Source organism: Peromyscus maniculatus, chromosome 5 (genome assembly GCF_049852395.1).
Source record: "Peromyscus maniculatus bairdii isolate BWxNUB_F1_BW_parent chromosome 5, HU_Pman_BW_mat_3.1, whole genome shotgun sequence".
Lineage (NCBI taxonomy): Eukaryota > Metazoa > Chordata > Mammalia > Rodentia > Cricetidae > Peromyscus > Peromyscus maniculatus.
This window is the reverse complement of record NC_134856.1, coordinates 112,167,190-112,455,547: the sequence shown is the minus strand read 5'-3', so window position 1 is coordinate 112,455,547 and position 288,358 is coordinate 112,167,190. Positions and strand designations below refer to the sequence as shown.

At 42.9% G+C, this 288,358-nt stretch overlaps 3 protein-coding genes and 1 long non-coding RNA gene across 10 annotated transcripts; 3 read left to right on the top strand and 1 right to left on the bottom strand.

Moving 5' to 3' along the window:
• Positions 1–30,348: 30,348 nt before the first annotated feature.
• On the top strand, positions 30,349–55,886 carry Hus1b (HUS1 checkpoint clamp component B). Its single transcript, XM_076573123.1, has 2 exons — positions 30,349–30,385; positions 54,889–55,886. Exon 2 carries the CDS (start codon positions 54,927–54,929, stop codon positions 55,755–55,757), a length of 831 nt encoding a protein of 276 aa, XP_076429238.1. The 5' UTR covers positions 30,349–30,385; positions 54,889–54,926; the 3' UTR covers positions 55,758–55,886.
• A 9,853-nt stretch (positions 55,887–65,739) lies between these two features.
• On the top strand, positions 65,740–208,740 carry Exoc2 (exocyst complex component 2). Of its 2 annotated transcripts, XM_042278314.2 has the most exons (27): positions 65,740–65,879; positions 69,253–69,429; positions 72,555–72,681; positions 82,524–82,637; positions 83,455–83,579; positions 99,148–99,228; positions 105,831–105,976; positions 106,104–106,185; positions 106,912–107,014; positions 111,515–111,633; positions 125,478–125,603; positions 128,984–129,108; positions 140,020–140,085; positions 140,233–140,390; positions 140,820–140,941; positions 142,208–142,269; positions 149,350–149,430; positions 149,986–150,045; positions 150,781–150,842; positions 153,065–153,131; positions 156,195–156,311; positions 168,779–168,920; positions 196,213–196,268; positions 198,560–198,682; positions 201,007–201,068; positions 204,144–204,203; positions 207,205–208,740. In XM_042278314.2, exons 1-27 carry the CDS (start codon positions 65,762–65,764, stop codon positions 207,296–207,298), a joined length of 2,775 nt encoding a protein of 924 aa, XP_042134248.1. In that variant the 5' UTR covers positions 65,740–65,761; the 3' UTR covers positions 207,299–208,740. The 2 variants fall into 2 exon arrangements, with proteins under 2 accessions (XP_042134248.1, XP_042134250.1); XM_042278316.2 differs by lacking the exons at positions 69,253–69,429; positions 72,555–72,681 and having other exon boundaries at positions 65,742–65,879.
• A 53,314-nt stretch (positions 208,741–262,054) lies between these two features.
• On the bottom strand, positions 262,055–279,167 carry Irf4 (interferon regulatory factor 4). 4 transcript variants are annotated; one of them, XR_013051546.1, is made up of 10 exons: positions 279,065–279,167; positions 277,644–277,891; positions 276,498–276,684; positions 275,542–275,630; positions 274,741–274,885; positions 273,180–273,287; positions 270,663–271,016; positions 267,050–267,162; positions 262,958–265,242; positions 262,055–262,924 (listed from the first exon to the last, which is right to left on the bottom strand). XR_013051546.1 is itself a non-coding variant. In XM_076573120.1 (9 exons), the coding sequence occupies exons 2-9, from the start codon at positions 277,857–277,859 to the stop codon at positions 265,102–265,104; spliced, it is 1,353 nt and encodes a 450-aa protein (XP_076429235.1). In that variant the 5' UTR covers positions 277,860–277,891; positions 279,065–279,167; the 3' UTR covers positions 262,056–265,101. The 4 variants fall into 4 exon arrangements, 3 of the variants coding, with proteins under 3 accessions (XP_076429236.1, XP_076429235.1, XP_006972352.1); XM_076573120.1 differs by having other exon boundaries at positions 262,056–265,242; XM_006972290.4 differs by having other exon boundaries at positions 262,057–265,242; positions 274,741–274,882.
• Positions 279,168–279,600: 433 nt separating this feature from the next.
• LOC143273450 (uncharacterized) lies at positions 279,601–283,354 on the top strand. 3 transcript variants are annotated; one of them, XR_013051543.1, is made up of 6 exons: positions 279,601–279,707; positions 280,180–280,230; positions 280,399–280,822; positions 281,175–281,298; positions 281,994–282,094; positions 282,717–283,354. It is a non-coding gene; the product is annotated as an uncharacterized LOC143273450 (long non-coding RNA). The 3 variants fall into 3 exon arrangements; XR_013051544.1 differs by lacking the exons at positions 279,601–279,707; positions 280,180–280,230 and having other exon boundaries at positions 280,687–280,822; positions 281,994–282,073; positions 282,717–282,854; XR_013051545.1 differs by lacking the exons at positions 279,601–279,707; positions 280,180–280,230; positions 281,175–281,298 and having other exon boundaries at positions 280,686–280,822; positions 281,994–282,073; positions 282,717–282,854.
• Positions 283,355–288,358: the final 5,004 nt, after the last annotated feature.

Sequence of the window (288,358 nt, the reverse complement as noted above, 5' to 3'; positions counted from 1 at the left end):
TGGCTAGGAGGAACAGTTCCGGAAAGCAGCTGGGAGGCTCCTGGGGTCCAAGGGAGGCAGGTGGTAGCAAAACCAAATTAGAGAAAGTAGACAATTGGCTAAGTTTTTTCAAAATCAAAATAGATGCCTAACAGTTAGGAAAGATTCCTCAACAGTTAAGAATGAGCACTGCTCTCCAGAGGACCCAGGTATAGTTCCAAGCACCCACTTCACATGGCTCACAACTGCCTGTAACTCGAGCTCCAGGGGACTCCTAAGCCTCTGGTGTCCTGAGACACCTGCCCAGATATGCATAAACACACACACACACACACACACACACACACACACACACACACACACACACTTTTTAAATATGTATCTTGATTATTTAAGTAAAGGTAAATATTTAAAAATTGTGAAGTTCCTTCATGATCGATCTGAAAGCTAAAGGAATGTGCATGTATATGATGGGATACTATTTAGCCATGGAAAGGATAAAACCCCATCATTTGTGACAAGTTGGGTGGACGTGAAGGTATTGTGCTCACTGAATTAAGCCAGTCAGAGAAAGGTAGACACTGCCGGCCATTGCTCAGATGCGGAACAAATCTGGCTTCACAGAAGTTCAGAGTTGAGCAGAGGCTGTGTGGCAGGAGGAGGCAGACAGGCTCTTCATCAAACAAGACACTGTAATTAGATAAAAGTAATAAATTCTGGTGTTCTGCTGCACACAAGGTAATATAGTTAACAATAATAGGCCATGAATTTTGAGATAGAAGAGAAATGCTGGAATAGTCTCATCAATAAATGACAAATGCATGAGATGATAAATGTACTAAGTACTCTCATTTGATCACTACACAATGTATATCGAGATATAACCAATATGAAAAATTATTACATTTTAATTAAATTGTCAATGAAAAGAAAGCATGGCATACATGGGTCTGTCCTTATCCAGACACTAGTTCAGTGGGTCACACTTGGACTTTGGCACCAGATGCTCAGGGTTTAGTCCAGGCTGCTTAATTCATTACCTGGACAACCTTCACAAGTTACCCCATCTTCCAAAGTTTCTGATTCTTTTTCCAGATAATGAGGATACTGTCTGATTGTCCTTTCACAGAATGATAGAGGTACATGACCCAGATAAGGGGGTCACGACCATCCTAGTTAGCTTTAATTGCCAACTTGACCCTGCCTAGGGTCTTCTGAGAGGAAAGCCTCAATTGAGGAATTGCCTAGATCAGATTGGCCCATGGGCATATGTAGGGGGGATTGTCTTGATTGTTAATTGATGCCAGAGGGCAGTACCATCCCTAGGAGTTGGCCCTGGGTTGTGTAAGAAGGCCAGCTAAGCAAGAGCAGGTGAGCAAGCCAGAGACGGAGGCAGCAAGCATAGTGCCTCCATGGTTTCTGTTTCAGGTTCCTGCCTTGAGTACCTGCCTGACTTCTCTCAGTGACGGACCTGTGATCTGGAAGTGTAAGCCAAATGAACCCCTTCCTTCCCAAGTTGCTTTTGGTCAAAGAGTGTTTTATTCAGTACAACAGGGATCAAACTAAGACACACAGTATATCTGTCACAATAAAATTAACTGGGCATAACAGCTCTCGTCCCAGCTTTTCACAGTAGCCACAATCAGCACTGTGTTTACCCCATAAGCATTTGCGTATTTATTGAATTTCATTTCCTTGATTTTACGCTGGGGATGGAGACCATGGTGGACTCCTGCAAGCTGGTTCAGTGCTATAGTGCTGAGCTGCACTCCTAGCTCCGTTTCCTTCTTTTCAGTGACCACTACTATTCTCCCTTTGGATACCCAAAGATCAGCGTTAACATAGTGCTAGGTTTCAGATGCAGGTTCCAGGAGCCCCATTTTTCCAGGTGCCTCTACAGGTGAAACAACATCGGGAACTCCCAGAGTTGGTGCGTGAAGGCTGTGTGTGAAATGTGGTGAGGCTAGCCCAGGTGTCTGAACATGCTGACAGAAGATAAACAGAAGCACATGGGGAGCTAGGTGCACAAGGCTCGGCTTCTAGGGCCGTGACCTGTGAAACCTGCCCAGCTTTGTTCTGCCATTGCCTCACACCTAACGAGGACAAGAGGCTGGTAGAGCCCAAGACCCTGTGTGTGCACCTGGATTCCCTTATCTCGTTTATTATTATTAGCTGCTTCAAAAACACCTCGTGGATTTTAAAGAAAGGGGCAGATTGTGATCTCTACGCAGAGTGTGGTCCCACCAGGAGGCCAAATGATTTTTAAAAGTTCCTCTAGTGGCAAAGTCTGTCTTAACTGATACTTTCCTTTTAAAAACAGCTTTCCTCGGGAGGGACGCCCAGAAAGGATATTAGGGATTATGTTGGAATAAAAACAGGAACTTGTTTTCCTATTCCTCTTTGGTCTCCCCTTTCCCCAGCTAAGGAAGAAATCTTCTTGGAATGTGGAAAAGAAATATGTTTGAGGATACTAATTCCAAATATCACATTGCTGCTCTTCCTCAGCCACAAACCAGCCCAATAACAAAAGCCCAAACATTCTTAAACTTATGTTAAGAGACAGAGGAGTCACCTGGATGATGTGACTGTCCTGAAAAGGGAGAGCATATGAGCATATACATACACTCTTAGACAAACTTGTCAGAGGAGGCCTGTGTAACCCCAACCCCCAATAGTTCCAATCCTAATAGAAAATTCTGCTTCCCCAGGGTTTCACTCAGTTATAACAAATATGGAGTTTCTCTGAGCTCTCCTGTCTGAAAACAATCTCCCATGATTCCTATTCCACTGTATTCCAGCCTCTGAAAGAAGCATGCCACCTACCAATCCTCTATGCCACAGTGACATGAGAGAGCCAGGAACATGGGACTGCTTTGGGGACTGGTATAAGCTAGGTTCCTCTGCCTGCAGCATTTCTTCATACAAACTCCTACTAAGCGAATCATTCTACATATTAAAAAATGTAATATGGCCCAATTTATGAAGAATTTTATAGCCAGAATGTAGAAATAGCATATCCAGACTATTTTATGAAAGCGCCAAAAGACATAGTAAATTAAGATTGATTTGCATGAAACTTTGCAGACACCAACATAATATACTTTTTATAAAAAAGGAAACACACTTTGTTTGAACTCTGTAGTGTTGCATTAGATCTCTCCCCTGTCTGTAGTCTATTCCTGTTCCCAATTTAACACCTGTAAACTGCTATGGAAATTGTACATAAAACATATGTTTCATATGGAAAAGGTAGGAAGCTTGCTCTAAGTGAGAGTCAGTGTTTTATTATAAGTTATTCAGCTCATGCCTTGCAATCCTTTTGGGGTCTTTTTGTTTCTTGCTTTCAATATTTGTAGTTGCCAACCAAGTCAGTAAGGAGAGCCCAGAGGCATCACCAGGACCAGGAAGTGTGGCAATGAGATGCGTAGAATGAGTCTGGAAGTTCTTTAACTTCTCCCACTCAAGATTTCCCCAAAGTTTCTGTTAGACAAATGGGAAAAGCAGAACAGACCACAGTGGTGGCAGTGCCTCTCAGCCCCGGGGCAGTGACTGACAGGGCCTCTGTGCAGAAGAGCTGGGCTCATGAGTATGGAAGGATGTGCTCTGAGGCTTTACTCCTGTGACTCTCCATATTAGCTCTCTTCTTTCCACCAATGGGGCTTGATGATTCACTGCCAAAAGATCTGAAAGCTAAGGAGCCACTCTGAAAAATCACACACACATACACATACACATGCATGCACACACAAATGCCCACACACACTTCACGTTCTTATGTGCAAGTCCTGAAATGTTTCAGAAACTGGTTTTTCAACAGGAGTAAGCTTGCACTGTGAAATCGCACCCCCAGTGGACTCTGACGTTGCAGAAATATTTGCATATTGAAGTTTATTACAGCACCAATCATGTTAGCTAAATTATGGATCCACCTAAATGTCCACTGACAGAAGAATAGATAAAGAAAATGTGATGCATATGCACAGTGGAATTTTTCAGCCATAAAGAATGAACTTGTGTCGTTTTCAGGAAAACAGATGCAACCAAAGATACTAAGTGAATTAAGCCAGTCTTCAAAAGACAAACACCATGTGTTATCTCTCATATATGCTTCCTAGGTTTTATATGGATCCATAAAAATACGGCTGTACGTGACAGGAGAGCGGAAAGAAAACTCTCTAAGGGAACAACTGGGGACCAAAGGGAGGAGAAACGGTGAGAAAATGGAGTAGGAGAGAGCAGAGAAGATGTATTCACTGTAGACATACCCTTATATGAAACACTCTTCCATGGTGAACATATACAGTGAAAACACTTTTAAAGGGAAAGCAAACCATGCTTGCCAAGTGCCAACTCTTCCAGCCCATATGCCTTTGGTCTTTTCTACTTTCGTGCACTTCTACATTCTCTGCATTTGCATCTCTGTGTCTGTCTCTCTCCCTGTATCTGCTGCTCTCCCTCAGTTTGGTTGACATGTCAGCAGGTGGAGGGTCCTTCCAAGCAGAGAAACTGTCAGAGGTTTGCTGTCCTGGGGCTACAAGGCAGAGCAGCAGAGCTCATGGTGGCTGCCCCGAGCTTTTGGTACTAGAGCAAAACACTTTAAATTGCTTTTTATATTTATTTATTTATTTATTTATTTATTTATTTATTTATTTATTTATTTATTTATTTATTTATTGTGTATGTGTTTGTGTGTATATGCACACTGGATATAGAACTTCAGTGTACATGTGGAGGCCAGAAGACAGAGTGTGGGAGTTGGTTCTCCCTTTCTACTATGTGGTTTGGGGGATCACACATCTCTAGGCTTGGCAGCAAGTGCCTTGACTTGTTGAGTTGTCTCAGGGGTCCAGGAGCCCACATTTTAGCCAAGCAATGTCTGTCTACCTGCTCTTGAGTCCTGTCTCAGGCTCTGTGGCACAGAGAGCAAAACCTGAGCAAACTGTCACTGCCACACTCCAGGGTACACTGCTTTCACTTAATAAACATACCCAGTTACCCAGGATTTCTATCTTGGTGCCACAGTGAGAGGCTGCCTCCTAAGCATGCATGCCAGGCTAGATGGGCCCTTCCCAACAGGACTCAAATTCATCTTTTACTCTGGTGCTCCGGGTCTCTCTACCTGTGTCTAGGTTAGTGAGACGTGTAGCATGTGATTCATATGAGTGAGTTTTAAAGGCTCTAAAGTGCCACAAAAATGCTATCATCATTATGACAAATTCTGGAAACAAAAGTTACAGTCCCCCTTCCCTTCATGTATATTGCAAATGTGTTGCTCAATTAATCTGATGCTTGCCTGTGCTTCGTGAGCTTCCCGTATGTGAAAACACTTGAGTTTCCATCCTCCAGCACCCTGGAGATCCACAGGTGTGTCGTGACATCACTAGGCAGTTGGCCAACAAAGAGTCAGATAGCTACGTTTTTCACGAGACTCCAGATGGCTGCCTTCCAGATGAAATCCTTCCCCTCAAATATGAATTTCTCATTCTTTATTTCCCAGTTTAAAAAATTACTAGTCAAAGAGAAAACTAACCATTCAGGTGACTTATGAAAAGCAGTTAAAGAAATGAAAGTGGAAAACGGAGCTTGCTTTTATCTTTTCCCGTTTTCCATCACCGGAGCCTGCCTTTCAAAGCTCCCTTTTCCCCCTGGCACTCGTTTGCATCTGTTTGAGCTCCCTAGAACCAGCTTTCTCATGAATCAAGCCTCTGTGTCTTAGCAGCTGCGGACTGGTCAAAGCCTTTTCCTGGCTCGTACTTCCCAGCTGGGAGATCCTAGATGACTGAGCACCTGTGGACTAGAACTTGGTGAAGTCACGCTCCTTTCTGAAGTTCAAAAAGAACTCACTTCTTGGCTGGGGAGATGACTCGTGGATAAAAAGCTCTTGCTGCACGATATGGAGACCAGAGTTTAACCCCCAGAATCCTTGAACAGCTGGCAGTAGGGAGCATCTGAAATCCCTCTGACATGCCCCTGCCTCAGACACAAAAGGCAATGACTGACACCTGAGGTTTTCCTCTGACTTCCAAATAAATATGGGCCATTGCTGCACACACACACACACACACACACACACACACACACACACACACACACAGCTCACTTTCATGCTATTCTCAGTTATCAGGGCCATAACTGTGAACAACAACTCGAATTCATGAATTACTTACCAAAGAAAAGTCCACAAGCTAGAATGTATCTCAGTGGCAGAATGCTTACCCAATGGCTGGAGGCCCCTGAACCCACTGCCAGCACTGGAAAAAAAAAAAAAAGCCTGAAAACAATGTAGACAACTAGATAAGTCCTTAGAACAAATCTTCCCATTTATTTCCTTACACTGTTCATTAGTAGGTGATCATTTCCAAATGTTAGTCTTTCCACATGCTCCCTACATACAGTACAGTATGGCACAGCAACTCCAGGACACGAAATCCAAGTGGGCCATAAATATCTACTTATAAATTATAATTTCTCCCTATGTGTGTGCAAGAAAAAAACCCAAGACGTATGTAATTCACATCCTTAGAAATGAAAACAACTTATTTTTTACTCTACTTTCTCAAATTGCTTGGACGTTAAAAAAAAAAATGTTAAACGGATAATATCCTTCAACACTGCATTGATTTCTCAGCTTAATTTAAGCATAGAAATGATGTGCCAGATGGCATGATCAACATGTTCTGTTGAAAGATTGCAATTTTATTCTTGTAAGAAAAAACAAAATAGGCATTTTCCCACGTGGTCTGCTCAGCAGGAAAGAGTTTATATAGGCTTGCTCCCACAATGCCATCTTTGACAAGGAGAATGACAATAGCTTTGAATGTATTAACTGAACTATTTTGAAAGCCCAAATGTACTTGGTTTCATTCCACCACGTGTATCACACAGGCTCTGTGGTTAATAACTAGAAACGGTCCTATGAATGATCATGAATACAGTAACATTTATCTTTGCACAGTTGGACAATTAAATATGTTCTGCAATGCATTTCATTTTCAAACATGAAATAACTGTATTTCATTCAACATCCTGAGCCACAGTGCTGTAAAATCTGAATGTGCCTTCTGCTCCCTGCTCCCAGGGAGGTCATTAAATGATTTGTCTGTCTTGAGGGAGGTGAGAACGGCCGGCTTTTGCAACTCATTCCTTTTTTATGTGACATTTGTATTCCCTGCACTTCCATAACACATTTTGACAAGGAACTTCATCAGGAGCAAAAGAGAAAAGCATGATGTTTATAAGATGGACGAGTCCAAACAGTTAACCGATGCAAGCATTTGAACACTTGGGCTATCATGGAAAGAAGAGGAGGGGAGAGGGTAAATGAGAGGAGAGAAAGAAAGAGGTAGGGAGGGAAAGACTCAGGAGAAGAGAAAGGTAGATAAAGCAGAGAACCAACAGAACAAATGGGAAGACATTCTTTCCTAAAACTATTCATTATGACCTGAAAAAAACAAAGGCTGCCTTGACTATAACAGGTGAATCTCAGACTTAGAAACTGAGAGGTTTATGATTACTATAAATGCCTCAAAAGAGTATTAAGACAGATACTTCCAATGAAATGTTGTAGTCTAAAAGCTTAAAACCACTCAGTCTAATAAATTTAAAAACAAAAGCGAGAGCAATGTTCTTTCTTTGGCTTTAGGTTGAAGTTTATTTCCTCCTAGCTTTAAAAACATCTGTATTTTGATCCTTAGGTATTTCTGGCATAAAAATGTAGCCCACTTGGCAGTATATATGTTAAAATAGATTTTTAAATATCCTTATATAGAAGTAACATCATTAAAGATGTGTCTATATTATCAAATAAATTGCAGAACAATATTGCTTATGATTGTATTAATACTCTAAAACTTACGTCTGGATTGTTGAATGTTCTCTCTGCCATGCTTCTCTTGACTAAATGTACTTTGTTATAATTTCCTATCCAGGATTATACTGTGTGATCTTCTTCCTAACAATTTACTAAAGGTCAAATGGATCAGTCTGTATGTGGTCCAAAATGACAAATGATGCTCACTGACACTCTGACCACATATTCTGCATTTTGGGAGTTGCAAAGAGCTATGACGCATGTGTAGAGTTAGGGGTGAGTGTCCTAGGCATTATGGTTTAAGTCCAAAATATCCTCAGTAAAAGCTCATGTATTTGAACATTTGGTCCCCATCTGGTGGCACTTGTTGGGAACCTTTAGAAGATGTGCCTAGTTAGCAGAAGTGAGTCACTGAGGTGGGTTTCAAAGGTCATAAACATTTCTGGTTTAGCCCAAGCCCTATGCTTGCTGACCCATCCAGATGTGACATGCTGTTATCTTGCATTGTACTCCCACCACTATGGCCAAAGCCTCAGCCAGTTCTTTCCCACCACAACGGACTGAACCCTCTCGATTTATAAACAAAAGTAATCTTTCCTCCTTTAAGTTGCATCCAGCAGGTATTTTTGTCATGGGAAGGAGCACACTTGATACCAGGTGTCCCAGATCCTGCCTCTACCCTGAAACAAATGGAAACAGCATGGGTTAAGGAATTTCATTTTTAAATGGGTTGTCTCCTAATGTTTATTTTAAAGTAAGGCAACTTCAGATAAATAGCCCAGATTAGTGGAACATGGAAAAAAATAGTATTTATAGACAAAACGAACAGCCAAACCTCAGTGGTCTTTGGCAAAAAGTTGAAGGATGGAAAAGAATGAAGATAGGAGTGTGTTCCCTAGGGACCAAGAGCTTTTCTGTCACCTGGTATGTGTGACTAGTTGTCATTTGGCCTGTGGTATTGCAATGCTCGTGTTCAAATAACTCTCTTTTTCAGATTTGTTTGTTTGTTTATTGTGTGTACATCCACAGGTGCCACTGCTTATATGTGTTCTTTCCTTCTACCATCTGGGTTCCAGGATGGAACTCAGGTTGTCAGACCTGTAGCAAGTGCCACCTGCTGAGCCTTCCCACTGGTCCTCAAGCGACTCCTATTTTACATAGTATGGCCTCCAAGGTATAGAAATGGTGTGCATGCTCATTAGTACAGCACTCAGGAGCCAACACAGAAGGGCCACACGCTCTCAAGGATAGCCTGGGCTGAACTGTGGGTTCCAGGCCTGTCTAGATATGCTGAAGAGAAACTAGGAAGTACTTTATTGAAAAGTTCTTTATCAATGAAAAGTTCTTGATTTAGTGAGGAGAGGAAAAAAAATAGGTTGCTAAACCTTACCACAAGCCATTGATGACCTCTTACCAGACCTAACTTATACACTGAATTTTATGATAGGTCTATGTATATGAAAATCAAGTATCTCTAGAGTCAATACTACTCATGGTCTAAGTCATCCATTGGATGTCTTGGGATGTATCCTTATAGGCAGGGGGGAATCACTCTAGGTAACAGTAGGAGACCTAAAAGTTCAAAGGAGGCCAAATCCTCATTTTCACAATCTTCCTTTCCAGTGGGTATATGTGTAAAGAATATTTATGAGCTGAGCAGATACCAACATTCTATGGCATTGATAAAGACTGACCTAGGATACTTCAAGGAAACCAAGACTATGTAAGGCATCAGATGGTAGTGATTTAAGGATCTAGACTTAAAGTATGGTAGCCCAGTGTGGCTCAGAATATCCCAGAGGACCCTGGCTAAAATTCTAATTGTCAGGATCAGTTTTGCGGTTCTGAAGTGACCTGTGGTTTCACATGAGAAATACCCACAGCTGCAGAGGAAACCACAGAGGTCTGGAAGCTGCAGGCAGAGGCCAACAGAACCACAGTGTACTCTCCAATGATCATGAAGGACCACAGAGAGCCACTGGAGGGAAGGAAGACATACTTCCATGTCCGGGAGCTTACAGGGTTTAAAAGCCGGGAACAGACTGGGAAGAGGGAGAAGGCAGCCTCTTTGGATTTATTTCATAGAAACAGAAGGGACTATGGAGTAACTTCCCACTATGGCTGGTTAATTACGGAATTCAGCAGAGGGGTTGATTTTGTAATATTTCATTTCATTTGAAAACAATTTTAATTTAACATATTTATTGATTCTTTGGGAGTTTCACACCATGCACCTCAGTTCCACTCACCTCCCAGTCCCCCCATGTCCTTGCCTCACCCCTACAGTGCCCCTCAACAAAAGAAAAAAATTTAAAAAGTATCAAAACAAAACAAAGCAAAGCAAACACAAAAACAAGAACAAAACTTTTTATTTCATTTTTTAACCTCTACAGATTTCATAAACTTGTGTCTTTGCAAAAGTTTAAAATACCAAGTATTTTTAACCCACATGCTTTTTACAAGAGACATGTTCAAATAAAGAGGAAATGTTAACTTTAGGTGTTTCTATATTTTTTGTTTTTGTTTTTTACTAGAAAATTTCTCCTCTGGAGAAAGGTAGCTACAAGGAACAATAATTGTTATGAAACAAAGTTTGTTTCTTTCTGTTTAGGTTTTTTTTTTTTTTTTTTTTTTTTATGTTTTTAACAAGTCTCTTCTAAGGGAAGTTGGAAAGTGTCTTTTCCATTTACATGAGGGCCTTTTCCAGCTCCCTCTACTGGCGAAAGCTTGCCGCTCAGGAGAAATAGGGCGTCCCCAAACCTCCCTAACAGCTGGAGAGGAGCTGATTGGTAGAGCTGTTGGCCTAGCAGGGCCGCAGCCGCTGCCTTGCTCCCCAGAGCTGAGCAAGGTGAAAAGTGACAGCTTAAGTGGGGGGGGGGGGGGGGTGCACCTGGAATCCCAGCCCGGGGCGACTGTGGCCAGAGAATCCTGTGTTCAAGGCTAGCCTGGCACACACATCTATCTGTGCGACAGAATTTAGTGCTAGATTTAAAGCATTGAAACTGGTCTATTGCTGTTGCCTCCAAAAAGACGTATCTTCCCCTTTTCTCTCTATTTCTTTGTGTTTTCCCCCTTTCTTTCTTTACTGTCGTTTCCCTTAATTTTTGACATAGGGTCTGACCTCAGTTTGAAGTCCAAACTGGCTTCAAACTCCTAAGCTCAAACAGTTCTTCTGCCTCAGCTTTCAAAGTAGCTGAGCTACAAATGTGTGCCAGGACCTATTTATTCAGTCTGCCAGTAACAGACCAAATGGCTTGTCACTTTGTGGCAAGTTTCTAGTATAATATTTATAGCCGTTAAATTATTCTTTAAAATAATAATTAGGATGACAATGCTTACAATCTAAGTCATTTATATGCTATCACTTGGCATACGTTTAATCTCTTACATGTATAGACAAAATCTTTTTGTTTATTTGAAGTAAGGTCTCATGTAGCCCAGGCTGTCTCAATTTACTTATTGTATTAAGTGCATTTTGACCATTTTGGAAGACAGGAAAGCCTTCTGTCACTCAAAGACCATCATCTTTTTTCAGTTATAAGCACAGAATCCCTTAACTTTCAAGCTACGCTCACAAATGCTTTGTGCCAACGTGTGCACATACAAGAGTGAGTCAGTCGGTGTTGTCAGATTCCCACTCTTCTCTGGAAGGCCTGGCAGGGTTGAGAACCCTGTGAGACTTACTACAGCAGTGAGTGTGTGTACAGCCCGAGCTTGCCATACTGGGCAGGTGGCAAGAAACCGGAGCCCAGGCTGGTGGTCGCCCCTCCAGGGTCCTCTCCACACTCTGGATGCTCATGTTCATCATGACTCACCCTGCAGGCGTTTGGTCTCACACAGTACTGAAGCGCTCCCTTCCCTGTCCCAAGGCTGATCTTCCCTTATCATCCTCCACTGTCCAACATCCAAACCCACTGGTGACTTCTCAGAAGGATGGAGCAGAGAAAGATCACACCTCCTTCTCAAAGCATCGTGTCTCTTGCCCTTTCATCTCCCTTCTCCAGTTCCTCGGTATTCCTCATTTTTTTGTGACTCCAGCTTGGAAGATCAAATTTCTATCCTAGATTTGACTTCTCCCAGGACCTCCAGATTGCTAGGCCCAGTTCAGCACTTCAGTTCAGAAGTCTAAAAAGTCTCCAAAGTAATTTCCTGATATTTTGCTTAAAATTACTCCTTCTTTAATTGTTCTCATCTCAAACAAGTAACACCACATTTACAGTCACTTTTTTAGTGATAATTACTAATATGCATATGTTTAATGGAGGTCAGATTCTGTTCTAAGTACATTATATGTGTGTTATTTATTATACATCTAATATATAAATGTTAGTAGAATAAAGTACCTGAAGCTGGGTATTTTATAAAGAGAAGAGGTTTATGTATCTCACAGGTTTGGAGATTCAAATTCATAATGTTAGTATCAGCTCCACTCAGTGAAGGCCTTAGTGGAGATCTGTCCTGGTGGAAAGAACATAAGGAGCTGGGAGACCAGACAGAGACACAGGGCTCAGGCTCAACTCTTTGTAACTAATTCTCATTCCAAGTAACTCACGGTCCCACCAGAACTCAGAGCACATCATAGGAACACACATATCTAATTCATACAATATCCAGTTGACCCTGTTGCCAACTTCATTTTCCAAACAAGTACAGACAAGTTAAATAGCAGACCCAGATTTATACACCAAGTAAGGAGCAGAGGCAGGATTGGAGTGAATGGGCACTGGTCCCAAGTCTGCTGCAGAACACCATACTGTAGCATCTCATCTTTTGTCCTCCATCCCCACACGTCCTCCCCCAGCAAGTCCCCAGGTCTCCCTGAAATAAAGTCACTTCTCCACACTCCTCCCGCCCTGCATTCACTCTCCCAAACAGGGCCCAGTGCCTGCTCAGGCTGTCATGAAGCCTTCAAATCATCATCCCTGGTGATCCTTGGACCCTGTGACACAATAATTAGTATTTTATAAACATGATTCGTGATACCTTTCTCCTTCCCTACCATCTTCAGGTTTCCAGAATTCCTTCCTCAGTCCCCTCAGCACAGCTCAGCCTGGCCTTCCAAGTATGTCTCCCTGAGCTCAGCACACATCCTGACAATTCTCCTGTGGTGATTGTCATGTGGGTTGTAATGCTCCTCTTCGGCCAAGGATGGCTGTGTCGCGGGGCCTTTGTACTTCCTGCTCCATTCTGCTTAGACTCTTCCCTTGAAAGCCTCACGGCTCACTCCCTCCATTCAGGTCTCCTCCAGAGTATAAGTTCTTAAGAGGTCTCCCCAGTCCCTCTGTGTGAAAAAGGCTCCTGTTTCCCTTCCATTTTTCATCTTCTTGTCTTGTTCCCAGTTATGTAAGTCAAAAGGATCAAACTTGGATATTATGTTAAATATGTGCTTGTTGGTTGTGGCTACATCTCTCAAATGCTTGTACCACATGGGGAGGAAAGAGTTTTGCTTTGTTTGTGGGTTTATCAATGGTCTAGAATGGAGTCAAGTACATAGCGAGAAATCAAATGTTTATTACATGAATGAATGAGTATTTGTACTCAGATAAATGGCTTACTCCTGGAGGTTTCATGACTTTTATGTGAGCTTCCTTTTTGTCCTTTTTCTTAGGAAGATTCCCTATGAGCAGTGAAGGAGCATGTTCAAGTTACCATGCCCATGAGCCCCCTGCTCCCAACTCCCACACCTCTGGGCTAAACTGTGCAAGCTGGAGTGCCATCTCCGGGCCTTGCTGGCATCTTAATTACCCTCCCCTTCCTGGGCAGATGCACACTCTGCTTTGTGTAGTGAGAATTGGCTGATGATAACACCCATGGAGATTTTACAACTAGGCCAACAAGAAGCCATGCCAAAGACATTGTCTTTCCAAAATTGTAACAAGATAAATGAGTAAGAAGTACAGCCACAAGGAAGTGTGTGCACCAAAACCAGAGCTAAAACTCTAAGGTAGCAATGGTCCAAGCAGGCTCTAAGGTGCTCCCTGCTAGGTCTTATGTCCCTGCTTCTCAGCCACAGAAAGCGCATTCTGAAAGAAGGCCACATGTCTGAGCACTGCGATTGCTGCGAACATGCTCTTTTGCCTCGGATGCTGGTGGCCATCGCTCGCTGAAGGGCTGGGGCCTGCGGTTCCATTGCATAAGCAATCCTGGGGCTGGGTAAACATGCCTGACTGATTAATGATAACAGCTCTTAAAACACCGCAGACGTTTCCAGCGCCCAGAAATGTTTATTTTTTATACTAAATTAAATTCATTTTCCCTCTCATTCCCTCTAAGGAGAATGGTGACAAATTTAAATTCAGAGTGGACGGCTATATTGAAGATGGCCATGTGCCACAACCTCTAAATAGGTTATGGTTTGGTGTGTATTTCATCAGGAGGGTGGTAGGTGGGAGGATATCCAGAAGGGGAAGGAAAAAAGAAAGTGCTGGATGGGCCCCCGAGCCTCTGGACAATTAGCGCTGAGCCCTCTCTCCCTCTGCCTCGTGCACAGAAGGGGCAGCAGATACCCTCGTTTGCCAAATACAGCAATAATCCAAAGCAGCAGTGATTACCACACTGGAGAGCGCGGCAGATGCTCATTTACCATGGGAAAAGAGCAGGAAACAAATGCTTCAAGAGCCTGTGCTGAGTCAAGCCCCACAGTGCCAGCAAGCAGAACTCGTTCCGAAGTATGATGGTTCAGCGCAGCGGACGACAAGCTGGTGCTGTTCCTTTGCCCAGAGCAGCACTGGCAGAGCAGAATAAACCAATATAGCATCAGGGGGGTTCCCCAACCTGTTTGCTGCAGGTATCAGCACTGCCTCCAGTGAGGAGGGCAAGAGATACCTGCTATACACAATGTCTATTGTTTTGTTGTTGTTGCTATTCCTGTTCACCTGCCGTTTTGGCTACATTTAAGCTGGTAAACCAGCTATCTCCTGCCATAATTATATTGAGCTAGGCAGACCACATCATCCAGTGGTGTGTTTCCCATGTTTCCATGATGCTGGCCATTCTCTTGTACAGAGAACTGGTCAGAGGAGCAGGCTCCTCCAGTAGACAGTTGTCCCCAGCGTCCCCGGGGCATAGTCTGTGACTGTTGAACTTCCAAAGACCCTCACAGGGAAGGAAGATAAAATGCAGATTGTTATAAATACCATGGTAGAGCATGGAGCTGAAATAAGCAAGCAGTTTATAAAAACAACTTCATGATGTCCACTGTTTTTTATCCAATTTCTAAAATAATTAGCCGTCAATGGTTTCTGAATGGTACATATGGTTACATGTACAAGTGGAAGACACATAGTCCAGCTGAGAACTATGACTTAAAAGAAGGCATTTGACTTGCTCCTCAGGAAAGGCCCTCAATACTGTTGGGCAAACTTTTACAAGAATTCTAGCTTTTTCTTGCCTGTTAAAAACAAGAACATAATCCCTTCACTATGTAAAACAGTCATATCTTCTAAATATGAAAAAATAGGGAAAGCTAGTGGTATTATTAATTTATTCTTCAATAGGTATTTGCTACATGCTTGTTTATGTTAGGAACTTGCTAGGATGAGTTAAGTGCTCAGCAAAGCTCTCTCCATGCCCTTGACTGTCTCCATGCTCAGGGTGGAGAACACACGTAGAAGCTGAGAAACCATCCTAAGTGGGTGACCAGTTCTAACATACCAGCAACTCTCTGTAAGGAATCTAGCAGGAGCCACTTGCAGGAAATTCAGAGCTGCTTCCTCCTGCTTGGAAAACACAAAATGACACTGGACCTAATCTAATAAGTGTGTTTGCATGCTTAATGACAATTCTTTCAGTTAAGGTTTTGTTCTTTTAATATTAAAGGGCACATGCTCCTGGAAGGAGCAATAAGAATTAGATGAACTGCAAGCCATTCTGAACGCCTTTTTAAAAATAGTACTGGGGACTGAACCCAGGGCCTTGCACATGCCAAATAACACGTCTAGTGTTGAGTTACTTCGTTGGCTCTCATCAGAGTCTTTCCAGACAATGCCTCTGATCTCCAGGCATTTACTGCAAAGGGCCATTTCCTAAGATCCAAGAATGTTCCAAGAGAGAAAGAACATCTTTCCATCCTTTCTGGAGAATCTTTCCCTCTTAGGCAGCTAAATGCTACTAAAAGTCTGTCAAATAAAAGCACTTCAAGGCGTGTTCACTGGGCAATGGAATCTACAGCCTTCCAGCTAGGCTTCTGTCCACCTGAGCCCATCCTTTAGAAATCAGACCAGCCTATGACAGGAGAACAGAGCAGTGGAAACCTCTGCTCCACAAATTCCTCTGCAGAGCATGGTATAAAAATCTAGACTCACTAAAGCTCAGTAGCAGAGTGCTTGCTTAACATATGCAAGGTCTTGAGTTTATCCTCAGTACTGCACAAATAAGAAATAATAATAAAGGGTCATTTTATCCATAATGACTTCTCCCCAGTTAAAATTTACAGAAGAGAATTAGTAACCACTCCCTTTCAGCAACACAGTGACAGACCCATCTGCTGATGTCCCATGAGCTGTGTCCTGTTGCAATAACCACCATCACAGGGTGATTATACTAGTCACTTCTCTCTTATTCTAACTATATCCATCATATGACTTCATCTCATGTGTTTTTTGTTTGTTTGTTTGGTTTGGCTTTTTTTGAGACAGGGTTTCTCTGAGTAATAGCCCTGGCTGTCCTGAACCTTGTTCTGAACCAGGCTGACCTCAAACTCACAGAGATCTGCCTGCCTCTGCCTCAAAAAGTGCTAGGATTAAAGGCCTGTGCCACCACTGCCTGGCATCTCTTTATCACAGAATCTGGGCAGGAAAAGTGACCTTTATCTGGGACATTGGGATGTCCTGAAGGAGGGGAAATGATTGCGATAGCACAAACCCTATCTGTTTCCCATTCTGTTGTTGAAACAAGCCACAGAGAAGCTGTCTTGAGTAGAATGAAGGTGTAATTCTCTCAGAGAGAGGCCTCTTGGAGAGGCCGTATTTGGACAATTTTACCCACTGTGGTATAGAAGGATGATTTGGATAGTGACATAATCCAGAAAGGACACTTAGGTGAACCAGCAGGTCATGTCAACTGGCTTACTCTAAGCCTTAACTTTCTCATCTATAATCAGAGGTTTGGTTTACAGGGAGTCAAAATCTCTTCCAGTTCTGACGTGGAGACAAAACCTTTGTATTATGGTTACTTTTAGGGGCAATTTTATCCAAGTGAAACGCGCCAGTATGTTGTCTATTGTTTCTGAGACCTCACCAAGCAAGGCTCTTTGACACATTTGCTGGATAACTAAGTTAAATCCTACCAATAAAACTTACACTTATTGCTTATCTGTTAGATGACTTCCTGGAAATAGGTTTGATGATGTAAGGTGGAAGTGAAGGAGAAGAAGACAACAGGCACATGAAGAGAGTCTTCGGGGAAGATCAGAAAGCCAAAGCCAGGAAGGCTGTCAGGCTGTCTCAGACATTAGCTTTGTGCTGAGCTCCTGGCTTATGGCAGGATACTAATCTTGATCTGCCTGTAACTCCAGACTCCACAACCTGCTATATCTAAAAGGCATGCATGTTTTGAAACTATGTAAATGGGGAAGGCTTCCCCTCTTCCTTATTTTGTAAAGTAAAAAAACACACTTAAAAACCGCTAGAATTCAATTAGAGGAAGTGCTACCACATTGTACCAAAATGAAATTCTGGATTTTACTGTGAAAAGGAAATGATAGCCCTTCTGACCTAACAAAATAATTGATTTGCCAAGAAAATGCTATGAACTATAAGAAACCAGCTAAGAAGAAATGCACAGTGGGTGCTTTTGTTTCCACGGTCTTTGTGAGGGGACACGTATCTTTTCAAAGGCTCTCCTGCGTTACCACAAACTCACAGCATTGAGAGTCACATAATTACAAAGCACAATGTGAATTTTGTACTTGACATTCAGCTGAAGTGGGGCTCACTTGTCTCCCGTGGGCTTCTTTTCTGCCCCACACAATAACCGTAGGAGATTGCTAGCAGATTTCCTTAACCACACGCAGGAGGGGTTCAATTAGTTCTTTTCTTGATTTTTTTTTTTAAAGCAGCCTGTGTCAATTTGCTTTTTGTTTATCAGTTCACTGTGAATGGGGATCAAAAAACGTTAGTCTAGTTCTAGGTTTAAAAATAATTAGCCCCACATCACTGGAAGGATTCATCCAGAATAATAACTGCCTTGTGGAGGAAGCAGCAGCATTCCACTGAAAAGCCACCCGTGTCCCTCCTCTCCTGACCAACTCCAACATGACGAGTTGGAAAATTCCAAACTGTGGTGAAGAGCTGAAAAGTGAAACAGAAAGCAGGTCCCAGATAGAGAAGCAGACCCCCGCAGGGCCTGGGAAGAATCCATGCCTTCAAACTACGGATTTGAGCATTTCAGACAAACTCCCCTCCAAGGATGGGAGCTGCCAACCTGACTTCTCTCTTTCGCAGGGATGTCAGAGACGCTTCCATCCCTTGCTCATAGCAGAGGTCTGACAGACTCTGAGCGCAAGACCACTCCTGCACCCCGCAGCCTACAGACAGTGGCCTCCCGGGCTGCCCGTGGCATTAGGCAAGCAGTAGCCAAGCCATTGGTAACAGATTTCAAAGTCCGACTCCTGGAATCAAAAGCCCTTTTACGATTTTTTGTCAACCGACCGGAGGAGCGTTGCTGTTCCAGGCGGCTAACATGCCACGCTGGTACCGAGCTAGGAAATAGGAAGTTCAGGTGCCGCTTCCCTGAAGCCTGGCAGTGCGGGCCAGGGTGAAAGGCGCTGTCACAGCCTCCGGGGGCCCCTCCTGTCCCCACTGCCTCTCCACGGCCCAGGGCGCCGTGGACGGATCGCATGCCATTTCCTGCATGAGGCTGCGGCACTAATTGAAAATTTGGGTGGCCTTGCTTATTTATTTTCCTGGAATGCGGCGGGTTATATTTTCACGGCATTTTCTCAGCAGTGCGGCGATTCAATTTCAAACTGCAGTAACAAGAAAAGCCAGTCCCCCAGTCAGCAGCAGGCGCAGGAGACCGGCTCTGACTGCGTTAGTCCTGCTTCTTCTGCTGTCTGTCGGTCGGGACGCCTGCTGTTCCAGGAGACTGCGGGACCCTCGCTCCGCTGGGTACAGACACCTTCGGCCGGCCGGGGGACAGGGCGACAGGCTTATCGCCCTGACAAACGCCAGTCAAGAAGGACCTGCCACCACGTAACAGTTCTTCATAAAACGTGCTGGCTCTGATTTCTGTTCTTTTAATGTTGAAGAGAGCAGGGCTTATTTCAGCATCCTGTCGCGCTGAGGTTGGAACAGGTCATGTTGTACAAGCATTTTTACTTAAGAATACAAAAGCTAACAGTGAAATTTTAATTTTCTCGAGCCTGCCAAGCCACGTTGTTCTAATAATCTACCATTTTGTGGATCTTGCATTGCCTGACAGACAAAAAGTCTCAGTAGAATTGTATAAAAACACAATTTGGGCAAAATTACATTTACACACATAGCTTAGAGAATTTACACTTCATAGTTGACTTTCGATTTCATCCTGTGTACGTGCATCCTTGATTTATAAACTAAAACTGAAGAGAGAGTAAACTAAACATTTTGCATATATCTATTAAGAGAGAATTTTAGAGTGGTGGAACGATCTATAAATGTTTAATAGGTTTGGCTACTGGAGATGATTGCTTTAATAGTCGAATTAAAAGACTCCAAAAGAGTGGCAATTGAAGGGGCAGTTAATTTCCACTATTTTTGTCTTCAAAGGGAACTGGATGTAGCTCCCTTTCTTAATCTTGGGCCGTTCCTTCCCTTGATTCAGACCAGTTTCTGCTAGCAGGTAACTGACCTGTTTACAGCGCACATGGATTCACCTCAAAGATGAAAATATCTTTCTGTTGAGCAAAGGTCTACTTGGGAGCTAAAAGGAAAGTCTTAAAAAATATCAACTCTTAAAATTTTGGGCTGATTCTGAGAGGTTAAAAAAAACTTTGTGCATTTTAATAAAAAATAGTGGTATGAAATGAGTTAATTTTTTATAGAAATAGCTCTAAACTGTCAAAAATCATACCTTTAGATAAAAATAAATGAAGATATAAAGATATCTGACTTCTTGAGTAAAAAAGCTTACTAATGCCTCACTATGATCCTCAAATAGGATTTGTTTTCAATATAAACTTTATTCTTTCTTTTTCTTTTCCCTTCTTTTGTGCTGGGTTTGAACCCTGGTCCCCTTACCTCCTGCATCTTATCTCATAGTTAAAGGAGTTCATGAGGGGGGAGATCTTTGGTTATGCAAATATTGCCTAGCAAAAAAGCTCTTACCTTGTATATACATATGCAGGCTGACTAACAATCAGTTTGCACACAGTATTGGTTATACATTTGAAACTCAATACCTAAGACATGCCCTACATATAATAATGGCAATACTTTTTGTTTATATGGCTTTTCATAAACTATAAAAAGCATTTTCCAATATATCTCAGTGAGATTCATAATTCTCTGAGGCTAACCTGTTTGAAAAATGTGTTAAATGCAATAAGAAAAAAATATAAAGGAAAACGAGTCTATATTTCTTTACGGTAAACACTTTCAGAGTAGAATCAGCATGAAGCACAGGGAATGTGTATATTTAACCTTGGATGGCTATGCAGAATAGTTAATCTAGTGAAGAATAAAATTATTGAATTCTTCTACTTTTTGCAAATAGTTAGGAAAAACCCATTAACTGAGTAAACATAAACATGATCAACTTATCAGACTTCCCATGTGATCTTTTAAAACAGAAAATGTTAAAAAAAAAAAAAGTAAGTCACACTGTTGCAACTACAGTTTTTTTTTAAATTTTCTTCTCTTTCTTTCTTTTGTTCCTTCTTTCTTTTATTCTCTTTTCTTTCTTTCTTTTGTTTTTTGTTTTTTGTGTGGTCCTCCCCCCCCCCCCGCCCCTTTGCAGTAGCATGCTAAGGTCTGGCCCATCTGTACATGTCATATTGTATTTTAGAAAAATAAATAGCACCTAAGTTATAGTCTATTTAGAAGCCTGGGCTCTTGTAGATAAGTCTGAGCAGAAAGAAGAAAGTCATGTTCATTATTTTTACAAAATGCCACAAAATAAAACTAGCTTCTTTTTAATATTTTATTATCATATTCACTTTCCTGTGATTAACAATAAAATTTAGAATGTCTGAGATAGTTCTCTTGGTGTCAAATAACAAATCTAAAATGTTTTTCAAAAACATGTATTTCATTAGCATGGATAAAAACAGAATCATCTTTCCTGACTTACCCTCTCCAGGGTGGGGTTCAGAGCCACCATTTCATTTTAACAGAGATATGTCACTTCACAGAGTGTTTTATAATTTGCAGACTCAACTCACAGCTCGATTTAGGCATTGTACAAAAGAAATTAATTTGTAGAATTTCAAAACTGTGCCTCCTACAAATGCAAAAAGGACTTACAGGACAGAGGACAGGCCATCATCTGCAGTGTGCCTGGGATGGGAGAGGCTCCTAAATGGTGCCATGAAACAAAACAACAGAACAGCCCAAGTGTGAACCACCTTCTCCTCTTTGCTCTCTCTTAAACCTCAGTGACTCAGACAGAAAACTGGAGCATTCGTGCCGTGTTGGATTATACAATTATTGGCTCTTTGAGTCAGCTTTCTACATCTGACATCCAACTGTAAACGACTTATAACTCACCTGATTCAGATTAGTTTATCCAAAGCACCAGGCAAAATAAACCAGGGTTCCTTCAGAACCCTTTCTCATAATAGAGGAGGCAAGAGGCAATGTAGTTAAGAGAGCAACAGACCTGTTGGCCTACAGACTGGCCAATGCGAGCTGTCAACTCACTTTCGGATTGAAGATGCCTGTGGCCAGGAAGCCCAAACCTTCCCAAACACAATACTCTGGTGACATATCCATCAAGTGATCTGCAGAGCTGGTGAAAGCAAAGAACCTTTGAACAATCTTCTTATGATGAACCACAAAAAGAAATATGTTAATTGGAGAATTAAAATAAAAAGTTGGAGCCCTGCTGTCAGTGATTGAGCTGAGGACCAACGTCATGTAGGAAATAAATATTGAAATTATGATAGATGAGAAAGGAAGATGAAAGGCAGGCTAAAACATGGCTAAATAAAATAGAATCTAAACACCCTAAAGGCGGTGAGATCCCACAGTTCCTGACACCCACCACTTGAACTCATTTCCAGTGAGATGTACCTCCATTTATCCATTGAGCTTTTTGTAGGAGCTTCTACTTCCAAATTCTGTTTAAGTTTTCATCTTTCATACGTGTATGTGTGTGTGCCTGTGTATATGCATTGTGTATGTGCATTGTTTATATGCATTGTGAATGTGCATTGTATATATGCATTGTGTATGTATGTGGGTATGCAGAACATTATGTACATTTGGGTCAATAACAAGTGCATATATGAAGGTACACATGTGCACATGGACATGCACATATGTCCTTAACACATATGCATGTGGGGGTGTGCACAGTGTGCATGGGTGTGTGTGTGCTGTGAGCAGTCACAGATACCTATTACTATTTAAAAACGAAATGATTCTGGACTCAGGAAAATTGGTTCTGCTTAAAATAAAAGGAAGGAAGGAGGGCTGGAAAGAGGAAGAAAGGAGAGGAGGGGAGGAGAGAAGAGAGGAAAGGAGAGAGGAGAACAGAGTATGGGAGGGGAGGCAAGGGAAGGGAATAGAAGGGGAGAGGAGAGGGAAGAACTTGAAACTTTTTTTTGTCTTCACTTTCCTTCCCTCCTCTATCCCCCTCTCTCATTCTCTTGTTAACCAATCATTCAAACTTGCATAGTACCAGCCAGTTGGGAGTCTGTAATAGCCTTTCTCTCCTTAATATAGAAATTATAACTTTTGGAGATAATTCTAAGTCTTTATGAACTGGAGATGAATTCTTTATGCAGAAAAAATGGGAAGTTGGGAAACCACCTTCACAAAGGTTGAAACGTTTGCTTTGGTTTTGTAGATTATTCTGGTGGCCAAGGTTACCCCTAGAGCATGGGCACTCCTGGACTGGCCACTAGGGTGTGCAGTGTGTTTACCATGGTCTGAAACAAACAGAAAGGTGTCCTAAACTAGGTGGAGATTTGAACACTTGCGACTCCACACTCTGGTGTACATTAAGCAGGTGTCTAGCTCTGTTTCTTGGGAATGGAAGGCCTTTATCAGTCACAGCTATCAGAAGCAACACTATCAATAGCAGCAACATTAAAGATATTAAAGAGACAATGCAACAGCGTAAGTTCATTGATCAGAGTTACTCGGTGACTTTATATTTCGTTACTTCATATCTAAGTAAGCAAATTGTGAAGATTTTGTTGAAGAATAGTTCATTAAATGATGTGCTTTTACTTCCTAAAATGCTTCTACATTTAGAAACATTTTGATTTCTATTTAAGAAATGTTAAGGGCTCTTGGGCTTATAAAAATTAATTTAATTATAAAAATTAATTAATTTATATGCCAAGAAAATACTGGATAAAAGTAGAAGGCCTTGATTCTGTGAAAGAACTTGAATTCTATAAAGAAACACAGAGTATCCTAAATTATTTAGGTTCTTTAAATGTCATGAAATACATAACATTTCTGATAAATTTAAGCCAGTTAATATGCAATTATTAGTCTTTTTTGTTTTATTTTTTTGACACAGAGTCTCATTCTGCAGCTCGAACTGGAACTCTTATCCCAAGCTGGTCTTGAATTTATGGTAATTCTCCTGCCTCAGTACCTTCGTATCTCAAGTGCTGGTATGGCAAGTATGAGCCAACATACAGTTATTAGAGTCCCAGCATCTACATGCAGTTTTAAAATATATTTGAATAACTTGTTGCCACTTTACAAAAATAGTCATTAAGTGTATATGTAACAGTATAGCAATTTTCATGTGATGTTATATATGCCTATTTCACTTTCATTTTTAAAAAAGGAACCTACTTGTATTTTTTTGTAGTATTGTGAATGGAATCACAGGCATAGGCTATGCTAAGGCAATTCTTCTAATACTGAGCAACATCTATATCTACCCCTCGAATGCCTATCATTCTGTATTTCAACTAGCCTCAAAATTGAATATGCAAATCATGTGAGTTATTATATTTTCCAATGTGAATAAATCCACCTTAAAAATCCTGAAGACTCATGGCTATGGGGCAGTCAACATTTTAAAGTGGTAAGATATCCATTGTAGAGATTAACTCTGACAGTAGCCTTGTGCATAGAATAGTTTTCACTCTCAAATTTTTACATAATCAAGTTTCCATGTGAACTTAGTCAACAGTATGATCCTTTATTTGGTCCCACACAGAATTTGTTGATTTTAACACATCTGAAAAGCAAGCAGAATTTTGAGTGTTTCAATGGCTGTTACCTTAGTTGTTAAATATATCCCTGTAATTTTTTTCATAAGGCAAACTTATTTTTATCAGCCAGCCTCAGTTGTAACCACTGACGAAACAACAAAATCTGATCATAAATAAATTAATAGACCAAACAAGATTTTTCATTTATTTTCTCCACCTCCTGATATCCAGGATTGTGTTCTGGGAAACTATTACAGTTGTTATTTGTATTTCCCTGTTTTGATGGCAGATTGGCTTAATGTATAGAGAATAAGAGCTAATATACAGAATATGAACAATGTCATGCATATAAGAGGTCTCAATCAATATTCTCAGAACTGAAAAGAGTTTGATTTGAATTGCTGCAATATGCACATACTGAAGACCTCTCTGTATTAGTACCTGGAAAGTTTACATTTTGTGCAGGAAAAAAAAACAAAAACAAAAAACAAAAAAACCTTTTTTGAGAGGAGGCGGGTAAAGTGCTTCCTGGAATTGCCTCTAGAATCAGCAGAAGCAGATTTCTTAGACACCTTTACAGGAAAAGATTATTGTGTCTTAAATCATTGAGGAAAACAATGTGGAAATTCTGAAAATATAGACCATCAGCTAAATATGTTAAAGGTCCCCTGTCTCTGTGATGTGGGATGCTGACTCATCTCAGGCTGAGAAAGCAACCCAAATACTTTGAGAAATACTTGGTATTTTATTTCTCTTCAAACATGCCCAGACCCATTTGGAGGAAGGGCAGAAAGAGCACCACACTTAGTGCCTTTTTTTGCCTTTGACTCATATTCTACTTGACTTACAGAGTTTCTGGCTTGAGATGTTATTTACTGGAAAAATCTCTGCCAAATGTAGAGTCAGTAGTTATCAACCTATTTCTGTAAAGCAAGTGCCTAAGAAGCTGCATGGTGTTTAATATTTTTTTCCTGGATATTGATCAACATGGTGACTTGTCACACCATGGCTAGTCACTTTTCCATTAGGCAGTTGAAGAGGATTGGCACTTTACAGCAAGCCAGAACTGTTACCAAGGTCTAGAAATTTCCGTTCAAAACTGATTTTCCTAAAGAAATGAAAACTTCCTTCTGAATGTGTTTTTAACAAATGCATGCTTTCAAATAGGAGTCACTTAGGAGCAGTAACAATTATATTTAAACAGTTCTAAAACAAAATGACATGACGGAGCAAATAGCAATCAATGACATTTTTTTTTCCTAAATGAAGTTTCCAAAGGCTTATCAGCTATCAAGGGTATATCATTTGCAGATGTATACTTTTAATTATCTTTGTTCTTAAATGAAACTTTATAAGAATCCTCACATGTCCATAAGGTCAGGAAAGCTAGTGTTTATCTGAAAGAAGCATACCATTCATGTCCATGCATTCATCTAAATTTCTAATCTGTTAGTAGGATGGGTATGCATAACATTAAATAGAAAGAAAATATAAAAACAGAACCTAGACATCTAGGGTTTGAAGAATGTGGTCAAGCATAGGAAGAATTACTTAATGGAAAAAGCAGAAGTTCAATAAAAATGAAAAATTGAAAACACAGCTCAAATATTTATCGTTATATTGTTTTTTTTTATTACTTTACTTCACAGTTAGCCCTGTAAAATACCTTTAGAAGATTGTACCTTAGCACAGTAATTATTTACAGGGTGGGAAGCTAACAGGGAGGTGTGGATGTGCCTGAGGACGAGGGAGCAAAAGAGTGTAGAAACAGAGAGATGGAGAGCGCAATCTCGAAGTTCTGCTTAAAATGGATTGTATTATAGGTAACCGAGTCACAGAAAAAAGCCTCTGGGGGACCCCACCTTTCAACTGAGCAGCAGAGTAATTAGTGCAAGCCACTCTCATGGCATACAGAGTTATTTGGAAAAACTGCACTAACACCACCCATATGCCCCATTCCACCCAGATGGCCAGACAGAGGTGCCAGATGAGAGGGTCTTGAAGCTCTGCCAAAGCTCCTTTAGAAGGTTGTTGCTGAAACCTACTTGTGAGATTTCAGGGCCTAAAGCACTCCAGGCTCTCCTATCCAACCACCTCATTTTAAAAATGAGATAACTGGAACTTTCCATAGGTCAAAGACTCAGAGGTCACATCCTGTAGGAAGCAGAAAGTGGGTTTTGGATTTTCAAAGTAATTTTCTTTTAATCAACAGTGTTATTGTCAGTTCTAGATTTTTTTCAGGGCTAAAGATATTTTTGTTTCCTGTGGTGATTTGCTGTTGAACATTTTGAGTATTTTTCACTAGGAGTGAAAAATGAAGCACTTCTCAACTCCACAGTCTAAGTGTCTTTGTTACAAGGGTGCAGTCAGGAAGAACAAAGGTCTCACTTGGCAAAAGTGGAAAGCATATGTGGGGTGGAAACATTCCCCAGCATTTATTTGTGCATGTGCTCCTCGTGTCTTAGGACCCCAGAAATAAAAACAAAACATTCGGACAATGGACTGCTTCCTGATCTACAGGATAGACACTTGAGGAAGAAGACATCTCGAGTGCCCAAGACACAGCTACCTTTTCACATAGTTTCTCATGTGCTCAGTAACAATGCTGGTGTCCTGTCATTGCCTTGAGAACCCCAGGTCAGTCCCTGTGAGAGACATGTGTCTGAGCCTTCTGATTCAGGAGAGTCCTGCTGAATGTAGGGAAACCTGTCATCATGGACTGAAAGGGTGGGGATAATACTTTTATCATTTTGGAATTTAAAAAAAATGAGATCTGAAGACAAACTGGCAAACTGTATGCAAGCTGACACACCCTGACCAGCAGGGAGCCTTCCTAAAGGAGGGTAGCAAGAGTTAAGTCTTTACACAGCATGATACCATAGCTGATCCTTCTGGTCCCAGTGGGAGAAGACCTTGGCAGCAAGCCTGTATCTCTGCCCAGAACCTTCATCCTCACAGGATGCTACTATATCCATGGGTAAACTGGTAATATGTTGCTATTTTCTATGTCAGTCCTGTGGCCACTGACATTGCTGACAAAGTGCAAATTTATTTTGTTCAAACTGAACCAGGTATGCCTGTCTCCAAGTAGAAAAAAAAAAAAAACCAAAATACCTAATGTCATACAGACACACACACACACACACACACACACACACACACACACACACACACACACAGAGACACCTACTCCTAGCTAGCAAACTAAACTAAATTAAAAGTGGCTGTGACAGGGCATCCCTATAATCCCAGCACTTGGGAGGCTAAGGCAGGTTAGTTTCAAAGCCAGTCTGGGCCACACAGTGAGACTCTTTCAAAACAATGATAGCAAAAACAACAAAATAAGAAAAACTAAAAGTAATCAAAATGGGATCATACATTTAGTTAGACCTCCCCTATTTAGGACATACATCTTAATTCCTGTTCACATATAATCACAGAATTGGGTTATTTCTGCCCTCTGGGAACTGAGCAGGGATTGGAGAGCACCCTCCTGGGATGCTAACTGAGCTCTTTCCACATTCTGACCGAGTTCTTTTTTCCCCAGGTTATATGGCTCTAATATATCTCTGGCAGAAAGAGCTTTTCCTCAATTTCTTCATTCCCTCATGGACCACCTACAGACATAACCTACCGCCAGAGACACCCAGATATAAACACAGGTGTTCAGCACATCTGCACTATCGCACTCTATGGCAGTAATAGCCATATGGTTGAGGTAACAGTAACACCATGCCTCTTCTTTAGAGACAAGTTTATTTACAATTTTCAAATAGAAATATGCAAATTTCAAGTAAATAAAAAGCCCACAGGGCTCCATTTCCCTGTAAAATTGATCAGAGACATATGACTATGTTGAGGACTTTTCACACAGAGATCTAAAGCCAATGAGAAATGAAGATGGCTACTTACTAAGGCATTTGCTAAGAGCACACAATAGTTAAAAAGAAGGTAAAAAGAATATGTGTCAAAGGGTTTCCTAAACCAAGAACCGTGGCTAAGGAATTGCTATAAGAGCTTGGTATTGTGACAACCTTGAAGGATTTCAAATCCTCTCTGTAGTTTTAAACATGAAGAATGTCAAAGTGGTGGTATTTGCTAAAGCATGTCAGCCATCACTATACTGTCAGGATTTATTTATCAAATATTGCCCCCCCCCCTTGCATGGCCATTTAGTATATTTTGAAGCAGACCACTGGAAACAGGTCTCTCCCCCACAGCTCTGATGTTACCATAACAAACACTTGAACTTCAGCTTTTCATCCAACAGGTATTTATCTAGGGTGAAAGCACACAAAATCCTTTCCCTCAAGATGTTCAGGAGTAGGACAAAAAAGTAAACAAAGAGACAGGACTCTGTTGACAGGCTATGGCTACTGGTCTTTGGATTGCTAGCTTGATGGACTGAATAACTGTCATAGAGGGTCTCTGTGGTATATACTATGACAATAAATAAGGCAGGAATGCGTAAGGACCTTGGAGTCCATGAGTTAAATGACTAATCATTAGCTTCTGCTAAAAGGGAGCATTAAGAGATGGCACATTAATAGTTGTGTTGAGGGCTAGGTTGCATGCTAACTGTGGCCCCTTTCAAACTGACGTGCCTCACAGTACTGAGTACTTAAGGGGTTGATGTAAGGCAAAACAGATACATAAATTCTCCAAGGAGCAGAGCAGAGTCCCCCAGTGTGTCCAAAGATTGTTTTGAAGAGAATGAGAAGAACTGCGTCAAAGTCCTTCTTTTTAGTTCTAATGAAATCTGAAACAGTGCTGAAAACATAAACCTATACAATGGTTTGTAATTGCCCCAGCAGCTACTATTGCAATTTTAGGTTTAATGATTTTATTTTCTGGCAACCTCTGCACCACTGTTTGTTAGTTGGCTTAGAGTTAGGACCAGAAACTTGAGGGTGGAGGTGGGGGGGGGGCGTGGAATTGTACCAGTGTTCTTTATAATAACAAAAGAGTTCCTTTCCTCTTCCGAGTGTTTCTGTTTCAGTAGTATGGCATATTTATTATTAGTTTTTGATCCAGGAAAAATCTGTGAGTTCTCAAGACTCAACATTCTGGCTTTGATGGCAGGACAGCCTAACCTGAGAAATGGCGTGTCACTGAGACCCAAAGGGTTTGGTTTCACTGTGAAAGGATGCATGACTGCCAGACATTTCTTACAGTATTTCCTTAGGACCTCTGCTGCCAGGCCTCTCGTTCACATTTAAAGAGTGTCCCCCTGCTCCTTAAGATGGATGGTTCTGGAAACACTTTGATATATCTTCTCACAAAAAGGAGAGAAAAATGAAAACATGCTATACCTGTTATCTGTACATACACCCCCCCCTCCATGTATGTACTGAGTGCATAATTCAGCACAGAAAGGTATTTGAAAAGCAATAGCTTAGGCTGTTGTTGGTCTTCAATAATGACACTCTTGACCAGCACCCTGCAGCTATTTCCCTCCACAGCCACAGCAACACAACGGGAATCACTGTTCTCTGCCTCCCCCATTGTCTTCTGGTGCAGACCACTGTCCTTTGTTGCCTGGACTGCTATGGAGGAAGCCACAAGGGAATGCTTGCTTCTATTCAGCTGGCCATCTCCAGAGCTACAGAGCCCAGCCCACAGGAGGGCACATTCAAAGTTTCGGACTTCTGGGCTGTAGATGGGAGTCATTTCTATAATTCTGGAGTCTTGGAAGTTTGCAAGTCAATTTACCTCTCAAGCCTTTGGAACGCCAGAGCTCTGACCCTTGGGTCCCTTAATATGGCAGGCACTCCAAGCTGGATGCAGTCCTTGGACTGAGGTCTGCCTCCTGACCTGGTGCTGACCTCTGATTCATTGAGGACCCTTCCACCAACGTCTACAGTGACCCTAACCCACTGTACCCTCTTCCACTCCCCACCCCCCCTTTCCTCTCCTAACCGCAGGCTTCCACTTTCTCTCTCCTCCTTCCTGTTTCCCTCCTCCCTTTTCTCCTTTCCCCACCAACTCCTCTTCTTCTTTCCATCTCTTCACCCTCCTCTCCTTCTCCCTTCTTTTCCTTCTAGCCCTTTCCTCTCGACTTCCATTCTGTCTGTCACCTCCCTCCCACTTCCCTTCTCCTCCCTCCGGGTTGGAAGAGGCAGTCCATCCAGGGCTCGGCGCTCGGCTAGGCGGAGGATCGACGCGCTCGGCGCTCGCGGCGTGCGGAAGTGCGGCCCTACGGCTGGCTGCGGCGGCCCGGAGCTGGGGCGGGTCGGCGGGGACCTGATGCTGGCTGCAGACAGTGGACGCTGGAGGTGAGTGGATGCCCTGGGTCCGGCGGGGAGCCGCGCGGTGTGGGACCGTTGGGTCTGGGCGACCTGGGAAGGTGCGGTGAGGAGCTCGGGGCGCGGTGCTGCGTGTGGGAGCCGCCGACCAAGCCTTCGGCCCGCCGCGCGTCCGCCTCCGCGCAGACCGCCGGGCTGGATCCCTGGGGTGTGGACGGGCAGGCTTTTAATCTGCTGAAGACCTCCGCACTGCAGCGGATGGGAAGCCTGAGTGGTATCTTCACGACTCTCTGAACCGGACTTGGCGAAAAGCAGCAAGTGCGTGTTTCTAAGCCAGCCACACCTCCATTAGGCCATTTGGTGCTCTGTACTGAAAAGCTAATGTCAACTGGGATCACTCTACTAATGCATAGTAAGACTTTGTTTATAAAGCTTAGCATGCGATGGCCCATGCTTGGTATCAGATTCAGTCAGTGGCGAGGAACTGAAAGTGAAAACAAGGATGACCTAAGTGTGAATGAATTAGAGATTAGCAAGGTAAAGACGCTGATGCGTACTCGCTGCCTACATGTTCTCTTTTGTTTGACTCAGTGGACAGTATTTTTAAGTGGGGAAACGAATGTTCCCTCATCTGTTGGGAACAACCCTTGGAGTCGTTAGAAAGTGACGTTTTTTTTCTTGCCAATTATTTAATTTCCTGTTCTAGACATTTTGAACTATTACCTTTCAAAAGGTGGTAAATAACCGCGTAGATTAAGTTCAAAACATTTTGTAAATGTAGTATTCTAATTCGGGGCTTTGTCAACTTTTTCCACTTAAAAATTTTCAAAGAATTTCCATGACCTTGTAAGTATCTATGTAAGTATATAAAATAAGTAGACAGTGTAAGCATTCATTAACTATAAAAAACAAATTTTTATTTTAAAACAATTTTTGAATACATGTAATTTTACCATTTATTAAAGATGAAAGTATAGAACTGGATGTACTCATTTCTTTTTACATAAAGAATTGTAGTAGCCGTACATGGTAGTGCATGCCTTTAATCCCAGCACTCGGGAGGCAGAGGCAGGTGGATCTATAAAGAGAGATCCAGGACAGCCTCGGCTGTTACACAGAGAAACCCTCTCTTGAAAAACGAAAACCAAACAAAAAAGAATTAAGTCTTGGTTAATATTTGATACTACAGGACATGGAGCATCTTCAGTGTTTTTCAGAGTTGATTGAGATTTTAATTTTATAATCATCAATACTAAGAACATTGCTCTGTATAAATGTGTAGTACAGAATTGTGGAAGTACAGTTAGGAACATTTTGGAAACTGTTCAAGATATGCCCTTACTGCCACGCATAAACCATTGGAACTTCATATTAGCAGTTCAAACAGCAGTTCTTCAGATCAAAATTCTGACACAAGTGAGTCAAAGACCCAGTCTTTTGATGATTGCATGCTGAGGAATAGATAGGGAAATGTATCTAGTTTTTGCTTTCAGTATTCAAAGCGTTTTCTTTCTTTAGGAGCAGAACCCTTGGTATACATGTGTGTTAGTGTTTTCGTTGTTGTAACCAAGTACCTGCCAGAAGCAACTTCAAGGAGGAAGGGCTTCCTCGGGCTTCCAGAGGGGAAAGCATGGCAGCAGGCAGCTCCATGGTGGCAGGACTGTGTCCTGGACTCCTCACCTCTTGGTGGAACAGGAAGCAGACAGAAGTCAGGCTGTGGGGCTGGGCTTTAAAATCTCAAGTCCCTGCCCCTAGTGACTTCCTTTCCCAACAGGGCTCTTCATCCTATAAGTGTTCAGAACTACCTGGAACAGTGTTAGGAGGTGGGGATGAAGTGTTCAAACATTTGAACCTACAGGGGGTGCTTTATATTCAAATAGTAACAAACAGTGAAAACACTACAATTCATCACATACAGTAAATTGACTCTGAATTGAAGTGCTTCAGTTTAATACTCTTGGGTATTAGGTGCATGTACAGAGAGACGTTCAGAACAAAGGCTGATGAAGTTGGATTGGGGGGTACTGCTGGCTAGCAACACCTTGGATTCACTATGGGTTTGATTTTTGAATTTGTTTTTGATCCTGTGTGTTCAGAAGACTTTCATTTTGCCTTTTTTCTTTTCTTTTCTTTTCTTTTCTTTTCTTTTCTTTTTCTTTTTCTTTTTTTCTTTTTTTTTGCTACCTCCACATTCGGTTACATGGCCCTGTGTAACTTACAGGATTACTACCCACAGTTTAAGAATCTGCATTCTGGTAGAAGACTTTGTGTTGACTACACAATCTCTAAGTGTGTAGCCACAGCAGGATCTGACCACACAGGAAACGCTCGCGATAAACTTGTCCCTCAGTTACTTTTGCACATATTTTCTGGTTTACTTTATTATTTCTTTTGAGATGGTCCCACTGCTCAGGCTGGTCTTGAACTTGCTGGCTCAGCTCATCCTTAGAGCAGAGTTTCCTCAGTGCTGGGACACACACCACCATGCCTGGCTTTTCTTTGCTCACCTTTCTTGGGCCCAGGTTCCTGGTGGTGCCTACTGCGTAGTATGCACGGTATGTTTTTTAAATGTTTACCCAGTGGATGAGTTTGAGGCTTAATCGGATAGTAGGTGATTTTGAGATTGATTGGAGTGGGAAATAACATTGATTACTGAGCCGTATATGGAAGTGTTGAATGATCTTAAACCCTGGGAAGTATATGTGTGGACCCCCTGGACTGTCTGCAGAGCTGGAATGGTAGAGGCTGTCCACTATAATCAAGCACTTTACAGTATACAGTATATTTGTGTTGATTAGAGGAGTGATTGCTAGTGATACAGACACACAAATTTGAAATAATTGTAGTGACACTGTGAGTTTTGAAGTTGTGAATACACATGTAGGCCCTTTTGGTCTCGGTTTGGAAATTGGAGTCAAAGTTCTTTTGGTATAGGAGTGAAAGTGACCATTCAGTGTCCCACGCACTACCACCAGCCAGCTGCATAACAATAGCTGTGGTACTCAGCATCTTTGGGCCTCAGTTTCCCTTATTTGTGTATTCAGACACTATATAAAACTTGATTATCTCAGCCATGTGTAATGGTGTATTCCTGTATTGTCAGTACTGGGGAGGCTGATGCAGGAGGATGCTGTGTAAGATCAGCCTGGGCTACAAATGTTACCCTGTCTCAAAGCAAAAATAAACAAAATGGACAAACAAGAACAGCAAGAAACACCACCAACTAGATTATCTCAATCTTTGAACATTGGAAATTCCCACTCCTGTGAATCACGTTATCACATTCTCACTTAGCACTTGTCTTATTCCTAGTATGAGTGCTGTGATTATCAAGAAAACTCAACTGATACAGGAAGTAGTTGTAGTCATCCCTACATCTCCCAATTCTAGCATATGATAGAGGCATTCAAAATGACATCAGCCTGGATTCAGAAGGGCCATTTTTGTCCTCTCAAAACACGGCTCGAACCAGGCTGTTGTCATGGTTCAGAGAAGAAAGGGTCTGGTGGGATAGAGTGAGAGGGGAAGCTCCGAGGAGTACAAAAAGCCAAGGAGGCCTGTGAGTGTGGGTGTAACTTGGACTGCCTCTGAGTGGCCAGTGAGCAGGCATGGGCAGATGCTCTTTGGGTTACTGAGTGCCTTTGGTCAGGCATGGAGTTTGGAACTGACTTGCTAGACAGCTTCCCTGCCCCCCAAATGCATTTGGTCATTGAAAAAAGCTTCCTGAACTTTTTTAAACTCAGTACTGTTGGTGGCAATTACCACTGAAGTGCAGTATTCGTTTTGTTTTTATTTTTAGAGTACAACTTGTTCTCCTGGACCCAAGGAAGGTCTAGATTTTAGTTAATGAGAAAATTGGCTACTCAGGGTGGATCCAAGTACCCAGAATTGTATACAGTGTTGAAGATGCTACCTTGCTCTGCTAGGAGGCTCCTCTGGAAGCTTTAATGATTTGTTCACCCTCCCTTCCCTTTCTCCCTCCCTCCTTCCTTCTTCCCTTCCTTCATTTTTCTTTTGAGGTCTTACTGTGTAGCCCTGTAGCCCTGGCTGGCCTGGACTGACCAGGCTGGCCTCAAACTCAGAGACCCACCTGCCTCTGTCTCCCAAGTGTTAGGATTCAATATGTTTATAAAGGTCATTTTCAGTTTTAATGTGACTTTGGAAGTTACATGGTTACATTCATTATATTATAATTTTACTGAGCGAGAAAGCAAGACAAATAGCCTGAGTCATTTGCTGTGGTTTCATAATGGGAGCCCCATGTGAGTGACATGATGTATGTGTATATAAGTCAGGGACTCTGCAGGAATCAGAATTCATGCCAGATGGTTCAAATGAGACTTTAATGAGGGGACTATTTGGAGAGGTGTGGCTATTTAAAAGATGGAGAGTCTCAAAGAGAACAAATAGCTGGAAGGTACAGAGGGAGGAAGTAGAGGCTGTTCAGGGCTGGGGGCAGGGAGGAGTACCATTTAAAGGGGCTATGAAGGAATCTTCTAGATTATCACCCACTTTCTGATCTATGCAAAATCCAGTTGAGCATTTTTCCTGCTCTTCAAACTGCTCGTCCATTCATTTCTACTCTTAGTAGGTGATCTTGCCACCTGCTCCAGAAAAATAGAACTGTCTGGGTAGAATCCCATGGTCCTTGTGCTAAGACAGTTTCTTCTCCAGTTGTGGACAGAGACACATCTCTGTACCTGGCTGGGCAGCTCATCTGCTTCTGCCTGACTGTCATTCTGGTCTTGCTAACATAACAGCCTTTGGCTTTGGCCTTTGTGTGTGCTTAGAGGCTGCACCAAGAAGGGCACCTGCAGGAAGAAATCAGTCCTCCCTTGATCTCAGACTCTTGTTACTCATTTGCTTCTGTAATTCTTCCCTTCCAAGCCATATTTTAAAAAACAATTGCTGATATCCTTTTTATGTTCTGCGACCCTTCTGAAGGCCGTTCTTGGCCTCCCGGTTTCCTAATGTTACTTCTTCTGTCTACTGTAGTGCCTGGGCACACAGCAAGCCGTTGGTGAGTGTTTTTATTGAATAAAGCTTTTCACAGTCCTAGTTTATCCTTAGCTCTCTCTCTGTCCCTGGGATTTGGGGATCCAACCTGTTGAGGTTCCACATGATCTTTTTCTTTAGAACCCAAATTGTCTCAGTGGCATAATAAGTGATTTTATTTGCTAATGTCTTCTTCAATCTTTGTGGATGATTTGTCTTTTAGGGGTGACACCTGAACTTTTTTTTTTTTCTGAGAAATACAATTTCTGACATCCCAGGAATTAATTTTTGTTGTTCCACGTGGACCTAAGAAGAAGAGATTGTTGCGTACATAAGATACCATCTGCAACCCCTCTCAGTGAATAGGGTTGTTTTTATGTGAAGTCGCCCCTCCTTTTCCTTTCCTTAAGCAATGTGACTTCATTGCTGACAGTTGGTCAGTGTCCAGTGGGTTGAGGAGCAGCCAGACAGCTGTAGACCTCGGGCTTTGACTGCAGTGTGGGACGATGCTTAGCTGCCGTGCCAGCTCTGGGGAACGAGGTGGATTCTGAGTGGCTCTTCCCGGCGAGTCCATGCTATTCTGTGAGAAAAGTTGGATAATCCAGGTTCATGCAAAAGATGAATTGCATAGGAACATTGAAGGCCTTGTCAGATTTTGCCTGTGCTCTCTTGTTCTGGTCATTCTTGCTTCCTGGCCACCCAGGTGCATTCTTTTCCCCAGTTCCATATGTCCAAATGGAGTAGGAGGTAATAGTTTTTCTTCATCTATAAACAGACATGAGATAAAATTAAAAATAATTACGTGCCATTCATTTATTGTTATTTTAATTACTGTATTTCCCCCATAACAGTCTAAGATATAAACTAAAATGTAATATTTTTCATTAAAAACCATAGATAACATATTTTAATTCTTTCTCGTTTGTGGAGGTAAAGAAAGAAAGATGTTCTAAAGAGAGAGCGGGGAAGGCCAGGCAGGAAGCTTGTGGCACTCACCTGCCTCTCTGCAGACCATTTGAGACCCAGAGTCTGACCAGCCCCGCTGCAGTCCACTTGGGACTCTGTGGCCTCTTTGAGGTTTGAGTTGGTTTTGTTTCTGTTAGCTATGGTTTTACATTGAGGCCTGAGGAAAAAGATTAGTCACTGATTATTGTACAATTTCTGACATCCTAGGAATTAATTTTTTGTTTTTGTTAACTATAGTTTTGCATTGATGCCTGAGGAAAAAGGTTATTTTTATTTATTTATTTTTTTGATCCTAGAACTCCTTCTTGGTTATAATTTAATTTCCTGACTTTTTCCTAATATTATTTCTGCCAGTTAATTTTAAAATGTACTTTTAACCTGAAATTCTATAATAGGCAATAGCAATTTACTTTCTTTTATTCTTCTAATAAGTATTTTGGAAAATTAAGTTTATGCCTCAGTGCAATAAAGGCAAGTTATAAAATTAAGAGTTTCTGATTTAAGCTGGGGAGCTGTGTAGCTTGATTTTTTCGCCTTGCCCACAGTCAGGACAAATCTCTGTCACCCGCCAGTCCCACAGCCGCTCAGACCCAACCAAGTAAACACAGACACTTATGTTGCTTTCAAACCGTATGGCCGTGGCAGGCTTCCTGCTAACTGTCCTTATCTTGCTAACTGTGCTTTTATCTTAAATTAGTCCATTTCCATACATCTATACCTTGCCATGTGGCTGGTGGCTTACTAGCGTCTTCACATGCTGCTGGTCGTGGCGGCGGCTGCAGTGTCTCTGGTCATGGCGGCGGCTGTAGCGTCTCTGGTCATGGCGGCGGCTGCAGCCTCTCTGGTCATGGCGGCGGCTGCAGCGTCTCCTTCTGCCTTTCTGTCCTTTTATCCTGCCTAGCCACGGCCGATCAGGTTTTATTTATTAACCAATCAGAGCAACTTGACATACAGACCATCCCCCAGCACAGCCAAGTGCAGACCATCTCAAACACCTGCACTCAGGCCCATGGTCCTAATCATCCTCTATACGGACCTGCTGGGTAACGCCACAAGGAACCTGAGAATGGGCTCCCACAGGACATACAGAACATCCCACAGCAGAGCTGGCTTAGCAGGTCAGGTGCTTGCTGTGTTAATGTGAGGACCTGGGTTTGGATCTCCATCACCCGTGGAAGAGCCTGGCATCTGTTAGTCCAAGACTGAGGGTTGGAGACAGGCAGATCCCTGGAGCCAGCAGGCAGCCTAGCAGAGTGGTGAGCTCCACCTTGAGTCGGAGAGACTGTAAACCAGGAAGGTGGAGAGCAACAGGAGAAGATATCTCACTGACCTCCGGCCTCCACACTTGCATGCATGGACGAGCACACCTGCACTCACCTGCACACATATCACACACATACATACATGCAGGCACACGTGCGCACACCTTTTTTTTCCCTCCTGATCTCTGTTGCAAAAACCCTTTAATGTATGTCATTAATGGTGAAGAGATAGACTGTATAACCCGTCCCATATAAATCTATAAAGAACATGCAATTATACATTATAAATTACAAGGAAAGATGGCCTTTTGACTTTATTTTAATGAAATGCTTTTATAGTAGTGATTTTCTCTTTTGACCTGTGATGGATAGGAGGTTAATTGATGTTAAATGGATGCTTTGTTAATCCTTCATCAGCTACTAAATTGGTATGGGGGAGTCCAGGTCAGGACTGCACAGGGCCACGACCAGATTGTTTTCTCAAGGAGGGTTATGGATTCCACCCTCCCCATCTCCCCCAAAGCCCACACTGCTCTCCAGCTGTCTGTGCAGGGGCCTCTTCCATCTCCTTTCCTGTTCTCTGTTCTCTCCCCTCCCTTCATCCCTCTAGCTCTCCCCACCCCCTCCCTCTGCTCCCCCCATCTGCAGAGTGACAGCTTGTAGATGTTGCGTGCGAGTGAGCTGGACTGGCGCTGTGTGGTCCGAGTGTGTGGTCTCCGGCTCCGCAGAGAGGCTGCTAACAGGGTGGATGAGAGCGAGCAATACTGTTTACTTTAATTTATTTCGGATGCTGGAATTGTGCTCAGCGTTTCTCCTAGGCTTGCCCTGCACTGCCAGCAGCTTCCATCCCTCACAGCTGCAGTGCAGGCTGACCGGCCCTGGCCCCTCAGACAGGCACTTTCCTCAGCATCTGCCTGTTTAATCCCCTGGGGCTCAGAAATGTTAATGGCACTGCTGAGTGCTGATTATTTCCTTTCACTATGTCAAGATATATGGCCTCGAAGAAATTTCTTTTGAGCTGGAGCTAGACAAATAAAGCAGAAATTGTAAGATAGCAACAACGTTGATGTATTTTTAGAAATTGGGAAAGCTATTATTCAAAATTTGGATCGAATTAATCCAACTGTGGTCATGTAAAAGAATCTGGGAGTTAGGTGACATCTGCCATGTTTAACCATTTTAATAATATAAACCAATTTAAGCTGATGGTTGATTTCTTGACCTTCTGTGGAAACGCCCATTGATTTTGGCATGCCTGTTTACCGCGGTTTTGTCAGGGAATATTGCCTTATTTCGTCTTAAATGTCTGACAAGTTGAGACAAACGAAACTTTGTCTTATATTGTAGTATACACTAGGGCAGTATCTCTTTTCCTAGTGCTAGGGTTCTGAATATCTCAATAATATTTCTTTGGTGTTATTTCTGAACATTTTTGTTGAGGTGCTCAAGTGCATTGTTATTTGAATAAATAGCTATAGACTTTTGAACATTCCATGGGATTTGTGTGTTGTTTAGCTTTTCTTTTCTGTCCTCCTGGAAGTCTTGTCGGAGTGAGATTCCTTTGTTGGTGAGTTGTCCAGTGAGGACAGGAAGTCTAGGCCAAGGGCATCTTTTCAGAGAGGCCCCTCTATTCTGCACCCCATTGCACCCCCACCTATCTTGGGCCCCGAGTTGTAGTATATGAACTCATTTGGCATCCATGAGAGGGGGAACCTCCCCGTCCTCCTCCCATGTCTCTTCAGTGAGGACATGTTTCTCCTTAGCTTCTGTGTCTAAAATCAGAAGACTTCAAGTATGTAGTAGTGTTGGATACTTTTTAAAACTTTTTCTTTTTAAATACAGCCATCTTGATATTTCTTCTAGTGTTCAACTTTCTTGGGATTGTGTATTTGTGGTGTTAATGATGTTTGTTACTGTAATATAAAAATCACAAAGCACAGTTAGTATGTTCTCAAAGTTGGGTGGCTGTCATTGATTCTAGAATATTTTCTTTAGTCCAGAAGAAAGACCTGAATTTATCATCAGTCCTTTAACATCCTTTGTTCCTATAACTACAACTGATTAACTTGCTTTTCAAAATGTGGTTTTTACATTTATTTATTTATGTGGGGAGGCTCATGTGCCATGGTCCATGGGTAGGGATCAGAGGACAATCCTACTCTATGAAGTCCCTGCTGCTGTGACTGAGGAGCCTATAAAAGAGCCAATTGGCAAGAGCAGTGCAGTCCAAGCACTCTTCCGGGGGGTCCGGCTTCATGGAGGACTAGCAATTCTCCTAACCTTCGTGGTCATGCTGCTGAGATGACTCCAGAGGTGCACCTCACAGGAGAAATGAACAATTGTAGGGCAGAGTGATCACAGGGATGACCTCACGTAGTCCCCTCCTTCCACTGCATGAGGTCCAGGAATCAAACTCTAGTAGTCAGACTTGGCAGCAAGCCCCACCATTCTATTTTCTGGTAATTTGGCTGTTTGTGTTAATTATGATAAAGTAAATGAATAGTACTAGTCATGACCTGAGACATTTATTTAAGAAGTAAAAATTTTCTTTAGGTAGAAAGAAAAAACCACCACAAATGGTGGCTAAGTCACATAATGCTAACTGAAAGTGAACTTGTCTTTTGGGAAACTTTAGGTTTATATGACAGAAATGCCATGGGAGTGCACTGTCTCTTCATGGCCTACCACCCACAGAACAGCTAGCTGTACAGGCGCCTTTTAAAACCTTCCTTGGGCTTTGCACTTCAAGTGCTTGTTGGTTACAGATAAATTGTCAGTACTGTCCCTTCCTCTTACATAAATGGCTGCTTGAAACTGAAAAAACAAACCATTTTTTTTTTGTGTGTGTGTGATACTAGTGACACAAGGTCTCATTTGTGCTAAGCAAGTGGACTCCCACTGAGCGGTGTCCTCAGCCCTCTTTGCTTTTTGTTTTGAGATAAGATGTAGTAAGTTGCTCAGGGCAGCCTGGAACTCACTCTAACCAGGTAGGCCTTGAGTGATCCTGCTTCAGCCTCCTGAGTGGCTGGGTTTATAGGCTTCGGTCACCAGGTTGGAGAACAACAGATTTTCTGATATCAAGATTGGTAGAGGGGTAGGATTCGTTTCAGTGAAATAATTAAGAAAAAGTTTTAGACCTACAGATTTGAATTTTTGGTTCTTCAGGGGATCAGAGAACAATAGAATATTGATCTTTGTACCTCTTATGCCCTAGGAAAGGAACTGTTCATCTGTTCATCTCAGATCGTGGTGCTTAAGTGGAATCCATCTCATTCGCCCCCCCCCCTCCCGTGGCATGTTTCTGTATTGGTGATCAAGAGTAGCTGTCATGATTGATTGCCAGTGTAAGATATGATTAGCAAACTCAGCTTCTATGGTAGCTTCTGGTGATTGTTATTATGAAGACTTAATGATTTAGCATTGGCAAGATGGCTCAGTGGAAAAAGGCACTTCCCATGCAGGCCTGACAGTCAGAGAGTTCAGTCCCCAGAACCTAACCTACATAAAAGTAGAAGGGAGAACTGACTCCACAGAGATATCCTCTGACCTACATACACACACAGACACACACACACAGACACACAGACACAGACACACACACACAGACACACACACACACAGACACACACACACAGACACACACACAGACACACACACACACAGACACACACAGACACACAGACACACACACACACACACACACACACACACACACACACACACACGGTGGTGGGAGAGTGGGAGGGAGATGAAGAGGGAGGAAGATGTTGGCAGGGCAGTGGCAAGGTGACTCAGTCAGGGAGGGAGCTTCCTGTGCAAACCTCATGACTTGGGTTTGATCTCCAGGATCCACATCAAAGCTGAAAGAGAGAACTGATGCCACAGAATTGACCTCTGACCTCCACATGCATGTCTACATACTGATCATGTGTCCCTACACACACCCCCCCCCCCCAAAAAAAATACCCAAAATAAAAACCTACAGTGCGTGTGGCACACAATCCAGAGGCAAAGAATGGCATCTCTTCTGCACTAGAACATCTAGCTGGTGTTTCCCTCAAAGAATGGCATCTCTTCTGCACTAGAACATCTAGCTGGTGTTTCCCTCAAAAGCCTCATTTCATGATTTTGCATAGCTGAAATTTCACATGATCTTTGAGGTCCCTGCTGCTCTGGTTGAAAAACTTGTAAGAGAGCCAAAGCGGTGAGTCTTGTGTCCTAGGAGCTGCCCAGCCCGGCACTCTTCTCTGGGGGTCTGGCACTGTGCTGGATGTAGGAGTTCATATGACAGTCCTAGCCATGCTGCTGAGATAATGTCATAGTCATACCTCACAGGAGAAATGAGTAAGTGTGGGGCAGAATGACAAAGGGGACAACCTCACATGGTCACTGGTCCTCTACTCTCTGCCTTAGGTCTGCTTCCAGAGTGCTGCCTCAGGGTGTGCTCTACTTGGCATGTTTGCCCACCTGAACTTCTAAAATTGTATGTTCATACTCACAGTCGCAGGCAAAGTTATAGAACTCTATTTAAAGCATCTTTTTTTTTTTTTTCTGACCCCTCCATCCCTCTCTCGTGTTAACCTGTGGTGTGGCTCTTTCTCATCCTTTCTCTGTGTTGATTCAGCATACATACATATTTGTAGTAAGGTAGCTTTTGTTTTGTTTTCTAAAAAGTTAGATAGTATTAATTTGATCCTGACTCTGACACATGAACTGTGATAGTTATGGGGATAATATGTAAAACATTTATATTTGAGCTGTGCATATAGTCCTTTGTAAGGATACAAACTGAGATGTGCGGATATGGCAACATGTGTTGAAGTACTCATTCAGAAAACAACATGAAAGTTTGTCAAAGTGGAGGGACTGGCTCAAAGGGGAGAGAAGACGCTGGATGATGGGGTGTAGAGTTCTTATGTATATTGAAGATTTTCATAGTAGAACATAAACCAGTTAGAGGAGAATCAGAATAGTGTGGGCCTAATTTTAAATCCCAGTTCTGCTACTCTCTTAGTCAGTGTTCTGTTGCTGTGAAGAAACACCATGATCATGGCAATTCTTTGTTGTTTTTTTCTTGTTTAAATGTTTTTAAGCTTGATTTATTCTTTGTGTTTTTCACATCATACCTCCTGATCCCATGAATAGCCCTCCCTCCCAGAATAAAACAAAATAAAATTTAAGAGAAAAAAGGAAAAAGAAAAGGGGGGAAAGGGAAAATTTTGTCATGGAAGCTGCAGTGTGACACAGTGAGTCACCCAGTAAACCCCTTTATTCATATATCTTTACAGACAGGTGTTTATTGAAAAGTATCATTGGTCTGGTTCAGGCTCCACTACACTGTTGGCCCTGGGCCCTCACTGGGACTCTTCCTGGACATCCTGTTGCTGCTCTGTGTCGTGGAGATCCTGCAGCCTTGGGTCCACAGGACCAACCTCATCCACACTCCCCACCTCCACACTTCAGCAGATCACAGATGGGGTGGTGTTAGGGTGTCCCAACATATAACCCTGGTTCTGGGCATGGGTAGTTGCAGGGTTGTTCAGCCTGCCAGCTCTCCCCTGTCTTCACCACCAGGGGGAGCTCTCCAGCACTGCCCTGGTTAGTTTGCCCCTTGCATCAATGAGCATGGGGTGGGGCCAGTTCTCCCACCTTCACATCCTCAGGGTTGGCTCTCCCACACCTGTACCTTCAGGGCCAGCTCTACTGTGTTGTTCAGGGGAGGTGTAGGGGCCACTCCTGAGTGCTGCAGTTGATGAGGGGCAGGGACAGCTCTCCTGTTATTATGATCTCAGGGCCAGCTCTTCCTGCCTCAGGCATTGGTGGGAGAGGGCGGAGGTATCTGTCCCCTGCCTGTGCCAACACATGAAAGATGAGTAATGGGGACAGCTCTCTAATACAACTTTGGGGCTGGCTCAACCACAACTCTGCCAACAGGGTCAGCTCTATTGTGCTGCCCAGGTGAGGTGCAGGATCCATTTCCCGAGTGCTACAGCTGGTAAGGGGGAGGATCAGCTTGCTCATGTGTTGCAGGTAGTCAGGGGTGAGGGGTCCTAAGAAGGTGCATCTCTCCTCCACCCACACTGCCTCATGACAGACTAGTTGTGGGGAGAGCTCTCCCATGCTCACAACTCCTCCGCCAACAGGTTTGGCTCTGTTGTGCTGCCCAGGCGAGGTGCAGGGCCTGCTCTCCCAAGTGTTGCCGCTGGTGAGGGGCAGGGACAGCTCTCCCATTCTTATGATCTCAGGGTCAGCTCTCCCACCTGATGGGAGGGATGGAGGGTCTCTTTCCCCTGCCGCCATGGCAACTCTTATAAAGAATAACATTTAATTATGGCTGGCTTACACTTTCAGAGCTTTAGTCCATTATCATCATGATGGGAAGCATGGCAGCATGCAGGTAAGGTGCTGGAGTGGTAGCTGAGAGTTTTACATCTGGATTGGTGCTGAGAGTTCTACATCTGGGCTGGCAGACAGCAGGAAGAGAGGGAGAGACACAGGGCCTGGCTTGAGCATTTGAAACCTCAAAGCCTACCCCCAGTGACATGCTTCATTCAGTAAGACCACACCTTTTAATGCCTGTCAAGGAGCACCACTCCCTAATGACCAAACATTCAAATCTGTGAGCCTGTGTGGGGCCCCTTTACCCAAACCATCATAGCTACTTTACAGTGATGTGCTTGAGACAAGTTTTACTTTTTTCTCCTGGCTGGCCCGAACTCCTAGGCTAGAGCCATCCTCCTGCCTTTGGCTTCTGAGGCATGAGGACTCAGTGTATGTATGTATGCATGCATGCATATTTCCAACTGTAACTATGAACAGTTTTTTAGTTTCTGCTAGTGAGACAATTAAGCATTTGAGGATCAACCTGCCATCTAGCTAATCCTGCCTATCACAATCTAAATTTATATCTTTATTTACTAATTTGATTTAAGTCCTCTCTACTCTTCCATAGTTTTCATGTTTTATTTACTGTGAAGCATTTCCCTGGCTGGACTTTCCTGGTGCTTTAAAGACTTTCCTACTTGTTGAGGATGTTCCCCAGCCCCTGGCTCTAATAGATGAATGTGATTGTAGGAATCTTTGTGCCTAGTGATCCTCTTAGTGTAGATTATTTTCATCATTGTTCACTTCTCAAGAATGTTTGAAGTCAGTATAGAAGTATGGCACATTTTGGCTGAATTGTAATTCTCCGCAGTAGTGAAAGGGCTTGTATTGCTGCCAGCAGTAATAGAGGTTCTCCCCAGAGTCAGTGGGCAGCCGTGAGCCTTCAGACCTCAGGTAAGAGCCAACAGTGCCACTCTGGTTCTAGTGCCTCTGAGGTTGAGTTTGTTTTTCACATACATTTGTTTCAACTTCTCTTTTGTGAATTACCTGTGTAGCTAGAGTTTTCCTGCCTGGCCCATGGTCAGGACAAATCTCTCTCACCTGCCAATCCTGCAGCTGCTCAGACCCAAACAAGTAAACAGAGACTTATATTGCTTACAAACTGTATGGCCATGGCGGCTTCTTGCTATCTAGTTCTTCTACCTTAAATTCCCCATTTCTATTAATCTATACCTTGCCACGTGGCTCGTGGCTTACTGGTATCTTATATCTTGCTTTTCATGGCGTCGGCGGCTGGTAGTGTCTCGCTGACTCAGCCTTCCACTTCCCAGAATTCTCCTCTCTCCTTGTCCCACCTATACTTTCTGTCTGGCTACTGGCCAATCAGTGTTTTATTTATTAATCAATCATCCGCAGCAGGACTGTTTTCAAGGGGGACAGCTGTGGGGTAGGTCTCAGGTGCTGCCTGATTTATGCCTCAGGAGGAGTTGTGCAGACTCATGAATAGTTACCGGAAGGAGATAGTTTAGTGGAGAGACAGGTGAGTTTGGCATTGCATGCCAGACCTGCACCTGGGTGGTCTCTCTCCAAGAGAGGAAGAGGCAGGGCCATATGATGTTTTATGATTTATTTATATACTGTGCACATTTTCTGCTGTTTCCTAAGGGGAGCTAGCAGCCCAGGTTTCCAGTGGCCCCTGCTGAGCCTTCTTTCATTTGGTAATCTCTGCCTCCACCCTTCCTGAGCTTTTTCTTGCCTAAAGTTAGTGGTTTACTAAGTTACTGCATTCCAAACGTTTTAAACCTCCCCCTCACCTCCCCATGACCAAGGTGTTAGGTCAGATCTAGAAGGAAGGCAATGGATGGACATTAAGTGGACTAAGGGGTAGTCAGTATAATTTTGCCTCTGGATCTGTAACATTCCAACTCACCACAATCAGGAGGTTCTTATCAGTGAGCCTTGTAAGATATTCAGAATAAAGTGCCACTCTTTCCTGGGAATTTTAAGTTCATAATAGCTTGCTTTTTGTCCCCTTCCCAGTCTCCTCTGACTTGAGATCTTCCTTCTTTGGAGAAAAGGAAGAGAGGGTTGACGTTGACCTAGTGGTCCAGGGAAAAATTAGACAGGGAAAATTTTTTGTTTTCATTTATTAAATGAAATACATTTATTCTAAAATTAAATGGAAATCCATTTTATAAATGTAAGTTCAGTTATTATTTGATCCTATCTGATCCTAGACAGATCTTTATTTCTTTTTAAATTTTTTATTGATGCCTTTATATGGAATAAAGTGCTTCATTTTGGCACATTCATAGATGCAAATAACATACTTTCACCATTTCTGCCTCTTTCTGTAGGCCCAGCTGGCTTCTAGTATGCTGGATCACAGGCTGGAGTCTCTGAGTCAGTCACTCACTACAGTCTGCTCTAAGAGACTTTTAATGGAGGTGTGGTGAGTCCAGTGGAATAGGAGAGGGCTGCTATTGCAAAGGTAGTTGACTGCTAGTAATTCCTAAGAGACAGGGCTGTGCTAGTCTTCCCAGGAAGCACCCAGATAAGTCAGGAGGCAGAAGGAACGGGGTGGGGGGGACCTAGGCCAGTGCTCTTATTATAGAGAGAACAGGCAAGCAAGGATAGGCCATACCATATAAGCAAGTTTAGGAATGTACATTTTAATTATTATTCTTATGTGCTCCTGCCTTGTGCTGCTCTTGTTGGTTGGTACCCAGGATGTTTAAGGGAGGTTATAAGTGTCTGGACTACGGGCTCCTGATTTAAAGGGAGCTTGGACTCCTGATTATTTGGTTTGCATATCAAAGGTGTGTAACATCTCACTCCTGATGTTTTCTGTTCCTAGGAACTAACCAGCTTTCTGTTTAACTGTCATGAATCACTGAAAAGAAAACATGATTCTCATACCTAGAGGACTTTAAAAAAAAAAAAAAGATTTATGTGTGTTTTGCTTGCATGTGTGTCTGACCACATGTGTGCCTGGTGTATGGGGAGGTCAGAAGAAGGCATCAAATCCCCTGGAACTGGAGTTATAAATGGTTGTGAGCTGCCATGTGGGTGTTGGGAACTGAACCTGGCTCCTCTGGGAGCCACCATGTAGGTGCTGGGGACTGGTGCTGGAGAGATGGCTCAGGTGATCCATCTCAACAGTCTCCATCCTACTGGAAAGACGTTGAACTGCAGCTTCAGGATCTAGAAGCAGTGTAGAGAGAAAGGAGGTTATGGCCCTAGGAGGCATGCCTTAGCCTAGGGAGAGGGAGCCCAGGGAGCCCAACAGCCACCTGCTGCTCCTAGACACTTGGGGAGTCTTTATTTTGCAGATTTTCCTTTCATTTTGGGCTAGACTCTTTAAAAAATGTTCACAGTTTATGCAAGGGGATTTCTTAAAATTTTTTTTACAGAGTATTTTGTGAACTCTTCCAAGGAAGCATGACCTAAATTCTAATTATCAAAGCAAAACACAACTCTCTCCTCAAAGAGTGTAAGAGTGATTATTCTGGATCCAAATGTGAGTGACCATGGCCTGGGAACATAGATTGTCTGCTCCAGTGTGGTAATGGTTTCATGAAGTTTTATAGTGAAAGAACAAAGTCATAAATCAAGGCACCTTTTAAATACATTGGTGGAAACATTAGGTATGAGGGTTAAATCAAAGCAAGGAAATCTGTTTCAGGTCTCAGACTGTATTTGAAGACATTTGCCTTTTGGTTGGTAGAGTTAGTGGTCTGTTGTGAATATATTCATAAAAGTTTTGTCTCGTAGTTATAAGGATGTGTAGTCAGCAAGGATGGCTACTGAGGAGGCCGGAGGTAAACTGTGATAACTTGTGGTTAGGCTCTGGGCCTGCAGCATTCCAGCCTAGCTTGACCTTGCAGTCACTAGACCTTGCAGGAGGTTCCATGGCAGCTACGCTTCCTTCCAGGAACTCTTGCTCATGGCCATCACCTAAGAGTATGTAACAGGCTACTTCCACCGCTAAGCAAGTGCTGTAAGTTGTTTTTACTGAATTATGAAGGGCAGTAGAGTGACCACGAAGAAATCTTGATCACTTATTTTGAACTGCTGTCCTGTTAGGGCACAGTGTCGAGAGCACTGTGCAGTCTGCACTGTAAGGCATTTGCCTCCATTTTAGGAAGGAGCACACACTGCTAAAGGTTTGCTTGCTCTGAGCTGCTCATCAATTGAGATGTTGTTCAGAGGATTGGTTTGGAAGGAATCACTGGCCTTGGCATTGGGAACTCCTTCCTGCTACAGAGAGGAGGAGAAACGTCCCGATAGCACAGATCTTGGGGTTGAGTTGGACCATCTGACCAGAGGGACAAAACTAAGTTGGAAATGACTGACTGCCTTTGTTTCCCCTTTCTGTTTAAACTACTGGCTAAAGATGAGGTGGAAGAGCTTTAGGGTGATGATACACTGTCTTTTCAGGTTTCTGACTGCTCCCTCCAGAAATCACCCCTTAAAGATTCAATTCTTGGTTTTTGCTTGTAGGTCAGGGAGCAGGGTCACTCAAAAGTTTGATGTTTGGATCCATTTAGTTAGTTTTAACGATTCAAATTTGGCTAGTTGTGTTACTTACCCTAGCGTTGGAGGCCATTGAAGATGTAAGGGCTCTGTTGAGGCCCATTAACGCAAGCTGTTGCCTCCTGGTCAAAGAATGCTATCCACCTCTGACCCTGGATGGAGATATGACATTCTGATCTGCTCCAGAGATTAGCATATTGCACACTATTGTCTCCTCCCTTGAGAGCTGGCCTTGTCAATCACCTGGTCAAGTGACTACCCTCCAGGAAGCCTGGTTCACCTAAACCAAGCCAAGGAGGCAGTAACAATTACCCCTTCAACTGGATAATTTATTTACCCTTCCAAGAGACTTGTCCTTTGTGCAGTCATTTGCATAGCTTCCATCATCTAGCATGGATACCTGTTGGCGTTTTTTTGGTTGCTCAGAAAAGTGATACTTTTAACCTTTTCTTCTTTGGGATTGTTTTTCCTTTGGGGTATTTGCTAAAGCTTGGGCATGCTTCCTGCACACTCTGCTTTCTCACCCCTTTTCTCAGAAGCCCCACTCCCCTCTGTCATAACTGCTTGCTGTTCTTCATTACCTAAGCTGCCTGCTTGCTTGCTTTTGTCTTTTTTTTTTCAAGACTGGGTTTCTCTGTGTAGCTTTTGGAGCCTGTCCTGGAACTCGCTGTGTAGACCAGGCTGGCACCAAACTCAGAGAGATTTGCCTGCCTCTGCCTCCTGAGTGCTGGGACTAAAGGTGTGTGCTACCACTGCCTGGCTGCTTTCTTAAAGGCATGTCTTTCTTCCTCTTCTCCATCCTCCTCCTACTGGTGACTTGTGAAGTTTTCAGCTTGCTAGACATGTTATTTTTATCTCTCAGACTCTTAATAAAATTGGCCTTGGGCTTTCTTCCAAGTCTTTCTAAATTCTCCCATTAATGGGACTAAGAATTTAAAGTGTAAGCTTTGATTTCCCTGTAACAATTATATGTGAATTATGACTAATTTAACCGTTTTTTCTTAATTTCTTGTTTAGAATTTATTAGTTCTCTTAGGCTCTGGAATAGCAATAGAAAGCTTAATTAGGAATAGATTCCACAAGTTCTTAGTTTGTCCTTTTTGAATTATGGGACATATTCAGCTTCCTGTTTAATTATATAAGTCACAAGCAATGCCTTTTGGTCATTGTTTGACATCACATCTACCTCTCTGAAGCCTAATGGCTAAAATTGATACAGAGTAGATGCTACCACAGCCATAGCATTGTCCTATTCTCTGCTTGTTCCTTTTTAGAAAGGGATCTGAAGGTATTATAGATGGAGCTTAGAGTCTGGACATATAGGATTTGAGGAGTTAGGTTCCTTCTGTGACCAAAGGAAACATAAGACATAATTTCAGAAAGGTCATGATGTTACCATAAGGTTGTGAATTTGAGGGGCAGTGCTGTGTTGTGAACCTCAAGTTTTACCTACTGCTTTGTGTCTGAGTGCTTGGTCTTCAACTGTGTCTTAGTGTCACTTCTGTTGCTGTGATAAAATACCCTCATAGAAAGCATCTTAGAGGAGAAAGACTTCTTTTATTTCACCATTTCTTTTAAGTCCATTGTTGTGGAGATGTCAAGGCAGCAGGGACTGAAACATTTAGTCAAATTACACTGATAGCCAAAATCAGAGAGAAATGGATGTGAGCATGCTGCTTTGCTTTTGTGTTCAGCTTAATTTCTCCACTCTTACACAGCTCCTGAGCTGAGCTACTGGCATAGTGCATAGAGACGAACTATTTGTTCAATGTCTTGCCATACACAGAGTAGCCTTTACCACAAAGATTGGTCCTGTCCAAACTTGGATTATTGCTGCAGTGGAGAACTCCAGTGTGGAATGAGTGGAGAACTCCAGTGTGGGATGAGAAGCATGAGATGCTCTGGTTCTTCCTGACTTAAGACAGGCCTGAGTGGCATTTGAACATCATGAACATCATCAGAGCTCCCATCCTGGAGAAGGCTTCCAGAACGGAGTTAACAGAAGGTTTAGACAGCAGGAAAGCCAGGGAGAGTGGCCATCAGGCAAGAACAGTGCAGAAGTTGAGAGATTTGGAGGAGGCTGGCCGGCACCCTGGTTTTAATAATCAGTAAGAGTCTAACATCAAGTAAGACTATTAAAAAAAAAACAAGCTTATTAAACACTGCAGTCTGAAGCAGTAATCTAGGAACATGCCCAGAACAGTTATTAATGTTCATGGTAACTGAAAAAAAATTTATGGTAACTTCTGTGATGATTTTTCATTTCTTGCTGTGCTGGGGATTAAAACCAGAGCTTTGCCTATGGTAGGCAAATGCTTTACCACTGAGCCACAATTCTAGCCCAGATTTATTAAAGGTGAATTTTGTCCCATGTAGTACTAGAAAGGCAAATGCAGAGTGGAAACATCTTGGCCAAAATCCTTGAAAATTACAGATATATTTTTAAACTACAAAGCCTCTTATTTAGAAATTTCCTTTATAGAGAGTATCTCATTATTTGTGACCTCTAGTAAGTGAAACCTTGCTTTATTATGCTATATTTTACAAACACATTTTCAAAAACCCTCATTATTATTGACCTCTAGTAAGTAAAGCCTTGCTATATAATGCTTTATGTCTGCAAACAGTTTCAAAAACTATTAGAAAGTTTCTGTCCCTCCTCATCCTAAGTGTTTTGTGGGTCTAAGAAATCTTTTCTACTTCTAGGTAGTAAAAAAATTTTGTTTTGTATTTTTATCTCATGTGTGTGTACGTGCATGCATGTGTGTGTGTAGATGCCTAGGACTGACATCACACATCTTTCTTTGGTCTCTACTTTTACTTTTTGAGACAGCTTCCACGTTAAGGCTGGCATTACAAGTACACACTGCTATGCCCTGCTTTTTACAAGGGTTCTGGGGATCTGGACTCAAAGGGTCCTTATGCTCAGCTGAGCCATCTTCCAGCCCTCATGTCTTATTTGCTTTTCAGTTGATAAGAGACACCATTACCAAGGCAACTTACAGAAGAAAGAGTTTATTGGTGTTTACAATTTAGAGGATGAGTCATGGTATCATGGCAGAGAGCATGTACACAAGCAGGCTGGCATGGTGCTGGGGCAGTAATTGAGAGCTTACATCCTGAGACACAGCAATGAAGCAGAAAGAAAGAGAGAGAGAGAGAGAGAGACAGAGAGACAGAGAGAAAGAGACAAAGACAGAGACAGAGAGGTGGGGAAGGGAGGGAGAGAGAAGAAGGGAGAGAGGGAAGTGGGAAACTGGGAATGGTTGTGGGCTTTTGAAACATCAGGCCTGTCCCCCAGTGACACAGCAAGGCCACACCTTCCAATCCTTTCCAAACAGTTCCACCAACTGGGGACCAAGCATTCAAATATGAGCCTAATAGAGGCCATTCTCCTTCAAACCACCACATTTTATCTTTAATTTTTGAATAGCTGAAAATACTACAATATACTGATGCTGTTTGTAACTCATTTGCTACATTGGTCAAAGCCTTATTTGATGGTACTGCTTTAATTTTACCAATAAAAATACATACAGTTCACAAAATACATACGGAATATGATATTTCTTTCTGCTAATCTTTCTTTGGTAAATATGAATTTTAAAACAATACACACACTTCTGGTTTTCAACTTTAATTCAATTCATATTCTGTTAAAATACCTTTAATTTTTACGTTGCCCTTATATACTAAAGTTTGGGTATAGTATAAAGACTATTCTTGAAGTTATATAAATATAAAAAATACTTTGCAGTTTCTTGTCTGGGATGTGAGAAACTTGGAGATCACCCCCTTGTGTTCTTCTAGTAAGAAAAAACTCAGTTTTTAAAATTTTTTAGTATGAAAGTCCCTAACTTATCTCCTTCTTATATCCATCACAAGGCAGACTGCTGCCCTAAACATACAGAGACAAACAGGTAGATACAGAGGTTTGCCACTGCCAGCATAGTAGCCCCCTCTCCATGGTTGCTTAGCACTGGGTTAGCCAGCATACCATGGGCAACAATTTGGAGAAAAAGCAAACATTACAACCATGCTAAGGTGCGACATGGATGTGAGAATTAATAGCTTACAACTACAATTATATGTCTAAGGCTCTAGTGAAAGTAGTACTTGATATAATAGCAGATAAGTAATGTAAGTAGACATTACATCCTACCCCATCCTGTTCCATTCCATCTCATCCTCTCACCCCTTTTTATACCAGTGTTGCAGTTCATCCCTTCTCTTTCTGTCCCTTTCTATCCTATTGTATCCTGTCCTATCCAACATTTCATCCCATCTCTACATCCCATTCTCTCCCAACATTCTGTCGTTTTGTTCCATCCCGTCCTAAAATTCCATCCCATTCCAAAATTCCTTTCCATACCAACAGCTGCCCTTTCACCTGTGTTGGTCAGCTTTCTGTCACTGTGATGATACACCTGAGACAATTACAAAGAGAAAAGGTTTATTTTGGTTCATATTCTTGAAGGTTTGAGGGCAGGCAGCACATTATGGCAGGCATGCATGGAGGAGCAACACCAGTTCTCTCATATTCCAGGGAGCAGAAAGAAATAGAACAAAGATGAGAATCCCACAGTCTCTTTGAATGCGTGCCCCAGTGGCCTGAGTGCTAGGCCCCACCTTCTAAAGGTTCACTGCACCTCCCAGTAGCACCACCCTGGACATCAAGAGTTTAACATATCGACTTTTGTGGGACACTTTATGTCCAAGCTATAGTAGATGCTGACCTGAACATCCATCTCACGGACTTTGATATCTGCAGTGTGTTCAGTTCTAGAAGCAGGCTGGGTACCATATACTATGCTCCCCTTCTTCTGGGACTGAAAATACAAGGGCCCTGTGGTAGACTCATTTTGGGCCAGAAGTAAGATGGAGAAGTAGCCAGTTGTCAGATTGTGGGCTCTAAGAGACCTTCGTGAGAGGCTGCGCCGTCGCTGTGGAATCCCTGTCTAGGGAGCAGTGGGGCTGAACAAACGCTCTGCTGTGATAGAGTGAATACAGACGTTTGAGCTGCACGCTCAGTGTGTCACATGACTCAGGACTCTAGGAGCAAGAGAAAAGACAAATACACTTAACGTATACATATCTAATATTGTTTAAGTACAAAGAGCACCATAAATAATATGAAAGCCAAGGACTAATCTGGGAAGTGTTTATAGGGACTGAGGGTTAATGTTCTTGCCAGAGATTTTATTCTTTTGTTATTCATCTGCTTATTCGAGATAAAATCTCACTATATAGCTTAGACTTGCCTTGGAATGTAAGGCAAGCTTTCCTTAAACCTGTGATCCTCTCTGCCTCTAGCTCCCAGTGTTAGAATTACTGGCATGTGTCATCAGCCGGACCTTACCAGAGACCTTAAAAATCAAGCAACAAACTCCATAAAAAGTCATGAAAGCAAAATTGACATACATATCTTGCAAGTTGAAGCTATGTTATTCTACCCATCACATTGCTACATACAAAATAGATTGTTACACAATGGTGCTGTTGGGAAGGTATGTTGATAGAATTTCCTCTGCGGTGGTTTGGTAACATAGAAGAATTTTATGTGTACCTGCTGTGACCAGGAGTTTCCCTTTAAATTTAATGCAAGTAAATATTGACAAAAGTAAAAGTATTTTGTATAACATTCATTATTATCCTACTAATAGGTCAGAATTGGACCATGTGAGTACCTCTTGTGAAATAATTACTTTATCAATATAATGGACCACCAAGCAGCCAGTTACTGTTTATTGGTATGGAATGATGCCCATTATATATATGTATTTTAGGTGCAAATATCAGGTTGTAAAGTGCATGTCTAATTTACCACATTGTATGACACATGTAGTGACATTTGCAAGTGATGTCTGGATTGAACAAGGCTGTATATATTTGGTGTATGTATGTACCAAAATGTTTTAAAAGGGCTCATTATCTCAATGTGGTCACACTGTGAAGAGTGTCCTTTTTTTTCTTTCTTTCTTTCTTTCTTTTTTTTTTTTTTTGGTTTTTCAAGACAGGGTTTGTCTGTGTAGCTTTGTGCCTTTCCTGGAACTCACTTGGTAGCCCAGGCTAGCCTCGAACTCACAGAGATCCACCTGGCTCTGCCTCCCGAGTGCTGGGATTAAAGGCGTGGGCCACCACCGCCCGGCCTGAGTGTCCTCCTTATGAGCAGACCAGAAGCAGTGAAGCATTCACATAGGGCAGGCAGGTGGGAAGGTGAGGATAGGTCCAGAGGCCATCCTTCCATAGCGATTGCCCTAAGTGGCCTCAGGTGGAAGTGGGCCTGCATGCAGGTGGAACCCAAGTGTAGGCAGTGCTGGGGCTGGAGGGAGGGGCGGCAGGGCGCACCCCAGGCTGGGTAGGTGAGCCAGCTGCGCCCCAGACCGGAAGGGTAAGGGTAAGCGGGCGCACTCCAGGCCGGAAGCGTGAACCAGCTGCCGTGTCTGTCAGCTTTCTCCTCACAGCACTCGGTCTACCAGCTAGGCGCCATGAAGTTTCGGGCCAGAATCACCAGCAAGAGTTTTCTAGAGCTCTTCATCCAGGTCAGCGGCACCGTAGCGAGGCTGACGAAGGTCTGTGTGCTCCGAATGTGTCCTGACAGTCTGTGCTTCTGCCCCACAGGGATGCTGGGTGAGGGCCAGCTGTGGGGTGAGGTGAGGCGGGGAGTCTTCCGCCACTTCTGCATGGAGGGTGTTTCGGAGGAATTCAATGAAATCTATCTAGAGCTGAAGTCTGAGCATCTGGCCAGAGCCGTGAGGAATGCGGGCAGCGCTTCTTCCCTGAAGCTCCAGCTCACCAACAAGCGTCGTCCCTGCCTCACTGTGGTGGTGGAGCTGGCGTCGTGCCCCGGCCACACCCGTGCCATGGTCCACGATTTGCCTGTGAAGGTGCTTCCCAGAAGGTGGTGGAAAGAGTACACAGAGCCCCGGGTTCGGGCCTCGGATGTGAGTGTTTATCTGCCAGCTTTGAAGACCCTGAAGAACATGGTGGAGAGGATGGCAAACATGGGCGATCGGGTGCTGGTGGAAGCAAATCTAAACGGCAAAATGAACTTGAGTGTAGAAACTGATGCTGTGACTATTAAAAGCTATTTTAAAAATCTTGGAAATCCTCCAAAGGCCGTTCTGGGTGTGACTCAAGGTAAAGACCCAGAGAACATGGTGCAAGTGAGGGTGGACAATAGGAAGCTTCTTCTGTTTTTCGAAGGACAGCAGATAAACCCCACAATGGCCTTATGTAATATTGTGAGCAATACTCTGCTTCATCTTGTTTTGGTTCATGATGATATCTCTCTTCAGTATTTTATTCCTGCTTCATAAATATTCAAGCAGCCCAAATTTTCTTATTCAAAGAGATCTTAATTTAAGATCTTTCCAGAACTGAAACGCTGAGTTATTTGAATTAAGAGGCTTCACCCCCGTGGATTATGTATTTATTTTGTTGAGTGCTACCTTTGTAAAATGTTAAGAAACAAATGGAGAAATAATTGGATAGTTCGTGTGCTTGTTTTTTTGGCTTTGACAGTTAAAGTTATATTCAACTTAGTTGTTTTGGAAAAAAGGATTATAATAAAATAAAATAACTGAATCCTGAAACAATTGTCTTATTATGAAATACTATTGTGAAAAATGAGAAATTTCTCCTTTTAAAATAAACATACATTATTTTGAGAGACTTTTAATTTAATGAACTTAGTCTCTCTGAAAGGTATAAGATGGGTTTTTGTGCTTTTGCTTATATCACATATTTGTTAAAATATGTTTTGTCTGGTTTCAGTTTGGGGGGGCCATTTTGAGACAATTCCAAGATCTTCAGGTTTTGTGCCTATGCTGGAACAGTATATATTTGACTATTGAACAATATAGATTTGAATTGCTTTGGCCCACTGATAGATTGTTTTTTGTGAGTGGATATTTGTAACGATTTTTTTTTTAATTCAGAGGAGCCCTGCAGCATAAAATACTTTAACAAAAATACATAAATATATGTAGATTATAGTCTTGACATTCAGTACTATTAAGTATATATATACATCTGCTAAGTTAACATTTATCAATGCTTAAGTATACAGACTAAACATGGTGCCATTCACAATGGAGACAAATGTAGATATGCAATATGGCCACATAATATTAGCTGTGGTACATACTACAGTACTGTAAATTAGTAGCCACCTTCTCTTATGTTGTGGGAAGTCTGAGGTTATTTACAAATTTTCTGTTGCATAGAGTTGGCACCTATAACCTCTAGCTGTTCAAGGTAAAACAGTGTATGGTTTTGGATTTATCATATACAAAGTTTGAGTTGGCTATTTATTTCTCATATTGTATTTACTTAGGAGAATATTGTGTGACTTTTCTTGGGGAGACATGAATAGTATATGTTTACTGCAGGTAGGGAAGACATCTAAAAGCCTAAGGAGATTCAGTCCAAGTATAGCTTAGAGAATCTGGGAGTGTATTTGGGGTTATAGGAGCATGGATGACTGAAAGGCAGCTGTGTCACTGAAAAGTCCACCCAGGAAAGCCGAATCCCTGGAACTTCCTGCTCATCTTGAATCAAGATGTTGCTTATGGGTAATTTTTGAGTAGACCAAGTTTCCTGTTTTTATTTTTCCTTTTGTCCATGGTGTTCCATTATTTCCACTTAGAGAATAATTATTTATTTATTTTTATGTATATGAGTGCTTTTCCTTTTCCTGCATGCATGTAAGTGCATTGTGTGTATGTGCCTCATGCCTGTGGAGGCCAGAAAAGAGAATTGAATCCCGGAATTGGAGTTACAGACCACTGTAAGCTGATGTAGGTGGTGGAACTGAACCTGAGTCCTCTTGAAGAGCAAGTTCTCTTAAAATTGCCCCTGAAAATAAATCTTGGTATTTCATTACTTGAGGAATAGAAGATATTATAAAGTGTTAGTGCAGTGATGAACAGTCTCATTGAGATTAGGTTCGTTATTTCATATTAAATTTTAGTTTTACAAATAATAGTTAAATTAAGACTGTGGTCTTGGTAGCTTTTATTTTTGTGTATTTAGCAAATTCTCATGACTATATTTTGATCAGTAATGAATAATTTCATATTGGTTTTGATGATGGAATATTTAGAGTTATTTCTAGTTGTTTTGCTTATTTCTAAATTCCACCTGTGTTATGGAAAGGACACAAACATTGAACCTAGACAAATAAGTTGAAATTGTCTCATTAAAGTCTCTTGATTCAGGGAGATAAACAGTTGTTTTCTAAAGGTCTTAATAGTAGTCTTTATATTATTGGTGAATAGCCATTTCAGAGACTTTAAACTCTGAAACAGTTTACTTTCTCACTTCTGAGTTAGATGGGTGCATTTATTTTGGTGAATATTTTAAAAAATATGAGGATTATGTGTAAAAGCCATTTTGGAAAGCTTCGGTATCTCCAGGTTTTGTGTGTGTGTGTGTGTGTGTGTGTGTGTGTGTGTGTGTGTGTATGTGTGTGTGTGTTCTATAACACAGACATGGTGATTTCTTTTGGTAAGGTCCAACACCATGGCCAAGGCAACTTATAGAAAGGAGGATATTTTGGCTTGTGGCTTTTAGAGTGATAAGAGTCCATCATGGTAGGGAATGTTGGCAGAAGGTGACAGTTGAGGTGCAGATAGCTAAAATTTATTGCATATCACTGGGGCACAGTTTGTTCAGAAGGACCTGGCATTCATTGGATTGATGCAATGAATATCTTCTTTCTTCGTGAATACCCATACATCCTTTCTGCTAATCAAAGTCACCATTCTAAAGGATTACCGATGGTGTAACATTTCTGTTAGTCATCTTTCTCCTCTAATGTCAATGGTAATTACATACTTTCATTAAGTTGTCATGCTACTGTTTTTCTGGCAACATAGGAAGCAGAGCATTGGTACTTAGAAATTTGGTTCTTCACGTGAACTAGACTAGATTCTGAAAGTAGTCCAAAAAAAGTCACATGCTTATCCAATTTGGGCTGTAACTTCAAGTGTGTCAGTGAACTAATTAAATCACTCAAGTTTTCCATGCCTGTGGGAGCCCATTTTCAGGTTCCCTAGTGGCTTTACTCAGTAGGTCTGCATAGAGAGGATGATTGGACCACAGGCCTGAGTGCAGGTGTCCGAGATGGTTTGCACTTGGCTGTCCTGGGGAAAGGTCTTGTGCTCTACCTCTTGGTATCTCTATAAATACCCTAGTTCAGAGACAGTCACAGCCCGATGGAATAAGTTCCAGGCTATCCTGTATTTTCTCTTGGTTTATTTCCACACTCTAAATCCTTCTGTCTAATATTTCCTGCTGCTCCCACTCAAGAGCACTCTGGGAAATGTGGGGGTGGTGGGTATCCCCTATGCCAATTAAAGGAGGGGTTTCTTTTGTCAAGAATTGGTCTGTGGATGGTAATCCATGATACAAATTAATTATTCAGCCTTTCTTAGTCTATTTTCCATGCATTAAGTGTTATAGTTCTTTGGGACAGTATGGTTATTTGTTAAAACAGTTAGAACGCCCACCCCCCAAATATATGTCTTTGTGTGTCCTTAAATTTTTATTAATACATTACCAGGCTAAATTCCTCATTGTAGTTTCCAAGCATATACTTAAATATTTGAAAAACTCATGTCTGCTTTTAGAGGACTAGTCAGCACTACTTATCCCTTTAAAAGAATAATTATTTGTAAAATGCTATTTTATATAAATTAACTATTTACTTTTAGGCTACTGATTATCTCTTTTATAAGTTTGAGATAACTTCAAAATTAAAAAAAAAACAAAACTCAAGAATATTCAAAGTAATAGTCCTTGCCAAGCCCTTAACCAGATTATCACATACTTCCTTTTGGGCCCATTTTCTTTATCTTTTCCATTTACCTGTTTATTTTGTCTGATGCCATTTGAAAATAAAGAAAACACTTCCTAAATACTTTAGTATGTAGTCACTAAGCACAGGGTTCATATTGTCACAGTACAGTTGTATCAAGTACATCACCTCCTAAAAGCTTTAGTATGCACTTACTAAGCTTAGGGTTCTTATTGCATAGTGCAGTTATATCAAATACACCACTTCCTAAATACTTCAGTATAGAATCACTAAGCACATGGGTTCATATTGTCACAGTACCATTTATCCGCTTTAGAAAGTTTAGCACTGATACTATACTGCCTAATCCCAAGTTCAAATACAGTAGGTGACAATCCTTTCAGTTATGTAGTTGATAGAAAATGTCCTGATCTGGGATCCCATCCAGTAATCATTACTAGATGTAATGAATATTTAACTCTAATGTTCTGTAAGTGGATCCACCAACAGAGGATAGATACTCAGTCTTTTAAAAATTTTTCCTTGACCCTGGCACTTTCTGAGTGTACCTTGCAATTCTTTTATAAAATTGCTTTTCATTATAGGTTTATCTAATATTCTTGCTAATTTGGTTTGGGCGATATACCAGTTTCCCTTAGAAGTTCATTTATAAGGAGATGTTTAAATGCTATGTAACTATCCATTTTTTTAAACCATGTACTTGTTAATGTTAGTGTTCCCTGAGTGATTTTTTTTTATAATTATGTATTAATGGTTATAGGATAGTAAAAGACTTTCCACAGTAATCATTCTGTGAATCTGTTCACTGATTATATTACTAGGATAGAGTTGTATGTTTTAAAAACATAGAGAACCTATTGCAACTAGTTTTGTTTTGTTTTTTCTTCAGTGTGTGCTTTTAAAAGCAGGCAAGGGGTGCAGGGACACCCAAGAGAGACTTTTCTTGTATTGGGCCTAATATTGTAACACTGAGGGACAGAACAGGAGAGCCACCTGGACAATTTCCTTTGGATGCTAAATTTTCCCAGGTTTGGACACCAGTTGTCTTCTAATGAGGACCCTACACCCTTGACATGTCTCCATTTTTTCTTGACCACTTCTTTACTGGAGCATGTCAGTGTGTCAGAGCTTTTCTTATATATATCCTCTTTATACATAAAGGCCATTTTTCTGGAAAGAATTTTAACAGTTTGTTGTATACAAAGTGATTCAGAGCACAAGGCCTTTCTGAAGATATCATTCCTTAGGTGATTTCAGCTTGAAATACTCACTATGGCAAGTGCCTAAGTACTTCTACCAATTGTATGCATTATATACATGTTTAGTTATATAACTTATGCATTATAGATAAGTTTATATTATTCATATAAAACTTACTTAGAAACAAGTTCTCACTGTATAGCCCATACTACTTCAAGCTTCCTGAGTACTGGGATTACAGATGTGTGCCATCATATCCCCAAACTGGGTTTATTTATCTTTTGTGAAGTGTCTTCAAATCTTCTGCTTATTAAAAAAATATTTTGCTATTAAGTTGCACCAATTCTTTGTATAAGTTACTTAGTTATATATATATATATATATATATATATATACATATATATATATGTGTGTGTGTGTGTGTGTGTGTGTGTGTGTGTGTGTGTATACATATATATTTATTATGAATTTTTTTTCTCCCCAGGAAACTTAGTAAAGAAAAAAAAAATCAGTTTTAAAAAAACTTCTGGTCCAGGAATTGTGATGTAGATCTTCATCTATCCTTGTTTGTAGCTTTTTTTTTTTGTATAAGTTCTTGTATGTTTCATTGCTTATAATTATATTTCTAATTAAAAAATTTTTTTTGACACAAAGGCATATTCGTATCAGGCAAAGTCACTATGTAGCCAAGGATGACCTTGAACTTCTGATCATCTTGCCTGTACCTCTCAAGTTCTGAACTTACAAGCAAAGGCTACCACTCTCAGTTTATGCAGTGTTGGGGATCCAACTCAGGTCTATATGCATACTAGACAAGCATTATCAGGTGAACTACATCTGTAGCTTGTAAATATAATTTGAAAAATTTCTATTTTCTAATAGTTTCCTCCTAGAATATTTTAAATAGCTGAATTTTAAAGGTTCATTTGTATTATTTTTAATTATGTATATGTATGTGCATGTGAGTACATGTGCCCACACAGGCTAGAGGCATCAAATCGTCCTGGAACTGGAGTTAAAGGTGGTTGTGAACTGTTCAACATGGTACTTGGAACCAAACTTGGGTCCTGTGCAAGAGCAGTGTGTGCTCTTAACTGCTGAACCATTTCTCCAGCCCTATACAACTGATTTTTATATATAGATCCTAATTCTAATACAATTAACCTCAGTTATTAATGCTGAATTGATTTAGTATAGTTGATTATGCACTTTTTTCTGCTTGTGACCTCTATTTACTGAGATGTTTGTAGGCACATAAAGTTGATATATAAACATTTTCTGATAACAAAGCATAAAGAAGTTTCTTTTGAGCCAGGCGGTGATGTACGCCTTTAATCCCAGCACTCTGGATGCAGAGCCAGGTGGATCTCTGTGAGTTTGAGGCCAGCCTGGTCTACAGAGTGAGATCCAGGACAGACACCAAAACTACACAGAGAAACCCTGTCTCGAAAAGAAAAAAACAGAAATTTTTTTTTGAACCAGTCTTTTGATACAGAATTTTGCCAGTTATTAAGGATGAATATCGACTTGCATATTAATGAAATGGATGTGTTTGTTAATGTTTACATAAGGAATTAAGAATTGGCTAACCATTTGCTGCTGTAGGATGTAGAGCATCTTCAGCATTTTTAGAATTAACTAACAATTAGATTGTTATTCTGGTTTTGAGTATGAATGAAGTGGCTGAAGATGGATGAGGAGAGGTAGAAGAGTCTAGTTCTGACAAGTTTTAAATACAACACAAAGTATTTTGTGAACTGTGGGTATCTTACAAAGGTTTTTAAAAGCAAGGATTGCTGTGGGATGTTGTTCTGTATGCTGTGAATCTGTGTTGCTCTGATTGGTTGATAAATAAAATGCTGATTGGCCAGTAGCCAGGCAGGAAGTATAGGCAGGCAAACAGATGAGGAGAATTCTGGGAAGAGGAAGGAGTTGCCAGCCAGTCACAGAGGAAGCAAGATGACAAGGCAGAACTGAGAAAAGGTACCAAGTCATGTGGCTCAACATAGATAAGAATTATGGGTTAATTTAAGTGTAAGAGCTAGTCAGTAATAAGCCTGAGCTAATGGCTGAGCAGTTATAATTAATATAAGCTTCTGAGTGATTATTCTATAAGCAGGCCACAGGACTATTGGTTGTAGTATTAAGGTAACTCCATGTAGTTAAATGGGAGGTTTATTTTGTGGAGTAACTTACAAGTAAAGGGGTAGGATACAGGGTCTGGGAAAGGTGTAGTGCAGTCCAGTGGTGTTCTCTGGAGAACTCTGCTTGATCTGCCTCTAGCATCTGGGATCCAGGAACCAAGAGAGCTAGCACATCCAGATCTGGGGTCTTAAGGGCTCCTGTCTTGGCCCTGCCTTGTAGGTGTGACAGTTACAGAAGCCTCAATTGGGGTAGTACTTCCAGGTCAAAGCTGGAACAACTACCCACTACACGGGACTGTGGGGGCTTGGTGAGACCTGAGAAATATCCAACTACAAAAGATGAAATTGATTAGGTGCTTAATTGGAGAACTAACTGATCATTTCTGAGAGTGGAGGGTACTACTGGGCAGAGCAACCAGAAAAGAACAAAAGCCTAATAAACTATGTAAGAGATATTGACATTTAGATTCTGACAGAAAGGTTTTGACTGTTTATTTGATCAGGGCATGGGGAAGGTGCCACATGAAAGGAGAGGATTCAAGATAGCCTTAAATCATCCTAGTTGAATGAGTGGTAATCGCATTTGGCTTAAAAAAAAAAAGCGGTGTTAGGCTATTTTTGTATGTAAAAGGATTTACATAGGTGTCATTAAGTCATGAACTTAGTTCCGTGGCCTTCTCTATAGGTAGATGTATGGCTTTCGCTTTGCCCAAAACTTCAGTCCTGGAATCATGGTCACCTGGCAGGACACAGTCATTTTGTTGGACTCAGCTCAAGTATGGTTTGAGGGGCTCAATAATGCCAAAGACACCCTCATCCATTGCTTGGGAAGTCCTAAAAATTAAATTTTCCCTTCCAGAAACCAAGGGGGAAGGCTTGATCAGACAACCCAGCCAGACTCCGGAGCCCTGTCTCCTGGCACTCAACTCTGCGTGCCTCTTCCTCTCACCTCCCATTTCTCGACAGTTAATTTTAGACATTATCTGTCAGCCTCCTGTTGCAGAAGTTTGGGCAATAGTCTCCCCTTCTTTCCTTTTCTCCTAAACACATGGCTGCCTCTTAGAGACTTCCGGTGTACAAAGTAGTGAGCTTTTCCTATATTATTAGGACTGTGTAAATCTTGCTGCTTTTGGATTTTTTAAGAGCTCTTATTTTTTTGTGTTGATTTTTTTTTTCATGGCATGCTTTTCCTTCAGGGTTAAAAAGTTTTCTTAGCAGATGATCATTTGTCTTTAAATTTTCTAATCCTTTTGTTACCTTCTTTTGCTATGGCTGCCATAACAAATTCCTATAGACAGATGTCTTAGCCAAAGGAATTCATTTGTTCACTGTTGTGCAGGCTGGAAGTTCCAGGACAAGATGTGGTCAGGCTGTGTTTCCCTGGAGGCTCTTCCTTCCTTGCCTGGCAGGTGATGTTTTCCTGGATCCTCACATGGTCTTCTCTCAGCGTGTTTCCTGAGTGCTTCTTTAAGGACACTGGTCATATTGGATTACAGAACCCCAGTGACCTCATTTTATCTTTCTTACCCCTTTAAAGTCTCTTGTTTTCCAAGGTTGCAATGTGAGGTATCTGGGTTTAGACTTCAGTGTCTTAAGTTTGGATGAAGGACATGGGAAGGTCACAGTTCAACACATGTGACCTTGCAATGTGTTTGTCTTCCATCCCTCTTTCTCCCATATTTTTTTTTTTTTGATTTGTTGGTTGTCCTATATTTTAGAGTGAGACTGTTGACAACTGATTGAATTTAGTTTGTGTGTGCATAGTTTACCTATATGTTACTTGTGATAGCTGGGGACATGTTCATGCAGGATCTTTGGGTTTTTTTCTCCTATACAAGAGTGGAATGGGTTCTTACACCAGGAACAGTGCTATAAGAACAGGAGGTAGAGATGTTTAAGGATTCCACTTTACTACCCAGGTTCCCTCTGATCCCTGTTTTCAACTTGCCCTGACCCTCCCACACCCATCCTATGACTTAAGAAACCAAACTTCTGATCTCCTGACTATGGAGAAGGAAAGAGGGAACCAGAGTCCAGCTTCCTGGTCTATAATCATGCATACAACCAGCAAGTTTTTGCTTTTGCCTGTGAGTCTGGTCCCCACCTTCTGAAGCATCTAAATCTCCGAATCTTTGGGGAAGGCAGGGTTTATTAGTTACCTCCCATATGCCATGTTCTGTTTCCAAGGATTATCTATGTAATCTGTATGATAACCTTATGGAATGGGTTCTACCATTAGCTTCATTTTGCATACAAAAAAAGTACCACTCAATTAGAACAGAATTAGTAAATCTGAGTATAGGATTTGAGCATGCCTCCATTTGACTTCCCAATGTGCATTTTTATTCATGCTGCTTGTTCTTTTTTTTTTTTTTTTTTTTTTTTTTTTTTTTTTTTTTTTGAGACAGGGTTTCTCTGTGTAGCTTTGCGCCTTTCCTGGAACTCACTTGGTAGACCAGGCTGGCCTCGAACTCACAGAGATCCGCCTGCCTCTGCCTCCTGAGTGCTGGGATTAAAGGCGTGCGCCACCACCGCCCAGCAATGCTGCTTGTTCTAAGCAGTAAGGAAATATGTGCTTCTGCCCATAAATCTATGCCATAAGTTTTCAGAAAGCATTGGTAGTTCATATGAGGACATTTGTATTTTGAGTTGTATATATATGTATCTAGTGTGTGATAGAAAATATAAACTGTACAATAATTCAAAATGAAGTGAATTCCTTCACTTATTAGAATATAAATGTATTTTAATTACAACTAGAGTATGTTTCTGAGAAAACTTGGAGAGTAGAACAATAGGATGATTTTATGTGTGTATTTGAGATTCAGTTCTGTAGGCCTAGAGCTACACAGTGACACTATGTTGAAAACGTTTGGAATGTAGGGCTTAGTCCTTTGTTTCTTTGGAATATTTTTCACAGTGCTAACAAGTGTCCATCGTAAACTTCATCCTTAGTAAATGTTGATAGATACACTGAATGTCCAAACCAATGAAAACTCTACAACTGTAGTGAATGAATACTTTTTCTGTGTTGATACCAACTGTCAAACATCTGTATGCTTGTAGTCAGTGTTATGTCAATTGGCACTAACCTTTCTTCCTTTCTTTTAACAGGTTGTTTCTATAACCTGATCACGTGTTTGCTGCATAAAGCACAATGTCTCGATCTCGACAGCCCCCACTTGTGACAGGCATCTCTCCGAATGAAGGGATACCTTGGACCAAGGTCACAATTAGAGGGGAGAACCTGGGTACTGGTCCCACTGACCTTATAGGTAAGGGCATGGCCTCTGATGCATTGTGGCATGCTGGCTTTCATTTTGAGTTGTTAAGGTAGGATACATAGTTTTGAAGTAGTGATTGATTGTTGGTTAAATGGCGTGCTGCTCCTGCGACCATACCGATGGAGGAGAGTGCTGGACGAGGAATCACAGGCCATGGTTACATTTTTTAGAGCTTTATTGGGAAAGAGGGGAGGGAGAGAGGGAGAGGGAGGGAGGGAGGGAGAGAGAGAGAGAGAGAGAGAGAGAGAGAGAGAGAGAGAGAGAGAGAGAGAGAGAGAGAGAGAAGGAAGAAGCAGAAAGGAAAGAGAGGGACACACAGAGGGCCCACCCGCTTTTTAGGCTGGGATGCCATTGAAGGCTGATGATGTAATTAAGGACAGAATCCTTACAGTGATCTCTATAAAATGACCTGAATAAAAATGAATTCTTTTTTTTTGTTGTTGTTGTTGCACAAATCCTAAATGGTCTTATAATAAAAACCTGGAGCTAGATAGCAGGGTGAAAGCTGAACGATCAGAGAAGCAGAGCAAGCTACAGCCACCACCCCTTCTTACCAACTCCTTCTTCATCCTGATAGAGCCCAGCTTCCTTCCTCCTCTCACCTTATATTCCTTTCTCTGCCCAGCCATAGCACTTTCTGTTTCAATCTTTCTAGTGCTGGGATTAAAGGTGTGTGATCCCAAGTGCTAGAATTAAAGGTATGTGCTACCACTATCTGGCTCTGTTTCTCTTTTAGACTGGATTAATCTCATGTAGCCCAGTGTGGCCTTGAACTCACAGAAATTCAGACAGATCTCTGCTTCTGCCTCTTAAGTGCTAGGATTAAAGGTGTTTGACACCACTGCCTGACCTCTATGCCTAACTCTGTGGCTAGCCTACCTCTGTCCTCTGCTCTTCAGGCAAGCTTTAATAGAGTACAACAAAATACCACCGTGTGTGTGTGTGTGTGTGTGTGTGTGTGTGTGTGTGTGTGTTGTGTGTGTAAGTCATTATTTATCAAATGATCTTTATGCCATCTTTCTCCAAATCCTTCAGAAATTTGTCATGGCTGAGATTTGTTTCTGAGCCTTCAATTTGGGAGTGTCCTGCTTATTTTGCTAATGATAAAAGCTAAATACAGCTTTAAAAATAGATTTGAACGTTGGATAGTTGGGCTAGAGGGCGAATTTAATGTATAATCTTATGATCGATATGTGAACTGCAAAGGAGGGTGTAGAGGTACATTCTCAGTCCATACTGTTGGATACAGTTCTAATCTTTCACATGAGTTCATTCTAGACTTGACCTTCTTTTGACTGTTTTCATAACTAGAGTCTGAGCTGGAACTGCCTTCCCATGTTAACTGCTGGTGACTAGTTTTTGACTATCCAGAAAAAATTTTTCTTTTTAGAGAAAACAAATTGAAGTTTAGCATTGTAGCTAATAATTGAGGGTTGTGCTTCTCAGATAATCATCTTTGCTAGTGTTATTTAACTATATTATGTATTATTTTCTTTTGTCCCCCGCCCCCATAGTTTTTGATAGTTAGGAAACATCTTTTAAATTTATTCTTACAAAGATAAGTGAGTGAAGAGGATGACCCTGATCTTTTTGCCTCTTCCTACCAATTGCTGGGATTGTACGCTGTTTGAGGGATCAGACCCAGGGCTTTGTATGTGTGAGGCAAGTATTCTACTGAAGGAGCTTTTGACATAGTTAAGTCCAGTTGTTTCTTTATCTGTGTTGGGGGGGAACCTTGGAATGCATGGAAACATACCATATAGATGGAATTCATTATTAAAATTGTAACCTATAGTGTCAAAATATGAGTTAGCAGTCTCTGTACATTTAATCTTGCTTCATTTTTGGACGGTGCTATTTTTATGTGACCAAATGGATATTACTTTCATTACCTTGCTGATTTAGTTTTTGCTCTGTCTCATCTGTTGCCAGGAAACCATTTTTATAAAAGAGCAAACTCAACTTGTTAAATAATTTCCATGTTTTTAACTGAGATGACACCTATATTAGTCAAGTTACTTTTTAAAACCTGAGGCTAAACCAGGAATGGTGGTGTGCTCATTTGAGTCCGGCACTTGGGAGTCAGAGGAGGCAGCTCTCCATGATGGTGAGCCCAGCCTGTCAGCATGGAGTTCCAGGCCAGGCAGCACAACATAGTGAGACCCTATCTCACTGAACAGTGTCAACAAAAAACTCCAGTGCTCTCCTAACAATAAAAAATGATGCTATTATATTTCGTGAGATAGATTCATTAGTTTTTTGTAAGTAAGCAAAAAGTGGGCTTAAGAAATAAAGAAAGATCACATGATCTATTTTCATCTGTGATATTGAGGATAATTGTTAGAATCTGTATCTAAATTATGTGCTGATTATTAATCTTTGGAGTAAAATGCAGATTAGATACTAAATCAAAGGAACCTTGAAAGCAGGTATGAGCAGATGCATAACCTTGTTCTTGAGTAGTTGACACCCCCTGTGTCTTCCTCGATATCTTTCATAGTTACTCATACCAAGTGCATCTGAACTCTGCCCATTCCTCAGTTTGAATTACAAAGTTGTTACCTGGCAGGATAGTTATCTTATGAATGTGCTTTACAACGCTGTGTTTCTACACCATGCTCTGGCATTTAGAGTTGAGTCATTCTCTCCCAGACAGCCTGGCTGGGCATTGCTTTCAGTTGCTTCTTGTCAGGGCATGGAAATGGGCCTGAGTTGGGGTGCTGGTTTACTAGGAAGCTGAAGAATGAAAGGCTAGGATAGTGACAGTTTTGTTAGAAAAACACTAAAGCAGATAAACTACCACTGAGCAGCTGTTGTGGAGGTGTAAGAACTGAGTAATCTAGTGGTGACCTAGAGTGCATCTGAGTCACTGTGTTCTAGTCTAGTCTGTGCATGAAATACATTCAATACTCAGTTCAGTCCACTCAATAAGACCGTGTGTAACTGAACACTGGAAGAAGCACATACAGATTCTTTTTAGAACATGGCTAAGTTTAGAATCCTTTAGGAAATGGTTGCTAAATGTCTCTGTGTATTTTATCACCCTGTGTCAGTAACTTCAACTTGTAATGGTAGCAGTGCTTTCTGGAAACCATTTAAGTCTTAGAGTCGAAGTAATGTGAGTGCCTGCACTTAGCTGGAATCCTTGCTTGTTCTAATTCTGCTGACAGTGTAATACAGTCTAGCAGAAGTCTTAGATGTCAGAAAGAAAACCAGGGAGATAAAGTGGAGTAGTGGTGAGTCAACAAACCGCTGTGTCTGTCAGGTATGACTGTCGCCCACTGCCTGTGTCTCTTGGAACAGGAAATGTGGGCTTTTTTGTTTGTTTGTTTTTAATTGTTCGTATACATGCTTTTACTTTCAGGCTTGACAATTTGTGGACATAATTGCCTCCTCACGGCAGAATGGATGTCTGCAAGTAAAATTGTGTGTCGAGTGGGGCAAGCCAAAAATGACAAAGGAGACATTATTGTCACGACCAAGTCAGGGGGCAAAGGAACCTCAACAGTATCTTTTAAGCTACTCAAACCTGAAAAAATAGGTAAGACTCATAGTGACTTTATCCTAAAGAAAGAATATTGGCTGTCAGGTGTTAAAACTGGTAGAATTTGTAAAACACACAACTGTCTTGTCTCATTAGATGTAGTCTGTTCATTTTGATGATGCCAGGATGCGTCTCAGAGTTTGCATTACCTTTTTGGTTCATGACTTTTTTTTCTTTCTCATGATAGAGCCTTGTGGACTGGCTCTGAACTCACTGTGCACCATTCTTTGAAAGGCAGTTTACTAAGTTGCCTGTCAGTATAAAGATGACAGTTGTAAAGAAATGTCTTACAACTGATAAAATCTGTCCCCTTGGCAGTTTGGAATACTAGTTTTGGCTTCTTAATCTTGAGCATATGACATTGTTTTAACACCGTTATACGGTTAAGATTCAGAGTGCTATAGCTTCTACTCTGGCCAAATCGGTGGCAGTCTTATCTATAACATATTCCCCCTTTCTTTATGTTTTGTGTCCTTCCAAGGCCAGATGAAATGTAGCCTTCTAGCTTTCCGTGCTCTTCTTTGTCCCCTTGAAGTTATGTATGCTTCCTCTTTTCTTGTGTACTTACCTCCTGCTACCTTGCAGGGCTTAAGATTTGGGTTTGATTGACCTTGATGTCCTCCCTATGCTAATTCCCTGCTGGGTTTCCACCCTCCTGAATGCTTAAGGGAAGTTCCTTGTCTGTGTATCCTGCATATTGGACATTAACAGCTTAGATGCAAGATTGTAAAACATTGGTAGCAAACTTCTGCCCTCCGGGGTTCTCCCATTGTGCTGTAAGCCTGTATTTAAGACCTCCTCCCTCCTTCAATAAACGACATTCAGCATTTAAAAAAAAAAAAAAAAAAAAAGACCTGAGAGGTGGGATGGAGAGATGGCTCAGAGGTTAAGAACACTGGCTGTTCTTCCAGAGGTCCTGAGTTCAAATCCCAGCATCCACATGGTGGCTCACAACCATCTGTAATGAGATCTGTCTCCCTTTTCTGGCCTGCAGGGATACATGGAAACAGAACACTGTATACATAATAAGTAAATAAATCTTTAAAAAAAAAAAAACACCCCAAGAGAGAGCCACATAGGCCAAGCTCTTCTCTCCCCTTTTGGGCTTGGATGGTGCAAACTGGCTCACGTGGCAAGAACCGGACCTCAGCCTTCCAGAACCCTGTGGTGATTCACCTATTCTGTTTAGTGAATTATCTTTTCTGATTTATATCCTAATAAATTCCTTATAACTCTTAAAAAAAATTGGCACAAAGAGAGTGTCATTAACAAAAAAAAAGATTTGGGTTTGAGGAACCAAACTTCAGATTCTAAACCTAGGCTCTTACCACCAATGGCTGTTTAGCGCCAGTGTCTGTTTTCTGTGAATAAATGCAGAATGGTAACATCTACCTCATGGGATTAGATAAGTTAGAGCATAAATGTAAAGTGTGTAGCACTTTAAAGAACAAATTAGTAATTTTAAAATTATTCCCATGGATACGTTATCTCAATAAAATATTGTTAGATTCCTCCTTGTGATCCTGTAAGGTCTTGCATAAATAAATAGAAAATTTTGTGTACTATAAGAACAGCAGTCCTAATTAAATTCAGGCAGTGATCTCAGTATAGTGAAAAATAAGGTTTTCTTATCTATCTCAGCTCATAGAGCTTTCCTACAGTGCTGTCCTCCACAAATCCTTATATAGACCTTTGAAGTAAAAATGTAAGGAATAGAGGAAAGCTAAAATTTGAATTAGTATATGATTTATATATGTATATATAGAAATATAACACCATTTAAATATATATTTTTCACATCTTCAGAAAGTGAACTCTGAAATCAAAGCATGGACCTGTTTTATAGCTTTCTGGAGGAAGTGTATACCTTTTTATAAAAGTCATATTTTATAATATTTGTTTATATAGCACATGAAGAAATTTTGGTGAAAGTACAATTGTCTTCTGAACACTCAGCCCAGGGTATTTAGAATGGCTCACAGAAGATGCAATGCAGATTGAATGACAGAGCCCCAGTGTGTTGGACTTCTGTACAGAGCCCTTGTTAATGTCTACTATGGCTGCCGGAGTGCTCTGTTTGTACAGTCCTGTTGCCTGGTGTTCAGACACCCTTCTTCTGGGAAGCCTCAGCCTCTGCTACTCCTGGTGCGGCCACAGGGCATACTTGCTCCTGCTCTGTTGCAGCCCAGAGTCCCTAGAGTGGTAATGGGCATGTGCTGTACTGGCTAAGGCAGTACAGAGCTTGGTCCTTAGAGTTTGTGTCTTGTTTGCAGGTCTGTACCCAGTCAGCTTGTCCTGAATAATCTAGCTATTTCCATTATGGAAGCCATGCATTCTTTAACCATTTTAATTGTTCATTTGATATTTTGTTGAACTTATCAAATCAGCCTAAACCATGGAAAAATGCTTTTTTTTTTTTTTTTTTTTTTTTTTTTTAAGTATCATGTAGGACTTTTCTAGCCTTCTGAATAATGAAGAGAATGAGAAATCACAAAGACTTTTTTTGGCATAATTATTCATGTAAATGATGTTAAAAACATGTGCATTTCACCTGTAGTAAAATGACTTTAGATTGTGGAAGTCAGGAAAAGAACCTCAGTATTAAATACAAGTCATACATGTGACTGCTTCTCCTTAGTCATGTTCAAGAAGCTTTCTATGGAGTTAATGCTTAGCTTGAATGTTTGAGTCTTGAGATTTCTCAGCCATTTTTTCCCCAAAAGTTGACAGAGTTCGGAGTATTTTCTTGAATAAAGTGTTATAAATCATATCATTGTATCTTATGTTTTACTTTTCAAATGTTATTATCAACTTAATCATGAATACTTAACAGTGTACAAATAATTTTATGTGTTATTGGGAAAACATCTTTTTTTTTTTTCCAGAATGCTTTGTGAGTGGCTTAAAATCATCTTTATTGAATAATGTATAGTGACAACCAAGAGATGTTACTTTTGCCATTCTGTAGCTTCTCAGTATTTTTTACAAAGCCGCTGAGCATGAAAAGAATTTGAGCTATAGTGCCCTTGAATCTCTTAAAAAAATAATAAAGCAGTGTGGTAAGATGTAAAGGTGCCTGGATGGTCCTTATCTTATTGAGTGCATATTCCTAACTTTCACAGGCATTTTAGATCAGTCTGCAGTGTGGGTGGATGAAATGAATTATTATGATATGAGGACTGACAGGAATAAAGGGATTCCTCCCTTGTCTCTCCGTCCTGCGAATCCACTTGGCATTGAAATTGAAAAGTGAGTACCGTCTGGCTCTTTAATTTCCAGCTTCTAAGTGTTTTATGTTCTTGCAGTGGAGGGAGTCACATTCAGGGATGTCCTGGAGAGCACAGGTGAAGGCAACTCAGCCAAATGATTGTCTGCTGTTAGTATTTATTTTGATTATTAACTATTATTTTTGTGGTAATATTTTTTAAGCTTGATGAGTTTTGCCTCAATGTTTTCACTAGATGAAATTTTTGACAAAATTACTTTGGTTTTTTGCAGGGAGTTTACATTTTGTGATTAAAAAATGTTTTGAAATTTTAATAGCTACTAGCTTTTGGTTTGGAGTTTTGGTTGTAGGGCCCTTACATGCTAGGCAACTGTTGTACTATGGAGCTTCCTTGGTTTGTAACACACTCTTTTTTTTTTTTTTTTTTTTTTTTTTGGTTTTTCGAGACAGGGTTTCTCTGTATAGCTTTGCGCCTTTCCTGGAACTCACTTGGTAGCCCAGGCTGGCCTCGAACTCACAGAGATCCGCCTGCCTCTGCCTCCCGAGTGCTGGGATTAAAGGCGTGCGCCACCACCGCCTGGCTGTAACACACTCTTAATTAATGATATGAGCATTAGTACATTTTAATATGTTTAGATGATATTTAAAATCAATAGCATTATAATCTATTCATTTGCTTTACTTTCTTAGAAATATTTTAAAATAATTTGGTCCAAAGTGATCTTTTGTGTTTAATGAGTCCTGCCTAAATTCTTATATAACCCAGATTATTTAATTTTATTTGTCAGAATTGTGCCAGTTGAGTGATACCTTGTTTTACAAGTGAATTTAAAGTTTGGTTTTCATGATCCCAAGTATGGCCACTGCCTTAGTTAATGTTTCTATAGCTGTGAAGAGATGCCATGGCCACAGCAACTCTTATAAAGGAAAACATTTAATTGGGGTGGCTTGTTTACAGTTTCAGAGGTTCAGTCCATTATCATTATGGTGGGGAACATGGCAGCATGCAGGCAGATGTGGTGCTGGAGGAGTAGCTAAAAGTCCTACATCTTGCGGGCAATAGGAAATCTACTGACAGTCACACTGAGCAAAACTTAAGCAAAAGAGACCTCAAAGCCTACCCCCACAGTGACACACTTCCTCCAACAAGGCCTATCTATCCCAACAAGGCCACTCTTCCTAATAGTGCCACTCCCTATGAACTTATGAGATCAACCACATTCAGAGTACCACAGCTACCTTTATCCATATATCTTAAGCAAGTCATCTAACATATTAATTTTATCTCATCTATTTTCTGGCCTTAGTGATTCTTTTTACAGAATTCCATGATGAGTGTTACCTTATGAATAGTTATGGAAGGTAGCAAGTTCTGTTAGTCCCTTAACCATATCTGTGTTTTTGGTTTTCTAAGAATGAGGAACATTTTTACTAATCTTTAAATACTGAACCTTCATGCCTACACTTGAAGATCATTAATGCTTTTGAGGGAAAAGTGCATTTTCACTGCTGTAGTATGCTCAAGGGGATGCGGGGGTGGGGTGTGGGGTGTGGGGTATGTTTTGGGCCAGAATTGTTTATTGAAAAGCCCTGATATTTAGCAGCTTTTAGTGAGCTTGGGATGTCTAGGTAGCATATTTAAACCATGGGACATTCTAGAACTATTTCAAGGGTTTCAGTATCCTGTAAATTAAGATTGAGACAGTTTCAACTAGCAGGGTAAGGGGCTGCCAAGCATGGATAAATAAGCTTGCCATTGACAGAAAACCCATGAGTACTGTGGGATGTGTTTCTCTATACTGTGAATATGTGTTGCTATGACTGGTTAATAAAGAAGCTGCTCTGGCCTATGGTGAGTCATGTTATAGCCAGGCAGGAAATTCAGGAGAGAGACAGGAAGAGGAAGGGCAGAGTCAGGAGTCACCAGCCAGACACAGAGGAAGCAAGATATCAAGGCAGAACTGAGAAAAGGCACCAAGCCACATGGCTCAACATAGATAAGAATTATGGGTTAATTTAAGTGTAAGAGCTAGTCAGTAATAAGCCTGAGCTAATGGCTGAGCAGTTATAATTAATATAAGCTTCTGAGTGATTATTTTATTAGCGGGCCATGGGATTGTGGGAGCCTGGTGGGACTGGAGAAAACTTCCAGCTACACATGAGGGGCTGGGAGAAAGTTAGCCCTTCATGAGCCTGCTGTGAGGGAGGAATCATTCTGACTGATCGTCCTTTGCCCAGAGGACTGCTCACGGATGAAGGAGATTGAGGGGATGCATGTGCTGTGTAGGAGTCAGACAGACCAGCTGTATTAGTAAGAGCTTCTGTTGCTGTGATTAATACCATGACCAAAAGCAACTAAAGAGGGAAGGGTTTATTTCATCTTATAACTCTCAGGTCACAGTCCATCACTGGCAGAAGTCGGGACAGGAACCTCGAAGCAGGAACTGATGTAAAGGCCATAGAGGAACGCTGCATACTGGCCTGCTCCGTAGTTTGCTCAGCCTATTTTCTTACAGCACCCAGGACCTCCAGCTGTTGTGTGACAGAATTTTTCCTGGGAAGATACAACACCCATGTCTACTCACCCCAGATAGGAATTTCATGACAGACCAAAGTATGGATACCACCAAAGTCCACTTGGTGAACTAATGAGTTTTATTGGGGTTACTTACAGGAGCAGAAATGACTCAAAGACAGATGTATTACTAAAGCCCACTTCAGTCTGGGTGACAGCTCACACAACTGGGAACCTGGAGCACACTGCACAGCCTGCAGCTAGCTCAATAGGTTGGAGAGTGTCCTTTCTAGGTGCCTCAGTTGGTCTAAACCTCTTGCAGGATGGTTTCTGCTCCTTCCAGGCAGCTGCTCTGGTCTCAGAGTCTCCTTTGCAGCTTTTCTCCTCTGAGAGTCTTTGCAGCTCAGCATCTCTTTGTCTGAGAGGGACTCTCAGCTTTTACTGCTTACTCTGGCTCATAGGTGCCTAGTGAATCTGGTCAGTTTCAGGGATTTCCTGAAGCTATTTTTCATTGTTTACTTTCCTGCTTAAGGAGTTTTCCTGAGGGTAGAATGTTTTAATATTGGAGGAAACTGTTATACAACGCTAGCCCAGGGTGGTACCACCCACAACAGGCTGGGCCCTCCCACATCAGTCACTAAGTAAGAAAATGCACTCTAAGCGTGCCTACAGGCCCGTCGTCTGGAGAATTCTCTCATTTGAGAGCCCCTCTGTTCTCTAGCTCGTCGTGTCAAGTTGACATAAAATCGACCAACACAACAGCCATGCTAGGGTTTGGCTGATGCTCGTTGTCCTAGTTGCTGCCCTGGTTTTCATTTTGGCGGGTGTCTTTTCTCTAGTTGTGCTTGCTGTCTCGTCCTCCTCTTACCTTTTGACATTGCTGCTGCCAGCCGCAGAGCCGCTGGGTGTGAACCATGTCTAGTGGCATTTGTAAAGTCATGAAGGCAGGCAAAAAAACGGCATGAGGAACGGCTCAGCTCGCTCCAGCATTTCTTTACCTTTCTCTAAAGAGGTCGTGTTGGGCGACTTGGAACCAAACCTCCTGGCTTTTAATTGGGCATCCAGGGCTTACTACTGATCGCTTAAGCCCAGGCCTTCCCTCAGGCCGGTGTGAGGGCTGTGCATGAGGACAGGTAGGCACTGCAGCCGTAGTGGGTTGTGTGCTTATTATTGCCATGATACTTCGCTTCTCCCTGACTCAGGACAAACATCTTTTAAATAAATATTGTAGTTTTGTTCTATTGCTATGATAAAATACCCTGACTAAAAGCAGCTTAGGGGAGAAAGAGTTTATTTATTTGACTTAAAATTCCAGGTTATAATGTATTATTGTGGGGAAGTCAAGGCAGGAACTGAAAACATCATGAAGGGTTTTAGTAGGCTCAAGCGTGGCAAACATGGCTCTGGCAGTCCTTTCCCCACCCCCCATTCCCTCTTCCTTATTAAACTGTTAGATTACATTCCTAAAGCTAGCCACCAAGGTCTGTTCCCTTATTTGGACACTTTCTTATTCCAGACTCATTCCTGACGCTGACCACCAAGGTCCAGGTTTCAAAGTCTTGACTCCAGCAATCAAGAGCCCCCTTTGGCTACCCTAATTAACATGCCCAATCAAAACAATTCAACCCATCCTAACATGGGAACCCCTTTTTCTCTTTATAAACTGCCATTTGCCTATAGGACGTGCCTGCTCTACTTTATCCAGAGGCCGTCTTTTTTCCCTCCAGGGCAGATATCCCTTTACCCTGCTTTCCCTTGACCCTTTTCTTCTTTCCTTTGTCTCCCATCCCCTGTCTTTGCCCCTGCAGGGCAAATAAATCTCTTTTGTGCTGAGAACTTGGTTTTGGTGTATCCTGCGCCAACTCTGGTCCTTTTGCATTATATCCACAGTCATGTACAAAGTAAGAGTGCTTGTTGCTCTGTACTCAGCTAGTTCACTCTTAAGCAGTCCAGGGCCCAGCTCATGACATGGCACTGCCCACATTCAAGGTAGTTCTTCCCACCTCCATTAACAATCAAGACAATCCCCCATAGACATGCCTTCCAAGGTGATTCTAGGATGTGGCAAGTTGACATTTAAAACTATCACAATTAAGTTTATACAGTAATAAATTGTTAAAATTAAAAATAGATACTATTTATTCAAATAGGTTTCCTCCCCTTCCCCTCCTTCCCTATTGCTCCCTCCTTCCCACCTAAGAAAACTCCATGGATTTTACTGAATTCTGTTCCTTGAGGATTTGTTTCTCCTTTTGGTGTGCTGGAGGTAGAAATAGGCATGAGCTCTATACTGAGTCCTACCCTGGCCCAGGTAGAAAAAGAGTGAGGGGAAGGAGAGGCAGAATGTCAAACACTAGTCTGAGGCTGTTTTCCTAGCCCACTTAATAGTGTTTAGTAAAACCCTTTGTCCCTGTAGAGAGTGATGTGGCATTCGGGTTAGAATCCTTACTGCCTTTGCTTTTACTATGTTGTGTATGTTTCTTAAGTCATTTAAGAATTTTAAACCATTAAGTGAGGAACATGGGGATTGTACTGTTATTTGCTAGTGGAAAAGTAGTAATTAACACAGTCTGAAGAAGTATAAATGCACAGTATAAAATAATCAGCTGTGGTCGTAGTGACTCCTCGGACTAGTGGGAGGCGGCCTTTGGAAGATGAGTCAGTGCCTGGTAATGGCCTCCGAATGTTAGAGGTTCACTGTAGCCACGTAGGTGTGTACAGTGGAAGGGTGAGGAGCCCTGTGGTGCTGTGCCTGCTTTCTTTAACTATGAAAAAGCAAGTGAGAATAACATAATATAGGCTCCTTGTTGCTCTTGGTATGAGTCAGGTTTTAATATATTTTATTGGTGGACCCAGCATGCATGCCGTCATCTTTCAGCCCACAAGTTTTTAACAACTGGCATTTATTGGTGTCTTTGACTGTTAAAGTCCTTCATGTTCCTAAATTTTTAACTAATGTTTTTGCACACATGGTGCCATGGTACTTATAAAAATGTTACTAATTGCTCTGAAAAGGTAACTTCACTTTGACCGAGACTAGGCTTTGCTTGTAAAAGGTCTGTATTTCTGATTTACTGTGCTGGTTGTCACAAATATATATGTTCTTGCCTGGTTCCAGTTATAATGGATACAAACTATTCAAGCTGTAAAATAAGATAAAAATAGGCTCCTAGTAAGTGAAAGTCTTCACTAGATTTTGTTTCTTGAAAGTCCTGTTCACCCAAGGAGAATGTTTATCAAGAAAGTCTTGGCAGTGGTGCTTGTATGAAGTGAAGGCAGAGAAATGGAGTGTGGCTCCTGTTTTCAATCACCTCCCATTTTTTGAGTGAGCCATTACTGGGGAATGGTGTCTAGAGCATTCAGTTGATGCATACGTACTATCTGTTTTATTTCTACATGGCTTTGGGCAGTGTACATCTGGCTCTGTTCTTATTGGGTCAGATTTCCAACAGAAAGAAACAGTGACCAGTTTCCCCAGGTCATTTAGAAAACTGCCTTTACAAAAAAGACAGGGTGACAGCAGAGTCACTCCTAGGAAGATCATAGAAGTGTCTCAAATTTACTTTTTAGAATTTTGTAGAAGTAGATTTGTGGGCTATAGTATAGAGCCTAAGTACAGAAACTATACCAGATAAAATAAAACTTTTCCTATAATATTTAATGTAACATTGTAAATTATGTTGTTGAAACTTAACGCCGAGAGAAATGAGTGTAGCACATACCTTCAAAGAGCAGCATCAGGCCATTAGCTGTCAGCAGCCCTCCTGCCCTCCATTGCCACATCAAGGAAAGAGTGCAAGCCCACAGCGTGTTCTGTAGTATGTGTTTTATGAACATTCCTGTTATGTATCTGTCTACTTGGTCAGATGTCTGGGGCTGACCCTTTTTAAGATGAATTCTGAGTTTACACTGCCATCTAATGGAAACAGTTTTAGGGGCAGCAAGAGTCGCTAGTGACTAAACTGCTTTGATTCCTTCATGAAAATACCTTGCGAGTTTTCATGGTGCCTCCCAGTCTCTCCTTCCCAGCTAGTGGGGGAAAGTGCAGATGGAGTCCGAATACTCATCTTGCTCTCTCTCTCACAGGCTTCTTGAGCTGTCCCTTAACTTGGAAGGCTCACCTCCTAACATCCTGTTACTCTGGACAAACGTGTAACTGTGTGCCCCATTGGCTAGCCTAACATAGTGTTCCTTCCTTCCTTTTGCTGTGAGGAGCATCAGGGGCATTTTAAGTCTTCATAGGTCTTTAGCAGAGCTTTTATATAAGCTCTAAGACTGGCTCTTTATTCAGCAGGTACCAGGCGAAACCATGACTAACGACATGTAACCTCTAAGTGTGCTTATTCCTCTGCCAAAATGAGAATCTCTAATTTACTTGCTACACTGGGGGTAAAGCACAATGGTACTTAAGAAAATAATCTTGAAAATATAAAAAACTAGATAGAAAGAAGAAAATTTAACAGCTACAAACATTTTTGAGCAGCTTTCCAGAATTACCATCCACTTTACTCCTCAAAATATTGCCAAGAGTAAGCTGTTGTGATCCTCAGGAGCAAATGGAATCTGGAGAGGTTTGCTGCTTTCCCAAGCTGTGCACACATGTTGAGGGATCTTGGGGCTTTCTGTGCTCTTCTGGGTACCTGATCCCTGCCTGTCCACTGTGAGTTCTGGTGTAAGTCAGCTGCATTTTCACATTTTCTAGATATACATGTAAAAGATCAGTGTATTTTAGCTTATTTTTTTAGAATATTAAATCAAAATGCTTTCAGCTGTATATAACAGAAAATGTCACCACCTCATTTGTTTTAAACAAAAAGGACATTTCTGTCCTCGTAATCTATAAAATTCAAAGGTGACACTCTTAGTCACATCACTAAGGTTTGCAGAACTCAAGTTTGCTCTTCTGATAAACCAGTTTCCTTCATAATTATAAAATGTTTTTTTACAATTCTTGGTTTTGAAACTTGGCGTAATGATGTTCAGGGGCAGAAAAATGGCTTGGTGGCTATTTCTTCTGAGTTCTCTTTAAAATTAAAGACCTTTTCCAGAAAGACTCCCATCAGTCTTTCTCAGACGTCACTGATCTGAGCAGGGCCATAGAATAAAGGCTAAGAGGAGAGCGACACATGCTTGGCTTGCAGAAGTCATTGTTTCCAGTGCAGATGCTAGTGCTTACATTCATGGTGTCTCCTAGGAGTGGCACCCCTGTGTACGTGAATGTAAGAAGGAAGGGAATGAATCTAAAGGCCATGGGTGTGGGTCCCGAAAGCCACCTTCAGGGAACATGTGAAATTGTACACATGGCTCAAATAGGGTTCAGTACCCAGTGGGCAGAGTACAGGCCTCCTATGGCAGTAACTAAGGAGGCCTCAAGATATCACATATTCCTCTCCTTCCATCCTGCCTTAGCCCAGAACCTGGCTTTTTAGAGCAAAATTATTGGGTCCTGTACCCAGCAGGTAGCCTTGGCTACCAACCCTTGTAGTTAACCCTTTGAAAATAATAGCATCAGAAGCCCCAAGAATGGCACATATGGCTGTTGTAAAGAAAGTGGAGTGCCACTCTCCCTTAGAAAAGCCCACATCACACTCTGTCGGATGCATTATACTCTTCTTGGTCCCTTCTCCTCTCTCAACCATGTGTCAGTCTGTGTTGAAGATGTCTTTTAAGAAACCCATCTCTGCTTCATAGTAGCTCATCCTGAAATTCTTTCCTGTGTTGAAGGCCAGGATCCAGTTTACCCGAGTTAAGGTCTTTAAAAATGTAAGGGACCTTCTCAGGCTGCTGCAGGTGGCTGTGTCTCAGTTCCTGTTGCCTCTGACATGACTGCATTAGGAGGGACAGATAAAGGGTTCCAATGACCTCAAATCCATTTTCAGGTTACTGGCATGAGTTCGAGGTTTCAAAAGAGGCAGGATTGGGGTAAGGGACAATAGATGTACTGATTAGCCCTGGCCAAGGTGTGCTCTGAATGGTTACTGTTTCAGTTTAGATTATGCAAGGTTGTTGGAAGAAGTTCTTGTCTGGTGAGTGGGTCAATCTGCTTCCTAGAAGGTGATTGCTTTTGCTCCAGGATGCAGCTTAGCTGTCATGGACAATAGTACTTGTCTGGGGGTGATTTCCTAGGTAACCCCAGATTTAGGGTAAGGATTTCTCTGTCTTCAGTTACCTTGTTGGCCTAAGTAACAAGTCAGTTCTTTTTCTCTGTGTGTCTGTTTTTTGTTTGTTTGTTTGTTTTGTTTTGTTTTTTTGAGATGAGGATTTCTCTGTGTGTCCTGGAACTTGCTCTGTAGACCTGGCTCAGAGATCCGCCTGCCTCTGCCTTCTGATTGCTGGGATTAAAGGCATGTGCCACGATGTCTGGCCTGCAAAACCAGTTTCTAAATGCCCGTTAAAGCCTACAATGTGATACAGTAGCTAACAGGAAAGGTAGTCTGTCACCATCTACCCACCCTATAACAGTGAGCCTATCAAGTGTTGATCATGGCTGGGAGAAGGAGGCAAAAGATGAAGCATTGGTCACGGTGAGGCTCCTTAGTGTGTGTGTGTGTGTGTGTGTGTGTGTGTGTGTGTGTGTGCGCGCGCGCGGTATATGTAATACTCAGATACTAAGACTCGGGACTTAAATGTAGAAACGCTGGAACTGTCTGTGTTTTCTTTTAGCATAGGAGTAGTTCTCATTGAATAAAATGTAAATATCTATAAAGTGATGTCCTGTTTATACCTTATAATTTGGCTTGGGCAGTTTATCAGACTGGGGAAGCATTTTTGATAAAGGGTTCTGCAAATAAGAAAAAAAATACACACAAGCGTGATGTGTACCAGAGAATATAATCTATTTGAGGCTCTGACACTTCTAGTGTGAGAACTAGAGTTGCAGAAATGAATCTTAAGAGATAAGCAGATTCAGTACAGGGAAACCCTTGAGTGCAGAGCTGAGAACTTGACTTCATCAGGAGAACAGGGAGGTGAGTCAGTAGCAAAGCTTGCCAATTTGCATGACTAGGGACAGGGTCCTGTCACAGTAGATACAGTGTGGACTTTTCCTGGGGAGCAACAAACGTCTCTTCTCCTTCGATAGGAAAATGACAGGGCAGTGTTCCCCTCAGATAGGACAATGACAGGTTAAAGAAATGATTCCATCTGCACTGGTTAATTTTAAATGTCAGCTTGCCACAACAATGTTTACACGGTAGGAAATCAGCTGTAATATAGAAAGTATATTCCATACTGTGTTCAAATATGTTCTTGATAGCTTATTGTATATAAACATTTTAGTTTATTGTGTAGTACTTGGTGATGCTAGTATCAGTATCAGTTGTAATGAATTTTAACTCTTTTTTTCTCTAGAAGTAAACTTCCTCAGAAGGAATTAGAAATGTTGTTCCATGGCATGAGTGCTGATTTTACAAGTGAGAATTTTTCAGCCGCCTGGTATCTCATAGAGAATCACTCCACCACCAGGTTAGTGGACTTCAGACCCTGAACTCTGAGGGGCTCCAGACAGTGGGCTTGTGCAATAACTGTCTTAAGTCTGGCTTTGTAGATGGTAACATAGCTGTAGGTTTGTGAGTTCTTTGGCTTTGATGAGTTCCTGACAGTTTCAGTTTATCTGTTTCCTTGTTTGTAAAATGTCATTCTTAGATTTTTATTCCTCACCCCACAGTTTGATGTTTCAATAAAATGGTATGGTCTTATTTGTTGCTTTATTACAAATGTTAAGCTAGTATACACGATAGCAGGTTTCATCATGCTGTTTCACACATGTATCTCATGTGCTTTGTCTCTTGATTCTTGTTTAAATTGTGAGTTGCCCACAGGCTTAAGGTAATTTGGTCATTAAGGACAGAGGACTGTGTATTGAGGGTGAGATGAGCATTGTGCTCAGTGTTCCAGGATACTTGCTTGAGTGAGTGGAGAAATCTACCTTTGAACAACTGCCCCTTTGAACTGCTAAGTGGGCCAGCTGAGTCTCCTGTCAGTGATAGATACTCAGAACCTCTATCGGTCCAAATCATATATATTATATCTACATTTGTACTTACTTCTTAGGGGCCTGACATACTTGGAATTATCATCTGAAGCTATAAGACTTGTTTTATATCTGTCAGGCATCACAATAAATAAAAGGTTTAAATCTAGATAAGAATTTGTAAGATTTTTGTTTTTATGTGGTTATTAATGTATGTGCTTCACAGAACCTTTAGCATTCCTGTTGCTTTACATTTAATGGAATCTTGTCAGGAATCTCAGACAGTTGATTTCTTTTAATTGATTTCAGTTTTGAACAGCTCAAGATGGCAGTCACCAACCTCAAAAGGCAGGCCAATAAGAAGAGTGAGGGCAGTCTGGCCTATGTGAAGGGTGGCCTCAGTACCTTCTTTGAAGCTCAAGATGCTCTCTCAGGTAAGGCAACCCTGAGAACCATCTGCTGGGACTTCCACTGTGGAAACCCGACACTGTGCTCCCTCATGTTTATGGGGTGTGACATTCAGTCTGTATTTATAAAAGTAGAGGTTTAAAACGTTCCATAAATATTTGTTGCAGACTAAGCTGGAATCTCTTTGAAGGCAAATACTGTAAATATTTGTCTCAAAGGGTCTGTTCACCCATCTTACATGTGAAACAGGAGACTCCTATACTTCTCCATGATGCTCAGTCTTTGGGGCTGATAAGAAATTGAATCCCAATGGGCAAAATTCTAGAATTCTTAAAATCCTCTTACAGACATCACATCTTATTCATGTGCCTAATTCTAAAAATGTTCCCCATTATGTGTTTCATTTGTGAAGGACTGATGATAATGTGGCATTGTTTTTAGCCATTACCCCAGAGGCCCCCAACATACACAATCAACTGCCTGCTCTCTGACATCATTATTACAAGAAAGGAAAATTATACTATCAAGAGCTTTAGATATTGCACTGAAAGACACTGAGTAGGATTCTAAAAACTGCCGTTAGTTTTTTTGTATATAATGAGTTCATTTGTATATAGTGAGAATACAATATGTATTTTTATATATTATTAGTATATGTAAATAAACATGAATAAAATTTACCGTAATTGCTCTTGAAAATGAAGGTCCCTATAACTAATTACTTATATGCTATTAATAATTTATCTGTTCATTTATTTAGTTGTGTGTGTGTGTGTGTGTGTACACCATATCACTTGTCCAGAGATCAGAGAACAACTTGTGGAAGTCAATTCTTCTTCCATCATATTGTGCCTAGGGACGAAACCCAGGTTGTGAAGTTTGGTGGCAAGCACTTGTGCCCACTGAGCCATTTTACCCATCTTTCTTTACTGTATATTAAAAGCCTGCACCTTCTTCAGAAAGACAGATTTCTAATACTTAACATGTATTAAGAACTCATTGTTTTTTTTTTTTTTTTTTTTTTTTGTGGTTTTTCGAGACAGGGTTTCTCTTGTGTAGCTTTGTGCCTTTCCTGGAACTCACTTGGTAGCCCAGGCTGGCCTCGAACTCACAGAGATCCACCTGGCTCTGCCTCCCGAGTGCTGGGATTAAAGGCGTGCGCCACCACCGCCCGGCCTAACTCATTGTTTTTTAACAATCAAATAATTCTGTCCCTCTCTTGACTAAGTGTGTATCTCGTATCGCCCCTTCCTTGTAGGGGGAGGTAGGACTTTGTTTGGGTGACATGTGCATGCTGGGAGGGAGTAGAACAGGAGAGTCTCTTGGATGACCCATGGTGCCCTGTGATTACTGGTGTGCCATTGCTGTCTCTCTGCATTACCAGTAGTAGTTCTTATGGCAACAAGAGAGACCTGAGCTTGTGTGAATAGTTTTGTGTTGTAAGGTACATACAGTATTTATCAGATGTTTACTCTAGAAGAATGTTGGGAGCTTCAGATTTAGCAAAGATCATACTGACTGTTAGTAATTTAATGACTTATCATGGTCAATTTAAAAAAATTAGCAACATGCCATAAATTTGGCTTCTCTGTTTTTTATAGAAAGAGAAAGCATATTGTTGAAAAACAGAAATAACTTACAAGAGTTACTTATTAGTGGAGGTAATCATACTAACATTGTGATGTATTTTCTTTTGGTCTATTTTTCTTTGCTAATGTTAAGCATATGTTAAAATGAGATCATACCATATATAGAGTTGTATGTACTAGAAAACTTTTATTTTTCATTAAGTTATTTTACCTGTTTATATTCATTGTGCAAAGTTTTGTGTGTGTGTGTGTGTGTGTGTGTGTGTGTGTGAGAGAGAGAGAGAGAGAGAGAGAGAGAGGATCTGCTTATTTCACTTAATAAGATCTTCAATATGTCTATTTTCCTGTAAAGACACAATTTTGTTCTTAACTGTAGCTGAAGAAAATTCTGTTGTTTATCTGTGTCTCTCTCTCTACGTATCTTATCATCTATCTAATCTATCACATTTTCTTATCTTTGCATCTGTTGGTGGACACCTATGCCAATTTGATAACTTGGCTATTGTGAGTTACACTGCAGTAAACACGAATTTGCAGGTCATCTCTCTGGTATGCTGACTTAGATTCCTTTGGATATATTCCCAGAAGTGGTATATCTGGATTGTATGATAGCTCTATTTTTAATCTTTTGAGGAATCTTCACGACTGCACTGGTTTACATTCCCAGCAGTGTATGAGGGTTCTTTCTCCTGCCAAACCCTTGCCTCCTTGCCAGTACTGTTTGTTGTTTGTCTTTCTTAATGGCCACATTCTGATGAGTGAGGTGGAATCTCAGTGTAGTTTCCATTTGACTTTCTCTAAGGACTGAAGATGGTAGTCGTTTTCTCCTGTGTCTGTTGGGCCTTGACACTTCATCTTTTGAGAAATACCCTCTCGCCGGGCGGTGGTGGCGCACGCCTTTAATCCCAGCACTTGGGAGGCAGAGGCAGGCGGATCTTTGTGAGTTTAAGGCCAGCCTGGGCTACCAAGTGAGTTCCAGGAAAGGCGCAAAGCTACACAGAGAAACCCTGTCTCGAAAAACCAAAAAAAAAAAAAAAAAAAAAAAAAAAAAAAAAAAAAAAAAAAAGAGAAATACCCTCTCCTTTCTTTTTCCATTTATCAGAATTATATGGGGTTTGATACTTTTTTTTTAGTTCTTTATATATTCTACATATCAATACCCTGTAAGATGAATAGTCAGCAAAGATTTTCTACATTCTATAGATTATTTTCTTTACTGTGCCAACGTTTGTAATTTCATGCAATCCCATTTGTCAAATCCTGGTTTTATTTTCCAAACAGTTTTAGTCATTTTCAGAAACTCCTTGCCAATTCTGTATTTTGAAGGGTTTTTCTCTTTCTCTTTGATCAATTTCACAACTTCAGGGCTTACAGTAAGGTCTTGATCCTTTTTGTGCAGGGTGTTTTTTTTTTTTTTTTTTTTTTTAAGCAGGTGAGAGATAGGGATGTAGTTTCATTCTGTATATATCCAACATGTGGACATCATTTTCCCAGCACCATTTGTTGAAGAAGCTGTCTTTTCTCCAGTATATGTCTTTTACACATTAGTCAAAAATTAGGTAGCTGTAGCTGTGTGGATTTATTTTGGGGTCCATTAGTTTGTCTGTTTTTGTGCTAGCTACATGCTGTCTTTCTTATCATGGCTTTACAACTTCAGCAATATGATACCTCCATTTCCTTTTTTGCTCAGGATTGCTTTGGCTACTCAAGAGTGTTTTGTGCTGCCCTATGAAACCTAGAATTATTTATTTGTGTAGAGAATGATAATCGAATTTTGATAGAGATTCCATTGACTGTGTAAATAACTTTCATTAACATAGCCTTTTTCACAGTACTGATCCTGCCACTGTGTGAGCATGGGAGAGTCTTCCATTTTATAATAATCTCTTCATTTTTTTTTTCTCCTAGTGTTTTGAAGTTTTCACTGAAGAGCCCTTCTAGTTTTTTGGGATTATTCCTAGATTAGTTTCATTTTGTTCAGTTATGGGGCCATTGTGATTGGAATTCTCTTTTTCTGATTTCTATTTTGTTCAGTTCATTATTGGTGTATGTATACTAAAGTGACTGACTTTTGATATTGATTTTTATATCTTGCCACTTTGCTGAAAGGGTTTCTAGATCTGAGAGTTTTCTGGTAGAGTCACATCTTTTAAATATAGGATCTTACAACACACACATGCATGTCTGTTCATCCCAGAGAGAGAACCAATGACAGACCAAAGTAATGATTGCAACAAGTCAAACTTGGTGAACCATGAGTTATTAATGAGTTTACTAACAGAAGTATGGATGAGGATTGCCTAAAGGAGCAGGGGTGACTCAAAAATCCAACTGCATCACCAAAAAGCCAATCCCAACATGGGTGACAACTCCCAAAAGTGCCTCCTTAGTGCTCTCTGCTCAGCTTGCAGTTAGCTGTACAGGTTGAAGAAACCCTCTCGCAGGAGTTTAGCTGACCAATCTCTCCCAGCACTTATTAACTCTGTCCCTAAAGCCAAGCAGAGTTTTTTGAGAGTCTTTTTCACATGTCCAATTTTCCAGCTGTGACATTTTTTTGTTTGTTTTGCTTTTTGTCTTCTGAGTTTCATGAGCCTCCCTTTCTGTTCTGGAGAAAGCATTCCTACAACAATTGCACACAGGGGTAATTTAACTCCTTCCATTCCTATTTCTTTCCCCTTGATTTCTCTTGCTCCCCCGCCCCCAGCTAAGACTTCAAGCACTGTACTGAATAACAGTGGAGTGAATCAAACAGCCTACCCCAGCCCTGACTTTAGAGGAAATGCTTTCCACCTTTTCTTGTTTACCATAATGTTAGCACAGCTTTGTTGGATATAATCTTTATTCTAGGGAATGTTTCTTCTATTTCTTTTTCTCTCCCCACCCCCTTATTGTAAAGTGACATTGAACTTTGTCAGAAGCCATTCTATGTTTATTTAGATGAACTTGTGATTTTTCTCCTTGAGTCTATTCATGTGCTGTACTACTTTTGTTTGAGAATTTCATAAGTGCATATAATATGTTTTGATTTAATCCACCTTCATTCTGTCCCTTCCAATTTCTCCCCTATTCCCTTTATCACTTTTCTTTCTCCAAACTCCGTGTGCTCTTTTTTAACTCCTTTAAATCAGTTAGTCTATTTGGTTCTACCTGTATGTTCACGGGTGGGTGAGGGGCATCTAGTGGAGAATGAGCACCCAGGGCCTGCATCTCTGATCAGCACTACCTGCTGTAGTGGTTTGAATGAAAAGTCTCCCACCATCTCAGGCATTTGACCTAATTGGTGGTGCTGTTTGGGGATGCTCAGAATGTGTGGCCTTGTTGGAGAAAGTGTGTCACTGGAGACAGGCTTTGAGGTTTCAGAGCTTTACACTATTCCCAGTGTGCTTTTTTGTTTTATACTTTTAGTTCAAGATGTGAGCGCTCAGCTTCCTTCTCTTGCAAACATGCCTTCACTCTGTCCTCATGGACTCCTAACCCTGTAGAACCATAAGCCCAAGTAAACCCTTTCTTTTATAACTTGCCTTTGTCATGGTGTTTTATTATAGCAGTAGAAAAGTCACTGATACACCCTCTCTTCCACAATATCTTATCAATTACCAATAGCTCCTCAGATAGGGGTGGAGCTTCATGACCACTTGCTCATGCAGTCCCAGCCCCTGTGAATTCATGTGTGCAACAGAGTTGCCATATCTGACAAATACTGGTTCACTGCAGATGTCTATTCCCTCTGGCTCTTAAAATCTTTTTGTGCCTTCTTTGCAAAGATTCTTTAGCCTTGGGGGAGGAGCTCTGATGCAGATGTCTAATTTAGAATTGAGCAGTCCAGTCCCCTTGCTCATCGACCAGTTGTAGGTCTCTGTATTGAGAAGTGCACTAATCTATGCATATATAGATAAGAACTTAGGGGCAGGTTATTATAATGGCCATTTTGCAGAATACTAGTACTTGGTTCTCCTCCACGGCCTGTGACATTGCCAGCCGTGGTGTTTTGCCCCACTTAACAATCAGATAAAAGTTCTGGTGGAAAGTGGGTTGGTTACTCCCATGACATTCATGCCACTGTTGCACCAGTGGGCATATTTTGCCAGTTATTATGGCTCACAGAATTCACATCCAGGTAAGAATGTTGATGCGGTTTCTTCAACAAGCATGTATAGCACCTTCCAGCACTATGAAAGAAAGCTAGATAGTAGAGACGATATTTCTAGGTTAGTACCAGCATGATTTTTCCATGTCTTTCCATCAGGTTCAGGAGGGAACCAAGAACAATGACAGTAGGAATGGTAATGAGAAAAAATATTTTGGAGGGGTTCTGTGGGACCCCATTGACCAACAACTTACAGAAGTGGACCAGACCCTGCACTCGGGTTTTTATTTGATAGTCTATGGCTTCTGACATTGGGCCCTCCCCCAACTATAGAGCAACACTTCACTGTGTTACCTGTACATGTGTGCATGCATGCATGTGTGTGGATACACACATATATATGTATAGATGTATATGTTTTATGAAGGTTCTACAAGAATTAAGTTTCCATATTGCATTTTCAAAGGTCCTATGTTAGTTATCTCTTCCCATGTCTTATGATGAAATCTTTGATCATTGAAATTGAGTTTTATTCAGAGGAAAGATAAGGATTTATTTACATTTTTCTACACATAGCTATCCATTTTAACCAGCACTATTTATTGAAGATGCTGTATTTTCTCCAGTGTGTATTTTTTGGCTTCTTTGTAAAAAATCAAGTATAGATACATAAACATATCTAGGTCCTCAGCTCAGTTCCATTGATCGGTGTTTCTATTTTCGGTCAGTACTATGCAATTTTTAATACTCCAGCTCCACAGTAGAGCTTAAAATGAAAGATGCTGATACCTCTTACAGTTCTTTTTATTGTTCAGGATTGTTTTGACTATTCTGAATTTGTGTTTGTTTCCATATAAAACTTAAGATCTTTTTCAATTTCTGTGAAGAATTGTGTTAGAGGATTGATAGGAATTTCATTGACTCTGTGGGTTCCTTTTGATAGGATGACCATTTTCATAGGTCTTTCCATCTTTTGCTATCTTCTTCAGTTTCTTTCTTCAGTGTCTTAAAGGGTTTATTATATGTCTTTCAATTTCATTGGATTTATACCAAGATTCTGTTTGTTTTTTTGTTGTTATTTTTATTTTTTGTAGCTATTATGAATGAGATTGTTTCTCTGATTTTTCATTGTGTTTGTTGTTAGTGTAACCAACCCCAATATACCAGAATTTCACAGTTACAAGTATTTTTCTATACTTGATTCATCAGTGTTTTTGAGGTTGGTTAGTTTATATTTTATGATATATTTTAAAACCAATTTCAAGTAGCATGTTTTTTTTTCCTTTATGCCTTTGTGTAAGTCCCTTTCTTAAGACCATTTACATTTGTAACTATAATACTTCTATAACTACTAATAAAATTAGTGAGAATTCTTCTTCATTTTCAGCTCATCTCTTGAACTGGAATAGTTCCTCTTATTCCCTCTCCTTTTAATTTTCGTGTCATTGAAGAAGCAAGGCCATTTACCTTGTATGGTGCTCCACTGGGAACTCCACTGACTTCCGCCCCATTCTGTCGTTTACTGTCACGGCATATCTGGTCTCAATTTTAGTACCTTGGTCTGAGATCATGTTGTGCTTGTTACACCAGAGGGCTTAGTGTGTGGTGGGGCTGGTGATGGTGATGGTTAGGCTTCATCAGTCTCTCTCTCTCTCTCTCTCTCTCTCTCTCTCTCTCTCTCTCTCTCTCTCCCCCCCTCTCTCTTTCTCTCTCTCTCCCTCTCTCTCTGTGTCTCTCTGTCTCTCCCTCTCTCCCTCTCTCTCTCTGTCTCTCTCTGACTCTGTCTCTCTGTCTCTCTCTCTCTCTCTCTCTCTCTCTCACACACACACACACACACAGTTTCTGTTGTCTATATTTTATTTTATTTTTTAGTTTGACAAATACAGAATTTCCTAGAAAAAAAAAGATTTTTTTTCAGTATTGCATTATAATTTTCAAATTGCTTAAAATCTGGGTTTTAGGCCTCGTCATGGTCTGTTTAGTTTATCTGTATATATTATTTTACTTTTTTCCTTTTATTAAAAATAGTTTGTTTTTCTCATAAATATATCCTGATTACAGTTTTCCCTTCCTCTACTCCTTCCCACCCCCCTCCTATCTGGACCCACTTTCCTCCTTTCTCTCCTTAGAAAATTACAGGCTTCAAAGAGATAACAACTAAGTATGACAAAATAAAGTATAATGAGATAAAACAAAAACCACCACATTGAGGCTGGACAAGGCAACCCAACAGAATCAAATGAGCCCCGAGAGCAGACAGAAGAATCAGAGACCCACTCGTTCACACACTCAGGAGTCCCACAAAAACACTAAGCTGAAAGCTATAATATATACATAGTGGACCTAATGCAGGCATGTTTCAGCCCTGTGCATGCTGCCTCAGTCTCTGTGAGTTCATAGGAGCTTTGCTCAGCTGATTCAGAGGGCCTTGTTCTCCTGGTGTCCTCCATCCCCTCTGGCTCTTATACTCTTTCTACTTCCTCTTGCGGTTGTCTGAGCTTGGAGGTAGAGGGTAAGGGGGCATTTGATGTAGACATCCTATTTAGAGCTATGCATTCCAAGGATTCTCTCTGCATAATGTCTGGCTGCAGGTCTCTGCATCTGTTCCCATCTGTTGCAGGAAGAAGCATTTCTGATGATGACTGAATAAGGCACTGATCTATGAGTATAGCAAAATATCATTCAGAGTCATTTTATTGCTACATTCTTTTAGTAGAATAGTAGTATTTGGTTTTACTATAGTTCCCTGGGCTATCTAATTTCAGATTCTCTATCACCCAACCAGTGTCTGATGTGTCCATCTCCTGGAGTGGGCCTTAAGTCAAATTAGATAGTTATTCTCACAAGCTTTGTGCCACCTTTGTACTAGCATATCTTGTAGGCAGAACACAATTGTAAATCAGTCGGTTTGTAGCAGTATTGGTATTCACTTTTCTCCTTTGGTAGTATGCAGAGTATATAGGCAGATTTTTTCTGTCCCTCCTGCTGGCTCCCAAGTCACTCACTACACAGAGACTTTTTACTAATTATGAAAACTTGGCCGATAGCTTTGGCTTGTTTCTAACTCTTGTAACTTACCCATTTCTATTAATTTACTTTCTGCCTTGTGGCTTTATTACCTTTACTTTGTACTGCCCATGATGTTTTCCTGCTCCTTCCATCTCTGGCTGGTGACTCTCTGTGTCTCTGCCCTTCTTCTCAGCATCCTCTCTGCTCCCAAAATCCTGCCTAGCTATTGGCATACAGCTTTATATCAAACCAACCCGAGTGACAAATCTTCACAGTATACAAAAAAACCTTGTAGCAAAGATATTAGCATGTAGGGATGAAGGCTCTTTGTAGATGCCAGCTTGACTTCTCTTTGTTCAGTGAGTTGTGTAGTTGTTGGCCTCAGCAATTGGGTCCACTTTTCAATTTATGGAGAGCAACCCATTGTCTTGGCAGCAGCCTGTGTTGTTTGGAGATTTCCACGGGATCCCTTTGGTCAGCAACTCAACTGAATGCAACCCAGTCTTGGTACTGGAAGCCTTGTTTTGTAACAAGAGATGGCCAGTTGGGACTCCATCTCTCTCATTATTAGGAGACCTCATTAGGATTGCCTTCATACATTTTGGGATTTTTCCACTGCACTAGGTTTCCATACTGTCCCTCAAATGTCCCTTAATTCCAGCTGTCTTTTCCCACATTCCCTCCCTCAACCCTATCTCTCCTCCCTATCCGATCCTCTCATACCTGTCCCCCCTAGTCCATCTATAAAATCTATACTATGCTTCCTCCCAAGGAGATCCATGTGTCCTCCCAAGTCCCTTCCTCTGTACCTAACATCTCTGGGTCTATGGTGCTGTGGATATTGCTCTGTATAAATAAAATTCTGATTGGCCAGTGGCCAGGCAGGAAGTAAAAGCGGGACAAACAGAGAAGAGAATTCTGGGAACAGGAAGGCTGAGTCAGGAGATGCTGCCAGCCGCTGCCATGAGTACCAACATGTAAGCCATGAGTCATGTGGAAAGGTATAGATTTATAGAAGTGGGTTAATTTAAGATAGAAGAACTAGATAACAAGAAGCCTGCCACGGCCATACAGTTTGTAAGCAATATAAGTCTCTGTGTGTTTACTTGGTTGGGTCTGAATGGCTGCGGGACTGGCTGGTGAGAGAGATTTGTCCTGACTGTGGGCCAGGCAGGACTGGAGAAAACTTCAGCTACATTATGGATTATAGGTTGCTTATCATTTATTTAATGGCTAATATCCACATATAAGTGAATACATACCACATTTTATATTTTTACATTAGTTCTCGTATTGGTACCCCTTTTTTGGCCTCCTTTTAAAATATGTAATATTTGCTCTTAGACTAGTAGTTTGCATCAGTTTTGTCTTTAAAGTGTGTTTCTGACTAACTTTACTGTCAACAGAGTGTGATTTTTTTTTTTTAGTATATGCCAATTTTACATAACTGTATAAAAATAAGAGCAAGGAAAGGCCTGGGAATATATCACCTATTAGATAATTTCCCTAAACCCCTAGGTTCTGGGTTTTATGCTCACTATTACCCCACCCTACCCCCCATGAAAAGGAAGGAAGAAAGAGAGGAGGTGGGGGAAGAAGTCAGTCTCTTTAGTATGACTGATTTGTTACCAATGCCCAGATTAATGACATCACTTAAATCCACATTATTTGTAATAAAACTGGCACATAAATCTCTCTCTTCAACTTAGTCACTTTTCTTTGTGCATAGAATTTAGGTAAATTTTTTTTTGAAAATTTGATGTCTGTTTTCTTGATGCTAATATTATGATTATAGCAATTGCAAAGGTAAGGATAGTCTCTGGGTGACCTTCTGGCTTGGCCACTTGCAAGAGTATCTCACAGAGTTCATTTAGAGCTCTTATAGTCCTGCTAATCACTGGAGAAAGTGCAGTCTGGTTAGCTATGGGAGAGATTATGTGTTGAATGGAGTTTGGGGAACTTCTGTGGGTGGAGCTTTCTGTTCTACCTCCAGAGCATTCAGGGTTAGCCCTGGCTTCTGGTAACAGCCAATGATATCAGCAGAGGACTGCCAGCTGAGGAATCTACCTGAGCCACTGCACTGCAAGATAACTATCCCAGGAGACATTGGTTCCAGTGATGGTGTTATTGAGAAGAAATCCTGAGCCAACATGGTTCTTTTATCTGTATATAAATTAGTTGTTCACCTCCACCAAAATGATTAAAAGATATTTGTATAGCCTTGAATTAAAAAAGAGGAAGGCAGAAGGGAGACAAGATGGCACGTGCTTTCCAGGACATACTCAAGTGTTTTGTTCCCGTTTGTTTATTCCAGTGCTTGCTAAACTTTGGAGGCTGCCAAGCAGTGTCTTCAGTTCTCAAAAACAGTATTTTAGATGTCATAAATCATAGCTTTCAAATCTCAAAATAGCCGTAAACAAAGATGTAGTCTTGTCCTTCTACACCTGGTAGGAGGTGCCCAGCCTGCTCAGCCCTTGTTCTTCTTTTTCTTACCGTGCTGTGTGTGGAGTTGGTCTTGAACTGGCTGTAAAAGGCAAGGCTTGCTGGAGGCGAGAGAGTGGGGAGCAAGACTGAAGACAGCTCTGCAGATTTTCTGCCGCTGCTCCGTGATGTCCTGAAACTGTAGGACTAGATAATGGGGCAGCGTGATAAACCAAAGCCCACTCCTCTTCAAGATGTCCTCGGCGGGTGGTTGTCATTGTCTTCCTTTCACTGTGTGGACTGTTTGAGAGCCAGCCCAAGTCTGCTTTCTCAGTCGATTCAACCAGCTATGCAGTCTGAAGTCTTTATTCCCTTTGCCTGATTTTTTCTCATTTATTAGTGTTATTGCCCGTGTATACCCACCACTGATTTAGTCAGAACTTAACAAGTATTGTGTCTGACACCACCTTTCTTTACCATAGACTACAAAAAGCATTTCCAGTACCAGGCAACTCTTTTCCTGGTTTCCACTTTGCTGTTTCCTCCTACTCTGGAAGTCTTGATGCACCTGAGGGTCTCAGGCTGCCGTTCAGGCCAGCCCCTAGCGAGCCTCTAGCTTGAGAGATGTTTCTGCTGCATACATTGATCTGGGAGGCTCTTCTGAGGTCCTTGGCACCTTTGGCTCGACTCCTTCGTTCCATCACCATTTCCCTGAATGCCCTTAGAGCTCATGCATTTAGATCTGTGGAGTCACTTGTTACAGTGGCAAACCAAAACTGTGAGTGTTTTGCTTCTTTTGAGAACTATGGCCAAATTGAATGAATACTCTTAGCAGTACAGAAAAAGACCAAAGCAGGAGCCATACACAAGCAGCTCAGTGCATTGCTTGCATGTTGTAGCAACTCCAGGAAGCCTGAAGCAGAACCAGGATTTTGGCATTAACTTCGGTTGGTGTGTGTTGATGTAGAAAGGTGGGCAGCATGCTGTCCTAGGATTCAGTTATCCAAGTGAGTCATTCTTACCTGTTGTCTTTATGTGGCAGCTGAGATTGTTTTATTATTTTTTATTTGCAATATAATTAGTGAGGAGAAAGAATCAGGTTGCTTAGTCAATTTAAATGTAGCATATATGGTTTAACCACTGTGTGTGTTAGGTTTCTGTTACTGTAATGAAATATTTGTGATAATTGACTTATAAGAAAAAGGTTCATTTTGGCTCTTAGTTTCAGGGGTGTTGTTCTGAGTTGCCTAGGTTTGGGGGTAGGTGTGGCTTTGGTCCTCTAATGAGGCATCACATCATGGTGGGAGTGTATGACAGAACACACTGAACAGAAAGCTAAAAGGAGCCAGAGGCAGGGACCCAAAGCAACAGTATTCCCTTTAAGGGCATGCCCAAATGACCTGTAGCACCTCCTAGTACCACCATGTGCAGTCAAACCTTTCACATTCAACACCTAAACTATAGCATTGACAGAAGTTTTCTGTGATAGTTAATAGAAACTATATGTATAAAAGGCTTTTTAATGAATTTGAATTAACAATATAGTTAATTGTTCACCCCTTCCTTTTTTTTTTTTTTTTTGTTAAGTATAACTTTCAGAGTCTGGGACATTAACATGATGAGGCTACAGCCTAGCTATATAGACCTGGAACTAACCATAGCTATCCTTTTAAGGTGGCTGTAAGGGAAAAAAAGTGATGATGATGATAATGACTACAGGATAGAGGCTGTAACATCTTTACTCTGTGGTTGCTTATGGAAATAGTTTGATTGTTTCTGGTCTGGCTTTAATGCTCTTTCTCAAAGAAGGCTAGCAGCAAGCATGGTATCTAGAGCAGATATATATATAAAATCTCCTTACCTAGCAGTGCATTCTTATCAGTCCTGACATCCTGACACAGACACACACATACTCCATTCTTGCTGACTCATTTAACAATGACATCTATGTAAGTGCATGTTCAGACACTGAGGCATTTTGAATTTTTTGATTGAAATGCAGTTTCATATTTTACTTAGCATGTTTTACTCAAGTTAAATGAAACGATGATACAGTTCCAGTGAAATAATAGACACTTTCCTAGAACCTCAATTTTTCTTTGGTGCTTTTATAATACCTTTTTGTTTCCTAAATTTAAACTTATGATGTTCAACTGCTGCACATATTTAAGTTTTTAATAGATTAGAAACAATAACAAACCTGTGATCATGTACCCAGTTGCTTATTGAGTTATTCTATTTAAAAATGTTTTCAGAGAAAATAAAAGGTCAAATGAACCAGACACTGGGTTATTTGGTTTAATTTTCTGGAAAATAGGATTGCCTTTATCAGATCCCAGTGTCTCTTAGTCCTCATGCTTGGCTGACAGCATGACAGTGGTTCTGCTGTGGTAGAGATAGGCTGGAGGAAGTTGCTTTGTCAGCAGAAAGGGCTGTAAACTGAGCTCAGGGAACCAGGTCACCTCATCTTGACCTGCTGATTGCTGATGGCTTATGTCAGCATCAGAAAATGTGGCTGCACAGTTTCCTTTAATGTTAATTTTGACTTAAGAGAATAACAATCGTTTGTAAAATGTGCTACCTTCCTGCTCAGGACAGGCCACGCATGGCCCTGCACAGTGAGCCACACACGTGTCGGTTCTGCTTTTGCATCCAACCTTGTCAGAGCATTGCAGCAGCCTGGAATGTGGTGTGGGCAGCTCTCCTCCCCTGGAGCAGCCTTTCCGTTCACCTTTGAATGCTTAGATGTAGGAACATTCTCTTCCATTTAACTTTACAAGTTGAATGTAAGTTTAAGCTTTGATCTGCAGGAGTATTCTGGGTCACTTCTACCATATAATTTAAGTTTGAGACAGTAAAGAAATCACTTTTTCTTTATTTCAAATCAGTGAAGACAATTAAAAATATGTAGTGATTATTCCTCTTCCATGTATTTGTTTTTCTTTTTATGAATGTGTTTGTTCAATTCAATACAGGAGCAGTCTGTCTGTTTTAGAATTTAAAACAAAACTGAGGTAGCATTACAGGAAAATGTAGTATTAAGGACAAAATTAGGATTAAAAACTAATTATAAGGAGCAGAAAAATAAATGTTCTCTGGAGTTGAGAACATATTTTTAAGTATTTGAACACTGGATTTAACTTTTGAGTTCTTTAAAAGACCAGTAGGTCAAAATGAGTTATATAGATCTCATAAAAGAAATAAACACATCCACATTTGCATGAAGCAGGCTTGTTTGATTGTTTGTGTAGTATAAATCTGGCACCTGTGCCTAGGTAATCAAGCAGAATCTGTAACAGACTCACCATTGGAATGTTAGTGAGTGCCTAATATTTAAGAGTGATGTTTATTTCACTATATTAGTTCTGAAAGACCACAGAGTGAAACATCTTGGATTTGGGTTTTCACTTGAGCAAATTGTGTGGAAAAGTAGAAATCTAGGCTGCTTCTGTCACTGTTTTGAGGAGAAACTTCTTTATTACAAGTGAATACAGTTCCCTAAGGCACAGTAAGTTTACTGGTGTCATTTTACAGACATGAAAACAGAAGCCTAGGTAGCAGGAGTTACTGATCAGACTGTGGGCAGCATGGGATGAGGTCTTAAGGCCTGGTACCAGCTGCCTGAGTTCATATCCCAAGTTTGCTCTGTGACCTTTCCAAACACGTTAATTGTGAGGAGCCACAGTTTTTCCTCCTTTCAAGAGAAATACTAGGATGTCATCACTGTCAGTGGGTGTTCCGTGCGCCTCAGAATGCAGTGTTAGTGCCCAGTCACAGGTTATCTAACGTGTGCTGTGCTGACTTCAGAGGTCACAGTTTTAAAATCTGAAATCATAGTCGTAGTCCCTTACCCAAAGAAGCCTGAGAACTGTTTTAAACCTTCCCTTTTCACTAGGTAGTAGCTTTAAACCTATATGACTAAGCGATTCATTCCCCAGTATTCTTTATCAGAGTCAAGGAATGTAAACAACACCCTGTTATCTGTCCAGAGTTGGTGCATTGATATGTGTTGTGAAATGTTCCCTTGGAACTTGCAGGAATTACTGTGAATATAAGAGGAGTACTATATATTCCCCATGTTATAGTCTGGAAATTAAATTTTTTGAGGTTGGTAGAATCCAAATGGTAGTCCTTCTATTTTACAAAGTAAAGCTGAGAAATAAGACTGTTTTCCTGTGACCACATTTGAAGATTGAGCTAAAGGCCTGAAATCCCACTTTTCCTTTTCCTCTTCTCTTTCACTGTGTCTTGAAGACCAGATGAGTGTGTGTTATGTACTGCTTGAATAATGTTAAGCTGTGAACCATGTAAATGGTGTCATCTGTGTTTGTTTGTCCATTCTAGAATATTGCATAGATATGTTCCTCTTGAGTGGTGAAAATAATAGAATAATTTGTAAAAATGGCTTTAAAATCTTATTTTGATGAAATATCTTTGTGTCCATTAAAGTAGCCCACATTTTAACTAGATTTGTTTGTTTCTTCCTAGCTATCCATCAAAAGCTAGAAGCAGATGGAACAGAAAAAGTGGAAGGATCCATGACACAGAAGTTGGAGAATGTCCTCAACAGTAAGTTTGCTCTGTTACCCGGGACTATGAATGGCCTTCATAGCAAACTGTAGAGCCGTTCTGAGGGATTTCCCAGGGCAGCGTCGGGAGTTGTGTTTCAGCATTCACTTCTCAATAAGGACTTAAGGAACCTGAAGGGCAGTGGAAAGAGGGAAATGAATCTGTTTATGTTTTACTGTAATGTGGTTATATTTCTCAAGAACTGTCATTTGCTCCCCTGAGACAGGGGCACTGAGACAGCAGCCAGGGTGAGCACTGAGCAGACACTGAGTCTTCATGGTGGGACGTGCCAGTGCGCAGTGCAGAGCCTCGGTTTCTGTACCAGGTTCCTGTGCCACAGCTGCCCATCTCCTTACACTTCGTGTTTCCCCACAAGGTTATACTCTGGAACATGTTGTAGAGGTTGTAGAACCCCACATTTGCTGTTCCCTCCATTTTCCCTTTTGTTCCTTTTCTGAAATTCCAAGCTGCTAGCCCTAATAACTTAGAAGGAACTCATCAGGTGGATTAATTCTTGTTGTAATAGAAGTGTTTTAAATGTATATCACACATGTAGTCCATGTGTAATCTGAAGCAATGATGTCCATAAAAATCTCCTTGAATATATGATTTTTATAAAGAAGGGACAAGAAAACCCAGGTAACCTCACATAGATGTTTAGAGATTTTTAAATGCAGGATTATGATACAAAGTTAATTTTGTATTTATAGTTGGTTTAGTACTTTGAGTAGAACATTCTGGGCCCTTATGTAATCATCTCTTCATAGACCTGTGATGTCAGTAAGAAAGTATTTTGTAGTAAGAATGCTAGCTCTGGTGTAGGCTTTCCTTGGTGTTGGAATTGGAATACTTGGACATTTCATTCTAGGCTTGTGGATTAAACAGGACTTCAAACCTTTCCCTTTGTTTATTACTCCTGTGCTTATTGTTTGCCTTGGGGTTTACTGTGCTTTTGCTTCTGAGACCAAGTCACAGACTTTGTTAAAATGAATATGTTCTGAATTTTACCCAAACAGATATTTACCAAAGCCCTTTCTGTGTCAGGGCTGCTAGATCCGTTCGAGCTTTGGAAGGGTATTTCCTCTCAAAGGGTGTTCTTTGCATCATTGGAGTTGTCATCATGCTACAGCGTTTGTACAAAAGAATGAGATGCCTTGAGTAACTTTAAAAGGTGATATAGCACAGTCACTGACATAGTTACTCCTACTGATTCCTAAAAATCACCTTGCTGTGTTTCATCTTGTGTATCTGTTGCCATGGTGCCTCAGAAGGCCTTCCTATACTGTGCTGTGCTTCTTTGGGTAGAAAGAATACTTGTCATTGGCTCAAATCCTGAGCTTTAGTCCTTGGCTCTATGAGCATTTAATGAGCACTCATTAGTATATATCACAGGAATATAAAGATAGAGCCTGTGCCTTGTGTCTAAGTATGTGTAAGTGCTTGGAAACCATAGGCATGTAAGCAGGTTATTGAATCATGCTGTGTTAGTATCAGCATCAATACATGTTTTACTGGTGATAATCTGGGAGTATATCTGGAACTCACACAAAGAGCACCTAACTGAAATGTAAGATATCTGGGTTGGAGTGTCTCAGTAGTATAACACTTGCCTCTCACAAGTCAGGCTCTGGGTTCCATCCCCAGCATAGTGCCTGTTTTCCCCTAGCCTCAACGTGGAGAATATGAAAATCATCACATGTACCCTGAAAGAGAAGTAGGATACAGCCAGATAGTTAAGCAGAGATGAACAGGTCCGCAGTGAAATAAGTAAGTACAGGTGTGTGTCCTGATTGGTCACCAGCGTAAAAGGGCAGTGGTTCTAGAAAGGGGATAGGCTGAGTCAGGAGTGATAAAGATGCCTGCTGTGCCCACCAAAGTTCTCCTTAGTGTAGAGTTAGTCTTGAAGATGGTGAGCCCCTAAAGGAGTGCAGTGAGGAAGCTATGTGATGGAGTGTTGAGGAGAGTAGCCTAGATGGTACCACTGTACATTCAAAAGGAGACCAGATCAAGGGCAGCAGTCATAGTGAGCTCAACAGATGAAATAGACTAGGAGCCCATGGCAGGGCAGAAATAAAGATGGCAGTATTGGATCATTGCTTGTATATGTGCAATAAAAAAGGGGAAATGGTTTGTGAGACATTTACATTTCTATCCTCAAATCAAGGAAAGGGGAGCTGGTTTAGGACACAAGGAGAGAGGAGAGGAAACAACTCTTTTCAGTTTATGTGTAACCTGAGACTGGGATTCCTGAGAGTTGATCACTGAATATCTTCCTGACTTTCACTACTTCCTTGTATTAAATAGGGCAAATGAGTTTTGAATGCTTTTGGAGTAGGAAATATATCAATACAGTCTTACCTAGAACTGGACCCAGCATGCAATCAAACTGATCCACCAGGCAGGATCTATACACTAGTGCAGCAGTGCAATGACTGCTATAGGGTAACCAGCCTCTCTGTGATCTTCAGACTCATGCCTGAAACTGCAAACTTGGTCTGAAGCCCATGGCTGGAAAGGCCTTAAAGCCTGCTGGGAAACTTATTTTCTTGTTTTGTTAAATGGTTTTGTTGTCAAAGTGCCTTCTAAATAAAGGTATGGAATGTTATCATGAACTCATAGTAGCTGTGGTTATCTGCACAGGACTTGCACAAGATGAAGCCAGTCAGAATTCCAGCATGGACTTGGGAGGGCTCATGAGGTTCCACCCTTAGCTGAGGTGATATCCCATTGACGCAGTTGATGGCTGCCGTAGGAGAGAGTCATTTTCTGCGAAGGTGTGGCCATTGGTAGGATTTTCATGCTTCAGTGGATGACCCCACACTTGTGTATATGGGCAGCACTAATTATACTCAGGGAGTTTAATAAAAAATGTACGAAGTTGATAGGTTAAAAATATTTGAAGTTGGGGGGAACATGTGTTAGAAGGATCTGGGTGGGCTAAAGGGGTGTAATGGTGGGTGTATATGACCACATTGTATACAAATATGAAATTCTCAAAAAAATAATTTAAAATATTTTAAAAAGTTTTGGGCAGATGAGGTGACTTGTAGGTCAGTTGCTTTTCCTGTGAAGTGAGGAGAAGCATTGTCTATCTTGGTGGTGTGAGCATGTGCCCAGTGGTGTGTGTGCTGCCTTTATAGTAGCATGCCCTGTGAAGCAAGCCTGTGAGCTGTCATTGTATGTCTAGTAAAGGTAGTCTAAAGATTTACTCTTAAGTTCATAGACACATCCCGAGATACAGAGTTGGGGCGATGAGACTGAGTGATGTAATCTAAGTAGTATGTATAAAAAGAAAATGACCAAACTGGAGACTTAGAACTCTAAATAGGTGTTCTAAGTAAGAATCAGTAATTCTCTGTTAAGAATCAAGTCTATGAGAAACTCAGGTCTACTAATTGATTGGCTCTTAAATATTTAGGAAGTTTCATTCAAAAAAGAAAAAGATGAACCAGCCCTAATTTTAGCCTTTCTCAAACTTGTATTGAAACAAATTGGTTCATGAGAGCTACCAGCTTCAGCTCTCTCATTCGTGGTGAGACCTGTGTGTGTGCACATGATGTGGGTCTGTAAGGCCCCAGGGTGTGGCATGGCTGTGAGTAAGCAGTGCACACGTCTCAGGCATTCTCTTCTAGCACTCAGGTACAGAGAGCAGCTAGCTAGGCATCCTGGTGCCTGTTGAAACAGAGGCATTCAAAATAGGTTTGGTCTTTGGGGGGCCCTGCCTTTGCCAAATGTCATTGTGCATTTTTGAGGGCCTTTAAAGTCCAGCTGCTTTTACATTTGCTTTTCTACTCTCAAACAGCTTGTCTTTCCCTGGGAACAAACTGTGTGATGGTTGGGAACTCCTGTGTTGATCCAGCCCCTGTATTCCCATGAGTCACAACACAGCGAGAGAGAGCATGCACGCGCGCGCGCGCACACACACACACACACACACACACACACACACACACACCACTTGTGATCTCACATCTCAAGTTGTCAGTACAAAGAAAGGGACCAGTGTGGTCACTTTGAAATAGGAGACAGCATAATGTCTACTTTAAATAAACATGCCTGAAATTATAAGACACCGTTTGAATGACAAAACTAGATTTTCTAGGTGGCTGTAAGAGGTATGAGTGTAATGGACCATTGTGTAGTATAGCAACTTCTTCTCTTGATACACTGGCGTATGTTTTACTGCTCTGTGAGCCCAGCCACTGTAGTGGCCGCTGTGGTTGGGGGCATAGTGGGTTGCCATTAGTTAGTTCCTGGGACCCATGTGTAACTGTGACACAGTGGTACTCATTGTCCAGATCAACTGCGGGGAGGCCATTCTCTGATAAGGAGGAAGGATGTTTGAGACCCAGCACCAGGGTCTGTTTGCACCTGAGAGCAAAGGCATGGCCGTCCAACCCAGATACATTTGTTCTGCGCTCACTTGCTGGACATCCAAACTCCTATCAGTTGCCTTAGACTTGAGGGTTGTTGGTGTGAAGGTGGAGCAAGGTGTGTGTGGATTAGCATATGTGGAGGATTTCTGTCAGATGAGTGTTTGGACACCCAGCTGATGTCTTTGTCTGCATCGTTAGTCCACATGTGACAAGGAGTCCCACTCTCCTGCACAGGGCTTTTGTCTCCTGACAGTCCTGGGAAGGAAAGATACTTAGAGAGAGCATTTTGTGACTGCTGGTGATTGTATCTGCTGTGTAGATCTTGGTTTCATTACTCTCATATATTTTATCATTTACTGTCTCTCCCAGTTGTCAGAATTATGAACTATATTTTTATTGTGAATGTAGTAAAAATCACAACAGTACCATAATTTTTTGACAGAAGTTGTCTATATAATTTTCAACCTTGTATAAGTTCAAATTCTCAGTTCACAAATTTTGGCATAAATTGTTTTCATAGTTTATAATTTCTTCCTACAAAGTTATCACTAGAAAATGTATATATTTTAATAGTATGTTTTCCTCCAGTTCTTGTTTTCATATTTTTGGAGTTAAAATTATTAGCTGGAAATTTCTTGTTACTTTAAAATGTTGAGAATAATTCAATTTTGAACTTAGGCTGTTTGCTCTGAATTCTTTCATTGCATAGAAAAAGGAATTTGCTGGTGTAAGACCCAAACTTCATATATAAATAAGTAGCCTTTTAAAAAGATTCTGTTCCATGTGCTTATCCAGTTACAAAGCTTAAACTCATGAAGTTTGTATTTTTAGAATGATAAGCAAATGTTTTAAGATAGTTTTTCTTGAAGAACGTTTTTAAATTCTAATCCGATTTCAAATACTCACTCAAGCCTTCATTCCGTGGCTTGGTGGCAAGAAGCAAATGTATTTCTCATCCCACAATAGCGGTTTAGTATCCACATTAAATAGCATGTGGGAAAAACAGCTCTCTTGACCAAACCAAGTTTTTATATCAGACCTTTAAAATTTCAACAGAATTTAAACATTATTTAGATAAAACAATCATGTTACAAAGACGACTTTTAACAGGATCAGGCCACCCACAATGTGGCTATGGTGTGCAAGCCACCCAGTGAGACGAGGTGAGTTTTTCATCTTTGCTTAAAGTATAGTCACTAGACCAGATAATGTAGAGACTTTTTACAAGCAGGTCAGACAGCTGAAAGTAGTTTGTCCTCTCTCTCTCTCTCTCTCTCTCTCTCTCTCTCTCTCTCTCTCTCTCTCTCTCTCCCTCTTCCCCCTCCTCTTCATCGTAGCTAATTAAAAATAATTCACATGTTGCAAAATTTAAACTATTTTTGTTTATAGCATATTTTGCCCTAGAAAAACAGCATTCATTAAAGTGATACATATAATTTGTACTTTTTAAAAGAAAGAATCCTATGAAATGTCCTGTTTGTACCCAATTTTATAAGATTCAGCTGATTTACGAAACAGTAATGATGCTGTGTTAAGGTTTTGTCATTTAGGTTTATGTAAGTCTCTGTGCCTGCAACATAGAGGGATAATTCTGTCAAGAAGCAAGGTTAGCTGTAATGACTTTTTTGAAAATTTTTTCTGAACACTGTTTCCTGTATCTGATTTATTACCTGATAGTTTGATACATAATTAATAGAACTTAACTGTGTGTGTGTGTGTGTTCCTCATTGTTCAAAATAGTGAAATAACCCAAGCCCCCACAATTGTTTCAAAATTTAGAAGAGTAAAATAAATATAGATTCACATTGGAGAAAATTACTTGGGCTTAGTAAATGTTGTTGCTTTTAATTAGATAGCATTCTTTTTTTTTTTTTTTTTTTGGTTTTTCGAGACAGGGTTTCTCTGCGTAGCTTTGCGCCTTTCCTGGAGCTCACTTGGTAGCCCAGGCTGGCCTCGAACTCACAGAGATCCGCCTGGCTCTGCCTCCCGAGTGCTGGGATTAAAGGCGTGCGCCACCACCGCCCGGCTTAGATAGCATTCTTAACATATGAAAGGACTTAAAAAACAAACTTTATTTTAGCCAACTATGAACAATCTCTATATAGGTAGTTTTTTAAAAAGTCTACTGAATTCCAGTGTAAAGATACAGTAGCAATTGAACATTTGTATTTAGTGTTCAAATTCCGGTCACTGTCACTTGTATGCCTTTTTCTCTTTTGAAAACAGGAGCAAGTAATACTGCTGACACATTATTTCAAGAAGTGTTAGGTCGAAAAGACAAGGCCGATTCCACTAGGAATGCACTCAATGTGCTTCAGCGGTTTAAATTTCTCTTCAACCTTCCTCTCAATATTAAACGGAATATTCAAAAGGTAGAGTCCATGTGTATGTACAGTTATAGATGCTGCTAATGTTAAGGATGCATTAAGATGTTTTATATTAACCAGTGTGCTTACTGTTCTTTTCTGATGATCTCATGGTGTGTTTCTTCTTTTCAAGGGCGATTATGATGTGGTTATTAATGATTATGAAAAAGCCAAGTCACTCTTTGGGAAAACAGAGGTGCAAGTTTTCAAGAAATGTAAGATTTATTTGCTACTTCTATGTGGAGTGTATATTCTACAAAGAGTGCTACTTGCATCTTAGACCTTGTTTATGTGGTGCTTTCTTTAAAATGTAAAACAGCTAGTTCAAAATTACCTCTCACGTTTTCTTCCTGCCGTGTAGTGGGAATGAGCATTTACGGTGGGTGGGGGTTAGTCTCAGATACTCTGCTGTTTATTAACCACAGTGCTATTGAAAGCTTTCATACTAGAAAGAAGCAGCGACAAGCCTTTTACAGATGTGGAAACATGCATTTCAGTCTTCCCTCTTCAAGCTAAAACAGTGCGTTTGTGAGTTCTAATCTTACTCTAAAGCAAACTCAATACTTTAAAAAATTACTCTGAATACCAGGTTTACAGGAAAAAAAAAGCTTAAATATCTTATGGTTAAAAACTTACTAACTAGGAGAAATACTATAGGTCTTATTAAATTTAAAAAAATGAAACCCAGAAGGTCTCAAAAAGCAGAATTTATTTCTTTACTGTGGTGAAATTTACTTGCAGTGAAATGCACAGACCTTACATGTTACAGGTCACTGAATTCTGATGGATGCTTATGCCCTCCCATACACTTGGGATGGTATGTTATGACCCCTCCACAAAGGTCCCTTGTGTCTCTTTCTCAGTCAAAAAGCAACCAGTATTCTGCTTTCTAAATTTGATTTTAAGTTCAGTTCTGTAAATCTTGCATCTTTTAAAAATAGATTATGCTGAAGTAGAAGCAGGAATTGAAGATCTAAGAGAATTACTTCTAAAGAAACTGCTTGAGACTCCATCAACTTTACATGACCAAAAGCGTTACATAAGGTAAAACTTTTGTAAGAATTGTGACATATTGAGTATATTGATGGGATATATTGTGAAGCCTGAAAAGCTTATCTGGGGCAGTCAGGAGACTGATGAAATGGTGAGAGGGAAGACAATAGAAATGTGGAGGTATCTGGTGTAGAACATGAATATCCCTTCAATATGAATAAATTGGGAGCAGTTATGGGGAGCTCCCTCTCTGAAGGAAAGATGACCTGCCAGCTATGTCAGTGGAAAAGCAGTCTCATTGCTCATTCACCTGTTCCTCCTGCTGAGTAATGGTGACCATCTGACTCCCAGGTGGACTGGGTGCTGTACCCTGCAAATGCCATGCTCCATAAGGTGGGTGCTCCACTGTGGTTTAGTGCACAGTACTGCTAGGTGAGAAATTATAGATCAGGAATGTGCCATGCTTGACGGTAGCAAAGGATATGGAAGGTTTTCCTTTGAATGTATGTCAGTTTTTAAGCCTGTAGTGATCATTGAGAAAAGTAGTTGTGGGAATATTCAGTTGGGAATACTGTAAAAATAACGAGCACAATTAGAAGAGATGGACCTCCCAGGGTGATAGAGCAGCTGAGGAGTCAGCTTGTTTGTAGGAGTGAGCCTTTCATTCTGGGCAGCTCACAGGAGTCCTGCACTTGAGTTTATTCATCTGCAAAGCGAACACCACAGGCAGCAGAGCTGAGTCTCAGGATTGGTGAGAAGTTGATTTATTTAAGGAGTTATCTCAAACTTGGCACGTTAGGAGCAGGCAGTAAGTTTTATCTGTACATAGCTTATACCTGCACTTGGAGATGAAACATAAACCATAAGATTTTTGTATCTGAGATTTAAAAATGCTGACCTATTTTCTGCAGGCTATCTTAAGTGTGGTGTGTTTTCAGAATAAGCCATTATTTTCCGAGTTCAATGATTTCTTTAATTAATAGAATTTATTAAAAATTCAGTAGCTTGAAAATGAAATATAATACATACATATATGTGTGTGTTTGCCTGTGGTCATCGAAAATACTGTCTGTAGGCCTGGGAAGATGGCCTGGCCTGAACACTGTTGGGAGGGACTAAGGACTTGCATTTAAGATGGGAATGGTGAGAGCAGATGTAGGACAGAGGATTTAGCAGTGGAGCCAGAGAGCACTGAAATTGATTGCTGCTGCTGGGAAATGCAGTCCCTGTGCCTACACTGGGCTGGGTACTAACTGTGTTTCCTTTCTGGCCAAAGGGCCCAAGTAGGCTGAGGAACCCGAGCTTGTCCAGCAGACACACCAGGACACCTGCTTTTCTGGTGCCAGATCCTCCCTTGCCTTTCTTCGGCTGCCTTTCTGAGGAAATGTATACACGAGGAACTTTCCTGACTTGCAGAATTGCAGATTTAAAATGGGAATAAACCTGGAGTGAGTTAGCCAAGTGTCTGAGGGAAGCTTCGTCGTGCCTTGGAAGGTCAGCTCCCTTGTCACATGTGAGCAAGCTAAATTTGCTTACAGCAGTACGCTAAACTCCAGGGTACAACATTGAGAAGGCACTGAGAAACCTGATGATTAATTTTAAAATTTACATTTCTAGCCATTAATGAACAGGAAAATAAGATCAGAGCCAGGTCAAGTCTGATTGACTTTTATGTCTATGGTGATAGGTCCTGTGAGCACCAAGTAAAGCCAGACAGGCTGGGCACAGCTGGGCGTGCCAGAGGGTCTCTGCCAGCACACTGCTGTGCTGCCTGGCTCTCCCCAGGCATAACTGAAGGCACCCTCTTCTCTGTCGCTTAGTAAGAAGCAGAGCTCACCTCTCTTCTCTCTGTGGCAGTGTGGCCCTACTCCCTCAGCAGAGAGGGTGGCTGGAAATGCTTTTGGGTCTCCTTTGTTTTGTTTTCCTGAGGATTTAGCCCATTCTCATTGAAAATATTCCCCCTTAAATTGTAAAACTATTAATCTGTGCTCATCAGAATTAAGATTCTTTCCCTCCCTATCCTTCTAGAAAGCCTTTTCCAAAAATGTTCTCTTATATGTCATTTAAAAAGAAAAAGCAATAGCCTGCACCATCTAAACAAAGATCTTTGTAATGAAACTGCCAGTTTTAAGCTTGGTGTTAAAAAGAAATTTACTGACGTCTAGAACAAAACATCACACTTTCTAACTGAAACATTCTCTAGAATTTTTGAGACAATAACTTCATTTTTCTTCATAAAATGTTTTTTCATGTAAGATTAGAGGATTATTAAGAATTTCAGGGCCGTCGTGTCTATGTTAAAGAGATGTACAGTTTTTGAAGTTACAAAGCCAGTTTGCTGGGCTGCTGCTAGAGGGCCGAGTGCTGCCCTCCTCAGTCTTAGCCAGTAACTTGACAGCGAAGGAAGCAGCTCTGTCAGAGAACATTGCTGTACTTCGTAGTGGACAGCCAACTGGAGGGTGAGTGACAGTCCAGGTGCTGCTCTGCAGTGCCCAGATGCAAAGCAGCCATGGAGGGAGATTGGTGCAGCTCTCCGCAGCAAAGGACAGAACGTGTTTCATAGGGAAGGGAAGACACAGGCTACTGTTTGCTGCATTTATATCCCAGACAATAAAAGAGAAAGCTCTGTGGGAGAGGAAAAGTCAGCTTGGATTTGGGGAGCTTGTTTGGATTGAATTCCTCATACTAAGTAAGGTAAATGTAATTTGCTGGAATGTGGTTTCCTTCTGAGGAGTGTGTTCTCACAAATGAAGAAGGCTCCTAGGTGCCTTCTTTATATGAGTAGATTCTTCCTTTAAGTTGGCGTCCTCCTTCTCAGCATTAGACATAGCTGTTCGCAGCCCCTGGACAGCTGCAGGGAGAGCAGGCAGCCATTGCAGTGCTTTGCAGGCAGAGTTGCTGCTCTTGGGGAGTCAGGCCTCTGAGCCATTAGCTCCTGAGGGTCAGGGTTGGGGTGGGGCATTTCTAAATGCATGCCAGGTTTCTGCTCAACATCTTGTTTGTTGTGAACTTATTACAAAATGGATATGTTTCTCCTCTAATTAGCTGCTAATTGCATCATGTCTGAGTAATGAGTGCCCACTACTAAAGAAATGTGGGTATGCCCCCAGTGATTAGGACTCAGCTAAGGTCACAGCTTGTAACCATCAATGAACGTTTATCATGGACCACAAATTTTTAACCTCAAGACAAAAGAAGCTAAGGGTTAAAAATTATTTTAGGGTAGTAAGTTCATTTGAACATGCTTCTGGAGTTGGTACATGTGTGTATTATGTAAAGGCTAGGGCCAAACAAATCATGTTTGAAAGGAAAATTTCAGTTGAAGTATATTTAAATTTTCTACATGGATGTGGGTATTTCTTGCACAAAGAAAACTTTAAATATTTTAAGAACCTTTGAAAGTTAAGAAAGTGTCCATCTGCACTACATTTTATAGAGAAATAGTTTTTCAGTTGTGAATTAGTTTACACCCTGGAGGTAAGTGCATGTTGTCAAAGAGAGCTCAAATTTCAGTGACCTCTAACGTAAGTCATTGAAGAACAGTGTCACATTGCCATCCAGTGGCCATATTTCATACCAGAGAGGGGGAAATTTTTTCACTCAGTGCCCTCTGCTGGCTCCCAGCTAGGTTAAATGAAATGACTCTCCAGTGATAGAAACACTTGAGAGAAGTAATTCAAATATAAAGTTAGTTTTTCCATCTTCCTCAAACAGAAAACAAAAACAAAAAACTCACCCCACCCCAGGTTTAGATTGAACCGCTTTGGATTGCGGGGTCATGGTTAATGGTCACTATGATGTGGTGTTTACCACTTCTGCGTTTGCAGGCGTGGAGGAGAGTGGAAGGGATGTCCAGTGGATCTGGTATGACTGATAAATGGAAGTGTAATTGCTTCTGACCACTAGTGGTCAGCTGGTTTCTTCCTCCCCCACTCTCTCCATCTGTCTCTCCCTCCTCCCTTCTTCGCCCTCTACCTACACCTTTTGTTTTTCTTTAAATAAGAAAGCGAAAGTAAGTTTAAATATAAAGAAGTGTTCTCACCAAATTCTTACAAGTTTTGGCCTTTGTCAAGTTGTTTTTGTCTTTCTTGTTGACTCCCAGGCAAAGAGATCATTTAAAAACCTACAGCTGGGTCTGCTGAGATGGCTCAGTTATTGAGAGCACTGGCTGGTCTTCTAGAGGACCTGGGTTTAATTTCCAGTAACCTCATAGAAGTTCACAACTGCCTATAACTGCAGTTCCAGGGAACCCAGGGCCATCTTCGGATCTTCATAGGCACCAGTAACTCACATGGTATACATACATAATGTAGGCAAAACATAATACACATGAAATTAAAAAAAGGAAAACCCTACAACTTTATCATTTTCTATCGAATGAAAACAGTTTAATATATTTCATTATGAACAAAGTATTGAAGACAAATATTGGCAAGTGTTTTAATAGTTTGTTAGGTTTTAGCTTTTCTTTCAAAAATGGTAGTGATGTTACAACACCAACCTTTGCTTTTGCTGTCATAACAGGAGGGACCTTGCGCTTTGCTTTTTCAGGTATCTCTCTGACCTCCATGCCCCTGGGGACCCTGCTTGGCAGTGTATCGGAGCGCAGCACAAATGGACCCTCAAACTCATGCAAGACTGCAAAGAGGGCCACATGAAGAGCCTAAAAGGCAAGGGATTCTCTTCTCACGTACTTGCTTGTTAATGCTTAGTAGTTAATGGAATGGTGACCAGCTTTTCTGGAGATTGGTAGCTGTCTTTGTTGTGTTTGTTGTTGTTGGCCCACTGCCCCACGTTCAGTACTACACCAAAAAGTGGATGCCAAAAGTAGGGGAGAGCACTCTTAATAAGTCTGTATTTTTGGTTGTCTAGCAATATTGACAAAACTTTATTTTATCTTATGGGAGAGTTAAATTTTACAAGGGGTGGGCATGATGCTGTAGAAACTGTATTAGTCCTTGATAAGTTCCCCTCTTCATCAGACATATCTGGAGTCACTTGTGGATCAGGTGGATACCGAGTGCTAGGTAGATAGTGGTGAATGAAAGAGAATCAGGCCTTGCCTCCTGGAGTCACCGCAGAGGAAGGGTAAAGTACTAAACATGCAGCTAGGCATTAAAATGCTGAGACAAGTGGTAACAAAAAAAACAACAAAGATTTTGAAGGAAGGTAACTGAGAAGATTATTTCAGGAAGTTCGTTTGTGAAGATAGCTTACAGAGAGAGGCTCTATATTAGCTAAGAATTGGAAGTAGCTGCCCAGAAACCTCTAGCTTGATAAAGGAACCACTGCCCAGGACTCTGAGGTAAGTTTAAAGAAAGAAATTAAAGCTGTGTTTGTGTGCAGGCTTGTTGATGTTTCTTTGTTTAATTCTGTCATTCAGCAAATACATGTTGCTGGCTGTGCTTCAGATACTGTTAGTATAGCCACAAGGATCTGCTGAAGGAGACAGAGGTAACTGGCTAGGTGGAATGCTGTAGAATCTGTCATTTCCTAAGACAAGAGAAATTCTGAGTGGCATGGCAGCTTACAAGAGCAAGGCTTTGAGGGTCAGTGAAGGAAGGAAGACAAAGTTCTGAGTTGGATGAAAAACTATTCTAGGAAGAACATAAGGGAGCAGAGACAGCCTTGCATTCTCTGTGGCTGGAACTGAGCCCTGCTAAAAGCTACAAGAGTTCAGGCTACAGTTAAGAAGATCAAGTAATACATTTTATTAGCTGCCTGGAGGAGTGTGGAGATTGTCCAGAGAGCAGCGAGGGGGGCATGGAATGACCACAAGCAGGGAAACACCCGATCTTTGGCTTCCAAGTGAAGAATGGACAAGAAGGAGTAATTCTATAACAAGGTTGAGGAGATTGGCAGACAGGTGCCAGCAACTGACCTAGCATAGGGTGAGAAATGTGAACTATGAGGCTGGAGTCAGGGCTCTTGGGAAACTAGAATGGATATGACTAGGGCTGGAAGTAGGAACAGGAGGAAGAGATGGAGGAATGGTGCCTCCTAGAAGTCTCCATCTGCATGAAATAGTTATTAGCATGGTGGTGCTGTTGAGAACTAGGGAACTTAGTGCTTCCCCCAGCTTGAATTTGACAGGTGAGTTTGGATAGTCTGTCATGAAGAAGATAGATCTATCCAAGAGGTAGTTGGGATGAAAGATTCAGAGGCTTGGAGATAGTTTGTACCCAGAGGTTCCCTTGAAATTCATGCATTTATTCATGATGATGGAAAAAGAAAGAAAACCAAGGACAAAATCCTCAGTAAATGGCTGGGAGAAGAAGAGAAGCCTGGAACGGCCACAGTGAAGAGGTAGCCATGGGGACAGCATGACAGCAGAGTTTGAAAAAACAAGGATACGGAGGAACAAAGAACTTCATGGCTTGGACACTGAGTCGCTTGCTGCTGGTGTCCTTGGGAAGTGTAGCTTCTGTGCCTTAGATACCTGGAAAGGGAATAGTAATGGCAACCAGGTCCCAGGAATGTGAGGGAACAAACAACACGAGGCCAGCATTGTGACATCATGGAGAGGTGGCCTTCATTTCTAATATATTTGCCATTAATGTGCTGTCATGGGTTTATGTAACTTTCAGTTCCAATTCTGTTTCTGTGTTTGATACTTTGGAAACCCCATGTATTTTGAACTGATATCACAACTTCCGTTGTCATTACTTGTTTTTTATTTGTTGCAAGGGAAGATGAAAGCATATGATATGGACAGTTTTTGGACATCTTAACAGTGCAGTCAGCCAGTCATCTTTTAGTTTACTGTATTCCATTGACTGACCATCAGAATCCCAGAGTGGTTTTAACATTTGTTATTTACTAGTACTCATGGGCATGTCCAGCCTTTTGGCATTCTGACAGAAAATTGTGGTCTACAAAGTTCAAGTTCTCAACTTTGAGAGTTAAAAAAGCAAAACAAACAAATCCATCCAACAGGCAGGTGAACAAAACAACCAAAAAATCCAGTCTTATGTAAATGTATGGTTATGTGATAGCTACATTTATGGCTATCATGTGGCTCAGGCAACCCACACGTTAGAGATTGGATGTGCCTGCTAATTTTCTGACTGCAAAGCACAGTGTACAGGTTACATGCAGCCAGGCTGCATCATCAGTAATTTTGAAAAGATTGGTAAGTGCAGAGAGCCTTTTATGAAATCCTGTTGCAGGAGTACCTAGCCTGGAGGCAGGAGGACAAGAAAGGGTTCTGGAGCCATGATCATGGTGTTCAACACTGTCACTGTGTGCTGGCTGCACAGAGTGTGTTCTGACAGTGGATTTTCTTACCTAGCCTTCTTAGAAACAGTCTGAAGAGAGAATTTAGTGGGAATGTATATGAATCTCTGGGGTATTTCTGTAGACTTGTTTGAAAACAACATCTCTGAAAGTCTCATGCCACCTCTGCCTGAGAGAGCTGATCACCAATATTCTGTCATTGAAAGATCTGAATCTTGTTTTTCCTCCATGCTAGGTGTGAAAGCGCTCTGTCTCCTAACTGCATGCCTAGCCCCTTTCCTATTGTCTTAATGTTATGTATTGCTATATACATTTGAATTTATGTACTGAAAACCAGCATTTCAGAGAAAAAGTGAAAAAGCTTGCGTGTAATCAGATCCCTCTAACTTTTTTCCTGAAAATGTGTGTAGAACTTCCTCATTAATTGAGAGAATGTTAGTTACAAGCTTTACCTAGTTCCTTTCATAATTGTTTTTCTTAATTGAAAGTAAAAGATGGTACCTTACAGCTCTTTGAACCTACTCTGCAGACTTCATGCATTACCATATAATTTCCTAAACTCAGTAGGCAAATTTAAGTGAAAACTATTGTTGAAATTAATTTTTCCTTTAGCGTTTTGAATATGCTTAAATATACCTTTGTTGCCAGTAAATACTAACGTGAATTATTTAAATAGTTTTTAAGCAAGTTTTTATTCTCTGAAAGTTCCTAACATTTATATAATGTATATTGACCATATCCATCCAACGTTATCTTCCTCCAATTTCCCCTAGTTCCCCAACCCATATCCCTCTCAACTTCATGACTTCTTTTTATTGTTTTTTGTTATTGATAACCCAAGTCCAAATAGTGCTGACTGTAAATAATTTTAACATACAACATTTAATTAAAAGATTGATGTGATCTTTTGAAGAAGCAGTTTTTATTCATTTTAGAAAAATCACATGCATGCGCTTATACACACACAGTGCTGGGAACTAAATTCAGGACCTTACATATACTCCTAGCCACCAAGCATATTTGAAAACAAGATACACACACATACACTGACCCCCCATATGTGTATATGTGCATGAATATATATATTCACATACATACACAGACACACACATACACATGCACTGACCCCCCATATGTATATGTGTATACACACACATACACACACACACACAAAATTTCTCATATACCTACCTTAGTTTAATTAGTTGTTAACATATAGGTGATCCTTCACCTGCTACTTCCCTCTTCCTCATTCTGTATTAGTTGAAGTAGGTCACATAATTATCTATAAATTTTTCAGAGGTAAGAGATATTTAAAATTTTTAAATTAAAATACCAATATCAATGTTTGAAATATCAGTAATTTATTTCTATTTGGGGGTTCCTTGTTTGTCTATTTGTTTTCTTTTGAGACAGGATCTTTTTATGTAGCCCAGACTGGCCTAGAACTTGCAGTGATCCTCTGGTCTTAGCCTTCTGAGTCTTGGGATTGCAGTTGTGTGCCACCATTCCTGATCCTTATGACTTATTAATGACAAATTTCTGTTAATTTTCAAGTCGTTTCATTTTCTCCAGTATCCTTTCTACATTTTTATGCCTTCCCTTTTTACACTTGATCTTGGCTAAAAGCCAAGAAGCAAGGGTACCATCCCCTGTACACAGTGTATTTTGTTTCCTGGCATAGAAGAACCGTCACTGGGAGAATACATTGGCTTTGATCCTTTGCACATGGATGTTTTCATGTTAGCATTTTATGTGTATGTGCCATTGAATATGTTACCCCTTTAGCACACTTACAGTTTGACAGGCAGTATAACGATGGTGGATGTCTTAAGTTTAGAGGGAATAAACAGTTGTTTTTTCATGTAATCCATATTTGTTGATGAACTCCTTTAACAGATACTTAGACTTTTCTTAAGTAATGTGCTGTAATGTAAGGCAAAGTGGAAGAAGGTCCACTAAGTATGTGGGTCCTCCATCAGTCATACTTTCCTAATGGTGATGTGGTGGATTTGGAGGAAACTGTAGCAGTGGCTGACAGCAGATCCATTTCCTTTGTGAGGAGGTGTCACAGGAGCCCATGACAGACATACCTTCTCTGTACACTGAAGATGGGAAGAAGGAGAGCATGTCCAAATAATGTCTTTGTTGCATGCCCTTGCCAGGCCTGTGAATCACAACACATCACTCCTCATCTCCCGGGTCTGCACTGTTGCAGCAAGTATTTCAACACACTGGATTTCTCTGGTGGGAAGGCAAGCTGGCCATGGGCCATGTAGGAAGACCTGTGCTGAAACTTCCCAAGCTAGATGAGCCGCTTCGACTTGCTGTGGGTTTTGGTGCTCATTTTCTGTCCTAGGTGGATTGGATTAAGGAAAGGTTGTACAGTACTATTTAGTAATCTCGGAAGTGGTTTTCTTCGTATAAGTAATTGCTCTGAGTTGACACTCTGGAGAAGATGAAGGTGATGCTAGACCGGGCCCGGAAGTAGTAGTTGGATCTGAGCAGGTTGCCTCTTCCTTTCCCTCTTGCGCTGTAGGAGTCAGGGGTGGCAGGGGTGGAAATAGGCAGTGCCATCAGCTTACCTGATGGCACTTGTGGCTTGATTGATGTGTCAGAGACAGAGTACCTGATTGCCTGGCAGATGTGAGCTTGGTGGTATTGATTGTTAGCTCTCTGTTGAAGGCTCCTGCATGTGGGAAGGTGATTAGTATTCCAGCTGTCAGATACTGTCAGATACTGGAATACAATGCCTGTATTTCATCTAGAACTCTGTTGTCAGAGTGCCATGGTTTTCAAAGGTATCTTCAGCAACCTCGTTTCAGAATGAAAGGGCGTCTTTTCAATCTAAAAACAAGGGTCTTCGGCTTCCTGTTATTGTCACTGCACTTATACTCTAACTCTGGAGAAGAGAAATGGACCCAGTTGTTTAAACCCAGACAAAACAGTGGCTAAGAACTGAGACATTTTGTGAAATAAAACCCAGTTTTAGTGGATAGACTGAATATTAAAAGCAGGGAAAGAATTCTTGGTGTCTCTTTGACAGTGACCTGTATTGAGGACTGGGGTAGGCCCTCCTGAGGACTTCAGTTGTTACTGTATTAGTAACAACATGAGTGTTACAGTTGCCCTGGCAGATGTTGCTTATCAAAGGAAGACAAGAACACAGAGTCAGTGGGAGGGCTTAAGGACTTCCTCACCTAGCTGGCACCCCAGATCCCCTCCCCCCCTCTACCCTTCTCATTCCCCTCACCCACCCTGGTCCTGGCCCTGAAGCCCAAGTGCGATCTTTGGACTTTTCTCTATTGAGGAAAAGTGTCAGGGGATAAACCAATGTTTTATGTTGGAGAAACTTCAGTATTTTTACTTTTCTCAAAATTTAGTGATTTGTTTACATTATAAAACCCTATTTTGAAAGTTTAAATGCAGATGGGGGTTTGAGTACTGTGTTTTTCCAGCCTGAACTGAGTGACCATCCTGCTTCCGGTGCCCTGAGCGTCAAGTACCCAGTGCTCTGAACCATTGCACATGTTAAACTTTTTGCACTGCATAAGGATTGGTCTCTAGGAATTCCTATGAAATAGGTCCAAAATTAGAGTATGTCTTAAGGTTTCCTGGCAGGAAAAGCCTTTGGTTAACCCCCTGCTGGAATTCTCAAACGGACTTTGAAAGGTGGTCTTCAAAGGTGTCTTTTTCTTTGTTCCTAAAATGACTGATTTTAACTCTTCAGAGCAGCTGGCTGTCTGGTAAACTGGGGGAAAGGCCATCAGCTTGCTCTGGCATCTTGGAATCTGTGCTCTGATTAGGACTTCCAGAAGGACTTCCTAGAATTAGGGCTCAGTGAGGGACATTTAGAAGAGGAGCCAGAGCTTATGTAAGCAACGAGTTCTTAAAAATAGACACACAACAGAAGGAAGGAACATTCAGACAGGGCTAAGGTTCTTTGAAGACTTGGAGGCGCATGTCACACCTGAGGAGCCTTTTCTTAGTATTCACAGTGGTGTGTGGGCTGTAGGCAGTGTGCTCCGAAGTGCCTAAGACTCAAGTGCAGTCTCAAGACTTGAGGCCCAGGGGTTGATGCCCAGCACTGTAAACCAAACAGCCAATAAAATAAGATTTTTAATTATTTCAAACACGTAGCAGATTGTTAAATACTCGCTGAAAAACTAAAAATACTTGTTTCTCCAAGGACCTTAAGATATAAAAGGTTCCATTTTCAGTTGAAGCTGATTGTATTTATACAGTATAACTTAACTATGTTTTTATTGATATTTATTTATCTAAAATATAACCTTATATATACATTTTATATATAAATCTTTTAAATCGTGGGGCTAGTAATACAATTCTGATATTGTCCTAATGGAAGAATAGGTTGGTTTCCTTGTATTAGATTAAATTGCAGTAGTCCCCATTAGGAAATTGTTAGCTTCATTGAATTTTCTTTAGAATTATAAAAAAAATATTTCCTTACTTAAGGCAGTAGATATATGTTGTACACATATTAAATATTTTAATAAAAATACTTTTTATCTGAAAGTTGTAATGTGGTTACGCATAGGAGGGTTCATTATGGAGTTCATTTCCTGGAGACTGAAGGAAAGTGGTTTTTCTCCTCAGTGGTTGCTGTAGCATCCCCTGAGTGATGACAGTGTGCTTAATTTGGCTTCAGAAGAGGGGATGTTTAGCAGGATTTGGTACCTGCTTTCAATCTGGCAGCTCTACAGGGACACGCAGGATAAAGTGGATGCAGGAGAGGGAAGCATGGGAGGTGCTGAGCCCAAAGCGGTCTTCTCCCCAGCCAGGAGAGGGCAAGTGTTTCCATTCTCCTGTCCTCTTGTCAGGAGGAAGAGCATCATGAATTGGATTCAGAATACCCACATTAGAAATTGCCACTTTTGTCTGAAAGTGACATAGGCATTTTTTAACACGAATATATATATAAATTTGATGACTATCTTAGTTTACTTTTCTGTTGCTATAAAAAACACTGACCAAAAGCAGCTTGTAGTAGAGGGAAGGGTTTATTTCAGCTTACAAACTATAGTCCATCATTGAGAAATCAGGCAGGAACTCAGCAGGGCAGAGGCAGGAACCATGGAGGCAAGAGCTAAAGCAGAAGCCATGGAGGATTGTTGTTTTCCTGCCTTACTCTGCTTGCTTTCCTATCCCACCTAAGACCACTGCCCCGAGATGGCATTCCCCACAGTAGCCTGGGTCCTCCCACAGCAATCATTAATCAGAGAATTCTGCACAGACTTGCCTACAGACCAATGTGATGGAGGTATTTTCTCAATTAAGGTTTCCTCTTCCCAGATAACTCTAGCTTGTGTTAAGTTGACAAAAAAAACTAATGAGCTTACTGACAATTTTACCTTTCAAATAAAAATTGAGACCAATAATTAGTGCCAGTAATTTTGACACTTTTTAAAAAGTGGTAAAGACTAAGAACGTGGTTTGCCTTTGGTATTCTGGGTCTGCACAGAGAGGTGAGAAGTGCCGCATGCCGTAGGGAACAGCTGGAGCATGTTCTTTGGTTGTAAGAGCACCTTTCCATGGGGTGCCCCAGCAGCTGGTTCTTTGTGGTTTACTATATAGCTGGAAGACTTTTTGCAGTGAGAGCCGCTTTATGCCTAACTAATCCCATCCTTTCTAATAGTAATAAAGTTTAACTCTAAACACCAAGTACACATCAGTTCAAAATGTGTACATATTACTTGGTAATTTTAAAATGGTGACTTCTGCAAGTGCTTTTATTCTGTATTCTGTCATTTTTATAATTCTTTGGCTTGCATAATATAAGCATATTTTCTCTATATAATCTACTTATGACTGCTGTAAAGTATAAGATCTTAATAAAAGCACAAATAATCCTTGTGGGTTATTCCTATACCCACTTATTACAAACTGTGTAACTGGCCAGTTAGCTGTACTAGTGTGTTGAGTGTTCACATCTTTAATTTTGTTTTCAAAATGCATTTCCTTTTCTAAACGATTGTTTTGGATGATGGTGAAACACATACCAGAAACAGGGCCTAGAACCAGCCTGGGAAGCCCCACTGTGAGTGAGGTAAATGTGTGGTGACCGTGGCTCCCTTGGGTTAATTTGGATTAAATTATTCCCTTTAAATTGAGGAAATCTCTCTGTTGGAGCTTCAAATATATAGAGTCAGAAGATCAAAGAGCATTTTTATCTGTTGACACAGGTCTAATTCGTGAGGAATTTGTAATTTCGCCTTGATACACCCACCCCCACCCAGCCTTGGCATTGAAATTCCTCTGTGTGATGCTTGAAAGGAATCCTATCCTGCCTCTGCCTGGAGGCTCCTGGCCCTACATGTTTGGTCAACAAGCAACAGTGGGTGGTCGGGCCACAGCACAGGACAAGGGCCCGCTGTGCACAGGAAAATGTGTTCAAAGGTGTTTAAGGGTGGTGAGGAAGTAGGCTGCCCTCCTGAGTCTGGGGCCGTGGATCCCTGTTCCCCCACTATTGTAGACTGTGAGAAACTTGCCACAGGAGGCAGGAGGCATGAAAATACAGTGAAAGTATTCACCTGACTCCACATCTGCATGCTTGCATTAAGTACTCTCTTGCCCTTTACGCTCTTTATGTATAGAGCCTGTAAAACAATTTTAACCAATATTTGCATTTAAAATAGAAAAATCCTTGCTTTTTAAAATTTGATACATGATAATCAGGATATATGACGCATGTTAAGGTTTCCCGGAAGCCTTTGGAGGCTTTCTTTTTTATAGTCTTCTGAAAGTCCTCATCACTGTTTTGAAACTGATTGCTAGAAGTTCACACATTACATTTGTGAGCTTCACATGAGCTCTTTTTAAAACAATTAAAAGCTGAAGAGCTTTTATCTAGTAGAAATTCCAGTTTGCAAAAATAAAATCAGAAATGTTTCAAATATATAGCAAATTGTGCAAAATTGTGATGTGACTGGGATTGACTGCTTTTAGTGTTCCTGGGAAAGTAATTTGTGCTGCCACTCCCCACCCCACCCCCCACCCCCACCAAGACAGGGTTTCTCTGTGTAACAGCTCTGGCTGTCCTGGAACTCACTCTGTAGACCAGGCTGGCCTCAAACTCACAGAGATCTGCCTGCCTTTGCCTCCCGAGTGCTGGGATTAAAGGCATGAGCCATCATGCCCAGCTGCTACTTCTAAATACAAATTTCCAACTGGTTTTCTCTTAGTAAAACAAGAGTTCTGTTCTGTGTTTATATTATTTCAAAAATAATTTCCAGATTTAATGTTTGTTTCAAATTGTTTATATCTGCATGCTTCAAATTAGAAGAAAGAAACATATAAAGAAAAGCATTCTTTTTTAAGAATGTTGCTTCCACAAATTGATTGTCAGCAATGAAGAAATGTCATCGTGTATGTGTTTATGTAAAGCGTCTTTAAAGGTCTTTTTCTTTCAGACATTTGGTAAAACTGTAAATTAGACACTGATTTGTGGAAGCTGGGGATGCAGCTAGATGCTGAGGTTTCCATCTAGAATTGTGTCAGTATTGTTGCATGTACCACACAAGCTGTTAGAAGGAAACACTGTGTTCAGGACTTGTGCTGCAGGGCTGTGTTATCTCCAGAGTCATCTCTACATGGTAGTTCTTCAGTGGATAGATTCCACAGATCTCAGGGCAGGGAGGTGACCTCATTCATTCATTCATTCACTCATTCATTTATTCATGGCATAGTTTGCATCTGTGCTCAATGTGAAGTGTAAACTTTATAATCATATAACACTGCTGATCAAGCCCCAAATTGTAGAGCTGGGGAGCAAAAAAAATATATTTACCATTTTGTTCATACAAATGATGCAGTTGAAACTCTGGGTCATAAAATCGTATTTTAGAGGTAGAATAGTTTCATGGTTGCATTTTTTTGTTTGTTTGTTTTTGTTTTTGTTTTTCGAGACAGGGTTTTTCTGTGTAGCTTTGTGCCTTTCCTGGAACTCACTTGGTAGCCCAGGCTGGCCTCGAACTCACAGAGATCCGCCTGGCTCTGCCTCCGGAGTGCTGGGATTAAAGGCGTGCGCAGCAGCAGCAGCCGCCGCCGCCGCCGCCACCACCACCACCACCCCGCCATGGTTGCATTGTTAAAGCATTAATCTTTGTAGCTCCATTTTTCAGCATACTGATCTGCTACTAATGTCCTTATAACTTCTTCTTCACATGAATTCCTGCCCCTGTTCCTAATGTGGGGGGACAGTTATTAAATAAATGTAATAGCCTCATATTTGATGATGAGGCTTTTAAAGTTTCCTGTGTGCTGGAGATGTAGCTCAGAGGTTAAGTGGAGACAATCCTGATCCCCAGTACTGCCAGTAACCCCCCCACCCAATTCTATTCAGCATAAATCATAAGAGTTTGTTTTCTAAGAAAATCTATGTCCAAGAAAACAATTGGTCAAAATTCATGTTAATTTAATATTATTTTGAAAAGAACAGGGCCAAGCATGGCATTACAAAACCTTGTTCCCTCTCATCTACAGACGGGCCCAGTGCAATTACTCTAATGAAAGCCTAAGCTTGAGTGGCACTGGAGACCATTCTCCTCGGCTGATTCCCAGTGGCCAGGTCCGTAAAGTATCATAGAAAATAGACAAAGTGACATCGTCTTCAGTTGTATGTGCTTTAAAAAATTACTTCATTTTCAATTATGATTATGTATGTGGGTCTGTGTGTGGGTCTGTGCACATACATGCCAGTGTCTAGGAGGCCAAAAGACTCGCCTGGAGCTGGTCCCATGTGGATGCTGGGAGCTGAGCGTAGGTAGTCTGCAAGAGCGGCAAGTGCACTTAACCACTGAGTCCTCTCTCCAGTTCCAGTTGTGTAGACTTTGTATAATGAAGTTATTTCAAACCCATCATTAGGTACTTGTAATTTAAGGTAAAAACAATCAAGGGGGAAAAGGCTAACTTTTTCTGAATTATTTTAAAGTCTTTTGCTGATTTTATAGTTAAAACAAATGTGTTTCTTTTGTTCTTCATTGTCTTATAGGAATACTCACTGTCAAACTAGCTTCACATTTGTAATCATTGAGAAATAAAAGTGTTGAATCCTGTAACTGAAGCTTCAAAAGAATCGTCAGAATCTACGAGGCTTTTTGATTTTTAACATGATATAGTTTGTGATAAATGGTTTGTTTTAAATAAATCTTTGAATAAATTTCCTCCCCAAAGCATAACCTTTCTAGTTTCCTGTAGCACACTGTGAGATCTTTCTTTTGTCAGAGGAAAGAAACTAAACCTTGGGGAAAGAAACTCATTCCTTGGTTAGTGCCCACCTCTTAGTTGGAGGGTTTCAAGTTTGTGTGCAGCCCTGCAGCGCCACCTTCTGGTCATTCAACTCACACAGCGCTTACAAAGATGTTCCAGGTGCCAGTTGGACCTGCTGGGCACATGTTGTTTCATCTAACTTCTCTGAGTTATCCTTACTGGTAATGCTAATGACCAGTTAAGAAAGTCTTTCCTGTGTATCCAACAGAGCACTGATGAAGTGCTTTCTGATGCAACAGAATATCCCAAATACAGATTCTGTTATTAAAGAAATGATAAACCAATCTTTAAGTTTCAAAAGTCAAGCCTTGCTTAAACTCCAAATAATAGAAAACCATTTAAGTTAAAATAACAGTTACAGAGAAAAACATTTTCTGAGAATCCACTTAAGCAATGGTAATTGTAATATTTGTAGGAGTGTAGATAGTTTATTTTCATGAGACCTGGAAATGTTTCCTTCTTAATCATAAATATATAGCCTCAGATCCTATAAAAGTAATGTGCAACATATATTTATAAAATAAATGCATTTTGTGAAGATTTTAATACCCGTGTTTATAAACATTAGGAATTTTCAGGTATTTTTAATATGTTACTAAGTTTAAGCCCCTTTATATTTTTCTGATACATCAGAAAATTTGTGTTTTGACGTTTCTTGAATTCCATAATTAGTAACAGTGAAGACTGTGTAAACTACAATGCAAAATGTCATAAATCATGAAAAGTTCCACATAGATTTTTCTATTTAATGTGGAAAGGAATCAAGTATAAGTTGTTCCATCCTACCTGACTTAACTCCTTTTGCTGTTACCATTCCAAAACTCTGTGCATAGGCAGCTGTCAGGGACAAAGGTTTACTCCTGATCAGTCCATGATGGTGAGATGCAGGCAGCAGATTCTGTCCACAGTCAGGAAGCAGAGAGCAGGGAGTGCTTGTGCTCAGTCAGCATCCCGTACAATCTAGGACCCAACTTAGAGAATGGTGCTGCCTACTTTAGCATGGGTCCTCCCATCTCTGTTAACCCAGTCAACATGATCCCTCGTGGCTATGGAGGAGACTCACCTACAAGGCCATTCCAGATCCTGACAGTTATAGCAACCGTCTGATAGCAACCGTCACACAGTTGTGGCATTTATGTTGTAAATATGTATTTGTGCAGCGGTATGAGAAGCAGGGGCCAGAAGCTGGTAGTTTCCTTTCTAAGCCTGGATCTTATTTTGTAGACGTTGACTTCTTAATGTCTACATTTGTAGTATAGCCACATCTAATTTTACTGTAGTCATTCTTTTTTAAAAATTAATTAATTAGCCGGGCGGTGGTGGCGCATGCCTTTAATCCCAGCACTCGGGAGGCAGAGGCAGGCGGATCTCTGTGAGTTCGAGGCCAGCCTGGTCTCCAAAGCGAGTTCCAGAAAAGGCGCAAAGCTACACACAGAAACCCTGTCTCGAAAAATCCAAAAAAATAAATAAATAATAATTAATTAATTAATTAATTTTACATCCTGGCTGCAGTTTCCCCTCCCTCCTCTACTCCCAATCTCTCCCCCCACCCTTCTTCTGTTCCTATCTTCCCCAATCCACTCCTCCATTTCTGTTTAGTAATGGACAGGTCTCCATGAGTATCACCAAAACGTGGCATATCATGTTGCTGCATTCATCATTAAATTATTCATTAACTGCACCAAGATGTCTCTTAGAACTTTGTTTTAAGCTAGAATGGTGGATCGCATTTTCCCCATGTGTCATAATGGAATGACTCTGTAGATCTGTTGAGGGCTATACATAGCTCGGTGGCAGAACACTTAATGAGGCTCTGAACTCAGTCCTCAGCACCATAAGAAATTTAAAAAAGCAAAAACTATTTGGAGAAAATTTTATTTAAATTCTGTATTTAAAAGAGTGCAATGATTGAGCAAGAAATAGCCTTGAAGAAGCTCTACATTAGCTCAGACCACACAGTAATAGGTAATACCATTTTCTCTTCTAGGTAACCCAGGCCCACACAGCCCCATGCTGGACCTGGATAATGATGTTCGCCCCTCGGTGTTGGGTCATCTCAGCCAGACTGCATCACTGAAGAGAGGTAGCAGCTTTCAGTCCGGTCGGGATGACAGTGAGTTATCACCCCTACCTCTACGTGATCATTCATGTTTGTACACCTCTGAGGGGATGTGGTAAAGAAGACTCCATCTCATACTTAAGAAAATTGTCAGGTGGTAAAAAGATGAAGGAGAATATGGTACTCTTGAGTCCCCCCTGCTGCACGGGGTGGGCCCTGGAACCACACTACTTGGGTACAGGCCTGGGTGACTGAGCATCAGAATGCTAAGTACTTGCAGCCCTTCTAGCACTCCAGAGTGTCTGACAGCATGTCCAGACGCTGTGTCAGCCTCTGCCACTGCTGTGAACTGGGACAGTATCATTTACCCACTAATCTGCTGTGAAAGATCCGGTGAATTAAGCTTTTGGAATCCATTTGCTGTTTTTACATACTAACTGTTAAGTCATTTTCCCATCATAAAATGGTTTCAGTTACAGTACTTACTACTGGATTTAAGAAAGGAGCTGAGTTTACGCTCTCTTTTTTTTCTCTTGTGTTTTTTGTTTGTTTGTTTTATCCCCGCCCCTATTTTGTTTGTTTTTAAGTCAGTGAGAAATCAGGATTCCCTCTTCTTTGGTGCTACGGAATGCTTTTTACGATCAGCTGCTTTGAGACTTGTGTGTGGAGTGTGTGTGAGTATGGGTGATTAGATGTCTGCACTGTCCACTGTATACATGCATGCGTAGAGTGCACAGGGACATGTTGGACCATTCAGAACTCTGCCAGCTCCAGTGAGCACAGGGACTTGGGTTCTGCTCAGGTTGCTTTCATTTATTTCCCAGCAAAGAATACATGAGATGAGGAGACAGGTTAGTGTTGCACAGTCGGAATGCAGAGCAGAGGTCAGAGAGCTCATGGTAGAGCCACAGTGCTTTGAATACTGTTCTTGGAGAAAATACCATGTAACTGCTATGGTCAGGCAAATCTTTAATGCTTCAGCTTAAAGAGTTTAATTTGGGAGCTGGGGTGATCGCTCAGCAGTTAAGAGCTCTTGCTGTTCTTGCAGATGGCTCAGGTGTGGTTCCCAGAACCCACATGGTGGCTCACACCCATCTGTAACTCCAGTTCCAGGGGATCCAATGCCCTCGTCTCATACCTATGGGCAGCAGGCACCATGATGCACATACATACATGCAGTCAAAACACACACTCACACAAAGTCATTTAAAAACGGATTTAAATTAATTTCTTTCAAAGATTTTTCTTGTTTTGGACCCCTGACACTCCTGGCCATGGCCTGTGCATTCCAGGCAACATGCTGTCTGCCGTTTGTAAAATAGTTTGGCGTTATCATTTACTTTTAGGGAAAATAGCCATGTTGTCAGATGAAATCTGTTTCTTGGTAGACTTGCCTGCTCTAGAAACTTTGAAGGCAGAGTTTGCTCAGTTATTCAGCAGTCCACATAGATCAGGGCAGCTGTCTGATAAGTTCACAGATAGTCTTGAGGTTTCCACTAGAGAACAAATCAAAGTTTACAGTACCGTTAGACATAAAGAACTGTACCTTTTACTCGTGAAAATGAGTTTATTCCCCCACAATATAGAAATGCTGTCTAGCATGCAGGGGCCCTAAGCTGGCAGAAGGAAGCCTCAGTGGTTCTTAAGCATATGCAGGTCCGTGCTCTCATTCACGGCAATAACAGTTTTAAAGACAGTTAATATTTCAGCCCCACAAAGCCCCTGGGGATCTTGTTATGTTTTGTCTTGGGTTTGGGGGCTTGTTGGTGAGAGTATCACAAAGCTGCTGCTTTCCTGTTTCTTCTGCAAGTGGGCAGACACCCTTCACAGGCAATGCAATCCCTTCTCAACGTTCCCTGTAGCTGTACTTTTTGAACCAGCGGTTCTTGGGGGATTTATTCTTTTTGCACATGTGCTAAGTGAAGAGGATTTCTTTTAGTGAAAGCATCAGTTTAAACTAAATCATGAAAGATAGTCTTATCTGTTAGAAGGAAGCTTATTAATTTGAATAATTTCAAATGAAATAGTCTATATCTCAGAGAAAGGAAGTGCTCTCTGTATGAATATGGAACTACAGGAACCAGTAATGAGAAGTAGAGAGAGCAAACTTCGTTTCAAAAGTAATTATAGGACATTTGAGAGTGATGAACATATTTATATTTGCTTGTATATATAAAAAGCATTTAGCAAAGAGTTACATGAAACCAGTAACAAGGGTTCTTTATCACCAGCATGTAGGGGAGGGGCAAGAGTTAGCCTTCCACGTCTGTCATTGAAAGCTTATTTTCTGGAGGTTTATTATCAAGTCAGGATGGTAATAAACATTTAAAACTAAACCAGCCTCACCCTCCCTCACTGGAATACAAATGTCAGCACTTTCTGTCTGGTGTTTCTTTATCTCTGTCTGTCTTCACTCTTTCTGCCTATTATGGAAGGACCTGTGGTAATGATGCAGGCCAGACAAATTTCTGACACTGAGCCACAGGGCAGCCCTGCCTAGGTTTTCTTGTAAAGAAGCCTGGGTTTGGCAATAGAGTGAATGGACACCCTACCCAGAGGCTGAGTAAGGGTTAGGACTGGACCCCACAGTGCTCCTGGTGGCTGCTGTGTACTGGCCTGCCTGTGGCTGGGTAGGAAGCAGCCAGCAGGCAGCAGGGAGGTAGACAGGAACCCATAGGCAGAGGGCACAATGATCTCATAGCTAAAGGTAGGAGAACCGGGAAATGGCCTGTATTCTTGAATTTCTCCATTTGTTTTCTACTGTTAACTGAGGTTTTAGTACACTTTTCATCTTATACTTCTGTGTCACGGGATGCTATTCTTTATGGGATTGCACTTGAATGTGTTCCTGATTCTTGACTGAATTTTTACCACCTAGGGTGTTTACTGATAACTTCCAGCAGATTTAGATTTGTCTCTAATCATTGTCAGCAGGCCTTAACTTGGCCTTTTCTTTGCTGACTGAAGGTTTGACTTTTATTTATTTACTTTTAAGTGTTTTATTTTTAGAGGTTTTTTTCACTTTTATGTGTTTTGCACCACATGCATGCCCAGTGCCCCTGTAGATCAGAATAGGGTGTCAGATCCCCAGGAACTGGAGTTACAGATAGCTGTGAACCACCATGGGAGTGTTGGGAATTGGACCCCAGTTCTCTGCAAGAACAAATGCTCTCAACCTCTGCGCCATCCATCCAGCCCCCATGTTTGGCTTTTTAAAGAGGAACTAACAACTCTGAGGAACAAGGGTGAAGCATTGTCCTCCCAGGCGTTGGCAGCTGTACCCTCCCTGTGCCTGCCATTGCCAGTATGATGCTGAGGGAAATGCCTCCTCGTCAGAAAGAAGGGAAGGGGTGGGGTAGGGGGTCACTGTGCCCCAGTAGGTTTTTCTTCCTGATTCAAACATGTATTCATAGTGTTATTCTTTTATCCTTTAGCATGGAGGTACAAAACTCCCCACAGAGTGGCATTTGTTGAAAAATTAACCAAGCTTGTGTTAAGTCAGCTGCCTAACTTCTGGAAACTCTGGATTTCGTATGTTAATGGAAGTCTTTTCAGTGAGGTAGGTATACACTTCTGACTGCAGGTGGAACTGCTCTTAAAACTTAAGATTTTGTGGTTCTCTTTTCAAGACTCAGAAGTCTAACACTTTTATCCATTTTCTCATATTTTTTAAAATTTATAAACTTTATTATAAAAGAAACTTTCAAATAAATAAAAACATAACCTACAAAAATTAGCCATTTTCACATTTTTAAGATTAATCAAATGAATTATAAATCCCTGTGACCTTGAACTTGTTATGTGATTGTCTGGAATGTAGTTTTCTTATTGTAAACGGGGACTAGCAAGCTTCTTTGGCTCAGCAAGTGGTTCTGAAGGGTAAGTGAGGTACACATCTAAAGAAAGAAGACTAGAAGTTGTTTTAGAGATTCAAAATCGAGTGGAGTGCCAGTCAGACCAAACTGTGTGGATGTTGTTATGTATGACCATAGACAAGGAGGAACCCTGGAGCTGGGCCAAAGATCTGAGTTCCCAGTGGAAAGAACTTAGTAATCACAAATCATCCCTTACTTTGTACGTTTTATAAACCTGTACACTTTCAGGGTCAACATTTAGTGAGCATCTTTTTAACGTAATGTTTTCAATTTATTCCTTGAGAATCTCACATATGTATATAATGTATTTTGACCATATCTATACCCTTTCTCCCTCTAACTCACCCTGGTTGCCCACAACAGTCCCCCTCCCAGCTTCATCAAGTAGCCCTGATCGCCTGTCTCCCACTACCACCCACAGAGCCCAGTGTGTGATGTCTATGCACATGGGAGTTGGACATCCACTAGGGTCAGGTGTAACCTTCCGGGACACATATCTCAAAAAAAAAAAAATGTTTTTTCTCCCTCAGCAACCAATGTCTGTCAGTAGCTCTTAGGGTAGGGTTGGGGCCTCGAGAACTGTACCCTGTCCTGCTTGAATTTCATGGGCTTGACTTTGTGTAGGTCATGGTTGAGTAACCACAGCCGCTGTGAGTTCATGAGTGCAGCAGACATGGCGTGCCCAGAAGGCAGCACTTCTCACATCACATCACAGCACTTCTCCCTGGCCTCTGGCTCTTCAGTCATCCTGCAGCTTCTTATGTAGGTGGCCCACTTAGGGCTGAGCCTTCAGTCACTTATTCTTGGCACTTTGACCAATTATGAGTCTCTGCCTACTACAGAGAGAAGCTTTTCTCCTCAAGGTTGATAGCAGCACAATTACTAGCCTATTTCCTGAGCAATTGAATTCACATTCAGAAAGACTTTATCTCTATCTATTTTGAAGTGTGCTCCCTCTTTTTCCTCTGGCAGTTTCAGAGTGTCGGGTTTCATGTTGAGGTCCTTGAGCCATTTGGAGTTGAGTTTTGTACAGATGAGATTTAAGGATCTAGTTTCATCTGCTTGTAGGTGTTGGATTTTCTTAGTGCAATTTGTGGAGATGCTGTGCTTTGTCCAATGTATGTTTGTTATCTTTGTCAAAAATCAAGTGACTATAGGTATGTAGGCTTATATCTGGGTCTTCTGTTATTTTCCATTGACCTCCATGTCTGTTTTTGTACCGGTGTTGTACTGTTTTTATGACTGTGGCTCTACAGTATAGTTTGAAATCAGGGATGATTATACTTCCAGCAGTATTATCTTCACTCAGGATTGCTTTGGCTCTCTGGGGTCTTTTTTATTGCCATATGAATTTTAAGATTTTGTTTTTCTATTGAAGAGTATCTCTGGAATTTTCAAGACTTTTAACAGGAAAGGATGCTGGATTTTGTCAAAACTTTTCTGTGTCTATCAAGATGGCCTTGTGATTTCTGTCCTTGAGACCATTATGTAAATTATAACATTAGTTGATTATGTGTATTTAATGATCTCCAGACCTCTGGAGTAAAGCCCACTTGTTTGTGATAAATAAATGTGTTCTTGAATTGGTTGGGAAGTATTTTTTTAACATAATTTCCTTACTGACTCTTTGGGAATTTCACATCATGTACCCTAATTCAGCTTACCTCTTCGTCCCCCCGCCCCCATATCTTCCTCTTACTCCTGCAGTGCTCCCTGAAAAGAAAATTAAAAAAAAAAAAAAAAACTCAAAACAAAGCAGGCAGGCAAACAAACAAAAACAAGAACAAAGTCTTTGCTTCTCCTTCTTTCCTGTTTCTCCAGCACCTCATCATCCGTCCTGGTGGCATTTGGGCCTCAGTGTGTCACATAGTCTACCCTTTTGTCCATTCAGCTTACTAGCAAATGTTCATTGCAATGAGTCACTAGTCTGTTCAAGGCTTCTGGTTTCTGGTACACCATCTCACTGAGTTATCAATGGAACTCTTTTGGGATATTCCATGGCCTGAGTCATGGTGATCCTGTGGGTATTGTTTCATAGGACTGGTCCCTTCATGAGCTCCAGCAGGTCCTAGATGGAGTAGATGTTAGGGTGGGCCAACCCAGGCTTGACTATGGGCCTGGGTGGTAGCTGAGCTGGTCAGTCTAGGCCACTGGGGCCACCTGCCTCAGGTGAGAGGGTGGAGGCTGCTCCCCTACACCCATGCTATCAGGAGTGGTTCTCCCTCAGCTGTGGTGAAGGGTGGGGCCATCTCTCCTAAGAGCAAGGGTCAGCTCTCTCATGAGAGAGAGGGCTAGCTGTCTTGCTGCAGTGTCCAGTGAGAGGCAGGGCCAGCTTTCCCTGGGCCAGCAAAGGGCAGGGCCAACTCATGATGGACCTCTGATTTTATCACTCATGGTTCCTATGGCCCCCTGACATGACACGGGCCACAGATATCAGCACAAACCCCAGCTGCAGCTGGACCATGGGCCCAGATGTGGCCCTAGGCAGTAGCTCTGCCTAATTCAACACTGGTTCCAGGTGGAAGTGGCAGCCACTCCAGATCAGGATGACTCGGGCAGTAGCATGGCCCCCTGACAACAACAAGGCCACAGGCCCAGGCTTCCATGTGGCCTTTGGTGGCAACATAGACCTCAGACTTCAACACAGACTGTGGCTGTGGTAGGATCAACCATGGATCCAGACATGGTCCTTGGCAGCAGCTCGGGTCTAGATGTCATCATGGCCCCAGGTGGTGGCAAAGGCCACCCAAATTGGCATGGCCCCAGTGGCAGTGTGGTCCCTGGACACTAACAGCCCCATTTGGAAGCCCAGACCCCTGGAATCAGCATGGCCCTTGATGGCAGCAGGAGCCGGGGACATCAGCTGAGACCTGAGCTGCAAAAGAGCCATGGACTCAGACATGGCCTCTAGCTGCAGCCCTGGCCTGGACGCCACAATGGCATTAGGTAGTAGCATGTGCCACTCATATCTGTATGGCCCCCTGATGCAGCATGACCTTTGGGCACCAACATAGTCCCTGGTGGCTGATCAAAACCCCAGGCAACCACACAGCCTTTGGTTGCACCAGGAACCACAGACGTCGACTCAGACTCTGGCTGCTGTAGGACCATGGGCCCAGACATGGCCCTCAGCATCAGCCCAGACGTGGACAACACGAGGGCCCCTGGTGGCAGCACAGGTCACCCAGACCAGTGTGGCTCCAACAGTGGCATGGCTCTCAGACCCCAACAAGGCCACTGGTTGCAGCCCAGGCCCCTGGCTTCCATGTGACTTTTGGTGGCAACATGGGCCACAGACGTTAGCACAGACCCTGGCTGTGGTAGGACCAAGGACCCATCCATGGCCCTTGGCTATAGCCTGGCCTGGACATTACCATAGCCCTGGGTGGCAAGCAGATCTCCCATATCACCCTACTTCTCGTCACTTTCATTTCTTCCTTTCTGCCTCTTTCCACAGCATGTGAACCATTCCGCTTCTCTTCCTCTTCCATTTCTTCACCACATATTTGCTCATTATGATGGGGCCTACCTGACCAGCGCCTGAAGGCACTGAGTGGGACCATGGATGTCTTCATGCCAGCCAGGTCCTTGAGGGCCCCACTCCCCCACCCCACCCCACCCCCAGCTGCCTATGCCCTTGAGGGATCAGGGTGGGGGTGAGTTTCTTCCCACCAGGTTGGAAAGTATTTTGATAATTTTTAGGTTGTTGTTCATCAGGGAGATGGATCTGTAATTTTTGTTTTTCTTTAATCTTTGTTTGGTTTGCATATCAGGGTAATACTAGCTTGGTTAGAAGAGTTTGGTAATGTCCTTTCTGTTATGGGATAGCTTGAGAAGTGTTGGTGCTAGACTCAGCATGGTGTAGATCTTTTTAAAATGATTTCATCTTGGTTTAATTTTGATAAGTCACATGCCTGTAGGACTCCATACATTTCTTATAGATGTTCCAGTCTAGTAGAGTATTTTTTGTTTCTTTGTTTTTGAGACAGGTTTTCTCTGTGTAGCCCTGGCTGTCCTGGAACTTGATCTGTAGACCAGGCTGGCCTCAAATTCACAGAGATCCACTTGCCTCTACCTCCCAGGACCTGGAATTAAAGGCACAGGCCACCACCACCTGGCTAAGTTGGTTTTGTTGTTGTTGTTTGTTTGTTTGGTAATACAACAGATAGCTCTGAAATTCAGAAAACCATTATGTATTACCTAAAAACAATACTAAATTGGAGCATCAGCTAAATGATACCTGCTTGTTTCCTAGGTTCGTTTGCTTGGAGTATGAGACTCCATCCTTTTATCTGAAGGTACTGTCTATCTTTTAGGGGAGGTACATTCCTTGGAGACAACAGATAGATAATCCTTGTTTTTTGATTCAGTGTACTAGCTTGTGCTTTTTGAATGGGGAATTGAGACCATCAGTATTCTGAATTTTGTTTGAAAGCTGTCCTGAGTTCCTACCATCTTGTTGATCTTGTAGTGTTTTGTTTCTTCCCTTTTTCTCTTGCTTAACTATAGTTCTAGTATGGCTCATTCTTTATTGTGGCCTTGTCAATGGACTTGTTTTTCTCTTTGGTCTGAAGTATCCCTCCAAGTGTCTTCTGTAGAACATAGTGTCATAAATTCCTTTATTTTGTTTTTGTCATGAAAAGTTTATTGTTCCTCTAGTTATGATAGGTCACTTTATTGGATATATATTGTAGTCTGTGTAGACAGTTGTGGAAGCCATCTTGGCTTTTAAGGTTTCAGATTAATAGTCTACTCATGTGACCTGATGTTCTCTCTTGTTGCTCTCAATATCCCCCCCTTTTTTTTTTGTCTGTATGTTTAATGTTTTTATTATGATCTGACATGAGGAGGTTCTTTCCTGGTCTTGTCTGTCTGGTACCCTAAATGCCTCCTTTGTCCGGAGTGGCATTGATTTTCCTAACTCTGGGTGTTTTCTATTATGATTCTTTTGAAAATGCTTCCTGTGCCTTTAGGACAAGATTTTTCTCCTTCTATGCCAAGTATTTTTGGTTTGGGGCTTTTCAGAGTGTCAGGTGTATCTTCAGATGCTCATTAGTACCTTCCTATTTGTCATCTTTGTCCTTGTTGGATTGTTTAGGCTCTTCTACTTTGCCTTAACCTCAGATACTGTCCTCTCCTTCCCTGATTCATTCTATCACTGAGACTCCATAGAATTTTTTTTTTAACTTGATGGTTTTGTTTCAACATTTTAGCTTTTCTCTTAGTTGAATTCCTCCTTCATGTCATCTATCACCCTCCTTATTTTTTTCAGCTGTTTGCTTGTGCCTTTGAACATACCTGAAATCATTATTTTGAGTTCTGTGCCTGGGATTTCATTTAACTTACTCTCACTAGATGGCATTGCTGTAGGGTTAATAATTTTTGGAGAAGCTATGTTGTCTTATTCAATTTCTTTTGTTACTGCATTATAATTTATACATCTGGTGTTATTTTGTCTTGTATATTATATTATCAGCTACTGAAGTGTTTGCCTTGAGTAAATTGTTAGTAGGGAGAGCAGCCACATCTGCATGTGATTACCACTGTGCAAAAGTCATATTAGCCGATGAATAACAGTGGCCCCTTTGACTTCAGTGGCTCCTGGAGGATAAACAAGCGAGAATGGTATGGAGTGAACTTGGATTTTAGTTAATACGATTAGGAGTGGGAGAGAAGTAGGATTGATAAAGAGAAGAGTTGAGGATTAGATCGACTTAAAAGAATTGAAGTGGGTAAAGTAGCTGGGAGGGGAAAGTTGGGATACTGTTGGGTCCACATATCATAGGAAGTATTAAATATGTGGAAGGTTGCAATCAAGAAGGAAAAAGATGAGGAGGTAAGTATGAGAGAAAGAAGAAAAGGTGTGGGAATGAGTGAATATTTGAGATGTGGCTGAAGAGTATACTGAATGCCATAGTAAACTGGATGGAAAAAATACACATCAGCCCTAAGGCCTTACTGAACAATAGACAAAAGCAAAACCATCCTAAGTTATACAGTCAAGAGTGTAATAGAAAGTAAGCAGTAAAAACAGCACTTATGGACTGGTTTGCTGGTACAGCTGCTCTGAGTTCAAAGGTGAAGTTCTCAGATCTCGAGCTCTAGCAGGTTCCTTAGGGTGCTGTGTAGAGGAGAGAATGGGAGTCTGTGGTCTCTGCAGACTCAGCAGTCTTAGGATTCTGGTATGTCATGGAGGGGAGGTTGTAAGTCCTTTTCTGTAGTTCCCTTTGGACCTCTGCACTCCACCTTGGCCTCTTCTGGCCTTGCAGGTCTTCTGTATGTGAGGAGCAGCACTTCCCTTGCCATTTCTCACGTTTATTGAGTGTCTTCATCACACTGTACATCTGTCCCCACTTAGGAGGGTGAGAAAACTATGTGCATCGTGCATCCAGGGGAAATGCACTTTGAATTGTAATCACTTTATGGGCTGGTGAGAAGTGCCATTGTTATCTCTTCAAGTATAGATATTGAGGAGAAACAACTAGTACTCCATGGAAAGCTGTGTGCTAAGTTATTCAGAATGCAACCCAATGGTAGAGTCTTGTCTAAAAAGCAGTAAGCCCAGAGTTTGATCCTGGGGTCATGTCCTCATCAGAATTATCCCAGTATTTGAAACGACATTGACCTGGCACATACAGGTATAAACAAGATCTAGTAGCATCGGAAGGTAGTGGACTGATGAACTTCTACAGTAGCACAAAAGAATGTCAAGGTAGCACAAAAGAATGTCAAGAAGCACAAAAGAATGTCAAAGAATGCATATGAACAAGTCCAGTAGACAATGAATTTGAAGCCATGTTACTTATTTCCAGCCAAGTGTTTAATTCCAGTAATTTGGGTTATTTCTCTTTTTGTTTTGTTTTTATTTTTGATCAAGATAGAGTTACTCTGAGTAGTCTTGGGTATCCTGGAACTCACTCTGTAGACCAGGCTGGCCTTGAATACAGATATCTGCCTGCCTTTGTTTACTGAGTGCTGGGATTAAAGACATGTGCCACCACCACCCAGCTGGATTTCTTGTAGATGGCACATCTCACATGAAGAGTAGTTGCTTTGTGTCTTTCAAGAGTCATAAAGTTGACAAATGGTTTTGATCTTTTGCTAACTCAGTTAAAAGAGAACATACTTCCTTATCCTACCTAGTTAGAGTAAATATATAAATCTTTTGTTGTAGATGAAAACTGTGACCTACTTTAGATTTCATGACGGCATACTGTTGAAATGAAAATAAATGTATTTTAATTAATCTACTGAATTGGCTATGCCTGTGATGTTTCTTTCTCTTTATGTTCATAACTTTATCTTAAAGTTTATTGGAACAAGTATGAATCTCTTCAGAAACTCAGCATGTTTTTAGAGCATTTATTCTCTATGGAGAAGCCTGGAAGCCACCACAGGAAAGTAGCAAGAAGTAGAAGAGTTGGAAAGTGTGCCTGTGCAGTCAGTCTATGAATGAAAGCAGAAACTTGATTAAGTGGACATTGGGAGAAGGCTGGCACTTAGATAGTTGATAATAGAGGAGCTTTAAACACACTTCACTTAAATGTCCTGTTTTTCTTATTGTAGAACTATGGTGGTTTATTAAGAGTTCATTCGTGAAAAGTTTCTAGCAGTTTAAACAATAGTCACTTTTTAAAACGATTTGGGCCCATGTGAATCAGAACAGTGAAGTCTGCCGTTGGGCTTACCACAAACTGGTTTTGGTCTGTGTGTGCAGGAAAGAGCTGAGGCTTTAGTTAACGAAATGGGTGATAATACTGTCTTTCTGTGGGGTTGCTTCAAATGTAGTGTATTTTAAAGCATCAAATAATTGGTAATCATTAGGAATCAACACTTTAAAAGTCCTAGAACTTTAAGCAAATTGAAATGTTATTAAAAGCTAAAAAATTAGATTTGCTTTTAAATAGGGCAGACCTTATGAACCTACATTCTATATCAGGATTGCTCAGTTCTGTAATATCAAAACATTCATAAACTGTTCCCATCACTCAAAACTCTCAGCCCCTCTGCTCTCCATTTTGTTGACAGTTAGGTCTCTAGGAAAGAACTGAGTTCATCAGGCTTTTCAGGAGCCAAAGTGTAGCATAGTGTAGTGTAGTATATAATATAGTACATTATGTATAGTACAGTAAGTATAGTATGCTGTATCCTGGTGTCTGGCTAGTCTGTTACAATAAGACTTGATACCTAGGTGATTTGGGAAAGCATTTAGATCAGTGCAGATTGAAGATAGGAATGCTTCTGAAAGCATGTTCAGAACAGGATCTTAACCACAGTATACCAGGTACTGATGCACACACTTTTATTTACATGCTATGCATCTGCACACACATAGCATACATTCTCAGTTACCATGTAAATAAAACAGTGACTGAGATAAACTTTACTCTCTTCCTCTATTGAAGAAGCCAATTAAAAGTTCATTTTTAAGAACTCATCCTAATGCTGTGAATGTCTATGAAAAGAACAAAGCCAAGCTTCTAATGACGATGATCAATGGGATGCAGAGGAAAGTGGACTCAGAAGACATCATTTCTCAGCTTTAGCATACAAGAAGTAGACAAAGGAGCTCACACAGCACATGTATCACCAGGGGAAGGCTCCGAGCGAGCCCTGGAATTCACAGTCCTAGCAGGCTTAGGTATCAGTGGGTTGGGGTCAGCCTGGAAGCACAGTGGGCCAGCTGCCTTTTGGAGAGAATCATGGGAAGAATCCATAGGGCTGTGTTTCAGGAGGAGTAGGGATGGGAGAGTTGTTGTCAGTGGAGGAGGTGGTGTGCAGGCCTTGCTGGTGGATCGTGGGGAGAGATGAAGGCAAGCATTCAGATACAGCAATGAAACAGGTTTCTGGCTAAGAAGGTGCCATTCACAAAGTCTTTCTTGGAGGAGACTTGCCAGGTTTCTGTTTCTTACTGTGCTACATGTGAGGTTTCTGTGAATTATTCAAGAGATAGTAGGTAATTGAGAACTTGGAGTCTCAGAGGTTTTGGGCTACAGATACCTATATGGGAGATAATATCTAAAACTATAGGCAAAATTAGTGAGAGAAGATAGAAGAGAAAAATGTGTCCCAGCTAAGATCTGACAAATGATAGCATTCAGAGGGCTGCCGTGTATCACTTAGAGAGCTGGACAAAGCAGAAATGAGGTTGGTAGAGCCCTGTGGTTTGGCGGGGGAAGAGAGGAGCATTCTTGGTGTGATCCCTTTCTTGCTGCAGCGGCAGCTCACCTGTGCACATGGCTGCCCCCTTGCAGCATTCAGGCTGACCCAGAGCTTGCTTATCATTACTGAACACCTAATCTTAGCACTTCCCTGCTTACTACACTTTGGGTATTTCTCATTTGTATTGAAAATAAACATGTAAACCATCTTGTTTTGCAAAGAATTTGAAATGGCAGAAGGCAGTGACCCCAGGAGTTAGCTTTTTCAGTGATTATGAGGTAAATTTGTGATTTACATTTTTAAGTTTCAAAGCAAAGGTATATTTTTACAAATTAAAAATGATAAAAGCTGCACAGCTTAATGTGAAATTTTAAGACACGTAAGTTAAAGGGTATGTGCTGTATATATGTTGAATACTTGTTCTTAAAACAGTCTAACCCTCTTTTTACTCATTCATGTCAATAATGTTCATGTATAAGCCAGCTCCACATGCTGTGTCTCTAGCGTGTGTAATATATATGCATATATAAAACATTACTTATATTCTCACATTAACTTCAAGGTAATATTGTAATGATTTATGATGTGCCTATTCTTAACTTGAAAGGTCTTTTGACATGTCTTTGACCTTAACCAATAATACCTGAAATTTTAAACTTAACAGTTACGTTTTGTATTGTGTAAATGAAGTATCAGAGTTTATTTTTGCAGTGTTTAATTTTGTTATTGCTTCTTTATCTAAAAAGGTCATAAGCTTGTCCTTTGGGGGGTATTTTATGTAGTAATATTTGGTTGTCAGAACATTATTAATACGAAACTAGAAGAATTTCTGTTGAACAGATTTCTCTTAACTATAAAAACTATCCACACATTAAGTAAAGAAAAGCATAGGCTTTATGAGTAAACAGAAATAAATAATTCTAGAATAGTAGAGTGTATTCTGTAAGGTACACTGTAAAGAAGACAGTGATTTATAAATAAAAATAAAGTGACAGGTGCAGTGCTTGTGTTTATAATAAATATTTACAGAAGAAATGGAGCAGATGTCCTGGGGAGCGTTCCATTAATTCAGAGTTTACTCTTCCATTGTTCCTGTGCCAGACAGTGAGGCATGATGGGAAGAACACCATCATGAACACCATACACTGTGGTTTAATTGTATAGATTGTTGATGAAAAATGGCACACCCAATTCACCTACAAAATTTGTAGTTTCAAGTTGATTATTGGTTTCGTACATAGATTTAGACTAGAACTTAGAAAGAGGCAAGCTAACTTCTTTTAGAATAAGAAAGGTTTTTCTGGTTATGTCTTAGCATTTCATTTAATCAGGTTAAGTTTCATGTCTTCATGTATAGATGTTAAAGCATTTCTTAACTTTCCTAAGTTATTTCTAAAAGAGAGCTAATATTTGTTTGTTTTTCAATTTCTAAGACTGCTGAGAAGTCAGGCCAGATCGAAAGATCAAAGAATGTAAGGCAGAGACAAAATGATTTCAAGGTAAGTGAGAGATGCGAATGTCAACTTTTCAGAGCACTGAGTTTTCTCTCCCAGCATTACTGAAGACTTTATAGGCAAGATACATTTTATCATTCAGCACAATCTTTACCAGATTATCATAATGTAGTTTTGCCTTTTATTTTCTAGAAAATGATTCAGGAAGTAATGCACTCCCTGGTGAAGCTGATCCGGGGAGCCCTGCTCCCACTCAGCCTCAGAGAGGGTGATGGAAGGCAATACGGAGGCTGGGAGGTGCAGGCAGAGCTCTCGGGGCAGTGGCTTGCACATGTTATCCAGACCATAAGGTAAGTATGGACCCGTGGGAGTCATGCTCAGTGAACGGGCTTGGTGGGTTTACATATATCTGTTTGCATTGGTGCTTTTTGAAGGTGGTCAGTACCCCAGGGTAGGATGTGTTGCTTTACCTGTCAATGAAGAATTAACTTTCTGTCTCTCTGTCCTGCTGCTTCTCCTATTTCTCACTTATAATCTAACCAAGCTGCTATTAAACATTCCTGGTGTCCGTGCTGGATGAGAGTGTCATACTGTATGTGTGTGCGCCCATCTTTGCTGGGACCCTGTACAGACCCCGCTGTGCTCTCCACTTTCAACCTTCAACCTAATGCTGTTGCTCATAAACTCTGTAAGGTGTAATTACAGGATCGTCCAAGCAGTGGCAGGGGTTGCTTGGGGCCCCATTTACTCACTTGTGTTGTGTTCTATTTGTTTGCCAGGCTGACTTATGAATCACTGACTGCCCTGGAAATTCCCAATGACATGTTACAGATTATCCAGGACCTAATTTTGGACCTCCGTATACGTTGTATAATGGTGACATTACAACATACAGCAGAAGGTATGTTAGGAAAATTAATAACTACTACTCAACAAAGTTACCTGAGTTGGCTTCCTTCTAGCTTCCAAAGCCTTGAAAAATAAGAGAAAACTAGTGTTAGGGAAATTTCCATGTATTTATTCATTTCTAACTGTAGAATAGAACTTTTTCTTTTCTTTTTTAAAGTGTGTTTTAAAAATAATTTAGTTGAGATTTAAGACACTGCAGAAGTTAAGGTGAATGTGCTTGAAGCTAAGAATTTAAGAACATCTTTATAGCAAATTTTAAATAGAAACTGCTGGATAGAAAAGTTTATGTGACCCTGTTTAAAAACATGCGGGTATTTTCTAAGTAAATTTTAAAATTCACATGAAATCAGAACACCATTGGCAGTGTTTCTATGGATACTAGAAATTATACATGCTTTTCTTTATACTTTAAAACTTTTCCAGAATTTTCTATATAGAGCCACCAAAAGGCCACCAAGTTATTTTTATAAAGTGACCATTGAAATATTAAATGTGTTAAAAAAAATAGAAAAACAAGAACATTGTTATAAACAGCATAGGCCATTATCGTCTGCAGCCAGGATTTTAGTTGTGGAGGGCCCTGCACTGTAGAATTGGTAGTTAATACATTGTATCAAAGGAAAGATAATGGAATCCAGTTGAAACATTCCCTCCGCCTTCACCTAAGCAAGCCTCCCTGCTGGAAGTTTGGGCAAGTGTCATTCCTCAAGTGAGAGTCAGCCACCATTCAGGAATGGAAAAGAGACTCACACTGAAGCTAAGTCACAGAGTCCAGAGCAGAAGTACTGCAGGGCCTAGTTTTCACTTGTGAAGAATACTGAGTAATCACTGTTGTGCGGTATCTATGCTCCTAGTCTAGAAGGCTCTAAATTAGGCTGTGCTGTTAAAAAGAAACTAACAAAAAAAACCCAAAAGTATGTGCATGAGCATGGTAGTGACCCATGCCTTTAATCCCAGTGCTGGGGAGGCAGAGGCAGGTGGATGTGAGTTCAAGGCCAGTCTGATCTACAGGGCAAGTTCCACGATAGACGGGGCTAAACAGAGAAACTATCTCAAAAAACAAACAAAAAACCATTTTGTTAGAAAATGTAAACAATACATAACTAAGTCTTCAAATCTATCAATACTACATTGTATATCTTTTTTCACAAACTTACATAAAGTAATTAAAAGCCACAACCCATGGATGTTTTTGTCTCTGTTGAAGTTCAGTAGATAATTATAATAGAAAGTATTTGTGTCCTTGTTTTCCATGTAGAAATAAAGAGATTGGCTGAAAAAGAAGATTGGATTGTTGATAATGAAGGACTGACTTCCCTAGTAAGTTTACATTATTTTTTTATTGTTAGTCATTAGTGTTTGTTATATACAAAATAAATGCTTTTATATTAATAAGGATCATACTCATTTTACATTATAACTCTAACTAGCTTCTAGAAATCGTAACATAATCTTAAAATCTTATTTCCCAAAGTCGATTTTGCTTACTGCTGATCACAGACGTTTAAAATGAATGAAAACAGTAAGTCATGTAGGCCTGTATCGCTACTTGTCTGCATTACATTTTAAAACTAGAGTATCTTAATTCTGCAATACTTAACGACTTGAAGTTTTCAGAAAAGCAAGATAGAAGAGTGATGGTTCGGCCCCCCAAACTAAAACAATAAGCATAAGCCTCTGCAGACAGCTACACACAGGTCAGGTAGCAAACAGACTCACTATGCTTTTCCCGGGTGGGTTTAGCATTTCAAGTACCTTTGAAAATGCGTTTCATAATTTTGCATGCCTGTCCAAGGAGTGCCCTAACAGTCTGACAAGGACTGTATCACTGCCGAGACAGAGACTTACCTAGGATGACAGTGATTGCCTTTGTTCCTTACGCTGGCTGGACAGCTTGGCATGCTGCCAGGGCCCAGGGTCACTGTTTGTCTTTGTGACCCTCTGCACTGGTTTCTGGATGGCTGTCTTTGGAGTTCCTTTAGGCCTTACTCCTGTTGGAAAGAAAGTAGCGCAGTCTCCCAGCAGCCGCAGCCACTGTCTTTAGAGCCTATTGGCCAGAAAGCGTCCCTATGCCCCAGGAAATAGCTGTTTAACAATGTAGCCACTGCTGGTTTCTTCCATGTCCTCCTTTGCAAGGGAGAGAAAATAAATTCTGAGGCTGGAACTTAAAGTTTCTGCCAAGAATAAAGTGGATTTGGTCCCACAAATTATAAACCACTGGTAAGTCAGGAACAGAGGTCCACACACACAGCATTTTTCCTTTTCCTGGAGTCTTCATGGGCTCTGAGCAGCCTTACTTTAGATGTTGGGGCTGGTTGTCTCCTAACGTTCAAGGCTCTGCTCCAGGTCAGTATAAATGGATGTTAGTGTTCCCTGAGTTTAGAAGAGACACGTCCACCTCCAGTGTTTTCTAAGTTAAATCATGCGAGAGATGAGTTGGGAAAGTTCATTATTTTTAATAAATCACTTATGATTCTATTACAGAGGATCTCTAATTGGTTGGATTTGTTCTGTTGATTGCATTATTTACATTTAAATAAAAAGTATTCTTTGATTGGTTTTCTCACTATATCTGTAGAGAAAGAATATATATAGTACTTAGCTCATCACTTTCTGAGATACATAAAAGACTATAAAATAGTTTTAATTGTTGATTATATGTTGAAGTCATTTGAATATTCTGTTTTATTTCTGTGGCTGTGTTAAAATACTCATACCAAAAGCAGCTTAGGGGAAGAAAGGAATTCTTTTTTTTGGGGGGGGGGGTTTGAGACAGGGTTTCTCTGTGTAGCTTTGCGCCTTTCCTGGAACTCACTCTGTAGCCCAGGCTGGCCTAGAACTCATAGAGATCCGCCTGGCTCTGCTTCCAGAGTGCTGGGATTAAAGGTGTGCACCACCACTGCCCTGCTGGAATTCTTTATTTTACAAGTCCAGGTCACAGTTCATCATTGAGGGGAGTCAGGGCAGGAACTCAAGGCTGTTCCACACAGCATTGTTTTCAGTCAAAGGACTCACTTCACAGCCAGTGAAGTCAAGCAAGAACCATGGGAGAGAATGTTTGATTGTAGCCAGAATTTTTCCTATGTCCCACCCAGTCCCACAGCTGCTCGGTCCCAAGTAAACACAAGGAAGGCTTAAATTAATTACAAACTGTATGGCCTATGGCTCAAGCTCCTTGCTAGCTAGCTCTTACATTAACCTTTTTCTGTTCATCTACGTTTTGTCATGTGGCTTCATGGTATTACCTGTTCTTTCACATCTCGCTTCTCCTGGTGGTGGCTCTCAGCTTCTGCCTGATTCCACCCTTCTTCATCTCTCTCTTCAATTTGAATGTACCACCTAACCTTATTCTGCCTTGCCATTGGCCAAACAGCTTTATCAACCAATGAAAACAAAACATATTCACAGCATACAGAAAGATATTCCACAGCACTTCCCCTTTTCTGTCTAATCAAAAAGGAAGGTTTTAACTTTAACATAGTAAAATTACATATAACAAAAGTTATCAAGCAAGAATTACAGTTACAATATCTACTTTATTTGTATTTGATATAATTAAAGAAAATATTCTATCTATCCTATATTTGTGAGTGTAAAGTTTTATATCTAATTTACCTTTTATCATAACTAAGGAAAACAAAAAAGGGGAAATGTGGTGATATATTGTGTATCAAATAAAACTTGACTGAAGATCAGAGGACAGAGCCAGGCACAGAGTTAAAAATAGAGGTTCAGGCAGTGGTGGCATCACATTTAATCCTAGCACTTGGGAGGCAGAGATCCATCTGGATTTCTGTGAGTTCACAGCCACCCTGGACTACATGAGATTGATTCAGTCTAGGAGAGAAATAGAGCCAGGCAGTGGTGGCACACACCTATAATCCCAGTACTTGGGAGTCACGTGCCTTTAATCCCAACACTTGAGATCTCGTGCCTTTGCTACAGTATTTGGGAAGCACACACACCATTAATCCCAGCACTAGGAAGGAACTGAAATGGTTGGGTGGAGAAAGGCATATAAGGTGTGAGGAGACAGAAACTAGGTCCTTTTTGGCTGAGGACTCAGGGGAATTCAGTCAGAGAATTTGTGGAGTTGGCGAAGTGAGATATTGCTGTGGCTTGTTCCTCTGATCTTTAAGCATTTACCCCAATATTTGGCTCCAGGTTTTTATTATAAGACGATTTAGGATTCAAGCAACATTTGATGTCTGGCAGCAGGCTTATATTCCCATTAGCATTTGTACAGCTTGTTTAGGGTGGTGTTGCCCACGGTGGGCTGGGCCCTACTTTATCAATTAACAAGACAACCCTCCACAGATATCAGTGGGATATCAGCCATTGATGAAATAGGTGTAGGAAGTTAGACATAAAGTCATCATCCCTAATCATCAGGGATATGCAAATCAAAACGACTCTGAGATACCACCTTACACCCATCAGAATGGCTAAGATCAAAAACACTGAAGACAGCTTATGCTAGAGAGGATGTGGAGCAAGGGGAATACTCCTAAACTGTTGGTGGGAATGCAAACTTATACAGCCACTTTGGAAATCAATATGGCGCTTTCTTAGAAAATTGGGAATCAATTTCCCCCAAGACCCAACTATACCACTCTTGGGCATATACCCAAGGAACGCTCAATCATATCACATGGGCACATGCTCAACTATGTTCATAGCAGCATTGTTTGTAATAGCCAGAACCTGGAAACAACCTAGATGGATCTAGAAAAAAATCATCCTGAGTGAGGTAACCCAGACGTAGAAAGACAAACATGGTATGTACTCACTCATAGGTGGATACTAGATGTAAAACAAAGATGACTAGACTGCTACTCACAACTCCAGGGAGGCTACAGGGATCGCCCAACGACAGAGAAATGGATGAGATCTACATGAGCAAACTGGACGTGAGGGAGGGTAATGAAGGGCGAGGGTCAGGGGCAAAAGAACTTAGGGGAGCAGGAGATCCCAGCTGGATCAAGAACAGAGAGGGAGAACAAGGAAGGGGATACCATGATAAATGAAGACCACATGAGAATAGGAAGAAGCAAAGTGCTAGAGAGGCCCACAGAAATCCACAAAGATACCTCCACAATAGACTGCTGGCAATGGTCGAGAGAAAGCCTGAACTGATCAACTCTGGTGATCGGATGGCCGAATACCCTAACTGTCGTGATAGAACCGTCATTCAGTGACTGATGGAAGCAGATGCAGAGATCCATGTCCAAGCCCCAGGTGGAGCTCCAGGAGTCCAATCGGTGAGAGAGAGGAGGGATTATATGAGCAAGAGATATTGAGACCATGATTGGAAAAATCACAGGGACAAATAGCCAAACTAGTGGAAACACATGAACTATGAACCAATAGCCCAGGAGCCCCTATGGAACTGGATCAGCCCCTCTGGAAAAGTGAGACAGTTGATTAGTTTGAACTATTTAGGAGGCCCCCAGGCAGTGGGACCGGGACCTGTCCTTGGTGCATGAGCTGGCTTTTTGGAACCTAGGACCTATGCTGGGACACTTTGCTCAGCCTAGGTGAAGGGAGGAGGGGACTGGACCTGCCTGGACTGAATCTACCAGGCTCTGCTGACTCCCCAGGGGAGTCCTTGCCTTGAAGGAGGTAGGAATGGGAGGTGGATTGGGGGGAGGGCAGGGGTGGGGGTAAGAGGAGGGAGGACAGGAGAATCCGTGGTTGATATGTAAAATTAAATTAATTATAAAATTAAAAAATATATAAAAAGGCAAAAAAAAAGAGAGAGAGAAAAAAAGAAATAGGTGTAGGAAGTTAGACATAAAGTCACCTTAATGCCCGTGCTTGATCTCTGTCTGAAATTAGTTTTGTACAAAGGAAAAAGAAAGCTGTATGTTCAGTTTGAGAAGGTTAAAATCCTTGTTTCATTAAAAAAAGAACAAAAACTGCCCAATACTCAGTCTTCCAGCACAAAACAGGTGCTGGCTTTAGAGCCTTCCTGGCCAGTAAGTCAGCATGCGCAGCCTCCTATGGCCTGCCCCATAGAGTAGAGCTGTGCTGGGTAGCCTGGCCATTGTAAAGGGACCCTGGAAAAATGACTAGACTGATTATTAGGGGAACACGGCTATAGTCTGTTTTTAAAACTGGATTTCTGTAGTGCAGTAATAATCATAAGATAATTAATTTTGTGTTTGACCCCACAGCACACACACACACATACACACAAAAAAGCCACATGAGTACACACAGGGTTAAAAAGAATAAACTCTGGGTCACATGAACAGACAACTGAAGTGGTGCATCTGAAGTCATTCTGCCTGCCTGCCTGCCTGCCTGCCTGCCTGCCTGCCTGCCTGCCTGCCTGCCTGCCTGCCTGCCTGCCTGCCTGCCTTCCTTCCTTCCTTCCTTCCTTCCTTCCTTCCTTCCTTCCTTCCTTCCTTCCTTCCTTCCTCCCTCCCTCCCTCCCTCCCTCCCTCCCTTCCCTCCCTTCCCTCCCTTCCCTCCCTTCCCTCCCTTCCCTCTCTTCCCTCCCTTCCCTCCGTCCCTCCTTCCCTTCCTTTCTTTCTAACTTGGAGAATTATTTTAGAACTAGAGCGGTTTTGATGACTTCTTATAGGTGGGTGACTCACTGACAACAAAGAGAGAGGAGTTTCTAGACTAGGAAGAGCAGTTATTTAGACTACTGTTTACTTCTGCCTTGACTGAAGCTGCTCTCTAAACTGTCTAGTATTTCCTGCCCATTCATGGTATTAATATGGGTGTAAAGATTTAGAAAAGCTAGTTCAAATCCTAATACAGGATGTCTAAGTGAGCACGGATAAGCACCAGCATCTCACTGCCCACAGGTGACATTCAGTTTTTTTCTCAGTATTGTGCTTGCTATTTTTGTTTTAATATCATAGATTGCTGTGCCTACTGTGGAATGTAGGTTAACTAAGCAGGTCTTCATCTGACTGTTCTTTCTTTGTTTTATAATCTTTGGGATCAAACCCCAGGCTTCCCACATGCTGGGCAGTAATGAACAATGTGACGCCTGATGCTTTTTGTGCATCTGTGGTTCAGCCTAGTCTCCCTTTCCCACTTCGACTTTAACTCACTCTTCATGGTGCCCCCAGAGGTTTCAAAGTGCATCAATATGTAGTGACACTAATACCAAGGCCCTATTTTAGTAAAGTAAACTGTTTTTGTTTGGGTTTTGATATATATGGATTTTTCTTCTGCTTTTTCCCAAACTTCTTCTAAAACCTGGTGGCTCTGATTCTTACTGCAGATGTCCTGTCCAGAGTGGGTCATTCAATGTTAGTCTATCTTGGCCTTGCTCAGAGCCTGTGCAAATCTTAGGTCCTAAGCCCACCTCTGCACTGGTGTTCAGTGCTGGCAATCCACTGTCCTTCCTGTGGCCCTCAGTCCTTGTGGTTTGCTGTCCCCTTCTGTGCCGTGATGTTTTCATACCTCTCTTTCCCTGTTCTCAGGACTTTGGCCACCATGTCTAGAGAGAAGCCCCTCCGGCATCATTCTTCTGTGAGCACTAGTGTTTTCTCCATGATGCTTCTTATTGTTTAACTTGCAGTCTATCAAAACAAACCCTGTGACTGTCATGTTGGTGTCTCTCAACTTGGAAAATCATGTAATGGGAATTCTGTCTATCAGATCCACTCATGTGAACTTCAAGTGAACACAGAACACAGGCACTAGGATATTGAGATCTGTTCCCACTTTTCTTAGAGTCCCTTTGCTTAAACATATGTGCAAGTTTTTTGTCTTTTCTTTTTTCTCTGTTTTTTTTGGTTGGTTGGTTGGTTGGTTTGTTTTGTTTTGTGTTTTTTTGTTTTTTTGAGACAGGGTTTCTCTGTGTTGCCCTGGCTGTCTTAGAACTTACTTTGTAGACCAGTCTGGCCTTGAACTCAGAGACCTGCCTGCCTCTGCCTCCTTAGTGCTGGGATGAAAGGTGGGCTCCAAGTTTCAGTTTTTGACCTAATCTATGTAGAAAATGAGTGCAATGACATATTTGACTTCAAGGATCTAGTACCCCTCCAGATAGTTGTTATCTGGTTTAATAACACTAGGTTTGATTGAACAATATAAGAGATGGCCCACCTAGAAAATTGAGCTCATACATAATATCCATGCAATATAGTCCTCAAATATGAATGCCTTGCATTTGCTCCTTGTCAGTTTCCCATGAAAAGAGAATTTTGATGAAAATATTTACTCAGTTCTAGATGAATTAGAAAAGCCTTAGTCTGAATATGTATCCCTTTTAAAACATGCCAATCTCAGCCTCAGTGAGTGGAGACTCTGGTCAAATCGCGTCTTTGTTCTTTTCTGTAACTCTGGGGACTTGAGCTTTCAGCTGTATTCAGCTCCATAAATACATCTTCATAGCTGGTGCAGCATCTGTTTTTAAGGAGGTTTTCTTTCTTTCAGCCATGTCAGTTTGAACAGAGCATCGTGCACTCCCTACAGTCACTGAAGGGCGTTGTTGAATGTAAGCCTGGAGAAGCCAGCGTGAGTTTCTGTTCTGTTCTACATGCTTTAGCTGGTCTGAGGAAATCCGTGCCTGGTAGGAAGGGACTGGGAGGCGAGGATGGAGGGGAAACTGTGGTTGGGATGTAAAAACAAAAAGAAAGGAAAAGAAAAGAAAAGTAAAAAGAAAAGAAAAGGAATTTCCTGCCTGAGAATCAGAGTAAACAGTCATTGATGTCCAAGAGCTGTTTTGTCTTCCCAGATGCACTCATTTAGTTACCTACATAAATGTGTTGAGTTCTGGTTCCAGGGTGGGCTGAGCAGTTAAAAGTGAGTCTGCCAGCTTTGAGCAGAGCAGGGTTCTTGTGGACTGAGGAATGACTGACTTGGGTATGTCAGCCAGTTGGGATCAGAACTACCATAGTAGGAAGCCACCTAAGGCTAGCCCTCGAAGTAAGGTTGATGACACCCGGGGGGGGGGGGGGGGGGGGGGGGAGCGGGCTTTCTGTGGTTTCGCTTTCATATCTAGTTTTTCAAGCAAAATGTTTTGTTTTCTTAGCAAATTTAGAACTTTTTTACCTAAATTCTTTCTCATAGGTATTTCAACAGCCTAAAACGCAGGAGGAGGTTTGCCAACTAAGCATCAATATCATGCAGGTAACTAAAAGCAGTGGTATAGACTCTGAAGCCATGAACTGATTTGTCATTCACCGTTGATAATGTTCATATCACTTTTAAATAAGGGTTCTTTTAAAATCTCATCTGTGTACATAAGCATTTAGAGTAAGTCGGCTATACAGATGAAGCTTAATGTAGGATTAGTTCTTGCTTGTTTTAGCAATACCTGTGTATTTCATTTATATTGTGTTCTGTCTATTTTCATGGTACTTTGTATTCATTTCCTTTAGATAGCAGAGTGAATTAAATAAAAATTGGTTGCTTATAATTCATCTAGAGTTGTAAGGTTGTTTAAAAACTTTTGGGTCCAATGCTTCATAGGTACATAAATGAAGTTGAGCATGTTTGTGAGTAAATAAGGAAAAGAAAAAGAGTCTTTCTCCTCAAGTGTATTCAAGAACATAACAATTGACTTAGACAAGGTGCTTTTAATATTCTGTCACTTATGGAGACATTGATGGGGTGTGTATATTTCTACTTCTTAGTTCACATGTACACACACAGACACACATACATACACACACACACACACACACACACACACACACACACACACACACACACCTACGCACCTACATTATTAGACACCTCTCTCCCCACCTCATTTTTTATGGGCCAGACAGTTCAGCTTTAATTTATATAAAATTGTTTTATTATTCCAATAGATTGATACCTGAAAACTCTTATCACTGAAACTTGCTATTTTTAATCCAGGTTTTTATATACTGTCTGGAACAACTGAGCACCAAGCCTGATGCAGACATAGATACTACTCAGTAAGTAAAAATGTAGTTAATCTCACTGATGCATTTAAAAGTAATATAATGTAAGACGTAAATTCCATACTGAGGTGGGGTCTCACATGTAATCTAGGTTGGCGTGAACTGATTATATGCTTGGGCTGCCCTTACTCTCTGCAGTCTTAAGCCTTCTGAGACCAGGCCCAGCCCTGACTCTTGACGGACACAAGTAGTTCTCTCCTAACGCTGTCACATGGAGCAGCACATAGTGCTGTTGTCCTTAGTTTCTAACATGCAGTTTTCCAGCTGACACTTAGTATGTGGCAGTCTTTCTGGATGACACTTGGCATGTGAAACTCCTATGCACCTAAGGTTCCTGTTTAATACAGATAGTATCAAAATAAGTGTTTGAATCTAATTTGCAATTTGAGAATTTTTCCGTTTACTTGTGTTTTAGTTAGGGTTTTTATTGCTGTGAAAAGACACCATGACCATGGCAACACTTATCAAGGAAAGCATTTAATTGAGGTAGCTTACGGTTTCAGAGATTCAGTCCATTATCATCATGATACAAAATGGTGGTGTGCAGGCAGACATGGTGCTGAAGAAGGAGCTGAGCGTTCTACAACTGCTCCAAAGGCAGCAGAAGGAGAGACTGTGTACTGGGTGTAGCTTGAGTATATATGAGACCTCAAAGTCTGCCCCTACAGTGGCACACTTCCTCCAACAAGGCCACACTTATTCCAACAGAGCTACATCTCCTAATAGTGTCACTCCCTATGGGCATTTAAACACATGAGTGAGTCTGTGGTGGCCATTCCTTTTCAAACCACTGTACCTAGCATTAACTTTTGCTTTTCAGTATATATAACTATCATCTCCAGTGACCAAATACTTTTTTTAAAGTTTGTGTGTATGTGCACATACCCAGTGTTTTTACCTGCAAGTGTATGCATGTTTGTGTGTGTGTGGGGGGGGGGGGACGGACTGGTGGCCAGAAGTAGATGATGATTGTTTGTCTCAAATATGTCTCTGCCATACATATAGGCTGGGTCATTCATTTGGACCCAGAGTTCACTGACTCAGCTTGTCTAGCTGGTCCATTTCCACCTCACAAATCCTGAGAATACAGGTGAGCTATCATATCCACCTGGTATTTACATGGATTCTAGAGATCTGAATTCTGCTCCTCGCATTGAGGGGCAAGCACTGTACCCACGGTCATCTCCCCAATCCCACATTTTTAATGCTTGTAGGTCATCTTTGACTTGATTGCATGTATTTGGTTCATTATCTCACTAGAACATTGTGTTACTATTTACAGCCAGATCTGTGATCTAGTTAAATCAGTCTTTTCTTATTACTTTAAAATTTCTGTTTCCTACATTGCTGGATTCTAATGGGTAGTGCAACAATTCTGAACTTTATCTTCTAATCATTCAAATATATCAATTAATGCTGTTTTAATTACCATTTGTTTATATCTCAACTCTTCAGATTGGTATCTTTTTTTGTTGTTGTTTTGTTTGTTTAGTTTGGTTTGGTTTTGGTTTTTTGAGACAGGGTTTCTCTCTGTAGCCCTGGCTGTCCTGGAACTCGTTCTGTAGACCAGACTGGCCTTGAACTCCCAGAGATCCTCCTGCCTCTGCCTCCCGAGTGCTGGGATCAAAGGCATGTGCCACCACCTCCCAGCTGTGGTTGGTATCTTTTTATTATCTATTTTGAAGTATTATTTGATATTCATCATGTTAGATGTCCATATGAATTCAAGTCAGTCAAGTTTAAAAAAAAAATTCTGCTAAGATGTCTCTTCTGATTCTGTTAAATCAATAAATCAATTAGTGGGTTACTTACCCTGCTCTCGCCTTTCACCTTTTTATGTTTTTGATTGCTTTTGAGTTATCAACTAATTTCTTAGCTCACCTGTAAGTAGGTCACTGTGAAAATGAGCTTCAAACCTTCCCCTGGAAATTCTGATAGTCAAAAACATTTTAATTATATGAATATTATTTGTCATTTTCCCATTGATAATTTGTTTTTTAATTTAATACAGTCAATTGAGTATTGGGAATACTTCATATGAGTTTTATATGGCCCAGGATAAGAGGTTGTCCTTAGTGCTTCCTTGTGATGTTAATAGTGAAATACAAAGAAAATGTACAGAAAGTTGCACAGCTATTTTTCTCAAAACATTTGAAGTCATTGCAGTTTTAAGTCAGTTTTAATTGTGACTATTCTCTTGTCTCTTCTGCATTTAGTCTTTCTGTTGATGTTTCTTCTCCTGATTTGTTTGGAAGCATCCATGAAGACTTCAGTTTGACTTCAGTAAGTAAAGTTCCAAACACAGAAAGTAAAGTATGTCATGTTAGAAGGAATGTCTATGGCAGTCAGCCTGTCATTTGAACAGAAAGCATCATCGCATGTGAGATGGACTCTTTGAACACTGAGGGACACTCTAGGACTACATTATGTTGTATAAAGATTTGTGTGTATTTCACACTGAAAAAAATCTTTAACTGGAGTTAAACATAATAAGACCCAACACATCCACTGCGTCTTGAGTGTTAAAAGCGCCTGGTTGTTCATTGGTGCTGCAGAATTGCCTGCATGGCCTGGGAGGAGGCAGAGGACAAGGCATTTCCTTTGTGTCCTTCGCCTCTTGAGCCTGATGAACTCTGCTTTTCTCTGCCTTATTTCTGCAAGTCTCCTGTTTTATTTGAATGTAGGTTACAAAACCAGATTCCTACAGGCAATCTAATAGAGGCATTTACTCAGTTCTCAGTTGGGGTTCTTCTTCTCAGATAACTCTAGCTTGTGCTAAGAAAAAAATCAGCTAGGACAAGTGGCAAGAGCTTAAGGAAGCCATAAAGTGGATTGGAACCAGGCTTCCCTTGTGAATCTAGGAAGGAAGTGGGGAAGTAGGGGTGGGGCTGGGGGAAAAGCCTTTGAAACTAAGACCCCAGCAGCCATCAGGGCCAACTATGCTTTTGTTTCCTTGGTCTTTTAGAAGCAGCCGAACTGATACTCAGTGATGACCTTTGTTCCCTTCCTACCTCCCAGCACACACCGTGGCACCCATCATTCATTTCTCAGCTGGTGTGTGGGCAGCCCTGATAGGGAGTGCTGCTCTGAGCCTCCCATCCCTTTTTAGGGGTAGAGAGGAGAGAAGGTGGCTCCATGGATCCTCCTCCCAGGAGGCTCTCAGCAATCTCCCAGGGTTTTGCACTTACTTTTGCTCCTCACAGCATCTTGACCTGTCCACTCACTTCCTAAGATACTCATTGGTTTCCAAAATTTGTTCCAGTGTTCTCCCCAATGGAGGGGGTCTCATCAGATCTAATTCCTCTTCTCAGAGGATCGAGATCCTCTCAGGGCTGTGCTACCCAGAATAAAAACTGGTTTGGTAAGAAAGATCTAGATTGAGAATCAGAAGAGTCTCCTTACTCAGTCAACCCTCAAAGGGCAAGAGTGTTCATTTCTGGTGCTGTCTGGGAGTACAGAGAAGTAATGTGTAAGGCCCATTCCTGCATATGCAGGGACTGCAGGGCAGCTGAACTGGTACGGTCAAATGCATGTCTCTCCACCAGGTGCCGACAAGCTTCAGATTAACATCCGAGCTAAGAACTAGACTGTGCCTTTCTTCTGTTCTTCCCACTTTCATTTCATACAGTGTTTCATCTGATGTATATGATGAACAAATTATACTTGCTAAGAGTTAGTCTTCAGATCACTGAAGTCGTTCTTCTCACTCTAAAGAGGTTTCATACATGCTGTAGTGGGGAAAAGCAAGTCAGGACAGCTAAGGACCAGGGCAGGAAAGACCTGTAGGCTCAGTCAGCTGGAATGGAAGTTCAAGTCTACATGAAAGAGTGGTAACGGATGGGTTCCAGCCAGTTGACACATTTGTGGGCTTCAGCATGTTGGGAGCGGCTGCTGGAAAGTCATTTACTTCATGCCCTATAGAAGGAATGTGTCTAGATGTGACAAGAGGGAATATGGCTTCACCATGCCCAAGTTGCTTACTTTCCAGTATTGTTTCTGCCATGTATTCACTATGGAAAAATAATGTCATATAGAGTATGACCTCCTCTGGCCTTTTTCATATTCCATTTCCCATCTAAAAGTCAATTCAGGGCCACCTGCAGCATTTTGTTGTCTGGGTTACTGTAATAGTTCTCCAATCTTGTATTTATGTCTGTTGATGACCAAAACTGGTGGTAAGTAGGCAGCATTGTGCCGGAAATAAAGATAGGAAATTGTAATAATGAAGTGAGATGATGTTGGGCATTTGGCTGAGCTCAGTACAATTACTAGAAGGTTTGCTTGGCTATTGACTTTAGAGCCTTTATTGACTTCAGTTCATGCCATAGTCCACATGCCTCAAAGAACACGATCCTGTGTTTTTCTGCATTTTTCCCCCTGGAGTACTTAACTATAAGTTACTCTGATTCTGCACAGAAAGAGTAACCAGCTGTGGGTGAGAGCTGTTCCTGGAAAGTGGCTTTGCCTTAGTTTTAGTCAAGGGTCTTGACTGAAAGCCTGGATGAGTCACCATTCCAGAGAATGCCTCCCACCTGCAGGAACACAAACCTGGGCTGCCCTACAGTGAACCACAGCAGCAGCAGGGCCATTCCTAGAATCTTATGTACAGATATAGTTCTTCTGAACTGTAGAAAGCCTGTTGTATTCATAGCATTGCTATTGCAGTCTAGTAACTTGGTAGGAAATTGTTTAGGTGGGTAAAGCCTTGAAGATGTAACAGCAAGAGGCTCTCTTCCCTGTTCCTTGTCTTCCTGGGGTGGGGGCGGGGAGGTGCTCAGAAACACTTATTCCCCATTCGAAGGAGGCTTTTCCTGAATATAGGAAACATTCCCACAGGCCCTCACAGGCAGAAACTCCTTGAGGGAACAAGGAGCCCTGCCTGCATATGGATAATAGGACATTGAAATGTTCTCAAGTTGTGAAAGATTCATAAACCACTTTCTGATAGTTCCTACATTTATGTACTTATTCATACTATCAATTTGTGTGGTCTTTGGTCTACACAAAATATTCAAGGAAACATTTGACTTTTTTCTTCGGGGCATATTGGACGTAGAACTCAGAGCCTTGAGCATTCTAGAGAACACTCATTGCTGAGCTGTACCCCAAGTCTCTGTTTAACTCTTCAGTGTAAATGTAATAATCAACAATTGGTGGAATTGTATTATGTTTTTCTGTGTGTCAATTTTAAGAAATAAACAGCAAGAAAATCAGGGCATTGGGTTTAACTGATGTTAAAGGGCAGACGCCTGTCATTACACTTACTGTGTGATCAGGGATCAGGGTTACCTTTTGCATTCACCAGTACTGTCAATGTAAACTTCTAATGGCCTGTTTGACTTTTAGGAGCAGCGGCTTTTGATAGTCCTGAGCAATTGCTGCTATTTAGAACGTCACACCTTCCTAAACATAGCAGAACATTTTGAAAAGCACAACTTCCAAGGAATAGAAAAAATAACACAGGTGAGTACTTTGGTATTCAGTAGACAAGTCCAGTGCTTTGCCACACAGTTTTCTCAGCGCCTCTTTGGCTCCCCTACGCTCCAATTCCTCAGCCGTCCACACCCATTACCCTCACCTGACCTATCAGGGAATGATTTCCTTCCTTGCCTGGAACTGTTAATGTAGCACTGCTTTTTTCTGGAGCAAAGCTTTCTCCTGGTTGAAGTGATTTGCTTAACCCTGTCAGAGCTGTTCAAAAGTCAGGCAAGACAATTAGGAGAGAAAACATCAAAACTAAATCTTTAAGAATCTTGCCATATGGCTCCTGTTGGGGTTAAACCTTTAGGCACTACTGACAGCACCCCTGGTCCTGACTGCAGGGAGACCTCTTCCTGTTAATCCAGCCTGTTCCTCCCCTCTTCCTCTCCCTGTCATTGAAGCCCTGCCTGACTGTTTAAGCCCGGGCATGCGCACATCCTGCTCTCTAGCCTCTGGCCCCTTCCTTCCTGGCTTAACCAGAACTTGTGTGTGCTTTGCGCTCCGCCTGCTGGATGTAGGCAAAAGTGTATGTGCAGATCGGTGGGCTGCTGTCATGTTTGAGAATGTTCACTCTCTTGTTTATAATTTTTCACATAAGCAGCAGAGGAAAAAATGAAGTACCTTGTTGTAAAGGTTGCTAGTTCCTGAGCAAAGTTTATCAGATTTCTAGGTAAAACTGAGCCAACTGTCTAATGCCAGTGCACTTTTCTCAGCGAAGAAAACAAGCAAGATAAGCATCTTGTTAATCATGTAATCAGTTTACTCTCAGTGGACGATCTACTTTTTATAAATGATGCTTCCAGTTCATAAACTAGCTTGGGTTTTTTTTTTTTTTTAGAATGAAAATGTCAGAGTGGGTGGCTCTGTCTTGTTTTCCTGCCTTTTCGTAAAGATTAATCACCCTGCTGATAAATGCTGTGACTTAAGGCTTTGAGGCCAAATGTCTACTTTATTTCCAGAAAATTTTCATGTTCATAATTACAAGATCTGTGGAAAATGGGTACTTTGTTTTTATTCAGTCATGCTAATGTGTCTATATAAAGAATGTTATTAAAATATGTGAAGTGATGAAGACTTGCATAGGTTAGAAGCACTGTGATTTTTCTCTCAGTTTTTGTGAAGGAATAAGCAGAAATTATGTTGCCTTCGTTTATACTGTTAAGCAGAACGAAGCTGGCGCAAAGGAAGGTTTCTGATTCCTTTTCCTATCTTTGTCTAAATCACAGAGAAAGGTACTATGAGGACCCAGGGACAGCTCAGAAGAAGCAATAGGGGTTTTGCCCACTCAGCATTGTTTTTAAAAATTACTTCTTGAATGTCTTGAAATTATTCAGTTGTGTCTGAAATGAACAGAGTAACGTGGTTTGGACCACAGCACACCTGCTCACTCTACTGTGGGCCGAAGCTCTTATTTCCATGGTGTCAAGCAGGTAAAACCCACTTGCTGCTCTGAAGAAAAAGGGTCACTCACAGCCCTTATTTTTCACAGTTCCCTTTCCAGTGACAATAACTCTAGATGCCTGCCAAGAAAATCATGGGGAGGTCACTGTGGACAGCCGTCTCTCCTGTTTCTGTATGGTGGGTCATGCTCTCTTAGAGGGTCTCTCTCCCATTGTCACTGGATGCCAGGCCTTCCTTCTCTCAGTTCCTACTGTGGGATGTGCTGCCCGGTGGGGCAGGAGAAGAGGCTTTTCCACGATTGTTCCTCCTCCTCTCTCTTCCTCCTTTCCTGCTGCCTTTCCTTTTCCCGTCCCAGTTTCTTATTGGTGCTCTGCCAGTAGAAGCCTGAAAACAACCGTTTCTAAAATTCCTTTCATCTTGTTTCTTAATTAATTGTTTAATTGTCTTGTTTCTTTTGTACATTTATTATGTTGTGCATGCCATGACCTTCCTGTGAGGTCAGAGGTCAGCTTGTGGAGCTCTTGCCCTCCTTCCACCATGTGGGTCCCGGGGCTTGAACTCAGGTCATCGGGCTTGGTAGCCAGCACCTTTACCAGCCCTGTCATCTCTCTGGCGCCTTCATTTTGTCTTTATCTTCAAAGTAGAGTTGATTTAATATAGAAATAGTATATACATAATCATGCTTATTGGGACTTTATTAAAATGTAATGATCAGTGACATTGAAAGGTAGAATGATTTCACAGATATAATTGTATTTATTTTTATGGTATTTTTCATGTGTATTGTTATTCATATGTATGTGTTCATATGGGGGGCGTGTCTGTGTAGGTCACAGGCCAACATGTCAGGGGTCTGCCTCTCTTTTCTCCCTTATTTTTTGAGGCAGATTCTCTCATTGAACCTAGACCTCACCAATTTGGCAAGGCTGCTTGGCCATCAAGTCCTGGGTCATAGGTCCTCACCACTGTAGCTGGGATTCAAGCTTAGGTCCTTATGCTTGTGTATGGAGCACTGACCCAGCTAGCCATCTCCCCAGCCCCTCGTATGATCTTATTTAATGTAGAATCTCTGAGAAGTAAATGAGGATGATATTTTAGTTCTGTGATTTTCATAGGGGCAGAGGTGCAGAGAGTGTGTGTGTGGACTTCACTTGAAAGTAGCAGGGACTTGAAAATAACTCTTTTGATTCCAAGTCCTGAGTGCTTCCAGCCTCATATTATATCCTAAGGCCAAGAATGGAACAGGTCTCATGATGATATACCCCAAGGAAATGAAAATAGGACATGAAGGTGATTGATTACTGTGTGACATTTTGACCTTGAGCGACACTGAGTGGTGATTCATTAGATAAGAATATATAAGCCCTCTTACCCTGTAAGGTTCTACCTTACAGCCGGCCCCTTGAGGACTCCACAGGCCTCTGTACCTTCTGATCACAGACAGCAAGTGCTGTGTGCCTAGAAAGTCCCACCATCTTCTTTTCGGTTTTTGAAAGACCTAACTATATTTTTGAAAAGAAGAAATAAAAATAAAAATCATCTTTAATATACTAGACAAAGTGTTTATTGTTGTTAATAAGACAGATTACTTCCATCTTGTTCATTCATCCCCCTAACCGGTTCCTACTCAGCTCCCCACACCTGATCCGTATCATATCACTACCCTGCACCTGATCAACTCCCCTCACTGGCTTCACATGAGACCCCAAGATTTGCAGACTCCTGGTAATAAATAGCCAGTTTGCTTTGGGGAAGATAGGTTATGTTTTTAACCATCATTTCCCAGCATAGTTTTTTTTTTCCGTTTATAAAAATGTCCATTTATGTGTCTTAATTTGCATGCCTTTTCCATTTCTATTGACTCTACTGTAGAAGAGATAGCTGGGGAGCATTTAGATACCAAGGGAGACACAGCTTTGTTCTGAGGATAGAGACCAAATATGATACAGATCAAATTCCTCAGGAGCATTGAGCGAGACCATCAGAGCTGTAGGGTTGATAACCCTTAGCATGTTGTTTTATTGTGGCTGCTATAATGATGTAATTCTAGAAGCCATTTTTGCATCTGTTAGATGCTAATTAACCTGAATCAGTCTTAAGAAAACAAACATCTGATTTAGGATTTGTATAATTGTAGATTCTTCCTGACTTGAGAATGCAGACATTGATCAAGTCTGGTATTAAATGCTTCTAACTTCAGAAACTCCACTCAGGAGGGTGAAGGAGACAGTTTTTTTTTGTCATAAATCCAGAGAAGATCCTTTATATCCAGCCACCAATTTAAAGTATTTTCTATTGCTTGATCCTTATGTACTAGATGTAACATAGTTCATTATTTTTAGCTTAACTGAGTATACTTATTTGATATTTTAAATTTGTGGCCCTTTGAATGTATTGATGGGCATGGATGCAGCTTTGTTTCCTTCCTGCTGTGTTATCTGTGTCTATGCTTGTTTTAGCTTTCCCATTTCTCCATCAGAGTACATTAATTAAGTTTTGCTAAGAAGCTATTTTTGTACAATAAATTACTTGTAAATTAACTCATCTTAGAGTTTAAGGTTCTCTAGACAAGTAAGTTGAGCAAATGTGTTCCCTCGTAGCAAATACTGAACTAAAATTTTTGACTATTTAGCTGCCTCACATTCACTCCTACGTATGGGAAAGGCAAAAAGATACATACATGGATAAACACACAGTGGGGGCTGAGGATGTAGCTCGGCAGTAGAGTAGCTTTGCTTGCCTCATGGTTCCATCCACAGTACCACAAGGAAAAAAATGAAAAAGTGTAGGAAATGAGGAAGGAGTGAGGGTGAAGGGAGAGGAAAAAAGAGAAATATACATTAGTCAAGTCAAGAACCTATCATTGACAGCGTAGTCTCCAATGCAGCTTTAGAAAAGCTTTCAGAAAAGGAGATGAAAGGGTCAGGCTCAGGACATGGTTTCAGAGGTAAGAGAGACTGGGTTGCCTTCTGAATCTTTACAAAGCTGTGAAGGGATAGGAACAAGTGAGTGCAATGACCACTTCTCACGGGGTAGAATGGGAGGGTCTCAAGTTGGAAACCTCTCATCTGAGCAGGTGAAAGCACCTATCTTTCACTATCTCTACAGCACTTGTATACTCTGAACGTGTGGTTTTTGTTTCCTCATCACCCTGGCACAGTTTCTTTTAGTGATCAGATCTACCCACAGCTTTACCATTAATGCCAGTGATGCCCAAAGGCATGAACCTTCCACCTCCTCCCTGGACTTGATGTCTGTTTCCTACCACACATCTTCACTAGACATTCCTAGTGGGATTTCAGAGCTTCTGACCAGCATCCCCAAGCTAAAGTCCTCTTTGTTTTCATGTCTTTCCTGTCAGAGACAGTCACCATTGGGTCAGCCAGCCAGAACCCTTTTCTTTATTGATTGATATAGCTGTTTTAAATGTTCGATGCTAATTATGTATATTTGTAGAGTACAGTGTGATGGTTTGATCTGTGATACATGGTAGAAAGATTCAGTCAGTTTAATTAGCATTTCCATCCACTCATTAACTATGTTTTGTGGTGAGAACATTAAAAATGTATTATCTGGGTAATTTTTAAAGCTAAAATACTTGTTAGGTACTCCATGCTGTAGTTCCCTGAACCAAATTCCTCCAGTCTGTGTAACTTCAGTCTTCATGCCTTTGATCAAATCTCTCCTTTTCTCATACCGCAGCCTCTCCTCCCATAGTTTCTGGACAGCTGTCTGCTTTGTGTCTATGAAACTGACTTCACAAAGATAACTATTCTTCCTATAGGTGAGATTACACAGTATTTGTCTTCCTGTGCCTAGCTTATGCCACTAACTACAGTGTCCTCTATATTTATAAGGCTGTGTAGTATTCTGTGTGTAATTACCACCTTTTCTTTATTTATTCATTTGCTTTTGTGGTTGTTTTTTCTTGAAATAAGGTCCTATATTTCAGTTTGGCCTCAAACTCAATATGTAGTTGAGGATGACCTTGACCTTCTGATCCTCTGTCTTCATCTCCCAAGTGTTGGGATTACAGCATACATAAATATAACCAGTTTTATGCAGTGCTGGGGACTGCACCCAACGCATGCTAGGGAAGCGTTCCACCAACCGAGTCACATCCCCAACTCTTCTGTATTCTTCTGCTAATGGGAATTGGTTTTGACTGCATCCCTCATGATACTTTATGCTGCACACTTGTCATCTGAAGCCCCAGATCTTCTGGATCATCCTCTACTCACTTGCACTCCTGTTCTTGTCTTGAGTCTGGCCTTTCTCCTCATCTGACCCTGTTGTGTTTCAAGAACCTGCTTTGCAGATGCATTTTTTATCCCCTCCCCCCTTTTTCCCCTGATATCCAACTCATCCTTCACAGAGTATCCAGTGAGCATCCAGAAACAAATCTGACTGTAGTTTTTCCTCCTTCCCATATTCCTGAGCCTCTCCTTGCCTGGAGAAGGAAACCTAAATGCCCCTGGCTTGTGCTTGTGGGGACTTTCATCCCTCTCCCAAACTTTAGAGTGCTGTCATTCACCTCATTTGATCCATCCGTCTTTCCCATTCATTTGTTCTTTCAGCCACTCATTCAACACCAGATTCCTGGGCTCTGTTGAAAGAACATTTGCCTGTGGCTTTCCCTGTCTGTGAAGAATGGCCTTTCTTTAATTAATCTCAGCTTGACAAAGTCTTGTTGCCCTCTGAACCACTGACCTTTTCATCATGTGACATTTCCTTCCCACCACTGGATGGTACCCAACCGTACACTCTCATTAGCTCATCAGCCATAAAACATCTCCCCTTTAGTCTCCACGGTGCTTCAGCTTTGTCATTGTTCATGGATCCTCATCACTAGTTCTCAGTACTGATTAGGGATGTTTCTTCAGCTCTTTCATTCATTATATCTTCACATGTGTCTCATCTTGCTGAAATTGACTGTTCATTAGAGTTATATTTCAGTTAGTTCTCATCTCTAGAAACTTGGTTTTTCTGAGGAGTAGCAAGGAAGGGAAAACAACTAACTTACTGTGGAATGATTTCGAACACCAGTGGTAGAGGTAATTGGTAGTGAAGTTCTTCACAGTATCCTTCAGATGGGGGTGAGGGGCTAAATCCAACAGTCTATGAAGGTTCGTGATCATGCCATTGAGAAGGAGACTGGAGCGAAGGAGTAAAGCCTCATCCTTGGGTATAAGATGGGTTACAGAACAGTCACAGAAAATGAATACACCATTTGGGGGGGAGCTATACTCACCACTCAGATTTAGTAAGTCCCTGAGACCCACTGCAAGGGAAGGCTAGTGGCCAGTTCTTAGATGGCCATTGACTTGCATCCTGTGTCATCCTCTTTGCTTTTTTTCAGTTAATAGTGACACCTCTTATTATCAATTAGTTTTTTCTTCCAAATTTATTTATTTTTTATATTTATTCACTTTATTTTACAATAATATTCAGTTGTTCCAAATTTATTTATTCATTTATTTATTTTGGGTTTTTCGAGACATAATTTCTTTGTGTAACAGCCCTATCTGTCCTGGAACTTGCTTTGTAGACTAGGATGGCCCCCAACTCACAGAGCCTGCCTTTGCTCCCAAGTGCTGGGATTAAAGGCATATGCTACCACTGCCTGGCTCTTCAAATTAAGTTTTGAAGATTTATCTTGCTGATGTATGTCTGTATATGCCATGTATGTTTGGGTGCCCACAGAGGCCAGAAGAAGGCATTAGCTCTCCTGGGGTTGGAGTTACAGATGGTTGTAAGCCAACAAATGAAAGCCCTGACAATTGAACCCTGGTCCTCTGTAAGAGTAGCAAGTGCAAAGCTTTTTAAAAGAATGACCTCGATTGACTTTTGAGTTTGTCCATTTTCTCATTGTTATCAGACTTCCTGGAATAAAACTGTAATAACCTCTTTTTAGCCTGCCAGTGTAGTGTATTCACTTTCATTTCTGTTATTGGACATTTCCCCCCCATTTTTTAGGGAGTAAGTGTGCAGGAATGTGTGTATGTATGTTCATATGTATGCAGCTATATTTGTGTGTGTGCAGGTGTGCATGGTTTAAATGTACTTGCATGTAGAGGTCAGGGTTCAACCTCATATGTCATTCCTTATGAGCTGTCCATGTTGGTTTTTTTGAGACAGAGTCTCTTACCAAGAACTGTTGCTCACTGATCATGCTAGGCTGACTGGCTAGTAATTTCCGGGTGTTTGCCTGTCTCAGCCTCCCCATTGTGGGTATTAAAAGTTTGTGTAACCACAACTGTCTTTTTATGGCCTGGATCTTTGACATGAGTGGCTTTCTAAGTAGATATATGACATTTTCTTTATCAACTGAGTGGTCTCCCAGCCCCAGCTTCATTTCCAGAATGGCCTTGCCAGGAACTTTGCTTTGCTCCCCTTCCTCCCTGCTCTTCCTTTTCCCTCTTCTCTTCTTCCCCTTCCTTCCCTTTCCCTCATCCCCTTCCTCCCCTTCCTCCCCTCCCTTCCTTTCCCCTCACCCCTTCCTCCCCTTCCTCCTTTCCCACCTCCTCTTTCATCCCTTTCTCCCTGCTCTTCCTTTTCCCTCATCCCTTCCTCCACTTCCTCCCTGCTCTTCCTTTTCCCTCATCCCTTCCTCCACTTCCTCCCTGCTCTTCCTTTTCCCTCATCCCTTCTTCCTCTTCCTCCCTGCTCTTCCTTTTCCCTCATCCCCTCCTCCACTTCCTCCCTGCTCTTCCTTTTCCCTCTTCCCTTCTTCCCCTTCCTTCCCTTTCCCTCATCTCCTTCCTCTCCTTCCTCCCCTCCCTTCCTTTCCCCTCACCCCTTCCTCCTTTCCCACCTCCTCTTTCATCCCTTTCTCCCCGCTCTTCCTTTTCCCTTATCATTTCCTCCTCTTCCTCCCTACTCTTCCTTTTCCCTCATCCCTTCCTCCACTTCCTCCCTGCTCTTCCTTTTCCCTCATCCCCTCCTCCTCTTCCTCCCTGCTCTTCCTTTTCCCTCATCCCCTCCTCCTCTTCCTCCCTGCTCTTCCTTTTCCCTCATCCCTTCCTCCACTTCCTCCCTGCTCTTCCTTTTCCCTCATCCCTTCTTCCACTTCCTCCCTGCTCTTCCTTTTCCCTCATCCCCTCCTCCTCTTCCTCCCTGCTCTTCCTTTTCCCTCATCCCCTCCTCCTCTTCCTCCCTGCTCTTCCTTTTCCCTCATCCCTTCCTCCACTTCCTCCCTGCTCTTCCTTTTCCCTCATCCCCTCCTCCACTTCCTCCCTGCTCTTCCTTCCCTTTCCCTCATCTCCTTCCTCTCCTTCCTCCCCTCCCTTCCTTTCCCCTCACCCCTTCCTCCTTTCCCACCTCCTCTTTCATCCCTTTCTCCCCGCTCTTCCTTTTCCCTTATCATTTCCTCCTCTTCCTCCCTACTCTTCCTTTTCCCTCATCCCTTCCTCCACTTCCTCCCTGCTCTTCCTTTTCCCTCATCCCCTCCTCCTCTTCCTCCCTGCTCTTCCTTTTCCCTCATCCCCTCCTCCTCTTCCTCCCTGCTCTTCCTTTTCCCTCATCCCCTCCTCCACTTCCTCCCTGCTCTTCCTTTTCCCTCATCCCCTCCTCCTCTTCCTCCCTGCTCTTCCTTTTCCCTCATCCCCTCCTCCACTTCCTCCCTGCTCTTCCTTTTCCCTCATCCCTTCCTCCTCTTCCTCCCTGCTCTTCCTTTTCCCTCATCCCTTCCTCCACTTCCTCCCTGCTCTTCCTTTTCCCTCATCCCTTCCTCCTCTTCCTCCCTGCTCTTCCTTTTCCCTCATCTCTTCCTCCGCTTCCTCCCTGCTCTTCCTTTCCCTCATCTCTTCCTCCGCTTCCTCCCTGCTCTTCCTTTCCCTCATCTCTTCCTCCCTGCTCTTCCTTTCCCTCATCTCTTCCTCCCTCCCTCCCTGCTCTTCCTTTTCCCTCATCCCCTCCTCCTCTTCCTCCCTGCTCTTCCTTTTCCCTCATCCCCTCCTCCTCTTCCTCCCTGCTCTTCCTTTTCCCTCATCTCTTCCTCCACTTCCTCCCTGCTCTTCCTTTCCCTCATCTCTTCCTCCCTGCTCTTCCTTTCCCTCATCTCTTCCTCCCTCCCTCCTTTCCCACCTGCCCTCTCATCCCCTAGCTCCTTTTGCAGCACCAGGTATTTAACCCAGGACCTTGCACATACTAGGCAGGTATTCTACTCCTGAGCTACATCCCACATTTTTCTTTTTTCAAAAAACCCATATACTTTGAAACCTATGTTTGGTATTAATGGTTTTCCAACTGAATTTGTTCCCTTCCACTTTAATTTTCTATTTTACTTGCTCCTTGGGAGTTTAAACCATTAATTCTAAGTCTGTCTTCTTTTAAACTTCTCTCTTAAACATCTGCAGCTCAAGTTTCTTTCCTCGCTGCCTCATCTCCACATGGGTTTAGGTATGACCCCTTTCTGTTGTCAGCCACTTTTTGCTTAAGAATTTCTTGTTGAGGGCTTGGAGGGGGCCATTCCTAAGGACCAGCAAGTCTTTGACATGCTAAGCATATGCTCTACCACTGAACTGTACTCCCTACCCTCTTTTAATATTATTTTAGGCCAGGTGGTGGTGGCGCACACCTTTAATCTCAACACTCGGGAGGCAGAGGCAGGTTATTCAAAGGGCTTTTTATCTCTGTTGAGTTCAAGGCCAGCCTGGTCTACAGCGCAAGATCCAGGACAGGCACCAAAACTATTACACAGAGAAACCCTGTCTCTAAAAACAAAAACAAAACAAAACAAAACAAAATTACTTTAAAGAATCTTTGGAGCTGGAGAGATAGCTCGGTAGTTAAAAACACTTGCTGTTACAACAGAGGACATTGGTTTGGTTCCCAGTACCCACATGGCAGCTCACAACTTCTGTAGCTCTACTTCCAGGAGATCTGATGTCCTATTCTGGGCCTCCGCAGGCACCCCATACAAGTGGTGCACATAGATACATGCAGACAAAAGACATAAAACAAAAACGTTTTTGAAACGAATACTTATTTAGAACTTATATTTCACTTTTCTAGGATGGTTCTAATCTTTTCGGTTTGTTTGTAGATAGTAGGCATGGAGGACTTGGGGAAAGAACCTGGATTCATTTTCTGCCACTGTTTTCCTTCTTCCCCAGTCTGATTTGTTTGACTCTAGGTCAGTGCCCTTTCTCACAAATGTATATGATACATTCCTTGAATGCTTTCATAACCAAATGTGCATTTCTGCACTTAGTTAAGGGATCGACATGGTTCTGAGTTTGGGTTCTTTTACTCCTGTAGATACTTGCAGTGATCTCAGGTTTGAGGATGGCATTTCAGAACTCACACTGATCCTTTATTCTCTGTAGGTGTTGCTACTTTCTTCTCAAAACGTGAAAGATTCTCACCTCCCTCTGCCCCATATTCACTTAGAAACTGAAAACTTGTAGCATGTGCCTAGATATGTAGTGTCATCAGTCTAGCTTGGAGCTCAGCAATCTGCTATAGCTCAAACTGGCTCAAACGCCAGTGAAAATGTCATCTTTGCTTGTGGAGTTGGTGCTCTTCTCTTGTTGCTCATTTGTCCCCCTTGACTTTCTGTGGGTTTGTGTTATACAGCCACCTGGAACCGTCTTCCCTGGTTCTAACTCCAGCTTTAGATTTCTCTGTGTGTCACTTTGTGCTTTGAATGACAAGCTGCTTGTCACTTCAGTCCCTTTGGAAATTATATGTCGTGTCTCCATAAAATCATGTTCTGTGATTGACTCTAGCTCCCTTCTGAAGGATTGTCATTGTGTTCTGTTCCTGCTGTTGCTCTCATCACTGGTTGGTGGGTACTTGGGTTCCTAGTAAGTACACTCCTTAGATGTGCATTCCACTTTCTTATCAGTTTGTTGAAGTTGAGGTATGGTGTTCCAAAAGCCTGTGTGTCCCTCGGGTAAATGGCATGAAAGAAGACTGGCCATGCTCCACTACAGAGTACCCTGGGCCAGTACACCTTTGTTGTCAGATGGTATCTTAGTCATTTGAGTGCCATTGAAACTAAGCCCACTCCTTAAGGCTGATGCCAACCTCTCTGTCTGCTTTGCCTTTACTGCCAGCAGGAGCTACAGCTGTCCTGTGCTGAACTATGCCTACTTCTGGGCCTCTGCAATACTCAAACCAGGACTCTCTAGTAGCATCTTTGGTGTATTGTTTGAACCACGAGGGAGCAAGACCTGTATTTTGTGTCTGTGTGGAGTAACTATAGTATAAATTCAGACTGCTCAGTGCTTAGACACATCTCAGTCTTGCCAATATGTGATTGGAGGATGCCAGGGTAGCCACAGATAGGTTATTAGAGCAGGATGCCTTGAAATGACATCACTGATGTGTAACACTGCAGTTGGTGCCCTTTGTATTGTAGGTTACTGGCTATTTAGTATTTATACTATGTGGGCGTCTGCCAGAGTCCATCTCCAACCTGCTCCCACCTTTTGAAGGGTTCTTGGGCAGAGGAGAGAGGAATGAGGAAATATTAGATAGATTGGGAGAAGGAGATGATAAGAAAGGCAGAGACACAGGATAGCTTCGGGAGGGCCCTGGTTCAATAACCAGCCATGCTAGGCGGTTATTCAAAAGGGCTTTTTATACAAATGCCAAGGGGAGAGGCAAAAGACCTCCCTCTTGCAAGATCCAAGCACACTGTACAGCCAAGTGTAGACCCTTCAAAACACCTGGTAACTATGCCCATCGTCAAATCATCCTATTATGCAGCTTGCTGGGTAAAGCAAGCCCAGATTCTCTGACCCTGAGTAAGTGCCCACTAGGAAGCCTCTGTGGTTCTCCACAATACTACCAGTTTGCTCTGCCTACAGAATGAAAGTTTAAAGTATTCTGAAGCATAACCTCTACTCCATAGATGGGAACTGTTTCTTACTGTGTAAAATAGCCACTCTAATAGTTCTCCTTATTACTAAGGTAGATAAGCTAGAAACCTGAACTTTGTAGACATGTTCTTTTTAAAATACATTGTATATTCACTTGCATTATTTCATTTTTCCTTCACTCTTAAATGGGTATCTTATACTCTTTGTTTTGTGTTGTAGGTTAGCATGGCATCACTGAAAGAACTAGACCAACGACTCTTTGAAAATTACATTGAGCTAAAAGCAGATCCTATTGTCGGATCCTTGGAACCTGGGATATATGCAGGCTATTTTGACTGGAAAGACTGCCTGCCTCCAGCAGGTAAGTCTAGAAGCATTCTCGGCTTCTCCACATGTTAGCTAGGGTGATAGTTGTAGATAGGCTTCTGTCAACCAAGATGTGTTTAAACTGTTTTTCTTTATATTCATGCTTTCATATTCCTACCAAAGATAGGACATTTGTTATTTTTACTACTGGTTTAAATCATTTGTGATAGTGGAATTCAGTACTATTCCTTATGCATACGTAGTAGCTTATTCTTTACCTCCTGAGAACCATTAATTATACCTTATGATCATGGGTGGCTTAGAGATGCAGAATGTCTTCCTACATTACTCCCTTTCCATGTAGATATTAGAGTGACTGACAGCTTTATTCTGTGATCTTGTGAGTGTTGGCAAAAAAATTTAAAGAAATTTAGTCCCTTGCAATACCTAATTGTTGCTGAAAGTGTCAAGGATAGAAGGGAAACATGCAGAAATAAGATTATTACAGTAATTCAAGGAGAAAAAAAATCAGTGCACAGGATGGTTGGTGGTGGAGTACCAGTGTTAAGTTTGTGGGATAGCTGAAAGCAACTTCTGTCACTTTAGATCTTTTTAAAATAGCTATTGCTTTTTCAATCAAATAAATATTTTAAATTACTCTATGTGTGTGTGCAAGTGTGTGTGTGTGTGTGTGTGTGTGTGTGTGTGTGTGTGTGTGTGCACCATGATCTGAGCCCTCTTATAAACTTTCTGGTTGACCAAATAGTTGTTTCTTTTTCTAAACTACTATGGACTGCATGAATTCCTGTTTCTGTGGGAGTGGCCATGCTGATATTAACCCCCAGTTCCTCTTGGGTCTGCCAGTGGCCGTTGGCTAAGGAGTTTGTCCTGGTCATCAGTCTCACTATGATTGTCCTTTTTATTATATGTTACTCTTACTAGATGGCAATGAGCTTATTTGCTGTTGAAATATCTTTGGTTTTTATTGTGCACTATTTACATTTAGTAATGCCCAAACCAGAATCATTAAATACCTTTTTATATGAACATGATTATTTAATTTTTAAAACAGCAACTCCCTTTTTTTATTAGCATGCAATCATTGTACAAAATAACAGGCCTCTCTGCAGTGTTTTCATACAGGTGTATCCTGGACTTGTACCATACTCCCTGCCCCTCAGTGATGGTCTCTTGACGTCGTCTCATCTCTCTTGCTGATTCCCTTCCTCACACCAAGTCTTCCCTTCCTTCTGTTTTCACATCACGTGTGTTAATAAAATCTAGACTCTGCATGTGAGAGAACATGCAACATCTGTTTTTCTTACAGTGGCTTGTTTTGTGATAACCTCCAGTTCCATCTGTTTGCCACAGGTGACATAACTTCATTGTTCTTTATGAGCAAGTAAAACTCGACTTTCTTCTCTTAATTGAAACTAGATCCTGCTCTCATACTATACATCCCGACCACAGTTTCCACTCCCTCCACTCCTCCCTGCTCCCCCCTCGTCTCCCCTCTCTCCTTGATCCAGTCCCCCTCTGTCTCCCTTCAGAAAAGATCAGGCCACCAGTAGACAACAACCAAATATGACAAAACAAAATATAATAAGACAAGACAGAAGCCGTCACACCGAAGCTGGACGAGTCAACCTGACAATAGGAAAAGAGTCGCAGGTGCAGGCAAAAGAGTCAAAGACACAGCTGCTTCCACTGTCAGTAGTTCACAGAAGCAAAGTAACAGCCACAGCATACACGCTGGGGAACTGGTGCAGACTCCTGTAGGCCCCGTACTTGCTGCCTTAGTCTCTGAGATCTCAACCAGCAACTTAACAGCACACCTGAAAGCTCCAGAGCAAAAAGAAGCAAACACACCCAAGAGGAGTAGACAGCAGGAAATAATCAAACTCAAGGCTAAAATCAATAGAATAGAAACAAAGAGAACAATACAAAGAATCAGTGAAACAATGAGTTGATTCTTTGAGAAAGTAAAGATTGACAAAGCCTTATCCAAGATAACTAAAAGATAGAGAGAGAATATCCAAATTATAAAATCAGAAATGAAAAAGGGAGCAAAGCAACAGACACTGAGGAAATCAAAGGCATAGTTTAAAAACCTGTGTTCCACCAAATTAGAAAATCTAAAAGAAATGGACAATTTTCTTGATAGGTATCACTTACCAACCAAGGTTAAATCAAAATATGATAAACAACTTAAATAGACCTCTAACCCCCCAGGAAATAGAAGCAGTCTTTAAAAGTCTCCCAACCAAAATAAACCCAGGCCCAGATGGTGTTAGCTCAGATTTCTACCAAATTTTCAAAGAAGCACAAACACCATTACTCCTCAAATTATTCCACAAAATAGAAACAGAAGAAACATTGCCAAATTCATTTTATGAGGCCACAGTTACCTTGATACCCAAATCACATAAAGACTCAACAAAGAAGGGGAATTACACACCAATTTCCCTTATGCATGTAGGTGCAAAAATACTCAATAAAATATTTGTAAGCTGAATCCAGGAACACATCAAAAAGTCATCCTCCGTGATCAATTAAGGTTCATCCCAGAAATGCCAGGATGTTTCAACATACAAAAATCAGTAAATGTAATCCACCAAATAAACAAACTGAAAGGAAAACAAAACATGATCATCTCACTAGATTTGGAAAAAGGCCTTTGACACAATCCAACACCCCTTCATGATAAAGCTCTTGGAGAGATTAGGGATACAAGGGACATACCTACGCACAATAAAGGCAACGTACAGCAAACCTATAGCCAACATCAAATTAAATGGAGAGAAAGTCAAAGTGATTATTCTCAAATCAGATAGTCCACCCTCTCTGTATCTATTCAATACAGTACTTGAAGTCTTAGCTAGACCAATAAGATAACTGAAGGAGATCAAAGGGATACACACTGAAAAGGAAGAAGTTAAAGTATCATTATTTGCAGATGACATGATAGGGTACACAAGTGACCCTAAAAATTCCATCAAGGAACTCCTACAGCTGATAAATACCTTCAGTAATATGGTGGGATACAAGTTTAACTTAAAGTCAGTAGCCCTCCTATATACAAATGACAAATAGAGAAAGAAACTAAGGAAACAACACCTTTTACAATAGCCACAAATAATATAGAATATCTTGGGATAACTAACCAAGCAAGTGAAAGACTTACATGAGAAAAACTTCAAGTATTTGAAGAAAGGAATTGAAGAAGATATCAGAAGACAGTAAGATCCCCCATGCTCATGGATCAGTAGGATTAACACATTTAAAATGGTCATCTTACCAAAAGCAATCTACAGATTCGGTGCAATCCCTATCAAAATTCCAAAACAATTCTTTACAGACCTTGAAAGGACAATTCTCAACTTCATATGGAAAAACAAAAAACCCAGGAGTGCTAAAACAATCTTGAGCAATAAAAGAACTGCTGGAGGTATCACTATCCCTCATCTCAAGCTGTAGTAAAGAACTATAGTATTAAAAACTACATGGTATTGCCATAAAAACAGACATGTTGATCAATGGAATTGAATTGAATACCTAGACATAAATCCACACTCCTATGGACACCTGATTTTTTATAAAGAAGCCACTTCAGCAAAAACCCTTTCTTTATCGCTGTTACAGTCACCCAGGCTGATCCTAAAACTTGAGTTGTACAAAGAGTGCCACAGCAAATGGTTATGCAGGTGTGCGTGTGGAGTAGACTTAGACCGCATAGCAGTGTTTTTAGTGTTCAAGGACCCTCCATCCTGATTTCTGTGTTCCTGAGCTAATTTAACTCCCTTTCCAATCCTCTCTAACATTTGTTGACATCATTTTCTTGATAATCATTGTGGCTGGGGTGAAATGAAATCTTAGTGTAGTGTTTATTTGCATTTCCCTAATAGCTTAGCATCCAATGTTTTCTTTTCTTTTCCTTCTTTCTTCCCTCATTTTTTTTTTTTTTTTAAGACAGGGATTCTCTGTATAGTTTTGCTTGTTCTAGAACTTGCTTTGTAGACCAGGCTGGCCTCGAACTCACAGAGATTCGCCTGTCTCTGCCTCCTGAGTGCTGGGATTAAAGGCATGTTCCATCACTACCTGGCTTGAAGATGTTTTCAAATTTGAACACTAAAGACAACCTTGATATTGCTTGATACTGCTTTCTAATCATTAAAATAAATGTCTGTGGCTCTGCCTTTTCCTCTGTGCTCTCATTTCTCTGTGCTACTATAAGAAAATGCCTCCAGCCAGGTAGTTTATGGAGAATAAGGTTGGGAGTCTAAAATTAAGGTGTAGATTCAGTGGTACTGTGTAGCTGTGTCCTTCAGAGAGGACAATGCCTATATCCTCACAGGAAGTGGTAGAAGAGGCTAACTTACTCTTCAAGACCCTTTATAAGGCACTCATCAATTTACCTTTCTAAGTGATGTTCATGTGACTTAATATTATTTGTAATTATCGATACACTGTATTGCTGTATTAATTGTAGTCAGTAAGCATAATGAATGTGTGACTAATATCCAGCTCTGAGTATACAAAAAAGGTATAGTTGATGTCAGCAAATAAAATTATGCTACACCATTAATGAAGCATTTATTTCAGCTGAATGTTTCAGTATTAATTCCTATAAAAGTGAAATATTTCTGCTAACACTTCAAAAGGATCAGTTGTAATGACAATTTGTAAACTATAAGTGAACTTTGAAGTATTTCTCCCTAAATACCTTCTGGTTTCCTAGGTAATGGAACCCAGCAGTCAGTCCCCTCTGTTTGCACCTGTGTGTGCCTCTCTCCCTCCCTCCTTTCCTCCCTCCCTCCCTCCTTCCCTTGCCTGCCACTAGGCTGTGGAGACTCACCATACCCTTTCCTAGGCCCTAGCCTCTCTCCCTGTGAGACTTCACTGGAGAAAACCAGTTGTTTGTTTGTTTGTTTGTTTGTTTGTTTTGCAAGCAGATGTTAATCAGAGATAGCTTCTTGGGTAAGTGTGGTAGCCCGTGTCCACTTTCCCTTCTCAGCACTGGGACACAGTCTGGCTTGCACCTGTGCAGGCCCTGTATATGATGTCACAGTCTCTGTAAGTTCATATACACATCATTCCTGTTAGGTCTGGAAGACACTGTTTCCTTGCAATCACCCATCCCCTCTGGCTCCAGCAATCTTTCCATCTCTTCTTCCACATAGCCTCGTGAGCCCTGAGGGGATAGGTTTGATTACACCATCCCATTTAGGACTGAGTGTTCCCAAACCTCTTATTCTCTGCACATTGTCCATTTGTGGGTCTCTGCATTCATTCCCATCTGCTGTAAGAGGAAGCTTTTCTGATGATGACAGCTGGGCAAGGCACTGATCTGTGGATATAGCAGTGTCCTTAGGAGTCGTCTTACTGCTTTGTTCCTTTAGCAGAACAATAGTATTGGGTTTTCCCGGTTCCTGTGGTCTGCCCAGTTTCAGGTTCTTGGCCACCTGAGCAGTGTCAGGTATGAGTTCCATCTCACGGAGTGGGCCTTAAGTCCAATCAAAGTAGTTGGTTACTCCCACATTTGTGCCACTGTTGCATCCACAGACCACACAGGCAGTCACCATTGTAGATGGAAGGGTTTGTAGTTGGATTGGTGTTTACTTTTTCCTCTGGCAGCATGCAGAATACCCTCCAATACTTCCGTGAACACTAGTCAGTAGGAGTGAAAGCCTTAATTAGACACCCACCAGCTTGACTTCTCCACGTTCAGTGAAATATGGAAGTGTTGTCATCAGCAATAGGGTTTTACTGTCAGTGTATAGAGAGCAACCAGTGGCCCTGGCAATAGCCTGAGATGTTTGGAGGTTTCAAAAAGCTCCCCACCCCCAGACTCATGGACGTAGTCAGCGTCAGCGCTGGTCATGAGCCGACCCAGTGTCCCGCTCCAGCCTCATTGCTCAGTATGAGCTATTCTTGTAACTAGCACCCAGCCATGCAGTTATTCTCAGTCCCAGTGTGTGGCATTCTTTCCCAGAGGTCCTTGTACATAGTGTTTCCTCCACTGGACTTCTCACTACCCTGTCAGCTCCAGCTGAGGCCTCTTGATGGGACACAGAGTACACCTTCAATTGCTTGAGCCTGGCCCAGGACTTCTCCCCTGGCTCTCTGCCCTGCCTGAAGTTGTTTTATCCTATGCTGTGTCCACCCTGTAGGACCCAACTCACAACATGCATTCTCTGACAGACTCTTAGCAACTAGTGTGTTGATTCTCAAGAAACACTCTGACAGAGTTCCTCCAGCAAGGTACAGTGAGAAAATTAACAGCAATTAAAATGCCAATTAACACTTTAGTTTTTAGGTGAATAGATATTTTCAACAGAATGTCAGATTGAATCAACTATTCTTTTTTTCTTAAGAATTTTTTTGTTCATTTTATATGCCAACCACAGATCCCTCTCTCTTCCCCTCTCCCATGCCTTCCCCAGCCTATCCCCCAACCCACCCCCCATTCCCTCCTCCAAAAAGGTAAGGCCTCCCATGGGAAGTCAGCAAAGCCTGGTACATTCAGTTGAGATAGATCCAAACCCCTCCCCCTGCATCAAGGCTGTGCAAGGTGTCCCACCATAGGTAATGGGCTCAAAAAAGCCAGCTCATGCATCAGGGATAGATCCTGATCCTACTGCCAGGGGACCCCTTAAGCAGACCAAGCTACACAACTGTTTTATTTATGCAGAGGACCTAGTCCAGTCCCATGGAGGCTCCACAGCTGTTGTTCTAAAGTTCATGAGTTCCTACTAGCTTGGTTGGGTTGCCTCTGTAGGTTTCCCATAAGGGAATAGGATGGTGGAACTGGAACAGGGACAGAGTGGGAGAGCAATGAAAGAGATATCTTGATAGAGGGAGACATCATGGGGATAGGAAGAAACCTGGTGCTAGGAAAGTTCCCAGGAATCCATAAGGATGATCCCAGCTTAGACTACTAGCAGTCGTGGAGAGGGTGCCTGAGCTGTCTTACCCCAGTAATCAGATTGGTGAATACCCTAAATGTCATCATAGAGCCTTCATCCAGTAACTGATGGAAGCAGATGCAGAGATCCACAGCCAAGCACCAGGCCAAGCTCTAAAAGTCCAGTTGAAGAGAGGGAAGAGGGATTCTATGAGTAAGGGAAATCAACTATTCTCATTCAGTAAATGTCAAAGAAGGGAACTTTGTTATTAAATATCATAGCAGTTACAAAAATAATAGACAGTGAATCAGCACTTAGCACTAAGGGTCTCTCCTAAAGGCAGCACCACCTCTCTAGAACACTTGTGATAATTCTTTGAGCCTTACAGATCATATGTTATATGTTTGAGTACTTTTCAAAAGTAGATTTCTTCTCTGGGTGTGGAATGTGTGCTAATGCTGGGTCCACTCTTCCTGGGTTCCTGGACTCCTGCTGTGAGCAGCTTAGCTCAGTACGAATGCTGCTTTCGATGAAAACAGATGCCAACTGAGTGAACCTCATCCCTGAAGAAATGCCCAATTCTTTATCCTTCTCTATCCAGAACTCTGAAGGAAAAGCTTTCATAACTCCCAGGACGTCTCTTGTTTCACCTAAGAAGTTTTGTGAGGCTGTTTTAATGGTCCTATATTTGATCTGTTCAAAAAATGGAAAAGAGTTTTCTATTTTTGAAAGAGGATAAGCCTTGCTCTTCATCTTTCTAGATCACAACTTCATTGGTAAACTCACTTTGTTTTTCAAACCTTGTCTCCTTTTAACAAACAGTTTAATATATTATAGTCAATGCCATAAAACCATTTGTACAATGCTTTGGACATTTGGTTATAATTTCTGTGTCTGCCAAGCATTTTTCAATAAAGCTTAATTTTGGCCTTACTTGTCCTCAATGTGTAATTGATTAACCTTGAGATGGACTGTGGCCTGCATATTTCTTCTTTGCATGTTTTATCTGCTGAAGTATTTATTATGTATTAAATTGATAGCTATAAACTATGTTGTAAGGGTAAACTAATGTCCTATTGTGCAAATCTAACTCATTCTTTTAGGTTTTATCATAGAAAATTTCAGAATAGCACAGAACAACAAATCTTGATTGACCTGTTGGCCAACTCCAGCAGTTATCAGCCCTTGCCCTGTGTGTTCTGTCTGCACTCCTAGACTCCTATTGCCTCCAGGATCTGTTATTTTGAAGTAAATCACAGATATTAGATCATGTCATCTATATGTAAATCACATAAGGATGACCATGAATTAGACTAATTTTTCCAAATGAAATATAACCAATCATAATACTTTCATAAGACTTGGAAGAAAATTAATAGTAATTCCTTAATTTCACCAAATGCCCTGTCACTGTTCAAATTCTAGATGCTTACTACACAGAAGGTATTCACAGGTTTCCCTTGGGTCTCTGTCCTGCTTTGGTTGATGCATCCTTGCTTTGGTTGGTTGGTTGGTTGGTTGGTTGATTGGTTGGTTGGTTGGTTGGTTGATTAGTTTTGTTTAACTTGCTAGGGTCTCTCTTTCCAGCATATTTGTTAAATAAATCAGAGTCTTCGTTGTGTGGATTTTCAGAAGTCCTAGATTTTAAGATTGTTTCTCTCCTTTGTGTTTCCCATAAATTAATAAAAAGGTGTTAGGTTAAATTCTGTTTCCATGTAAGCTTACTTACAGTGGAAGCACCATATTTCCAAGGTTTTGTTGTTATTCTTCTTGTTTGTGGTGTTAGGGTTGAGAATTGAATCCAAGTGTTATTTGGACCATCCTTTTAATGGTTCACCATGAACTTGTATCTAATGATTCATCCCCACTGAAGATTGTGCCATGATCTCTTTATTTCTTTTTCAGTGTGTGTGCAAAGAGTGGAGAGTTTATGTGCCCTCACACAGGTGTGGAAGTCAGCAGACTGGCTAGAAGCAGGCTCCCTCCTTCAAACTTGGTTTTATTATGCAGGATCTCATTTGTTTCTGCCACACTGCATACTCCAGATTAGCTGGCACAATAGCTTCCAGAAGTTTCTCCTGTCTGCCTCCCATCTCACTGTAACAGTGCTAGCTACTTGGGTTATGTGGCTTGAGTGCAGGTCATCAGCAAGTCCTTCACCCATTGGGCTGCCCCACCTGCTCCTCTTTCTGTTTGTTTGTTTGTTTGTTTGTTTGTTTGTTTTTTAAATGTCATTGTTAGTACTTGAGATACAACTCAAATATAAAAATGACTCTCTTCCTCCCTTCTACTGGATGTCACATCCAGTGCCTACACCTTCTGCATGTGAGGCAAGTTTTCTACCACACAGCTACATCCCCAACCCACTGTTTTTGGGAGAACAGACATTAGGATTAAAGGGGATGTGAAGGTTAAAATAGCTGGCCCAGGAATGCTGAGGAAGATAAACAAGGAGGAGGCTGGGTATGAGATAAGCCAAGCTGACTAGATAAGAGGAAGGACGGGGTTCTGGGAAGGCAAGATTAGTGCTGGCTAGTTCCCACAAAGCACCCCCACCCCTACCCCAACTCCCACTTTTCATGGAACATAAACAGGGTGTTGTATTCCTTCATATGTTCCTGCTTCTAATGCAGCTAATAATATAGTTTGGTAGAGCAAACTGTAAAAATGGGTTATAACATTTATCTTCCGTTTGGTCCAGGAAGAGCATCCCATGGACAAGGAGTTAAACATGAGGTAACCAAGGAAAACTAGAGCTACATTTTGGTAACCGTGATAAAAGAGCTAACTACCCATTGGCAATAGAGGAAAAAGATCCATGATAAATTACACGCTGATACTGTAAATGTGATAACAAAGGGAAGAGTCTAATTCATGGCCAGCAGACCCAGCATCCTCTAAGACCAGCAGTCCTGCAGGGTGCAGGCCCTGCAGTGCCGAGAGGGCTAATGACTAGCAGACAGTCAAGCTCAGCAGCAGTAGAGCAAGTCAGAGACAGACAGAGTAGGGCTGAGCTCTGGAGGGCTTCTCCCTGACTGCGTTGAGCAGCTCAGAATCCAGTTGAGCCAGGGAGAAATACACAGGACAGTGGTGCCCTAATTGGTTGGGCTTAGAGTAAGCCCAGAGAAACTAACCAATCTCAGTAGAAACCATCTCAGTCTTTGTCAGGTTTCTCTCCTGAGTCCAATAAGAAGACCCTTGAAAAACCGCCCAGCAAGTTTTCCCCTCTCATGGGGCCCCTCCTATGTGGGAGCTCATCTCCCATTTCTGGAGACCCTCTCTGGGCCCTCCGGAGTTTCGGGTGCTTTCTGGAGCTATGCTTTCTGCTACAGAGCTTTCATCTTTCTCTTTAAGCCTTCTCTCTGTAGTGGAAACTCCTTTTAAAGTCCACCTTTCTGCTGTCCCCTAGACCTCCGTCTTAGAGTCAGTAAGCCAGGACCTGGAACAGAACCACTGACTCAGTTGAAGTTGTAGGTGACAGGAAGTGTCTGGTGCCCTAACTCCTGAGTTACGGCCACCCGAGGCAAGAATGTCTCTTCCTTTCCCTCCATTTCACCTAGATAATCTATTTCTTATTAAGGGCTGCAAAGTATTGACTCTTAGCTAGCAAACTAAACAAATTTTCAAAAACCTTTTCTCCATAAGTTGTTTGGTCCCTTCCTATGGGAAGGACAGGACAATGTATCCTTTCTTTAGCCATTTCCAAACAAGGGTCATCAACAAGATAGTTTTAGCTTTGAAATTTTAGGGACTCAATCTGAATAATCTGATGTTTCATTTCATTGTAGTAGTAGTAGTTGTTGTTGTTGTGTTTGTTTACTTATTCAATCCCTGGAATAGACTTCTGGTCTCAAAGGCTGTTGTCCCCATGATCTTGTGTTCTGATGTAGGACTGTGTACCACATTCAGTTCAACAAGGACCAGCCACTGGAAGGCAGGAGGGATATGAAAGGAAATCTTCCTCTCGGTTCTCTTCCTCTTTCTACACAGTATCTCTGCCTACTTGATCATGCCCAGACTTCTGTGGTCTCTGTCAGGAAAGCTCATCCAGAAATCCCTTCTGTAGTTGGCTGAGCAGTGTTCGTACCTAGTGCCTCTTATGCACCAAGGATATCATGGTTCTGTTTTGGAACTGGCACCTGCTGAGCACTTCCAGAACACCACTATTCCTGCCGGCCGGGTGATAGAGGGTGTGTCGCTGCTCTCTGCAGCCGTCCCTTCCAGGTAGTGAGGCACTGGAAAAAGTGTATGTGTATGTTCTGTAGTAATCTGTATCTGTATTGAACTGTGGAACTTAAGCTTCTGCAGTAGTATGGAAAGTGTTAGGGATTTCCCCCCTCACTTTACCCCGTTTTGTCTAGCTATAAATCTAAGAGGCTCTTTCCAAAACTGATTTCACATTTTACAGCCTTTTGCACAGCAGTAAACAGTAGGGTAAAAGGAAGAGGTCCTGCGAGCACCCTGGTTGGGCATGCTTTTCTCCATGTGTCTGTTCAGTGCTCCTTTGTGGCCTGTTACCCTAGGTTAATGCTAGCCCTGAACTGGCTGTCTCTCTTCAGTAGTTCTAACGTCTAAAGTGTTCTCAGAGCATTTGAGGGCCTGACCTGTGGTGCTGTCTAACTCAGTCTGCTGAGAGCAATCTGTCTAGTGGGCAGACCCATTTCTCAGATGGCCAGCTGTCTGCACAGGGGTACATAAATTTACAGCGAATGTTAAAATTTGGATTGTTGGTTTCCTGTGTTTAATCTGGGAGTTGCCATGTTATCATCAGACACCTATTCACAACTAAAGCCTCGTTCAGTAGTCAGAATCCTGGTCTAGTAAAGCAGATTTGTAGAAAACCCTCTAGGCTTATTCACTGGTGTTGAAGGTGAGGCTGGCTGACACTTGAACATTGCCATGAGATTTGGATGGGTGGGTGTACTGCCTTCTGTGACATAAGCAAGTCCACGTTGTTAAGTTGAACTGGGAAAAGGGTCAGTGCTGTGCTTTCCTACTGATTTATAACACTCATCACAACAGAAAGCCAAAGTCCAAATAGGTTCCAAATGTTAAATTTGGACCACTTACAGGGTTTATGTCACCACTGAAGGTGCCTTGATAGTGTAGCCCCGTTTCCTGGATCTAAGAGATTAGAGTCACAGTAGTGAGGCTCAGGACAGAATTGTCTGAAAAGAAACCCAGAGGTCATTTTGTCCTCAGCCCAGATGCTCAGGGCCACTCATGTGGGGGGGGGGATATTTTTAATGGAAAACCATTGTGTAATGGAAATTATTGTTGCTAGCTCTGCCCTCCCCAAGATCAGGGTGTCTCTTCCCAGCTAACACACTGAAATTGGAGTGGCTGCAGTCAGCTGTAAAGCTGCTCTTGGCTTTTAGATGTATTGTGTAACATGGGGATTTTGCAACTCAGGCTGGTGAGTTGTGCTTGTTAGTTGGATATGTGCACCTTTGCATGCTAGTGTATGTGCACATGGGTGCACACAAGTGTGGCAGCCTGAGGTTGCTGTTAGGTATCTTTCCTTGATTGCTTTCTTTATGTTTTTGGCCACAGGGTCTCTCACTGAACCTGGAACCCATTGTTTTTGCTAGGCTGGCTGGCCAGTGAGCTTCAGGGATCCACTTGTTTCTGTTCCCTTAGTGCTGGGGTTCTAGGAGTGTGCTGCCACCTTCAGCTTCTTTACATAGGTCCTCATGCGTGTGCAGTAGATAATTTACTGGGCATGAGAGATGACAGAGCCATCGGGGATGCTGAGGAGACAAGAAGATGTGAAGCTATGGCTTTTCTTCAGTTGCTTCCACCACCCACATTTCTTAGCCCGCCTTTCTGGATTTGGGATGTTTTTAAATTTCTTTGCTTTTCTTTGTATTACGGAGGTGTAGGGTAAAATAGATTATAGCTCCTAGCTACTAATTTTGAGCAATTAAAATAATTCTGAGAGCTGACTTGGAAAAAAAAAATCTGTATTTCAAGTATCCTCTCCTTTATATATAACTGTTATAAATTTGTTTCTGGATTGATGAAAAGCAGCACCATTCAGATGCTTTTTTATGTGGCTAGAACTAAAAGACAGTTTTGTTTAGTTTTATGTGATTTTTTTAAATTTCCTACATGTGTATTGTATTCACATCATTTCTACCCTTCCCTCTACTCCTCCATCTCCTCCTGTGTCCCCACAGCCCCTCTTAAATTCATGACCTCCTCTTCTTTCACTGTTATTTAGTATATTTTCCACTTAGTGTTGTTCGTGTGTAAATGTGTTTAGAGCTGACTACTCGGGGTTGGCTGACTGATTCGCCCTCTCCTGGCAGCTGTTAGTTTCCTGTAGCTTTTCTCCTAGATCTTGTGAGATTGTTCCCCACCCATGTTGTCATGTCAGCTGGTCTTACCATTATGAAGGTGTGTGTGTGTGTGTGTGTGTAGGCAACCACGTTGAGACTTCATGGGTACAGCTTCCTTGTCATATATACTATCTGGCAGCAAGTATCTTCATCCTGGTTCTCACAATCTTTCTGACCCATTTCCATGATGCACCCTGAGCCTTAGGTACAGGGGTTGCATTATAGATATATCAGTTGGGGCTGGGTCTCACGTTCTGCATTTTGACTAGTTGCATTAGATAGTCTCCTGTTGCAGAAAGAAGTTTGTGTGTGTGTGTGTGTGTGTGTGTGTGTGTGTGTGTGTGTTGGGGAGTGAGAGCTGCTCTTACCTGCAGGTATTAAGTATTTATAAAACAGTTAGAAATTGTATTGGTTGAGGAAAATGGCAGGTTCCTTTTTAGGGTCTGTGTCCCCTCCAGCCACTAGTAGTTGGCTAGGTTTACAGTTGCAGGCATGATTTCCCTCCTATTGAGTTGTCCTTATCTGTAATTAGACATCTGTTGGCTACACTCAAGACAGAAGCACCTTATTGTGTCATTGGGGGTATCTCGTTGTGCTGGTCATTGTTGTTCCTAGGCTTTACCAATGGGTAGGACTGTTGATTGCTTTTCCCTCTTGACAGCTTGCACAGCATCTTCTGGTACTATGAGAGTTAGTCTTCAGGGGTCAGGCTTTCAGGACACTTGCATCTCAGTTCCTCCAAGTCCTGTGTTTGAAGTGTGGGTGTCTTGCCAATAGGATTTTACCTTTAGATTCTGGGAAGCAACCAAGGGCTACAGCAATAGCCTATATGATTTTGAGAGTCTTTTGGATTCCCCTGACCAACAACTCTTTAAGGGAGGATTCTCATGCCTATTACTGGGGTTTCTGTTAGGTAGTCTATGGCTTTTGTGGGGAGTGTTATCGTCCCAAGTGGCATAAATTCATCTTATAAATTATATTTATATGTGTGTGTTTATGCATATGCACATTATATATGTATTTCTAAATAAAACAATATGATTCCCTATTGCTTTTTCAAACATCTTTGGTATTTTTAATCTATCCCCTTTTCCTCTCCCCTTGAATTGCTTTCCTCCCACCTCCCCAGTTAAAGCCCCCCATTTCCCACACTTCCTTCTTGTAGTAGCTGTTAGCCTCCTGCAAGCTCCCCTCCCCACAGTCCTTTTAAGGATGATTAATTCAGAATGGAGCTTCCATTGCTTATCAGCTCTGTTTTTTATGTAAGATAAGTATTGGTTCCTTTCACTTCCCCTTCAAAACTCCTTCAAGGATTCTTTTCATCCTTCATGTCTCCTCTCTACCTCTCTGCCCTTCCTGTACAATCCTGGTATCTGGAACCCCGTGGGTCTGGACCCTACTGAAGCTTTCCTCCAGTATCAGCTTCCTGAAAGCTGAGGTGGGAATCTGCATCACCCAAGGAGCCTCTAGTAAACCATTAGCTGCATATCTGCGAATGGCCTGTGCTTAGATGGAGCAACAGCTGATAGGAATTTTTGAGAGAGCAATGCCTACTCATGTTAGAATTATCCTCACTGTCCGTGTCTTCTGTGGAGCCATCCCTACTCAGATTAGAATTGTCCTCACTGTCCTCCACGGAGCTGTTCCTACTCATGTTAGAATTATCCCCACTGTCCGTGTCTTCTATGGAGCTGTTCCTACTCATGTTAGAATTATCCTCACTGTCCGTGTCTTCCATGGACCAGTCCCTACTCAGACTTTTGCTGTGTGCATCCTCCAGCACCACAGATAAAGGTACTTAGTATCTAATGAAGTAATCACTTCTAATGTTCTGCTCTCTCCAACTAATGAGTGAAAATCATTGAAAGCCACCCGCACAGCACAGCAATTAGCCATTGTGATTGCTATTTATTCTGAATGCCAAGGTGCCAACTTCTGTACCTTTGAAAATAAGATCTTGAATATTTCCTAAGAGTCCATAATAAAGGAGAAAGCTAGAGGTCTGGGGTGGGCAGAGAAGCCTTGGACCCCCCATTTTGTAGTTGAAATGTTCTCTAAGCCACGGAGTTGCCTGTGCTTGACAAACCTGGAATTTCCCTCTCTTGGCTTCTCCAAAAATACCATTATCAGCAAGCTAATTAGTGTGCCCGAGGGGCAGGAAAATGGCTTAGCCTAACAACCTGGGTTCAGGCCCAAAGCCCTACCTACGTGGCAGAGGGAGAGAACCACTCCTGCAAGTCCTCCTTTGATCTCCACATTCTCGTGACCACACACACAAAAGTAGATGCATAAAATACTTTCTTAAATGTGTCTGATCTACGCACTGGATAAGCAGTAAAAAAAATAGATACTTCGAATGAAAAACTCAGCAAGTGGCCATGTTATAAATATTTGGAACAAAATGAAGCAGTTTGTGTCTATCAGAGCAAGTTAATAAAACCCCCATTGTTCAGGATACTCAGAATATGCCTTCTTTTTTTGATCAATTGACTTCAATTTTCTGATAATACCACAAACTAATAATCAGAATGTTTGAGTGACAGCCACAGTAAATTCATAAATACAATATACTTGAAAACCCATTCTTGCTTTTTGAAATTGCTGTCATTTCTAGTTGCAAATGCTGCAACAGCCTGTGATTATGGTGACAAGGACTTTGGGGAGTCTTCTGTAGAATACATATCATTTTTATAGCAAGTTTGTGTGTTAAAGAGCCTTAATAATAGGTTTTATAAAATTACAGAAACTGTCTTTACAAGCTTTAAATATGATGGAAATGAAAAATGTAATATCTTGTACTCTGCTATTGGGTGGTGTTAAAGAAAAGAAAAAATAATGGTTTGCATTCTTGGGCTTTTATTTCTCTTCCTTGTAGCTTGGTGCCATGGCTTATGTCTTTCTATTATGCTTGGAAATGGGTATACCAATAAAAAAGAAAAAGGTCTGGCAGTTCCTGATTTATCTTCATCAGAGGCAGTGCTGCTTGTGTAAATGAAAGCCCATGTGGAGCAGCCCTGAAAGTAACTTATTGAACAGGGATGCCCTTCAGGTGGGATTGTCACCCTGCTGCCCAGCTCCTCCCTAGATAACTGATTACACTACCACAGATTGGCATGTGCAGTGACCACACTACAGCTCAACATGCATGTGAACAACGGTGACCACCCACTACAGATCAGCCTCTGTGTGTGTGTGTGTGTGTGTGTGTGTGTGTGTGTGTGTGTGTGTGTGTATGTGTGTGTGTGTGCAGTGACCATCCACTACAGACCAGCGTGTCTGTGTCTCTGTGTGTCTGTGTGTCTGTGTGTTTGTGCAGTGACTGCCCACTACAGAACAGACAACATGTGCGTGCGTTCACAGAGACTGGTGTCAGGAAGGTTGTGCCATTGCACATACGCAAGGGCTGCTGTAGTCTGCTGGAGATCCTATTTCCTATCCTTATCCTGCCAGTGCACGTGGGGCTGTGCATTGTGGAAGCATGTGGAAAATCAGATTGTATACAGTGAAATTACATAGTTCATTATGTAGAAGTTATATTTCATTTTAAGAAATAAGGAAAAACTCCTTTGAAAGACCCTGAGAGCTAGGGATAGTGATTTGGTGAAAGGTAAAGGTACCTCTTTCAAATACACCTGCATTCCTTAGTGTGATGGTTTCTCAGTACGGAAAGCCACTAAATCTAGACAGCAAAATAAATTGGATTTGGAATCAGACCTTCAGTTGATCTAAACATTAACTCCAGAACACTTCTCATACTGTATAAGTTTGAAACCATCTATTGTGCTACTGTTGACTAAACACCTGGTCCCTCCTGGGAGAGGGTTCTGCTCTATCTCCCTACATCTGTGACCTTGAAAGTTTATGTTCCAGTGGAGCTTCCTGAATCTAGAACAGAGCCACCACAGTGATGAGACCCCATTATCAGTGCTGGACATAGCATATGACATGTTTTTATAAAATAGACATTTTATATTTAGGTCATGTTACAGACTTAGATGTAAATATACATTTGTTGAGAGGGTTAAATTTTGCCCACCTTTGATTTGAACAATCCAATAGATTTGAAAATCTTTCTTAGGTTGTGCCTCCTGGTGGCAGGTACCATGCCTTAATCACCTTGGGGTGCTACTAGCAAGTCCCTCATAGGAATGGCAGAGATACCAGCGAGAGTAAAGGCATTGCATTTCTTTGGCATTAAAACTCGGCTTGAGCTATTGCAGGGCACTCAGGATGCATTTGGCAGAGTGACAGGTGCACCACGCTTCACGTCAAGACAAAGAGCAGCTCAGTGGTTGGAGTGAGAAAGCCATGAATTAATACATTGGAAGGAAGACTGCATTATAAGGAGTCAAAAACAAAATCCTGAGCATGAAATGAGGAGTCGACCACTCCACTATCTTGAAAAATCTCTTGCTGCCCTTGGGCTGTGTGCTTTGTCCTCAGAACCATTCTGAAAGTTGTTAGCACAGCTCTACAAATGCAGGCTCAGGCAGGTGGAGAACTTGCAGGGAGCTGAGGCACACACTCAGATCCACTATCGATGCCCTTTCTGCTCAGCCTCTTCCTTCTGCCACTGGATTCACCAGGGTGCAAGCCCAGCACTTTGTAGCTTTAATACTCTGATCAGATGAGTGGTTGTGCAAAAACATTGGGACTCTAAAGACAGACATTTCTACCTTGATTTCTTACCATGGAAGTGAGCTCCTCACAGCTACTGACTTTCAGTTTTTACATGACTAAAGTTTTAATTTCCAGATCTCTCCTTTGATTTAATGACTAAAACTTGCAACACTGGGCTATTTCTTCTTACCAAAGATCAGCATATGGAGCTAGATGTTGAGGATGATGAGGGCCGCACCTAGTTCCTTCTTCCACCCCGCAGTGGTGCTCCACTGCTGTCCTAAGCCCATAAGCAGCTCTGTACTTTCCATATGTACCAGGCTGTGGATGTGATCCGCATGGCTCACATTTCATCCCAGAGGCCACAGCTCAGTAGCCTGCTTCCCGGCAGTGCTTCCATCCCAAGTGTCGGTGTTCAGTTTTAGTGAAATCATCATCTCTTTAAATGGGTCTCCTTGAGATTTTGAAAGTTTGAAAACAGTTCCTCTTTATGCAATATTAAGTCCAGAAGTGGCAGCTCACAATGTGAATGAAAACATTCATTTGCATGTAGAGAATGAATCTTATTTTCTTGGTACTTTCACTTTTCCAATTGAGGCTGTCTTCTAATGAAAAATTTGCTGGGGGTTGGGGGTGGGGGCCATGGGGGCTGGGGTTGTGTGACCAAAGCCCAGTTGAAACAGGATAGTTAATTTGTCAATTCATGGTAATTCTATCTCCTTTTAAGTCTGATATTCAGTACATCAGGTTTATGAAGGATGGAATGACTTTGTGTGCTAATTGTATGGAGTATTCTGTAATGTGTTATATTAGTGTGATTCATGGTCCCTTTAACTCACCAAGTAAACTTCTGAAAAGGTGTGAGTCTGTGTTCCTCTTGCCTATTTTTAAGTTTGAAAGCTGTTTGTCTATGCAGTTTATTGATGTTAAGCTCTACTGAATTTTATATGCATATATATGAATATAAAAGTATATATGAATATAATAATAAACCATGGACTCATTAGCATTTTCATTGCAGGTGATGCTTTCTGTTTTCTAAAGGATTGACTTTTCCTATGAAACCCACCATACTGATCAGTAGGACAGCATGCTGGCAAAAGGATAAAGTCCTGGGGTAGAAGACAGAACAGCGTAGAGGCAGAAGTTATTCCCACACTCATAGGAGGGCCACCTTGCCCTTGGGTACACATTTAAACACTTGATGAGGCAGTGTGGGGCTGTGCACTCAGACTGCAGACCCAGAGCGCCGGCAGAAACTTGCTTTCCCCTTTGTAACCAAAGCTCCCTGGCTTGTGTGATATTTAGGCTCTTTTGTCTGTTATGCCAATATTGATTGGGTTCTGGCTACCCTTTTCTTTTCTTTCTTTCTTCTTCCTTTTCTTTTTTTTTTTCTTTCATAGAACAGGCAGTAATCTTGATGTGCCTTTAGAGTATCATTGAGTAGATAATTTACTTGAAAAAAAATACCCCAGGCTTCTTTCATGTATTGTTTCAGTTTGACAATTTAAAAAAGTACATTGTAAGATATTTATAGTATTTTTTCGATCTATTTCTGTCTGTAGACTAGGAGTACTAACTGATTTAGGGCACAGGGGTTAAAAACAGGAAATGTGGTATATGAAGTAGGTTGTCTCCAGACTTTCCAATTTGATTTCTTCAAGTATTACTGGGGAGTGCCGAGTTTCAAAACAACATTAGGCAGAGTACCTTGAGTGAGTCTGTCTGTAGAAAAGTAATGTCAGTTGTGCCAGGAAATGCTTCATGGGAAGGAAGGTCTGCATTCTTGGTATAGGTTCGCATGATGTAGCGTGCTTTCTGTAACTCCTTCAGAGACTTCACACAGGCAGAAGAGGGGAAGGTTTGCGTGTCTTCGGCACATCTTTGACCTTTAAATTTGGCTTAAAATTCTACTTGATTGTTTCAATGAAAAGTTTTGTCAAATAGCTGTTTAGGAGTTTTCACTGAGCCATCACCACTGAGTTGGGACACATTACGGCACCAGGCAACTCATAGTTCAAAAGCATGAAGAAGCAAGAGTTCAGTTTCCTGTGGCCTTTTGAATGGCAGCTTGGCAGAATCTACCAAGACTGAAAAACCTTTGAACTCAGCAGTTCCACCTCTGGATTATTCTATGAGAATACATGAGCCACGTGGTACATACCTGTAATCTCAACACTCGGGGTGCTGAGACAGGAGGATTACTGCAAGTTCAGGGTCAGCTGGTCTACAAAGGCTATATACTGTATGACCCCATATCCGTGGCATTCTGAAAGGGCAGAACAGTGGAGGGAGTGAAAGCTTAGCAGCTTCAGGATTAGGAGAGAGAGTCGTGAAGGAGAGAGGCAGCGTTGAAGTCCAGGCTGTAAAGACCATTCACATCACAGTGTAGCGGTGAACATATGCCGCTGAGAATCTATTGTGCATATCCAACAGTGGCCGTATTGCAGACTGTGGCCTCTGGGCCATCACTGTACCAACTGTACCCCTTTAGTGAGAGAGAGGGCCAGTAGGAAAGCTGTACTTGGCTGGGAAGGTACCTGTTCCTTGAGGGAGCAGGAGTGTGTGGGTGTCTATGTATTCTGCTTGAGACTGCTGAAGACCCAACTCTGCTCTGCACAGATTGTTTGACTCTTCTGAAAAGAATATGATATAATTAAGTTTCAAGAAGAGAATTGTAGTATAGCCTTTAAAAAAAATACATATATTCCTAGGCAGAAGTCTGAAAGATTATACCAAATTGTACTGGGGAAAGTAGTGAAGGCATTTATTGAACTTTTAATTGTTATTAAATAAACTTACACTTCTGTGTTTATTTCAGCAGACATTTAGTTTTTTAAATTTCAAAATACAAGAATAATAGGAAGAAAGGCCTGATCTTTCATGTGGGTACATCCTCAGCAGTTTGCCCAGCAGTTTTTACTAATGAGAAGAATGACATCTGGCTGTGTAATGCTTTTTAGTTAATAGAACATCTTCCCTTTTTCAGAGAACTCAATGAACTAGCTCATTTCCAGCCACCCTTTAAACACTTGGGTGCAGTACGCGGTGGACACTGTCACATTGTTGCCTGGCAGCATTCTCCCGTAATGAACACACAGGAGCACCGGTGTCCCTTTGACAGTCCGTGGTGTCATTTGTCACCATGGTGCCATGCTCATGTGCAGCAGCCTTGCCTTTGCCAACCCAGCTTCTCCTGATTGCCTGATTAATTTTATCTCATGCAGCTCTTTTCCTATTTAAGGATAGTTTAGTGGGCTCTTTTTCTTGTAAGACAGTCAAGTCAGAGCATTTATTATGTTAAACCTGGGTGTTACCTCACTCAGCTCTGAGCTCTGTGGAGAAGGTCTTTGTGTTTTCCTCAGGACCTGTCATGGTATCTGGCATGGAATACTAATATTAAGCACTCACTGTGTTTTTAGTAATAGTGTACCTACCTCCCGCCCCAATCATGTGACCTTCCTACATGAAAAAGAAGAATCTGACAAATTGATCAGGAAGCTTCTTTTTTAACTTGATGTGTGCAAACACTGTTTCCTCGTGGGAGCTGTCAAGTCACACAAGCTCACTAACCGGAAGCCCACCATACAAGCAGCAGCCTAGAAGAGCCCGCTCAGAGGAGAGGCAAACTGTTCTCCTTGGGGAATTTCCACACTTCTAATTAATTGCTAAGTGATTGTCTAGGTTCATACTGTGTGGGTGGGGACACTTTGTTGGTCAAATATCATGACACATTCTAATTTCATATTCACAGCAGAGAAGGTCGATATTCTGAATGCTCAGAAACTGCTTCTCATTCCCTCACTTAAATAACATGGAAAGTTGTGGGGGTTTATCTGAGCAGAGCTGTTTTAAAAACAACACTCACAACTACATCATAATACCCTGGCACTTTCCTGCAGCTCTAAGAAACAAGTCAGTGTTCTGTCTTTACCCCTGTGCACACTGTCAACACGGATGGCCATCCTTTCCTAATCAGATCTATACTGTCCACTTAACACTTCATGGCATACTGCCGTCGGAATGCAAACTAAAACCCAGGGTTTTCACACACACACACACACACACACACACACACACACACACACACACACGGCATGCCCAAGGTGTTCTTATCCACCTGAGCATTGCCGTGGTGTCTAGCACACCATGGGCACTGAGCACAGCAGTGCTTATCGTTTAGGACGAGCTGTCGTCAGAAGAACAAAGCTGGTTTGGGGAAGCCAATTGGTTGAGTCTCGGCAACACTGTGTTCTGCTTTCTTTAACTGTTTTTAAATGGGCCCTGGTGCTTAATCTCAAAAATATTGTCCTTGCTTTCCTGTGTCCTATGAAAAGTAAGAGATGTCCTGCCCTGCCAGAGGACATCCTTATAACAGGCTCACATGTCTCTAGTTAGTAGCCTGCTGAAGGCTGAGGCTATTTAACTATGGAGCTTAAATCTTACACACGGTACAGTTTTTCTTTAATTATTGATTTTCTAGACACCATTTCTATATAACATTCACTTAGCAGTTCATTTAGACACTTTGGCCCTAAAAAATCTAGTGGTCAAACCAGACATCATGGTCTCCCCTGGCCATACTAATATATGATATTCTGCCATTTTTTTGAAAGCCAAAACAAAATATGAGAAATGAATTCCACTAATGTACCACCTTCACACTTGGTGTGAAACTGGCACAAAAGTTTTATCAGAGACAGATCCCCTATCAGACCCCACCACAGCCCCATTGGAAGTCATGTCAAGCCGCCTGTTGCCACTATGTGTTACAAACAAGTTTTCAGCGGTTAATCAATTCCTATACTGCTGCAGCTAGAGGGCAGTCACCGTGGGTAGAGTGTGCACATGTACACCTGGAGTTTCAGAAGATACAGTGTAGTTAGTGCGTTGTATACCCAGTGTGCCTGTTAGCCAGCTGCTTATGTCTTTATCTAAAGCGGTAGCCCTTGGAATGTATCCCCTGCTTGCGACTCAGCAGAACACTTCTTCTACCAAAGTGGTCTCTCCTGGGGCTGCAGGCTGTATGTGCTCTGGCTTCTTCCTACACCACACAGTGCTCTTCACACAGGGTGGATGGATGCTGTTGAAGAATGAGGGAGCAAACAGCATTTTTATAATGACTTTGTTAGCAAAGGACACACTGTAATCGCTGCCTTTCAGAGTTGGCAGTCACTTGAGAGGCAAACTGAGTTGTCTGAGGTCATGTGGTTAGTGATTGGAAAGTCACAATTTGGGTCCTAGATGTACTTTTTGTCACCTCAAGGAACATAAAAAGTAATTAGTCAATTGTCAATAATATTAAAATAAAGTAAAATGTGACAAGGATGGAAAACACCATTGGCCACCAGAGTAGACTGTAGTGTCTCTGCCTCTCACAGTCATCTGTCCTATAGAAATAGCCTCCTCACCAAAAATCAAATTCTGATCCTGCCCCAGGCACCAAAGCCAAGGGACCTTTGGAATCCATCCTGCTTTCCACCTCAGGAGGACAGCCATTCATTCTAGACAGTGCATATCTGCACAGCTTTCCTGAGATCTTTCTTGGGTGACATCTCTTGGCTTCTGCCTTCCTTTCCTTTCCTTTTCCTTGAAGGGAGAGATGGCAGGTTCTGTCGTTGTCCCTAAGGCCACAGGTGAGGGCCAGCCTCCCATTCCCAAGCACCGTTTGCCCACAGCATCCACGGTGTAGACACCAGTGCTCCAGATGCCTGGTCCATTCTGGGAAAGGGCACAGAGCTGCCCGGAACTGTGTGTGTCCTCCTGCCTGTCACTCACCTCTAGACTCCTTACAATGCTGAACACAGACAACTGTCACAGGCTTTTAGTTAGGAATAATGACAGGGAAAGGTGTGTATGTGTTGATGCTTGCCGTGGTCTACATGTTGGTTGAATCTGTGGACATGGTGTCTCTGGATATGGAAGCCCAACTGTACTCTTCCTTTGCCCTGTCATCAAAAAGCATGTTTGCCAGCTGCTTGCCTCCACATGATGGGTCAGGCAGACTGACTGTTTCCAAACATAGATGCTTCCTGGGCTAGCCTGTCGCTGTGACTTTTTTCTACCTCTACCTCAGTACTAGTGTTTAAACAGCTAAGAGTTTCACAAAATGAAGAGAGCAGCCAAACTCATTTACAGATTCTTTGAAACTGGTTTTCTTGGCAACCTAAAACCTTTTCATATAACTGCCTTGTATGAATTTGCTACGTGTGCTTATAGAAAAAACCAACAGCAGTAAATTATGATCAAACTTTTGGTTACTTTGTGGCCTTCTTTCTGGGATTATCAACATATTCTCCTTTAAGGGCTCAGTGCTGGATATGTACCTAGTAGTCCACCACATAAGAGAATCCCAGGAAATTTGTGTTAACAAATGAGTGAATATTTGTAGTCACTTCCTTTGTATGAATTATATAGTTAACTTTGTAATGAAAGATACTTTTTTGATATAGTGAGTTGCTCTTTGGAAAGAGAAAGCCTATGGTTCATTTATTTTTTTCAGTATTTTTTTCTTTTATTGAAAATAGATTCTTTTCTTATGCAATAAATCCTGATTATAGTTTTCCCTTCTTCTCCTCCTCCCAATTCCTCCCTTCCTCCCCCCCCCTCCATTCCCTTTCTGTCTCTCATTAGAAAAGAACAGGCTTCTAAGAGATGATAATAAAACATGACAAAATAAAATATAATAAGATGAAGCAAAAACTTTCATATCAAAGTCGAACATGGCAACCCAACAGGAGGAAAAGAGTCCCAAGAGCAGGCAAAAGAGTCAGAATATTTTTAACCTTTTTTTTTCTTTTTTCTTTTTCTTTTCTTTTTTTTTTTTTCAACAGACTTTTCACTGTGTCCTGCCTTGGCTGCCTAGATTCTAGGGTTTCAGGCATGCCCCATCCTAAGCAGCTTGGTTTTGTAATTGTTATTCCTGTAGCATATGCATTGCTTTGGGAGGTTAATATTTTGCTTTAGCAAGATCCAGCTGAGGCTGGTTACCCTGTGCAGAGGTGGTCAACATCAACTTGTCACTAGTGCCCTCACTGGCCTGACACATCGCTTAAGCAGAAGAGCTGTTTCCATCCAGCCTAAACTATCTGTCCCTTCTCTGTCCCATCATGCCCCTTAGCCCCAAAGCAGTTATTTGGTGTTTTGTGAAGAGAAGCAGTTTTTTTTTTCCCTAGTCATAGAGATAAAAACTCCAAAAATTATAGAATTTATTTTTTCAGTATTTTTTTTCTTTTATTGAAAATAGATTCTTTTCTCATGCATTTTTCCCCAGGGTTAAGGCTTCTTTTGCTATTCATGCAAAACCTGTAGTTGGGCTAACAGGAGCCTGATTTCTCTGCTGGTGTTCTTACTGTTCTCTGTCACAGCTGCATCTTTAGAATTATCTTGACTAATCCAGGGCTGTCTCTGATATGGAGTATTTTGTTGGTGATACTTAATGGTCTTGCCAGATGTTTTTCCTATCAGAGTCAGAGGGAGAGTGAATTCACAGTATACGGTCGCTGGGCATGTGACTGCCTTGCTTGAGTTGAAGTTTAATTTTTGGCGTAGTGGTCAGCACTCTAGCCCCACTCTCACTTTGCATTAAAGAGTTCTTAAAAGTGTAAAACTGCCCTGAGATTTCCAGTCATCGTCGCTGACATCTGCCTTACAGTGGCACCAACAGAGCTGGTATCACAGGACAGAGGCTGTGGGGTTTTATCTCCTACTTCCTTAGATCACCACCGGTCTCACTCTGAGGTATAGAGAGATATGAACACACAATCCCACAGATTGCCCTAGACCTCGGACAGTGACCAGAGTTTGACACCTGGTCAAACGTGCTGTCCAGAGAAGGCCTAGCTCTGCAGGCCCAGCTACTTTGACTGGAAGCAATTGCTTTGTTCTGCAAGCTAGGTATTTCACTTTCATAGGTCTCTTGTGTTCTTCTCTCTGCTTCCCTTGGATTTAACCTGTAATCCCAGCCCTCAGGAAGGGGAATCAGAGGGATCAGTTCAAGGTCATTCTTGACTGCATAGTGAGTTCAGGACCAGCTTAGACTGCACAAGATCCCGTCTCAAAACAACCAGAAAATGTTGATTACAGCTCATGGTCTGTGCATAGCCAAGCTATGGATGAGTCTGAGAGAATGCTGAAGCCTTTGTGGTTAATTCTAGAAGACAGTCTAGAATATTCCACTCCAGAAGAAAGCTGTCATTTTGGAGTTACAGGAAAAAAGCACCGTGCTTTTGCATTTTTCTTACACCATGGCAATTTCTTAAGGAGCATGGTGAACAGTAAAATATGTGTGTGGTCACCGTTAATCTTCACTGCAGTCTGGCAGAAGAGGTGCAGAATCTACACTCACTCGACACGTGGGAAGGCCTTCTCACCAAAGTCACAGCTAGAAGGGAGCTGCTTCAGAAAGCTCTGACCACATACTCTGCACCCATAATCTGGGTGCTACTGTTAACTTGAAGCTATGCTCGTTAATTCAGGACTGCATTCCGATATCTTTATTTTGTCTAGTCTTTAACCTGCCTTATAGAATCAGGTCTAATTAATTTTGTGACAGGCTTTTCCTGTGTGTAGTGGGGGTGTTTGGGCACATGGGGGAAGGGGCACACCTGTGTATCTTGTTCTCTCACTCTTTGCCTTACTCGCTTGAGTCAGAGTCTATCACTGAACCTGGAGCTAGGCTGGCATCAAGGAAGCCCCAGCGATGCTCACATCTCCACCCCAACCCCCACAGAACTGAGGTTAAAGGCCCAGCCTTGCCCAGCCTAGGGCTTTTTACATGGGTGTTTGGGTTTCAGGCATGAGTCTTCCTGCATGCATGGCCAGCACCCTTACTCACTGAGTGATCTCCACGACCTTAAGGTTTTCTTCTTTGAAGTCACTCATGGGCTGGAGAGCTGGCTCAGCAGTTTAGGGTACGCTGCTCTTGCAGAGGACCTGTTTTGGTTCCTAGCACCCATGCTATGTGGTTCACAACTCCAGTTCCAGTGGATCTGATGCCCCCTGGCCCTCTAGTCTCAGCGGGCACCGCACATTCATGGTGCACATAAACCCACATACACACAGGAAAAATAAAGTGATTCCTCAGAATCAAAACTTCATTGTGTATAATGCTGCAGTGGATGTCTAACAAGAATCATACAGACTTCAACACCCCTCTTGCCCTCTGCACGTTGTCTGAAATGCATGTGAACTACAAGGATACTTTTAAGTTTTGATTCTGAGACCAACTGATAGTAACTTCAGAGCCACCAGTGATAAGAATGAAAAAGAGTGAAAGAAAATGTCTCATTTAAGCTGTTTTGGTTTTAACCTCTCTGGAAATGTCCTTTCACCGTTTTTGATCTCCAAAGGAAATGGACAGTGATGGTGTTATTTTCAGTTTCACCTCAGATTGCTCTGGTAGTTGCATGCTGATGCTGCAGGGCAGAGCGCTGGCTGTGGATCTCCCTGAGTACTTTTCCCTCCCCCATCTTGATTTCAGGTGTCAGAAACTATTTAAAAGAAGCATTGGTGAATATGATTGCTGTGCATGCAGAGGTAAGCTGTCATTAACTGTTCCTACAAAAGCAGGTAAATGAGGGGGAAGAAAGAAAGAGAAGTGAATTCAATTATTATTCACAAGAAAGGTCTCTTTTCCCCCTCAGAATGTATCTTGGGCATGTAAGTAAAATAAAGCTCAACTTTCTTGTGTGTATGTCTGTGTGTGTGTATCTCTCTGTGTGTGCCTGTGTATATATGTCTATTTACATGTGCATCTGTGTTCATGATGTGTGAGTGTGCCTGTGTGCATGCACGTTTATATGTATGTGCATCTGTGTCAGTGTGCATGTGTGTTTGTGTGCATGTGTTTGTGTCTGTGTATGCATGTCTTTGTGTGTTCATATGTGTGTGTGTAACTTAGTCTTTTTCTGAAATTGTCCGTGTCTTCTGTAATCCTTAACACTGAAGTTAGTCAATCAGTTGTGTTGCTTCGGGGTGTGTAGATGTTGCTGCCCATGGTTCACACAAGCTGTCCCCCACAGTTATCATCTGAAGCTTCATGCTAGCATCCTCATCGGACATCCTAGGCGTGAGAGTCGCTCTTCTGAGGTTCATGGAAAACAAGCTACCACCATGGGTGCCACAGCCACTGTTGCTGCTGCGTGTTCATGCAGTGATCTCAGTCCAGTGCGGGCTCTAAGGGCGGCTCGCAGAGCGGTGGGAAGCTGGAAAATAAAGCAAGGCCAAGCCAGTTAGCACTGTGGCTCAGGTGCCCCTTAGCTTAGCTGTAGGCGTCCAGGCAGGTGCTTAGGTGGCTTTCTCCCTCTAGAAGATTTGGAGGCCTTCATGGTATCTGGAAAAATATGGATAAGGACAGTGATTTAACTCTGGCAGGGGTTGGTCTCATAGATCTCTGTAATTTTATTAAACATACTAGATAATTCTTGTGTTAGTTTCTTTTAAGATTAAAGCATTAAAAGAAATGGCTGGTGGGTAGGAATCCTGTTTGCAGAAAGCAGAAGAACTAAGAACATAAGGACTGTAAGGATTACTCCGTTCCTATCTTGATGGTTGGCTATTAGCCATTATCAATAGCTGTGAGGTTACTTAAGTATCAGCCTTTCAAGTTCCCTTTCAGTTTAGCCCACTAACCTAAAATAGAATTTCACCAGGACTGTCATTTGTAATAAAATTTTAAATTGCCAAAATTGTTTGTGTTGACACAAATGTTTAATTTACACTAGCGCCTCAGACTGGGAACAGGCAAAACTAAAAAGAGAACATGCTTTAATTGGTGAATTAGCAGGGTAAAATACTAAACCTGCAGATATAACTTCGTCAAATGTTAAAATTTGAAATAGGGTCACCAGGATGGCTCAGCAGATAAAAGTACTTGTTGCCAAGCCTGATGAATTAAGTTTGATCCCCAAAACCCATATAATGGAAGAGAGAACCAATTACCATAGGTTGTCCCCTGACCTCCACATACATGCCAAGGCGTGTGTGTGTGTGTGTGTGTGTGTGTGTGTGTGTGTGTGTGTGTGTGTTGTTGTTGTTGTTGTTGTTAAATAAAATTTAACAATGTTGTATGTCAAATAAAAAGAAATAATGTATTTATAGCACACAAAAAACTGGAATGTTTATCAATACAGTTAATGAAACTTATGTTTATTTATAAGACACAGAGTCTCACTGTGTTGCCCAAGCTGGACTCAAACTTCTGGGTTGAAACTCTTCCTGCTCACCTGTTTGAGTAGCCAGGATAGCGGGTGCACACCACTACACCAACAACCAGCTCACTTAATCTTTTAAATTGTGCAAATACTTACCCAGAGGTTTTATCCCTTTTATGAATTTTGTTTCTTATAAAGACAAAATTTTCAAAAAAAAATTTTTAGTCAACATCTGCAGTACCTTTTTTAAAAGTTGTTTTTGTCATTAATCAGTAAATGTAACCAAAGTATACATCTGGGGACTGGAGAGATGACTCAGTAGTTAAGAACACTTGCTGGGACTAGGTTTGGTCCCAGCACCACATGATGGCTCATAACCACTGGTAACTCCAGTTCCAGGAGATCCGATGCCCTCTTCTGAGCTCCATAGGCACCAGGCACACATGTGGTACACATACATATGTGTAGGCCAAACACTCACATACTACACAATAAAATAAATCTTAAAAACAAAAGTTTATGTATCTTCCATTCATAACTTTGCTTTTTCAAAATTACAGCTTAGAAAACTTAAGAGATTTGTTGTTGCTTTGTTTATTACTGTGTTTTGACAGACAGGAGTCAGGAAAAGTATATGTAATACACTGTTTCTTCTTATTCTAAACCTCCCATCAGGTGTTCACTATTTCCAAAGAACTGGTGCCACGGGTCCTGGCCAGGGTGGTCGAAGCAGTCTCCGAAGAGCTGAGCCGGCTGATGCAGTGCGTCTCATCCTTCAGCAGAAATGGAGCACTGCAGGTACCCAAATCCTCCGATTTCATAGAGATATGTGTTTTTAAAATAGGCAACTGTGTGTTAGCTGCCTGCCTTATAAACACAGCTGGCGTTTCCAGTGCCCCTGCTAATTTCAGAGGTACACACACACTGTGCAGCATGCATATATATCCACTGTGCATGCACACACATACAGACTGACACACACACTGTGTGATCTGTGCAGTTCCCAGACATCCTGTTTCAGGTATTAAAACAGAAGAAAACCTTCAAGAGTTTTATAAAACTATTTGAACACAGATCCACAGAGTCCTTCCATGTCTTTCCAAAGCATTCAATGCTGTATAGTTCAGAGGTGTAAATAGTTGTCTCCTCCTCCTCCTCCTCCCCCTCCTCCTCCTCCTCCTCCTCCTCCTCAGTGAGGTAACTGTTGTGACAACACAGTGCTCATGTAGAGGAGACAGTGGCCTCCTGCTTGTGAGCTTTCTGTGTATTGAGACAGTGAGTGTGCATTTGAAGAGGCAGTGGTGGCATGGGGGTGGAGCTTAGTGGTGTAAGGTGTGCTTGCTTGTATGGGACTCTGGAGGTTACTCCTCAGTAAAATACACATGCATGTGCGCACACACGCACTAAAAAAAGATATAGGGGCAGTTCTTCAGCTGAGAGCTGAGGAAGCTCTCTCATACATGCCCACTGCAGTTACCACTTGCAAACTTAACGTCTCTATTTAAATAAACATCACAGTTGATGACCCCAAAGGACACACTGGCACTGAGGGAGCAGACTTAGAAGAAATGGAACTTCAGCACATTTCCCATTGTTTCTGGATGTTTAGCCTGAAAGTTGTTCCACTTCAATACAGCGCTTCCCATCTTTGTGGTTTAGATTTGGGAGCAGCCCCAAACACAGGCAAGTGTTCCAGAGAGCAGCATCACAGCTCTGTGAGCACTGCCCACATTCCTGGCTGGTCCTGTAAACACATGTGCTTAGTCCGATTCCACTCTGACCAAGCTGCCTCAGACTAGGAAACTTAAGTCAAAATGGATCTACTGCTGGGCATGGTGGTCCACACCTGGAATCCCAGCTCCTCAAGAGGCCAAGACAGGAAGGTGTCAAATCAGGGTTTGTGTGGTCTGTACAGTGAGTTCAAGGCCAGCCTGGCAATTCACTAAGACTGTCTCAAGATTAAAAGGTTGGTGTGTGGCTCAGCGAGACTGATGAATGGTGCACAGCCCCTCATTGAAGCGCCGCAGTGTCTTCCAAAGCAGTGACTCTGCTGTCTATTAACAAGGCCTTTTGTTACCCCCTTGCCCTATCAACACTTGTTAAGGAACCACCCTGTGGACCTTGGCTATTGTCCCAGCTGTGGTGTCTGGTGCTGTGGGCTGTGGTCTCACTTTCCCCGTGGCATCTGTTACTGGGTGGCTGGGCTTCATTTCGATGACAGCCAGCTGATTTCCCCTTGGTTCCTTGTACTTTTGCATTTTCCCAGAAGACTTGCCGAAGCCACAAAAACTCACGCTGTTTCTTCTAAGAGCTTATAGTCCATTTTTGTCTTTATGTTTAGGTCTGCCTGTGGTCTGTTTGGAGTTATGTTAAGAGAGGTTTGGGCTTCATTCTTTCATGTGTGGATCCAGTTGTGCTGTTTCTGTTCGTTGAATGGATGTTTATGACCCTACTGGAAATCAGTTGGCTTTATTCTGCATTACTGAGCGCTGTGCCTGTCCATGTGTGGAGGCACACTGACGGGACTTAGCATAGCTTGCTGCGTGAATGTTGGAAATCAGAAAATGTGAGGCTTCCGAATCTGTTGTTGTTTTCCAACATCATTTTAGCTTTTCTGGGGCCTTTACATTTCCTTATCAATTTTAGGATTAACTTGTCAATTTGCATTTTTTTCTTAAAAGCTCATCCGTGAATTTAACAGTGATTGCATTGACTTTTTGAGCTTGGTTTTACTGGAGAAGAGACTGTACCTTAAAGAATGTAGGTGCCAGGAAGCAAGCCCAGCCACTCGGGCTAATGTTACACACACACACACACACACACACACACACACACACACACACACACACACACACACGCAAACTAAAAAGCAAATACTAGTCAGGTAGTAATTATCATGCGATATGTCCATCTCCTCCCCACACAGTCATATCTGACAGCAGGATTAAAGGACACACTGGGATGTTAGTGCTGTTCTCCGAGAGTCTTTTCACAGCCAATTGTCACCGTGTTGTTGTTCTGAGCAGCCTGGGCTGCAGTAAGCAGGCTTCAGGCCGTCTCCTCAGCTCTTGCCATCATTTGGTAACTGACACTTGTCACTCTTGCCTTTCTCCCATCTTTAGGCGAGACTTGAAATCTGTGCTCTGAGAGACACTGTAGCCATTTACCTGACCCCGGAAAGCAGGTGAGATGCCAAGTGTTGCTGCCTAGTTCTTTTTACATCAAAATGGCTTTACTCGTGTACAGACAACTTACCAGAGTGAGGTGCTCTTACGTTTGTGTTGCGATAAATCTGATGTCATCAGAGATTTTTACTAAAAATTTACAAGCCTGCAATAAGACAGTGACACTCAAGGCCACTTCTTTAGAGCACTTTATAAATGTAATTTTTTAATTCATTACTTATAAATCTTAGTCTCTTAAATAATATGGCCAAGTATGACATACTCCTTTAAAAAGAAAGACAAGGCCGGGCGGTGGTGGCGCACGCCTTTAATCCCAGCACTCGGGAGGCAGAGGCAGGCGGATCTCTGTGAGTTCGAGGCCAGCCTGGTCTACCAAGTGAGTTCCAGGAAAGGCGCAAAGCTACACAAAGAAACCCTGTCTCGAAAAAACCAAAAAAAAAAAAAAAAAAAAAAAGAAAGACAAAAAAAAAATTAAATCTTCATCAGACTTGGACAGTTTGAGTGTTGTAAATATCAGCGTAAGAGGAAGCCTGTGGTTTCTTGCAAAGTTTTGTAGTGGAAATTGATGGTAACTTTTAGCTGTTTTGAATGAAAGTCAGGATTTCCTACTATTGAGACATCAGTAGGTGAAATGAGCAGACCTACTGCCCGCGTGCTCAGAACTGTTTGCCACAGCCACAGCATTACCGGGGAAGTCAGTCTGTGCTGGGAGCACGAGGGCAGTGCGGGACCGTTCATGCATCCCCAGCCTTTGACAGCATGGCTGTCACCAGGACAGCTGAGAACATTCAGTATTTTCTTAACAGGTAGAATTATCTTCTTCCTGCTTGCCGTGGTGTACCACAAACCATTTCTGGATGATCCTATGTTCATTGTTTAAACACACCTTTTCCCAACCACTCCTTTTTCTGCCTAAAATGGTAACGTGAGTGCCTGTTTATCTCCTTGAACATAACACTTTGGAACCTAGGTTCAAGATAATACAGATTGAGTATCCTGTATTCAAAATACTCAGGGACCAAAGTATATTAAGTTTTAGATTGTGTGGGCGTGTTGGAATATTTGAGTTACATAAAGAGTTATCTTGGAGATGGAACTCAGGTCTAAACAAGGAATTTATTTATGTTTCATTACATCCATACACATGACTTAAGATAACTTAATACAGTTTCTTTTGTTTGTTTGTTTGTTTGTTTTGTTTTTCAAGACAGGGTTTCTCTGTAGCTTTGGAGCCTGTCCTAGACTAGCTCTGTAGACCAGGCTAGCCTAGAACTCACAAAGATCCACCTGCCTCTGCTTCCCGAGTGCTGGGATTACAGGTGTGCGCCACCACCGCCTGGCTTAATACAGTTTCTTTTTTCTTTTTTCTTTTCTTTTTTTTCGTTTTTCGAGACAGGGTTTCTCTGTGTAGCTTTGCGCCTTTCCTGGGACTCACTTGGTAGTCCAGGCTGGCCTCGAACTCACAGAGATCCGCCTGGCTCTGCCTCCCGAGTGCTGGGATTAAAGGCGTGCGCCACCACCGCCCGGCCCAGTTTCTTAATCATTTAATGATTGAGGGCCTGGAGAGATGGCTCAGTGGAAGAGTACTGGCAGATGAAAACCTCAGTTTGAGTCCCAGTACTTACATGGTGGCTCAAACCGTCTGCCACTCAGTCCTAGAGGATCCAGTGCCCTCTCCTGCCCTCCACACCCATCAGCCATGTATGTGGTACACAGTGTACATGCAGGCAAAATACCATGCACATAAAAGAAAATGAAAAGAAAAGTAATTTAGTGTTTAATAATGAACCTCCTATTCTATTGGTGCTTAAAACATTTTAAATCTTGGAGCACACTGGATTTCAGATTAGAGACGCCCAACCTGGGAACTCCGAGACAGACCTGTGAGGTTCATAGCATGTGTCCGGTCATCTCCTGAGCTGTCAGTGACCTACAGATATTAGATGCCCGACATTTTCATCCCCATCATCTTGTCCTGACAACAAAGGACAATGAAGCAACGTGTTCCTCTCAGTTAATCCAGCCTCATGGGAAACAGGATGTGGTAGAGGAAATAGGAAGGGACTTCTCTCTCCCTCAGGAAAGAGGAGAGCCCACTGAACATGGAAAGGCAGCCTAATATGCCAGCCGACACTGTCCCCACCCACCCACACTGCTCCTCAGCTAGGGAGAATGGAGGATTCCTAGGGGCGCTTTTATCATTCTGTGGGGACTTTCAGTCGGTTTACATGCCTTTAGGTCAAGATAACATTGTTTAGACATTCATGTCCTGGTCGATTGAAGAATATAGTTTTAATATAAGATTGAAGACTTCCCTGATCAGTAATGATTACATGTATTTCTTCAACTCCACTAGAAAATAGGCCATGAAAAGTTCAGAACTGTTCTCAGGAGCAGTAGTTATTATTAAATAAGTTCTCCAATGTGATCCTCACTCCTCTCCTTCTGATTCTCTCTCTTGAAAAAAACTAAAATACTAAATAGATAGTTTTTCAGTTCATTCATTTTACCTTTCTCATGTAAAGATACATTGTTAAAATTACATGGAAATGTCTTCCTTTCCTGTCCATGTTAATTCTGATAAGAACTAGAAACTGTCCCGTGTCCACTTTGAGAAGACATGGCTATAAGGAGACTCTGTCCTTGTCAGTTGTGACTGTCTGGGGACTGTTGTACACCCATCTCTCACTGCCCTCCTGCTTCACAGTTGCTCTAGCTATAGTTTTTTTTTTTTTTAAGTCCTCCCTCCCCCAACCCCCACCCCGTCTCTGTAGTCACAGCAGCCTCACTGCTCCCCTGAACAGCATCTTTGTATGGGTCAGACTCCACTTCCTGGCTGCGTCTCTTTGGCCTGCCCCTGAAGCCCTGCCTGTCTGCTCACCATAGCCTTTCTTTTCCTTTTTCTTTTTCTCTTGTTTTTCACTTTTACTCTTTCTCATACATCTCCACTCAGTTTACTGGCCTTCATTGGTTTTCTTTATATTTCCAATGTGCTTAAGGGTGTTTACAGTGATCCCCTAATGAATTCTGCTCAGCACTGTGGACTTCTGAGCTGATGTGCTTTTGTGTTTCAGGTCCAGTTTTAAACAGGCCCTGGAAGCCCTGCCTCAGCTTGCAAGTGGCGCGGACAAAAAGTAAGTTCTGCGTGCTCTCCTCAGTCCCTAGCTGCGCCACACAAGCTCTGCTGGCCAAGGACCCGCGAGGAGTCTGAGAGGGCCCGGGGGTAAGGGAGCGTAGGTGACCCCCGTAATGTGGCGTGCTGGGTTCCCCGTGCCTCACTCAACTTCCAAATGACAGGATCAAGTCTGTCTTTTAGGTTTGACTTTTGCTGTAAGTGGCAGGTTCAGAGAACATGAGAAAGCCATGGACTTAGTCAGCTGCAGCACTGGCTTCCACATTAAGAAGAGCGATGAGGACCGTCCTCTGACCTTGACTCCTGTAAAACCGAGTGTTAGTCAAGCTGCACACATGACACAGAACAGCTTACATACATCCGGCCTCAGCTCGGCGGAGACTGACCCTGTAGCTCTTCACCTTGTCGCCCTTCCTAAAGTCCACTTGCCTTTGCCTGGGGAAAACGCACAGTGCTGGGCTCTGTGCACAGCCCAGAGAAATGCTGTGCAGAGAAAGTGCCTGGACCAGCTGTGGTCATGAAGAGTGCCTGGGCTGGGGAGAGGAGGGCAAAGCAGCTTTCCTCAATGTGTGACCCCAGTGCAGCCCCTTGTGTGTGTCTCCACACAGACAGACAGACAGGCAGCAGACGGTGCCTCACAACACAGAACACCCTGCTTCCAGTCCGTACTTGGTTTTTGTTTGGGAATTCGTTCCAGGCCCTTTTCATTTCTTTAAAATAAAAGATAAAAATAGTCACCACTGTTCTTAATACATGAAACGTGTTTCAAAAGGATGCATCTGAGCATCAAGAACAACCAAGATTGACACTTTGAGCTGATCTGCTGTGTGTTTCAGGTCTTGTGTGCCTGTAGTGTTAGTGCTCAGGAGCAAGCGGATTGGGAGGTCTAGGCCAGGATGGTTCAACGGTTCAAACAGCTGCCGTGGAAGTCTGCTAACCTAAGCTCTGTCCACAGAGCCCATATAAAAAGGGGAGAATCAGCTTCTCCACGAGTTGTCCTCCAGCCTGCATGCATGTTCCTGTGCCCACCCCTGCCGCATGCCATGCACACATTCTCTTTCACTCAAAATAATAGTAAATATATATGTTAATTTAAATTTCTAGAATAACCTGGAAGTTATTCTAGAACTGAGAGTCTGTCTCAAAATTCCAAAAGAAAACAAAACAAAGACCCAGAAACCTAGTGTGTCTTAGATCAGGGCTGATAGACTGTGGGGATGATGTTCCAGTATTGATCATTATTCATCGTGACAGGCTCCACTGATCTTCATGGTATCAAGCACAGTTCTAGGTTCCATCTGTACTAGATGAGCTCTGAGAGTCCTTCTGGCTTTAGACATATCTAAAGTATTTCAGACTAGGCAAATGGACATGGCATGGCATTTCCATTTCCCTAGTCTGGAATACTTTAGATATGTTCATAGGGACATGGCATTCCCTAGTGGAGGTAGAACTGACTTAGGCCCTGCCATGCCCAAGTCACTACATCTGCTCACCACTATGCAGACAAAATGGAGGAGTAGAGAGACAACAATAACTGAGTTGTGTAGAGACTAAAGGAAAGGGCTGGCACCAGAGGGACGTCATAAAAGGAGTAGGGCTGCAGCCTACAGATAGGCTCAGTTTGGTAAAGGCGCTTGGTACTGGATGGTGCAAGCCATGTGACCTGAGTTCACTCCGCAGCAACATCATAAAGGTAGGAGAGAATTAACTTCACAGAGTTGATCTCCGACCTCCGCTTGTGTGATGTGGCATGCAGGCCAACCCCCCCCCCCCATGCACACAATAATAATAATAAATAAAATGAAGTGGAAAGTGTAATGAGTAGAGTGAGAGAAAGACCTGTCTCCTGGAACTGTCCCTACTGTGTGTGCTTGCTAACAGTCATAGAACTGGACAACACAAAAGAGTGGGTTTTCATTTCTCTTGATTGTTAGAGTAATTATAAAAGAGTAGACCTAAGCATTACCCTGTTTGAGGAAGGACTCTAGAGAAGGATGTAGAGAGAAAATCTAAAGAAAAATAGAGACTTGTATTACTGTGTTCTCTAAGCAGCCTCTTTCTTTTTGGTTGAGATATTTCCATTACTGATTAAGATCCCATAGACTGGCTTTTTTGGCTTTCTTCTAAACACAGCATGGCAGTCAGACCTGGCCCACCAGCTCCCTGCATATTTGCAGAGTTGCTAAGCTAGTGTGATGGCTATTCTTGGTTGTCAGCTTGACGGCCAGGGAAAGGGGAATCTCTGTTGAGGAATTGCCTCCATCACATTGGCCTGGAGCATGTCTCCGGGGCATTTTCTTGATTGCTAATTGATGTCCACTGTGTGTTGTACCATCCCTAGGCAGGTGGGCCTGGCCTCTGTAAGAAAGGTGGCTTGCTGTGGGCCTGACAGCAAGCCAATAAACAACATTCCTCTGTGATTTCTGCTCTAAACTCCTGCCTTGAGTTTCTGCCTTGGGCTCTCCAAATGATGGATGGATGTAACCTGTAATCCAAATAAATCTCTCCAAGTAGCTTTTGTTCACAGTGTTCTATCACAGCAGCAGAAAAGCAAACTAGGGAAACCACTTTATCTTAGAGTTACTATTGCTGTGATGGAACACCATGTCTGTGAGCAACTTGGGGGGAAAGGGTTTATTTGTCTTATTATTTTATGTCACTATTCATCATTGAAATCAGGGCAGGAACTCCTGTGGAGTAGGAACCTGGAAGCAGGAGCTGATGCAGAGGCCATGACGGAGTGCTGTTCACTGGCTCGCTCAACATGCTTGCTCAGCTTTCTTTCCTATAGAACCCAGGACCACCAGCCAGGGACTGCACCACCACAGTGGGCTGGGTCCTCCTCCATCAGTCAGTAATTAAGAAAACACCTTACAGGCTTACGACAGCATTTTCTCATTGAGGCTTCCTCCTCTGATGACTGGTTTGTGTCAAGTTGGCCTGCAGCTAGGTAGCACAGACCTTTGCTGTCAGAATGCTAAATCATCTCCTCCCTCCAGGTTACTAGAGGAGCTTCTCAACAAGTTCAAGAGCAGTATGCACTTGCAGCTCACCTGTTTCCAAGCTGCGTCTCCAACCATGATGAAAACATAGTGGCCTGTGGAGGAAGAGCATCCAGAGACAGCAAGTGGGAGACCGTCCGTCCTCTTCCTGTGCCAGAGGGATAGCCCGTGCCCAAACCCTCACGGTGTTTAACTTCTCTCTTTTCCCCCGAGAAAAAGATGTTGGTGGGTATTTCACTTCAGCCTGTTTAAATACCCCTATTTTAAATGTACATATAGACAAGTTTTGTTGTTACTAGCTTTGGTCCTGTAAGGCTGCATAGCATACTCTTCAAAATGGGTTTTCTTTGCTAAATGTTGCATGGTGTGAGCTTCAGGGTCTTCTCCAGAATGTTCTGGAGTGGCCCGTGGTGTGTGTGAATATGCTTCTCAGCACCCCTTCACCGCCAGTGTTGGCAATCTCCAACCCAGGTGAGGCATTTGAGAAGAGATTTATGGGCATGGCTTTGGAGCTGTGTCCTAAACCTAAAAATCATCATTTCATACAAATGCTTCTAAACCTCCTAATTTTTTAAAGAAAAATATATAGTCTACATATAATATTGTTAAATTTTGGATAATTTAATGTCCATAAATGAACTCTGAATTTTATAGTCTGACTTTAATTTTTCTCAGTGCTGAACTGTGAAGTTTCTGCTTCTCACTCGCCCTTAAGTTGATCTATCAGTGTGCAGTGGTGTAGTCAGGGCGCACAGGGACCTGCATGTAGAGGCCTTGTCACACCCACAAGCCCCGTGGAAGCCTTGTGGTCTCCTGGGCATGGCAGCACTCCTTCCCCCCGACAGGTCACTCCTCCTGCCCTTCCCAACTTGGAAGTGTCCCCTCCACAGCTGGGAAGGTGCTGCTCGTCACAGGCCGTGTTTTGTAAAGATTGGAGGTGCCCCGGGTCACCACGCATTAGCAGTGACTCCCTGCTGCCTGGCCTGCACAGTGGATTCAGGTCATGGTGACCTGCAGGGAGCTCTGTCAGCTCACTCCATCCTGTCTTCGGCTTCAGTTGTAGTTCGCTTTTCAAAATGATCTACGGATAGTGTAGACTCCTCTCTTTCAGTGGACAGAATCCTAGTTCAAGTAATTCCAGAACACAAGTGTGTACACAATATGGATTATTTGAGGTTAGTAAATGTATGTATGTTTGTTTGTTTGTCACAGTAACTGGAAATACAAATTTAATCTTTGACAAATGTGCTGATAAAGCTGATAAGTATGTGTAACATTGTCTTCTTCTCTCGGTACACTAGTATTATATCTAACATAACCAAACTAAATTTCAAAACGGAAGTACGGAATGATTTGTTATTTTAAATACTTAATAAAGACAGTACACAAAGCCAATAATCTTCCTTCTCTAAAAGATGTTATTAGTTGAAATTTTACCTCTAAGTGTCTTTACTTCAACATTTTTATTAACTCTGTAATTGTTTATATTTCTAATTTTAATATTCAAAATAAATAGTTCAGTTCTCTGTTTTATTCTATGTTTGTGTCTTCATTTATCAAATGTCTTATTAATTTCGTTAGGAATGCACCATGGACACTAAGTTACTCCATCCCAGACACTGGTTAGGATGGCCTCATAGGCAGCCCTAGCAAGAAGTAAGTGCTTCTGAGACTTTAAGGCTGGAAGGTGGCTGGAGACTCATGCTTGTACTTAGAACATTCTGGTTTCCTGGCCAGGCCTGAACTTCACCACAACCCACTTCTTCCTTCCAGATCAACACAGTTTTTGTCATCCTTCCACTGGGGCCACAGTTCAGGCATGAGGGCTGATAAAACTCCAGCAACTTCGAGCATGTAAACATTTATGGCACAGAGACTGGAGAGCAGTGGCATAAAAACCCCATACCCAAATGAGGGAGTTGAAGACAACTTCCAACAAGTCATGGGGGACTTCTTGGAAGAAGGGGATTTCAGAAGCGTGAGTTGTAATGAGTGGTGAGTTTGGGGTGAAGAGGAGACAGCAACACACGACAGGAGTTAGAGGGAAGTGGAGAGGCAGACCAGTCCTTGTGACGTGTGACCCGCTCTTCCTTAGGGAACATCTGATTTTAGTAAGTCCATGCCTGTGCGGCTCCACACGGCTTCATGAAAGTTACCACCCTGGTCTCACCTCTAGGACTAAAGGACTAGTAGAAACAATTTGGTTTTTCTAAGACTTTCTAGATCAATATACCCTGAAAGTGGCATGTTCTAGAAATGATTTGGGCATTGCAGGACAAGCACCACTGGCAAGCACAGCCCACTGACTCACCTCATGTTTCTGTCGGCCCAGCACGCAGTTCCCCACAGAGCATGCATGGACTACGGTGCATTATGGTTCTGCTTTGAGTACAAAGTAATGGTGTGTATTTCGGTTTTGAATGTGAGCTGTAGAAAATCCTACTAGTAGTTGTAGTTTTTCATGTTTCAACTACTTTAAAATAAAGATTAGTAGAATATGATTTTTTTTATTTTATATGCATTGGAGTTTTGTTGTGGGTGTCAGGTCCCCTGGAATTGGAGTTACAGACGGTTGTGAGCTGCCATGTTGGTGTTGGGAATTGAATCTGGGTTCTCTGGAAAGCAGTCAGTGCTCTTAACTGATGAGCCGTCTCTCCAGCCCCCAATATCAGTTTTTTTAAAGTCTGTCCTTTTGATTCTCTCAAGTTTCCTCAGTGTCTGTTATAATGCCTCCATTTTCATCTAATTTTGTTCATTTGTCCAGAGGTGTTTCGGTCTTGTTAATCTTTTCAAAGAACCAACTCTTTATTTCATTAACTTTTTGTGTTGATATTTTCTTTTTTTATTTCATTAATTTGAGCCCTGATTTTTTTGATACCTCTTCCTAATACTGTTTTGTGTGTGGTATTTGTTCTTGTTTTTTCCAGGGCCTTCAAGTTTATCATTAAACTATTCATTTGAGATCTCTAGTTTTTTAATGTAGGCATTTAGTACTGTAAGCCTGCTTCTCAGGCCTACCTTCATTGTGTCTCATGGATTTTGGATGTATTTTCATTTTTATTCAATTCTAGGGATTTTTAAATTTCCTCCTTGATTTCTTCTTGCCCTGATTATCATTTAACTTCACTGTTTCTCTGTTTAGTTTTTGTCCAGGTGACCTCACCAGATATAATGGGAGTGAAGTATCAGAGTCATCCACTGTCACTGTGTTGGGGTTTTTCTATGACTTTTAGATCTAATAGTATTTCTTTTATGAACTTGTTTGCACTTGTGATTTGTGGGTATTCTGCTTTGCTTTTCTGCTGCTTTGATAAACATCATGACGAAAAGCAGCTTAGAGAGGAAAAGAGTTGTTTCATCGTGCAGGTCACACTGTCCTTCACTTGGGCAAGTCAGGATAGGAAATCAAGGCAGGAACCTAGAGGCAGGAACTGAGCAGAACCAGGCAGGAATTGTGCTTACTGGCTTATTCCTCATGGCTTGTTCAGCCTGCTCTCCACCCAGGAGTGGCACCTTGCATTGTGAGCTGGGCCCTCCCACATCAATCATTAATCAAGGAAATGCCCCTCACACATGCCCACAGGACAATCTAATGGAGGCAGATCTTCTGTTGAGATCTCTCCAAAGCTATGTCTACATATGATTACATATCTTTACATAAATTAACCACTGCAGTGAGTATATGCTTAGAATTGTGTTATTCTCTCGGTAGATTGCTCCTTGATGAGCATGAAGTGGCCCACCATGTCTCATCTGACTAGCTTTGCTCTGTAGTTTATTTTATCAATGTTAGAGTAGCCACACTGCTTGTTTCTTAGTTCCATCTGCTTAGAATGCCTTTTCCATCAGGCAGTGTTTATGAGAACCTTCTTCTTGCAGTAAATGGTAATTAATACAGATGCCTACAACTGGTAGTCATCTAGAGAATAAGAGACTGGATTGCTCAGCTCTAAGTGGGATGTTTATGTCATATCTCCTTTCCCCCAAGGTTTAGGGATTATCAAGGAAGAGGGAGGAGAAGGCTTGTAAGGGCCACAGGTAGTGAACATCTGCAGGATCATTTGCTGGACATGACAGGGACATTATTTACATTAACTCATAGCAGCTGTGACTGCATGCATAAGACCTGTGCAAGATCAAGCCTGGCAAAATCCCAACATGGATGGGAAGGGGTTTATGAAGGCCTGCACCCCAGCTGAGCAGCTGTTGGCAACAGATGGCTACTCTGTGAGGGAGAATAAGTTTTCTTCAGGGATGGGGTACTTGAAAGGCCTCCCATGCTACAGTAGATGGTTCTGCACCTGTATACATGCAGGCAGCATTCATTGGACTCCATGTGTTTTTAAAAACTGCACATTAAGTTGGGAGAGAAAGGTAGTAGGGGAGGAATTGAGGAAGAATTGAAGGACATGAAGAAGGATGGGGAGTCAAACACTTATGCATGTATGAAATTCTCATTAAAAAATAAAGATTCAATCACCATGGTGATTTGAATAGGTATGGCTCCCATAGACTTGTGTGTGTATGTGTGTGTGTGTGTGTGTGTGTGTGTGTGTGTGTGTGTGTGTGTGTGTGTGTGTGTGTGAGAATGCTTGGCTCAGAGGGCGTGGCACCCACATATTAGGAGGTGTGACCTTGTTTGGAGGAAGTATGTTGCTGTAGTTAGTTAGTTAGTTAGTGACCTGTCTATATGACCTCCGTGCCACTTCTAACAGCTTTAAATTGTTCTTTCTTCAGTTTTTCAGTTTGGGTCACTGTGGATGTAAGAATTTAGCTCTCTCACTGCTGAGCAGTGGTGGCACAGGCCTTTAATTCCAGTACTCAGGAGGCAGAGCCAGGCAGATCTCTGTGAGTTCGAAGCCAGCCTGGTCTGTAGAGCGAGATCCAGGACAGGCACCAAAACTACACAGAGAAACCCTGTCTGGAAAAAAAAAAAGAAAAAGAAAAAGAAAAAAAGAAAGAAAGAAAAAAGAATTTAGCTCTCTTGTTATGACTTCCCTTCCCTTCCTCCAGCAGACTTGCTTTGGGTAGGTTGACATTCCCTGACTACATTATTAAGCCTGTGCATGTGCTGCCCAGGCCTCGACAGTAACCCACCGATCCTTTTCTGACTGTGCTTTTCGTATTTTCTGTGTATCCTGGGTTGTTTTCACTTTCTCAGAAACTACCACATCCCAAATATTCAGATGTCTTTGTGGTGTATTTACAAATGTATCTTTCTGGCAAGTTCCTGACAACTTGGCAAGCAGGTCCCCATCTGCACTGAGCTGGGCAGGCCTCCAGCTAGCACCTCATGCCACAGTCCACATCCTGAATTCACCCTCACTCCTCTTCTGTGCTGGGTCAGCCACTTTGTGTCATTTTGGTTTGCTCCCTCACTTGGTAGAACTGTCCTTTGGTAACTTCCTGCAGCAGGAATGTGTTGGAAGTCAAAACTTGGAGGCTTTCATATCCGAAGACAATCTGTATTGGTTCCTTGGATGGATGTCAACTTCTGGACTGGAAATCATTTGCCCTCAGCATTCAGAAGTCTGCCCAGTTGCCCTCCAGTATCTGTTCCCTCTGTCTGCTTACAGACTCTCCTCTGCCTACTTTCTGAAATCCATGATGCTTTTCTGGATCCATGCTCTTTTGTTCCTACTAGGGAGTAGAGTGTTGCCAATTCTGGGAAATTTCCTTCAGTTGTTTCTATACATCTTCAACTGCCCTGGATGGTTAGTTAATTTGGTTATTGTTTGCCTTCATTCCTCGTATTTGGATCCCCTACCTGTGTCTTAATGTAAAAGTCTTCTCCTTGTTTTCTGTGCTTACTCTACTTTGTGAGAATCTTTTAACTTAAGCCCTTTGTCTTCTGACTATTCTCTTAAGACCTACTTATTTATTTCCCTGGAAATAATGATAATACTCTAGGAAGGGTTCTGTTTTCTTTCTGTTTTCATCTAACTGTACATTGAAATAACCACTGTGGACACATAATGGTATTTAAGAGTACGGGGTCTCTAAAGCTGATTGAGGTTGTGATACTGTATAGTGGGCGGGGCCATTCATCCTGGCATGAGCATTCAGTAGGGAATCTCCAGTATTATCACATTTGGGTCATTTCTCTGGGACTGGTCAGATTCCAAGGGAAAGATAATAGAGTTTCATGTGAGGGAGCCCCTGGGAGCCAAGTGAAGAGGAAGTCTCTGAGTCATTTTTCACAAGCAAGAGCCTGCTTGCAGTGGCATTCCTAAATTCTCTGCATTTCCTTGCCCTCCCCCCCAAAAAAGAGCCCTGACCTCTGGGGCAGAAGGTCAAGATGTCATTGGGTTTTGACCCTGACATACATTCAGGCAAACACTCATACACGTAGAAAAAAATAAAATCTCTAAGCAGCATTGACTATAGTAAGGACTTGTTAATATTTTATGTGCGTGATTATGAGTTTTAAGCAACTGCTAAAAATAAATAATAAAACAGACTAGAGCCCAGAGTTAGACCTCCACAGATATTGCCATGTGGTCTCAAACAGTAGAGCAAAGGTGTATGCAGTGAGGAACTCTTTAAAACAAATGATGTTGAGACAACTGAATATCGAACTGGAAAACGTGAATAGAGACACAGACTTCTCAGTCCTCACAAAATGCATTCAAATGGATGATACATCTAAATTTAACATGAAAACTAGAGAGCTCCTGGAAAATAACGGAAAAATTCTATGAGTTTGTGATCATGACTTTAGGGACAGCAGGCACTTAAAATTGCCCAGACTTACAAACAACCTGTATGACCTGTGGGTAGCTGCACAATGAAATGGTCCATCCAGACAGCGCAAGAACATTCAGCAGCAAGAGGCATATATCAAACTTTGAAAAGACAGGGCAGAACCCCAAATGCATATATTAACAAACCAATAGAGAAGGCTGTATGCGTGTAATTCCAGCCAGTAACATTCTAGAAAGGAAATGCTATGAAGTTCTCAAGAAAATTGGTGTTTTCCAGGACTAGAGGAGAGGAAGAAGTGAGTAGCCAGAGCTCAGGGTTTTTAAGGCAGTGGAACTACCTTGTGTGCTATGCAAATGCAGTGATGGATGTCATCCTTGCACATTTCTCAAAACCTATAGAAAACGCAGTACCTAGGCTGAACTCTGCGCTTCTGAGTGGATGATAACGAGGTGTCATCAGTAGATGGTTATTGTAGCAAATGTGCCTGCCATGCGGCAGGTAATGTTTCTTGGGTGGAACTAGGGGTCTGAAAGGCCAGTGTATGTGGGAACTCTATAGTTCCCACTCGGTTTTGATGTGAACCTAAAACATCCCTGGGGGAAAAGGTGTTGGAAACGATAGATAGTGGGGAGCCCCCTGTATTCCCTGGCTTCACACTCATAGATAGGGTCAACCAACGGCAGGCTCGAAGTAGTCACAAAGAAACCTCTAAGAGGTTTCAAAAGCAAAACTTGAATTTGATGTGCCCCAAGCCCCATGCTGAGTGGGCACAAACAGAGGAGTGTGTCAGTTCCCTGCCGTCCTGTTGCTGTTTCTGCTGCCCATGTTCCCGCAGCTCTTAGTACTAAGTCACATGGTCACTTCTGGGCTAGACATGTGCAGACTTCTTTCTTGTCATCGCTCCCTAAACGATGCAGGTGAGAACTAAGTACCTGACATTGATAGAGGACTAGGTGTTACATATGCGTTGAAAATGATTCAAGAACACAGGATGCATGCATGTAGGTTGTATGTAGAAACAAGTCACTTTTCTATGGGAGACTTGAACACCTGTAAATTTGCATATCCACGGAGGTCCTGAGACTAATACCACAGGAGTCCTGAGGGACAGCTGTGCATATGATGTCTTTAGCCTTTAAAGGTCTTGGGTTTGCTTCAAAACTACAGGTGGGTGAAGACATAGAGTAGGCTATCGATAAGGAAATGATGAGCAGACATGTAAGAATGAGTGGCCCAGAGCCAGTCACTGTGTCGTCTTGAGTCACATGTTACGTACTTCACTATGAGAAACTCAAATTACACTTTTAGATTGTTCTAAAGGATAATCAGTTAAACAAGGGCAGGTAACTAGTATCAACTCTTTTCATAATGGGAAAAGATGATGGCAAAGCCGCTGGGTATTGGGCACCAGCAAGGGGCAAAGGGATGTGGAGCTGTGTCTAGGCACCAAGCAGATGTGGGCCAATGGCTTATGATGGTTGATCTTTGTTGTCAGGTTGACAGAATTTGGCACCACCTTGGAGACACCTCTAGACATATTTATGAGGGTGTTTCTAGGAAGGCTTAACTGAGGATGAAGGACTCTCCTTGAATATGGGTGGCACCATCCTATGTGCTGAGATCCCAGACTGAATGAAAAAGGGAAAAGGAAAAAGCTAGGTAAACTCCAGATGTGTCTCTCCGTTTCCTGACTGTGGATACAAGGTGACCCGCCAATTCATTCACGTACTGTTATGCCTTCCTGACATGATGCAACGTGTCCCTTCTTAAACTGGAGCCAAAATAAACCTGTCCTCCCTGAAGTCACTTCTTACCACGGATTTCATCACAGCAACAAGAAAAGTGACTAATGCAGGGGTGTTTCTAAAGAGTCAATGTTCATTGATCACTTTATGAGAAATCATGCCTTGGGTTAGCAGATGAAACATTTTTTCCCTTCCGTATTATTGTCAGTGACCTGTACCAGCAAATATCAGAAAAGAAATCTCCTTACAAGACATTGTTTTGTATAAAGAAAAGTTATATCCTTTCAATTAAGGCTGCTAGGAACATTAGTGTATTCATTCATTCATTCATTCATTCATTCATTCAACAATCCTGAGGTCAAGCCCAGGATGCTAGGCAAGTGCTCCATCACCAAGTTACATCACTAAGCTAGAATTAGCATTTTAATGAATATTATTAGACTCGAGTAAAACTTAATAATTCGATTCAGAGAGAACTGCATTGTAATTCTCTTTACTGAGTAAAATCCCATACCTTTGACATTCTGTGGGATGACAACCATGAACTCTGACTGTAGCACAGGAAAAGCTACCCAAAGGCACAGAAATAAATGGGATCTCCTGAAACTGAGAAGCTTCTGTAAGGCAAAGGACACGGTAAAGAAGACAAAATGGCAGCCGATCATGGCAACTCTTAAAAAGAAAACATTAATTGGGATGGCTCGCTTACAGTTTCAGAGGTTGGATTCATTATCATCATGATAATGATCCATGATGGGGAGCATGGCAGTGAGCAGGCAGACATGGCTCTGGAGCTGAGAGTGCTACATCTTGCAGGCAACAGGAAGTCAACTGACTGTCACATTGAGGGGAGCTTGAGCAAAAGAGACCTCAAAGCCTGCCCACAGTGACACACTTCCTCTAACAAGGCCACACCTCCTAATAGTGCCACTCCCTTTGGAGGCCATTTTTCTCTTAAGCCACCACACCAAGAAATGCAGAAAGGCTTACCGTTCCCATGGCTTCTAGTCTGCATCCACTGAATGGACCCAGTGCTAAAGGTGCCAGAGGCACCAGAGGGGAGATTGCTCTTCTGGTCTCTGGTCCCAGAAAACTGAATCCAGAAAACAGCAGCTCCTGGAGTGACGTGGGAGATGGTTTTCAGGAAAGGGAAAAGATCCCCAAAGTCTACTGCAGTTTCTGGAGGATGCCTGCATGCAATAGACTCAGAACAGGTTAGCTAAAGACAAAGGCTGTGATTGAGCTGAAAAGCCGCATCCACACAAGGTGACTGCAAAGGAAATCAAAGAAAGCAGGAGGCAGATCAGCCATTACTTGCCATTCAGAGTGTCAAGGACAAATGCCAAGATCACCTGGCACATGCAGAACAGAAGGAAAACTTGGAACACATTTTCAAAATAATCAGAAGTCAATGGACACTGACCCCCAAATGATCCAGATGTTGGAATTAGCAAGGGACTTCTTAAAATTATTTTTTTTTATTTTTGAGATTATAATACATCATTGCTCTATCCCCTTTCCTCCCTCCAGACCCTCCCATTTACCCTTTCTTGTTCTCTTTCAAATTCACGATCTCATTTTTCATCATTTGTTGTTGCATGCGTATATGTGTATACATATGTATTCCTAAACACAGAAATACCACCTGCTCAGCCTAGATAGTGTTACTTGTGTGTATGTTTTCAGGGATGACCATAAGGGTAAGTAATTGTTGTTTAGAAGAAGTATTTTAACTGTCCATAATAAAGTAAAGTAAAATATTCTAGCCATCAGTTAGTGGTAAATCTCAGCAGAAAGTAGAAAGATAATGAAAAATTTGCAACTGAAAAATAGTTTATGAAATAAGGCAGTTTGTGTGGAGTTAAGTAGTTGTGGAACTCCTGTCCTCTGGGCATAATGTGGCTGTTGTTTCCTTTGAACTGTCAGAAACCGATTACTCAAAGAGGACCCCCACAAAACTGTCCATTAACTTTCCTTCATAGCCAAGGGACGGGCTTAAGGCCACGCCCCTCACTACTGCAGATGTCTAGACAGTTCACTGTTGCTGGGAAGGGTTCTGCTTCACTGGGATAAGCTATCTGTTACTGTAAAGAGCCCTAATCAAATTCACTGTTTCATGAAGCTAGACTTGAGTAGAATTCTTTCTTTGGTCTGTGGTTAGTGACCTATCTGAGGTGAAGAGATATTCGTTCATCTTCCTAGGAAAGAGTTCTTCACAAAACTTGGCACTTGCTTGTGAGACATGACCAAAGCAACACTGAGTTTGGGAGGGGCACCCCCGCTGTGGGTGACGAGGTGTGCATACAGTGGAGCCTCTGCAGGAGCGACCCCAATATGGCCATTCCTGGTGGGCCCTGGAATAGCATGCCTTCTTGCTGTGGTGGCAGTTCTGTTGACCCTGCTGTGGGAGAAAAGACAGGCAGCTAGCCTGCTCTGCCTCGAGGAGGAGTGTCCAGGCTGGGAATCCTGGGGTGGCCGGCTGCTTCTATGTGGGTGGGGTAGCATCTTGATGAATAGGGGATGTCCCCCAAACTGCAGACTAGAGAATCTATTACAGTCCCTAAAAATGACACTTTAAGGTTGTAAACAGGGTGTAGCTTCAGTCCTGTGGCCCTTTCTATGGGCAACAAAACATGTAGTTGAGGCTCGGCTGTGTTCCCCAAAAGAACTTTCCCTCAAGGGGGGTGGATTACAATGAGATGAAGACATGCAGGTGCTACCTTTGGCAATAGCTTCTGAACTGACGGAAAAATGAAAAGTAATAAGAATGAGATGAGGTGCTAGCTTGCCATTTCTGGTGGCCGGGCCAGGGGGAGCACAAAAGAGAAACAGTCCACATGAGATCTGTGCTAGATAGGCCCTCCTGGATCCCAAACTCCTGGGAAGAACTGGCAGTGAGGACAAGGTAGGGCTGAAGTGACAGAAGATACATCCCCCCTAACCCCCCAACCCCCCGTGGTTGACCTTCAGTACAGAGGAAGGGAAAACCCATGGCACTCCTGGCAAAGGGGAGCATCAGTCTTGGCCCAGGAAACTGATAATGGGGAAACAGTCCCCAGCTAGCCTGGAACTCACCGACCAGGCTGGCCTGGAACTCTAGAGATTCTCCTGCCACTGTCTCCAAAGTTCTAAGATTAAAGGAATGTGCCACCACACCTGGCATGGAATTGGGAAATACTCTTAAACAAGAAATGAGTGAAGGTCTCACAACCTAGTTCATGAAGCTATAGGACAAGGAATAGATGGGATCAGTCTGAGCATGATCTGAAGCAAAGAAACCAAGTAATGTACCTACCCGTCCCTCATGAAGACAAAGCCTATGCGTTTGAGGAAAGAGGAAGGAAGGCCTTGGTAGATGCACTGACTCACCAGAGCCCTGAGGACAGTGGTTATCAACCTTCGGGTCTCAACCCCTTTAGGGGCTTGAACAACCCTTTCACAGGGTTTGCACATTCGATATCCTGTACATCAAATATGTATATTATAATTCATAGCAGAAAAAATAGTTATGAAGAAGCAATGAAAATAATTTTGTGGTCAGAGTCGCCACAGCATGAGGAACTGTATTAAAGGGTCGCAGAAGCAGGAAGGTTGAGACCCACTGCCTTAGGGCCGCTTTGTTATTGCTAGCTGAGATCCCATGAATATCAAGGACATTCATGATAAGAGAGCTAAGAGTCAACATGGCACAAAAGACATTTGAAAGCAAAATTACTTAGGAGTAAAAGCTACCGCATAGATAAAAAAACAATTTTCTAAGAGATAGAGTGGCTTAATGTAACCTCGGTAGAAAATTTTTAAATTTCTGGAATTTGCAATTAGTATTTGTATTAGTGGATTTTTTAACAAAATTTCCTCAGGATTGATGAGTTAAACTGGAAAAAAAATAAAATAAAATAAAAATAAAAAATCATCATCATCTAATTGGAAGAAAATCTGAACAACAGTTAGCAAGCTCGATGCGGCAGGAATTCCAGGGCCTTCAGTGACAAGTGACTGGGCAGCAGCCACACAGCAAGTCTTGAAGAGAGCAGTGCAGTCTCCCGCCATAGTGACAGCACGCTAGAGACCAGTGACAGACAGACAGACAGACAGGAACTGCAACCTGCACATCTGGGGACTTCAGAACACACTTCCGGTTACCGCAGGAGCCAAAAAGAGAAACCTCCAAAACATAGGAGAATCAAGAACTGGGCTAGAAAGCTGGCTCAGTGGTTAAGAGCACTGGGGGCGGCTCTTCCAGAGGACCTGGGTTCACTTCCCAGCACCCACACGGTGGCTCACAGCCATCCCAGGGAATCTGATGCCCTCTGCTGGCCTCCATGGGCACCAGGCACAAACGTGGTGTAACTATGCAAAACACAGATAGACACAGCATTGAATTTTACAAAGAGAAAAATCACGCACGTTCTCAGGAAAATGTGTGAATCAAGTGAAGCCATCCAGGGAAATGTGCGCCTTTCATTGCTGAGATGCAAGAGGAGAAGCTAGTGAACATGAGCTGGGTGTCAAACACAAAACCTGAAAAAAATTACAAGAGTGAGTACAAAGAAAGTAGAGGGAGGGAGTTAAAGACAGCGGTGCAAAGGAAAGATGAAGCGGTGATGGCCGATAAAACATTTGACCACATCTTAAAGGAGACTAGGGACCACATTTGGCACAGTGGGCCAAAGCAGGGAAAGTAGAGGCTGAGGCTAAATGTCTGGGATGAGGAGAGAAATGATCCCGGAAGCTCTTCTTAAAGACGGCATTCCCAGTTAGACAGATCTCCATCAGAGCAGGCTGTAGACCCGGGCCAGGTCGGCAGGGCAGGAAGTACAGATACCAGTGTGCCACCTCTCTCCCCACCAACTATCTCCTAACCTTCTTGCCATCCTAACAGAACAGGAAACTCAGCTGCCTCACCAGGGAGCCCCTCCCCCACACCCCTGCAAACAGCCACCTAGAGCTTACTGCAGGTCCCCGTTGAAAGGGGTTCTTTTGAGAATGAGAAGCTGCCATGTGGGATTTTTCTTTTTAAGGTTTATTATCCTGTGTTTGACAGTGCCAAGTCACAACATGAAACCCTATTATATGTGAGCTGATGGGTAGGATATTATCAAGGTGACATTTTGAATAACAAATGGCTCTTGAAAAATGTAAGTTCCTAGCCAGAGCCTTGGAAAAATGGTGCCATGTGTAAGACCGTAACTGCCTGCTTCTTCTCTCTCCTGGCATGCAGATGATGGCCTGCCCAGATGCATGGAGCTGCATTCATATGCCCCCTAACCCTCCTTATGGGTCACCTTCTCCACAGACATTCACTGATGAAGGAAGCGGGGAGGGGAGGGGAACTCGGTTATTTCTCCTGCTTTATTTTTCGAGGGAAGGGGAACGATCCAGAAGTATGATCTAAGAACATGGACACCAAGACTGGAATTACCCACTGGACAGCATCAAGTCTTGGTACTCAGAGAAGCCCCGGCTTCTGTGCTTTTTTGCTAACTTCCCAGGGCTTCTGAGATGTGCACAGCGGAGGGCTTCAGCACCTCCACTTTCCAGCCCCTGTGACATGTCACCTTAGGGTGTCCCCTGGTACCTTGCTGACTTTAAGCAGCATTGTTCCAAGTTGACACCGATGAGCATTCACAGTCAGGTCTTTCCAGGTCTCCAGTGCAGTCCTTGCTTTATACATGGAGACTGAAGTACACTGAGGTCCAATGACTCGCCCAAGGCCAGAACAGTAAGGAAAAAAGCTAGCATCTGAGGAGGCTTGCAGCACAGCCCAGTCACCCAGCAGCCCTCTGCTCTGGCTTGGAGTGACCTTAACGCGGTGAAGCCTTGCTGAATTGGAAGCTGTCTCCCGTGGTGGCAAAGGGCCAGCACAGAGCACGTGTTTGGGCTTGATGGAGTCCTGGTCAGAGCGAGAGGCAGCCCCAGGCAGGTGGGTGAGTCCCTGGCTCCAGAGGTCTGGAGACGGATCACATTTGCTCTGCTCATAAGAAGTGCAGAAGGCTGAGGAGCCCTCCTAGGAAACAAAGCGTCCATTCTTGGTCCTTGGATTGGTTGCTGTTGGCAAGTCCATTATTTCAAAGGAAAGAAGCAATTTAACCAGAGAGTGAGGCTGCTAGAAACTCTGAAGTTATTTTCCCAGCTTTCTGAACTTCCTGTTGGGGTTTGAAGAAATTGTGGGTTCTGCTCAGATGCTAGCAGAAACCATGAAGAGTGGATGTGATTGTGCTTGGACGTGATGACTAGAGAGATGGCATGGGACAGGACTCCAGACAGCCTAGGCTGAAGGGGCAGCTCACAGAGACAGGTCTACTGGATAGTCTTATGTCAACTTGACACAAGCTAGAGTCATCTGAGAGGAGGGAACCTCAATTAAGAAAATGCCTCCATAAGATCAGGCTATAGGTAAGCATGTACAGTTTTTTTTTTTTTAATTAGTGGTTGATTGTGGAGGGCCAAGCCCATTGTAGGTGGTGCCATCCCTGGGCTGGTGGTCTGAAGTTCTATAAGAAAGCAGGCCAAGCAAGCCATGGGGAACAAGCCAGTAAGCAGCTCCTCATGGCCTCTACATCGGTTCCTACCTCTGGGTTCATGCCCTGCTTGAGTTCCTGTCCTGACTTCCTTTGTTGGTGAACAATGATGAGGAAATATAAGCCAACTAAACCCTCTCTTCCCCAAGTGGCTTTGGTCATGGTGTTTCATGAAGCAATAGAAATCCTAACTAAGATAGCAAGTGACAGAACCAGTGTAGAGGTGTCAGGGCAGAGGTAGAAGGAACACATGGCATCACAGTCCAACATTTAGAAAGGGGCTCAAACAGCCATTGAACAGGTTTTTAGGGGAAAATCTTTCAAGCCAACCTTTCCAGTGGATGCCACCTTAGCTTCAACAGTGCAAACCCTGGTATTTGCAGGAGAGCCACCGTGCAACTGAAGAAGATGCTGGCGATGGCAATGTGTCTTATGAAACAAGCTAATTACTCAGCTGTGTAAGTCCCAATACAGATACCATCACCATTGACATCCCAAAGCCGCTCCTGGCCTACATGTCTGCACAGGTGTACCTATATTTATCCTAGCTTCTGACTGGGACAGCACCTCATAGGTGTAGCACATGGCACTTTTTCAAGAACCTCCAGGTACCAAATTTCATCAGAATATTTTTAACACCTGTATTTTTGAACAGAGGAAACAGGCCAGGAGAGTACCTATAATCAGTCACCAATTCATTTGAGAAAGGGATGAGAAGAAAAAAACACAACTCGTGGAATCTTGGTGTAAACTTTAATGGAGCCTTTCCTACCATGGGACTAGAGCTTGACTGAAGAGGACAAGAGAGAGTTCCCCTTGATGGTCTCCTTGGGATTAGCTGCTTGCCCTTAGCTCTTGCACAAACCTGAAGTCTAGAAGGAGGAGCATTCCTTGGAAGATGTGTGTGTGTGTGTGTGTGTGTGTGTGTGTGTGTGTGTGTGTGTGTGTGTGTGTGTACATGCCAGGAGGCAGAACAGAGCTTGGAGGACAGCCTTAGGTATGAGTCCTTGCCTTCCCCCTTATTTGAGATACAGGATTTTTGTTGATGTCCTCTGCTGTGTATGCCAGTCTAGCTTGCCCACAGCTTCCAAGAATTCTGTTCCTGTCTCCCACCTTGTGTAGAAGTGCTGGGATTACAGGTGTACACTGCCTCATCCAGCTTTTATGTGCCCCTGAGGGTCTGCAGTCAGGTCCTCATGTGCAGTAAGCACTTTGCCCACTGAGTCTTTCTCCCGCCTCTGGGGGGACTGGCCATACCCACATTAGAACTCATAGTCTGAATGGGTTGTATCTTTACTGTAGTTTGAGTCTATATTATAATAACTGCCAAGCAAAAGCATGCAATGAGGATTTGGTTGTAATCCGAGGGAGCTTACACATGGACTGGGGGTTAATGATATGTTGAAGTCCGTGCAAGTCTCATGTCATAATGGTATTGTCCAGTAAACAGTTCTGGGCTGGGTGTAAACAGCTACTTATTGCTTATTACACTAAGGAGCCACTGCCATTGTAGGACCAAAGTCTGAGACATCATCTCTAATAGACCAACAGTTCTGACTTCTGGGGTTGATGTTTTAAGAGCTTCCTTAACTTGTTTTCCTAAATCCCATGGTCAAGGCTCCACCAGTGTTCCTGAAGCCACCTGACTCCCAGAGTTCACTGTGTGGGACCATGATGGGTTCCCCAGTGACAGACTGACCCAGAGAATGGAGTGGCAGGGTTGAGGGGGTTGTTGAGGACAGCTGATCATGGGACACTGATCATGTCTCTAGATGAAGGCTCATCTTGTTTGCAGAGCTTGAAGTGAGCAAGGTAGAAGGGGCTGCCTGCAAGGAAAGAGGAAGAGGAGGTGTCCCAAGACCACCCTCACCTCTGGTGACTTGGACCTTACCCGGAACACCCAGCAGGTTCTGCGGATAGGCATTAAGCTGACAGTTGCCCCTCTCACGCTCCCTACAGTTTTAGAGAAAAGACATTTGCTAATAAGAGGCACCGCTTTTCCTGCTTTTCCTTTTCAGGAAAAACACAACTCAGAGAAAATTCAGAGTATGCTGAAGCATCCCCTTCAGACCATTCCAAATCACCCCCAGTGGCAGTGGGAGCAGCTTTACCACATGTAAGAAGTCAGCCCCAGAGCCTATGGGCCAACCCGCACACTCTCCACGCAGGGGAAGAGTCTGTCTTTATGGATTATAATTCAGTGCAACCTACCGCCTTGTCTTTGTCTACAGTACTCTCTCTAGCTAACCTCTTGCTGTAGGAAAGTCACTCAGGGCATGAGCCATTAAGCTTGTTAAGATGCAGTCAATATATGTGACAAGCCTGGCCTCCACCACCCCATCCACACTCCTGCTCCCCAGCTGTGAGGGTCATCACCCAATGGAGACAGTGAAGGCCAGGTTGAGAGATGTGCTGTTTTGTCCCCAGAGCAAGTGGTTCTACCGCCATGCCGATGGGTTCCAAGTTCCTCCCTACCCCCAGGTAGAGTGGACTGTTACTGTTCCATTTCAGAAGACCTCAGTGGCGTTCCATCTGAAGAAAATGTCATAAATACTTTGCTTCACTCCGAAAAGTGTTTATTTATTAAATAAAAAAGACAATGCCTTTGATAACTTGCCTTACAAATCAATCTCAAGTAATTCTGAATATTTTAAAAGCATGATGATACTTATTTGAAAAACAGACAAAACCAAACCAAAACAAACAAACAAACAAACAAAAAAAACCCCAAGGAGCATTAAGCCACTAAGCATAAAAATGTCTTAAGTAAAAACAGGGTTTCACAAAACTCTGTCAGCTCTATGAGTAGGAACCCTCAGAAAAACATGGAAAAGAATTAAAATTTCGTATTCCCAAACTAGAGATTCCCTAAGCCTCCCTTGGCTCTGGCAGAATTTCTGCTTCTTGGGCTGGCAAGCGTTGGATGTTCTGGGCATCATGTCTGCAGTCCTCTCGTGCACATACCTTTACTCTTCATCGGGACAGCAGAGCATGGCCGTTGGATTTTTGTCTTACTGGAAGTTCTGCTACAGAAGCTGGTACTCTGAAACTATGGTTGAAAATGTCTAACAGGACAATATTGGAAGCTGCAATGTCCAAGCAGGCTTTCCCTCCTCAGTTCTAACCCCGAAGAAGCAAGTCCCAGCACCAACCCCAAGTCATCTCTGTGCCTGGTGGGGATGGAGCAGGTCATTGCCATAGCTCTCTCTAGGAGTCACTTCAGGTGAGTCATTTCCAGATTCTGGACAGCCTTTAGTCATTTTGTGAAGAGCTCTGTAAACTATGAAGTATCCCACAACCATTATCTCCCTCTCTATCAAATAGCTGGTCTCTCCCCACAACAACCCACAACAGAATTCTTCTGCTGGCACTTTCACCCTCAGAGGGCCGTCAAGATGCAGAGCAGAGGTGGCAGAGCATGCTTCCCACCTGACTGCCTTCCTTCCTCCATCCCACTCAGCAGTGCCTGCAGTCTCAACAAGTACCAAGTGCACTGGGATCTGGGGACAGTAAAGTCAAGCCTCCTGTTGGTGGCTGCGCTGGAACTTGCCCCCTGCAAATGGCACAGTGGCTTTCATTAAAGTGTTATACAGATCTGAATGCACAGTCTGTATTTAAGTTCTGCATTGGCTCCAGTTCCCATGATTCTACAATGCTTGTGGGGAAAAAAAATGTTGACATGAAAGGAAATCAAGAGTGTGTGGCCACCCTCTGTGATCTTCACAATTCTGTTTGTCTAAATGTATCTCAAAATAAATTGCAAGGAAGAACTGAGTGCCATTTAAGCATGTTGGAAGTTAAACCGATGCTTAAGCAGCTCTACCCCTAAAGAGCTTTAGAGTATGGGTGCCTCATCAGGACCAGTCCTGGCCGCAAGAGGGATGGTTTAGAAAAGTACCTGGAGATGAGCAGGTGCTCACATGGTTTCCGGTGAGCTTGAAGAGCCCTGGGACTCTGGGAGCCCTGTGGCCCTCAGTGACCCAGCAACCTGTAGCGCAGCAGCTCTCAACCTGTGGGTCATGAACCCCTTAGGGGTCACATATCAGATATCTACATTATGATTCATAGCAATAGCAAAATTACAGTTATGATGTAACAATGAAATGAGTTTATAATGGGGGTCACCACAACACGAGGGTCGCAGCATTGGGAAGGTTGAGAAGCACTTCTCTAAGTGAATTCATGGGACCTCCTCTTCTCTAGTGACAAGTGCTTTGTCTCCACTATCCAAGAGAATGTCATGTTTCAGAATGTCAAGCTCTGCAAACCAGGTCCCATGTCTCCCTTTGTCCTTTTCCTTCAAGATCTCCGTTGGCCAAAGTTTCCTTAGGTTCTCGGGGCTCTTGAAGTCTCACATCATTTCCCTTATCCACCTCAGCCTCTCCTGCCCAGCCCAGGGCACATCGTACATTAGAGACTATGGGCTATATTGTGAGATCCTATCTCAAAGGAGAATTAGACACAGTTAACATTAACATCAGTTAACATTCCTCTCACAAAGAAACTTCTAGACATAGATGTCTTCCCTCACAAATTTTTAATATTTAAAGAAAAATTAAACTATTTTGAAATAAAAATTCCAATATAGTTTGGATCTGAGATGAACCCCAAAGGTCCATGTACTAGATGGTTGGTTCCCCAAGGAGGTGGTAGACTCTTAAACGGCAGGGCTTATTGGTGTGTCCTTGAAATAGATTATAGCCCCCCAACCTGTCTCTGACTCTGTGCCCACCCCCAGCCATGATGGAAATGGTATTCTTCCACCATGTGCCAGGCTCTCACAGGTACTCACTACAGTGGAAACCAGTTCATCACAGGCTAAGCCCTCCAAAGTGAGCCGGGGAAAACCTTTCCTCTTTGTAATAGGATTGGTTTTCAAGTATTTCTTTTTTTTTTTTTTTTTTTTTTTTTTTTTTTTTTTTTTTTTTTTTTTTTTTTTGGTTTTTCGAGACAGGGTTTCTCTGTGTAGCTTTGCGCCTTTCCTGGAGCTCACTTGGTAGCCCAGGCTGGCCTCGAACTCACAGAGATCCGCCTGGCTCTGCCTCCCGAGTGCTGGGATTAAAGGCGTGCGCCACCACCGCCCGGCGGTTTTCAAGTATTTCTTGATGTGATGCAATGCTATCAGCTCTCTTTCAGAACACAGGAGAGGACACTTTGCAACTCATTCTCTAGTTCTAAGATCAAAGATGTATGGAAGAAAAGAAAGTTACTGACTCGCATGGGATTCATGGTCTCACCAAATGAGAGGCTAGAGTTTGGTCCCCAGTGGCTACAGGGACGCCAAGGGCCCAATGTTCTGTCATGTTCTGCTTGCTTGCTCTTGTTTTAAAATAGTCTCCTTAAGATCCCAAGACAGTTGCTGCAGCAAGAAGTGTCTAAATTCAGGGCCAAGAGAGAGAAGGGCATATTCCTGCAGTGTCTCTGCTCATAGGAGGGTGGAGTCCCCTCCAGAACCCACTTCATCTGCCAGTAAGTGTCACATCTCCTTTTGGTGAGAACTCACTTACTTTAGGGGCCTTCCCTAAGTGGTATGGCTTCTTGGAAGGAGAACAGAATTGGGTCTTCCTAGTGGTGAAGAAGTAGCAGGTGGCACTTGCCTGTCGCCCTCCCTCCAGGCTGTCATCTAGACTTTGGTCCTGCGCTCCCCCTCACATGAGCACATGTGCTCTGCACAGCATCCTTCTCACAGGCGTACAAGCCTCACTAGTTCCCACTAAAATCATTCTCCCCACTCAGGACACCCCAACACTTGCTGAGTCTCTCCCCGTCCCCCCCGCCCCCCCTATAGTCAGTCACTCCTTGAATCACCCAAACTCGTCATCCTGACAATTCATCTTGTCTCACTGACGTTCATCCGTCACCCTCAATCTGCCAAGTTCACAGACTCAGGGTCCTGGCAGCATTCCATGAACTCTAGCCCTCACTGGCTTCCCGGTCACTTTTTCTCCCGGGCTTCTCCCCCTCACTCCTAAGCCTGCATCTCCCTTTCTCCCTGGCCCTGTTTTGTGCCGTCCTCCGATCTCGATTGCCCTTGCCCACTGAGGGTCTGAAGATGACCTCAGGCGTTGTGGCCATGCCTCGGCTCCAGGAGGTATTTCAGGGCAGCTCCTTTGGCCTCCCGTCCTCGGATGCGTGGTCACACACGTCCACGCTCAGGAGCTTCCTTGATTCTCCCCTCTGTCTCCTACCCACATCTGACCTGGTCACAGCCATCCTTCTGTAAGTCAGTGTCATCCGGAGATTTTCTACTGCCCTCATGGCATCCTGACGGGCACTTGTGGTGGCTCCCTTTCCTGCCATGGCCTCCTGACCAGTCAGGGCATCCCTCTACCATGGAAGCTGGATCTCTGCCCACCTTTGGCACCCTGGCAAAGCTGCTGTCCTGCCAGTCCAGCCTCTCTCCTTTACCTCTGCCCCTTTCCTGGGCTCCAGCTGCAGCTGGGCTTTCCTGCCCCCCCACCCCTGGAAGCGCCTCCCCACCCAACCACACACCTTCCTGTGCTTCTGGGTTGTTCCTCTGATCAGGCCCTTATGGGACACTCAGGAAATATGACTGGTTCCTGTTGGGGGTGAGGACCCAATTTGGGGACCTCAATTCCCTCAGCTGTAAAATGAGGGTTCGGTTCAATAGGCTCTAGGCTTCTTTGCAAGAGGCAGGTTCTAGAAAAGTGAGGCATTGCCCAAAGAAACACCAGACCGCACAGCTCTGAGAACTGCAGTCCATCTGCTCATGGTCCTGAAGGCAGGGCCATGTCCTCAAGACAGGGCCAGTTGCTCTGGAGGCCTCTCTGGCTTGGAGGTGGTGTGAGACGTGTGTGTATGTGTGTGTGTGTGTGTGTGTGTGTGTGTGTGTGTGTGTGTGTGCATGCGTGTACAGTGTGTGCATGTGCTTTAGATAAGATCTATCCTTGGCCTAGGACGCAATGATCGAGCTCGGCTGGCTGGCCATCTAAAATGCGTGTTGAAGAGCGAGGCGGGGCATCAGCCCCCTACCTGCCCACTGCCCCTGGGTTTCCCCAGTGCCTCCAGCCTGCCTCAGCCTGCCTTCCACTGAGGGCTTCTTGGTTTCTTGTAAAAGACGAGATTCGAGTAACCCTGACTTTATTCCCACCTTGTTTCATAAACAGGACAGGGAAATGCCAGCGACACGCGGGCCGTTCCTCAAACCACCTTGTTTTTGAGCTCAGCGATGGAAACACACCACTTCCTTCCACTGAGTCAGGCCAGCCGCGCCTCTTTTTCGCAGAGCTGCGGCAGCTGCCTGTGCCAGCTAAACAGGATTGAGCACTGCATCACTGTTTCCACCAAGAAAGTTGACTTTCCCGGTGGAACTCAGTCACTGGGGCTGTGGCTTGTGTTTCTGTTGTTGTTTGGTTTGGGTTTTTTCTCAGTTGCATAAGTCATTCACTAAGTAGGTTAAAGAGGTGAGGAGGGTGTGCTGGCTGCTGTCCCCAATCCGAGGCAGCTCAGGAGGGCCCATCACCCCCACTCGGGAGGCCACTGGGTCCAGCCTCTTGAATGCCAGGTGGGAAGCTGAAAGGTCCAGGAGATGATGGGTGGACAAGAGGGCAGAGCCAAGGAGTGGGGAGACTGCGTGCAGAAGGCACACAGCCCCTTGTCATCAGCGTCCCTCCTGCCCACCATCCTCTGCTCTCCGAATTCTGTCTACACTACAACTGTCCCGTTGCCTTGGGGAGAATGGGCTCCCAAGCCGGCTCCTGCTCAGGGCCCTTCACCATCGCCCCCACCGCATGTGGAGGGTGATATCTGCTTGAACTTCCTCTTCAGAAGCACCTCTGCCTTGAGCCCTGCCTCCCCTTCAAGACACGCTTTCCCACTCTCCATTGGTCCTCTGCAGGGAGCCAGGCAAGGAAGGGGGCTCCTGAGAGTTGTGTTAGAGGGGTCTGGAAGCCCTAACCAAGAAACTCAGGAAGTCGCAAGAATCAGAATCTGGGCAGGAGGCCAAGAGACCGGCTCAAAACGTCATCATAAGAAAATGCAAAAAAAAAAAAAAAAAAAAAAAAAAGCCGGGCGGTGGTGGCGCACGCCTTTAATCCCAGCACTCGGGAGGCTGAGCCAGGAGGATCTCTGTGAGTTCGAGGCCAGCCTGGGCTACCAAGTGAGTTCCAGGAAAGGCGCAAAGCTACACAGAGAAACCCTGTCTCGAAAAACCAAAAAAAAAAAAAAAAAAAAAAAAAAAAAAAAAAAAAAAAGAAAATGCAGCGGCGTTGGAGCAGGTGGCCTCTCCGATCCCACCAAAGCCGAGCACATAAACTATGGCTAGGCTGTCCTGGGTAGGGTGGTTCCACCCAGGGCCTCATCGAGATGACTGCAAACCCATGTCCTGTGTCATCCCTCCACCCAGCCATCTGTCCCTACCTCCAACCACAGGCTCAGGCCCTGTACTGGAATTTGCTGAAGGCCCAAAGAGACCTCCCGGGTCCCACGTGACAAGCCTTTGCAGCAAACTTCTGTGTGTGGACCTTGCTGCTCCCGCTTTCAGGGCTGGATGCACTGAAGAGCTCCCCCAGCTTGATGACTGTCATCAAGCACCCACTGCCTCGGCTCCCTGCAGTGCTGTGGACATGGGGCCCTGCAGCTTTAAGACAACTTTCCTATTCCTGATTGATATGGATCTCCCGATGGCTCACCAACAGCACCCTGTGTTTGGGCTTCTGATCATCTCTGTGCCACCACCTGGCCATGTTGTCTGACCTGAATCTTACAGGCTAACAGAGTGTCATATTTTATTACAGGTGACATATTTCTAGCATGGTCCACCTGTGTTTCCAGGGCCCTGTGGGCCTGGGCCTGTGTCTCCTCTGAAGTAGCTTCTGGCGCCTCCCAGAACTGCGGAGGCCACCCACGGGCATGAGGCACCCCCGGGCCTGAGGCCCCGACAGCCCTCCCAGCCTTCCACCTGTGTCTGTTTCTGATCTTCCACAGTTAAAACAGCAGAGAACCAAAGTAGCTGGTGAGCGAGCCAGCTCAGTCATCCACGGGGATTCTAATAAACCCACCAGTTTGCTGCTTCAGACTCTGAAAAACCAGAGAGAGAAAAACAAAACAAAACAAAACAGAATGCAGTCATCGCAGTCATCGGAGAAGGAAAACCAACCAGATCACGCTGGGTTTCTGTGCGCGCTGGATGGGCGGCTGCCCTTCCACCGTCTGCCGCTCCGCAGGCCTCGCCCTCTCTAGAACCATCTCTTGTTTCCTCCTCACGGGTTGTGGTTTACTCTTTGATTTCAAACTCATTCACCTTCCATTCAGCAAAATCTCAATGGGCATGTTACCAAATCCATTCACCAGCTAATTCCTGGCAGTCTGCTTTGCTGTGTGTCCACCTGGACACCTTGGGACCTCTGTGTCCAGCCAAGCTCTTCAGACGCCACCAACACTTTCTTCCCCTAGACTGGCCCCCTCTGGGGCAGGGGCCACTGCTGGGGCCCCATCTCAGGTCCCAGACAGTATTTGTTCCCTGGGTATAAAATGCTGTACTCCTTAGACTTTCCTTTAATGAACACTTGCCATGAGCTATCACCGTCCTGTACCTCCCCAGAACATGCTCACTACAGCCCTGAGAATACAGCTGTGTACTCTGCCTTCTGCACTTAACAGATGATGGGAGTCAGGCAGGGACTCCCCAAATGCACAGCTGCTCTGTAGCAGGACTCATACTGTGCAGACTTGACCACAACGTGAGGGAGGTGAGAACATCTCACAGCAATGGACCAAAAATGCAGAGGCCAAATCCAAGCCACTCACTGCAGTGGGTCCAAGATCCAAAAGGCCTATTTGGTTTTGGTGTCTAGAGGGCACCAGTGTAGTGGGGGAGCACATATAAGATGCCCCTATTTTTACATGTGTGCAATTCTGTTACAATATAGCAAAGACAAATGTAAATTGTTATTGAATTAATTTATGGCTCCTTCTGTCTTTTTTTTTTTTTTCAGTCAATGAAACCCTCAGAAGGGTTGAGGCAGGAGTATCACAAGATTGAGGCCAGCTTGGGTTATATAGCAAGACCTTGTCTAAAGAAAGAAAGGAGAATAATAAAAGAGGAATCGGATCTGCTGGGAGTGCCAGCCCCTCTCACCTAATCCCACTGGAGGGATGGCCCTGTTCCTGGCAGTGACACAAGGCTGGCCCAGAAGACCAGAGGAGAGTAAGAAATCCCCATGTTCACTGGGCAAAACTGTGACCACCAGGGCCTCTCATCACAGGCCTTAGGAATAGGCTAGTCCTGGGGATCATTTGGGGGTTGGGAGGGGGACCACCTAGGTCAGGTACTCTTGACCTATTATCAGTCAGCACAGAAGGCAGAGTGGCCAAGGATGTGCAAGTCCCCTTGTCCCGGCCCTTTCCTTTCATTCCACCTGCCCAGAGAGAATGTCATCCACTCCGCTGGGTCAAACCTCCTTCCATGGACAGATGTGTCAGCCAGGATCTCCTGTGCCTGTGTTGGAACCCCCCTCTTTCCTTTTTGTGCCTCCAGCCTGTGGGGCTCAATCATCTCCTAAATGCTCCCCTGTTGCCTTTCACCACGAGGCTGGAGCCATAGCTGAGGGCCTGCCACGGTGCGGCATGAAGTCCTGTGGATGTCACCACACGTCGCTAGTGCCTTTAGGAAGATGACCTGAAATACCTGTATGCCTAGTCCTTTCTCTCCCTTTTGCTTTTCTCCCATTTGTCTGCTTTAGTTGGGTCCCCAGTAGTGAGTCAGAAACTCAAAATAAATAAATAAATACATACATACATACATACATACATACATACATACACACATACATACATACATACACACATACATAAATCCATAAATAAAGTGAGAAGGCTGCACAAGAAAGGAAATGTAATAGCAGCTGAGGAGGGATTATTTGGTGGCCAAGCAGAAAGAACATTTGTCACCTGAAATTTGATCACACGCAGATCCTAAATGATCTGAAGAGATGAGGGAACCAAGGATGGAAGATGCCACCAACAAGATAAGGAGGAGGAAATCCAGCAAGTGAGCTGGCGTCAGCAGTGTGGCCAGAGGAGAAATGGAGGCAGGACAGCAAGTTCTTGCACTCACTGCAGTGGACCGTCAATGAAGAAGTCAGGGAGCAGTAGGTGTGTGGGAATGCCCTGTGCTGGCTTTGGCAGTGACTCCTTTCTGTGGTCAACCTTGCTGTACTTCCTGGGAGTTTATGTATATTGCCTCCATAATTTATTTTAAAGTAAGACTTACTTTATTTTTAATTGTGTGTGTGTGTGTGTGTGTGTGTGTGTGCATGAGAGTACAGGTGCCTGTGGGGACAGAAGAGGGCATCAGATCCCCTGGAGCTGGACTTACAGGTAGTTGTGAGCACCCCCATGGGTGCTGGGAAACAAACGCTGGTCTGAACCATCTCTCCAGCCCTTTAGAATTTCTATTGTAAGAATTAGAAGAACTGGTTTATAATGTTGGCTTCCTGGGCCAAATCCTTGTGGATAATAAACCTCTTTCTTGTTCTCATGAGGAATCTCTGTGAGAATAGAAAAGACATTTAGGAATTCCATAAGCTTGATGGGCTGTGTGAACTAGCAGCTACAATAATAATTATTATTACTATTATTAGTAACAGCAGTGTTTATTGTTATTATTATTATTATTATTACTTAGAAAATGGAAGGCCAACCATTTAAGACTAAAATAAAGACACTGTTAAGGGCCATGCAGCACCTATAAATGGAGACAGTATGTTTATAAGGGAAAATCCCAGCAAAGATAGACAAAGCAATTATATATTACAAAGGTCCCAGAGGTGGGCAGTGAGGAAAGGTTTACTGACTTACATTCCAGTCATAGTTCATCACTGAAGGAAGTCAGAGGAGGAACCTGGAGGCAGGAGCTGAAGCAGAGTCCACAGAGAAAGACGATTACTAGTTTGTTCTCCATGGCTTGCTCAGCTTCCTTTTTATACAACTCATGACCTCCAGAGGTGGCATCACCCACAGTGGGCAGGGCCCTCCCACATCAATCATTAATCAAGAAAATGTCCCCACAGATTTGCCTACAGAGCAATCTAATGGAAGCATTGTCTCAGTTAAGGTTTCTCCTGCCCAAATGGCTCTAGTTTGTGTCAAGTTGACAAAAACTGCTGTGGGTTGGTTGTCCTTCAAGGAGACTCGTTATTAAAGGCTGAGTTTCCAGGGTGGAGCCATTTGGAAATGGCAGAAATTTTAGGAATAGGGACCCAGTGTGAGGTTCTTATATCGGGGGGCCATGCCCCTGAAGGGACTGTGGGATCTCAGCTTCTCAATAACTTCCTGCCAGAGATATAAGCTACACACACACACACACACACACACACACACACACACACACGCACACGCACACGCACACGCACACGCACACACAAACGCACGCACGCATGCATGCATGCATGCACGCACGCATGAGCATGCTCAAGTGCCTCCAACTTGCTGTAACTATAGTGGGAGTTCTCCAGAAGTGAGCTGTTGCAGGTGCCACGCCCCCACACGTCCAAGACAGAGCTAAATCAACTGCCCTGGGTATTTTATTGCAGTAGTGAAAGCTGACTAATGCTTTGAGCTGACTAACAGAGCCAACCTAAATGTCAGCAACAGAAACAAAGTGCGGTGCTTAGTAACACTGCCTCGCTGTCACACAGTCACAAACAAACAACAAAATTGCATTTATACCGTGATGACAGCCAACACATGAATATGCACAGGCTTTGGAAAGGACAGGCATTGGAAAGGAACAAAGAAGCCACTTGGGTATGATGTTAAGGAACCCTTCCCAAAAGGTGCGGTGCCGAGGAGCACCCCCACAGAGAGAGGGATGAGCTCCTGGCTTTCCACTCTTGCCTTTCCCGGCTGCACTCTGTGATGTCCCAGCACTATGTGGGTGGGGGTGCCCATGAGAAACAGATCCGCCCTCCTAGACCTTAGCGCTTACTGTGTAGTTGTAACTTGTGAAAGACATACATATGCCCCACAATGACCACCATCATCACTACCACCCCAGCATTTTCTTCATGATCACTTAAGTGTCTCATCAGGAAACTCACAGACAAATATAGCTATCACAGAGGCTTAGAAGCCATGGAGGTGACCTGAACGCTTTGAGAGAAGATTTTTCAGAGGACCTGTTTCATAAGACATGCAATCTGTGACCTTGATTTGCTCCCAAGGGTCTAAAAATACAACTGTGCATTGGTCCGTTGACCAATGCTGGACTCATCTTCGATGATGGGTCATCTCTGGTTGCCCCTATTGTGAGTGTATGTCTGATGGGAGAGTGGAAACAGTCGGGGTCCCTATATTGGGAGGCCAGACAATGTCCACACTCAGACTCAGTGCTCCCTCAGAGTGGGGATTTTGCATCCCACTCCCCTGGAGCCCAGGACTGTCCCCTCACATTGGTGGACTTGTGGCTGGGACACAAGGAAAGTATACACGGTGTGCCACTGAGCCCAGGTGCTGACAGCACAGGAGGTGTCCCCGGGCCATTAGAAGCACATATAGAGCAGGGACATTTTCTGGAAAACCAGGCTTGCAAGATGTGGGACCAGGAGGCTCAGTGATGGCAGATGCAGCATCCCGCCCATGGGGAAGGGGCTTTCACTGTGGCACTGGACGCCTCCCTCCACGGAGCAGCCTCAATGAAGGAAATGCCTCTGGGGCACGGCACAGCAGGAGAAAGCTGTAATAACCTGTCACGGTGAATCAGTAAGGGGAAAATCAGAAACAGCTGTTCCCGCCAGCCCAGCACACGTCCCAGGCCTGGGCACTCCCAGGAGTGGGGCCAGGTACATGTGGCACATCTCCTCCGTCCTGAGCCTGCATCCTGACTGCTCCCACACAGGCTGTGACTCAACAGCCATCCCGTCCGGAGAGAGGCTGGTCCAGAACTTCCCAGTGGAGCATGAAAGAGGCCACATTTCTTGAGCTTAAAGTCACAAGAGGGCCTTGTGAGGAGACAGAATGTGTGGGGAGGCCTTCAGTTGGTGCCAGGCAAACCAAGACAGAGGGGCACCCTGCCCTTATGGAAGAGCCTTGAGATGTGTGGTGACACTCTGGGTCAGCTGAGTGGACTGTGGGAGGAAGTAAAGAGGCAGGGACTGAACTGTGAGCTGAGAGCAGGCAGGATCCTCGAGCACATAATACAAGTATGTGCCCTTTAATAAGAGGAAGGAGACACTGGCACACTGTGACCTACTCTTAAAGTATCCACATGAGATGACACCAATCATTTCCTCTCACATGCCTTCTGTCTTAGTAGGTGACAGAGGGAAGCTATGCCTCAAAGAAGTAAAGTCTTGCCACAATGTCCGTGAGACTATCCCCAAAGGGAAATGAAGCTGTAGATGGCCTCTTTGGTGGCCTGCAGCCTCCTGACTTCCCTAGGCAGTGGCAGTCTGGGACAGGATGTTGGAATCCAGCATGGTGGTAGGTAGATGGGGTGGGGGGTTGTAATCCAATAGGATGTCATAGAAAGAGAAGGGGTGGGTTAGGATGTGCCTGGAAGGAATAAGAAAGGATCAGTGTAAGAATGGTGTTGTGATTTGAATCTGAAATGGCTTCCAACATACACAGGCTAATGTTTTATGTGTCTGCCCCCCTGCTGGTGGCATTATTTTGGAAATGTAGGAAACTGTAGGAAGTGGGATCTGGCTAGATCAAGTCGGTTGCTGAGGTGGGCTTCTGAGGGCTACACCTAGCCCCTGGTTCTGTCCTTGTCTTTGTTCCCCAGCCCACTGTGAGGTGAGAAGCATTCACTTCATGTTCCCATGACCATAATTTCACCACGCCTTCTCCACCTGGATGGATTTAGAACCAGAATAACCTTCTCCTCCCCTGAGTTGTTCCTGTCAAGTATTGTGGTCACAGGCACACACACTGATACATCTGGGGGGAGATGGGATGAGGTCAGATGAGACCTCATCTGTGTTGTGGTTTGGCTGTCTCCGAAAGGTCTGCATGTCCGAGGTAGTGTGGTCACTGTGGTGGCAGGCTTTGGAAATGGCGGGACCATGAGCAGGTGAGACCTTGGGAAAGATTCAGAGTGGTTAAGGACTTGCCCTTGAAGATTACAGGACCACCCCTTCCTCTTCCTCCCTCTCCTTCCTGGCTGATACAGTGGTTCTGCTCCCCTAAACTCCCATGGTATGCTGCTTCCCAGGGGCCCAAAGCAATGCAGCCAGTCAGTCATGAGCTAAAACTGTTGTTCTTCATTGAACTCAGTAGCTGCCCCTCAAGCAACAGCTGTCCTAATCGGCGATCGCAACTCCACAGCTACCAGTAGCTGTTCGGCAGCACTGGCCGTAGCCAGGCAGGAATTCTGTTCCCTCAGGCACCAGCTTCATTACGGCTGCTGAAGGGAACTTTATCTAGATCTCTGTCCCTCTACAGAACTCAGGATTCAAAGGTTGAGGTGAAATTCTGCTTGTCCAGAGAAAATAGCAAGTAGCTAACTTCCTCTCCTAGCTCGCAGCTCCCCCCAAAACAGAGTGTCCTTCTGTTCAGCCCCCACTTAAGAACCCTAACTGCACATGGCTCCTCTCTACCACTTCCAGTCAGCTAGTTGTTGACTCAGCCTCCTGAGCCCAGGTTAATTTTATTTAATCAAACAAATGTAACACGCCATTACATCATTAAACAAATATTCTATAGCATAAATGAATGTAACACATCTTAAATTAATATTCCACAACATAAACCTCCAAAATTGTGAGCCAAAATAAGCCTTTTTTCTTTAAAATTAGAATTAAAATTATTTTCTTTAAAATTAAAATTAAAAAATTTCTTTAAAATTAAAATTTTTGTCTTAGTTATTAGATTGACAGAAACCTGGGTTGGGCTGGGCTGGATAGGATAGGATGGGTGGGATGGGTTGGAATACCTGCTTCTCATACTCAGCCTCATTAAGCTCCCAGCCTAGGAATTACATGCCAAACCACACCATTCCTTTTCAGGGCCATGGTGATATGCCCACTCAGCCCTGAAGAGGACATCATCTGGCTAGCCTAGAGTTTGTGGCAAAGACTGTTCACTAGGAAGATGTGACAAGAAGCAGAAATCTCAGCAGACAACAGAAGTCCTAAGTAGGGAAGTCTGGTCCCAAATGTCCCCACGCTATCAAGCCTGTTGTGGTTTGATTCACAGGGTTCCTTCTGTGAACCACAAATAAGGGCTGGAAGCTGATATGCATGTGCGATGATGTTAGGAAGAGTGTGTTTGGCTGACTGGAAAGTGCTGGAAAGATGTCAGATACTTCCTTGCTACTTCAGCCACAGGTCACAGGTCACAGAAGAGTGGTTGTCACAAAGCCACATGTCTCCGTGTGGCTGCAGTGAGACGGTCTCACCCAACTGTTGTCAAAAAGCTTCTACAGCACCCTCTCCTCAGGCTCCTCAGCTTCCAAGGCTCCGTCTGGCAGGAGTGGCCTAGCTACACCCTGTCAGCCTATCAACAGGGCTCTCCTGGGAAAATGCCATTTCCTCATGTTTTCTAGTATTGTAAGACACTCTTTGGGGCCATGGCAGGGCTGTGATGCAGATGCACAGAGAAAAATCTTATTGTCAGCGCAAGTGGATTGGTAAAATGTGTTCGGTGCTTTCAGGAACTAGGAAGACAGTTTTTCCTGTTCAACTCAGGTTAACCCAAACGAGGAAAAATGATAGAAATTTTTATACTGCAATTGCTTAGTAGGTTTCTCTTAAATAAGAAATGGGCTGAGACCTACGTGCTTTACAATGGATTTGCATGATGTCTGCATCTGTTTCCACACAATCCTGGGGAAGGGGGTGTGTGGTAGCAGTCAAGAACTCTGGCCGTAAGTTGAAAATTACAGCATCTGTTGATGGGTGACCTACATGCTCTTCCCTCTACTTTAGTTAGTGACAGGTGAGGGTGGTGGGGGTGGGGGGTGGGGGAGGTGGAGAATGTGACCAGTAGTTTAAGAGTATTTGCGCTTTCTGAGATGAGTGTAAAGACTAAAATGTAAGGTGTGTGAGGTATCCCTGGGACCGCTGCTGTACGGGTAAAAAATGACTAATGATGTTAGAATTGTTTTTCACAAAACAAACAAACAAATAAATAAATAAAATCCAGAGGACTGGGCTTAGCCCAAGTCTAAGTTTGTGGTCCTGATAAGCTGTCAGATGCAGACAGACATAGAGAAAGAGAAGGTTAAGGTACTGATGTCTCTGCTGCCCGCCCATAGCAAGTATGCAAGCTTGAGGGCGTCTAGGGATTTCAATGGGCCTTGTTAATTCCTTCACAGAGAACACGCACAACCCACACCCTGTGCCATGTCACACACGTGTGTGCATTCACTCTCTGTGTCCTCAACTCCACTGCATGCACCCCGAGGTGAGCAGGTGATGACTGTTCAACACCCTCCTTCTGCAGTCAGGCTGCCCAGAGATGAACTCAAGCTCCTCAGCTCCTCCCATGATCCTCATGGCTTCTAGCTAGCCGAGAGAGAGAGAGAGAGAGAGAGAGAGAGAGAGAGAGAGAGAGAGAGAGAGAGAGAGAGAGAGAAGGGAGAAAGAGAGAGAGAGAAGGGAGAGAGAGAAGGGAGAGAGAGAGAGAGAGAGAGAGAGAGAGAGAGAGAGAGAGAGAGAGAGAGAGAGAAGGGAGAGAGAGAGAGAGAGAGAGAGAGAGAGAGAGAGAGAGAGAGAAGGGAGAGAGAGAGAATGGATGAAACTTGAGATATTTATGATCTAAGTAACAGGATGGCCACATAAAAAGGATAAACACTCAGGGTCTGGGCCACTGCCTTGGAGTCTGGGGACCATGCTATTGCTGGGCCCATTCTGATCTGAGAGGCCTGTGCTGCCACCCAGGGCCACAGTGACAACTGGGCCCAAGCTGTGGATGCTTATTTCTGAATCCATGGTCCTGATGCAACTGGAGTTTGTGTTGATGTCTGTTGCTGGTGCTACCATAGTGACCCATGCAAACCATGTGTTGGACCATGTGTTGAAGTACAGGGGCCATTCTGAGCTGGCACCGACCCTCACTGGCCCAGGGAGAGCCAGCCCCCACTCATGGCAGAGTAGGAGAGACAACCATGCCCCTGCTGGCCTGGTCCCTCATAGGAGAGCTGCCCTCTCCCTACCCCCACCCCGGCCCCACCCTTTACCATGGGTGTGGGAGAGCTGGCTCTCCCCCTCACCTAAGGCAGGTGGTCCCAGCAGCCCAGACTGACTACCTAAGCTACCATCCATGCATACACATCCAAAGCTTTGAGTTGGCACTCCCTAGCATCTACCCAATCTGTGACCCACTAGAGCACATGGAGAGGACTGGCCCTGTGGAACCATAGATGTGGGATCTCCATGACTTGGGAAAACAGACGAATATTCAAGAGGAGATTTGGTGAGGGTCCAGCATTGATGGTGGAGGGTGTACCAGAAGCCAGGGCCTTGAACCCAACCAACAATACACTACACAATGAACCTATGCAAGTAAAACTGTTTGGACAAAAGAGTATATATACTACATGATACAGCACTGCTCCCAATGCCACTAAGGAATGAAAGATGGAGGAGTGAAGTGTTTTTGTTTGTTTTTAATTAATATTCTTATTTGTATTACTTTTTATGTTTTATTTTTATTATTTCTTTTTAGATTTTCCTTTAAGAGGGAGGATGCTACGAGGATGAAGGGCATATATGGAGGAACTGGGAAATGAGCAGGATTGGGGTACAAGATGAGAAATTCCCAAAGAATCAATAAAAAAATGTCAAAAAAAAAGAACAAACACTCATGTGAGATTCCTAGAGGAGGTAAATTCATGGGAACACAAGGCAGAATGGAGCTCCCCAGGGTTCAGGGGGTAGGGGAGCGGTGAGGAATTGTGTTTAACTAGTGCAAGAGTTTTAGTTTGGGAAAATGTAAGGGTCCTGATGGTGGATGGTGGTGTTAATGTCACAGCCACATGGATGGATTTGATGCTACTAAACTAAGTAATCAAAAGTGGTGAAGACGACACGTTTTAATGTGTACGTATATATAAAAAATTGGAGTGTACATTCCCTTAGCCTTCTGTTCCCTACACACAGCTCAGAGCCCAGTGCTTAGCTGACTCTTTCTAGAGAGGGTGTGTACTCGCTAAGACAAGATGGTACCAGAAGTGAGGTATTACAGTGATAGACCTGACCATGTTTGGGGGAGGATTGTGGAAGGACTTTGGAACTTTGGGCTGGAAGAACCATTGAGTTCTTCCCAAAAGAGCTCAGTTTGATGTTCTTTGTGAGTTTGGAAGATAAGAATGTTGAGAGCAGTGCAGAAGATGGAGGCCTGGCTTGTGAAGTTTCAGAGGGAAGTTTAAAGACTCCATTAGGGCTGTTTAATATTTTGGATTAAGATTCTGTCATTCTTGTCATCTGTGGCTGAAGATTTAGCCATGATTAACAAGAGACCAGCTCCAATGAAGTGAAACCTTTCTTTGCTTTGCTGGGTCACTCAGTGCTGGTTAGCTAGAGATAAGAAATCAGTGGTGACTGAGAAGAGACCAGCATTGAAGTGAAATTGTATTCCAGAAGGCAGCCAAGGTTGTAGCTTGTGCTGGCAGCTAGATTTGGTGATGTGTAAGAGTCACCCAGGTGGTTTTGAAGGCATGAAGGGGTCATGGATAGCAGCTGAGGCTTGGCACTGTGAGAGGCCTGGAGAGGCCATTGGTGAAGATACAGCCTCAGTGGCAGTTGAAGGCCCAAGACTGAAGGAGTCATGCAGAGAAATTGAGACTTGGCACCATGAAGAGAGCCTATGAGAGATTCTTGGTGATAATGCAGCCCAGTTAGTTGCAACAGAAGACCCCAGTGGTTTGGAGATGCCAGTGCTGTGGGATGACCACTAAGAACAGCAGCAGCAGTGGAGTGGAGCCAGCTGGGGCCTAGAAGATGAGCTGTGTGTGCTGCAGAGGCCAGAGCTAGAGAAGTGACCCAATTCCGTTGGAGGAGTCCAGAAGATTGTGAGTGGATCATAGGACAATTGGAATTTGGTTTTGCTTTGATTTGATTGTGATTGTACCCTGATTTTTTCCCCATTGAAGTAAGAAAGTATTTTACTGTAGCCCACAGCTGAGAGACTTTGAATTTTAAAAGACTTTGGATTTTAAAAGAGATTGGCTATTTTAAAGGGACTAAAATTTTAATGTGTTTGAATTTGTAAAACTGTGGGACTTTTAGAGTTACTTATGCTTTTAATGTGAGATCTTGGGAATAAATAAGAAAGAAAAGGTTATGGCTTAATGGTGATGTGTTTGTATGTTAAGGGGTCAGTTGTACTGGCTAGTTTTGTGTCTCAAACTTGACACAAGCTAGAGTCATCAGAGAAGAAGGAGCCTCAATTAAGAAAATGTCTCCATAAGATTGAGCTGTGGGCAAACTTATAGGGCATTTTCTTAGTGATTGATGGGGGAGGGCACAGCCCATTGTGGGTGGTACCCTCCCTGGGCTGGTGGTCCTGGGTTCTATAAGAAAGCAGGCTAAACCAGCCATGTGGAGCAAGCCAGTAAGCAGGTCCCCTCCACGGCCTCTGCATCAGCTCCTATCTCTGGGTTCCTGTCCTGACTTTCTTTGATGATGAACAGTGAGACAGAAGTGTAAGTCAAATAAACCCTTTCCTCCCCAACTTGCTTTTTAGTCATGGTGTTTCATCGCAGCAATAGAAACCCTAACTAAGACAGGGTGCAGTGCATTCTTTTGACCTTCACTGCAGTTGCTGGGGAAATCAGCCAACTACCATGCAGGGACAGGTCAGCTGTTGACAATTGGTCCAGGTTTGATTGTGAAGCCCAGGACAGACATTCCTCTGCGCCACCACGTGAAACATCTGTAGCATGGCACATGTCTTCCAGGCAGAGCCAGGTTGAGACAGAGGTCAGAGGTCACTGGTTCTACTTGGGGGTGTCCCTATCTATGAGTGGGACTAAGCCTAGGCTGTCCCTCTGAGAGACTGTTCCGAAGTGCCACTCTAGATCTCGACAAAGGTTGGAGGTTGCAGCACATGCCAAGAGGTGGCAGAACTGAGAGTATTGATCTCCTGACCATCTGCACTCTGGTCCTGGGCCCCAGATTTAGCTCCTGCAGCATTGCCAGCCTCCACCCATCAGTGCCTCATAAGTAGAGGTTTGTGTCTCTCCTCTCCTCACTCACCCTAATCAAAAACAAATGAGGCTGCTAGAGGGAAATAGCCTCCAGTGTTTCAGCTCATGCCAGTAGCTATGGCCAAGGATCTGGGGAACCACAGAGCGTTTCTAATAACTGAAGAACTGTGTGTGACCTGGGCGTTTTCCCCTTACAAACTGACAGTTGATCAGCAGAGAATGAAAACGCACATCATAGAAATGAGTCACAGCTCAGCCTTTCCACATGGCCACTCTGCCTCTATTTGACCCTAGGATCGCAGCCTCTTCATGTGTGTCTTTACTACCCTGCCCAGTCATAGGGCTCCTCAGGCCAAGGTATGTATTATTACCACACTTCATAAAGAAGGGACAGAACACACACAAAAATGATACCTGTACATCCTTACTAGACCATTTCTAACACCACAGTTCTCACTGTGATGATACATACACTCTTTATTCTGTGGGCACAATCTGAGGTCTACACAAATAATCTAGGTCCAGCTGACTTCTCCCTAAAGGTGCTGTTAATGTATATAAAGATTCTCTCCCTCCCTTTGAGAGGCAGAGTTGTGGACAATCCAAGCTGGGCTCTCACTGTCCCCTTGGTTATTTTAGGTTCATCTCAGTGACTCACCAGTAAAATTCTCCCCAGTCAGTTGGCAGTCCCTAGGGTATCACCTGAGTAAGATATAGACTGTTACAGCACACACCTCCAGGTAGGGCAGAAGCCAGCTGCCCCATACTCATGTGGTTCTGAGGCTGCTAGACACCTGTCACAAAGCCATCCAGAAGCCAGTATAGTCAGGAAGGATGGAGCAAAGATATGACTAAAGGAATGTGCCTGGCCTATGGTGAGCATGTTGCAGGGCTTTGGGAACTTGTTCACACGGTCTGACTTTTCCTGGGGACATATGAACTAATGTCCCTTCACCTCAAAGAGGGCACTGATGACAAGTCCCACCCCCCTGCTGTGGGATGGTCTGTATGTCAAATTGCTCTGATTGGTCAATAAATAAAACACTGATTGGCCAGTGGCTAGGCAGGAATTATAGGCGGGACTAACAGAGGGGAGAACTGAAAGAACAGGAAGGCAGAAGGAGTCACTGCCAGCCACCGCCATGACAAGCAGCATGAAAAGATGCCAGTAAGCCACGAGCCATGTGGCAAGGTATAGATTTATGGAAATGGATTAATGTAAGCTATAAGAACAGTTAGCAAGAAGCCTGCCACGGCCATACAGTTTGTAAGCAATATAAGTCTCTGTGTTTACTTGGTTGGGTCTGAGTGGCTGTGGGACTGGCGGGTGACAAAAATTTGTCCTGACTGTGGGCAAGGCGGAAAACTCTAGCTACACCCCTCAAATGGTCCCATCTATGTCCATCTTAGTGAAACAATGAGTTTGTTGTTACTTATAGAGTTGGCATGGCTCAAAGGCTTTGAACATTCCCCCCCTTCAAAGGCATCTACATATATCAGCACTCAGAGTGCGGCAAGGAAGAAGAATGTTTGTGGGGAATATTTAATGGAGCTCGAACTGGCCACCTGTTTAAGGCCTAGCCTTCAGGCTCACTTCCACTCTTATGCTCCTCATGCTGGCCAAGGGTGGGCTGCCACTTGGGCGGGTCTTTCCCCCATGTGTTTCTCTTTGCAGGCCTTGCTGAGGAGATCCTAAACTCTGGTGGATGTGGTCACACCTACTGTCTCTCAGTCCTTTGTAAAACTCTTTTTTGTCTCTATGAGCATGTGGTTTGAAGCAGCCCAACTCCATGAGCCTGAAGGCTGACACTTCTTGGCAGCTCTTTCTCCATGGTGTTGACTTATGGACAGGGTGGAAGTTGTCAGTGTCCACTTCTGTGGCTTCTTGGACTGAGTTCTTATTCATATATATGAATATATTTATATATGAATATGTATATATTTCTTTGAGATTTTTGTACAACATGTTTTGATCATATTCATCACCTCTGCCAACTCTTCCCAGATCCCTACTCACTCAACTTTGTGTCTTTAAAAAATACCAAAACCTATTTGTGTGACGCCAATATTCTTGGATGTGTGCTCTTTCACTGGGTTGTGATCATCTTACTGGGAGCTACAGTCTTATAGAAAATTGTCTCTCCTCCTCCAAACAGCTAACAACTGCCGACAGCTCCATAGATAAGGGTGGGGTTTTCTGCCTTACTCCCATCATCATGCTGAGATTTGGTATGGCTTGGTCTTACCGGGGTCTTGTACATACTGTTGCAACCCCTGTGAGTTCATATATGTTCCTCACCCTGTTGAATCCAAAACACACTGTTTCCTTATAGTCATCCTCTGGTTCTTACTGTCTTTCTACCTCCCCTTCAAAAATGATCCCTGAACCTTGGGAGGGGAAAATGTGGTATATATGTTCCCTATAGAGATGAAGAATTCTGCAGTCTCTCGATCTCTGCACTTTGGCCGGTTGTGGATCTCTGTGTTAATCACCATCTACTGCTAATAGAAACTTCTCAGATGAGAGTTGAGAGATGCATTGATCTATAGGTATAATGATACATCATTAGGGTTTGGTTTTAATGCTATAAATAGAAATAATAGTAGTAGGTGCTGCCCTCATGCCCATGACCTGTCTAGCTGTACATTCTCAGTAGGATTAATGTACCCAATATGGGTTTCATCTTGTGGAGATAGACTTAAATTTAATTTAAAAGTAATTGATTATTCCCATGTCTTTATACCCTTATTTCACTAGTGAGCATGTCTTGCTGGACTTATTTTAACTCACTAGAAAAGAACAATCTGCAACTGCTTGTGATATCCATCCCTCTGCCTTTGAGGTTGGGTCAACCTCTTTGTCTACTGAATAGGACTAATGCCAAAGCCATAATATAGAGTCCAGTGGACACCAATGAGGAATGGATCATCTCTAAAATGTGTCTATGGACATCTAGGTTATAGTCAAAGAGACTCCAGCACAGAAGTCTCCCAATAGCCATGCTAACCTATGCCCAGGCTCCCTGTGCCAGCCCAGCATGTTTCTCAGATGTCAGTCATGGTAGTGATACCCCCTTGGGGAGTCAACTCATATTCTGGGTAAGTGTGGCCCCAGGAACTCAGGAGACTGAGGTTGATATCTTATCTTCATAAACTGTGGGGCTCCTGGGGATGTCCCCAGCACTGAGGCAGCCCAGGGGTACAACAGAATATTCAGCCCACTTGGAACAGTAAGAACAGAACAGGAAACATCAGAAGGCCATGGTGGGGTGAAGCTAGTGTCTAATGCACAGCACAGCTGGTTACTTGCCTAGGGCCCCCATTTTGTTCCTCATCTTTTCCTTGTATCTTTCTTCTCAGCCTGATTTCCTTGTTTATTAACTTTCCGCCTTCCCATGTGTTGATTTGTGTGTGTGTGTGTGTGTGTGTGTGTGTGTGTGTGTGTGTGAGTTTTTCTCCGGGTAGTGGATTGTTTCAGTGACTTTTACTTTAGTAACTGATTCATGAGACTTTCTTCCAATGAAGTGATGATAAGGCAGGGCCACTGTGTACTATGGTGCAGGTCTATACTGTACAGGTCTAGGGATTTCATTACACTACAATTGTCATACATGCATTGATTTGCACTATGTAATACTTGTATATGTATTTGGTACAACTTTGTGGTGATTGGCTATTCAATTGGTTTAAGAAGAGGTGTCTTGTTTCTATACTAGTCCATCCAGGCTAATAACTGCCTTATTTACAATCAACAAGAAGTGTAGACAGCAGGCTTTCTGTTTTAGATCAGCTTCAGAGTTTCAGAACAATTATGCACAGTATAGAGTGTTCATCCTCTCTACCCGCTGCAGGATCTGGCTGCTTAATGGTCAAGCTGTGATAGTCAAGCCAATATCTCCTGCATAGAGAAGTGTTCAGTATGTGTTTGTTTCCACTGAAGAAAGTTACTGAGCACTAATGATCTCTGCCACTGTGAGTCCTGAATACCTCTGAATGGCAAGCCAAGAAAACATTTTCTTAGTGCTTCCACACGAACACCTCTCAACAGTGGTGGCCTCGGTGTACCACAGACAGGCAGGCAGCTGGCAAGACACTGCCAGACATCTGGTCTTGTGGGTTTTGCAGGGCTAATTTCTTACCTGAGAGAACCTGGACAAAATGCTAGGAGGTGGCCTTAAGTCTCCCTAGGACTCAGAACTCAGAGCTGTAACTCCCGATTACCTGCCTGAGTCCTCACCATCACAGGTCAGCAGCACAGTGACAGCCATTGATCACATGTGATTACTGATGACTTGACATGCAGCTGGTCTGCATGAAAGTGTGCAGCAAGTACCACCAAAAACTAAGGTAGCCTGAATCCCTAATAATTAAATGAACATGAACTGAAAAGATGACATTGGGTTGCACAGATGTATTGTATCCATATATTTTTATTTTAAGACCTGCTGGGCAATTTACCGTTATAAAGGCAGTTCACTCAGGCAGCTGAATTGTGTTTGTCTATGGTGACAATTCTGGAGTGGGTTCTGCATTGCCACTGCACACCTGGGCCCTCAGCCCCATGCCTGCCCTGTGCCTCCATGTTTTGTAGTTGTTGTTGTTGTTTGTTTGTTTATTGGTTTCTCCTGGGAAAGTGGCATGAAGCTCTGTGACGGCTCCCAGGTTTCGGTAAGTCACAAGATCTGTGTGTGCCCTGTTGCTCCTCCTTCCTAAAATCCCCTGGTTGCAATGGTGGTTTGAGGTTTAGACACTTAACTATCCAGTGAAGAAGATAATCATTTTCTCATGGTACAGAGAGACGTTTGTAATGTGATTACTCTTCCTTTAACCCCAGGGGCATTAAGGCCAGGCTGCTCAGGCATGGGAGGACATTTGGGGACCAAGAAATCATCGCTAGTCAGAGTCAACCAACTTTGGTGCTTAGTGACTTCTAGAATGTTGCTTCTCACCGGCTCCTCATTTCTTTATTGTGGTTTATTTCACCAACCTAGGACCTTGATGCAATCACTTCCCTGTAATTTGTAGATAGCATCTGCTTCACTAAATATAGAATCTGTCTCTGTCAGTGCACTTTACAGCCAAGCCCCATCTTGCATGGAAATTAAACAAGAAATTGGAATTACTAATATTGACATAACAGCTGAGTTCAAGATGTCTAAATGAAGAGGACAGACAGCATCACTGGAATAAAGATGTAGAATAACAAAGCATACCCACTGTAATATTTTCCATTCATTTCCAGTCACACACCTTCCATAACAGGTGCCCTCACTGACACAGTCCTTTGTACATTATTTTTGCTCTCTTAGTAGCCATACAATAAATCTGGAAAATATCTAATGATGGGGTAGGGGCTCCCTGCCTGTTGGACTTAGTTACTTCTGGGGAGGGATGCCACTCTGGAAAGCTTAGGAACAATGTAGGAAAGAAGAATGGCCACCTGTCCCCTCTCTTAGTGCCTCCATCCTTCTCTTGGGGTAAAGAATTGGAGTCTAAGACCTTCCTCACATCTCTGGGGTTATGCTATTCAACTCTGTGCCCTGTTTCTATGTGACTTCTTAAATATCAAGAGACTTTTTCCAAGCCTAGGTGACTCACATAAGAAAGACCTTGAGAAGATGGCATGCTCAGTCCAGGTGGGGACAGGTAATAGCCACAGTGTGATGGCAGCATGGGTGAGAGCAAAGACTTGGGCTATTTTTCACGTGAATGTTATTTTATTTACTTCCTCTCTCCATCTCTGAAGGAGATAAAGTGTCAGGCCTGGAGAAGAGAAGCCTCAGTGGGAACAGGAGTTCATGATATGTGTGTGTGGGCATCTCCTTAGCCACAGTTACATAAAAAAGCAAGGAAGGAGGATGGAGGACAGATGAGACCTAGGCAGATATAGGCAGCCAACGATGTGGCCTAGCCTTCAGACTATCCCTGGGATTCGACCTACAGAGAAGGGAGCTCTGAGATTCTACCCCCATGCCCAAATGAAGGTCCTGGTGATTTTCCTTCTCCCTTTCCTAGATGGATATCTAGGCCATTCCATTTCTTAGCTTTAGTGAATAGGACGGCAATAAACATGGGTGGGCAAGTATCTCTAGATAGTACTTAGAATTCTTTGGCATCCTCCAGTAATAAACAGACTGGGCTATTGGTAGTTCCATTTTTGGTGTTTTGAGAGCCCTCCATGCTGATTTCCATAGAGGCTGCATAGGTTCATGTCATCAACACTGACAAGGTGTCTTGTTTCCTGTGTGCTTGCCAATGTTTGTCGGCAATGGTTTTCTGATTGGGGTGAGATGAAGTCTCAGTACACCTTTAGCTTGCATTTTCCTGATGTTTAAGGATATTGAACACTTCTTTAAAAATGTGTTGGTCATTTGTGTTCCTTGTTTTGAAAACTGTCTATCCAGTTCTTTAGCCCATTTATTGACTAGAAAAAAATGTTTTTGTGTGTGCTTGATTTTTTTTGTTTTTTGTTTTTTAAGTCCTTTAAATATCCTAGATATAACCCTTTGTTAGAAGTGTAGTTAGCAAAAAAATTCTTTTGTTCTGTAGTCTGAATCTCCACTCTAGTAACTGTTTCCTTCCTGTGGAGAAGCATGTATTTCCTTTAATCCTCTTGTCAATCCTTGGGGGTATTTCCTGTGTCACACTGTCCTTTTCAGAAACTCATTGTCTATGCTTCTGGCTTGAGGTAGTTAACCTCTCGCAGTTTCAGGGTTTCAGGTCTTCTATTAAGGTTTTTGATCGATTACAGATTTATTTTTGTGCAGGATGAGTCGTGTTAATCTATCTTTTTCAAATGCTTGCTTGAGACACCTTTATCAAAATTATTTGGCTGCCGCTGTGTGGGTTTGTTTCAGGTTACTCTAATCTCATCCCTTTAGTACTATGTTTCTGTGCCTGTGTCATGCTGTCTGAGTCACTGTGGTGCTGTACTACAATTTGAGGTCAGGTATTGTGATGCTTACCACATTGTTCTTTCTGCTTAGGATTGGTTTGGCTGTTTAATGGCTTTTGTGTTTCCATGTGAACTTGAGAATCTCTGTCAAGAACAACATTAGACACTTGTTAGGAATAGACTTAAACCTGTATTCCTTTCCAGTAGTGTTGTTATTTTTACAATATTAATTTATGCCATTCCATAAGCATGGGAGGCATTTTCATCTTCTAATGTCTTTTTAAAATTTCTTTCTTCATTGTCTTAAAAGTCTCATTTTAAAGGCCATTCATCTTCTTAATTAAGTTCATGTTTAAGATTTTTTTTGAAGCTCTTGTGAATAGCTATTTTTTTATTCTTTTCTTTCTCAGCTAGTTCCATATTTCCATATAGAAAAGCTACTGATTTTCTATGTTATTTTTGTAGCCTTATCCTATTACTTTACCAAAAATATTTAATCATATCTAAGAAGTTTTTGGTGGAGTCTTTAGTAGATTTTAAGTAAATTCATGCCTTCTGCAAATAGGGATATCTCAAGTTCTTCTTATTTGTATCCCTTTTATTTCTTTCCCTTATTTTGTTGCTCTAGCTATGACTTTAGATAGTATATTGAATAATAATAGAGACAGTGGGGACCTTGTCTTTTTCCAGATTTTAGAAGAAATGCTCCCAGTTTTTCCCCATTTAGTACAACATTGGCTGTAGGTTTTTACAAGGTCTTTACCATGTTCCTTCTGTGCCTAGTTTCTTCTGGACATTTTTAGGTGTTGAACATTTTCAAATGTCTTTTCTGCATCTCTTGAGACAATCATCTGATTTCTGTCCTTGAGCTTATTATATATTTATTGATTTGCATATGTTAAACCGCTCTTGCATCCCTGAGATGAAGTTAACTTGAATATGATGTGTTGTCTTATCGAGCTCTTGAATTTGGTTGGCAAGTATTTTGTTGAGAATTCTAATGGAAATTGGTCTACAGATTTAGTTCTTGTTGTTGCATCTTTATCCAGTTCTGGAATCTGGATTTTACTGGCTTTGTTAAATGACTTTGGTCCTGTTCCATCTATTTCTATTTCGTGGGACAGTTTGAGGAGTATTCTGTTAAGTCTCCACTAAGAGTTTGGTAGTATTAAGCAGTGAAGCCATCTAGTTTGGGACTTTTCTTTGTGGGGAGATTTTAAATTACTGCTTCAGTCTTATTGGTTGCTTTGGCATGTTTATGTTGCTTATATCTTCTTGATTTATTAACAGATCATGTGTTTTAAAATGTATCCATCTTTTTAGACTTTTAGCTTTTAAAATGTAGTTTTCAAAGCATCGCCTAATGATCCTTTGGATTTCACTGTAGTCTATTTTAACATCCTCTGTTTTGTCTCTTATTTTCTTGATTTGAGAGTTATCTCTCTTTGTTCTGTAAGGATTATCAAACTTGTTTGTTTCTTCAAAGGCTAACTCTTTGATTGGTTGTATGTTATTTTCATTTGATTCAAGAGATTTAAAATTCCTTCCCTTGCTTCTTCAATGACTCATGGTTCATTCAGGAGTAAATTGCCCACTTTCCTAGAATTTGTGTAGTTTCTGTTGCTGTTAATTTCTAGCTCTATTCTACTGTGGTATAATGAAGCACAAGGGGTTGTAAAAATTCGTCTGTGTTGTTAAGGATTATTTTGTGGTTTATAATGTGATTAGTTTTAAGGAAGATTCTATGAGAAAATGAGAATACATGTTTTGTATCTTTTAGATGAATGTGATATCTGGTATATTTTAGTTGTTAAGTTTCTTTGCTTACTCTTAGTTTGGAAACTCTTATTTTTATTTCTGTTGCTATGATTAAAAACTCTCTCTCTCTCTCTCTCTCTCTCTCTCTCTCTCTCTCTCTCTCTCTCTCTCACACACACACACACACACACACACACACACATCACTTAAGGGGAAATGGGGTTGTATTTTAGCTTATAATTCCAGGTTCAGTCCGCCATTGTGGAAGAGTCAAGGCAAAAACATCAAACATCAAGTCAAATCAAAACTGCAGTCAAGAGGAGAGAGAAATGAATGTGTACGTACTAGCTTGCTTGTGGTTAGGTCATTTCTCCACTCCTAAACAATGTAGAACCTCAGAAATGGTGCCACTCACAGTAGGCTGGGTCTTCCCACATCAATTAACTTAATAAGATATTCTTTATAGTCTTGCCCAAAGGCTAAGCCCATGTTGACAATCTTTTGTCCAGACTCTCTTCCCAGATGATCCTAGATGTCACTAAGTTGTCAATTAAAGTTAACCATCACAAATGTAGCAGTCTTTCTTGGACTGCCAGCCCCCAAATCATGACTCAGAGACATTATTAATTATGAATGTTTGGCCTAAGTTTAGGCTTGTCCCACTAGCTCTTATAACTTATTTTAACCTGTTTCTCTTCATCTATATTTTGCCTTGGGGCTTTTTAATCTTTCTTTTATTCTATATGTCCTACTTTCCTGCTTCTTTCATGTCTGTCTGTTGCCTGGCTGGATGGCTAGCCCCTGGCATCTTCTTTTCTTTCTCCCTCATTCTCTCTTGAGCCTAGATTCCTCCTCCTAGTTATTCTCTCTGCCCATCAGCCCTACCTATCCCTCTTCTTCCTAGCTATTGGCTGTTCAGCTTTCTATTAGACCAATCAGGTGCTTTAGGCAGGCAAGGTGAACCAGCAACACATCTTTACATACTTCAACAAATGCAGCATAAAAAAAAGCAATACACCTTTACATAACTAAACAATTATTCTGCAACATAAACAAATGCAACACATCTTTACATAGTTAAATATTCTATTTCACAGCAACAGAGACCTTTTGAAAGATGAGAGGCTGGGCATGGTGTTGTTGATCTGATGATACTCTGGTGAATTTTCCTTTACATGCTAATAAACACTTTTCCCTTGCAGTTTTTAAGAAAATGTTTTAAATTGATTTTTTGAGAATTCATACAATGTATTTTGAACACATCAATCCCCGGTCTTTCCCTAACTCCTTCAAGAACCACTCCCACCTCTCTATGAATCCATTTCCTTGTCTTCTTTTTAAAATAACACATCATATCTGATTAGTACTGCCATACACTCCTAGATGTGAGGCCATACACTGGAGCGTGGTTCACTTACTAGGTCACACTTTTAAAGAAAATGACTCTCTCTCCCCAAGAAACCATGAACTGTCTGTAGCTCTTCAGTTAGGAGTGGGGGCTCATGATCTTCTTTCCCCTCTATGCCATAATGTTGACTGACTTGATCTTGTTCATGAGTGCCACATGCCAGAGTTCTTCTGTGTCTAGGAGACACTGTTTTTCTCTGGTTCTCCTCAATATCTGGAGCTTACCATCTTTTTGCCTCCTTCTTCTTAATGGTCCCTGATCTTTGGAGGGGTATGACTTGGATGTCCCATTTGTGGTTGAGAATTCCACTGACACTTATTCCCTGCATTTCAGCCATGTGCAAGTTTCTACATAAACCACCATCTACTACATGAAGAAACTTCCTAGATGAGGTATGAGAGTTGCACTGATCTGTGGGTATAAAGATACAAATTTGGGGGACAGTTTGAAACTATTCCCACTTAATAGAATAATAGCATTAGGTTCACCCCTGGTACCTCTGAGATCGTCTACCATGGGTTCTCATTATTCGTAATAGCCAGTACCTGGAAACAACCTAGGTACCCCTCAACTGAAGAATGGATAAAGAAAATACGGTACATTTATACAATGGAATATTAATCAACTGTAAAAAGCAATTACATCATGAAATTTGCAGGCAAATAGGATGATATTTTCTAGTTCCACCTGAGTGAGGTAACCCAGACTCAGAAAAACAAACATGGTATGTACTGACTCATAAGTGGATACTAGAGGTAAAAAAGCAAAGGGTAACCAAACTGCAACATACAACTCCAGAGAAGGTAGCTAACAAGGAGGACCCTGAGAAGGACACATGGATCTCCTCAGGAAAGGGAAATAGATGAGATCTCCATTAATAAACTGGGGTTGAGGGGGCAATAGAGGGGAGGGGGTGGGGGATGAGAACACGAAGGAATGGGATGGTTGAGCTGGAAGAGGGACAGAGTGGTAGAGCAATGAAAGAGATATCTTGATAGAGGGAGACATTATGGAGTTAAGGAGGAACCTGGTGCTAAGAAAATTCCCAGAAATCTACAAGGACAATCCCAGCCTAGACTACTAGCAATAGTGGAGAGGGTGCCTGAATTGGCCTACCCTGGTAATCAGATTGGTGAATACCCTAACTTATATCATAGAGCCTTTGTCCAGTAACTAATGGAAGCAGATGCAGAGCTCCATGGCCAAGCACGAGGCCAAGCTCCGGGAGTCCAGTCAAAAGGAGTAAAGAGGGATTCTGTGAGCAAGAGGGGTCAAGATCATGATGGGAAAATCTATAGAAACAACTGAACCAAGCTCATAGGAACTCATGAACTTTAGACCAACAGCTGTGGAGCCTGCCTGAGACCAGACTAGGCCCTACATATGGAGACAGTGTGTAGCTTGGTCTGTATTAAAGAACCCCTGGTAGTGGGACCAGGATCTATCCCTGGTGTAGGAATGGCTTTATGGAGCCCATTACCTATGGTGGGAAGCCTTGCACCCCCTAGATGCAGGGGGTGGGGCTTGGTCCTGCTTCAACTAAATGCTCTATGCTTTGCTAACTCCCCATGGGAGCCCTTACCCTTTTAGAGGAGGGGATTGTGGGGTGGGCCAGGGAGGGGGAAGGCTGGAGGGGAGCAGAAGGAAGGATGAATGGGGGATCTGTGGTTGGTATGTAAAAATGAATTTTAAAATTTCTTAAATTAAAAAAAGAAAACAAGTTTTTTTTTTTATTTTACATACCAATCCCAGTTCCCCCTCCCTCCCCTTCTCCCGCCCCCTCATCTTCCTCTAACTTACCCCCATCTACTCCTCAGAGAGGTTAAGGCCTCCCTTGGGGAGTCAACAAAGTCTGGCATGCTAAGTTGAGGCAGGACCAAGCCTTTCCCCCCTTGTGTCAAGGCTGAGCAAGGTATCCCACCCTAGGGAATGTGTTCCATTTCATGCACCCAGGATAAGTCCTGCTCCCACTGCCAGTGGCTCCCCAAACAGATCTAGCCATACAACTGTCACTCACATTCAGAGGGTCTAGTTTGATCCCATGCATGTTCCTCAGCTGACAGGCCAGAGTCCATGAGCTCCCACTAGCTTGGGTCAGCTGTCTTTGTGGTTTTCCCCATCATGATATTGACCTCACTTGTTCCTGTGATCCCTCCTCCTTCTCTTCAACTCAAGTCTAGGAGTTCATCCCAGTGCTTGGTTGTCGATCATTGCATCTGCTTCCATCAGTTACTGGATGTAGGTTCTATAATGACAATTAGGGTAGTCACCACTCTGATTATAGGGGAAGGTAAGTTCAGGCACCCTTTCCATTATTGCTAGGAGTCTTAGCTAGTGTCATCCTTGTGGATTCCTAGGGATTTCCCTAGCACCAGGTTTCTCCCTAACCCCCTCATGGTTCCCTCTACCATGATATCTCTTTCATTGTTCTCTCTCTCTCTCTCTCTCTCTCTCTCTCTCTCTCTCTCTCTCTCTCTCTCTGTCCCTCCCTCCACTTGGCCATCTCAGTCCCTCCCGTTCCCATCCCACATCCCTTCCCTTCTACTCCCACCTCCCACTTTACCCAGGATATCTTAACTATTTTTCTTTCCTGGGGCCCTCCATGTGTGTTACTCTTAGGGTCCTCCTTTTTAAACCTAGCTTCTCTGGGGTTGTGGACTGTAGCTTGGTTATCCTTTGCTTTGTGTCTAATATCCATTTAAGAGTGAGTACATACCATGTTTGTCTTTCTGGGTCTGGGTTACCTTACTCATCTACCATGGATTCTTGACCAGATTTACAGTAAACAGGCATGTGTTTCCTCCTGTGGAATAGACGTTAAATCCAATCAGAAAGTAGTTGGTTGCCTATACAACGTACATGCCATTGTTGTGTCATACACATCATTACTATATTGTGCAGGGTTCATGGCTGGGTGAGATTGCTTATGACACCCCCCTCCCCCTGTGTAACAACCTGAAGTACTATGAAAGCTAGGTAGTTTCCTAGTCAGCACCGACTAGATTTCTCTGCTCCTGTGACCAATGTGTGTGATGTCTTCAGCAACAGGGTTTTCCCATGAAGTTCTGGTGGGCAACCAACAGCAATGACAATGATCTGCATTGTGTTGAGGGTCTCTAGGACACCTCTGACCCACAACTCAAGGGGAAGTATCTCATACTTGTTCCTGGCAGCATATGGCTTCAGGGATAAGCATTATTCCCTGTGTGTGTATGAAGCTCGTAAAATAGTAGGTCTCCACATGGCTTTTCAGACATCCTTAGTCACAGCTTTTAATATTTTTACATCACGTACAGCTTTTAATATTTTTTTTCTTTGCACACTTGCAATCTAGAACCTGAGTTGGTTGCCTTACTTCATTCACCTACGTTTTAGACACCTCTGTGTTGTCATTGGCCCTTTATTAACGTGAGACCATGACATCTTTTTCTATCATTTCATCTTTTCTTTTCCAGAATTAAGTTGTGAAGCTGTGGAGGCATCGGAGTGGCAACTATTTCCTGTGTTGTGTATCTTTGTTTTGGTTCACACATCTACTTGGTTGGATGTGTCCTCCAGTTTTTATTCTTTCCTCCACCCTTTTTGTGTGTTTATTTTGTTTCTCCCGAGTCTTGGTGGTGAACTGTCTTCACCTGAACTCATGCTCCCCAGGACTGTTTAGGGAGGAAGCCAACTGCAGTAACAGAGGTGACGGATTCACAGCAGTCCTGGTGCTAACTCGCAGAGAAGACACAACACATGCGCTCATTTGTGTCCCAGGAAGTCTCAGAGATAGCAGCCCTGGCGTACTGATTGTGTATGACATGGTTAATCATTTAATGGATATAAATAAGTGTTGAAATGAAGTGGGATGGGAAAAGGAGAAAAGAGGAAGTAAAGTGTGAATGTGTGTGGGTAAGAGGCATGAGATAATAAAGAAAATACTCTGGCCTACATAGGCAAGGTAGAAGCCAAATCATAATTGACTAATTGAAGTACAAGGGTGTACATTTAAAGTATTTTAAGTAAAAAAATTAAATAGAGATAACCTTAGTCCATGGTGCCTTCTAGTTGGAATAATATGTTTTTTTCCCAACTGCTTAATTATCTTTTGTAGCAGTCTCTGCTAGATGGGGTTGGGGTGGTGGCTGCAGGCTTTAACAATTCAAACAAGATAAGTCAGTGTGTCCTTCCTAAGGAGAGGCATTTCTGCTGTGGGAACTCTGCTGGAATTCTCCAGTCTGAGATATTCCACCTTCTAATTACAAGTTCATCTCTGCTGTTTAGAGTGTCATTCTTTCCCATGCACAGGGCTTCCTGTGACCAAGGCTCTGAGAGGATGTGGAATGCCTACCTGCCTATGTTGACCCTTGTAACTAGTAGGTCTCTTTCCAGTCACATCCACCTGAGACTGCACCAAGTTCAGCAGCATACTTTCTGAGTTACTATGTAGCTCATCCAAGCAGTCAGTGGTGGGGATTATACCTCTTTTTTTTTTTTTTCCAAAGATTTCTTAGTGGGCTTTATTTTTTTCATTTCAAATTTTTTTCTTTATTAAGAAATTTTCTACTCACTCCACATATCATCCACAGATCCCCCTCCTCCCCCCCAGCCCCCAGCCCTCTTTCCCAAGACACTCCACATCCCCACATCCTCCAAATCGAGGTCTCCCATGGGGAGTCAGCAGAGCCCAGCACACTGAGCCTAAGCAGGTCCAAGCTCCTTCCCCCTGCACAAAGGCTGTGCAAGGCGTCATACAGCAGGCACCGGATTCCCAGAAGCCTGTCCATAGACCAGGGACAGATCCCGATCCCCCTGCCTAGGTACCCCCCAAACAGTTCGAGCCAAACAACTGCCTTCCATCTTGAGTGAGGTAACCCCAGACTCAGAAGGACAAACATAGTATGTACTCACTCATAAGTGGATACTAAATGTGAGGGAAGGGATGGCCAGACTGCAACCCACAACTCCAGAGAAACTAACTAACAGGGAAAGACTCTAGGAGGGACACATGGATGACCCTGTGAAGGAGAAGTGGATGAGACTACATGAGTGGACTGGGTGTGGGGGGTGTGGCAGAGGGTGAGGAGTGGGGGATAAGAACATAGGGAAATAGGATGGTCAAGCTGGAACAGGGACAGAGTGGGAGGGCAGGGAGGGAGATACCATGATAGACGAGGACATCATGGGAATAGGAAGAGGCAGGGTGCTGGGGAGGCTCTTAGGAATCCACAAGGTTGACCCCACCTTGATCTGCTGGCAGTGGTCCAGAGGGTGCCTGGACTGTTCTGCTCTGGTGACAAGCCTAGCAAATAACCTAGCTGTCATCATAGAGCCTTTGTCCAGTGACTGATGGAGGCAGAAGCAGAGATCCATGCCCAGGGACCAGGCTGAGCTCCGGGAATCCAATTGATGAGAGAGAGGAGGGATTCTGCAGGCGAGGGACGTCAAGATCATGATGGGAGGACGTGCAGAGATGACCGGCCACACTAGTGGAAGCCCATGAACTGTGGACTGGTGGCTGTGGAGCCCCCATGGGACTGGGATTATACCTCTTGATCAATTCATTCCCAGCCACCCGTGGATAATATCAACTTCAGGCTCACAGAGTACACTGCCGCCTCAGTCTGCCCAACTACATCTGCTTCAGAAATCTCTTCACACACGCTCTATCCAGCGCCCAGTTACATCTCCACAGCCTCGATAGTATCTCTCTAGATAGCTGTTCTTGTGGTGCCTATGTCTCAGAGTAGAGAGTCCCTCTCTGGTATTTCTACTGTCCTGGACCCACTATGCTGTGGCTGGGCACCATCTTGGTTATTATTATTACTTTTTTTACAGAGGAAAATTCTACTTGGGATATTTCTATTTTGTTCAACTTTCTCTGATAAGAATTGGATCAATTTTTTTTATCCCATCTCAGGTGTTTTACCAGATCATACAGAAATGGGTTCTAATCTGTCATATATCACATAATTTAAAATACTTTCTTTGACCCTAACAAAGTAGGTTTTCTCATGCCATAAAGTACTTAACTAGTATCCAGTGTTAAGCGGTTATGCACTGTTTTGGTCCATAGATAGGTGGCCTATGGATCTTAATGGACAGTGCCACACAGACTTGCAGAGTTATCTTCACTAAGTCAATCTTTTCCCATCTATTTACTAAGTTCCCACCATGGGCAGATAATGAGTCCATAATGGCATATACAGTTTCTGTCTTTAAAGAGCTGACAGTCAGAAGGACAAATCGAGGAACTTGGAAATTGCCATCAAGCATGGCCAGTGCTACGCTGTAGACAAAGACATTACACGGCTTCCATGATTGGTAAGCAGTACTGGGAGGAGAGACGATCTTCAGTTCAACCTTTGATAGCTGGGGACTAATGTGAGGAAGCTAGATATTGAAGCTGTGCCCCTGAAGGAGCTATTAGGACCCTAACTCTGCCCCACCCCCTATCATGTGCATGTGTTTGTAGGTTCTGGCCCCATATTCAGCTCTGCTCAGACCCATCTCAGCATGTCCATAATTCTTAGTTACTGGTCCACATAGTCAACTGCTGTGGATATCACTCTATATAAATAAAACACTGATGGCCAGTGACCAGGCAGGAAGTATAGGCGGGACAAGGAGAGAGGAGAATTGGGGAAACAGGGAGAAGGGGAGAGAGACACTGCAGCCACTGCCAGGACAAGCAGCATGTAAAGACTCCGGTAAGCCACCAGCCATGTGGCAAGGTATAGATTTATAAAAATGGGTTAATTTAAGATATAAGAACAGTTAGCAAGAAGCCTGCCACAGCCATACAGTTTATAAGTAATATAAGTGTCTGAGTGATTATTTTATATGTGGATTGTGGGACTGCGGGGCTTGGGGAACCTGGAGAGAAGCCCTCCAGCAGCAGTCAACCATGGAGTTTGTGGTCCTTTATCATGTGTGGTTACCACCATTCCTTCCAGCAGACCTCTCTCAGATTACTTCCGGAAGGCAGGATATAATTCTCTTTTTAAGGGGCTGCTGGCATCTACACCTCATTTGATCTCATCTTCTGTCTTATTTCCCTAGATTAAGCATTTTCTTTTGCTAAGCGAGAAGGCCAACAGGGCTGACAGAATTTGTCTTTCTCAATGTTTGGGCCATTTTGCTCCCTGATCCTAACGGAGAGAAGGCAAAGCCAGAGATAGAGTGTGGAATCATTTTCAGTGGCACAGAAATGCCACTCTTCTCAGAACCCAACAAGAGTACACATGAGAGGTGACGTGCTTCCAGAAAGGACACTCCAACCTCATGGTAGAGGGCTGCCTAGGTGAACAGGTGGCAGGAGAAGTCTCCCCGGGGAGAGGAACAGGGTACCTGTGAAGACATTCTCAAGACAGCCCACTGTCTTGAGCTGAAGAAGGCACATCCTGGTCGGCCTCAGATGCCCTGGAATTCAAAACTAGACATAAATTGGAAAAAAAATGCCTCTGCTGGAAAATGTGAGACATCACAACCAACCCTACAGTTCCTTCCCAGAAAAATGCCATGCATGGGTGCCATGCTTTTCTGAAATGGGTGAGTATTGCTCATGTGCATGGCACAACAGTGTTTGTCCTGGAACTACCGATTGATTACAGGAAACCAAACCAACAGTCAAACTTGTGCTGGAAAGAAAACTTTAAGACATGGAGCCCAGCAGAAACATAAAACTACCTAAGAACTTAAGCCAGCAAAATCCCTTTGAACAAGTGTAGGTTCAAGGAGCAGAATTGCTTGGTGAAATCCTGGCTGTGTGTGCTGACTTGAATCCATTGATGCTTATGGGCACAGGGAGCTCCCGAAGTAGAAGTACGGGGGTAATTGGTTACCATTTAGTAAATTCAAAATTACCCTGGTATTCTGGGTATCCTACAGCCAAAATAAAAACCTTTCCCCAGAGCTCTGTGAAGCCCTGAGCTTTTCACAGCCCAGGCTGCAGTTGTGGGCTGACAGGATTCTTATGAGACGAGATGATATGGAAGTTCACAACCATGTCAGGAAAAGAGATTCAGCTGAGAAAGAGATTCTCTGGCTTGGCCTCTCAGAGAGAATTACAGCCAAGTTATTATGGGAAACACCCAGGTTTCTACCTACATCCTGTGCCTGTCCCCTAAAATCAGAATGCTGGCTCACTATATGTTACCCCTGTGACAACAAACTCAGAGGGACTTGAAGTATAAAACAAAACATTGTTTTAATTAAAAACTATTTCGACTGTCTGGAGAGATGGCTCAGCTTCGTTAAGAGTACTTACTGCTCTTCCAGAGGACTGGAATTCTGTTCCCAGTCCCCACATATGTGGCTAACAACTCCTGTAACAACAGCCACGGGGGATCAGATCTCCTTCTTGGCTCTACAGGAGCCTGCATGTGCTTGTACCTGCACATAGGCAAAGACACACATGCACTATGAATCAATTTTTTTCTTAAAATGAAAAAAAAAAAAAACCCTGGATCCACCAGGCCTTTCAGAACACAGCTTTAGGGAGGAAATGACAGGACAGAGGGAGCGTGGGGTGAATAGGTGCTCCCCTCAAACACAGCTGAAGACTCAGGCCCATAATGGCACAGTTGTGGAGCCAGCATGCTGTGTGCTGTCTTCCTCCCCCCCCTTTCTCTCTCTCTCTCTCTCTCCCTCCCTCCCTCCCTCTCTCTCTCTCTCTTCAGCTGAACGCTTTAAAGCTCTGATTTCAAGGACACACAGGCAGCCAGGAAGGAAGTAGGGGTGCTGACAGCCTCACCAAGAACCCAGCAGATGGAGGAAGTATTTCAAGGGCTGTCAAGATGGCATTAAACATGCGCCACAGTCAATCTTCCTAGAAATGCTTTATTTATCAAATATTTAAAAACACACAGTTTGCTTTGTGAAGCAAGTTTACAGCAAAATCCATGGCCTATGCAAGCCGTGCGTGCAGGATGGCAGACGTCCTTGCCTTCCAGGCTCAGACATGGCAGAACCCCCAAAGTATGGGCTCTAAGCCAGTCCTGGCCCCTCACAGTTCTCACACTATGAAGTGGGTGCACAGGGCATGGGAGCAGGAGGGCGTGGCTGTCTTTCTCTGTGAGGTTGGTCCACCTTGAGGAGAGGGAAGCATATAGCAGTGTCTAATAGAGCTGGCCTGCCTGCCTTTCTCTTCTCGTCCACTGTAGTAACCTCTGAAGACACGTTTCTTAAAGCAGTGAAGATAGATCCAGAAAATCGATCTTCCCTGCGTTCATGTGACAGTGAGCAGCAGTTAACAAAGACTAGGTGAGTCCCCCTTACAGCGCAGGGCTCAGCTACTGAAGAGGCAGCTTGCTTGCAAAAAGATGTGTGTGGTAGGGCAGCAGCCACTTGACTTAGGGAGATAAATAACAAAAAGGAAGGCTTTAACAATTTCACAATTTCCAACAAGAACAACAAAAAAATATTGACCAGTAGGAAGGACAAGACTGACTGGAATGAAAGGGCAGTTAAACCTTGTTTGAATTGTTGTCAAAATGTCACCCATGCAAAAATAAGTTCCTAAAGCAGTAGTGATGGCCCTTCCTGTGTAGGACATGATGCCCAGACTCCCAGAATCCTCTACTGCTGGGGCTCACACTCAACTCCTCTACAGAGTAAGGGCACCTCACACGTGCCTTAATCAGCTGCCAAACTCAGCCTGCTGGCATTCCTTGTGCCTGGCATACAGCCACTCAGGCAGCACACCCAGGCCTCTTCACAGTGAAGCAGGCCCATCGCTGCTCCAATCCCAGAGTCTATCTGCATCTCAAAAGGTGGTTTCTATCACCTTCTTCGTCCAGGACAACAACAGAGGGGTCTGGGGCTTTTAGTTTGAAACTATAGACATTAATAACCGCTCAAGGACAAGAAACAAGCTAACAGTATGCTCCCACGAAACTTGTATACTTTCTCCCTGTGATGGAGTGTTCCACAGCCTCCCTCTTCAACGGCGTGCTCCAACGAGGGCAAACTAAATTCCAGTATGTGCATCCCACTTTGTTTCAATAGGGATGAGGAGGCCATTCCTTCCCATGTCAGGAGTGTTCGCCTGATCATTCTGGGCTTCACCTTCCTACGGATCCCTCAAGGGTGAAGCCGTCAGCATGCATGGCTATAAAGTGAGACAAGACTTGGTGGTCCAAACCATTAAACATTTTCCAGAAAACTCAGCATCACTGTTAAAGCAGCATAACATTAAGGAAAAAGAAAAGAATTCACATGGCAGTTGGGGTGAAGCATCTGCTTAGGGGAAGAAGAGTCATGGTCACACAGGATGGGGCAGAGAGCTTTGGTGAAGCGCCAGATGTGGGTGTGGTTGAATGTTCTCCAGGATGCTAGCTACGGTTTGGGGCCTTGGGGAAAGAACAGTTCCCAACTTTTTCTTCATTTTCCCTTGGGATAATATACCCCAGAATGTTTTGCATCTATAAGATGTATAAATGACTTCAGTTCACGAGACTCAGTGGGCTGCTGGGATGCATCCACAACAAGTAGCTAATGAGATATCTAACCACAGCCAGGCACACTGAAGTAGAATTCCACATGCCACTCAAAAGATGAGGTAAGTCCGCATAGTTAGGTACATAAAAGTGTGTCAACATGTTTCCCTCTCTCTTTCTCTCTCTTTTTTTTTTAAAGGCAACTTCATGTATGTGTGTAGAAAACTAAAACTAAAATGTATTTTTGGAAAAGCCCAGTAATTTTGAGGCTTTGTCAAACTTATTATTGGCACAAGGAAGCATCTAATATACAAAATAAGCAGAAACAGCCCCCTGAGTCTGCAGCTGTACAGTCAGCTGAACCACGGGTGTCCTGACAGTTCCCAACCTGCGCAAAGGCTCCGCCCCTCCAGTGTTACCATGGAGACTGCTGATGGCCAACAAAACAAATAGAAGGGGAAATGTCACAGAACTTTAAAAAACTATCTCTAGTATTCAGTCTCTTGATTTCTTTCTCTCTCTTCCTTCCTTCCTTTCATTTCTGAAAAGAAAAAAACATAAAGCCAGCAACAATTCTAAAGAATGAGAGGCAAAACCAAAAGGGGAGACCACAAAAAATGCTTTCTAGTCATTGTTAGCTAGAAGGACATACAAACATGTCCCATCGTATCCTCGATGCTTTTTGGCTCAAGTAGGTAACCACAGAGTTCACCAGCTGGCTGTCAGGGAAGGCCAAAGAGGGGGAGCACATAGGATGCAGGGTCCACTTAGAGAGACTCTGCATGGCCTGGACACTGTGACCTAGACTGGGGCTGAGATTCAGGTCCCTTCACTCAGTGGGCGTGATCCAGGAGAACTACAGCTCCCCCATCCAGGAACACATTTCTCTGCGGGTGGGCACAGTAGTCTCCAGCTCAGACTTGACTTCCCTGAGAAATGGACCAATAATACTTAAGTCTGCCTTCTCTAGTCAGGGATTCACACTGACACAGTTTTCCAGTCTTCAAGCCAAAGCCAATCTACACCAGGCTCAAGCCAGCATTTAAGTACATGTAAACACATCACTGATTAAGTTTCACAGTTATAAGCCAGGCCACAGTCACCCAAATACCAGCACTTGTCAAGACCTGGATGACAGTCACTCTTGTGGGACAAGCTCCTCTGTTGAGCAGATAGAGCTGTTTTCTTCACAAATCCCTGTTGTCGTTGTTGTCTTCAACTGTGAACCCACTTCTTAGTTCTTCCAAAGAAAAGGGGCGTCAATCAGCTGCCATGTCAGAGTATTTACAATGAAACAAAATCCTTCATGTGGCTGGCTCAAAGGCTGGCTCACTCTTGAATGGAGGAATGACGGAGGGATCGGTGGTAATCTGGAGTGCTAATGTGTTCAGGTATATCGTAGCCCCTCAGGAAATGTCCACTGTTTTGTTGAGCAAAATAATACAGTTGTTTGGCTAGCAGAGGTTCCACCTTTAATTAGACATTTTTAAAAAAGACATTAGTAGACATTAAAATATTAGTAGACATTAAAAACCAATCTCTTAGCACCATACAGTTAACACATCATGAAATGTCCCTCAGACTCTAAGCAAAACCACAAGCTGTATAAGGTAACATAGCAAAGCATTTTCATGGTCAGAGCCATTTGAAAAGCCAGTTTTGTTTGCCCTTACAATACCTGGAATATAATATCCTGGGAATAGAATTCTTGGTTTTATAATTGAAGCTAAATATGGCATTTTCAAACCAATTGCCTCTCGGAATTTATTTAACTAAATGACTGAACATTATCAGGTGAAATGATCAAATTAAAAGGCTAAGTAAAACTTAGGATAAGTTAGGTTCATGAGTTTGACAGGGAGAGGGGATCACCCTGAATGACCAGATGACTGTGCAATATGCACAACTATGCTTATGAGCATAGATCACATTCCCAATCAAAGCCAGCCTTCACCAAGGCAGGCTGAATGATCTGTATCAACCAATCATATGTACATTTAGACTTTGTGTTATTTGATATATAATAACTGATATGGCTTCTCTGTGAGCACCCATATAAATTAAGTTTGTAATAAGAAAACCAGGAGAGTCCATGAGTATGCGCCCTAGTATCTTGCCCGTCTGTGGACCACATGGCAGCATTTTGGGGCCCTTTACCTGTAGGCCCGTCCTTGAGTCCCACTGCACCCAAAATCCTTAAAATCAGATCGATGCAAGAATTTACTCACTACTTTTAAAATGCTGCTTATCAAAGCTAGACTCATCCACTCGTTTACAATCTCATTTTGGTATCAACCACCAGATGGAACTGAGAAAATGCTCACATTCAGGATTATAGTTTTGTTGCTTCTTGGATTTTGTTTCGCAATCAAGAAGGGAGGCTGGATGTTCAACATCAGTGTCCCACACCCATCCCCAGCTGGGTCTGGAATCCAAGGCTTTTGTACCAGACAATTGCTTACCACTGAGCTGGATGCCCAGCCTTCAATTTTCATCAAGAAATACTATCAGAACTAAAAATCTCATTTGCATTTAGATAATGTGAATACTTGGGGATGTCACATTTACTTGGTACTGGATACTTTTCTAGATAGGTAATAAAGAAAAATTTTCTAATTATTTACAACTATCTTTTAATTATTAAATGAGTGCTAAACATTATCTAAATAAACCTGTTATCTTTTCTTTGCAAAAGGTATTTACAGACCATAGTTCATCCATCTTCAACTGGGATAGCTGTGAGGATGGACTGGCCTACCTGGACTCTTGAAAAGACCAGGTATCCTCCAAAGATCACTTGTCCAACTATTAAATAACTTCCCAAAGTTCTACAGTAAAAAGAGGGCCTGGGAACCGTCTGGAGGGAACCTACATAATACAACAGGCATCTGCCCAGTAGGGCAAGTTCTTCCCCTCAGGGAAGCTTTAGGAGAGTAGACAGCATTTTAAAAGCACACTGAGAAGCAAAGATGTCAGAGGGCAGCTCTTAGTACCAACTACTGAAAATTCCTATAAAAGGGAAGATGAAGAATACCGGACACACACAGCTGTGGGTTTAAGACATCCACCCTGCTACTTCAGTGGTAACAAACTTTGGCTGGGAGCAGGTTGTGGGTCCCTGAGCTGTGTTGCTCACTGGGGCCTGCTTCCTCCTGCGCTATTTTAAGAGCTGCATTTATTTTCCCAGGTGAGTTGACATTTACTATTCACTTGTCACTTCTCTAAAAGGGACTGCTCCACAATGTGCGACTCGGCAGTGATGTAACGGGGTACTCACATGAGCTGTGATGAGCTTCCTCTGCCTCTGGGGGTCTGGAAACTCCTCACCGAAGCACAGGGTCACCTGGAATCTTGGTGCTGGCCGGCCATGGTGAGCAAACACTTGCAGCTCTGAGAACCCACAGGGGAAAAAAAAAAAAACTGCTCAGACACCTGGTAAAGCGGGCTGAATGAAGAACAAGAGCCACGTGTGATTCTGTCTCCCTAAGTGCAGCCCTTAGGGCAGACCCCAGACACCAAACCAAAACCACATGTTCGCGTTCACATGTGATCTCACACGCTCGTTTTACTTCATTATTCTTGAGGAATATGACCAAAGCGTAAGAACTTGGTTCTGCAGCCCTGGACTCACAGAAATGCACAAGGTCAGAGAAAGATATGAGGGAGGACAGAAAGGACAAAGAAAAGTCGTCTTGGTGAGGCAAACAAACAGCACAGGCAAAGGAGACATTTCAACTTCAAAAGTCACAATGTTCTGGTGGCCTGCGGTTATTTTTAAACATCACTGCCTAACCATGGAGGCCACGTGGTGTTTGGGCACCAAGGACATCTGTCTCCCACACCAGCTGTTGGCAGCTGTGTCCCACTTGGTACTAGGTCGAAGACTCCAAACTACAGACCTGAGGAGGCTTCAGTCTCACTTTGGGGACAGAATGATGCAGCGAGAAGGGGGCTGATGAGGCCCCTCTGGCAAGGCTGTGCCTCCTGAGGCTCTTCCTACCCGAGAGACATGAACCAGACAAGAACACTGTTGAAAAGAAACCTGCCCATGGCTAGGGGCACTGCCACTGGCAAAGAACTTGCCTTCCATGTGCAAGGCCCTGGGTTCCATCCCCAGCACAGCTACAAAGAACAAACAGAAAGCCACAACCAATCATTGGCATTAACCCTTACTCTTCCTCCCGTCGCTGGCTTCCCAGAGTCTTTTCTGCATGAAACTGACATGAAGGAGCTGCCCTTGCAGAGCAGCCCTGAAGATTCTGCCCTTATCTGATACGAAGGCTCAACCCTATAGCCTATAGGGACTGTCCCTAATAGGGTGCAAATCCTGAATGGGTAGATATCAAAGATTTCCATTCCTCTCTGCAACTGAAGAGCTTCTAGAAGCTCACAGAACCGACTTCCTGCTTTTCTTTCTCTTTCCTCTTCCAGAATTCAAATCAAACCCAAATGGTTTAGTCACAATGAATAAAGTGCATAGCCCCATGGCTGGGAAGACGCCTACACCACAGGCTAGTCAGAGCAGCAAGTGAGTACAAGTCTCTGAGAAAGCCCACCTCAGCTGCTAACTCAAGAACACTGGGTGGGAAGCCCAAGGTGCAGGGGCTGTTGTTCCTCTCAGCTGCCATGTTGGATTCCCTGCCTGAGCCTCAGTGAGGCCTGGGGACTGTGGAGGCTGTGGGTAGCATAAAGAACAGGTCCCACTACAGATGAAGGAACCAAAGATGAACAGCTCTTTCTTGTGGATAACCAATAAGTCCTAGAAAGTGAATTTCCAGCCCATGGTGTCCGTTCTACTATGGCACCTGCCTCCTGGATCCCCACTGGGAAAAGGAAAACAAGACTTGTGTACCTCCCATCCCTGTCTCTGGCAATTGTTATTGTTCTGGGTTACCTTAGTCAAGCAGAGAATTGGCAGTAGCTTTCTAGGGAAACACATGGGCAAATGCGGTGTTTTTTTTTTTTTTTTTTTTTTTTTTTTGCCAAACCCCAGAGCAAATATAGGATGTGCAGACAACCATCCCAAGAAGTTGCTTTTCTTTGCTTTGGACTATGAACACTAGAACTCAACCCAAGGGAGGCAAAACAGTCCCACCAAGGCTTAGATCATGCCCAACTCCAAGGATCTTCACCATGTATCCTTCACCTTTCTTAGGAAAGGATATTTATCAAGGAGCATGTTTGCTTTGGGAAATAAAGGAGCATTAGGAAGGAGTGCCTGAGCAAATCCTGGCCACTGGAGCTCAAAAGGCTGAGGAAATGCTACTAATAGCAAGAACACTGGAGCTTTATGTCTTCACTGTGAATGAATGGAAGGAAGAAGCACACTGAAGATTCAGTTGGCCTCTTTCTGTGTTCACAGCCAAGGCAGAGTAAATCAGTGTCGGCAAGACATCTGCCCTCCCGTAAGGTAACAGCACTAGTTAAAGCAGCTCAGATAAAGAGTCATCCCATGTGCCCACCAAGGAATACACGGATAAGGAGACTGTCATGTGGTATAGATAATAACAGATGATTACTAAGCCTTTAAAAAGAAGGAGGGCCTGCCATTTGTAACAATGCAGATGAGCCTGGAGAGCATCATGCTAAGTGAAGTAAATCGTACATACAAAGACAAATACTGTATGATGCGCCCATGTGAACTCATACAGTTGAGCTCATAAAAGTAGCACTGTATGGGGGTCACCCGAAGCGGGGAGAGCCGAGGAAGCTGGGGGTCAAAGAATATAAACTCTCATTAAGACAAGAGGAGTTTGCTGAGCACAAACTCAACAATGGTATATCTTCGTGATTGTAATAATGGACTATGTACTTGAAAGTAGCTGAGAGTAGATTTCAAGTAGTGTTCTTACCAAAATAAAAAGAGATGGGCATGCAAGGTGATACACATGCTAATTAGTGCAATGTAGCCATGACACAGTGCACATACATTCTAAACCACCGTGGTGTGCATGGATGAGAGGAGCAAAACAAGTTCAGGTTCAAGAAATAGAAAGCACAGGGAAAGCCAAGGTGTGGGCTGTTTGGAAAGGGTATCAAGAAGAAAGCAAGCTCAGGATACAATGGGGAGACGGACAGCAGCCAGCAGAGCAGTCTACTCCCCCAAAGACATCCTCTGCTAGACAGGCAGGGAAGCTAATGGCTTCATGTAAGCCAGCCCCCGGCTAACTTACCAAATCAAAATTCAAACGATAAGAAGTATAAGTCCTGGAAAACATGACTAGAAGGCTTCATATGCCAGAGATAACGCCAAGCTTTCTCAGCATTTCCCACTTGCTAAAGCTGTTCCTTACACTCTCAGCCTTGGTCCCACCTGCAGTGTGGTACTTTTATAAGGTGACACATCTCATAACCAAGAATGTTAACAATGTGCTTCTAACCTTCTCAATTTTTCTAGGAACCCCTAATAAGCTGTAGTGTCAGCAGATAAATTTGCTGAGAGCGTAGAGCCAGTACAGTGGAACCTTGCTGGGGGAGAGAGGCACGTGCTGCTGAAAACCCACATTTTAATTCATTAGCCAGGTGTGATGGTGCACACATATAATCCCAAAGTATCTCCAGTTCTAGGCCAACCTGACCTACAGAGATCCTGCCTCAAAAAACGACTAATAATAATAATAATAATAATAATAATAATAACTTAAAATATCAACCTGCACCATAGTCTATCCTGCCCAGCTCATATGGACCTCTTTCTGGCCCTTTGCTAATAAGGGGAGCATGCAACAGACAAAGGTAAGACACAAACCAGGCAGAAACCATATTCCTGGGTGAGCTCATTGACCTCAGGAAGAAGACCCCTGCCTGGGGTAGACAGACCCTACAATATGGGACCTTCCTGGCCAGCACCCATTGCCACCTCCATTCTAGCAGACTGTGAGGTGTATTACCTGATAGGAACTGCTGCGTGTCAAAGAGCTTGCAAGTCTGGTCTCTTTCCAGTTTGTTGGGCCGATCACTGCACAGGGCCAGGGGCCCATCCCAGTAGATCCTGCTCTGGCAGAGTCTTTTGGCATAGAGCCCATCTGGGGCCATCCAGAGGACCAGTCCCCTCTCCAGGTGGCTCAACAGCTTTTCGATGTTCTTCCTCTGCCCACTGTCCTCCGGGTAGGGGAACAGGACCTGGTCCAGGTTGCTGACATCATAGGTATGTCCATGGGAGATCCGGCAGCCTTCAGGGCTAGACGTGGTCAGCTCCTTCACAAGGATGTCCCGGTAATACAGGCAGATGTGCAGCCGGCAGTCTGTGAACAGAACTCTGGAATCAGTGCTGATGGACCTGGGACAGACACCACAATGCTCAGAGGCCCAAAGACTCAGTGACTACTACACTGATATGAAATACAGCAGGTGGACCACTAGAGTGTCAAGATGCTCCAGGGACAAGTAGGAGGTCCTAGGACCAAGGAAGTCTGGGAGATGTTAGCTGCTTTTGTCCCCTGCAGATTCTTAGACTGGAAAGACACTTATTTTTCTAACATGGCCATTTTCAAATGTTGACGTGGCCATTTACTCATCTTGGGGAGGGGTGTATTGCTTGGATTTTCAGCCCAATTTTACTAGACAGCACCTTTGTTATGAAGGTGTTTTGGGATGATGATGATGTTAGTAGTGATGGCATTTTGTCTAAAATATCAAGTAACACCACTGAATGGGAATTCATCTTTCAGCCAAATCAATTTTAATTTTGGAGTTCAACTCTAAGATTAATTTCTGCTAGTAAAAACTAGAGACATCTCAGAAGAAAAGCAAATGTGCTAACATTTGGAACTTCCCTAAAGCGTCACCATGATGTTGTTTAAGTAAAAACAAAACAAAAACAAAAACAAAAAAAACCCACATAGATATGTTGGAGGTAAGCACTGAAATAAGAATTTCTGGCCTATGAAAACTGATACTTTTATTTTCTTATTTTAAGTCAATGTTCTTGGGGCAGGGGAAAGAACTGATGAGAAAATCCACTAAGAGCCAACAGTCAACGTTAAATCTCCTGAACCCCCTCTAAACTTCGTGTTCAACTTTGAAACGAACCCAACAACTTTATTTTCTATAGCTTTAAGACAGGAATTTATTGACAGATGATTTTATTGATTTCAGAAACCATTTGAAAACACCACCCACAGGCTTAAAGGGCAAGCTGGGTGTGCAAAGGGCTCCCCAGGCAGAGATGATGCCCGTGGTGGTGGTTGGAACCCAAACAATGCCTGGAAAGAATAGCTTTCTGAAAAGTGCACTCCGGGTTGATAATTAATTATGCAAACCAGAAAAAGAAACCCACAAAACCCTTGTATTCTTCAATGGTAGGTTCTGACACAGCCCACAGCATGGTGTCTTCCATTTCTGCCTCTATAAACAGCAAGTCAGGCAACGCACTCAAAGAGAGGAGGCGTTGGCCATCTGAGGTGACTGGTAAGGCAGGTTTCATTTCATTTAATGTCACCAGAATCACAAGATTGCTGAGATATAAATAGCTATGGATTTCCTACTCTTGGGGCACCCATACAAGTCTTAGATGTTCCAGAAGAAGGTCTTGAGCTTTCTAGAATCAGTGACAAGCCCTGATGCTCAGAAGTGTCCCTCTTCTGCCCTTAAGTGGCTCACAATGTCTCCCTGAGCATCAGATTTGGAAGGAACTAGGTGACCAGACTTCTTCTTCCCCAATAAACAAGGGAAGTGTCTAAAACTGTCAAAATGTAGTTGATGTTTTCAATCACAGACTTTTAAGGTGGCCATAGGCATGGTGAGAATTCTAATGTGCAAGCTATTTTTAATATTCATTCCCATTTGAAAGCATCAAAAATCACCTAAAGACTAAATAGACATAGGATGCATATTTCAAGTATGTTGAAGCTTCCTTAAAACATGTCAGCATCTCTAAGTGCAGTCTTAATTAGTAACAGAACTTTAAAATCAGATCAAATCCATGCATGCTCAAAAATTCTATTGAAGTTGTAAGGGGGACAGAGCAATATGGTCCTTTGGGGGCATAAGAACTTCTGAGAGACCAGGGTCCAGATCCAGTGTCCCTGGAAGCAGTTCAGGACCACCTCTTTGTGGCTAACTCTGAAAGGACAAACTGCATTTGGTAATGAAAAGCCCTTGTGCCTATGAAGTCTCTCTGCACTGTGAAGAATGTTGGCTGGAGGAGGAGCCTGGCTACACATTCCTAGAAAGCTGAGCAGGTAATGATGTAGAGGTTAACGACTTCTTTCAAATAGTGTTTGGCTAGCAGGTACTCCTGCAGAGATTTCTAATAGTGTTCTTTATTTGCTGTGATATTTGCAGAGCCTGGGCCATGCCTACTCCAGACCCCAGAGCCTGTAAGGTAAGAGTCTAAATCCTCACCCAACCTACCCAGAGGAGAGATGCCACCTCCCTCAGAGACTTAAAGGAAGCGCTACACTCACCTGAGAGCGCCAAGGCTTCAGCAGACCTTATGCTTGGCTCTATGGGGATTCCAGGAGCCTGGGACTCAGGTGGGGCACAAGCATAAAAGGTTCCTGTCACCTGGCAACCTGCATTTGCAAATAAAGATCAGATGACATCTAAGCAGAGAGTCCAAGTTCAGGGGGCCTCTTAAGTTGGGAGGAGCCATGTCCTGTCACCTTCCAAGCCAAGCTTGATGGGCTCTAAACGTCCACTACCAACAGAGTGTGTGATTATGAGGCTGAGGCCAGAGTCCAAGTTCAGTGGGAAAAATGCAGGGTGATGAAGGAAGGTGTCACAGCCCAGCTGTGGATGAAAACATGGAGCTTTCTCCATAACTTCTCAACAGGGAAACTGGGGCCCGGAGGTTGGGGGGGGCGGTATTTGTACCAGCTCACATAGCAAACTCCCAGCAGGACCAGAAATCAGATTTATATAAGGCTGGTTAAAAAAAGTAATAAACTATTTGATCCTCATTTATTCTGCTTGCCGTTTGTAAGCTTTGGGGGAAATTGAACCATGTTCCCTGGCATCGGAGAAGTTACATCACACTAAACCAATAGTCTAAGCATGGGTGGCATGCAGGTGCTGGAGGGCGGTGAAATTGTGACAAGGAAATTATTTCCAGGATAATATAAAAGGACTACACGTGTGGTGACCTGTGTCAAGACTTCTGTTTAAATAATGAACTTGGAACCCCTAGAAGCTTGTTTTATGCCTAGCCTGGTGGCACAGGCCTGCAATCCCAGCTACTCAGGAGTTCAAGGCAAGAGGATCAAACAGCAATCTAGCCTAGGTAATTCAGCAAGACTCTCCCTTAAAATACACAGTTAAAAAAGGGTGCAGGATATAGCTCAGTGCACTCGACTAAATAAATACCAAATAATGAAAGCTTCGCTGAACATAGTTTGTGAAAATTTCTGTGTCCAGTCAGTTGGTATTTCTTCTGTGGGAGCTCATCTAGTTTTGTGAATTACTTTTGCTCTGGCCCTCCCTTTGTACCAAGAACAGCTACAAATGACTCATCACTGCTCAAGGGACATGAACTAACAATGATCTCCTGAAGTTACAGCTCTCCATCAGTAGTAAGGGACAATCCAGAGGGAGGACTGACAAAATCTATCTCTCTATCCTAACACGACAAAGAAAGCAGAGTATTATGCAGAGTGAAAACATGTTAACCAAATAATTGAGACAAAAAAAAGACAAGTTTTATAATTCACATCCATCGACATTGGACACTAGTAGATATCCATGCTTTCCTCTATTTATTAAAAATGGGGACATTTTCAGCTCCTTGAATGATTTCTGGGGTCTTTTAATTAAGTTCCCACACAGAGTGATGCCTATCATGGCTCTGAGGACTTCAGCATCTTACAGGATAAGGCAAGATTCCCTCCCCACCCCAACTTCATGTGATGTCTCTCTGGCATCTCTGTGGTAGGGGAAAGCCCTGTGGTGCTGCCCGGGAGGATCACCCAGGGTCGCCCACACCCTGAGCCCAGGTTGTTCTTCTGTCTCCTTCCCGGATACATTCCTTACCATTTTCACAAGATGGGCCTTGCCAGTGGTGGCTGCGGGGGCCAAACGTCACAGGACACTGATATGGGATTTCTGGATGTGACTGATCAGGGGCATAATCCCTCCAGCTTCTGTCATGAGGTGGCATCATGTAGTTATGAACCTGCTGACAGAGCACAGAGCATTGCTAAGAGGAAAACATCAGTGGGTGTTGGGGTGCTTTCTCACCACCCCAACTCCTCAGGGAACCCCTTTTTTGGCCAGCAGCCACGTCATTTTGTCCAAAAAGTAGCATGAACTGTCTACCACACTAGGTAGAAAACAGCCATAGAGGGTCTGAAAGCACAGTGAGGACATTGTGTAAATCTGTGATTTTTGTGAGGTTTCATCATAAGGCTGAGCCTGGCATCAAAAACACTGCAGCGAAGTCTGCCCTTTTTAAGCCACCAAAGTGAATAAAACAGTACTGTAATTCACATCGGGGAAGCTTAGAGAAGTCAGCTGCCCTGTGGTTTCACATGATAAAAGTACTACTTCCAAAGTCCTCGACTCCCACAAAAGGTCTCATTCCCAGAAGATGTGACCATCAGTAGAAGAGCACATCTCCATAGGTGGGACACATCAGACTCCCCAGCTTAACCACCAGGGAGAGTGACACCACTTTGAAACCGAAACATCCTCCTGTGACCAGGGCTTTGTTAGCATTTGTAGTAGCCATAGCAAATGGTAAGTCCTGCTATTTCCGTTTGTGTTTTCCCCTCTCTGTGGAGCCAACCAAAAGACCCAGCCTAACCTTCCACAAGCTCAACAGTCCCCCCATACCTGAGCTGGCAGTGAGCCATAAGGCGCTGTCATGGGGTAGGGGTGGCCCATGGCCATCTGTGTGTCTTCCAAAGTGAGCTGCTTTGCTCCTGTGTTTGGGGAAGAAGAAGAAGAAGAAATAGCACTAAAAGAAGGAACTGGCTTAACTGAATAGCAAATCTTAGAAAAATACCTGAGCACTTTATTCTTAGAATGCATAGCCATGTTAACCAATCAGGTGGGTTTTTGTTTGCTTGTTTGTTTTGTTTTGTTTTTTTAAGCAGTTCCCTCTGGCAGTTACTTGTCTCTGATGTTAAACTGATTGAACAAGCTCAGACTTGTGTGTGACAGCCAGAGAAAGCAACACCACACAGGACTCTGTGATCCACCTAGTGGTTTCAGGCAGTGAGCTGGTGCCTAGTTGAGGCACCCTGCATGATTGGAACAAATGCATATCCCTGGCCTCTCAGCTAAACACACCAGTCGGAATCTTTGAAAGAGGGAAGTGAAGATCTAAATTTTCATAAGTACCCCAGCAGGCCATAGAAAGAAACGCTGGCATTTTTATTACAATAAATGTGAATACTTATGGGGTGTGCGGTGTGCTTTCCCCTCTAAAAATTGCTTAATTATTAGAGGATATTAGGTAAGTAAAACTTTAATGGATCTTGCAGCTTTTGTTTGGAATTTTGGTCCACATCCTAATTGAATGGAGTAACTGGAAATACCTAACGCCTGCATGTGCATAGCCACGCGCCCACGGGCTTTAAAGTCTTTAAAGAAATAACCCTACATTAATACCACAAGGTTTTCACTTATAACCCAGAGAACATGGGCAAAGAGGCTGCTGGAAGTGGCCACGGGCAGGAGGTAGCAGTCTTCAAAACAGAAGTAGAAAGTGACCCTGAGTAGGAATTAAGGTTCCGTGAGTGTCCCACTGCCTCTATCCTGTGACCTACGTTGGGGAAATCCCCTACCTTTTTTGGCTCCTTCTGGAACAATCCTGTACACCTTGTAAGGGTCGGAGATATCCAGCTGGCTCCTCTCTACCAGCTCCTCGAAGTCATTGCTCTTGTTCAGAGCACATCTTAATCTTGTCTTCCAAGTAGGAGGATCGGGCTTGTCTATCCCTTCGCGGAACTTTCCTTTAAACAGTGCCCAGGCCTACGAATGAAGAGAAGGAAAGGTCAAAGTTCGGGGTCTTCAAAAGGAATCCATAGATTGTGTTTCTGAAAGGAAGATTGGTGTCTCAGATTTGCTGTTGGCCAAAATGTGGAACATGATGATACCGGAGTTCTCTAAGGAAATAACTTCTCACCCGGGACCCTGCAGTGAGATAGGGAGACCCCTAGTCTGGCCTATACGCATCCAGTGCCTGCATCAAGTGTGGACAAGACTAGGGGCAGAACTGTGGAAGGGACAGGCCCCAGAGAGGACATCTAAGAAGTCACACTGAGGTACTTTGAACAAATTCCCGCAGGAAGTCCCCTTCCCCTGCCCGACTGGCAGGTGGAGGCTGGGGGCTTCACAGTCCAGTGAGCCAGCTCTCTGGGGACATCAGTCCTAAGAGATTCACATGGTGGAGGCGGGGAGCTCCCAGAGGAAGACTTGGAATAGACCAAATCACCCAAAGAACAGAAACAGAAATGGAAGCTTCCAGAACTAGAACCAGACAGTAGGGGAGCCCAAAGAAACAAAACCCAGAGGAACTCAGACAAGTAGTGAAATAGGGAGTGGGAAGCAGAGTGCTCCTAGCAGTCTGTGGTGGCAGTGGCAGGAAACAGCCTAATGGGCTGTGCTACAGGACCCCAGCATCAGGGCACCACTGCGCCCGCCCGGGGATGCTCCTGGAGCTGGAAGTACTTTCCTCCACACAAACTTAGTGTAGGGACCCGATTTTCCGTTTGTGTGATCCCCGGAGAGCTTGCAGCCTCTTTCCCTTCTCCCGCGGCTTCTGTCAAGCAGGACCTGATGCTTGACGGTCTGGTCTCTGCCTCCCAGGGCCCACCCGACCTCCGACCTCCCGGTCCCTTGCTCTGGAGGCACAGTGAGTCCAGAGCTGTCTGACTCGCCTCTCCCCTCTCCCCGCTCTCCCCCGCCCTGGGATCCCCAGTGCTGGTAACCTTGAAGAGGGCGGCGTCCTCCTCGCGGTTGTAGTCCTGCTTGCCCGCGTGCTTCCACGGGATGCGGAAGACGCTCTTCTCCTCGTTCTCCCACACCAGCCCGGGGTACTTGCCGCTGTCGATCTGGTCGATCAGCCACTGGCGGAGTTTCCCGTTGCCGCAGCTCACCGCGCTCATGCCGAACTCTGCTCCCCGGCTGCCCGCATCCAGGTTCATGCCGCGTGCCAACCTCCTCCCGCGCTCGCGCGCTGCGGGGGAGATAAACTTCCCTGCAGCCACTGTCGCATCACTCTCGGGGCGCCCTGTCCCAAACTCTTGTAGTGACCACAAGGCCCCGGAGTCCCTGAGGCTGCGAAGTGCTCGCGTGCAGTGCCAATGTCGCCAGGGTCCCCCAAAAGAAGGTACTTTGGAGAAGGTGTGGGGAGCATCCCTTGGCACGCACCATCCTCAAGGTCGGTCCTCTCACCCCATCTATCGCAAGCTCCTAGACACACTTCAAGTCTTGTGCCACCACCCTGGGCGTCCCGTCTGCTTACTCACCCCTCTCTGCCCGCTCCACGCGGCTTTCACCCCACTTTTACCTCACTTTGTTTCTAATCTCGCCTTTTCCCGGGTTCAGGCTGCCCTGGCGGCCCCGGGCACGAAGGACCTGGCACGTGGACTAGCCCCTGTTCAGGTCCTGTGCCCATGCCTTGTAGGTGTGGAGCACCTAGCTCTCCTCTCCCTCGGCTTTTTTTTCTCGGACATTCTCACGCTGTCCCCGGGGTAACACCAGGCCTACCTACCCAGCCAGAGACAATTAAATGGGTCCTGGAAGCAACAAGTGGAAGTCTGGGTATGGGGCTCAAGAAGCGGGAGACTCCAGTCTGCAGAGGGTCAGCGCGACCCCAGGCGGGGATGAAGACGTGACTAGGAACACTGGGTGCTGCGGACAGCAACACCAGCTCCCCTGCGCGGGAAGCGAAGGAGGACGTGGGGGAAGGGGCTCAGCGCCCCGAGTTTGGAGCTCCTAGCTCTCCTTGACCATCCGACCTAGGAATCGCGCGCTGGAGCCCTCTATGAGCTTGGGTCCCTTATGAACCAGTATTGGGAAAGGAGCTTCCAACAGGAGCAGACAGGGTCAGTGGCTGTACCCCTGCGGACAAGCTGCTGCCAGTGCGTGATCCTCTGATCTCAGGACAGTCCCGTTAGCTCGTCCCGCCCAGCCCGTGGGGATGCTCTGGAACGCCCGTTCAAGTAGCCTCACACAGAACCAACAGTGCACAAGTCCCGGGCCAGCGCAGATTGGGGGAGCCGGGGCCCCCTATCTTGCCACGTTCCCTCAGAGCTTGGGCTTGGAGATGGAAGATGGGCTGCTCGTTCCCGCCCTGTCCTCTGTCACAAGCCTCACACTCCTCCTTCTGCCCGACTCCAGGTCTTACCTCACCCGCACTCTGAGCTGAGGGCAGCAAAGGGTCCCAAGTTCAAGTGGTGAAACTCGGAAAGCGAGGTGAGAAAGAGGAACTTTATAGAGCCGGGGGGCGGGTCTCGGCGCTGGGCGGGGCGGGGCGGTTCCGCCTGCGAGGGCGTGGCTAGCCTAAACCAGGACCCGCCCTCCATCCCCGGCGGGTGCCCCGCCGAAACAGGGTATCCGGCTGGGACAGGAGCTTCGGACTGTAGCCCACCGGGTCAAAGGCTGTCCTCTTGCGAACAAGCTCTGACCTTCTCCAGTCCCTCTAGTGGAGGGAGCTTGGGACTCTGACACACTCGAAAATCCTCAGCCCAGTGGGACAGTCACTATGGCCTGTTCCAGTGGAGGACCAAGCTCCCAAAGGGAATCTCTGCTCCATACTAGAACTTGCACCGAGACTAGCTGATAACTAGAAACCGCTCAACTCTACCGGCGGCGTGGCCAGGGCGGGAAGTGGTGGAGGGTCTGGAGCCCAGGCAACTTGGTTCTCACAGCACGTGACAGAACAGACTGAGAGGTGAGGGGCGGGGGGCATCCTTGGAACCGTCAACCAGGAGCCCTGTGTCTCCGCAGTGTTGAGAGAATATCACGCTCATTAAAAAGAAAATAGAAAGGCAAGTCCATAAACCGTGGCCCATATACTGTGTCTGAAACGCTTACACCCTTAGGATGTATGAAACCGATGAATTGAGATGACTCAGACAACGCACTGCCCCCAAAGTTTCAATCGTGGCAACATAAAAGAGATGGGGGATCCCTAAATACTCAGGTAGTTAGCACTTCCGGATGTCAGTTCACCTTAAAATGATAGCTCTAACCTCAGCCTCGTGAGAGGCAGTTACCCAGCAGAGTATGAATGCCCAAACAGGAGTTTTCACTCCTGGCTTTCTCCAGTCCAGCTTGGATTGGATGCCTGCAAGATGTTTGTTTACTTGATATTTTCAGGAGAGCAGTCAGATCGCCAGTTTCTGTATGATTTTAGATCACAGCCACCACAGGACAACCTGGAACGTTCGTAAAGCCTTTTCATTTTCACTTATTTCTCGGTTTTTCCTTTAATCTTCTACCATGGGTCCTGGACTTTAGAAGAAACATCTGAGTTGGGCCACCGCAAAACAGACACCGTGATGCCCACAGGTAATGTTTTTTCCTGATACCAACAGGCTTTCTCAGAAATTAACAGGATGCTATGTCTTTATTGCACCCCAGTCAGTTTTCCATTGTCACAGCCTGGGTAGTAAACAACAGAGTTTCGTTCAAAGAAAATTTTGGTTACGCCCGTTTTCCCCTCTTCTTCCTTCACAGCTTCATTCATTCAAAAATATTCTTTGAACACCGTCTGTCTGTTGGGAACTGTCCTGGTCGCTGGAGACACATCTCTGAGCAAAGTAAAGATTGCTACTTCAGATAGCTCTGCATTGCCGCCGGGGGAATTACTTTTCTTCAAAGAGTGCACAGATAGGAGCCTGCTGGGAGCAAAAACAGCACAGCAGAGATGTCTCTGCACTTTCACACATGTGTCCTCTGCCTCTACTTAGACCGTTTCAGCCTTTTCCTCACCCATCCACATCCTCTGTTTTCAGAAGTCTGAACAACAGTCATTACAAGAAACCTTTTGAGACTTCACATGGCTATCGCATTTAAAGATATGATTACTAATCTTCAACGCCATCTTCTGGTTTACTCGTTTGTTGTATGGGTGCCCTAAAAGTGATATTTTAACGACGAGGTGAGTGCAAACAATAAACTATACGAACCATTAAAACTTTCTATTTTATTAGCACCCTTTAATTGCACACAGTAATGGGTTTCTTTATGACATTTCCATACACAGATATAGAATACTCAGATCTATTGCCATTTCTTACCACTCACCCCTCAGGCTTTCTCCTTTGTCCCACATCCTTAAGCAGGCCCCCCTTTTACTTTCATACTTTTGCCCCAACACGTGAACGCATGTAAGACACATGTTTGAGAAACTGGCTTATTTCACACAACACTTTGAGGTCCCTTCCCAGCTATTCCTTGTGAACAGCATGATTTTGTTTCTCTTTTTGGCTGAATGAAATTTCCTTCTGAAGCACTGAAGTTCTTGGCGTTCGTCACTGGGGGAGAGAAAGGAGTGACCACGTAGGGGCTGCCAGCTGCTCACTGAGGACTTCTGAGGTTCAAGTCACAGTTGACAGAAAAAGGACAGTCTTGAGAGTAAGAGATCCTCATCCTCTTTCCCACCGAGACGCGAGAAGACCAATACGTTCCACAGTGAAGCAGTGGGCAGTCGTTCTAAAATGTGATGGAAATTAGTTCACTGAGCACCCATCCCAAAGGCAGAACTCTGTAGTCCACACGGAGATTACTTGGGGTTTTTGGCTAAAGAGCCAATGAGCCGGGGAGCAGGGGAGCAGGTCTGACAGGGGTGAACTTTTCATTCACACGTACCCATTAAGGATGTGGGAAAAGGAGAAAGCCCGAGGGCTGGGACTGTGAGAAGAGCTGAATAGACCTAAATTCAGTACTTTAAGAGTTGAGCTCTTAAAATTATACATTCACATGTAAGAAAAATGGTTTACGGAGCCCATATTAGACAACCAAAAAGTCATTATTTGGCCAGGGCTGTCTGTACCTTGGCAGTAGAATGCTTGCCTAGCTCACGACAGGCACTGGGTTCAACCCAGCAACCCAAAGCAAAGCAGTCACCCTTCCAAGAGGCCGAGACCTTTTGGATAAATGTATTTTCTCATGAATTCACTCCTTAAAATGAGAACAATTGGTTTTAAAAAAAAAAAAAACAATGAAATTCTGTCCTTGGAAAAAATTAATGTAACTGTTTTTAATCATTTGTAAAAACCAAAAATTAAAACAGGAAAGTTTTTTTTTAATGCTCTATTGTTTTGATGCAGGTTGCTTCCAATTAAAAAAAAATCTGGTATCCTGACTCCACATGTGTGAAATGCTAGGTGTGACCTCTGACCACTCTATGGTAAGTGTCAGGGAATGCCAGGTATGACCTCTGACCAGTCTATGGTAAGTGGCAGGGAGGAGGTGATTAGAGCTCATGGGAGTGAAAGCTTGGATAGTGATCTAACTTCCCATGATCAAGAGTGATGGCTACCGCTTCTGTAGTGTCCTGACATGAAATTACGTACATCACTAGTGTTCACTCACTTGGAACTGTGGCTGTTTGTATCCTATACCAGCACTTGAGAAGTGTCACAGACATAATGACTTTCATCCTTCAACCATACCTGCACCACATAGTCAGTTCAATTGTGCACACGAGGAGAGAGATCCAAAAGGGCTATTGGCCATCTCTGTGACTTGCCCATGAACTCAGCTTTTGTGAACCAGTCTTTCCCATTTATACATCTGTTTGCTGCCCCTGGGGTTAAAGTTAGGGGATGGGGAAATGACTCCGTGGGTAAGAGTGCTTACTCTGTGAGCATAAGGATTCACACTAAGTTCAAGTCCTTAGCACCCATGTAAAAAGGCTGGGCATAGCTTTGTGTATGTCTAACCTCAGAATTGCAAAGCTGAGATAGGTAGACCCCAAGAGCTGAATTGAACATTCTTAATAAAGCGATGCATTATCGGTCAATAATTCATACAACTATTTTTTTATGCAGCCCTGAATGTACCTTCCTAACTGAAATCGCAAAATGCTGAGTGTTTCGGTGATTCTTCACATCTCCAGTTTCAAACATCCCCCAGACTATCAGCCACTGAGAAGCAGAAGCTGCTGTGAATACAGTTGATGCCAGGAGTCGATATATGTGGCTCTTTTTTTATGCAGAAAACAAACCACTCTCAGGCTTATAGGAAATGAGAGTTGTCCTTTTAATCAATTATGTAATAAGGAGTCGCAAAGTCTATGACTCTGGGGCAACATTGGCCCTTTCTTCTATTTCGTCACGTTTGTAAACAGCGGGCTGTTCCCTTTCCGTCGCCTTTTGTCATCAGCATTCTAAGAAGTCTCCTTGGAACGCTCCTTTCTCTCCCACGTGCTGTGCTTGCTGCGTAAACAGTGACGTGGCTCGAAGCAAGGAACCACTTGACTCTGCCAACTCCTGTTCCCAAGCCAACAGAAATGCAAATGGTGTGCAATCGCTGTGGACAGTTTTCTGAAAACTGAAGCCCTGGGTGAAAGGCAAATGGCATTGTCTCACTTCACCCATTTGTAACATTGCTTGACTCTGGATTATTCTAAACTGTATCTGCTATTCTTTCAGCAGAACACTGCAAAACAGTGTGCCGTCACTTGTCACAGAGGTGCTATTATTTCTGAGGCTGGGGCATTTGGGGTGGTAGAGCATATCTTTCAGGGAATGTTACATTGTGTATGGTCAACCTCAGGCCTAGGGACGTGAGTTCTTTCTTATTCATTGGGCTACTCCAGACCAGTCAGTTCAGAGCATCCTTGGTCACTGGCAAAGAAAAAAAAAAAAAGAGGATTCAGGAAGAACCATGCACTGGCTTGTCATGCTGGCAATGAGCAGTATTTATAGTGCCATCACCCATATCCCCTGTTAGGAGCTGAGAGCCACAGCAAAGGAGGAGTTGTCTGGCTGTGATTGGGTATGGCAGACAGAGAGGAATGACTAGGAGTCCTGGGAAGATTCTACAGAAAGAGATGAGGTCTCAGACAGAGCAGGCACATGGGAAACAGGTGGTAAGGAAGAGGACATGAGAGCTGATGAGGTTGGATCGAAAGATCCAGGTGCAGAGCTTAGGAAATGGTACCACCGAGAATCCACTTCCCAGACTCGCACAGAGGAAGTGTGACTCAGGGTTGGAGGCTCACTTTATGGGCCGAGTGTCCATATATGGGATATATATCCAATATATGGGATATATATCTTTTGGTTGGGACCTGCGTTAATATTGTCAATTTGATGACATCTAGAATCATCTAAGAGACAAGCCTCTGGGCATGACTGTGAGGGACTATCTGTATTAGGCTGATTTTTTTTTTTTTAATTTGAGGATATCCAAGCTTGATTTTAACTTTTAGCCCAAATAAACCCTCCGTTCTGTTGCTTTAGTCAGGCATTTTATCACAGCAACATAGAAAATAACTACTGTAGGACCCAACTGTGGTGGTATTGTGTTTCCCAAAATATTGTGTACCTTAATAAACTTATCTGGGGTCAGAGAACAGAAAAGCCACTAGTTAGGCAGTGATAGCACACACCTTTAATCCTAGCATTCCAGAGGCAGAAATCCATCTGGGATCTCTGTGAGTTCAAGGCCACATTGGAAACGGCCAGGCATGGTGACTCACGCCTTTAATCCCAGGAAGCCAGCCTTTAATCCCAGGGAGTGATGGTAGAAAGCAGAAAGGTATATAAGGCGTGAGGACCAGAAACTAGAAGCATTTGGCTGATTAAGCATTTGGCTGGTTAAGCATGTGGCTGGTTAAGCTTTCAGGCTTTCGAGCAGCAGTTCAGCTGGGCTTCATTCTGGATGAGGACTCAGAGGCTTCCAGTCTGAGGAAACAGGACCAGCTGAGGAACTGGTGAGGTGAGATAGCTGTGGCTTGTTCTGTCTCGCTGACCTTCCAGTATTCACCCCAATAACTGGCCTCGGGTTTGATTTTATTAATAAGAACTTTTAAGATTCCTGCTACACCCAACTCTAAACATGTGATCCCTTGTTTTATATGCACCTTCGACTCATAGCCAAAAGGTAATTTCATGCAATACTTCCGTACCAAAAGCCAAGACTTCATTGTCTGCTGACTACAGAGGCTCAGCCTGTGTTAGAAAGTGCTTGAGATGAATAACACTGAAGTTGAGGGGAGAGAAGCAGAGCCGAGAGAGAGAACCTGAGCAGCTGCTGACCAAGATGACTTCAGTCCTTGCTACAGAGCTCATGTAGTAGGAGGCAGATACACGGTGGGAGAAGGATGCTTAGATCCGTGTGTGGTGAGGACCTCATGGCAGACGGTGTCACAGCATCAAGAACACATGGCACTATAAATACTGCTCATTGCCAGCATGACAAGCCAGTGCATGGTTCTTCCTGAATCCTTTTTTTTTTTTCCTACTGGATGTGTATAATTTTCATGCCATTATAAAAATTGTTAAGTCAGACTAAGACAAATTGAAGATCATCCACACTGTGCTTCCTTTCGGGGGCAGCCCGTCCTCCCTATGATGCACCATCCAGGCACTTGACCCTGGCTGTTGGTCTCTGCATATCCACGAGGATGGTGTGGGAGAGGTGCAGACAATGGTAGCATGGTGCCTTGCACAAGGGAAGTGTCACCATCCTTTTCATAGCAGGGAGAGCTGAGAGCCCTGGCAATGGCAGCCAAAGATAGAGCCCTTCTTTCCCAAGGGCCACCTGGGCAGTGTCTCCAGCATCCATGCAGGATGGTGCAGGGCATCTCTTCATTCCTGTCTTCTCTGTGGGGTTCATCTGCTTGTTTGTCCTCCCTCTCCCCCCTCCTCCCTCTACCACCCCCACTCTTCTCTCTCCCCACTCCTGCCTCTCTCTCCTCTCCCTTCTCTCTCCTCCCTCTCCCCCTCCTCCCCATTCTCTCCTCTCTCCCTCCCTCTCCTCCACTTATCTTTTTCAAAATCTTGACACAGTATATTAATGCAGATTATTCTACAACAAGGGACAGAAAGAGAAACTAAGAAAACAGTTACATTAAAACTTTCGTTGCTTATATCTGATGATTGTGAGCACACAGAAATAGGTCTCTTGAGTTTCTTTGGTCCTGCTGAGGCAGAGAGGCAAAGGATGTGGTTTGTGATCCAAAGCATTCTTAGCTCTCATGTCATTCAAATAAACTGAAGTTATTTCCCACATTAGGGGATCAACATTTTTCAATTTTAACTTACCTTTTAGGTGATACAAAAAAAAGAACCATGAAAATTGTGTGTATTACTAGGGTGTTGTACAGTGTTTTGATACATGTGTGCCCAGTGTTATTTTATACATGCTGTGATAAGCCAGTGAGTACCAGCACATGACATATGATTTGTGTGAGACCATCATACCTCGCTGAGGTTTAGGCAGAAAAATGCCCCATGTGTCACACAGTGGACACTGGCGTTGGGGCTATTCAGAGAGTGCAAAAGAACTCTCGTGTAAGAAGCCACGTTTGATTGGGTTTCTCCAGACCAGGCAGGTGGAGGAAGATTCCAGATAGAGGCATTGGAGTCTAACAACCCAGTTTCCCAGCCTGGTTCTTAGGGAGGCCTCAGGGAGGCGATTTTAACGTGGAGACTGTTGGAGTTCAACTTAGTCCATGCTGTACTCCTGCGTAACACAAACATTTAAGATGATTTTTCACAATGAACCAATTTTAGCAAGAGAGTCGAAAGGCTTGTTTCAATGTCAGCATTAGATGACCCAGAGCAGATTCTTTTCCAATTGCCCTCCATGTACATTTAAGCATCTGAACATGCTTTCTCTTCAGGATCCTAAGGCTCTCATTTATGAATGCAGCTGATTTTTTCCCTGTTTGAAGTAGAGAGGCCTGCATAGGCAAGGCATCCAGGGCTCTCTTAGGACAGGACCTTAGCTTTGTGGCAGGGGGGTGGGGGGGTGGGGGGTGGGGGACATCTACTATGCAGGGCCAGTGGTAGCTCTGGAAAACCATCTTTGGGAGCTAAATGTTGAATTCACACTTTGAATTTTGAACTTGAATGAAGGGCTGACATTTCTTCAGCTCTGTGCTGTTCTCTAGGGGCAGGCCCCCAAGGCAGTGTGGTATGGCAGTTCCACAGACCTTCCACAGCAGTCGGGAAATGTGTAGTTTTTCTTAACTGGACTGAGGCCTGCTCCACAGACCTGCCCTGGCTTTGGATGAGAATCCTTGTCTTTCTAATCTCACAGGGTGGCCATAGCACACACCCTCAGCCCAGTAGCAGCTTGCAGAAGATGGGCCTCATCTCTGATACTCCCAAGAGTTGTGCGGCAGCAGGCTACAGTTTCCTCAGTCAGTTTCTACTATGACCAGGTGGGGGAGACAAGTGGGGATTATGGCCCTATTTTAGAGAGGAATAGGTTGAGAGTAGGGAGGTCACCTGGCGTTGCCCAGAAGACCATGGAACCACCTGGGATTGAGGACAGTCTCACCACAAACTTGGAAGATGCTTTGGCCTGCTCATGATACCTCTCTGGGGTCACCTCCAGGGACCCTTTGTCTACCTTCATTTGCTCCTCTCCCCGGTATTTGGGAGGCCCACCCAAGCCCACCCATTTGGACTGGCTTGTGGAGAAGTATCATGTCCCCTTGGGTTTCCTCTTTGACTAACTTCTCACAGTTCACAATTACCAATGCCTTTGCCTTACCTACAACCCACCTGGACCTCCTCCTTAGAGAAACTAGCACGAGAGGGGCAAGCATCCGGTGTGTCCCCTCTCACACTCTCCTCCGAGGAGCCTTCATTCAGCCTGTCTGTAGCTTGTTCCCACCATCCAAGAGTGAATAAAAGACTTATGGAGTCCACCAAGTGATGCTTGTTCTGTCTCCCTTGAAGCCGCTACAGTCAGGCCAGGTACTCGGCAAGGTTCACATTTTTGATGTTGCTTAGGCATTTCCTCTCAAGCCTTTGGAATTCTGGAAACACAGAGTGACAATATCAATGGTGCTATGGGCATGGACAGAGATCATACTGGGGACATTCAAATTTTAGGGACAGTTTGGACACTATACAAAATGTTAAGACAGAGTGATAGTACTAATAGTGATGTGGCCATAGTAAGAGGTTTGGACACTGTACAAACCATTTTACCAATCTCTAAAGGAACATGTGATTTAGATTACTTTATATAAAATGTGTTGTTTTGTACCAAGCAGCAGCCACAAGCAGTATCAACAGCACAAATTAAAAAAATATATATCCTGTGATCCCCTGTGAGATGGAGTCCTCCTCATTCTGAACTTGTGAGCAACTTGGTACTCTTCCTCTCTCCACACCTTCCGGGTCTCTTGTATTGTTTCCCCATGCGCCTTTGGAAGCATCTTCTTGGAAAGGTCTCTTTGCTTAGCCTGTTGGAAGTCTTCAGTGTGACTGAAGGAAACCTGGCCCCTCATCAGCTCAGACCAACTGAGGTTATGATGCTCCACCTGGAAATTGCCTTCTCTTCTAAACATTGTGCTTTTCCCTTGACTCTGCAAAAATCGTCATCCAAAGGCAGTTTCTTATGAATACATACATGGGCTTGGCTACTTTGTGGCTACAGAATATGTTGTTCTTATTTGATATCATCCACTAAGTGTAAAAGAAATCAATTCATACAGAAGTGGAGT

Coding starts and splice junctions, on each gene's coding strand:
- Hus1b (XM_076573123.1), top strand. CDS start 54,927: ATGAAGTTTCGGGCCAGAATCACCAGCAAGAGTTTTCTAGAGCTCTTC.
- Exoc2 (XM_042278314.2), top strand. CDS start 65,762: ATGTCTCGATCTCGACAGCCCCCACTTGTGACAGGCATCTCTCCGAAT. Junction 69,430..72,554: donor ACTCAAACCTGAAAAAATAG/GTAAGACTCATA, acceptor TAACTTTCACAG/GCATTTTAGATCAGTCTGCA. Junction 107,015..111,514: donor GACCAAAAGCGTTACATAAG/GTAAAACTTTTG, acceptor TTGCTTTTTCAG/GTATCTCTCTGACCTCCATG.
- Irf4 (XM_076573120.1), bottom strand. CDS start 277,859: ATGAACCTGGATGCGGGCAGCCGGGGAGCAGAGTTCGGCATGAGCGCG. Junction 271,017..273,179: donor TGAAGCCTTGGCGCTCTCAG/GTGAGTGTAGCG, acceptor TTCTGTTCACAG/ACTGCCGGCTGCACATCTGC. Junction 267,163..270,662: donor CACGCAGCAGTTCCTATCAG/GTAATACACCTC, acceptor GTGGGTTCTCAG/AGCTGCAAGTGTTTGCTCAC.